At 44.5% G+C, this 288358-nt stretch overlaps 1 protein-coding gene across 6 annotated transcripts; it reads right to left on the bottom strand.

Moving 5' to 3' along the window:
• Positions 1-45093: 45093 nt before the first annotated feature.
• Positions 45094-283641, bottom strand: RIPOR1 (RHO family interacting cell polarization regulator 1). Of its 6 annotated transcripts, none has more exons than XM_088456783.1 (24): positions 196594-196632; positions 196333-196479; positions 185876-185996; positions 176899-177051; positions 174907-174985; positions 170852-170875; positions 165796-165849; positions 152951-153100; positions 151378-151441; positions 150430-150473; positions 145314-145439; positions 142540-142688; positions 139903-140032; positions 138793-138936; positions 127728-128603; positions 102505-102647; positions 99618-99792; positions 99348-99483; positions 89955-90116; positions 72440-72598; positions 71917-72113; positions 69965-70048; positions 68688-68778; positions 45094-45861 (listed from the first exon to the last, which is right to left on the bottom strand). In XM_088456783.1, the coding sequence occupies exons 3-24, from the start codon at positions 185968-185970 to the stop codon at positions 45764-45766; spliced, it is 3333 nt and encodes a 1110-aa protein (XP_088312909.1). In that variant the 5' UTR covers positions 185971-185996; positions 196333-196479; positions 196594-196632; the 3' UTR covers positions 45094-45763. The 6 variants fall into 6 exon arrangements, with proteins under 6 accessions (XP_088312909.1, XP_088312907.1, XP_088312910.1 ...); XM_088456785.1 differs by lacking the exons at positions 196333-196479; positions 196594-196632 and adding exons at positions 52010-52097; positions 283339-283641 and having other exon boundaries at positions 45775-45861; XM_088456781.1 differs by lacking the exons at positions 196333-196479; positions 196594-196632 and adding an exon at positions 283339-283641.
• Positions 283642-288358: the final 4717 nt, after the last annotated feature.

Raw genomic sequence — 288358 nt, 5'->3', positions numbered from 1 at the left:
AGTACATACGGCGATGCTATTATTTAGCATTGTGCGATTCCCATGCAATAGAACAATGTTAAAAGTTCTCATTATATAAATACATACAGTACATTTACTAAAACATATATGAACAACCCTGCAAAACAAATACCATGGTGTACTTCACAAACACGTAGACGCACAACGCTAACTAGAGTCTTTTCTTAATATCCTTACACTTACACATTGCACACTTACATAAAAAGGTTCCCTAGCATTAAGGTTAATATTCAAGGTTTTATTCATTATTAAGTATGTAATAAAGCGACTGTATTTAAGATCTCAGGTTTAGTACATGATAAGCAGACCGTGTTTGGTGCTATTCTAAACCACTGTTTATTTGCAGATCTCCGGTTCCATCGGCAAGGAGATCGCAACATGTGTCTACAAATTATGGATCATAGAGAGTTAGGCATTGAAATGTACTCTGTAATGTGATGTTTATTAGCCAGTTTAGACTTGTTCTTCGGTGGGAAAATGGACACAAAGTGCTGTTGGAGGCTGGACTATTACAATATAAACTGACCTATGAACTGTATCGTAACAGAAGGACCAGGAAGAAGAACCAATGGGATTATGCCAACTAGTTCTATTGTATTGCCTATCTCTGTAAGAGTACATAAACAAGCGCTCTGAATCTGATAGTTAGTCATCTTTCTTTGCTGTTGACGGAGGTTTCATAGTTGATGCCGGGAATCTGGATCCAGAGCGCATGCATATGTACTCGACTGTACCTTGTGATTGTATAATTTGTTTGCGCTAATTGTATTTAGATCACAGCGTGTAACTCTGCTTTATGGTGAATAATAACTTTTTGTGCTTTGGAACCACAATCCAAGTCTAGAAAGCAATTATTTCTTGTGCGACTTATAACGCTAAATAGCGACATTTAAGGTGTATAGATCATTAGGAATTCATAGTGTATACAAGCTCCGTGACTGGGCATAAGCCCACTGTGCATATACCAGCTCCGTGGCTTTACTGGGCATAAGCCCACTGTGTGTATACAGTACAAGCTCTGACTGGGCATAAGCCCACTGTGTGTATACAAGCTCCGTGACTTTACTGGGCATAAGCCCACTGTGTGTATACTAGCTCCGTGACTGGGCATAAGCCCACTTTGTGTATACAAGCTCTGTGACTTTACTAGGCATAAGCCCACTGTGTGTATACAAGCTCCATGACTTTACTGGGCATAAGCCCACTGTGTGTATACAAACTCTGTGACTTTACTGGGTATAAGCCCACTGTGTGTATACAGTACAAGCTCCGTGACTTTGCTGTGTATAAGACCACTGTGTGTATACAGTACAAGCTCTGTGACTTTACTGGGCATAAGCCCACTGTGTGTATACAAACTCTGTGACTTTAATGGGTATAAGCCCACTGTGTATATACAGTACAAGCTCCGTGACTTTACTGAGTATAAGACCACTGTGTGTATACAGTACAAGCTCCGTGACTTTACTGGGTATAAGACCACTGTGTGTATACAGTACAAGCTCCGTGACTTTACTGGGCATAAGCCCACTGTGTGTATACTAGCTCCGTGACTGGGCATAAGCCCACTTTGTGTATACAAGCTCTGTGACTTTACTAGGCATAAGCCCACTGTGTGTATACAAGCTCCATGACTTTACTGGGCATAAGTCCACTGTGTGTATACAAGCTCCGTGACAAGGCATAAGCCCACTGTGTGTATACACGCTCTGTGACTTTACTGGGCATAAGCCCACTGTGTGTATACAAACCCTGTGACTTTACTGGGTATAAGCCCACTGTGTGTATACAGTACAAGCTCCGTGACTTTGCTGTGTATAAGACCACTGTGTGTATACAGTACAAGCTCTGTGACTTTACTGGGCATAAGCCCACTGTGTGTATACAAACTCCGTGACTTTACTGGGTATAAGCCCACTGTGTGTATACAGTACAAGCTCCGTGACTTTACTGAGTATAAGACCACTGTGTGTATACAGTACAAGCTCCGTGACTTTACTGGGTATAAGCCCACTGTGTGTATACAGTACAAGCTCCGTGACTTTACTGGGTATAAGCCAACCTTGTGTATACAGTACAAGCTCCGTGACTTTACTGGGTATAAGCCCACTGTGTGTATACAGTACAAGCTCTGTGACTTTACTGGGTATAAGCCCACTGTGTGTATACAGTACAAGCTCTGTGACTTTACTGGGTATAAGTCCACTGTGTGTATACAAGCTCCGTGACTTTACTGGGTATAAGCCCACTGTGTGTATACAAGCTCCGTGACTTTACTGGGTATAAGCCCACTGTGTGTATACAAGCTCCGTGACTTTACTGGGTATAAGCCAACTGTGTGTATACAGTACAAGCTCCGTGACTTTACTGGGTATATGCCCACTGTGTGTAAAGCTCCGCGACTGGGCATTAGCCCACTGTGTGTATACAAGCTCCATGACTTTACTGGGTATAAGCCAACTATGTGTATACAGTACAAGCTCCGTGACTTTACTGGGCATAAGCCCGTGTGTAAAGCTTCGTGACTGGAAATTAGCCCACTGTGTGTATACAAGCTCCGTGACTGGGCATAAGCCCACTAAGTGTATACAAGCTCCGTGACTGGACATAAGCCCACTGTGTGTATACAAGCTCTGTGACTGGGCATAAGCCCACTGTGTGTATACAAGCTCCATGACTTTACTGGGTATAAGCCAACTGTGTGTATACAGTACAAGCTCCGTGACTTTTCTGGGCATAAGCCCGTGTGTAAAGCTTGGTGACTGGAAATTAGCCCACTGTGTGTATACAAGCTCCGTGACTGGGCATAAGCCCACTAAGTGTATACAAGCTCCGTGACTGGGCATAAGCCCACTGTGTGTATACAAGCTCCGTGACTGGGCATAAGCCCACTGTGTGTATACACGCTCCGTGACTGGCCATTAGCCCTCTGTGTGTATACAAGCTCCGTGACTGGGCATAAGCCCACTAAGTATATACAAGCTCCGTAACTGGGTATAAGCCCACTGTGTGTATACAAGCTCTGTGACTGGGCATTAGCCCACTGTGTGTATACAAGCTCCGTGACTGGGCATAAGCCCACTAAGTGTATACAAGCTCCGTGACTGGACATAAGCCCACTGTGTGTATACAAGCTCTGTGACTGGGCATAAGCCCACTGTGTGTATACAAGCTCCGTGACAGGGCATAAGCCCACTGTGTGTATACAAGCTCCATGACTGGGCATTAGCCCACTGTGTGTATACACGCTCCGTGACTGGCCATTAGCCCTCTGTGTGTATACAAGCTCCGTGACTGGTCATAAGCCCACTGTGTGTATACAAGCTCCGTGACTTTACTGTGGTCACCCACAGATTGGCGAGCGGCCAGGAGGCCAGGTTAAAAAAAAAAAAGGACGCCCTGATTTAGAGCAAGTGCTCGCTTTTTGCGAGCGCCTCTGATTGTGGTCCTTAGTCCCCAAAAGTCTGGCAAAAACCCCTTTCATTGGTGCACTTTTGAATACTTTGTAGTTTTTACATTCAACTTCCTGATGACTGGTGATACTGCACTGCCCCTTGATATTGTCCCTTACGCTGGTACTGACACTTATTACTCTTGGACGCTGCAAGCCCGAGCCTGTGAAGTCCTTTAAGTAAACTGTAGCTGTCCCTTTAGAAGGCTGGCTCTGCCTATGATGGATATTTTCCTGTGGTATTTAACTTTCATACGTAGTCTATACAGGTCTTACTGTACCATAAGTAATGCTGTACTCAGAGGGATCTGAAGTATCCTGTTAATGGTTCCTTTGTTTGCAGGTGGTTAACTCTAGCTGTCACTAACAATTGATAGATTGTAAAGGAATCGGTATAAAATACAGTTCGATTCCCGGCAGTGCCTGGCCGACCAAAGCAGAGTTCCCGGCAGCGGAAGCCCGACAGCGCTGGAAATCCCGATCGTCGATGAGTAAGTATTGACTAACCTAACCCCCCCCCTTCCCCGCTGCCTAAACCTATGTCCCCCTGGGGGGCGCCCAACTGTAAGTCCCCCTTGGGGGTGCCTAACTCTCCCTCCCCCTAGCCTAACCCTCCTGGGAGGGTGCCTAACCCTAAGTCCCCCCTGGGAGTCCTCCCCCCCTGCGGCTGTCCGCTCGCGGCACCCGGAATCTCTTTGATCGGGATGCCGGGCGCCGGTCTCCTGGCGTTGGGGAAATGTCAGGCGTCTACATCTAGATGCCCGGCATTTCACCCTCGCCGGGATATGACAGTCGGGAAGCCGGCTGCCGGTATTAAGGCAGCCGGCTTCCCAATTGTATACCATTGTAAAGGATGTTGACAAAGGAGTTGTTGCACAGCAATTAATCAAGGAACTGTGGCTGTACTTTACTCTACTCGGCACTGTAGCAGCTTCTAGGAAATAATTCTCACTTTTAACACTGTCTCTCACCTGCTGCAATGAAGAAATTACAGTTCTTTCTAGTGCTGGAGTTATGAAGAGTGTTGAAACTGCTTATACAAGTGGAGGGAGGGTATATATTAGGTGCTGAGTCTATAACTGACAGGCTGCGGGCAAAATAATGGGTGGCTGCAGTCTATATACTGTGTATTAGGCTAGTACTGCCTCAATTAAGTAACCTATGGGTTATTTATCCTGACATTCAGGGCTGCCATCAGAAATTGTGGGGCCCAGGACTGACAAAATCAGCAGGGCCCCCCCCACTCCTATTTCCCCAGCTACCTTATTCCTATGAAAAAAAATGTGGCCAGAAATATCAAGTCAGCCCTCTTCTGTCTCCTGCCAGCCCCTCCCCTTGTCTGTCCAACCAGCCCCCCTAATGTGCGTCCATCCAGCCCCCCTTATGTGCGTCCAGCCAGCCCCACTTGTGTCTAGCCAGCCCCCTTATGTAGGTCCAACCAGCCCCCCTTATGTGTCCAGCCAGCCCCCCCTTGTGTGTGTCCAGCCAGCCCCCTTGTGTGTGTCCAGCCAGGTCCCCTTATCTGTGTGTCCAGCCAGACCCCCTTGTGTGTCCAGCCAGCTCCCTTGTGTGTCCAGCCAGGCCCCTTGTGTGTCCAGCCAGCTCCCTTGTGTGTCCAGCCAACCCCCCTTATGTGTCCAGCCAGCCCCCCATCTGTGTATGTCCAGTAAGGCCCCCTTGTGTGCCCAGCCAGCCCCCCTTCTCTGTGTATCCAGCCACAGCCCTTCTCTGTGTATCCAGCCACAGCCCTTCTCTGTGTATCCAGCCAGACCCCCTTGTGTGTCCAGCCAGCTCCCTTGTGTGTCCAGCCAGGCCCCTTGTGTGTCCAGCCAGCTCCCTTGTGTGTCCAGCCAACCCCCTTGTGTGTCCAGCCAACCCCCTTGTGTGTCCAGCCAGCCCCCTTGTGTGCCCAGCCAGCCCCCTTGTGTGTTCCCCTCCCTCATACAGCGCAGCACAGCGCATCTTTCTTACCGGCTTTGCGATGACTGCCACCCACTCTTGTCTGTCTCCTCTCCGTCCCGGGGATTGGCGCGCATGCGCAGTCGTTGCCGGACGGACCTGGCCTGATAGAGCCGCGGTGGGTCCTAGTGCCCGCCGGCTCAAGTTTATCTACTAGAGCCAGCAGCAGCAGTGCTGCTGCACTCCATAAAAAAAAAAGTCAAAATTACAGGGGTAGGAGCGGCACGGGCCCCCCCCTTTCTGCTAAGTGTCCGGGCCTGGGACTCCAGTCCCCCCCTGATGGCGGCCCTGCTGACATTCACTGGTAGAGTCTTGGTACCCTCTGTTAATTTACTGGTGACTGAGTCACAGGGTAACTTCACAGTAAGATGACTGGGTGTGTTGTAAATTACAGACCTTTCTGGCAGATTGAACAGTTGATTAAGGCAGTTGCCTGGTAATCACCGCCCTTTTTGGTCCTCTCCTTCAGGTCAGCCTCCGGCACTTGCAGCCTCCCACAGCCCACCTCCAATCTAGCTCTGGCCAGCCTCCTCTCCCAGCAGGCACTGCCCCTCACACATCACATGCTCAGCAGCCGCCTCCTAGTCTGTGGACCGGCTCACTTGGCTCCTCCGGCTCCAGTCCTCGATCTCCTCAGCCCTCAGGTAAGTGCGCGGTCACAGCGCTGTACCTCTGCCACCTCAGGACTGACTCAAATGGTTCGTTTGCCAGCCCTTTTTAAAAGCTCCGTCCGGGTCTCTTCTTCACGTGCCGGCTATGTTCCCACCGGGCTCGCGTGTCACAATAGTCACTGGTGCCCACTCACTGCAAGAGGGCACAAACGGGCTCCCCTGTAGAGTCCGGTGGGGAAATCCTAGCCTCGTGCCCCTTCATTATACAGAGTCTATGGCAGGGGCTAGTCCACCATCTCAGGAGGGGGAAACATAGACAGTCTGGCTGGCATCATATAAGGCATTATAAAGAAAAAAGGGGGTTGTATCTGCACAGAAAAAGATTATATATCGATATATTGGTTATCAATATTGACAAAAGATAGTGTCCAAAGAAACTTGGATCTAAGAATAACTCATGTTGGTGGTGCTCCCCATTGCCAAAATATGTATGTATCAAAAAGAAAGGAGAAAAGTAAGCTCTTTTTGTGGGGCACTCTTATGTATAATTATTGTAGTATTAAAAATTAACTTGTATTGTATTTCATTAAAAATAATGACCCAAAATGTATATAAAACCTAATCAACAAAAATCTAAATTAGTATGTTACAGTATAATCATTCTGTGTGTTCTGGGAAATAGATCAGGTTCTAGGGCATGTGTATAGGAGTATGGCGCCTAATACACGCTAAGAGGGTCAGGATAGACCTAACATCCTCCTAATGATATTGTAAAGTTTATATTCCACAAGAACACACTTGTAACACAATATTAAAGCGAAGAGCAAAAATATTGGTGGATAATAGCATAGAACTAATTGTTCTAGATTTCGTGGATCTCCGATATGCACCATATGTTGGGTACCTGGGGTAAGTATTAGCTCAGCTATAGTGGGTATCATAAAAGCATTGACTTTATACGGGGCATATTTCTGTAGTTATACATACAGGGACAAACCAACATATGATACAATAAGATGCATTTCAGACACACTTGTTATCTGTGTGTGTTATGACAGTCGTACATTTGTCTGTTATTATACAGAGAGTAATAGAAAATAGCTCCAAATTGTATCCAAAGATTGATAATAATGCTGTATATCACTTCCCATAGGGCAAACAGTTACCTGATAATGATGGATATCACAGAAACATTTTCTCATATAAAGATATATCAGTAATGTGTTCCTGTAGATTTACATACAGGGACAGACAAACATATAATGGTCTGACATAATGGGCCTCATTCAGAGGCGGTCGGAGGATGCAAGCGGTCGCTCAGAAACTGGATGGCCACTTGCATCCTGACCGCCCGCCTCTGTTGCGGTCGTTAGGCTGTGGGTTAACACCCACAGCTCTAACGACCATCGGGGCTTACGACGAGACCCTAGGGTAGGGTCTCACTTGTCGCAAGCCCCGGAGAGCTTCTGGCTCTGTCAGAGCCGGAAGCTCTCCACTGACATCACTAGTGACGTCAGTGGGGCCTCCCCCAAACGGCAGGCGTTCCCATGGGAACGCCTCCATTTGGGCTGCCACCCCCCTGGGCCGCCTTCCAAACGGGGCGAGCTGTCAATCAACATCGACAGCTCGCCCCCTTTGGAAAGAGACCCGCTACGACCAGCGCTGTCGGTCGTAGCGGGTCTCATGCATGCGCACGAGGGAGCCGGCTCCCTCGTGCGCATGCGCACTGGCAAAACACTGAGGCGGCCGTGCGGTCGCAGACTGTATGGCCGCCTCTGAATAAGGTCCAATATGTCTATGTCTCACATTTATTTAGATATATAGTTGCAGTCGTGCTATCTCTAAATATATTTGTTTAACAATTTTAGCATATCCGGATCATAAGAGAGAGCAACAAAATATATCAAGTGTAAAAGGCAGACACAGAGGTCTGAGTGGGGTGATACAATTACCCTTCAGTGGATATCGGAGTAGAGAGATGGTCGGCGTGTGCACCAGCCAGACCATAATCATAGAAGTCCTTGGATGCGCGTTTCGCCCGTTATAGGCTTGTTCACCATCGCATAGAGAACAGAGCTCCTGTTCTTACCTTTCGTGCATACTTCCGGGTGAGTATCCCAATCATGTGATCGCCGGGGGTCCTTTCCCATTGGCTCAAAAGCCCACGTGATCACCTGTCATTGGTCACGTGTTTGGAGGTAGCCAGTTAACATCAGGCATTAGCTGTCCATCACAAGTGTGATGCATAATCAATAGGGTGGAGTCCCAATCTTCATGAGATTAACTCCTTCATTGCTGGTGTATACAGTGCATGCTGTGTGATAGTCACAGCGTAATTAGAAGATATAAAATAGTATGCTTATATCTAGAAGCGCATTGTGTTTTCTTCTAATGGGGAAAATTAGTCAGGATAGGGGTATCTCCACAGAATCCATTCCATTTGTTATCTGTGGTTTCATGAGCATCATTAACCAGAAAGAGATTATCCTTACACGATACTCAGACTCAAATGGCTAAAGTGCCTCCTATAATATCTGGTGTCCATATAAGTAAGAGACTATGTATTTTTGGACACATGAGAGTCAGTCTGATCATCTTTATCAGAAAAGCTATGGGGGTGGCCTGCGCCCTGACCTATGCTAACCTCTTTCTAGGGTGGTGGGAAAAAAAGATCGTATTCTGTGATGAGAATGACAACTTCACGAAGCATATAACCTCCTGGTGGAGATACATAGATGACATCATCATGATCTGGGAAGGTGATGAGGCCTCTCTGATGTTATTCATCAGAAGCCTAAATACCAATGTTATCAATATGAAACTGACACATTTCATCAGTCAATAATCAGTCCCCTTCCTGGACCTTAGAATCTACAAAGACTCCACCGGTATGATCCAGACAGAACTATTTCGAAAGGAAACTGCAACTAATAACACTGCACAACAATGAAAATGTTTCAGATGTGAAAATAGTTACTTCTAATTGATTTCAGCATGCAAAGAATGAATATGACATTTAAAACTCTGTTAGCTCTGAGTTCCGAGATATAGCCCATTTGTGACGATGTAAGGGTATTCCTAGTGAAGTGGGCAGAATGGAGAGAATCTTACCAGCAATCTGCGTTCCGCGCAGAGGGGGCGGGGCCTAATGACCCAATTAAATTAATCAGTTATTTGTCCCCTCCCCTATTCAAATATATGCGATTCACGGGATTACCCACACAAGATAACTGTGGTGCACTGAGTGACAAGCATAGTGAGAGATTCCACCAAGACATTTCAGCAATGGAACAAAGATATCAGGGTAGGTGAATCACTACTGTTGGACAGTGACAAGAGATGCCCCAGAAGAGGAGTACAAGCGACAAGCAAAGAGAAAGCACCCCCATGAATAGGCCACTAGTTTAGATAGTACTTTCGTCTGCTGTATGTTTGTTTCGTGTTTTGATTTGTGATTGATAGAATTAAAACAACTGTTATTTATTTTCAATCAAGAAAATATAAATTATTTTAAAATAGCTTTTCACTATGACTATATTACTAATGTACATACAGTATAATGCAAGTAGAGTAGCTCAAAAAATAGAGCTAGTAAAAACATTCTGAAATCATTTTAGTTTTTCTTGACCTCAAATTGGTAATATATGACTATTTTTAGAAAGAAAACAAATTGAAAGTATTTATTTGTTGTATAGTGTAACCTACTGCATCAAACCAGTGCGCAGTTTCCACCAACTATAGAGAATCTGCCCAAGGGTGAATTCCTAAGATTGAGGCACAACTGCTCCGACAAAAAGATCTTTGAGGATAAATGCATTGAACTCACTGAGACTTCTGGAAGGACAGCATAAGGCGAGTGCAATTTGACTGAGCCAGTTTAAACCCCGTGGTTGTGGCAGAAGTATACCTTTAAGACCTTTGATGTTAAGGCCCCCACACACCAGAACGATATCGTTCCAACCAGCCAACTAGTTGGCTGGTTGGAATGATAATCGTCTAGTGTGGGAGCAAACGATAGTCAGCCGTTTGCTCCCACACGCTAAAAAACGGGCAAAAACGATCGTTCCAACTAGTTGGAGAAAATCAAACATGTTTGATTTTCACCAACTATCGTTCTAGTGTAGGGGGAACTCTCCCCCCAACTGAACGATAAGTAGGCGGACACTGGCCGGTAGTGTCCGCCTACTTCTCCACCGTGTACCTTCCAGCCTGGGATCCCTGTCAGCGGCAGTGACTCAGTGAGCATCGGTGCTGCAGCTGGATCTGTCCTGCAGTGCTGCTGTTGAACTTCAGTCAGGTACCTGTCTCTGTCTGCCACACTAGTTCCACCGCTGGGATTGCGATCACTGCCCCTCCCCCCCGCGCACCGGACCCTGCGATCGTGGCACCCCCCTCCCCGGGACTACCACACACCCGCGATTGCACCATCCTCCCTCTCACCCTTGGCCTACCGCACACCCGCGATCGCGGCAGCTTTCTCCCTCCCCCCGGGAATACCGTACACCCGTGATCGTGGAACCTTCCTTCCCCCCCTCCCCGGGACTACCGCACACCGGCGATCACGGAAGTTTTCTCCCTCCCCCCCAAGACTACTGCACACCCGCGATCACTGCTTACCCCCTCTCCTTTCCCCCCCCATTGACAACAGCACACCACGATCGAGACCCCCCTCCGGGATCACTGTAGCCCGCGATCGGGACCCCCCTCCACCCCTCGGGACCACCACACCCCGCAATCCCGCTCCAAATTGTCATTGTGTGTATAAATATATGCTTATATATACACATATATGTGTATGCAGGAATACATGTATATGTGTATGTATACGTATATATGTGTATACAGGTATACACATATGTGTATATAACTATATACATGTGTGTGTATATATATATACCTATATGTGTATATATATATACCTATATGTGTATATATATTTTATATATATATATATATATACGTATATGTGTGTAATCATGTATATGTATATACCCACAACGGCAGCACTCGGAATAATAATTGGAACGGGATTGAAATGCCGGCGGATTAAATTCTCGACAGCAGATGCCCGACGGAGGAGATCCGGACTGGCGTAGGTAAGTATACTAACCCTCCCTCTAACTCTCCCTTACGGGTGCCTAACCCTAATCTCCCCCCTAGTGCCTAACCCTAACCTCCCCCCCATGGGTGCATAAACCTAACCCCCGCCTCCCTGCACCCTAACCCTCCCGGGGGAGTGCCTAACCCTAATCTTGCCCGGGGGGGTGCCTAACCCTAACCTTGAGTAACCTTTGCGGCCCTCACCATTGACTTCAATGGTGAAAGCCGTTCATTGGCTGAGAGGCGGAGGGCTCGCGTCTCAGCCAATGAACGCTCAGCAGCTGGGTTTCCATGGTGAAATCCCGCCGCTAAGCTCTCATTCGGGAAGTACCCTTCCTAAAGAACGGTACTTTAGTTTGTTGCTCTCGATTTCTGGAATGCCTACTTTGGAACGAAGAGGACCGAACTTCGCATATAGACGGTGAGTGTGCTTTTTTTAACAGGTCCCCTATGGATACTCTACTGGACAAGTGGACCGATGCTACAGGGATACATAGGTGAGTATGAGTACATGTGTGTGTACGTGAGTGCATGTATGTTTAATAAACTTATATTTTGTACGGTGTGTGTGTCCTGTGTTTATTTTAATATTGCTTTTGCAGTGGAACTACAGGCACGAGCGGGGCCCGTAATGACCCGAATGCTTGTACTTGTGGTTCTCCAGGTACTAGCATGCTGAGGAGGCTTGCTGGGATCTGCAGTTCCACAGCAAAAAACAATATTAGTTCATCTATTTTTTACACACTCTATACACAATCAACCCGGCACCCACCGCCCAGGGGTGATGGGGATAGCCCCGGGCTATCAGCCTGTGCCTGGGGTGCCCTGGAGAGGGGGACCCCTTTATTGGGGGGTCCCCATCTCCCCAAGGATCCCTGGCCTGGGCTGACTAGCGGTCAGGGTTAATGCTTCGGCTGTGTGGCCCAGTGAAAGGGCTCCCCTGGCTGTGGCATTAGCCCCCCACTAGAAAAAGTCTGGTGCTGGTTCTGGATAATACAAGGGGACCGTACTCATTTCCCCCCCTGTATTTCCAGAACCAGATCAGAGCCCAGTGCTGGTTGCACAGAATACGGGGGACCCCTACGTCATTTGTCCACCGTATATTGTGCAACCAGCACTAGGTCACTAAAGCCCGGGGGCTGGTTGCTCTTTTGTGGGAGCGGTCACGACATTTTTTTTACACAGGTCTTCATTTTTTTAAACAGCAGCACAGATGGGTCTCACTGTTCCCGTCCGTGCATCTGTGTTTTATTCTTTTACAGACAGATACATGCATCATGGATATCCCTGATCCGTGCAAGCATCTGTTTGCTATCCTACACGATCTAAAGATCGACAAATCTTTAGATCGTGCACGATAGATCTTGTGACACATCGTGCAGCTTTCGCTGCACTTCGTGTCCTGGAGTGCCGGGGAAAGTTCAAGGGAAATCGGACACGATATCGGATCGTGACCACAACACCTAGTGTGTAGGCACCTTAAGTCCCCCCGGTGGTTCATAAACCTAACCCCCCACATCCACGGGCTAAGTGTTGTACTTAACCGGCAGGAGGGCGATCGGTCCGGCGCCGGGATTAACATAGGCGTCGGAATTTCGATGCCTGTTAAATCTCTTGCCGGAATTCCGCAGTTGGAATTGAGACCGCCGGCCTCATAATTACATCCCTATGGATCATATACGTGTGTATGTGTGTGTAACCCATTTAGTAATGATCGCATTTACAATGCTATCTGGGCACCATATTAGCGCCCATGATCGCAATGCAGGATGCAATCATACTGCCTGGTTGTATGAAGTTCCACCTGCAGAGACAGCGGTCACTTCACTCCTGTGCTTGGATCCTGCGCATGTGTGGTGTGCAAACCACGCATGCGCTGCGGGCATTGCCAAGGGATGTTTCCTATGGAACACTCTTCCAGACAGATTTGTGATGTGTAGACCATAGCCTACAGTGGCTTACGCCATCTTCAGAAGGCTCATGCTGCGCGCATCAAGGTTTCGGAATGTTTCGCGATCCGGAACTTAATAAATCTGTCAGCATTGCATCCCCTATAGAAACTAATGAGGGTTGCGTTACCGACGGAAATGGAGGGACAGCAACAGATATCGGACAATACTTAATAATTGCGGCTATCCCCCGAAAAGTTTTCAGGGAATACAGCGCAAATATTGAATGATAAATAGGCCCCTATATATTTTATGACAATCTGACTGCTACTGCATCCGGCCACCCTCCCCTGACCATCACGGCTCCGTACCCGCCGATCCATCCCAACTGTCATCCCCTCATTTGGCACTATCCAGTGTCACACACACACACACACATATATATATATATATATATATATATAATTATTTTTTTTGTGTATATATATATATATATTTAAACACACACAGACATATATGTGTGTGTGTTCAATATATTTATTCAAAGCATGCAGTAGGCAGTCTCCGCCTACTTCTGTGACATCACAAGTTGGACAGACGTTGGCTGGTCTGTTGAAAAAATTGGCAGGTTGCCTGGTTGGATGAAAAGTTGGTTAGATGTGTGGGGAAGCGTTTTAGTTGGACAGACGAGTTGGTCAGTTGGAGGAAAGTTGGTCTAGTGTGTGGCCAGCTTTAGTCAGTCATTAGTGTTATCCTATAGGGGTCCTTGGGGGTTTGGCCTTGCTGGTATATTAGGTCTGTTAGCCAAAGACACCTCCTCTTTGTTTCTGGAAATTTCCCGCTGAAGAAGTCAGGGAAGTGACTGTGCAATTAATTGTATATTTTGTGCATAGTCTGTTTTCTTCTCTTTCTTTCTTATTTCGTTCTCTAACCTTTGTCATCTCCCTTCTTTCTTTTCTTGTTTCCCAGTATTTTCTATTATCTCTTTACTTTTCTTATAACTCCTAACTTATACTTGTCTTTTCTTGTCTCATTCCCTGTATTTTTTCTTTGTATTTCCCTCCCACCCCCTGTTGCACTGTTCTGCCTTCTCCCTCCTCTGTTCCTTTTACAATGCTGTCCGATGCAACGTGCTTCCCGCTCGGCTTCTGCTGCAGCAGCGGGGCCTGCTGAGACCCGAGCGGCCGGCAGCCACGTGGCCCGCTAGTGATGGCTGCGCCGGGGACAAGGCTGCTTCCTGATGCAGCGGCGACGGGCCCTGTCGCGCCGCATATTAATGAGGATCGCGTCCCACGTGGCTGCAGGGAGCGCGCACAGCAGTGGGCTTTAACATGGCGCCGGCGGGGTCAGCGGTTCCCCCGCTTGTCCCCGCTGCTGGTGCCGGACATGTTGGGGAATCTTGTTGCTGCGGACTTCGGACAGGGGGCGGGGCTAGCAACCGCGTCTGTACCGTTGCTCAGGGGATCTAGGTCTAGGAGGAGGCGTAGTTCGGCATCACAGAAGGTCGGCTTAGCCCTGTAGATCAGGTGCAGAGTGCTGCTTCTGTTCACGGATAGGTGATGGAAAGCCCAATACAATAGAATATAGTAATAATAGAAGTTTGCTAGTACCGCATGTTCTTCTCAGTGTCATGGATGACATAGGTAGCACCACCTTTTGACATGTGTCAGCCAGTGATGGGTGACCTGTGCACCAACTGGGAGATCTAGAAACCATGCACTGTTAGGGATGTGCCGCTATAGAGCCCAATACATACATATATGTCCAGTCAGTAGTGGAACTCCCGGAGACATTGGAGTCATTTGCCGCCGGGCTCCAGCCCTTAAGGGGGCACCTGGCTCCACTCTCCCCCGGACCGTTCAGGGTACTGCTATGGAGATGGAGCACCGGTGATCGGCGCTCCAGCGACGTCAATACGGGGGGGTGCGGTCGCACCCCCTATTTGCCGGGCGCCCGCTGAGTGTGTTACCAGCGGGCGTCCGGCTCCTTCTTTCCCCCCGGAGGAACGGAGCTCACTCCTGAGCTCCGCTTCCGGGTCCCACAATGCACTATGCGAGTGACGTCATGACGTCACTCCCATAGTTCCGAGGAGCAGGCGTCGGGGACGGAAGGCAGCAGCACTGGAGCGGGGTTTTTTCAAGTAAGTTTTGTTTTTTGTGTTTTTTTGTATGTGTGTGCGCTCGCGGGGGGGGCTCACTACAGGGGGCATTACTGGTTGCTCACTCCAGGAGGCATTGCTGGGGGCTTACTACAGAGGGCATTACGGGGGCTTTCTACAGGGGGCATTACTGGGGGTTTACTACTGGGGGCTTACTATAGGGTGCTTATTACTGGGAGCACTACAGGGGCCCTTACTACTGGGACACTGCAAAGGGGGACCATTACTGGGGGGCACTACATAGGGGGACCACTACTGGGGGAACTGCATAGGGGGGTGGCAGCTGGGTCTGGCATAGGTGCTGGGGGGGGGTAGTACATTTTAATTTGGGGGGGCACCAACATGTATCTTGCCTCCGGGCACCTGGGCTGAAGTTACGCCACTGAGTCCAGTACAGTGCTAGGTCCTTATGCTGTTCCCCCAGATCCCCGGACTTGCTCCAATAGTCTGGAATGGTGCACACATCTGAAGTAAAAACATTTAGCTCAGGCAGGATGGCCATACTGTCGAATCTTAATGGCTTATTGAGATTGCTGGTGCTATATATACTGGAGTTAATGCACACTCAAAATATTTAGTATGACACGTATTAAAGCTGGTTAAGTGCTAATTATTATTGCTTCAGCGATTGGCCACACTCACTCTAAAATCAAACATTGTGAATCCTCCCAATTGTTTGCGTTGCTAAAATTGATAACGTTAGCTGGATGGACCAATCTGAATTTCATTTGCTCAAATTGGCATTTGCAATGGCGTTTCATGGCGCATTTAGTGTTGTGGCAGCTGTGCTGCTTTAGCGGGATGTATTATGTGGCGAGGATTCTATGTTGCGCAGGATGCGCCTCGGGCATGGTGCTTGCTAGCGCTTCTTTGGCATGTTAACCAGGGGTTTAGACTACTCGCTTTTGGGGTTTGGAGGGATTTTTATTTTTCCTACGGAGGCAACAAATAGTTCCCCAGATAAGTAGAAAAGATCCTAGTAGGTTTTGTTTTTACCTCCAGCCTGGTTGGCATGCTTTTGTTGTCACTAACATCTTTATTGTTGTTTTATGTTGTCTTGTCTGTGGATGGATAGAGTAATGCTGTGGCGTGAATTGAAGGGGCGTCTGATGTATACGGTGCGAATGTTGGTTGGCCTAAAGGTGTTGATCGTGCACTTGGATGGACATGATGGCGGAGTTATTGGTTTATCATGCACTCATGATCTACTATGTACATTTGTTAGGTCTGATGGGGACCTTGGTTTATCATGCACTCATGGTCCAATACGTGCATTTTGTCAGGGGCAGTTTTGCTTCTGTTTTGTGGAGGCGTTGTTTAAGGTGATGGTGGATTTAAGTTTAGTTTGTTTGGTGGCGGGCTGCGGCTTTGAGTTGCCTCGCTTTGGCGGAAAGAACGGTAGTGTGCTTTTAGTTATAGAAATTAGATGGGTGCGCTCTCCTGGTTCAATGATAGGCCAAACCCGTCCCTTCCGGGAATGACACAGCTCGTCCGGGCATGCTTTTTGGGGAGAGTTGAACACCAACGAGTGATGTGTTTGGTCTGCATGTGTCTGTGGGAGTGTCTGTTCTTTGTTGTCCGCCACCATACTAACTTTAAGCTCACAATTAATTTCAATTGGCAACATCTAACTAGATAATCAAATTGAATATGATTATTAATTAATTATTAATAATCTGATGTCAAATAAATTTGACTTTTAATTTGAAATCCTACTCCTGTTGTCCGTGTGTTTACTTTTAGATAAGTTTTAGTTGTGTTAAGTCGGTAAGGTATAGTGCGCACATCAACCATAGGGAGTTTAAGAGGCTACAGCAAACGATCGATAAAAAGAGTACATCTGATATATCTAGGGAATTCCAAATTTTCCCCCAAAAAGACCAGAAGGAAGATAAGACCTTAGACAAGCTCCGCTTTGTTGATGATTTCTGTCAAGAATGGGGGAAGATACAGGGAATTATACAAAAACACTGGCATACTCTCAACCTTGACAAGGACCTGTACAAAATTCTTGATGACCAAGTCTCCAAGAGTTGGAAACGGTCAAAAAATCTCCGTGATGGATTAGTGATTTTACTAAAACGCACCGAGATCAACCAAACTTACAGGTACCTTTCCATGCTGCACCTGCAAGGCGTGCCAGTTTATTCTTAAGACCAATAAGGTGGAGGATAAATTTGGCCAAACATTACATATTAAAAACTTCATGAACTGCAATACGATAGGGGTAATTTATTGCTTAACCTGCAGTTGTAACAAAAAGTATGTGGGCATGACGTCCCGGGCACTCAAACATAGAATTTTGGAACACAATGGTTCTATTAGGAACGCATCCTAAAGCTGGCCACACATCGAAAGATTATCTGTCCAACCAGCCAACTAGTTGATTAGTTGGAATGAAAATCTGGTAACGTATGGGAGTAACTGATGATCAGCAATTTGCTCCTAAATGCCAGAAAACAGATGAAAATGGTCGTCAGACAAGTTTGTTAAATGTTTGATCTAAACAATTTGTTCAAAGAACAGTTTTTGTCCATTTTACGGCGTTTGGAAGCAAATTGCTGATTGTCATTCGCTGTCATACCTTACCAGATTTTCATTCCAATCAATCAACTAGTTGGCTGGATGGACAGATAGGCCCTCATTCAGAGCCGCTCGCAATTAGCGCTCGCTCGTTCATAAAAAGGGGGTGGCTATTCAAATGAACCGTTCGCTCTTTGCGGTCTGTTGCCGCCTCCATGTCTGAACGAGCAAGCAAAACATACGCTCGTTTATTTGATAAAAACGCCCCCTGGCCGCTCGCATCATACGTCATGTCCGCTATTTATTAGATTAATCGAGTACATCGAACAGCGTATGAACTGCTCGCTATTCTTGTGGTTGGTTTTTTCAACCACAATATTGCGAGCAGTTCTGACTATAAAATAACCCAGTGACGTGGTGAATGACGCTGCTGTATTAATTATGCACACCCATAAAACGCCCGTTTTGACCTTTAAGCACGCCTGCGTTCGGATCTCCACTCCCCATTTTCAAACACCTTCCCCTGTTACCACCCACATACGCCTCATTCTGTCACTCAAAATAGCAGGCATTCGCTATATTGCGAGCACATGAATTTCGGCCGCACTGACTGGGTCGCGCATGCGTATAACGATCCGTACGCATGCGCAGATGTGCGAACATCGCTCGGAACGAGCGTACTGCCGCTAGCGAGTGGCTCTGAATGAGGGCCATAATCTTTAGATGTGTGGCCAGTTTAAGATTTAGATAAACATCGGAAATTGACATCGGTACCCTGACATTTCCTGACATCATCAAGGATCCAATCAAGATTTTAAAGTCTTTGGTCTAGAGAAAGTCAGTCTCTGCATACGTGGAAGAGATCTGGTATGAGAGTTACTCAAGGGAGAGAGTGCCTGGGCATTTAAACTGGGAGCACTAACCCCTGATGGTTTAAACGCATGTATTAACTACAGTTTTCATTTAAATCCCATCCACTATTAAAACTAGATTTATCCATTTGTTCCCTACACCAGCACATTGACATAGAGGTCAAATCTTGTACACATTTTTAAGACAATCAAATAGATACCTATATAGAGGTAACACATCAGCACATTTATGATACCCTCATGTGAACATCACAATGTCCTTTTCTTTTTCTTATCCTACACTTCTTTTTTTACACGTTTATTCCCATACAATTAGAGAATATATGAGCTCACTCAGTATATTTGTATATTTTCCTCTTTTTATTCTCCTACATATGTAGGGACTATATTAGCACCCTAACATATGGCACACACACATAATCCTATAGAGAATCTTATTCCTTCCCCACACATTCAATTACACTACCCCAACTCACACTGGGGTAAGAGGTAGAGACCCCCATAACAGTCACTACACACCTTTGCACACCCACAGGGTTTACATTCACATTATCATCCAGGGTATAACCAACTCATAAGCAGTGGCGGGCTGGGCCAGGGTGCCATGTCTCTGTGACACAGCTGACTGCACCGCGAGTGTAGCACTGACCGGACGGAGTGGGTCATTCAGACCCGCTCGCGAGCGAAGGTCGCTCGCAAGCGGGTCGATGTTGGGCACATGCGCATGACGGAGGGAGCTCCGTTGTGCGCATGCGCGAGACCCGGCGAGAGACGAGAAATACGTCGCTCGGGGTCTCGCACCAAAGGGGTGTTGTCGATGGTGACTGACAGCACGCCCCCTTTGGTGGGCGTGCCGGGGGCGTGGCTGCCAGACGGAGGCGTTGCCATGGGAACGCCTACCGTCTGGATCCGGCCCCACTGACATCACTAGTGATGTCAGTGGGAGTGATTTTGGCTCTGATAGAGCCAAAATCACTCCAGGGCTTGCGGTCACCAAGACCCTACCGCAGGGTCTCGTCGCAAGCCCGATGGTCGTGATGGTCTTGACCATCGCGACCATCATCATGGACGCTTGCATAAGCTGTGGGTGGTAACCCACAGCTATGCGAGCGTCCAAGAGGCCGCTCCATTTTTAGGGAGGAGGGCACTGATTCAGAGCGAGCGCTCTGGTCAGAGCGTTCGGCTCTGAATCAGGCCCGGAGTTCGGTGAGCGCTACACAATGACTGACAAACACACAGGCGCTGGCAGCTGTGTGTTTGTTTTAAGTAGCAGCCAATGAGAGTCTGTCAGACTCTCACTGACTGCTGCTGCGCCCACTGCTGGAGCCTCTCCATCTTCCGGCTCCTGCAGTGGGTAATGGGAGAGACGTCATGACGTCTCTCCCATAATGCAGAGCGGGCCGGCCTGGGAGATCAGACGGAGGAGCGGATGGCGGCGGGAGCGGGGATTCAGGAAGTGTTTATTTTTTTTATTATTACTTTATTATTACTTGTACTAAATTACTATTTTTTTTATTATTACCACTGGGGGGCACTGCAAGGGGGGAAATCACTACTGGGGGCCCTACAAGAGGGAAGACCACTACTGGGGGGACTACAAGGGGGAGATTACTACTGGAGGCACTACAAGGGTGGAGGACTACTACTGGGGGCACTACAAGGGGGAGATCACTACTGGGGGCACTACAAGGGGGGGGACTACTACTAGGGGCACTACAAGGGGAGGGGAATACTAAGGGCACTGTATAGGGGGGAGGGGACTACCACTGGGGGCACTGCATCGGGGGACCACTGCTGGGGGCTCTATTTAAAGGGCAATACTGGGGGTACTGCATAGGGGGGAGAGTACAACTGGGGCCACTATTTAAGGGGCACTGCATAAGAGTTGCCACTATTGGGGGCACTGCATGGGTGAACTGCTACTGGGGGCACTATATAAGGGGCTTACTACTGGGGGCACAAGGGCACTGCACAGGGGGGACCACTACTGGGGGCACTGCATAGGGGGGATCACTACTGGAGGCCTGCATAAGGGGGTCCTCTCCTGGGGCACAGGGGGGCACTGCATATGGGGACCACTACAGAGGGCTGTCCCTAATCTTTATTTCTAATTTACATAAAACCCATATGGACCTACCTCCTCCCTGGAACACGTGGGGGGGGGGTTGCGCCGTAGCGCGCACGTGCTCTGGGCACCCTGGAGTACACGCTACTCCTCTGCCAGGGCCGCCTGCATGCATTTGCCCCCCAGGCTAAAAGTTGCCAGCCAGCCCCTGCTCATAAGGGATACAATGTTGTTTACCCATATCAGGTCTATTTGCTGACCCATGGACATCTTCTATGTCACCTTTCAAGTATGCAACAGTAACAGGAAAATAGGAATTGATGACTCTGCAATGCTAACGGCAACAGAGCCTGTTATATGTCGCAACTATATCTGTCTTCCTTCATCTCACTTTGTGCATGATCCCAAAGTTCACCAATCACCCATGTCATTTGACATATGATGGGTAACTGCCTCTGTAGTGAGACTTCATCGTAAATCTCCTTATTACTGACAATATCGAAAGGCTCAGTAATTCGTTTATGGGTACTCTCATTATAGATTTTCAGGGAGGATTCCTGCAATGGCATTAACAGGTTTTCTCTTGCTGCTACAATGTAACGCAGATACCCAGTATACTCATTTGTACCCTCAAATTGCATCAATGACACGCTCACATGCCATCCAATGCATGATATAATGACATGCAGCAGCTGTCACCCATGTAACTCATTTGAGGTCTACATTTTACTTTTATCTTCTTGTATTATTCCCATGGGAATTTTATATGATAATAATCTTTTCAAACATTGACTGGGTATGTCGTCACAGGCATTAAGCACACATGACACCACAGACATTGATTAGGCATGTCAGTATAGATATCTTTTAGCACACATCATTGATGATACGTAATTTTTGCATACAATTTCAATACAAAATTGCACATATCATAAAAATAATAATTTTAGATGTTTGAATTATTACTGTAGAGAAATATATTACACAAGCCTCTGTATACGGATACTTGATACTTATTATAAACAGCCACCATTTATATAATATAAACGGATACCATGTATATTTTACATGATGACACAATCTAATCACTACTGAAGACGGCACTTTAGGTTTACTGATGAACCCTCATTTTTATCATTAGTCTTTTTCATTTTATTCCCCTCTCCTCACTATATATATATATATATATATCTATTGTATACCCTTTTCTGATAAAGATGATCAGACTGACTCTCATGTGTCCAAACATACATAGGGGTATATTCAATTGGCCGCGAGGTTTTGCGAGGAAAAAACCTCGCGCCAATTTCGGAATCCCGCGGGAATGTGCGCTTCTGATACCCGCGGGATTCAATTAAAAAAACAGTGGGCGCGGGGTTTTCATCACTGAAAACCACGCGCCGCGTAAATTAAAAAAAAAAAAAAAAAAAGTCACTTACCTGTCCGGGTCTCCGCGTCTCCCGGCGGCCTCCCCTCTCTCTTCTTACTGGAGAGGGGGCTGCTGGGAGTCCCGGGGGCTGATGGGAGGAGCAAGGGCTGCTGGGAGATGTAGTTCTCCCAGCGCCCATTCCGGGGGGCCACACACACCGCACAGGGAGTCACACACACACCACACAGTCACTCATACACACTTACATACACCACACACACTGACATACCGCTGCTGCAGAAGAGCCGGCTCCCGACGCTGGATGCAGAAGAAGATTAAAAGACAGCACCTCGGAAGGTGAGCAATTAAGGACTAATTAAGCTAAATGGTTACTTCCAATTGCTTAGTCCTTGGGGGGGGGGTTGTCAGAGCAAGTACACGTGTTTTTTCGTAAGAACATTGATTTCTGGAAAAATCACGCTTGCTCAGGAGGTGCGCAAAAAAAAACCTCCTGGCGCGTGTTTTTATAAAAAATACGCACCTAATAGAATAGCAAAAACCCGCACCTGCAGGAAATACCTCGCAGGTGCTGGTTTTTGGCTTTTCTCGCAGCCTATTGAATATGCCCCATAGTCTCTTACTTATATGGACACCAGATATTATAGGAGGCACTTTAGCCATTTGAGTCTGAGTATCGTGTAAGGATAATCTCCTCTTTCTGGTTAATGATGCTCATGAAACCACAGATAACAAATGGAATGGATTCTGTGGAGATACCCCTATCCTGACTAGTTTTCCCCATTAGAAGAAAACACAATGCGCTTCTAGATATAAGCATACTATTTTATATCTTCTAATTACGCTGTGACTATAACACAGCGCGCACTGTAGACACCAGCAATGAAGGAGTTAATCTCATGAAGATTGGGACTCCACCCTATTGGCTATGCATCACACTTGTGATGGAAAGCTAATGCCTGATGTTAACTGGCTGCCTCCAAACGTGACCAATGACAGGTGATCACGTGGGCTATTGAGCCAATGGGAAAGGACCCCCCGCAATCACGTGATCGGGATACTCACCCGGAAGTGCGATTAGCAGAACCAGGAAGTATGGTTATTACCACACACCAGAGGTTTAATTAATGAGGAGCATTAGTATAAAACAAAGTGAGCAGTTGGCTGCAGACATTTGCCTTTGATAAAGTCCCTTTATGGGAGGAAACGCGTTGGGAGCATTACAGACTTTTATTTTCTTGTATATGAAGCTGTGACTGCTACCTTGGTTCGTAGTACATAGTTTTTAAAAGTGACCAATAAACAGTCATTTATATTGGAGCCTCTACATTATTGAAGGTGCACCCTCAGACCCTATAGCCTACTCCCACTCACAGGCACGTTATCATCAGAGGACTCGCAGACAGGTGATGGACCAGCAGCACCAGATTGGGTAAGTGAATTAAACTTAATCACTTAAACTGCAATATAGTGTCACATCACTCTGATACTGTGTTCCTGTCCTCTGAGGTATTGAGAGCGGTGAGAAGGTTTGCATCAGGATCATGAGGAAGAAGCACACATTTAATTAGAACATCCAGCCTAAAGTTTTTGCCTACTGTTCCAGAATTATGTTTGATAAATATGGATTACAACACTGACATGTATATTCCTTTGGCATACTGAGGATATACTGAAGCCCCTGGGTACAGTTATTGCCCATGAGACCTGGATATAAACTCCTTCCCTCCCTCTAATGGTGCGTACACACTACACGATATGCTCCCTGAGCGATATCGTGTAGTGTTGTCCCCGGCAGGCTGTGGTCAATGTCGTTCATGACCTTGAGCACAGCCGCTGAACGATATCATTAACGATATCGTTCAGCGCCGGGCTCTCTCCCCCATTCCCTGACATGCAGCAACCTGACGAGATAGTCAAGTTGGCCTGCATGTCAGCCAGTCATCGTTCATCTTTTTGATGTTAAAAATGGACGATAAAGTGGACGACTGAACGATATCGTTATCGTTCAGTCGTCCACTTTATCGCCGAGTGTGTACGCACCATAAGACTTATATTCACCACTATTAACAAGATTCAGCCCCACGTTTTTGCCCACCTGACACCAAGTAGACATATTAACTCTATCTGACTAATACAATATTCCCAAATATACCCAATAGCCTGCCAGTTTATTGAAGCTTGCCATACTATTTTATTCTCTATCCCATTTACCACAGAGCGCTTCCCTCTATATATATATATATATATATATATACTGTATACACCAGCAATGAAGGAGTTAATCTCATGAAGATTGGGACTCCACCCTATTGATTATGCATCACACTTGTGATGGACAGCTAATGCCTGATGTTAACTGGCTGCCTCCAAACACGTGACCAATGACAGGTGATCACGTGGGCTATTGAGCCAATGGGAAAGGACCCCCCGCGATCACGTGATCGGGATACTCACCCGGAAGTATGCACGTAAGGTAAGAACAGGAGCTCTGTTCTCTATGCGATGGTGAACAAGCCTATAACGAAACGCGCGTCCAAGGACTTCTATGATTATGGTCTGGCTGGTGCACACGCCGACCATCTCTCTACTCCGATATCCACTGAAGGGTAATTGTATCACCCCACTCAGACCTCTGTGTCTGCCTTTTACACTTGATATATTTTATTGCTCTCTCTTATGATCCGGATATGCTAAAATTGTTAAACAAATATATTTAGAGATAGCACGACTGCAACTATATATCTATGTGCACAAATGTCTATATAGCAGCTGCATGGTGGGTTTTTTCACAGATAGTCTTATAGGTAAAGGCAAATAAGACACTGACAGATATACTGTGGGGGAGGTAATGCAGCTTTATTTCAAAAATACATTGGGTATATTCTTATACCATCTAATACCTTTCTTATATACAGTATAGGATCAAAGAAATGCATAATTGTCTGAATAAATGTGAGACATAGACATATTATGTCAGACCATTATGTTTGTCTGTCCCTGTATGTAAATCTACAGGAACACATTACTGATATATCTTTATATGAGAAAATGTTTCTGTGATATCCATCATTATCAGGTAACTGTTTGCCCTATGGGAAGTGATATACAGCATTATTATCAATCTTTGGATACAATTTGGAGCTATTCTCTATTATTCTCTGTATAATAACAGACAAATGTACGACTGTCATAACACACACAGATAACAAGTGTGTCTGAAATGCATCTTATTGTATCATGTTGGTTTGTCCCTGTATGTATAACTACAGAAATATGCCCCGTATAAAGTCAATGCTTTTATGATACCCACTATAGCTGAGCTAATACTTACCCCAGGTACCCAACATATGGTGCATATCGGAGATCCACGAAATCTAGAACAATTAGTTCTATGCTATTATCCACCAATATTTTTGCTCTTCGCTTTAATATTGTGTTACAAGTGTGTTCTTGTGGAATATAAACTTTACAATATCATTAGGAGGATGTTAGGTCTATCCTGACCCTCTTAGCGTGTATTAGACGCCATACTCCTATACACATGCCCTAGAACCTGATCTATATCCTAGAACACACAGAATGAGTATACTGTAACATACTAATTTTGATTTTTGTTGTTTGTTTTATATACATTTTGGGTAATTATTTTTAACAAAATACAATAAAAGTTAATTTTTAATATAATATAAGGAATGTGAATGCCAGTATTCAGTGCGCAATCACTACACTATACAATTCAATCTACAATACAGCCACACTTGTATATAGTACAACACACCTATATTGTGTAAAAAAGGCACCCTAAAATACACATTTCTACTTCAGGGTCCATAGGGTATCCACAGGATACCTTGGGGTATAGGTGTGACGTCAGTCGCAGGGCACCAAAGAGTTAAGCTTTCAGCCTCCCAGGATGCACTAGGTCCCCCTCCTATACCCCGCCCCCGAGCCAAGGCACCACAGTTTAGTTTGGTGCCCGGCCGGAGTCGGGTGCACCTGTTGGAGTGGGGGCTAGAAGAGCCCCTGAAGCTTTTTCTTCATGCAGCTGTGGCTGCACATCTGGATGAACAGCATGGACAGTCAGTCCTGACGTCCATGCTGTCTTCCCTACACCCCGCCGGTACCAGAACGCCGGTACTGATCCGGGGATGCTGGTGGGCATCTGGGGTCACAGCTAGCGGTGACCCCAGATGTTCCGGACCATGGCCGGATTCAAGGGGGACAGAGGTAAGCAGCGGGGTCCCGCGGTGGGTCCCCGCTGATCACATGGTCCTAAGTCCCCAGGCAGGGGGCTAGCGTGGAGCCAGGCGACCAACCTGCGCTTCCACTACCCCCTGGGACAGCGTACCGCAGCAGAGCGGTAGCGCTGCGGCGTCCCAGGGGTTAAATGCATGCCAGGGGAGCGCGCCTTCCCTGTCTCACAGCCGGCGCCTCCCCCGCTGCACACAGCCCTCTCTGCACTGTGCTGACTGGCCCTGTGTCAGCGCTCCTCCCCCAGGCCAGCCTTCTCTCTGCTCCTCGGCGGCCATCTTTTCAGAAGCATGGTGAACGCTGCTGGAAGCCTGCATTGGAAGCATCGTGGTCTGGGTCCCCCCGCATACCTCTCCTCCGCTGTGGTCAGGTCTGTGTATGCAGCGCTGTGTCCTACCAGGCCCTGTGTCTGTGTAGTTGAGTGATCAGCGCTGTTAGTGCAGGTATTGATTTTCTTTGCATTGTATGTGACTGTGCTAGCGCTGCCTGTAACTTTTCTTCTCAAGACTGTCAGCTTTATTACTGTCCCTGTTCTTTCTGCTAAGCCCTTGCGGTGCGGTGCTGCAGGGTGGTCTCTCGCCTATTTAATATATAATTGGTGAGAGGGGTCACATACGTGGTGCCATCATGTCTGAAAGTGATTTTCCCCTCCGGCTACAGTGTACCACGTGTAAAGTACCGTTAGCAGAGGGGGAGGGTAGTGCGGAGGGCCTTTGCCGGCAGTGTTGTCCATGGCGCGGCCTCTTACGGTTACAGCACCGGTACAGGAGCCGCCCTGGGCTTGTTTCGCTCAGGCGCTAACAGCTTTAGTGGGCCAGTTAGCTCCGCAGCCCGCGTTTACTCCAATGGGTTTGTCCCAGCAGTCTGTGGTGTCGTCACCCATGCAGGGTTTCCCACGACAATTGGTGGTACCCCACAGTCTCCCTATTTCCCCGCTCCCGGTTTCTCAGGAGCCAGCGTGGGTTAACTCCCTGACGAGTTCTGTACAGCACTTGTCAGATGTGTTGCAAGGGGAGTCTGTGATGCGGCCTCATAAACGGCCGGTGGCGTCTCTGTCCGCTCCTTATGAGGATGACGAAGGGACGTCTGATGATGGGGAGATTCTGGATCCTTACGATCAGGAACCTCTCCATACTAAGGACGCTGATGCTAAGTCCAAGGTATATATTCCTGGACTTATTCGGGCGGTCCGCACAGCCTTGGTGATTGAGGACGAAGTTCCCCCAGCGGCTAAGTCTAAGTATGCCTTTTTCAAAGACGTGAAGGGCGATGCCACAGTCTTTCCTCTTTCGGGTCAGTTGGTGGACCATTTAGAGGAGGCGTGGAAACAGCCTGGCAAAAGATACCAGCCGCAGAGACGCCTGGCAGTGGCTTATCCGTTCGCGGATAATTATTTTGCTAAGTGGGAATCCCCTCCACAGGTGGATTCTCACGTGACCCGTCTTGTCCGTAGTGCCACATTGCCGATGCCATCCATGTCCTCCCTTAAGGATGCTACGGACCGCAAGGTGGAAATCTGCCTGAAGTCCGCTTAATCCCTTGCGGGGGGGGCAGCACGGCTGGCTATGGCCATTTAATGGGTTGCCAGAGCGATGGAGCGCTGGGCGAATTCATTAGAGGCTTCTTTTGATTCCGACTGTCCGGTCGAACAGGCGGAGTTGATTGGCAATCTCCGTGATTCGGCCAACTACATCAACGAGGCGGCTCTAGACATTAGTACTCTGGTGTCTAGAATTTCTTCAGCAGCGGTAGCTGCTTGTCGCACCTTGTGGCTGCGATCCTGGAAGGCGGACGCAGATTCCAAGAAGGGTCTGGAAGCGTTGCCGTTTACCGGAGAAGTTCTCTTCGGTCCGGATCTGGATAAGATTGTGGCCACGCTGGCGGCAGCCAAATCGGCTTGTCTCCCGTCGGCCGCTGCTCCTTCTGGTTCTGGACCATCGTCCTTTCGGTCATCTAGGGCCCAGGGCAGGCCCAAACCACAGTCGTTTCCTCGTCAGGCTGGCCCTAGGAAATCGGTCAAGCCCCGGAAGCAGGCATGGAGTACCAGACATCCGGCCCCCAAGCCAGATGACAAGCCTGCGGCCTGACGGTCCGGGCCTCCCTTTGGGGGATCCCAGGGTGGGAGGCCGCCTGCTGCAGTTCGCCCAGTGTTGGTCGGTCACTACGACAGACACTTGGGTTCTGGAGGTGGTCTCCCACAAGTACGCCCTCTCCTTCCGGCACAGACCCCCGGCTCGATTCTTCACCACGGGTCTACCATCAGACCGGAACAAGGCTACGGAGCTGCAGAAGGTATTGCACACTATGCTCCAGGCTGGAGTTATAGTGCCTGTTCCATTCTCCCAGAGGGGCCAGGGTTTCTACTCAAATCTTTTTTTGGTACAGAAACCCAATGGGTCCTTTCATCCGATTCTCAACCTCAAAGCACTCAACAAGTCTTTGCGGGTACCGAAGTTTCGGATGGAGACCCTACGGTCCATCATTCTGGCGCTGGAACCTGGGGACTACATGGTGTCATTGGACATACAGGACGCCTACCTGCATGTCCCTATTCTTTTGCGCCATCAACAGTTCCTCAGGTTTGCAATCCGCAGCGACCACTTCCAGTTTCGGGCGTTACCTTTTGGCCTGGCGACAGCACCACGTGTTTTCACCAAGGTGATGGCGGTCATGGCGGCTTCTCTGCGGCTGCAGGGAGTCCGCATGTTGCCGTACTTGGACGACCTGTTATTGGTGGCGGGATCTCCAGAGCTCCTGTTACGCCACTTGGACCTGACCATTGCCCTGCTGCAACGGCACGGCTGGCTTATCAACTGGCAGAAGTCCACTCTAATCCCGTCTCGGAGGATTCTGCATCTTTGAGCCTTATTGGACTCGGGACAGCAAAAGATCTTCGTGACGGAGGAAAAGATCTCTGCTTTACAGTCAAGGGTGCGCAGTTGTCTGCACAGCCGCCGGGTGTCTCTACACTCGGCGATGAGGTTACTGGGCTCCATGGTGTCGGTGTTCGACATGGTGGAATATGCCCAGTTTCACTCCAGACCTCTGCAGCACCTGATCCTGTCAAAGTGGAACGGGCTGCCTCAGTCTCTGAAGTCCCAGATGATTGTGTTCACCCCGGAGGTTCGTCTGTCCCTTGCTTGGTGGTTACAGACGTCCCACCTCAGCGAGGGACGTCCGTTCTGGGTTCCAAATTGGGTCCTGTTGACAACGGACGCCAGTCTTCGGGGCTGGGGAGCAGTTTCGGGTCCACATCTGTTCCAGGGCAGGTGGACGCCGACAGAAGCGGAGCTTCCAATCAATATCTTGGAACTCTGTGCGGTCTTCAATGCTCTCCAGCAGGCACATCGGTTTCTCCAAGGTCACCCGGTACAGGTCCAGTCGGACAACGCTACCACCGTGGCCTACATAAACAGGCAAGGAGGAACCCGAAGCCGGGCGGCTCTCGTAGAGGTGTCTCGGATCCTGGTTTGGGCGGAGCGCAATCTTCCGGCCATATCAGCGGTCTTCATCCCGGGAGTGCTCAATTGGGAGGCGGACTTTCTAAGTCGCCAGGACGTTCATCCGGGGGAATGGTCCCTGCACCCGGACGTTTTTCAACTACTGGTGGACAGATGGGGTCTTCCAGAGATCGACTTCATGGCGTCCCGGCACAACAACAAGTTGCCGGTGTACGGGTCTCGCACAAGAGACGAAGGGGCGTCTCTGGTGGATGCTCTGTCCGTCCGGTGGCCGTTCCGGTTCGCATACCTGTTCCCTCCGGTCTCCCTTCTTCCACGGGTAATCCGGAAATTCAAACAGGAAGGAGGGACGCTCCTGTTGATAGCTCCCGCGTGGCCCAGACGGCACTGGTTCTCAGACCTTCAGGGTCTGTCCGTGGACAGTCCTCTGCGGTTGCCGCTACGACCGCACCTCCTGTCTCAGGGTCCTTGTCGTCATCCGGACCTGACTCGGCTGTCTTTGACGGCGTGGCTGTTGAGACGGCCATGCTGAGGTCCCGGGGGTTTTCCAGCTCTGTGGTGCGTACCATGTTGCGAGCTCGGAAACCGTCTTCCGCGAGGATATACCATCGCGTGTGGCATACGTTCTTCCAGTGGTGTCGACAGAGAGGTTATGCACCGCGAGAGTTTCGTCTGTCTCGGATTCTCGCCTTCCTGCAAGCGGGACTAGATCATGGGCTTCGCCTTGCTTCTTTGAAGGTACAGGTTTCGGCCCTATCTGTCTGGTTTCACTGTAGGATTGCTACAATCCCGGATGTGCGCACCTTTATTCAAGGTGTTGTCCGCATTCAGCCGCCCTTTGTTCCACCTGTGGCGCCTTGGGTTTTGGCTGTGGTCCTGAGGGCTCTCCAAGGACCGCCGTTTGAACCACTGGGATCAGTGGATCTTAAATGGCTAACAGCTAAGACTGTTTTCCTTCTGGCTATTGCTACGACCAGACGTGTTTCTGAGTTAGGGGCTCTTTCTTGTAGACCCCCTTTCTTGGTTTTTCATGGGAACAGGGCAGTACTCCGCACTCGGCCCGAGTTTCTTCCCAAAGTTGTTTCCCAGTTTCATGTTAACGAGGAAATCATTGTTCCGGCCTTTAACTCACCGGCTCTTTCCGTGGGTGAGGCCTCTTTGGATGTTGTGCGGGCCTTAAGGACTTATGTTGACCGCACTTCTTCGTTTAGGAAGTCGGACGCTTTGTTTGTCCTCTATGGCTTATGAAGGCCTACCGGTTCCTCCTTCTCTGAAGGCTCATTCCACTAGGTCTGTGGGTCCTTCGTGGGCAGCTCGACGTGGTGCCTCTGCAGTCCAGATCTGCAAGGCTGCTATGTGGTCCTCTGTCCATACCTTCGTGAGGTATTACAGGTTTGACACCTTCGCCTCTCAGGATGCTTCCTTCGGGCAGCGGATTCTCCTTTCTGCAGAGGAGCGTCCCCACCCTTAAAGGATACTGCTTTGGGACATCCCCAAGGTATCCTGTGGATACCCTATGGACCCTGAAGTAGAAAATTTGAGATATGGTAAGAACTTACCCTTGTTATCTCTATTTCTACGAAGTCCATAGGGTTCCACAGAACTCCCGCCCTGTCGCACCTGTGCTGCAGATGGGCTTTGCTCTGGTCACCGGTTTTCCGTCTCCCTCTGGTGAGAATGTGATTCTTGTATGTATCCAGATCTTTGTTCTCTCTCTTCCTTTTCCTCCTCCGGCCTATGGCTTGGTAACTAACTGAGGTGCCTTGGCTCGGGGGCGGGGTATAGGAGGGGAACCTAGTGCATCCTGGGAGGCTGAAAGCTTAACTCTTTGGTGCCCTGCGACTGACATCACACCTATACCCCAAGGTATCCTGTGGAACCCTATGGACTTCGTAGAAATAGAGATAACAAGGGTAAGTTCTTACCATATCTCATATTATAACGGGGTTATACATTGGAAGGCATTTAATAGTGATACTCCGAAAATTGGGGGCATCACATATACAAGCTTCATGATTTGGCATAAGACCACTGTACGTATACAAGCTCCGTGACTTTACTGGGCATAAGCCCACTGTGTGTATACAGAACAAGCTCCGTGACTGGGCATAAACCCACTGTGTGTATACAAGCTCCGTGACTTTACTGGGCACCCCTTTACGGCACCCTGAATGGCTATTTAAGGTGGTCTGTGCCCCGTTGCAACTATCTCAAGTGGCCAGATACCCATTCTGGCATACGTAGTGGTTATCTACGGTGGTCTCCGCCCCATCCTGGCACCAGGATTGTTTTTTTAAAGTGGTCTGTGCCCCATTCCGGCACTCAGAATGGCTATCTAAGGTGGCCTGCTCCCCGTTCCAGCACCCCAGAACAGCTATCTAAGGTGGTCAGCGCCCTATTCCGGCAAATGTATAAGCTATCTAAGGTGGTCAGCGCCCCATTCCAGGCACTCATAACGGTTATCTATCAAGGTGGCCATCTATCTTAGGTGGCCTGCTCCCCGTTCCAGCACCCCAGAACAGCAATCTAAGGTAGTCTGTGCCCTATTTATGCACCTGGGACAGCTATCTAAGGTGGTCAGCTCCCTATTCCGTCACCTGGATAACCTATCTAAGGTGGTCAGTGTCCTATTCTGGCACCAAGAACACCTATCTAAGGTGGCGAAATGGCTAGCTTCTGGCTCACGTAACAGTTATCTACGGTGGTCCCCGTCCCATTCCAGCAACCGGACTGGTTATCTAAAGTGGTCTGCGCCCTATTCCTTTACTCAGAACAGCCATCTAAGGTGGCCTGCGCCCCATTCCGGTACCCAGGACAGCTAGCTAAGATGGCCTGCTCCCAGTTCCAGCACCCAGGAACAGCCATCTAAGGTGGTTTGCGCCCTATTTCAGCACCTGGGAGCTATGTAAGGTGGTCAGCGCCCTATTCCGGCACCTGGATAAGCTAAGGTGGTCAGTGCCCCATTCCGGCACCCAGACCACCTATCTAAGGTGGTCTGCACGCTATCTAAGGTAGCCTGCTCCCCGTTCCAGCACTCGGAATGGTTATCACCGGTGGTCAGCTCCCTGTTTCAGCACCCAAAATGGCTATTTTAGTTGGTAATTTACCTGTTACAGCATCCAGAAAGGCTATCTAAGGTGGCCAGCGCCCCATTCTGGCACCCAGAATGGCTATTTTAGGTGCTCATCTCCCTGTTCCGGCACCCAGAATGGCAATCTAAGGTGGTCATCTCCCTTTTCTGGAACCCGGAATGACTATATAACGTGGTCTGCGCCACATTCTGTCGCCCAGAATGGCTATCTTAGGTGGTCTGCGCTCAGAATGGCTATCCAACTTGGTCTGCGTCCGGTGTCGGCACCTGGAATGGCTATCTAGTGTGGTTTGCACCTCATTCTGGCACCTTGAATGGCTATCTATGGTGGTCTGCACCCCAGTCCACCACCGGAAGGTATCTATGGTGGGCTGTGTCCCGTTCCAGCACCCAGAATGGCTGGATAAGGTGATATGTGCCCTGTGTCGGCATCCAGAATGGCCCATTCCGGCGCCTAGAATCGCTATCTACGGTGGCCTGCACCCCAGTCCACAACCCAGAAGGCTATTTATGGTGGGCTATGCCCCGTTCCAGCACCCAGAATGGCTGGATAAGGTGGTATGTGTCCTGTGTCGGCATCCGGAATGGCTGTATAATGTGGTCTGGGCCACATTCCATCTACCAGAATTGATGAAAGTAAAAAGTTCAATTGTGTAACATTTTGCACAATAAATGGAGGTTTTTTTTTTTTTTTTTTTACTTCTTTAAAAATTTGACTGGCAATGGCATATAATCACTCAGCTTAGGGCTACACCCTTTAACCTCGGTTGCTGCTATTTCCAAGTTGGAGAAAGGACCTCTGTGACGTAGACACCACGTGACTGCTGCAGGAGGCTGGACCGCTCCTGCGTTACCATCCACTAGGGCATAGAGGGGGAATATATATTTGTGGCGAGCACAGCGAGCCACCGTGCCCGAAGCGTGGCCAGCGTCGCGAGCCCACGAGGGGACACTTTTGGTCCCCCGTTACCATCCCCGCCCCTCCCCCTTTCAGGCCGAGTCACGTGGGTGTGACGTCACAGGGCCATCAGCCCTGTATTGTCTAGACTTAACCCTTTAACCTCCCACCATTAATATTTATTAATGATTATATGTAATACATACAAAATGCAAAACATCTGACCAACCCCCTCCCCCTCCAATCTCTGTCCGGCCTGGGGGCAGCAGTAACCATCACCGAGAGTAGGTAGGAGACGAGCCTGTATGTGATCTCACCCACAGTGTCCCCCGGGTGACCATAACCACACAGACAGCGCTTCTGAGCAGGGCTGACAGTCCAGGACCAGCAGATGCAGCAGCGTGCGGGGAGCCGGCTATGATCTCTCCCTCTCCGGCTCCCCTGTGCCATCCTTTCACTCACATACCTCCCGGGACGGGCATCGCATTACACGGTTCCTTAGCTACAGAGATCGCAAGGAGCTGGTCCATTCCGGCGTTCCGGGCAGGGAGCCAGTGTAACGTTCACTCCATCCCCGTGACGGCCTGACACACCCCCTGGATGGGAACGTGCTTAAACAGCTCCTCAGCGGCAGAGGTCGCTGCAGGGAGCTGGTCCAGCTTTCACTGATACCCTAGAAATTGTGTGGATTTTGACACGCAACCATTTTTTGACACACCACAAGAAGCAGATCCACTGCCTATGTTTCATGTATTTTAGAATTTATTTTCACCATATGATAATTTGGATATTTTACTTATCATGATACCCGATGCCTTATTTTCATCATTTGATTTGATATATGTTCAATTGAGTATGCATACCTCCCAACATGACCCTCTCCAGGAGGGACACAATGCTCTGGTCCTGGACTTCCCTGGTAATTTATGACTGGTGGAGGCTCCTGAGGTGGGGCTGCAGTACAGTCCAAAATTCAAATAGGGGAGTCACACCAACTGCCAGTGAGCCAGTGATGTTTGGCAGTGGGTGAAATGACAGTTGGTGTGGCTCCCCTATTTGAATTTTGAACTGTGCTGCAGCCCCACCTCTTACCAGGGAAGTCCAGGACCAGAGCATTGTGTCCCTCCTGGAGAGGGTCATGTTGGGAGGTATGAGTATGTAATTTGTATAATTACTCAATGCTGTGTTAAGGGTGAGTAGAATCATATTACTATACATATTCTAGTCTGGATACCCATTACTTTACAAAAAAAAATTAAATATAGGTTATATTTTAATATAATAATTATACAACTTCATATCATCTAAAAGTGTGCCCCAACAAAAGAATCCTCTTTTTGTTCCTTTGGCTGGAATGCAATATTTATGAATACTTTAATTGATTCTTTGGAGCACCTCCAGCTTAAGTAATTAAAACTAATTATTTGGTGTACATCACATTTATACGTTGGTTCAAAATCATTCTATTTGTAATTAGTATGTTTCCTATGCGGGATATCTCTTCTAGTTGTTATAGTAATAAAAGTATAAAACACCATCCTGAAGAGGTGTACAAATTTACAGATGTTGCATTTTCCACACTTCTAACTTTCGTCATATTTATTCATAAAGTTCTGGGGTTGTGTACTGTAGGCTTTGCTTGTAGGAGACTGGGCACCAGTATTCCCTTGAGGTTCCTTGCTTTTCTGTATACTATTCTTGGATGCAAAAGTAATATTTCACCCAGGAATGGTCCAAGAAAAGTATGTTCCAGTGTCTATGACGAATGGAATTAAGTTATTGTCTTTATCTTTAAGTGTCTGCAGATCAAACCTATTGGTCTGATTAGTTATATATATATATATATATATATATCTCAAATTAAACATGTTTTTCATGCTCCTGAAACTAATGTGATTATGCTAATTGCAATTAGACATACTGCTCTTGGTATGCTAGTTGCAATCAGGCTGATATTACTGTCGTTATGCTAATTGCAGTGAGACTCATACTGCTCTTGGCATGTTAATTACAATCAGACTGATACTATTGTTGCTAATAACAACAGCAAATATGTGGCAAGGCATGCTGGCCTATGTAGTTCCAAAGCAGGGAATGGGATTGTACTACCGCTGGTTCAAATCCCGGCAAGGAGAGACCGACAGGCTGAAGAAAGTACTCTAATACCCCTTTTCCACCTAAATTCCGAGTCTGACCCGGAGTTGGAACAAAGTTCCTATCCGGATCAGACCCGGAATTTTGCCGGCGCCGACTCGGGATATTCCTGAGTCAGCGCCGCTCATACCGCAGTTGGGTCTGCATAGACCCGGCTTTTGCGGAGTGAAAGTGGTCGCTTGGAGATGACGTAATCTCCAAGCGCCACTGAAGCCGGACCAATCGACCGGCTAGCAGCGCACTCCAGGTCATCATGACCCGGAGTGCATTGTTCTCACAGCAGGGTTTCATGGGCTCGACCCGGCGATCCAACCCTCTCCCCTTTTACACCAGGGAGCTGCCCGGGTTAACCTTTCAAAAACCCGGGTTGTAGCTCCGGTGTAAAAGGGGTATAATCCTCTCCCCCCCCCCCCCACTAAGAGAACGGGCGCCCGTACTTGCCTCGATCGGACCTGCAGCGCTCTTTATTCCGGCGTCGGGATTATGACAGGCGTCGATATCTTGACGCCTGTCATAACTCCTTAGCCGGCGTTCCGGTGTCACTCCCTGCTCTGACCTGCTAGCTGTGTTTACCAAGGTAAATAACAAGTTTGGGGCACCTGAAGGGGCAACTTGGATACCTGCCTATTAATTTAAAAAAAAAACAACACTCAGAATTTTAACATTTTCATTGAATAAATGATTCCCCAACATACTTGACCTGTTTAAGTCCAGAACAGAAATAAAATGTATTTTCTTTTTTATCCAATTTACTCCACATATATATTATGTCATAAGGACTTTACAGTGTGATGAATAAATCCTAAAATGAATTAAGCAGTTAACCTGTCGCACAAATGGATTCTGTAAAAGTGGAAGTAAGACCAGGTGCAGGGGCCGTGGTTTGAGTGTTGTATGTAGTGTCTATATAATGTGTATTTTTTTTGGGGGGGGGAGGGGGGACGAAGATAGAAATATTCCAAAGCATTAATTATGGTTCAGACAGTGGGGGAGATGTACTAAGCCTTGAAGAGTAATAAAGTGGAGATAAAGCACCAACCAATCAGCTCCAGTCATTTTTCAAACAAAGCCGGTAAAGTGACAGAAGCTGATTGGTTGATACTTTATCTCTCTCCACTTTATTACTCTCCAAGGCTTAGTACATGTACCGTTAGTGTATGAAACAAAAATGAAGTTTATTGTCTGTCACACTCTGGCATGAATGCAATGCTCTAGCATGACCACCACAAAGAAACATATCTTTTATTAATAGTGATGTCAGAGAGTAAAGCTGAGTACACAGTAGATGATATGTGTATCCAGCGATGGCACGATCCGGTGCCCGCCCAATACATCGTTCACTTGTACCATTCACCTTCCTGGCGTCAGTAGCTGGGTCGCTCCATCTACCGTGCATGCCTGATGTCACCGTGCGGGAGCGTGTATAGTGCATACACACTAGACAATCCAGACTACATGTCGGTCCAATTTGCCATATCATCCGATAAATAGTCTAGTGTATACCCAGCTTAACAAAGAAAATGAACTTTCAAAGTTGTTTTGCAACTATTCACATCCCTCTTTTATAAAATAGAGAGTACAGCTGGGTACACACTAGATGATTTTTTTAACGATTTGTCATTTTCCAAAGGAGCAGAACAACAAATTGTTCATATCATCCAACGTGTACGCACTATGCGCCCTCCCGCGGCGGCCGTCGCATACTCCTCTGCCGAACATGCTGCTCAATCTGAAGATGTGACTGGCTACCCACATATCGTGCGGTCGTTCACTAGATTGTGTGCTGTGTATGGACAACACCATATGTCATTCGCCGCATCTTCTATCGGCCGGGTATACAGGCCGTCTAGTGTGTACCCGGCTTAACATTTTGATTGATCTTGTCAACCTATATATTATAACTGGATATTCCCTTGTGTGGTTTTAGTCATAACAAATAGAAATTAATTCATGTCTAAGCTTCAAGTTGATTTTAGTACGGCCTTCCATTAATGAAATTCCAATGAATGAATGTAAACCTGCATAGACTCCATTCTGCACCATAAATAGCTTCTCCAATCTCATCGGGGTGCAGGACAATGAGAAGTGAGGCTTGTTATTTCTTGACCACATTAGAATTAAACACAATGGTGGTCAGCACTTCTCAGGTACAGTTTATGTTCCACCCCTAGCAGCTTCACCCAATAAGAGGTATCCCAACCTCATACACAACAAGAATGAATTACGTCTGATGATGTGCTATATGGAGTGCACCAGACGTAATTCTTTCACTTTAGAAAATTAAAAAATGTTGTTATAGACAAACACCATATTGTGTAAGTAGCATTTTAAGTTATCAAATTGTGATAAAATCTATTCTAATCAAGGCTTTAGCAACACTTCAGACTGATCACAAACATCTCTCCTGCAAAAAATCATCCTCTTACAGACATGTATATACAGACATACATACAAAAGTAAAAAAAACTATTATTTTCACGATTATAGTTCTCTTTATTTTAGATTAAAAACAAAATGAAGGAATATATTTATAAAAACATTAGATATATAATGTACCTATTTAATTTAGAAATAATTTGTGGTCTTTACACATTTGACGTTTTTCTTATAATAAAAATCTGAAAATAAAAAAAAACAATATATTTGCATAAATATGAAAGCTAAGTCTATGAATCTTGAGGACTATTTAAACTTAAGTGGAGATTTGTAAGTTTTCCTATTGCCCATTTGGGCAATAGGAAAACTTACAAATCTCCACTTAAGTTTAAATAAGAAAAAAAACTCACTTTGTGAATTTCACATCCATGTACAGTATTGTGCTAAGAAATGCACAATACTGTAGTTAAATGAGAGAATAAATGTGTAAACAAGCACTTTGCGGTACAGTACTAAGAAAATAAGCACGTTATACAATGACAAAACTAAAAACTTTCCCCCTATATGAATATGGGTTTAGAGTGGAGTTAAATTAATATGTATAAAAAAGAAAATTCAATTAACAGGGGAGAGACAGGGATATCCACTATTGGCCAGCTTAGGATAGGCTGTATGGACACTGGAAATTACAGTCATCTTCAGCAGATCTGGAAGTTTTTCTTTTTATACAGTATTACCTCATTGAACTTAATCCAAAATAGTTCTGCGTCGGCTAGATTTATCCTTTAAAGAAAACAAGAAAATACAGCTTGTTGTAGATATACATTATATTGCCATTGAATCGGATGGGATGCATCAATGTCAGAAATGCCATCAAACTGCATTTCCCTCCTGCACCAAGCCCCAGAATGCGATACATTCCAGGGCTTGAATGCAGTGGGAAAACCCATATTTGATTGGCATTGCCCAATAGAAGCCTATAGGCTTATATTCGCGGCTCCCCTCTAGAAGCAGTCCCAAGTTCGCAAAGGACAGTTCTTACCGAGAGAGCTGTCCTTTGAGTTTTTCTTCATGCATACCGACGTAATTAACATCAGCATGCATGCGATCAGTGGCAGGATGCATCGAATGCAAATTGCAATGCATCATGCATCCTGCCTAGGGATAGACGGATCAATCCTTGGCGAGAGATAAAGTACCAACCAACTTATCATTTTTCAAACACAGCCTGTCAAGAGATCGTTAGGAGCAGATTGGTTGGTATTTGATCTCTCTCCACTTTATCTCTCTCCTAGCTTTGTATGAATCTCCGTCTTTTTTCACTACTGCAGTGTAAGCGAGTTGTGGCAACGTTGAGAGGTTTAGTGCAGGGCAATTCCTAGAAGGTAAGTTGCTTAAAATCTACATTGCCAAAAAATTTAGGTTTGTTTTAACCTGTAATAAATTTATTGGATGATGCAGACTGTCTTCTCTCAGCTAAATGTTGTATATGTGCAACTTAGAAGAAACCGGTTTGTGAGGATAAGAAAAAACAACAACTTTCGTTTACATTGTTTTTAATAGTCATATTTGTGATGTTTTTAAACAACCTTATAAAAATAATTAACAATTTTTGTAATTTTGTTTTGTTAGTTTGACAGGATTTCATTATTATAGTGAATATATTTAGGTGAACCAAAAGTAGGACATATCATTTTTACAGTATTGGTAAGAAAATGATCATAAATATATATCTCTTCCGTTTTTTTCCTCCGTTACATGGGCGTCGAAACGGGGGAAGGGGGGCGGCTCGCCCCCCCTCACAAACATTTGAAAGGCGTGGCGGCCGCGGACGGTCAGGGTGTGTGATTTTATGTTGCCCCCCAACATAAAATCATTCCAACGCCCCTGCTCCTTTATGCAATTTCTAATACAAAATGGGTATAACCAATTAAGAGATCTACATTCCCTTATAGTAGGCTTTGCTTTTTTAGTTCTAGACTTTTAGCCATAAGACATGTTTTAATTATGTGCAGTCCCAATCATTTAGGGCAGGGATGGGAAACCTCAGGCCCGGGGGCCGTATAAGGCCCCCGGAATGGTCTGACCCTCCGAGCTTTTTTCTGCTAGCCTCATCTGGGTGCCTAGAATGGCAATCTGCAGCCAGAACCTATGCAGCAGCGCCGCCTGGAGCATCCTTAGGACGCTTCAGATGGTCACACCACTGCCCTTACAGCTCCCTGGAGCATCCTCAGTATGCTTCGTGTATTGCTGTAATCACAGGCGATTGTTGCCCCACCCCTGTGCGACATCACATGGAGGGGGCGTGGCCTGCTCCAGGCCCACAAATAATGTTATATATATCAAAATGGCCCTTGGCAGAAAAAAGGTTCCCCACCCCTGGTTTAGGGAGACACAATGTTAAACACATGAAATAACCAATGATATCTTATCAGTGAAGGAGTCCACATAATCAAAAGACTGGTAAACCTCCCAATATTGTGATATTCTAAATTGGGACAAGGCCAAACGAGGTCTGGCTGTATCGTGTTTTATGAAGGGGGGGCATGGTGTTACCAAACAGTAGGTCTGCTCATCACTCCCCTAAAAATATCCCTTAAATGCCACATGTAGCATTGAAAGGGAATCTAATAGTGGGAGACATACCTCCCAACCGTACCAGAGTCCGGACAAAGTCCTGATAATGGTGATTATACTGACAGTTGGGAAGTATATTATATATGGGTAGTGTCTACTCTTCATTGATAACTTACTAGATGACCCCAATCAAGAAATAGGGAGTTGGCCACCTGTAGTAGTTCTATCACATGGCTTGGCTCAAGAAACTGATCCAAAATCACTGCATGTACAGGGCTCCACAGACCACCAAATATGAAGCAGAATGAGTGAAATCTGGCCAGATATCAGTAGTTCCATGCTCAAAATGCAGATGGTAACAGACCTCAGATGTTGTATACATGTGATCACGGGCTAACTACTCTAACGTTTCTCTTTGTGTGGTCACTTTAATTCACACAAATCTGTACTAATTTATTTTGAATGAGGCTTGCTAGATGCTAGTGACAACAATCTGCTGCCATTATATTGTGTCGTGCCAGATACATACGAATAATGGCATTTAGTCATATGTGCAGAAATTAAGTCACATGTTAACACATATAAAAGAAAAACTGCAGACATCAGGACACTTGGGGAAATTTTATTACGACTGAAAATTTACAGAAGTGAAAGTGCAGTGCAAATGCTGTATTGTGACATGCACCTATTTCACAAATCAAGCTGTATAAACAGGTAAACACATGAATTTGCAGGCCAAATGGTGGCATCTGATGGAGGATCTGGATAGGGGTGCACTGTGCTTAGTGTATGCAAAGCTGTTCACCCACATATCCTGCAAAAAGAAGTCTAGTTTTTGAATGAGATTACTTAAATGTGATGAAAGGCACGTTTTAGGGAGTGGTTCCCTTTCTGGGAGAGTGCACAGCATTTTCACCCTGCAAACAGACTGAATTAGTACCACGTCCTCTGATGTGGTAGAGATCAAGCCTAGTGCTATACTTTCTTTGGGATACATTGTGAATATACAAATACCATTGCACTTTGTAGTCCTGGAAACTTTGATATGTGCTATCTTTACAATATCCAGCAGAAATGGTGCAATGCTGAAACACTGAGGGCCCGATGTAGAGTTGGAAGTAAAACATGCCTTTGCGCAAAAGAAACGTGTACTGAAAACAAATGTGTATATTCGGTCATATGCAGAGATTCATGTATCTCGTGATGCTACCTTGTCAGTAGGGTGCATTTGCACCTGCCATATACTGTGTGCAAAAGATATGCCTCCCAAAAGGAGAACTCTACGAACATCAATGTCTGCATAGCCTACATTTGCATGAGCACGCTCTCACTGAACATGGTCTACACAGAGAAGGTCCTCACACCCCGGTTCCACCTCTTTTTGGATGTAAGTAGATGAGATCAAAATGTGTCTGACTCTGCATTGCCCATTTCTGAGGTATGTGCAGTGCAGATCCATGCAAATGGGCAAAAGTTCAACTCTTTAATAGCCTGTATTTTGTGATTCGCACTTTGTGTTATGTTCTAGTGAAACCCATACAGGACCTATAATGTCAACATAAGTGAAAAATGTAATATGAATCCCTCTGCCAACAGTTACAGCCTCAGCAATGAGATATACAAATAAATATATAACGGACAAAGTTAAACAATATAGGTCATAATAACCATTAGATTGTATTAAAAAAGTCAGTGCATCGGATCTGTTCTGATTTTAACATCCTATAAACTTCCAAAAATTAGTGTCAGAATTAGTACATATACTGCACGTTACTTTGTTTTTTTTATCTAGAGCTTAGCTTATGATGCTTCAAATTGTACTCTGTTAATTCCTCATACCTCTAACCCTCTGTCACAACCTCTGACCCCTCCTATGTTGTGCAACAAACTTGTACAGCTTGTTTCTTATATTCCAAATATGAGATAAGTAATTGCTACACCATCCCACGAAACAAACAAAAAAGATATAATATGCTGAAGTAAAATATAAGTTAAAAAAAAAGATGCGCAAGATGAAAGAGAAAAAGAAAATTAAAACGTGTCATAATTCAAATTAAAACCAGTGAAAATAGTCAGAAAAGGCTATAATGTTCGTAGAGAATGTTTCATATTTAGAGACCTTGGAATTTATAATTTATTTATGTTTGTATTATTCTAATCTGTTATCGGTTTGTCTTATGTCTGTTGACCTGAAGATATTGGTACATTTAATGTAAATATGCGTTTTATTTTTCTTATACTCATCTTAAGAATAGAGGGTATATAAACCCTGTGGCTAATTGTCCCCACTGACCAATTAAATTAATGGCTGATACCCTACGTGTTAATTACTAGAGGGTGCATCCAGAGTTGCCTCCCGAATTAAGGTCGGAGCTTCTGCTAATCTGCAAAGTAGCCTGAATCCCCCGGTTTCCCTATTGCCCCGTATAAAAATCCCGAGTGCACATGCATAGTGGGCAGCCTGAGATTGACTGCGTCAAAACACAGGGGCGTACTCACCATGGGACACAGGTGCAGGAAGTCAGGAGTGCGGGTGCGGTGTGTGTATGTATGGAGAGGATCTATTAATGTGACTGTGTGGTGATCTTTAAATGTGAATGTGTGTGGAGGTGAATCTAATGTGAATGTGATGGGGAGATCGGGCATTAATGTCAATGTGGCAGGGCAGAGATATACAAATGTCAGTGGGAGAGCTAGGGTGTCAGCTTATAGGCGTATATACGCCCATAGGTGGAGCTAGACACGCCCTTTGGGCAGAGCAGACCACGCCCTTTCAACAGCACTTTCTACTGCCATCTGTAATCTGCCTGAAACTAGTTTTCAAAAGTAGGCAAGTATGGTGTCTTCCTCGCAGTCTCAGGAGCGGTGAGGAAAAGTCAGCGGAAAAATTTAATTTCTGCTAAATAACGCACGGGGAAACCTAATAGAATCTGTATTTTACCCGGAATCCGCAGGTTTCCGCACTTTACCAGAGGTTTTACAGCTGGGATGAGGCTCTGGGCATTAAACCTGGAGCTTTCCCAGTGGGAAAACTGGTGCCTAATTGGATATGCTCCTAGGTGTGAAAGGGAATATATATGAGATGCCAGTGTTCAGGATACAGGCGGTCAGAATCTCAACACCGACATCCTGACAGGCTTCGAATACCGACACTTTGTTGGTCGGTACCCTAACCCTCACCCTGCCCCTACCCTCCCTCTCCGATGCCTAAACCTAACCTCCCTCTCCCCTAAACATCTCCCCTTAATGCCTAACCTCAGTACTAACCTTTGGGATCCCAGCACCGGTATTCTGACTAGTGCCGGGATTCCGGCGCCGACATTCTGACCCCTGAAATCCCAGGCTCTAGACCACATCATATTATTGAGCAAACAGGATAAATGGCTGCAAATGTCCATTATGAAGAAAACGGCTGTAAGTAAATGGCTACAAACTTAACATACGGCTTGATATAACATCATGGTAAAATACAGTATAAAAGATATAAAATGTACACTGTTGCAAAGGCAAATATTGATAATTTCACGCAAAATGCCCTAAAATAAGCCATGGGGAAGACAGGTTGAATTTACATTAGTTAGGTCAGTGGTGACTCAAACTCGGTCCTCAGGGCCCCACACAGGTCACGTTTTCCAGGTTACCTAGCAGGTGCACAGGTATGTTCATTACTCACTGACACATTTTAAAACATTCACAAGTGGAGCTAACGATTTCACTTGTAATTCTGTGAGGAGACCTGAAAAACATGCACTGTTAGGGGTCCTGAGGACAGAGTCTGAGAACCTGTGATTTAGGTAATAAAAAAATGCTAAAGAGAAAATAATGCAGAAAGGTCAGATACTTAGTGTCATCTCTCTCGATATATATATATATATATATATATATATATATATATATATATAGATAGTGTTAATAAAAGTCAGAGCTCATTGGTAGTACCCATCCTTCTTCGTATAGAGCAGTCCTTGTATTAAATGTTTGATGTTCCCAATGTATTTGCCTTTAAACTCAAGCAGGTTGGTCAAATGAAAAATTACTAGGTCAGTAGTATAGACAAAAACATAAAACTTCTAGAGATTTGCAACTGAAGAACTAAATTACATATTTACCATAGTGTTGTCCTAAGAGAAATTTGTCATCATATTTAATTCTACTTTCTGTTAACGAAGATATTGCAGAATTTCCATTTTGAAATGGCAGTGACATTTGTTTAGCCACTTGGTTTGTTTTGTTGATCAAATCTAAATCACCAAATGGCCATTTATTGATATAAATTCCACCCGTTACAAGCAGAGACAAAAAACAGAGTGATTTGAAAGGATCTCTCCTCTGCCTTTAAAATTTAACATTAAAAACAATAATTAAGAAATAAAATAGTAAGTCCACAGAACAAGAACTAGTGGTATTCTTTACAAAAATATCAAAGGCCACTTATACTGTGGGATAAATTTCAAATGAGGTTACAAGAATAATGCAATGCAGACGTGTGGCAAATTCTGACAGTTACGAGACAGCAGTATTACATGTGTTAGTAACATACTACACTTAAATATCTGTTGCAGTTGTTACTGGGCATGAGTCATTCTCCATAGGAATACCTCTGACTGCATTAGTTTCCTCCCTCCCAAATGATGGAGCATTAAGGATAATTCCTCTCAACACTCATCAAGCATCTTTTCTTGCTCAGTGTCCTTTTATGCTCTGCTAGACATTGCAGTTGTCAGAGGTAGGTCATCCAAGTTGGTTTGGTAAAGCTCTCAATCAGATAGGCAGTCTCCATCAGACCACTCCGCAGTGAAGGAAATGATTAATACTGTCATGTAAGTTCACTCATATCTTGAAACACCTGTATAAAAAACGGGAAGACCATAGGCCTTCATTGATTGCAAAGCAGTAAAAAGAAGTTTCTTATGACTTTAGAATGCTGTGCTTGCCATGGCTCCAGGTGCAAAGATTCGTGGCAAACTCCCCAGCGTTTCCTCTAAATGTCGACATGCAACTTTCCCATCTTCTCCTGCAGAAAAGAAAAAATATATACAGCACATAAATGCTTTTCTTTACTAAACAGAAAACTGCTTCTTGTGGAGAAAGAAAGTGAGATACAATACATGAAAACTTGCTGCCTGGGCTGTCAAAAGAAATGGTGCCCTATTCCATGAGCACTAAAACTAAAAATGAGCATCTATTGGTGGATGAGTTAGAACAAAAACAGCACTGGCGCCCTCTATAAACCCAAGGTTACCGGTGCCTCCCAAAGTAGATGAAAGAAATTTTCAATTAGATACATCTCATGGATGTACCCAGGGGTGCCGAGAGGGGGGGGGGGGAGCGGGTACAATTTACCCGGGCTTCCAGAGGGGCCCGGCGCAAACCCCCCCCCACTCCCTCCCAGTACACAGCATGAGCTGGGATGCAGTGGGAGATTGCTTTGGACAGCAATCTCCTATACCTGAGGGGGGGGAGCGATCGCTCCCCCCTCTGGCTTTGCACCGGGCTGAGGGGCTCACAGAAGCGGCGCTGCAAAATTATTTTTTTTTTCTTTCAAGGAGGCGTGGCCACGACCCCTCTTTACCGGGACTCGGTTGCTCTCTACGCCCCTGGATGTACCCTATAGTGGGTCTGGTTCAGATATGTAAACAATGTAAATGTTTATTTAGTTGAGCGATTGTCGGCTGACTGTGCATGCGTCTTAGCCCCACTGTGCACACGCAATTGAATTGGGATCAAATGGGACTATGGTTGTAGTAAAAATTTATTTGCAAGTGATTGACAGACGGAGGCTGGATTGTAGGAAGTAACGGGGGTGGCGGCAAAAACACAGGCATGTCATTACTGTTTTCGGGGCGCACTACTGCCTACATCTGTGATCCTGTACACAGAAATTATGGAGCTAGTCTCAGCTCCCGCAGCCATTCTGCGCTACCATAGTCTCACTCAGGACTGCTAACATTGAATAATCTGCGTTCGGTGCTGCACGGATCTGTGAAGCCGCCGCTGGGCGTCTCAATACATTTCCAGACTGCTGCATGCATCAGCTTATTTTGCACAGCAGCTGCGATTACATGAATATAAATAGCCGAGTCAGGCCCAGTGCTGGAAATGTATAGGTTCTATATTGAGAATATGCAATTCATGTCAGTGCACATTTTACACAGACTGATATACTCAAAACAGTATATGGTACATAGGTCTAAGCACTAGTGACTGCAGAATCATTTGTTGAACCCTTTGGTGAATGTCACAGTGTAGCTGGTATAAGTTGAATAATTCAACAGCTCACGTCCGCTCTAATGCATTCTCCCACATTGGCTAGCTAATGGGTGTGGGCAATTAGGGACATGCAGGCTTTACAGCAAAGTTTATTCTCGCATGGACACAAATGAGGTTACATGGTGGTTGTGAGGTGCAAATAAAATAAGTTGGGCACCAGACCATCTCTATTCCATAATATGTTCTCTTTATTAAATGACTCCTTCAGCACAAAACTTGGTTGCAATATGCTAAAGGAATAACTTGTACAACTCCTTCTCCTCTCCTAAATATATTACCCTACTTTTATCAGGCTCTCCATGGTCTTCACATTTACAGACACTAGCAATGAACTCAACTCATATACAGTTACTACTCTCCACAAGTTACTCTGAGCTACTTCTCACTGTCACTCTGCAGCACTCCTTGTAGGGCTTTACTGTACATAAGTCTGCCTAGCTGATTTTTATTTATCTTTATCACAGATCTGCATCGCTTTACTCTGTCGGGAAAGTATTAAATCTTCAAAAGAGTGGGGAAGTGAACAATTGACGAAGTTGCTACTAGCAACCAATAAGCTTGTAGCCAACATTTATAAAAGTACATTCTATAAAATGATAAACAAAAGCTACCGTAATTGGTTGCTATGGGTAACTTCACTTTTTATAAGGTTTGATACATCTCCAATGGAAGGAATAGAGTGTGTAAAAAAAAAAAAAAAAGGACAATTGATGGGCGCTACCTAAAACCAATCCCAATCACTTCTAATCAAGATCAATAAACAAGAATATATATATATATATATATATATATATATACACACATACATATACACACACATACAATAGGAGTAGTCCCCCCAGGAAAACTATCAATAAGAAACTAAAAAATGGCTTTTTAGAGCATACGGCGCAAATTTGCGGTATTGAATTGCCAAAAAATGACATGCATAAATATATAAATAATTACTGTGTGTTAAACAAATTTAATAAGCACAATATACAATCTGAATTTTCCAACAAGTGTATAAAATAAAGTCATATGAATAACATTAGACTGCAGTTGCAAAAACCATCAAATGCTATGATGAAACTGGCTCTCATGAGGACCGCCCCAGGAAAGGAAGACCAAGAGTTACCTCTGCTGCAGAGGATAAGTTCATTAGAGTTACCAGCCTCAGAACCCGCTACTTAACAGCACCTCAGATTAGAGACCACAAAAAGTCTTCACAGAGTTCAAGAAGCAGACAAATCTCAACATAAACTGTTCAGAGGAGACTGCGTGAATCAGGCCTTCATGGTCGTATTGCTGCGAAGAAGCCACTACTGAGGATGAACAACAAGAAGAAGAGAATTATTTGGGTCAAGAAACACAAGGAATGGACATTACACCAGTGGAAATCTGTACTTTGGTCTGATGAGTCCAAATTTGAGATTTTTGGTTCCAACCACTGTGTCTTTGTGAGACGCAGAGAAGGTGAGCGGATGGTTTCTGCATGTGTAGTTCCCACTGTGAAGCATGGTGGAGGAAGTGTGATGGTGTGTGGGTGCTTTGCTGGTGATACTGTTGGTGATTTATTCAAAATTCAAGGCACACTTAACCAGCATGGCTACCACAGCATTCTGCAGCGCCATGCCATCCCATATGGTTTGCGCTTACTGGGGCCATCATTTGTTTTTCAACAAGACAATGAACCAACAAACACCTCAAGGCTATGTAAGGGCTACTTGACCAAGAAGGAAAGTGATGGAGTGCTGCGTCAGATGACCTGGCCTCCACAATCACCCGACCTAAACCCAATTGAGCTGATTTGGGATGAGTTGGACTGCAGAGTGAAGGAAAAGCAGCCAACAAGTGCTCAGTACCTCTGGGAACTCCTTCAAGACTGTTGGAAAACCATTCCAGGAGACTACCTAATGAAGCTGATGGAGAGAATGCCAAGAGTGTGCAAAGCTGTCATCCAAGCAAAAGGGGGCTACTTTGAGAAATCTAAAATATAAAACATATTTTGATATGTTTAACACTTATTTGTTTACAACATAATTCCATATGTGTTCTTTTATAGTTATAATGTCTTCAGTATTAATCTACTATGTTGAAAATAAGTTAAATAATAAAAAACCATTGAATGAGGTGTGTGCAAACTTTTGACTAGTACTGTGTGTGTATATATATATATATATATAATTGACCCCATGCTCTATTCATGGCCAATTCTCTCCTCGTCATATATGGGGTCATTGCCCTTGCTTTGTATGGTATTTCTACCCCTCACTAAATAATTTGGGGTGATTCCTCCTCTCGAACAATTTAGGGTGCCAGGGGACCCCAGCAACTCCTCTTTTTCCTGGGGCTCCGATTGAGTTGTCCACACTGTTCTCACTGCCAGTAATCACTACAGCTCTGTCTCTCACTCTGCCCCTCTTTCTCGGACATGACAAATCACACAGCTGTATCCCTCTCCTCACTAAAATATCAAACACAGCAATGTATCAATCCACCTACTGTTTCAGTGGGTGTTACATGAACAATCACGTAGCATACAGTACTAGATCTAAAGTACACTGTAGAGAGCATTCACAGCAGGCCACAAACCGGTTCCCATTTGTATTTACTATAGTATGGACCTGTTCTTACATCAGCAGTTTTACTTCCATTGAGTTATCTGCTTGATGATCATCCAGCCAATCCGCCTTGAATGTCACTGTGTGGTGGCTCCAAAGCGACCACCCCAGCTGTCCTGTTATTAAGTAGGTACTTTTCAGTGGTGCCTGTACCCGTAGATCTGCTAATGTAGCCTAAAACTCAATGTATGTACAGATTTTAGTTGTACAATCATGGTTTATTATAATGTTAGAGCCTAAATACAAAATACATTATTTTACACTCTTTTCCAGAAACATGGGCAAAATCCTAAATTTTTGCATTTTTTGCAATAATTGTGTTCAGTTAGTCTCTTGGTTCCCTAGTGGGGGACAATATGGTTGGGATCACCGATGTAACAGGCACCTGGAATGCAAAGCTCAAATTTATCAACCAATGCACATGAATAGCAGATGCCAGGCCTGGGTAGATGATAGGGAGCTACATTTCCTAGGCTCTGCTTATCGTCTAGAAGAGGTCCCTGAGAGACTTACACTTGGTGAGCTCTCAAAGTGCATTATTGTAAATGCTTGTGTGACAGCTCAAAAGGAACAACTTACTTCTAGTATTAGTTAATGACATCTGGGGGTTGAAAAAGTCCTTTAGGCAGGACTGCCATCATGAGTATATAGGGAATACAGAAGCAAGAGGCCCAAAATGATGATTGGGACCCGCGCTGATTATCCCAGCAGACCTGTGAATGAGAAGCACTGCTGTCTGGATTATTGACGTTGGAGGATATATATTAAGGGGGATGCACCGGACCCCCCCTTGTTTATGGTTCCTGCCATACCTGAAGCGTGCTCAACTTTAGAGGCAGCGCAATATCTCTAATGCTCACTATGTCTCCACCCCCTCCACTACTTTCCTCCATTCTCGGCTTCCTCAATGGCCTGGAAAATCTGTAAACCAGACAGGAACACAGCCCAGTAAGCATTTAGCACGAAGTAGAACAGGGATCTCACCCACTGTATCTGCAGTTCTATGCTCCCTCCCTACCACCCTGTGTGTCAGTTTATGTCTCCACCTAGGTCTTCAGTCTGTAGCTTAGTAATACCCCTTTTCCATTGACCTGAAAATTCCAGATTATTGCACGTGAACGCGCTTCCACCTGGGATTTTTGTCAGTGGAAACTGTTAAACTGGGTCCAGTTTTCCCGGCAATTCAATCCTGCTAGCTAGCAGGATTGAACGGCACTGACCCGGGAATCACCCGGGCCAGTGCCACACTGTAAAAGGGATTTGGAACAGTGTTCCAAATCCTGGGTCATACCTGGGACTTTAGTGGAAAAGGGGTATATATGAACCTCTGACCCCTCCACTCCACATGTATGCCTCTGCACAACCTCCACTCTCCAGGTGTGCCTGTTCCCTCACCACTCCTTGATGAGTGCCTCTACTCCTCCCTACTCTTGTCCACGAGTGCCTCTGCCAACCGACTCTACTCCACTTGTGCCTCTGCACCCTCCAATGGGTGTCTGTGCCCCACTTCTCCATGTGTGACTCTGCCGCCCTCCACTGCCCAAAAGTGCATCCAAGCTATCACTTTCTTTGTTCACCTTTGTCACATTATTCTATGTTTCTCATCCTCCCATCTTTTAACAGACTACTTCTCTTAATTACCCCCACCATTCACTTTCTTCTTGTACCACACCTTTCTACCCCCTTGTCTTCAACTTCTCCCTCATCTTATGGATGTTGTAGGTAGAACTATGGCCATTGGCTGGCAATCAGAAGCACAACCAAGTCCATAATTAAACCTAAGAATGGTAGATGAGCACAAGTCATCTTCGTTAAATCATGCAGCAATCCACACAAAACCTTTACACCCACTGGGCCTTGGGGTGGTCCTGACTTGTAAAAGCCCCACGATTCCTAATGGCAGCCCTGCCTTTGGGGAATGTTTTTCATAATCTTTAACAAAGTTCTTGCAGCTGGGTTAAAATCAGTTAGGTTCCTTTAATTGCAAGGGTTTTTACTTTATCTGATGTTCTCTTTCTAACAATTTTGAAATGTGTGTGTTTATAGCTTCATGTTTTCTAGAAGGACACTCAGATATTGTCCCTTCCCCATGAGTACATGCCAGAAAGTTACAGTACTTGTAACTTTTCCCTGGGAGGACTGTGTCATCTTTTGGGTTTTTCTTCCACGGCCAGCAGGGATACTCATAGGAGTTCCAGCACCTCATTAGCTAGTTTCTTATAGGGGATTAGGAAGGCTTGTATCCCTTTAGAGTCTGAGCAACAGACATTGTGCATTTGATCTCCTTACCTGGAGAGTTATTTCTGAGGTCCATCCCTAACCATTTGGTCCTCTTCCAGAACCGGTCCTGGGTGCGCTGTTACGTAGAGGCCAGATTCTACAGAATACATAATTGGCGGGTGTCACTTTTGCAGGCAATGTGCAATGGCATAGGCATGCACAAATTCTGGCACATTGTTACTTGGGGCTGGCAGCTTCTCCATATGTATGTCATGTTTCCCAGTTGATAACCTGGACTGGGCTATACTGCGGTAGATTGAATTTACTTCAGCTGGTCTATGCAATTTTTCCCATACATTTTTTAAACTTGGGAGATTTGTCTCTAAATTATTTTATAGTATAAATTGTAGAAAAAACAAACAAAACAAATCTCAAGTGTAAGCAAACTCCTGCCTTAGTTATTTGTGTTTTTCCCATGTCTAATGACTAAAGCAACAATCTGATCAAGAATGTCTTAAACATGTCCAATCCTTAATGAAGATTTCCCTTAGCTAGTTCCAGAAGAACATGCAGAATGCCACATTACAGTAATTCATGCTTCAGATCTAATGTTCCTGGATACAAATAAGATGATCACAAGGTTTCCTTAGTTCAAAAAACATTTTTTAAGATCATTCCTATTTTAATTTAAGCAGAAAGATTCAACTATAGAGGATTATCCTCTTAAAAGGCCACAATTCCAGTTAATGATGGTACTGTATAGGCTTTCTAAGGGCCTCGTGTTCCAAAATAGAGGCAGCATTAGATCTACCATTACTACAGACTGTGACCTGATGAAAAATTGCAATGGAGGTTTGCTGTATATTTGAAAATGGACATATTCTGGCAATATTTGGGCAGTTATGCATTGATATGTTCAGCGAATATAAAATCACCTAGAAAATAAATACCCTCTCAAACCTTTTCACAAAGGTGGTAGGTGACTTTGTTCATTTCTGTCAGATTGGCAAAATATTACTTCAGATTCCTGAAAATGAAGCACTATTGGAAGCAGATATACCACAGAATCCCTGACCCTCCACCATCCTTATTCCAGACTAACTGGGTGCCCAAAGATCTGAGCTTGAGACTTTCAAATCAGCATCCTGTCCTTAGAGGACTCAAAAGGTTTTACCCATTAAACCAAAATGTAGGATTTCACTAAACAGTTTGTTAGTACCAAATAAAATGGTGGATTTTGCCTTAAGACAAGTCTTTCCTCTCTCATCCAATCTGTATAAAAACCCAAATCAAGATAAAAAGAAAGAAAGAAAAAAAGTGTCAGATGACATTAGGCAAAATTAGGGGTGACTACCTCCCGAAGTTTATGTCTAATGGTTACCGGATCTACGTATTTGAAGAATCGAGTACAAATTTCACTGTATCCTCTTTCCAACTGAAATGGATGTAATGAGACCTAAATGAACAAGTATTTTATCTTTAAAATAAGAAGTGCTCATTTGCAGTAGATGCCTTAGCCCAAGCATAGCAACTGACTCGGGTTATAACTTCATTGGCACTTCTCTGAGCCAGGCTCAGGAAAATAAAAGTGGAGGGATGACTTGTCGTTCTGATAACATTATTGTAGCCCACAGAGAACCGTATTTTCTCTCTGCTGTAAGAGATGTCTGCTACCTATAAATGGGCATAAAACAACTGACAGGTGGGAACAGAGTCTGGTTGATTACTTGTAATCACTACATTTGTCAGCCAACAATGTGATTGTTTTACCTTTAGATAGAAGGTGGTCTACTTTTTCAATATATGTCGGTTATGTGACTTCCCAGTCCCGGCTTCAGGAGAAGGCGATTTCCCTCTATGTGCTGCCTTAGATTCTTGCTAACATGTAAAATCAATTTCCTTCATGTCTTCTAACGTTCACATTTGGCTAGCTAGTGATCATTACCATAAGGAATGTTATATTATATTGTCTGATAAATATACTTATAAAATCTAATGAAAATAAATAAAAAAAGAAATATCCCATGGAAGTTTGTAAAGGTCACTTAAATGATACTTTTAGAAAGAGATCAACGGGAGAATAAAAATATACAAGAATATACCAACGACCTGTTAATCAAGCAGCTGGCAAAAGGGATAGTCAGTCCCTGATAATAGTCACAAGATAAATATTATAGAGACCAGCGCTAAACACATAAAAGTATGATGGACGGTTTGATATTGGAATACATTTTTATATGTATTTTTCAGTTATTATATAGTGCGCACTAAACAATGCACTTGGTGCACAATAAGAAAATTTCCAACATGCATAAATACATCTAAATAAAAGAATCAGAATCCAAAAAACTTGTTGCACAAACAAATGCAAAGCAAATTAATGCAGTATTAACTGCGAACTTGTTTAAACTGGAAATGAGGACCCCCTCCTGTATGTCCAAGGGATTAAATTAAGCAGCATAAGGTTACCAATCCGTGGAAATAAGTTCTCAAGATCTAATTTTTAGCATCCACTGTGCAGTAGTTCAGGTTATGAGATGTTATCCACCTAAAGGTCCAAAATGCCGCAATCCAGCAATTCTACCCGGAAGGGCTGATGAAATAGTCCAAAATATATATCCAGTCAATCTTTGGAGTTTAAAGGTAAGCATCTCAATGCGTTTCGCTGGGGTATGGTCCCCCAGCTTCCTCAGGAGTGTAAGCATAAGTGTGTGTTCCCAGAATCTCTTTACGTACCCATTCGTTAATTAGAAATCACACACACATGTAACAATTCAAACACAGTAACAAAGAAACCGTCCATCAAATCTATTAAAAACTAATATAAAGGCAATCTTATTTAATCCCAATAGTTTATACATATATTCATTAGTAAATAATAATCAGAGACACTTGCTAATATTTCAAAGTTAAGCTACAATTTCAATTCATTATCGGTGTCCCGATCATGTGACTGGTCCTTGTCACGTGGTTTCATTGCCAAAAATAATATTCAGTATGTGGAATGTCTCTCAACCACCTGATCTGTCCGGTCACATGGTTAAGCCCGTACCAATAGACTTAGAGGTGTAGTAAAGCCTCCCGATCATATGTTGCTATTGTTCTTTAAGTGTTGCAAAATAGAACAATAAATACCATAACAGTGGCCAATAGAGTAATTAACAATAGCGTCTTCTCAGGATCTGAACAGAAAGTGTTTTTATCTCTCACTGTTGTTATCCCGGGGAACATTCTCAGTTGGTTTTGCAGCAATGTTTCACTCAAAGTAACGTCTCCAGAGGTATTACAAATTTCAGTCATCGAGAGGTGTTACCCTACTCACACAACAAATGGAAGCTCTAACAAATCTCTTACATATAACCGATCACATATCTCTAAGTATCTTTAAAGTACTCTATAGGTCAAATGGATATTACTTGTAGTCCCATATATAGATAGTTCCTTATGTCTTAATCTTTTTTAAATCAGAGAATCTGGGATATATTTTATAAATAATCACTATCATAAATTATATAGTCCCGAATGTCGCAACTTCAAATATTAATATTGAAATGTATAGAAATAAAGAAATATAAATAGATGGGTCACTCTAAAGGAGCAAAATAATAATAACAATTTAAATCTAAATAAAATAATACTATTAAAATAATATAATCCAAAGTATACTTATTATAATACCCCCTCAAGGGAGAAAAGAAGAAAGAAGAGAAAAGAAAAAAAGCGAAAAAGATCGCTTAACAAATTAGCCTACAGAAGGTATTAACATAAGACTGAGTTCAATTCCATCGACTCATTCAAGCCATCTGGATGTAGCGAATTAAACTGTAACATCCAGTATACCTCCCTGCTACACAAGATATTGAACCTATTCCTGCCCAAAAACGAAGAGAGATAATCTCAAGCAACAAATAGGATTTCACGGAGGGACCCCAAAAAGACGGAGGAGTTCAAGCCCAGAAGGAGACGAGTGGGGAAAAAGAATAAGGAAAAATATAAGTAACCTTTAAATCAGATAGGTACTAAGAATGTTTTTAATATCTCCTCCAAAGAGTTAGATAAGTCTCAACTATCCCTACTTACTAAGGGCCTCAAATTTTCCCCGACTTGTGAACCCAACATATTTGACCTTTATTTTGACCTGAATCGCTCCATACGCACCCTCTGCCGCAAAAGAATTTTTGCTAAAAAACAGCTACACAAACAGAAGGATGAATCAATTCCTATTGTCTTGGACAGTACAGATGACATTATGTTGTCCACTTTGGAAACCCTGTGGGAGGAAAATAACAGCGTCTTGAGAATTCTAACCAATCAATAGAGAAGATAATTTTTTATATTAATACCAGTCGAAATAGATTAAAACTTAAATCACAATTTTTTCCCCGATTGGAGCAAAAAGTAGTAGTGTTGAAGCATTCTACAAAATTACCTTGGATGACTTCAAGACTGTCTGCAGAAAAAAGGTAGTGCAAAATTTAACAGCAAATTCTCCAAACAAGAAAAACAGGCTCTAAGAAAACTGACACAGGACACCTCCCTTGTCTTCAAAGAGGCGGACAAGGGAGGTGGCATTATGGTAATGGATAAGACATATTATATTACTGAGGCTCACAGACAATTGGGGGATAGTCATTTGTATTCTGTTATACCAAGGGACCCTACAAGTACCTTTTTGGCTGACATGAAACACTATTAGATCCGGCTGTTGCCTCTGGGATCATATCCAGAACGGAGTTTAATTTTTTACATCCACATTTTGCAACTGTCCCCACTTTTTTTTTTTTACCCAAAATTCTTAAATCCGTCACTTCACCCCCCAGGTCGTCCGATTATTTCCGGTGTCAATTCTCTTACTTCTAATCTTTCTTTTATTTGGATTCTTTTTACAACCCTGTGTTAGCACCCTGAGGTCACACCTTAGAGATACCACTCATTTTCTTAATTCCATCCAACCCATTGAGTGGAAATCATCTTTTGCCTTTCTTACTCTTGATGTCACTGCGCTATATACCCACATCCCACACATTAAGGGTGTGGAGGCTACAGCCAGGAGACATACGAAGGATGACGACCTTCGGGTGCAACACAGGGATTTTTTACTTCATTGTATGACTTTTCATTCTCAAACACAATTTTCTTCTTTTTCTCGACACTTATTTTTTACAGGTTATGGGAACGGCCATGAGGACCACGTTTGCGCCCAGCTACGCTAACCTATACATGGGAGACTTTGTGGATGCCCATGTGTGGGGGAGTGGGTGGGCTGCGTACCTGGTCTTCTATGGCCATTATATCATTGATCTTTTTATCATTTGGGATGGGGATCTTTCTTCTGCCACTTCCTTTGTCACCTCTTTGAACACTAATTCCTACAATCTTCATTTTACCTTTACTTATCATTCCAGTAAGATTGATATTCTAGATGTGAGCCTCGAGGATCAGGGGAATAAAATAATCACCTCTAAGGCTGGGTACACACGTAAAGATTTTCCGTCCAACCATCCAACTAGTTGATTGGTCGGAATGAAAATCTGGTAAGGTATGAAAGCAAATGACAATCAACAATTTGCTCCCAAATGCCAGAAAATGGACAAAAACTGTTTGTTAAATGTTTGATCTAAATAATTTGTTCAAACTTGTCTGCCATTTTCATCTGTTTTCTGGCATTTAGGAGCAAATTGCTGATCATAAGTTACTCCCATACCTTACCAGATTTTCATTCCAACCAATTAACTAGTTGGATGGTTGGACAGAAAATCTTTGTGTGTATGCAGCATAACTTTATGAAACCTGTCAACACCAATGCTTACCTAGATTATAGGAGCGCCTATTTTGCTCCCTGGAAACGCAATATACCGAAGGGTCAATAGATGTGCTTTCGGCGCAATTGTACTACAGTTGACACCTTCTCTATACAAGCTAATGATATATTGGAACCTTTTAAACAGAGGGGATATCCAGACTACATACTTAAAAAGGCTTATACTGAGGTTCTTCATATGGATCGGTTGAATCTTTTATGCCCCAATACCACCCCATGTAATAATATGGAACGGGAGAGAAATTGGGACATGGCCTTTATATGCAAATATAATAACAGCTCAAGGGAAGTTAGACATAATCACACAAAATTATAGAAGCCTAAGACAGGACAACATATTACAGGATCTTTTACTGTCTAAACCAATAGTCACTTTTCGAAAAAAAAAGTCATTAAAAACAGTCATAGCACCCAGTCACCTTAAGGTCAACAGAGACAATAAGAATCTGACAGGCTTCAATTGGTTATCTTCTAAACCAATGGGGTTTTTCAGATGTGGTAAACCAAAATGTACTGTGTGTTCCCAAATGGCTAGGCAAACCAGAGATATAGTTATACCTGAGCAGGAGGGAAAATATCTTTTGAATTAATTTATTAATTGTGACTCCAAGTATATAGTATATTTACTAACCTGTGATTGTGGGTTGTTGTATGTGGGCCTCACAATTACAACATTAAGAACTCGGTTCATGAAGCATAATAGTGACCCTGCCTGTCTCCGTACTATTGGACTAGAACTTATTCCCGCTACTCCCAGGAGTGGGAATAGACTCAATATCTTGTGTAGTAGGGAGGTATACTGGATATTGCAGTTTTAATTTCAATAATATTTGAAGTTGCGACCGTCGGGACTTTATAACTTATGATAGTGATTATTTATAAAACATATCCCAGATTATCTGATTTAAAAAAGATTAAGACATCAGGAACTATCTACAGTCAGATGCATAAATATTCGGACATTGTCAGAATTTTCATATTTTGTCCTCTCTTCACCACCACAATGGTATTGAAATGAAACAAACAAGATGTGCTTTAACTGCAGACTTTCAGATTTAATTTGAGGGTAATTACATGCAAATCAGGTGAACGGTTTAGGAATTACAACGGTTTATATATGTGCCCCCCACTTTTTAAGGGGCCAAAAGTAATGGGACTATCAACTCAAAAGCTATTTCATGGACAGGTGTGGGCTATTCCCTCGTTATTTCATTATCAATTAAGCAGGTAAAAGGTCTGGAGTTGATTCTAGGTATGACATTTGCATTTGGAATCAGTTGCTGTCGACCTTCAATATGAGATCCATGAGAGCTATCAGTGAAGTAAGCCATCAATAGGCTGAGAAATCAAAACAAACCCATCAGAGAGATAGCAAAAACATTAGGTGTGGCTAAATCAACTGTTTGGAACATTCTTAAAAAGAAAGAACGCACCGGAGAGCTCAGCAACACCAAAAGACCCGGAAGACCACGGAAAACAACTGTGGTGGATGACAGAATAATTATTTCCCTGGTGAAGAAAAACCCCTTCACAACAGTTGGTCAAATCAAGAACACTCTCCAAGAGGTAGGTGTATATGTGTCAAAGTCAACAATCAAGAGAAGACTTCACAAGAGTGAATATAGAGGGTTCACCACAAGATGTAAACCATTGGTGCGCCTCAAAAACAGGAAGACCATATTAGCATTTCCCAAACAACATCTAAAAAAGCCATTACAGTTCTGGAACAACATCCTATGGACAGATGAGACAAAGATCAACTTGTACCAGAGTGATGGGAAGAGAAGAGTATGGAGAAGGAAAGGAACTGCTCATGATCCAAAACATACCACCTCATCAGTGAAGCATGGTGGTGGTAGTGTCATGGCATGGGCATGTATGGCTGCAATTGGAACTGGTTCCCTTGTATTTATTGATGATGTGACAAAAGCAGCAGAATGAATTCTGAAGTGTTTTGGGCAATATTATATGCTCATTCAGTCAAATGCTTCAGAACTCATTGGACGGCGCTTCACAGTGCAGATGGACAATGACCCGAAGCATACTGCAAAAGCAACCAAAGAGTTTTTTAAGGCTAAAAAGTGGAATGTTATGCAATGACCAAGTTAATCCCCTGACCTGAATCCGATTGAGCATGCATTTCACTTGATGAAGACAAAACTGAAGGGAAAATGCCCCAAGAACAAGCAAGAACTGAAGACATTTGCAGTAGAGGCCTGGCACAGCATCACCAGGGATGAAAGCCAGCATCTGGTGATGTCTATGCGTTCCAGACTTAAGGCTGTAATTCCCTGCAAAGGATTTGCAACAAAGTATTAAAAAGTGAAAGTTAGATTTAGGATTGTTTAGTTTGTCCCATTACTTAAAAGTGGGAGGCACATATAGAAACCATTGTAATTCTTACACCGTTCACCTGATTTGGATGTAATTACCCTCAAATTAAATCTGAAGGTCTGCAGTTAAAGCACATCTAGTTTGTTTCATTTCAAAGCCATTGTGGTGGTGAATAGAGGCCAAAATATGAAAATTCTGACAATGTCCCAATATTTATGCACCTGACTGTATATATGGGACTACAATTAATATCCATTTGACCTATAGAGTACTTTAAAGATACTTAGAGATATGTGATCGGTTATATGTATGAGATTTGTTAGAGCTTCCATTTGTTGTGTGAGTAGGGTGACACCTCTCGATGACTGAAATTTGTAATACCTCCGGAGACGTTACTTGGAGAGAAACATTGCTGCAAAACCAACTGAGAATGTTCCCCAGGAACAGTGAGAGATAAAAACAATTTCTGTTCAGATCCTGTGAAGACGATATTGAAATTACTCTGTTGGCCTCTGTTATGGTATTTATTATTCTATTTTGCAACACTTAAAGAACAATAGCAACATATGATCGGGAGGCTTTACTACACCTCTAAGTCTATTGGTACAGGCTTAACCATGTGACCGGACAGATCACGTGGTTATTATTGGTGGAAATGAAAACACGTGACCGGGCCAGTCACATGACCGGGACACCGATAATAAATTGAAATTGCAGCTTAACTTTGAAATACTAGTGTCTCTGATTATTATTTACAAATGAATATATGTATAAACTATTGGGATTAAGATTGCCTGTATATTAGTTTTTAATAGATTTGATGGACGGTTTATTTTTTACCGTGTTTGATGTGTTACATGTGTGTGTAATTTCTAATTAACGAATGGGTACGTAAAGAGATTCTGTGAACACACACTTATGCTTACACTCCTGAGGAAGCTGGGGGACCATACCCCAGCAAAACGCATTGAGATGCTTACCTTTAAAGATTGACTGGATATATATTTTGGACTATTTCATCAGCCCCTCCGGGTAGAATTGCTGGATTGCGGCATTTTGGCCCTTTAGGTGGATAACATCTCATAACCCAGTGTTGGCTAACCTTGACACTCCAGCTGTTGTGGAACTATATATCCCAGCATGCCCTGCCACAGTTTTAGCATGCCCTAATAGCAAAACTGTAGCAGTGCATGCTGGGTTATGTAGTTCCACAACAGCTGGAGTGTCAAGGTTAGCCAACACTGTCATAACCTGAACTACTGCACAGTGGATGCTAAAAAGGAGATCTTGAGAATTTATTTCCACGGATTGGTAACCTTTATGCTGCTTAATTTAATCCCTTGGAATACAGGAGGGGGTCCTAATTTCCGGTTTAAACAAGTTGGGAGTTAATACTGCATTAATTTGCTTTGCATTTGTTTGTGCAACAAGTTTTTTATGCATGAGTGTTGGAAATTTTCTTTTATTGTGCACCAAGTGCATTTTTTAGTGCGCACTATATAACAGTGGAATACATTTATATATGTATATTTCAATTATCAAACTGTCCATCATACTTTTATGTGTTCAACAGGAGAATATTGTCATACTGGCAGAATTAGATTTTTTGCATTTTAAAACACCTGCAATTTCTTGCTTCCATCAGTTGCTTAAAATTCATAAGAATTTACAGAACCATTAACTCTAGATCAGTGGTTCTCAAACTCTGTCCTCAGGACCCCTAACAGTGCATGTTTTTCAGGTCTCACAGAATCACAAATAATTAGCTCCACTTGTGAATGTTTTAAAATGTGTCAGTGAGTAATGATTACACCTGTGCAGCTACCAGGTGACCTGGGAAACGTGAACTGTGTGGGGTCCTGAGGACCGAGTTTGAGAACCACTGCTCCAAAGTCCAAACTTTCACAATATCTGTTTTATTACTCCACAACTCACAGTACATTCATAGTAAAATTATCTTTCACTAAAGATTTCACAGGCATAAGATATTTTGTATCTATACCCAGAGAATGACAATTTCTGATATGAAATCTTTATATTTGGCCACTGCATTGAGGCTGTTCTTTGGTTTCTGACAAAGTTTAATTTGAGAAGCTTGTAATGTTTCTGCAAAAATGTATGACAATTTTATGGGCTCATAATTATTTTAAATGCAAGAATGCATTTTCCTTCTGAGGAGCCATAGGATATGCAGTTGTGGCTCTGAGCTTGGCAAACCTCATCAGGGGCTTTTGTAAATATTGTGTTCTGATTCAACAATCTTTTTACAGATGTGTCCTCATACATCTATCCCTTTTGAGCAATATGGCTATGATACAATTCCTGTGCCGTATACTTTTTTTTCTCAGTTTTGCATCTTTGTTCGCAAATAGTGTACTAGGTACTTACTTAGGATTCATATTCTTTGTCACAAAGGAATTGGCATAAAGTCACAGTTAAACATAACAATGCATGGCTATTTATTGACCTGTCATTTGCTTGTTTAACCTGGATTGTATAGTTTATTTTCAACTTTTCTATTTATTGTGCTACTTTTTCCTTAAATTTGTGTCTTCGTTTGCTTATAGTGTACTAGGCACTTGGCTACTTAGTTGCGCTGTAGGACACTAAACTGGGCTAGATGGCAAGATTTGAAGATAGCTGTATGTGGTAACATCTGCAAGTCAAATAATACATTGATGATCTCATTGTCATTTGGACAGAGACCATGAAGGATTTGGACTATTTTACTTATTATATGAATAATAATAATTTGAATTTGGTTTTTGCAAATACAGTTAGCAATACTTTATTCTTTTTCAGATCTTTCCCTAAATCCAATGTACTGTGAGTTTTCACACCCACTTTAAGGAAGTGGAACCAAATATGTATTTGGATGCACCATGTGGACACAAAATAACTTACCAGAGATTGTTAAAAAAAAAAAAAAATTCTCAATAGTTCTTAAGGCTTAAAAATAACTGCATACTGGATAGGGTTTTTACTGGTTTTAAAGGATTCCCTTTCTTCACACAGAAAGTTGATCTAATTTCTGGCTACATGAAAGACTATAAGAAAATTGTATAAATTAAGAAGAATTTTTCAGATATTAAAAAATTAGACCCTCTCCTTGTGCCTATATGGAAAACCCCACATTCATAAACACTAACGTTTCCACTGAAGGCATATCCAACTGGCTGCAAGGGTGCAAAGTTAGCGGCGGTAGTGTGTGCGGGGAGGGGGTGCAGGGTTAGGAGTAGTGTAGGTAGTGTGTGCGGGGAGGAGAAGCAAGGTTAGGGGTAATGTAGTGTGTGCGGGGAGGAGGTGCGGGGTTAGGAGTAGTGTAGTGCAGGTAGTGTGTGTGGGGAGGAGAAGCAAGGTTAGGGGTAATGTAGTGTGTGCGGGGAGCGGGTGCAGGGTTAGGAGTAGTGTAGTGTAGGTAGTGTGTGCTGGGAGGAGAAGCAAGGTTAGGGGTAATGTAGTGGAGGGGATGCAGGGTTATGGGCAGTGTAGTGCAGGTAGTGTGTGCGGGGAGCGGGTGCAGGGTTAGGAGTAGTGTAGGTAGTGTGTGCGGGGAGGAGAAGCAAGGTTAGGGGTAATGTAGTGGAGGGGATGCAGGGTTAGGCGTAGGGTAGTGTAGGTAGTGTGTGCGGGGAGGAGAAGCAATTTTAGGGGTAATGTAGTGTGTGCGGGGAGGAGGTGCAGGGTTAGGAGTAGTGTAGGTAGTGTGTACGGGGAGGAGAAGCAAGGTTAGGGGTAATGTATTATGTGCGGGGAGGAGGTGCAGGGTTAGGAGTAGTGTAGGTAGTGTGTGCGGGGAGGAGAAGCAAGGCTAGGAGTAATGTAGTATGTGCGGGGAGGAGATGTAGGGTTAGGTGTAGTGTAGGTAGTGTGTGCGGGGAGGAGAAGCAAGGTTAGGGGTAATGTAGTGTGTGCGGGGAGGAGGTGCAGGGTTAGTAGTGTGTGCGGGGAGGAGAAGCAAGGTGAGGGGTAATGTAGTGTGTGCGGGGAGGAGGTGCAGGGTTAGGAGTAGTGTAGTGTAGGTAGTGTATGCGGGGAGGAGAAGCAAGGTTAGGGGTAATGTAGTGTGTGCGGGGAGGAGGTGCAGGGTTAGGAGTAGTGTAGTGTAGGTAGTGTGTGCGGGGAGGAGAAGCAAGGTTAGGGGTAATGTAGTGTGTGCGGGGAGAAGCAAGGTGAGGGGTAATGTAGTGTGTGCGGGGAGAAGCAAGCTGAGGGGTAATGCAGTGTGTGCGGGGAGGAGGTGCAGGATTATGGGTAGTACATGTCCTGTGCCCGGACGGTCTATGAAAGCTGTTGGCGACACTGAAGAAAAGAACCGGAGGAGGACAGCGCTGCAGAAGGTGAGTAATTAAAGACTAATTAAGCTAATTAGAAACTCCAATTGCTTAATTAGTCATTGGGGAAAAGGGGTGTGTTCAAAGGATTCTAGAGCAAGTGCCAACAATATTTCCTTAAAATGTGGATTTTAGGAAAAATTGGACGTGCTCTGGAGAAGATAAAAAAAAAATAAACATGCACCTAATTGAATACCAAAAAGCTCACACCTGTGGGAAAAAACAGGCAGGTTTGAGATTTTTGGTAAACTTGCACCTAATTGAATATGCCCCCTAATGTAACAAGAAATATGCTTTTAAAAATATTGTAAAATGTTTCTATTTATTCAAACCTGTATCATTTGCATGTATATACACACCTCTGATGAATCGACCCACGTGATAGGTCGAGAAACGCGTCAGTTGACTGTGACTCATAACAAGAAGTGCTGGGACGCTGATAATCCGGACACACGCAGATACTGAGCGAGCATACTGCAGCCATACTGCTGGAAGCTGAAGGCGGCTTGTGAAGGGTGAGAACACAGCTCACCTCTATTATTCTAATAGCAGCGCTTGAAAGACCGGGACTTATCCCCACCTACCAACACTTCTCCATTATCGTGGCTGGCCACCGCTGACTGGGGATATGGGAACGTGTATAAGGTAAACCCAGCTTGTTCTAAAAACTGCAGCATGACTTGTAATACATCCATTTAATAACTTGCTGCACTGACTTAATATTGAATGTCCTATCTACTAACAGCTTCTTGACTAGAGATTAACCAATATTACTTGCTGCTATTCGTTAACCAAATGTCTGCTGGTTGCTGCTACTAATTACCCATTGACTGCATATATTGTGGTTTGATATTGTATGATTTACCTACTAACAGCTGCTTGAATAGAGATTAACCAAAGGACTCACTTGCCGCAATTTTCTAGCCAAAAATCTGCTGGTTACTACTACTAATCGGATATTATGGTCTGTTCCTATGTGACTGCTTGCTCAGAATAACCTTCTAATTTGAAGCTTACAGTGATAATTTGACATTATTGAATATTACAGCCATCTCCACAGCTATCACACACACCTGATTTTGTGGATAGATATTATATAGGCTATTTTATGGTTACATTTTATCCATGTTATATATATTTTTTATTGGTTCTTATTGATTACATTTTATTTACTTGAACCCAGCGCTCTCTTCTATTTCTTATTGCATGTATAATACCCCTTGAACACCAAAATCCCTTTTCTGACCTGTGGTTTGGAACACTGTTCCAGTACGGGCCAGACTCCTTTCAGACAGCGGCTCTGACCTGGGTTATTCCCAGGTCAGCACCATTTACATTGCACACGGGTGCAGTGGTGCGCTCCTGCCGATGCTTGGAGATGACATCATCACTGAGCCCGGTTATCCGCGTCTTCCTATGCTGTGAAGAGGAACCGGGTCGGATGATCTGGGTCACCCAATCACACTGCAGGGTTACACGAGTTCAGCCCTGCTTGCTACCTGGGTTGGATTGCCAGGGCACTCGACCTGGGAATCCAACCCTGGCCCCTTTTACACTGAGCCGTGACCTGTGTTCACATGGCAATAACCCAGGTTATTTGGCCAGTGTAAGAGAGGTAGAAGTAGCAGTTAAATTAGGTTATTTGCACATGCATTTCATTAGGACATATAACTTATGGTAATGGAAACCCCTGTATGGATTCTATAAAGTGTATATTTTGCTACAGGGCCAGTATGGAGTGTTCTCTAGATGCCTGTTGAAGGAGCCTCCCTCTGTGTAGTAGAAATACACAGAGCTATTACCCAATATATGCCTATACTTGTGGCTCTGTAAGTGCAGGCATTATTTTATTTTCACACTCTATCTATTCCCCTTCTGACTGAGGAAAACACTACTTTGACTCAAGGTGAACAGGTAGGTTGCCAGACGACTGAAGTGCTATGTGCTCCAGTTATTCCTTTCTGCACAACTGGCCAGGTATTATGGCTATTTTTAAACATATAGATTTTTCACACTTTTTGTTGTGTGTTATTTTTGTTCAGTTTTCGTAAGGCGAAAGACAGGCTATATTATGCACTATTCTCCAACCGTATTTTTGGAGGCTCCCTTCGAGGAGGCCTGAAGATCTCTTTCCTTGAAGGGAGCTTTGGCTGGACTCCGGGGAAAAATGGTACCTACTCGACATTTGTAGCAAAAGTGGGTCTAAATTAGGGATGTGCGCCGAACCATTTTTGCCGGGTTTGGATTTGGCTCTAATTCATCGTCCGGCTTTGTATTTGCCAAACTGCGGTGACTGGCTTTGGATTTGGGTTTTTTACAAAAATTGACCATAAAAAGCTAAAATCACAAATGGTTTTTTTTTCTTCCTAGAGTATTATTAACCTCAATAACATTAATTTCCTATCAATTTAGACCACCTCACAGCTTATAATATTGTTTTCACCATTATTGGCCAAAGGTTGCAGTGAGCTGACTGGTCACTAAGCGACAGAGCAGCGGCGCAGCGACACGAACACCACAGTTTAAAGCACATCTATGGCACATTGCCACACAGCAGTGGCAGAAATGAAAAATAGTGCAAGATGGAATTGTCCTTGGGCCCTCCCACCCACCCAGTGGGGTATGGCCAGCAGAATCACAGTACTTGTTTACAAAGTGGGCTTATTCACATTACACCATAAAGTAGTGTCTATTATTTATGTTACGAGACACAGTAGTGCCCCTTTTTACACACTGCCCACAGTTGTGACCCTTATACAATGCCCACAGTAGTAGTGCCACTTACACAATGCCCACAGCAATAGTGTCCCTTACACAATGCCCCCAGTAGTGGTGCCCCCTATGCAGTGCCCTTAGTAGTAGGGCCCCCAGTAGTAATGCCCCTAGTAGTGTGCCCCCATTAGTATGACCCCTTACACACACACACACACAAAAAAGATTAAAAAAAAAAAAAAAAACCTTACCTGAATCCCCGCTCCTGCCGCCGTCCGATCTGCTCTATCACACGCTGCGGAGGGAGCCAGAAGACGGAGCTCATGAGTGAGCTCCAGCTGGCTACCTCCGTGCAGCAGCCAATGAGAGTCTGTCTGACTCTCATTGGCTGCTATAACAAACACACAGCGGCCGCTGGCGGCTGTGTGTTTGTTTCTGTGTAGGGCAGACTGCTATCACTGCGTTCTACCCTACACTAGTGGGGCCTTGACGTCGGATTCTCTTACGAATCCGACATCGGGAGGCCGCCGTTCGACCTCGAAGGAGGATCCGAGTCAAACGGGGAACACCTGAACAGCGTTGGGGTGGACTCGGATCCCCAATGTTTGGAGCGGTTCGGATTCCACAGAATCCGAACCGCTCATCTCTAGTCTAAAGACCTTTGTTCCCCAAGGAACCTTAAGTCATGAACATGAAGTGGCATCTGAGAGCAGCAGGTCACGTCAGATCTGCTGCAAAGGACGCTGGGAAAAGGGGACGGAGCCAGCACCGGGTGCCAGGCAGACAGCAGGGAAGTATGCAACTTCCCTGGTCTGCTTGCGGTACAGATTATGCCATCCTCAGATGGCGAATCTGTACACAGCAGAGGAGCGGAAAGCTGAGATTTCCGTTCATATATGATTTGCACTCACCGTACAAAAGTATTGTGATGAGATTCATCCACGGAGCAGGGGTGCCGCTGGAGAAGGAATAACCTTCTCCACGGTAACTTGCTCCATGAATGGCATGATGCAGAGAAGAGCCCTGTTTTCAGCTAAACAGGGCTCTTCTCTGCTTCATGAATAGACCCCTCTGTTATTAAGCTGTTACGCTGAACAATTAGACAAAGTGAGGGCATTATTTTTAGCATTACTGAACTGAAGGTTGTTCAAAAGAATGGTGATCATTCCTCACTCATCCTACAATACAAAAATAATAACTAATATTCACAAGTAAATGAAGAAAAGGTGTTGTAACCCATGGCAACCAAATTCTCTTAATTGTACTAGAAAAATTTGAATTTGTCTGGTTGCTGTTGGCAGCACCAAGGACATATAATCCTATAAATCATAAATAATTCTACAAATCACCTGAAAATTCCTGATCTGCAAATACAATATCTTTACAAATATAACTGAAAGAATTTTCCATTGAAGTATAAGGGTCAGTTGATGTAATTATTATTATGCTTATATACCTAGTTAAACAGACACAAGTAGTCTTTGCTAACTAGTTACCTGTATAGCGACTCTCACACCATTTTACTGTTCATATTTTTCATACTTACCAAATAGCATCAGACTATGTTTGGCAGCCTCTTTAACTTCATCTTTGTCAGTTTGGCACAGATAAACTAGTTGGTCTATGCTTTCTTTGGCCTGTGGGTGTACAGAATTTAATAATGTATTAAAATACACCAAAACACCAGTCTCTTAACATAGGGTTTCCAAACCAACACCTGCCCTTCACACCCTACATAGGGGTCTATTCATAAAGAACATGAAGTGGCTCACGATAAATATCACTATATAATTACATCACATCGATGCGATATATAGTGATGTTTCAAAGCTATTGATGTACACTTACCTATCCGGCGTCTTCGGGCGACGTACGGCCCCTCCGCGATCCTTGTACGCAGTGAGAGTACAAACATATCGGGTGCCCGATATGCCTGCTTCTCACTGCGCATGCCCCGGTGCCTGAGAGCAGCAGTTCACGTCAGAGGTGCTGCAAAAAACGCTGGGAAAAGGGGGCGGAGCCAGTGCCGGGTGCTGGACTGATAGCAGGGAAGTATGCAACTTCCCTGCTCGGTTCGGCTTACGGTACCGATTACGCCATCCTCAGATGGTGAATCTGTACCCCAGAAGGGGAAAGGAAAGCTGAGCTTTCTGTTCCCTTTATGAATCACACTCACCATACAAACGTACAGTGATGCGATTCATCAATGGAGCAGGGGCGCTGCTGGAGAAGGAATAACCTTCTCCACGGTAACTTGTTCCATGAATTGCACGAAGCAGAGAAGACCCCTGATTTCAGCTAAAAAGGGCTCTTCACTGCTTTATGAATAGAGCCCATAGGGTTTCCAAGCCCATACCTGCTCTACAAAGTGTGAAGAGCAGATCATCTGAGTTCAAGTTATAACTCTTTATATCAATGTTCCTCTATACCCGTAGCTTACTTTCGTCTGATCGCGTTATGCCTCGGTCATATTTCACCAAGCTTTATTTAGTATACACAGCCTAGTCAATAGAGGAGCTGCCAGAAGCAAATATGAAGGCATGTTCTTCTGAATTACATAGCTAAACATCTAGGCCTACATTTACTAACAAGTTTTATCACCAAAACGAGTGATAATTTCACGGTGTATGATAAATGGTGCTCCAGCCAATCACCTCCTAACTGTCATTTTTCTAAAAGTTGACAGTTGGGAGCTGATTGGCTGGAGCACCATTTATCATACACAGTGAAATTTATCACTTGTTTTGGTGATAAAACTTGTTAGTAAATGAGGCCCATATATTGAAGAATGTGGATTATATATTTCTTCAGGTTACTGCTTACCTTTAAACACCCAAGTGCTGCACAACCAGCAACTCGCATATTTACATCTTCATCTTCCAGCTGCTCCAAGAAACACACAAGAGCCTATAACACAAATATTTAGGAGTGTTAGGAAGTATAGCACTGTATTCAGTACCTAGGACTGGATGGGTAGGTGTCTGGGGTGTCTACCCATCTTGAACTCACCTGCATCTACATCCGCCCCAATCCGGGCACCTGAATGGCAGCAGCAGCGCTTAACCGGTCGCTGGTCCCCACTCACACCAGCCCCAGCCTCTGCCAAACGACAGCGCTGCATGTGCTCATCACACCACCGCACACAGCACAGGTTTCACCTGCACTGCATCCACGGACGTGAGCCACTGAAACAGTGCACGTCCCCCACCGCGGCATCATACTGGACTTTGAGAAGAACTGATCCCACACCAACGGACCTGGGCACCTACCGGTAGGTCAGCACCCATTCTCCTCACCAGTGCGGGACACCGCAAAGTGGGAGCACCCCTTATCACCTCCAACATGGCATCCCAGTTCAGAAGTCTGTCGACCATAGGTCCAGCAGGGAAGCATGCAGTAGACACGACCACATGTCAAGGAGCCCTCTGAAAGGGTTGACCCTACTCCCCACACTGTAGATACGCCCTGTCACCCCAGTATATTGTTTTTATCCCTAAATCTACTGTAAGTGAACTTAATTTTCTCAGATGAGAGAGAATTTTATACTATATTGAATTTGATCTATTTTATTTTCATTGGCAATAGATAAGAAACACAAAGTGATAACTACAGATATGTCCACATACATCTTACCTCCGCGTGCTACAAGTCGCGTTAAACATAACGCGTGAGCGCCTTGGGACTAGGTAGCGCAAGGCGTCTTTTTGTGCAACTTTGTACCCTCAAATGCGTCTTATTCACAAAGTGTTGGGAATAAAACACACAAGAAGCTTCTGCTGATTAAAATTATATGCGGTATGCCTATATTCTGTGTGCAACTGCGGGTGTATCTGCATGAGAAGTGCTACGTTACAGTGTCAGCAACTGTGAGACTAACGTGGCATACACCCGCAGTCGCACACAGAATATAGGCATACCGCATATAAGTTTAATCAGCAGAAGCTTCTTGTGCGGTCTATTCGCATCACTTTGTGAATGAGATGCTTTTGAAGGTAAAAAGACATACGAAAAGTGCATGGCGCAACTAACGTAGAAGGACTGTTTAACGCGAAAGGAAGTAAGATGTACGTGGACACATCTGTACAACATATTAAAGTGTGCAAAATGTAACTATGTTTTATTTATTTATTTCGCTTAATAACCAACCTAATTGTTCTGAAAAGAAATGGAGAACATTGAAGATGAGGAATTCTATTTGGAGTCATGGTGTTTTTTTAAATACATTTAGTGGAAACTTCCTAATGAAGGGGCTTCCAAATGCTGGGTACACACCTGGGCGACTTGTCCGCCGGCCTAGGAATCCGCCAACCGAGCGGCTGCATGGTAATCTAATACACAGTTACCAATCTGCCACTCAATGTGTCTGTGCTAACATCACAACTGGGCGGGAATTTAAATTCACCCGCCCAGTTGAGATGTCAGTTACCGGTGGTCTCTGCAGCAAGTGCACGAGTGGTCGGTAGGTCACCTGTATACACAGCCAGATACACTGATATATCTCCAAGATATCGGCATCGTCTGTGCTGCAGGGCCGATGTGATGTCTGAACGACGTTGTTCACAACCATATTGTCTGGACACACCCGCCAATGTATTATCGCATAGTGTGTACCCAGCATTACTCTCCTCTAGATGTAGATTTCCTTCTTTACTATCTTCCTCTAAAGAAATAAGCAGTATGCATTACCAATAACAAAATAACCAACAAAAACTACTTCCTAGAATTTTTAGAATGCTAAATTGAAGGTAACTAGATATAAAAAACACCTAACTTACCCTCTCCCTAAACTGTTGCTGCTCAGAGAAGGTTCTAAGGAACGAGGACACAGCATTGATGACTCTGCTGTTTCCATTAGTGAGTAAAAGGCTTAAAGTCTTGAACGCTTGCTTTTGCATGCAGCTCTCTGGTACTCGCTTCAAGGCTTTTAGAACTACATTCTGGTCATCTGAGTTCAAGTTTTGCACAAAGAGTACTGTGAAAAAAAGTTGTACTTAAAGGAAACATTGATATGAGATGAGCTCTATAGAGAAAAGAATATTACTGCATAGTCAAGAGTTTACTAAAACTATAAACTTATTCAGCTATTAGAAAATGTTAACAAACAGTAGATACAGCTCCGAATTCTATAGCAGGAGGTAGAAAGAAAATGTATATGAACATTTGTTTGAAAAAACTATTTTACACAGACCATATCTATTTCACTAAATAAAATGAGAAAAAAAACATTGTGCACAAATCATCTCATGCAGTAAAATGCTGCCTTCTTATGGAAGTTCTAAGACCAATTTAACTCTCTACCTTCTTTTGCCAACTCAAGAATAAGGGCATCTAAAGTAGTGACAGCGATCGATTCAAAGTGGCTCCAATACTGAAAGATTGTCATCTGATCGCTAGAAGTATTCCTGGTTCTCCTGGGCAATTTCCGGTCCAAAATATCTTCTACCAGCCTTGCAAACACTGCAAAACAGCAAAGTGCTTTCACATGAAAATTCAAACTAATATGTACTGTACAAAACACAATAATGATTACAGTGGGTACCAATACATACACAAAATGTGGGTATCATGAAGGGTGTGGTATATTGTGTTGACATTCATAATGCAGACAAGACCGTAATGTCATTATGATTGGCATGTCAACATTCATTATGTCAACATGATTAGAATGTCGAAAAATGTTTTTTTTGTAGCCCAGTGGTGACTTACAAATGTGTCCTCATCTATCCTCGAAACGCCATAGAGTGTGATATGCCTGGTGTGAGTGAGCCGTCAGATCCCGTGCAACTCTGCTAGCATCGGGCGTCTTTTTTTTGCCTGAAAATGCATCTAAGTCGCAATGCGATGTGACAAGGATGCACCAGAGACTGTGCTGATTAATAGGATATGTGACTCTTATACAGTATATGTGTGTACGACTGAGAATGGAAACGGAACTTGGCATGGAAAGAAGCTGTGGTCGCTGCATCGTAGCACTGCGCATGCTGATTGAGAGACGAAACAGTTGCACCAAACAGTTACAAGCTTTAGCTCCCAGGATGCACTGGGTCCTCCTCCATATATACCCCACCCCTGGCTACAGGCATTCAGTTACCAAGCCCAAGGCAGGAGAAGGCTAGAGGAGAAGGAAGGACCATTGTACCACAGAAACACTCTCTCTAAGAAGAGGGAATCATTGAAACACAAAAGAAAAAGAACACCCAACAACACCAGGTGTGTTAGGGTGCGTACCCTGTGGACCTCAAAGAAAGAGTTAACAAAGGTATGTTATACCATGACTCTTATTTTCTTCTTCGGGGTCCATAGGGTCCACAGTAATTACCTTGGGGATGTCCCAAAGCAGTTCCCTTAAGGGTGGGGACGCTCCTGTTTAGTAGAAAGGAGAATCCGATGCCCAAAGGAAGCATCCTGAGAGGCAAATGTATCCAAATGCATAAAATATGAGAAAAATGTGGACGGAAGACCACATGGCTGCCTTGCACAATTGTTTAGCAGAGGCACCACGACGAAACGCCCACGATGGTCCCACGGATCGAGTAGACTGTGCTGTCACTGTGTTTGGAACAGATCAGAGAGATCAGCTTGTGTGTAAAGCTTGAGAAATCGTTATACGAAGCCACCTAGCTAGAGTCTGTTTGTTGGATAGAAATTGAATACCACCTGCGCTTACTCTTGGGGTAGTAGTATGAGCAGCGGGCACTAGGAGTAATCCCCACTCCTAATTAGCATAAGTAAAAACAATAGTTGTGCCTGCGCTTGAAAGATGATGAGGTGGTTATGAGATAAATGAGTAGAGATAACTAAGTGTAAATGGTAAGTATTTTACTTATTTATAAGTTGCAGAGTTATTATGGAGTCACAGTGCTCCTTGTCTGCTAAACACTTATGATGCAGGGTGGGTAGGGGGGAAGGTATAGGGAAGGGGGATAGTGATAGATCCCGGACTGAATCCGGAGGTGTCTAGTGCCAAAATGGTTGGGACTAGTCATTGTTGTTAGAGGGTGTTGTGTGCGTATAGCACAATGCATATGATCATTGAGGGTGGGTAATTGTCACATGGAGAATCCAGATAGATAGTGGAGAAAAAAAAAAGCGGCTGGTTAGCCTTCTTCAGGGACTTGATGTAAGTAAGTTGGTAGCTCCCTTTATGCCAAAGGAACTACCAACTCACTTACATCAAGTCCCTGAAGAAGGCTAGCCAGCCGCTACGCGTTGGACAGAGACAGTCCTACACACACCATTATCTTTATTGATTTATTGCCAGCGAAACCACCAACGAACCCACTGACTTTGTCCGGCACACAGCATACGTACACACCCGGAGTTGCATAATAGAACTACATTTCCCAAGTTTCCCCACCGGCTGGTGGGTCGAGCAGTCGGCTACGTCATCAAGTCAGCCGGGACCACGTAATAGCAAGGAAGCGTGGGCTCCATCAGACGTCGCCGTGGCCAGCGAACAGGAAGGAACCACAGCGAGTGTGTAACGCAGCATTCACTCAAGCAGCAGGTCGAATACTATCAAGCCATCAAGGACAGTGGAGGATCGTGGTGTTTCACAGGACATAGGGTAAGCTGACGGACTGGAGGGCACGGGACGCCACCCCCCCATGCCCCCCCCCAGAGCACCATTACCTAGATTTTTTTTCTATCATTTTTTATCTATCTTTTATCCTAATTTTATTTATTTTTTTCCCACTATCTATTTGGATGCTCCATGTGACAATTACCCACCCTCAATGATCATATCCATTGTGCTATACGCACACAACACCCTCTAACAACAATTACTAGTCCCAACCATTTTGGCACTAGACACCTCCGGATTCAATCTGGGATCCATCACTATCCCCCTTCCCTATACCTTCCACCCTACCCACCCTGCATCCAGGGCTGCCAAGAGAAATCCTGGGCCCCCTGTTACAACAAGTTCCCGGGGCCCCCCCAGCCATACACAGCACTTGACATTTTCGCCGTCTATTGCAGAGGGAAAAAGAGCAAGATCTTAATAACCGCAGCACATAGCAGCCGGATTAGTGTTTAAGCTAGACCACGGGTAGGGCAGGGTGCTGAGGGTGCAGGGAGTCTCTTAAAATTGGGTAGCCTACCGGGAGCACTACTGGATACTATTGTCTACTGTGCATCTCAGCTGTCCTGTCAATGGTTGTAGAGTTCATCCCCCCAGGACCCAATTATTTTCTGGGGTACAGGTTGCACTAAAGAACAGAAGTAGGATCACTAAATAAATATATATATATACATATATATATATATATATATATATATATATATATACACATACATATATGTGTGTGTGTGTGTGTAATTTTACACACTTATGTGTATATATAACACACACAAATATATATATATAACTGAATTTTCATATTTTGGCCTCTATTCACCACCACAATGGCTTTGAAGTGAAAAAAACAAGATGTGCTTTAACTGCAGACTTTCAGATTTAATTTGAGGGTAATTACATCCAAATCAGGTGAACGGTGTAAGAATTACAACGGTTTCTGTATGTGCCTCCCACTTTTTAAGGGGCCAAAAGTAATGGGACAAACTAAACAATCCTAAATCTAACTTTCACTTTTTAATACTTTGTTGCAAATCCTTTGCAGGCAATTACAGCCTGAAGTCTGGAACGCATAGACATCACCAGACACTGGCTTTAATCCCTGGTGATGCTCTGCCAGGCCCCTACTGCAAATGTCTTCAGTTCCTGCTTGTTCTTGGGGCATTTTCCCTTCAGTTTTGTCTTCATCAAGTGAAATGCATGCTCAATCGGATTCAGGTCAGGGGATTGATTTGATCATTGCATAACATTCCACTTTTTAGCCTTAAAAAACTGTTTGGTTGCTTTTGCAGTATGCTTCGGGTCATTGTCCATCTGCACTGTGAAGCGCCGTCCAATGAGTTCTGAAGCATTTGACTGAATATGAGCATATAATATTGCCCAAAACACTTCAGAATTCATTCTGCTGCTTTTGTCAGCAGTCACATCATCAATTAATACAAGGGAACCAGTTCCATTGGCAGCCATACATGCCCACGCCATGACACTACCACCACCATGCTTCAATGATGAGGTGGTATGTTTTGGATCATGAGCAGTTACTTTCCTTCTCCATACTCTTCTCTTCCCATCATTCTGGTACAAGTTGATCTTGGTCTCATCTGTCCATAGGATGTTGTTCCAGAACTGTAATGGCTTTTTTAGATGTTGTTTGGCAAACTCTAATCTGGTCTTCCTGTTTTTGAGGCTCACCAATGGTTTACATCTTGTGGTGAACCCTCTATATTCACTCTTGTGAAGTCTTCTCTTGATTGTTGACTTTGACACATATACACCTACCTCTTGGAGAGTGTTCTTGATTTGGCCAACTGTTGTGAAGGGGTTTTTCTTCACCAGGGAAATAATTATTCTGTCATCCACCACAGTTGTTTTCCGTGGTCTTCTGGGTCTTTTGGTGTTGTTGAGCTCTCCAGTGCGTTCTTTCTTTTTAAGAATGTTCCAAACAGTTGATTTGGCCACACCCTATGTTTTTGCGATCTCTCTGATGGGTTTGTTTTGATTTTTCAGCCTAATGATGGCTTGCTTCACTGATAGTGACAGCTCTTTGGATCTCATATTGAGAGTCGACAGCAACTGATTCCAAATGCAAATGTCACACCTAGAATCAACTCCAGACCTTTTACCTGCTTAATTGATAATGAAATAACGAGGGAATAGCCCACACCTGTCCATGAAATAGCTTTTGAGTTGACAGTCCCATTACTTTTGGCCCCTTAAAAAGTGGGAGGCACATATAGAAACCGTTGTAATTCCTACACCGTTCACCTGATTTAGATGTAATTACCCTCAAATTAAATCTGAAAGTCTGCAGTTAAAGAACATCTTGTTTGTTGCATTTCAAAGCCATTGTGGTGGTGAATAGAGGCCAAAATATGAAAATTCTGTCAATGTCCCAATATTTATGCACATGCATACACACACATTATTTATATATAGATATATATGTTAGTACTATATATATATATATATATACACACATACATATACACACACACACACATATATATATATATATATATATCTCAGAGACCCTGCAGGCAGAGGAGATAGCAAGAAGAAAAACTGTCATCGCTGTCGACCACATAAGGTCTACTGATTTCAGGGGTTCAAATGGGGGGGCCTGTAGAGCCGTGAGAACCAAAGACAACTGGGGTTACATGCAGATATGCATCCTGTATGTCCAGGGAACCATGAAATCCCCAGGTTCCATTGCCAGCATTATTGCCCGTAGAGTCTACATAGGGAATTTGGGCACATGGACAAACCTGTTGAGAGATTTCCGTTTCAGAATAGAGCGATGAAACTCATCTAGCTTCTGAATCAAAAACAAATCTGAGTAATAACTCCTTCCTTGTTAACCAAAGGAACCGGGAATATCACCCCTGAATTTAGAATCCTGAATGGTCTACTAGAGAGGAAAGGGCCTAGATAGCATCTGATGGGTGAGTTGTGCAAACAACTTTCTGGGAAGTAAACCTTTAAGAAGCTGTCATGTAAAAATCCACAGTAGGGAGGGGGATTTCCCACCTATTGCACTCTCCCTGTGGGAGAGGGTAAAAAGACGCTAGTCTTTTTGGAATCTGCAACAGTTCATCTGGAGTGTTGCATACTTCCCTCATAAACTCAGTGAGCTGTACAGATTGAGGTACTCCAGCCTAAATCACCTTCTGGTGTCTGAACACCAGATTTATTAGGTTCTAAGGCTGGGTACACACAAAGATTTTCTATCCAACCATCCTACTAGTTGATTGGTTGGAATGAAAATCTGATAATGTATGGGAGTAAATGATGATCAGCAATTTGCTCCTAAATGCCAGAATACAGATGAAAATGGTCATTCAGACAAGTTTGTTAAATGTTTGATCTAAACAATTTGTTCAAACAACAGTTTTTGTCCATTTTCCGGCGTTTGGGAGCAAATTGCCGATTGTCATTTGTTTTCATACCTTACCAGATTTTCATTCCAACCAATCAACTAGTTGGATGGTTGGACAGAAATATGCACCTTTTGGAGCCGGTACTTCATCTTCTATAATGAGGATTGAATCAACCGCCCCTGCTAGAGAGGAACATCCACTGAGGAATGACGCTCCTCCTCTCGGAGATAGGCCCAGAGGGAGAAACGTAAAAAATAATGGTAAAGGATATTTTTGTGGGCGCACAAGCTGCCGTCATGTGGTCAATTAACCCAAAAGATGGATATCACTCAAATTCAAAGTTAGACAACAAGAAAATAAAAATTGGAAAAGACCATAAATGGAGCTGATGAACAAAAATATACACACAATACTGGTACGTCCCTTAGTTATATGAGGTCCTGGTTTTGAGATGCCAGTTCAAGGCTCTTCCGTTAAATGATTCCACGGAGTTCATTCAGTTGGTATGTAAAGAAAAAATATTGAAAAGCACAATGTATAGTAATGTATTTTGATGAGACAAATGTGTTCTTCCAGTATCTAAATAATGGCTTACCCCACTCACAATGGAGTTGAGGTGTATCAACACATCAAGGTATCTTTCTTACAACTTGTAGTAAATTACAGTGAAAGTCCTCAAAACCATCTTTAAGGAGGGCGTACCCAACTCAGAGGGAGAAACTTGTTTAGATTATATATACTGTATATCAGAATCTGAAAGCGGGGTGGACTTAAACGGCTGATGCCTTATTCGCCTGTAACATCTGCAGATAGGTAAATGCTAAAAGCCAGATTCTGAACTGAGTGGAGATAACCCTCCATCCAGGAGGGATGTATGAGAAGAGGAAACATAGCAGGCTGTAATCACTGTGTCACACCCTGAGACCAGGGGAGCATTCAAGGTGACCCTTGAACAGGTGCTGGCAAGGTGGACTGTTGCAGTGTATAACAGTCAACACACAGTCCATCCTGTATGAAAACCTGAGAGGCCTACTGCCCAGGATTTTACCTGAAACCAGCCTAGGGACAACAGTCTCCTGATTCCCTTGTCCTGACACCTGGGAAATATTTGTAAGCAACCTACAATAAGTGTATGGTTAATAATGCCAAGTGACCCCCTTCACAGAAAAAAATAAATGTGAAGAACTCTCTAAACCCCTACACCGGCAGTTTGGGGGCTAGGAGTACCATAAGTCACATAAAATCTTTGCAAAAGGGCATTAAAATCAATTGCTTAAACATATCAGTTTTGATAGGATCTACATGCATATAAACATATTTGCAAAAGGGCACTAAATCACGGTCATATTGGTAGGATAGTGCAATGCATACAAATATACTTCCAAATAGGCACTGAATCACAAGCAACAAAAGTTGGTAGGATTCCAGTGCTATATACGATCCTAGAAAAGAGGTATACTCAGAGATAGACCAATGGCCGTATTCAATTTGAGGCAAAATGTCGGAATCGGTGATAATTTATCGCCGATGACGTCATTTTCGCCTCTTTGAATTATCCCCATATTCAATTACATTGACTTTTCGCCGGTACGAAAAGTCAATGATAAAAAAACAGGGATCAGTTTTCACCAGCTTTTTGCTGGTGAAAAAAAGTGCAGAATTTGGGTTTAGGGGTGCAGGCTTACAAAAAATAGCCTGCACCCCTGGGAGTGTCATTTAAAAAAAAACTCAAAAAAAAGTTTAAAAATAATCGGGACACCCCCAAAAAAATGAAGTTTAATTTTGGGGGTTAAAAAAATAATAATAGGGTAACAAAGTGACAAACTAAATTCATTCAAATGCAGCAGGTGTTTTCTTCATTGCGGGGACAACCGGCAGGTGCATTTTTTGCAGAATTTAAAATAATAACTTTAGGGACTTAACAAAATGGGTACCCCCATTTTCATGTATCCCAAATTTTATAGGAACAGTGCTATTCTTCACCACTTCTTCATAGCCGCAAAAATGCACCTGCCGCTGCTATTACAAACCCCGACTTCCTTCAGCATGCAAAAATGGGGGTACCCATAGTGATTCCCTATGTCTGGAGATCTTTAGGGGGTCCCAGGCATATTTCCCTAAAATTCGTGTTTTTTTTTGTAGATGGTGCGAAAGGTCATTTAAAAAAAAATAGGGATAATTTTTAAATTACCTTTAGCAGGTGAAAAAAAGTGCAGATTTGGGGTTTAGGGGTGCAGGCTTTAAAAAAAAAAAAATAGCCTGCACCCTTGGGAAGGCCCCCTTAAAACGAAATGTGCAAAAAAAATAAAAATCGTAACACCCCAAAAACCTCTTCTAAAATAGACAAATTAAATCCACAGGGGTTCCCTTATATGCGGGCAGGTGTTTTCTTCATTGCACAAAATAACGGCAGGTGCATTTTTGCTGAATTTTTAAAAAATTAGTTTAGGGACTTGAAAATATGCTAATACCCATTTTCATGTACCCCATATTTGATGGGACCACTTTTAAAAACGAAAAAAAAAAGCTAAGTGTCCTTCTGCATCACTTCTTCAATGTCGGGAAAAAAAGCACCTGCCGCAGCTATTTAAAAAACAGACTTTCTTCTGCAGGCAAAAACGGGGGTACCCATAGTGATCCCCCAAGTTTGGACATCTTTAAGGGGGTCCTACAATTATTTCCCAAAAATTCCTGTATTTTTTCGCTGATTTAAGTTTCGCGATACTTTTCCGCCTGGAAAACAGGCGAAGGAGGCGAAAAGTCCTGCAGGTGAAAAGTCTGGACTTTTCGCCTCAAATTAAATACGGGCCCAAATCTCCCCTTAGCCAGCACTCAACTGCAGCGGAGCGCTCTAATTAATTAGGAGAAAGGGGGATGGGCAGCCCAGTTTTCACAAGAATATGTGAAGTGCAATTTAACCCCTACACACCTGCAGCTGGGGGTTAAATGGAGCACTTCCCTTATGCTGGGCATACACTATACCAGTGGTTCCCAAACTGTACGTCACAGCACCCTGGGGTGCCGTGGTACACTTGCAGGGCCGCCTCAGGTTGGTGGTCCAGCACCAAATCAAATTCTTTATGGTCAAAGTAATATAAAAATGTGGACAAACAGAAGCTCAAACCTGTCCACAACCACATAACTGACCCTAAGAATGACAGGTCAGCACAATTTACTTCACTTTACTACTTCACTACATTTTAAAAAAATTTCTCAACAACAATCTTTTGGCTTAGGGGTGCTGTGAAAACAATTCTGATAGTCTAGGGTACCGTGATTCAAAAAGGTTTGGGAACCTCTGCACTATACAGATATCTGTCCAATCTGGCTGGTTGGAATGAAAACCTGGTAATGTATGGGAGCAAATGACAGTTGATCATATGGTCTTAAACACTGGACAAACGGTCAAAAAACAAATGTTCAAATTCGTTAAATACGTGTTTTAACCAATTTGTCTGAACAACCATTTTTGTCTGTTTTCCAGTGTTTGTGAGCAAATGATGTATGTCGTTTGCTCCCATACATTACCAGGTTTTTATTCCAACCAGCCAGATTGGACAGAAAATTGTATAGTGTATGACCTGCATTAGTCATATAAAGGCAACAATGTAATGTGACCACCTTCACAAATATCTAGTAAATGTGAAGTACAGTTAGAACTGACCGTTTTTTTCAGAAAAATAAAGGCAGTATAACACACAGCAAAACTCAATTCATTTAAGCAATATATTTGTAATAGGCTTTTAGTCAACTACAAAAAGCACAAACAGCTTATACCCCTTTTACACCGGAGCTAAAACCCGGGTTTTTGAAGGGTTAACCCGGGCAGCTCCCTGGTGTAAAAGGGCAGAGGGTTGGATCGCCGGGTCGAGTGACCCGGCAATCCAACCCAGGTAACTAGCAGGGATTAATACGGGCGTAGCCTGTGAAACCCTGCTATGGGAACAGCGCACTCCGGGTCACGATGACCTGGAGTGCGCTGCTAGCCGGCCGATTGGTCCGGCTTCAGTGGCGCTTGGAGATGACGTCATCTCCAAGCGTCCACTTTCACTGCGCAAAAGCCGGGTCTATGCAGACCCGACTGCGGTGTGAGCGGCGCTGACTCGGGAATATCCCGAGTCAGCGCCGGCAAAATTCCGGGTCTGATCCGGATAGGAACTTTGTTCCAACTCCGGGTCAGACCCGGAATTTAGGTGGAAAAGGGGTATAAGTAGGATATTGAACTCTGTATAACCTAGCCACCAGAGGAAAGGTATACAGGGACACAATCTGTGAAAAAGAATCCCAAGGGGGTTCCTGCCCAGGAGCTGGTAGGCTTGACTGATATGGTGACTCCTGGTGACAATGAGCACATAATCCATTCTCTATGAAATCCTGAGGGGACAACGTGCCTGACAGGCCATACATGACACCAGCACAGGGGCTTTCACCTAATAATACACATAATGTTATGCAAAGCAATATAATACAATGTGACAGTGCTCACCCTCAAAATAACCCACACACCTGTAGCAGAGGGTTATGAGGAGAAATAGCAGTGATATTTATAACTGACAGTTATTCAGGAAAAAAAAGGCAGTATAACGAACAGACTTACACAAGGCACATACAATGCAAAAAAATAAATAAATAAATAAACATAATTATATAAAAATCAGCTCTTCATCAACTACGAACAGCACAAAGGCCATGAAGGATACCGAGCTCTGTATAACCTGGCCACCTAAGGAGAGAGAAATATATATACAATGGACTTACAACGCATACCATCTTCCTATTCCCGGCCGGGATCAGCTGTGAAGCGGGCAGTGGGCGGATTAAAGGTGACTATTACAACCATATAGTCACAATATCCATCAGGTAAGAACTCTTACAATCAGTTCTATATACAGCCTCAGATCCTTAACTGGACGTCATACATTATGACAAACCATTTAAACTAAATACAGCATTTTTTTGGACTGTGTTTATTAATAGGACTATTATTACCATTATTTTTTCACTTATTTGTTTATTTATTCTCCATTCAAGAGTCGAATATTGCATCTTCTATATGTTACAATTGTATCTCATTTGTTTGTATTTGTTACATGTCAGATACTTTTATGCCAGATTATATAGACCTCATTTGGTCATTTAATTTTAACATATCTTATTAAAGATCTCAATTGTATTTTACTATATTACGTTTACTCAATTTGTTACATATTGATGTTCATTTAGCGCTCCCTGTCACCTAAGAAGACGTATACAGGGAGACTGACCAAAGCTCCTGAGATTCGCAGCCACCGAGAGCACCTGAGATTGGTCTCTGGCCGTCTCATATACAGGGAGGCATGGAGGAGCAACCCAGACGAGGGAAACCTCGTCTCTGGACCAGCGTCTGGGTTGGGGGAGGGGCTGCTGGGGAGAGCCTAGCTCTCCTAGGCTGTATGGATCCACCGGAGCCCTGGCTATAATGGCCGCCGGCTTTTATCCCCGGCTGCCAGAATTTCAAAGTCTACCCTGGTTCTCACTACAGCAAACTCCGGCAGGTCTCCACTGCCGGAAGTACGTACTGCCACGTGGTTGCCTGCAGTCAGCGGGGAACCACCTTACCTGCATCCCCGATGTCTCCGGCTTCAGTCCTGGGCCTAGGGCTCACTTCGCTTACGCCTGCCAAAATCACCAGTTCCCTCACTGGTGTTGCGGCGCTGGCGGCAGTAGACGGAACAGCGTCACAGGCGTACATCCGCACACAATGCAGCTTACTCATAGCCAAAAAAAAACTTGCTTGGGACTGCTGAAGCAGTCCCGTTCATAAGGTGCACTCCAGCGCACCAAACAAAAAACGGAATACCTGTAGCCAGGGGCGGGGTATATATGGAGGAGGACCCTAACGCACCTGGTGTTATTGGGTAAGCTTTTTCTTTTGTATTTCAACAATTCCCTCTTCTTAGAGAGTGTGTTTATGTGGTACAATGGTCCTTCCTTCTCCTGCCTTGGGCTTGGTAACTGAATGCCTGTAGCCAGGGGTGGAGTATATATATGGAGGAGGACTCAGTGCATCCTGGGAGCTAAAGCTTGTAACGGTTTGGTGCCTGGACTCCAACCACATAACCCAAGGTAATTCCTGTGAACCCTATGGACCCTGAAGAAGAAAGTATGTTGTAATGTAAACAAATCTAGTAATAATGACATGTTGGGGATTGTAGTGCTAGAGGTTCCATAGGTAACTCAATAGATAGTACAGCGGGTAATGTACATACTAGAGATGAGCGCAGTCCCCTGTGTTTTGGTTCTAATTCATGGTCATGCTTTGGCAAAACCACCTCCAATTGTTTTGGTTTTCTTTAAATATTTATGAAAACAGCTAAAATTATGTTATTTGGACCTGTATTTTGTGCCTATAGTATTATTACATGAGTAACATTCATTTCCAGTCAATTTTGACCACCTCACAATATTGTTTTCACCAAAATTGACAATAGGGCTGCAGCGAGATGGCTTGCTAAACTAAGCAACAGAGCAGCAGCATTTTATCAACTTGTTTTTGTACAACACATTAATCAACAACATCCTCATTAGTGTCAGATACACAATTATCCCCCTCATCCTGTTACATATTTACAACTTACAAAGTAGAATTCTCATTACTTTTACTCCTCCTCTCACATTTGCAGAGGATTCAGAAATGGTGGAAGGTGGCTTCTCTAGGATTATAGTGTCAGAATAAGTAATGTCAGGCTCACACATAGCACTTGTGGACACCCGTAAACTCTTCTCAGGAATCTGTGGTGTCTGAACACACAATTTGTTCTTCAACTTTTCTTTTTGTGCAATGATTTGCCTGTTCTACAGGTGAGATCTCTAGATTCAGAGCGAAAAGGTGGTGCATGTAAAGTTACAGAAAAAGGCTGTGTTTGCCCTGGCTTTCACAATAGGCATTTTAGTGCATGAAACAGCAGTAGCAGGACCACCACTCACAAATATAGGCCATGGGCTGAGCCTTTACTTGCCATTGCATGTGGTATATGTTTTTTGGCAGTAACTTTTCCTTTCACAGTTAGAGGTGATTGTTTCTTAAATATTGTTTAGATTTGGAGTGCCCTTTCTTACCCCTTAGCCTTTTTTAAAAATGGATGCTGAAAAAGTACTATGACTACCAGCAATGTATTTTATTTTTTTTAATAGACTGATCTAAAAAGAAACCTGAAATTACGAGGGAAAATCTGATAATGTATGGGAGTAAATGATGATCAGCAATTTGCTCCTAAATGCCAGAATACAGATGAAAATGGTCATTCAGACAAGTTTGTTAAATGTTTGATCTAAACAATTTGTTCAAACAACAGTTTTTGTCCATTTTCCGGCGTTTGGGAGCAAATTGCCGATTGTCATTTGTTTTCATACCTTACCAGATTTTCATTCCAACCAATCAACTAGTTGGATGGTTGGACAGAAATATGCACCTTTTGGAGCCGGTACTTCATCTTCTATAATGAGGATTGAATCAACCGCCCCTGCTAGAGAGGAACATCCACTGAGGAATGACGCTCCTCCTCTCGGAGATAGGCCCAGAGGGAGAAACTTAAAAAATACTTTACTACTTCACTACATTTTAAAAAAATTTCTCAACAACAATCTTTTGGCTTAGGGGTGCTGTGAAAACAATTCTGATAGTCTAGGGTACCGTGATTCAAAAAGGTTTGGGAACCTCTGCACTATACAGATATCTGTCCAATCTGGCTGGTTGGAATGAAAACCTGGTAATGTATGGGAGCAAATGACAGTTGATCATATGGTCTTAAACACTGGAAAACGGACAAAAAACAAATGTTCAAATTCGTTAAATACGTGTTTTAACCAATTTGTCTGAACAACCATTTTTGTCTGTTTTCCAGTGTTTGTGAGCAAATGATGTATGTCGTTTGCTCCCATACATTACCAGGTTTTTATTCCAACCAGCCAGATTGGACAGAAAATTGTATAGTGTATGACCTGCATTAGTCATATAAAGGCAACAATGTAATGTGACCACCTTCACAAATATCTAGTAAATGTGAAGTACAGTTAGAACTGACCGTTTTTTTCAGAAAAATAAAGGCAGTATAACACACAGCAAAACTCAATTCATTTAAGCAATATATTTGTAATAGGCTTTTAGTCAACTACAAAAAGCACAAACAGCTTATACCCCTTTTACACCGGAGCTAAAACCCGGGTTTTTGAAGGGTTAACCCGGGCAGCTCCCTGGTGTAAAAGGGCAGAGGGTTGGATCGCCGGGTCGAGTGACCCGGCAATCCAACCCAGGTAACTAGCAGGGATTAATACGGGCGTAGCCTGTGAAACCCTGCTATGGGAACAGCGCACTCCGGGTCACGATGACCTGGAGTGCGCTGCTAGCCGGCCGATTGGTCCGGCTTCAGTGGCGCTTGGAGATGACGTCATCTCCAAGCGTCCACTTTCACTGCGCAAAAGCCGGGTCTATGCAGACCCGACTGCGGTGTGAGCGGCGCTGACTCGGGAATATCCCGAGTCAGCGCCGGCAAAATTCCGGGTCTGATCCGGATAGGAACTTTGTTCCAACTCCGGGTCAGACCCGGAATTTAGGTGGAAAAGGGGTATAAGTAGGATATTGAACTCTGTATAACCTAGCCACCAGAGGAAAGGTATACAGGGACACAATCTGTGAAAAAGAATCCCAAGGGGGTTCCTGCCCAGGAGCTGGTAGGCTTGACTGATATGGTGACTCCTGGTGACAATGAGCACATAATCCATTCTCTATGAAATCCTGAGGGGACAACGTGCCTGACAGGCCATACATGACACCAGCACAGGGGCTTTCACCTAATAATACACATAATGTTATGCAAAGCAATATAATACAATGTGACAGTGCTCACCCTCAAAATAACCCACACACCTGTAGCAGAGGGTTATGAGGAGAAATAGCAGTGATATTTATAACTGACAGTTATTCAGGAAAAAAAAGGCAGTATAACGAACAGACTTACACAAGGCACATACAATGCAAAAAAATAAATAAATAAATAAACATAATTATATAAAAATCAGCTCTTCATCAACTACGAACAGCACAAAGGCCATGAAGGATACCGAGCTCTGTATAACCTGGCCACCTAAGGAGAGAGAAATATATATACAATGGACTTACAACGCATACCATCTTCCTATTCCCGGCCGGGATCAGCTGTGAAGCGGGCAGTGGGCGGATTAAAGGTGACTATTACAACCATATAGTCACAATATCCATCAGGTAAGAACTCTTACAATCAGTTCTATATACAGCCTCAGATCCTTAACTGGACGTCATACATTATGACAAACCATTCAAACTAAATACAGCATTTTTTTGGACTGTGTTTATTAATAGGACTATTATTACCATTATTTTTTCACTTATTTGTTTATTTATTCTCCATTCAAGAGTCGAATATTGCATCTTCTATATGTTCCAATTGTATCTCATTTGTTTGTATTTGTTACATGTCAGATACTTTTATGCCAGATTATATAGACCTCATTTGGTCATTTAATTTTAACATATCTTATTAAAGATCTCAATTGTATTTTACTATATTACGTTTACTCAATTTGTTACATATTGATGTTCATTTAGCGCTCCCTGTCACCTAAGAAGACGTATACAGGGAGACTGACCAAAGCTCCTGAGATTCGCAGCCACCGAGAGCACCTGAGATTGGTCTCTGGCCGTCTCATATACAGGGAGGCATGGAGGAGCAACCCAGACGAGGGAAACCTCGTCTCTGGACCAGCGTCTGGGTTGGGGGAGGGGCTGCTGGGGAGAGCCTAGCTCTCCTAGGCTGTATGGATCCACCGGAGCCCTGGCTATAATGGCCGCCGGCTTTTATCCCCGGCTGCCAGAATTTCAAAGTCTACCCTGGTTCTCACTACAGCAAACTCCGGCAGGTCTCCACTGCCGGAAGTACGTACTGCCACGTGGTTGCCTGCAGTCAGCGGGGAACCACCTTACCTGCATCCCCGATGTCTCCGGCTTCAGTCCTGGGCCTAGGGCTCACTTCGCTTACGCCTGCCAAAATCACCAGTACCCTCACTGGTGTTGCGGCGCTGGCGGCAGTAGACGGAACAGCGTCACAGGCGTACATCCGCACACAATGCAGCTTACTCATAGCCAAAAAAAAACTTGCTTGGGACTGCTGAAGCAGTCCCGTTCATAAGGTGCACTCCAGCGCACCAAACAAAAAACGGAATACCTGTAGCCAGGGGCGGGGTATATATGGAGGAGGACCCTAACGCACCTGGTGTTATTGGGTAAGCTTTTTCTTTTGTATTTCAACAATTCCCTCTTCTTAGAGAGTGTGTTTATGTGGTACAATGGTCCTTCCTTCTCCTGCCTTGGGCTTGGTAACTGAATGCCTGTAGCCAGGGGTGGAGTATATATATGGAGGAGGACTCAGTGCATCCTGGGAGCTAAAGCTTGTAACGGTTTGGTGCCTGGACTCCAACCACATAACCCAAGGTAATTCCTGTGAACCCTATGGACCCTGAAGAAGAAAGTATGTTGTAATGTAAACAAATCTAGTAATAATGACATGTTGGGGATTGTAGTGCTAGAGGTTCCATAGGTAACTCAATAGATAGTACAGCGGGTAATGTACATACTAGAGATGAGCGCAGTCCCCTGTGTTTTGGTTCTAATTCATGGTCATGCTTTGGCAAAACCACCTCCAATTGTTTTGGTTTTCTTTAAATATTTATGAAAACAGCTAAAATTATGTTATTTGGACCTGTATTTTGTGCCTATAGTATTATTACATGAGTAACATTCATTTCCAGTCAATTTTGACCACCTCACAATATTGTTTTCACCAAAATTGACAATAGGGCTGCAGCGAGATGGCTTGCTAAACTAAGCAACAGAGCAGCAGCATTTTATCAACTTGTTTTTGTACAACACATTAATCAACAACATCCTCATTAGTGTCAGATACACAATTATCCCCCTCATCCTGTTACATATTTACAACTTACAAAGTAGAATTCTCATTACTTTTACTCCTCCTCTCACATTTGCAGAGGATTCAGAAATGGTGGAAGGTGGCTTCTCTAGGATTATAGTGTCAGAATAAGTAATGTCAGGCTCACACATAGCACTTGTGGACACCCGTAAACTCTTCTCAGGAATCTGTGGTGTCTGAACACACAATTTGTTCTTCAACTTTTCTTTTTGTGCCCTGATTTGCCTGTTCTACAGGTGAGATCTCTAGATTCAGAGCGAAAAGGTGGTGCATGTAAAGTTACAGAAAAAGGCTGTGTTTGCCCTGGCTTTCACAATAGGCATTTTAGTGCATGAAACAGCAGTAGCAGGACCACCACTCACAAATATAGGCCATGGGCTGAGCCTTTACTTGCCATTGCATGTGGTATATGTTTTTTGGCAGTAACTTTTCCTTTCACAGTTAGAGGTGATTGTTTCTTAAATATTGTTTAGATTTGGAGTGCCCTTTCTTACCCCTTAGCCTTTTTTAAAAATGGATGCTGAAAAAGTACTATGACTACCAGCAATGTATTTTATTTTTTTTAATAGACTGATCTAAAAAGAAACCTGAAATTACGAGGGAGGAACTTGTATGCAATCCAAAACACGCAACATCCGAAATTTCTCGAAAAATTAAGTCTCGCCTTATATTGTAAACTGAATTTGGTGGGAGGAACTGAGCCATGACTCGCTTCGACTCAGTATTCTAAAGTTCGGTTAAGGGAAGAAGTGAAAGTGAGACACAAGGAATTTAGCCAACTATAAAGAGCATCCAGGACCACTCCAAATATGAGGGTAATTAGAAGGTAATATTTAATAGATTTGTATGCATACCTGCATCTGCAAGTCCTTGCTGCTGTGAGTTGACTTGTTCTGAATAGTGCAAACTCAAGGCTTGTAGAAATGAATCCACAGAGCATACAAACACATCCGAGGTCTGTACACATTCATTCCAGAAGGTAAGAATTGCATCTTTAGGTGTTGAAAACCGCACAACTGAAAAAATAACCAAGTATGTATTTAAAGTCATTGTATAGCAGAGTGACATATTATTCATACAACTAATTAGTACAGTACAAAGATAAATCGAAAAAATGCCACAATATAAATTTTTATTTATTTATTTATTTAGCACCCCAGATGAGGAACAGAGTAGCTGAAATTATGGAGAGCATAATCTTTAACAGGCTGACAACAGGAAAGGGCTAAAGTAAGATTGTTACATGACACACATCCCAACAGTCCTGACTGGAAAAGTGGTACAAAAGAAGCAATGCTTCAGCCCATCCAAGCTACTATTAGTCTCTATTTACAAGGTGTCCCAAATTTCCAAAGCACCGTACAGAGCAAAGATAAAACAGGATAAACAAAATAACAATCACAAACACACATAATTAAAAAAAAATGTATACATAATTAAAACAAATGTGAACATAGTAATCACTTATATTTATTGGCTCAGAGAGTGGACCTAAGGGATGAAACAATAGGAGGGAGGGTCCTGCTCACAAGAGTTTATATTCTAAAACGGGAAAGGGAAGGAGTGAGGGTGTTTGGGGTGTTCACACTATGCAAAGGCATTCCATTTATATTTGCCATCTCCTCCACAACAACGGAGCTCCTATGTTACCAGCAACAGAATATAAAAGCAGAGTCTATTCCAACCTAGTATTACGGAACTGTAACCAGTAGGGATTCCAATTCCAGGCCAATTTTGAAATCTTGGGATTTGGGGATTACTGGAATCCAGTATTCCGGGATTGCGATTAGAAAAAAATGAGAGATATGGTAAGAATTTACCTTTGTTATCTCTCTTTCTATGAAGTCCATAGGGTCCACAGGGTGACCTTGGGTTATAGGTGATGCCGAGTCATCCGGGTACCTTACGCAGTAAATTTTTCTTCCCAGGATGAACTTGGGTCTCCCTCTATACCCAGCCCCGGGCCAGAGGCACCTCAGTTTCGTAGCAAGCCAAAGGCTGGAGGAGGATAAAAGAGGGAGAAGAAAGTTTGGAACACACTAGAATCACATTCTCACATAGGAGGAGACGGAAAACCGGTGATCATAGCGAAGCCCATCTGAAGCACAGATGCATCAGGTTGGGTGTCCTGTGGACCCTATGGACTTTGTAGAAAGAGAGATAACAAAGGTAAGTTCTTACCATATCTCACTTTTTACTTCAGTGTCCATAGGGGGTCCACAGGATGTTCCAAAGCAGTACCCTCAAGGGTGAGGACGCTCCTGTGCAGAGAGGACAATCAGCCGCCCGAAGGATGCTACCTGAGAGGCAAAAGGTATCAAATGCATAATACCGTAAAAAGAGGACCATGTGGCCCCCTTACAAAGCTGAACAGCTGAGGCGCCACAGCAAGCTTCCCACAAAGGACCCACAGACCGAGTAAAATGAGCAGTAACAGAGGGCAGCACTGGAAGGCCCTCATGAGTGTAAGCTTCAGAGATCACCATATGAACCCACCTAGCCAAAGTTTGTAATTTGGCTGGCCATCCCTTCTTGTGGAATCCATAGAGGACAAACAAGGAGTCTGACTTCCGAAGGGAACTAGTAGTATGGACCACAAAAATCGTGAGGGCACAAACCGCATCCAATGACGCCTCACCTGCTCAGAAGTCTGGGGAATTAAAGGCCGGCACAATAATTTCCTCATTAATGTGGAAACTAGAGACCACCTTAGGAAGGAACCAGTCGAGTCCAAAGCTAAACCCTGTCCTGCTGAAAAACCAGAAATGGGGAACGACAAGAGAGCCCCCAAATCAGACACTCTTCTGGCAGAAGCAATAGCCAGAAGAAAAACTGTCTTAGCAGTAAGCCATTTGAGGTCCACTGAGTCCAGGGGTTCAAATAGAGGGCCCTAAGGACAACAGCCAAATCCCAAGGCAACACAGGAGGGACAAAGGGAGGCTAAATACGAAGGACCCCTTGAAGGAAAGTGCAAATATATGAAAGAGGAGCAATCCTTCGCTGAAACCACACTCAAAGGGCAGAGTCATGCACCTTCAGGGAAGCAAGGCGGACACCAAGGGCCAAACCCACCTGAAGGAAAGCCAAAACTCTGGATACCCTAAACACTTGGGGGTCGTAACCCTTGGGACAACACCATTCAAAGTAGGTATGCCACAACCTGTGGTAAATCCTAGCAGAGGCAGGTTTCTGCGCCCTGAGCATGGTGTTAACCACAGAGCCGGAAAACCCCTTGGACCTTAGAAGGGATGTCTCAAGAGCCACGCCGTCAAAGACAGATGACCCAGTACCGGGTAAAGGCAAGGACCTTGAGACAACATGTCCGGACGCTGAGGCAACAGCAACTCTGAAGATTTGAGTACCAGTGACGTCTGGGCCACGCTGGAGCCACCAGCAAGGCAGTGCCTCCTTCTTGTTTGAACTTCCCAATTACTCGAGGATGGGGGGAAATGGGAGAAAACAGGTACACAAACCAGAAGGTCCACTTGACCGACAGAGCGTCAACCAAGAGAGCCTTGGCGTCTCTTGTCCTGGACCCGTACATAGGCAGTTTGTGATTTTGTCAAGCGGCCATTAGGTTCACGTCCGTAAGGCCCACTTGTCCACTAGGAGCTGAAACACCTCTTGGTGAAGAGACCATTCCCCAGGATGCACGTCGTGACGGCTGGGGAAGTCTGCTTCCCAATTGAGATCTCCTGGAATGAACATTGCGGATATGGCTGGTAGATGGCCTTCCACCCATGTCAGCATGCGTGATACCTCTGACATAGCCACCGGACTTCGAGTTCCTCCATGATGGTTTATGTAAGCCACTGTCGTGGCGTTGTCTGACTGAACTTACACAGGCTTTTCATGAAGTAGGAGTCTTGCTTGATGTAGGTGCCTGATGTTCCAATAGGTTGATCAGTAGAGCAGACTCTTCTGGTGTCCACCTCCTCTGAAAGGAGTGTGGACCCATCGCTGCACCCCAACCCCGGAGACTGGCGTCTGTTGTCAGAAGGACCCAGTCTGCAATCCAAAAGGGGTGCCCCTTGGTGAGGTGGATCGTCTGCAGCCACCAAGTCAGAGCTAGACGCACCTCTGGAGAGAGTACCATCGTTTGTGTCCTTATACGATGTGGTAATCCATCCCAGCGGGAGAGGATCAATTTCTGCAGAGGCCGGGAATGAAATTGGGCATATTCCACCATGTTGAATGTCGACATCATGGATCCCAGTAACTGCATGGCTGAGTGTATGGACACTCGGCAACTGTGGAGGCATCTGCGCACTCACATCTGCAAAGTAGAGATTTTCTCTGCTGTCAGAAAAATTCTCTGCTGTTGAGAATTCAACAGCGCTCCCAGATGGAGCATCATTTGAGATTGGACCAGGGAGTACTTCTTCCAATTGATCAACCATCCGTGCATCTGCAGGACAGATATTGTCAGCTGTAGGTGGTGGTGAAGTACCTCTGGACACCTGCCAACAGCAAGAGGTCGTCCAGGTCCAGTAAAAGGTGGACCTCCTGGAGCTGCAGATGGGCCGCCATAACTTTTGTAAACACCCGAGGTGCAGTAGAAAGGCCAAACGACAGGGCCTGAAACTGGAAATGCTGTTGAGACACAGCAAACCTGAGAAAATGTTGGAGAGCCGAAGCATCCGTTCCATAGCTAGTATAATGGAACGTAGAGTTTCCATCCCGAACTGAGGTACCCTGAGTAACTTGTTCAGGGACTTGAGATTGAGGATAGGTCGGTGGGATCAGTTTGGTTTTTGAACCAGAAAAAGGCTAGAATAACCACCCATTCCCCTCTGGGATAACGGGACCGGTACAATGAACCCAGCCTGGAGCATGGATTGTACTGCCTTTTGAATGGCCAAAGCCTTGTTCTTGTTGGACAGGAGGCCTGTGCAGAAGAACTGATGGGGAGGCCGTCTGCAGAAGGAGAGGGCGTACCCCCAACAGACCACTTCTCTCACCCAGGTGTCTGTGGTAGTCTGACATCAGCACTGGATGAATTGAAGAAGTCGGCCGCCTACCCTGGGATCCCCCAGGGGGAGGCCCGCCCCGTCAAGCTGAGGGTTTGTCGTCAGACTTGGCAGCTGGACGTCTCGCACTCCAGGCTTGCTAGATTTCTTGGTGGAGGACAGCCTAGGAAAGGACTGGGTTCTGGCCTTACCTGGGGCCCGATAGATCCAAAAGGACGAAGTCCGAGACACCGAGGGAGCAGGAGCAGATGGCAGACAAGCAGACTTAGCTGCTGCCAGTGTATCCACAATTTTGTCCAAATCCGGGCCGAACACGACCTTACCATTATAAGGTAAACACTTCAAGTCCTTCGTGGAGTCCGCTTCTGCCCTCCAAGAATGAAGCCACAGGGAGCGGCAAGCCGCAATAGCCGCCGTGGAGATCCTGGCATTCAATAAGCTGACACCCAAGGCCGCTTCATTTATATAAGTAGCCAAATCTCGCAGGTTGCCCAAAAGATTCAACTGCTCCCTTGTCGCATCTGAAGACAAGGACCCCTCCAGGGTATTTGCCCAACATTCCATAGCCCGAGCCACCCAGCAGATAGCCATTGCTGGTCTGCACGCGGCACCTGAAAGGGAATAAATGAACTTCATACAAACCTCCATCTTTCTATCAGTAGTATCCTTCAGGGACAATGTGGAAGGCATAGGGAGAATCGCGCTATTAACCAAGCGCGTAACGTGGGATACCACTGCCGGTGAAGTTTCCCATTTAGAGAAATAGTCCTCAGTAAATGGATAAGCATGGGCCAAGCGCTTCTGCGGCTGGTAACGCTTCCCATGATTTTTCCATGTCCACCAGCTGGTCGGACAAAGGAAAAATAGCTGCTGCCACCTTTACAGGCTTAAAAAGAGCATGTCTGGACTTGGTCATAGAGGAGGACGATCCTCCAGCACCTAAGGCCACATGGACAGCTTGTATAAGACCCGGGATATATATCTTAGACTTGGACTCCCTCTCACGTATGGAAGAGTTGGAGTCGGAGTCATCCGGGATCGCCCCATCCTCAGATGACACCTCGTCATCATCATACAGAGTAGTTTGGGACGGCGGCAAAAATCTTTTAGCCGGTCTGCCCTGAGAGGCCTCCTCCTGTCGCACTTCTTCGACATTTTGCAATGCAGTGGGAACTGTATTAACCCACTAGGGAGATAGCACCTATAAGGGTGCAGCCGCCTGAAGCAGGCTCTAAAAGGGTATAAGCTGCTGCTGTGTGAACCCCAGAGGGGAAAACACAGGAGGGGCAGCTAAACGTCCCGCAATGGCTCCTGTGGAGTGACAGGAACCGTAGAGGGTGCATAGCACCTCAAACATAATCCCTCCAGTACCATGTCTCCCACCCCTAAAGTTGTTGTACATTTATTACAGGACAGCTGGGAGGGAGTCAAATTAGGCAGATCACTGCCAGACATAGTGAAGAGGATAGCAATATAATGTATGTGACCCCCTGCACAGAATTAACAGACTGTGAGGATGTACCCGACAACACCTGTGTTAGGGCTCAGAGAGAGAGAGAACAGGTACAGGGAAAGTAAAATGGCTGACAGTAAGAAAGTATCTCATATAGACATTGCTAGCATACAGTTACATACAATGCAGAATAATAAAAACACCTGCACTAAATCGCACTTTACTGGTCAACTACACAGACTAGCGTCTGGTAGGACAAAAGTGCTACATACACTGTCCACCGTCCAGGAAGAGTTTTACGTAGGGGGACCCGGACTCTGTACCACCTGACTGCTTTCTGCGACACTCAGCCAGGAAGATGGCCACCGGAGATCACTGAGGGGGCGGAGCCTGAGGAGGGAAGCTGCCACAGCCCAGCCAGACTGCTGTGGAAAGGCGCGCTGTGCAGCGGGGGAGGAGCCGGCTGTTAAACAGGGGAGGCTGCCTCCCCAGCCAGCGTTTAACCCCTGGGATGCTGGAGCGTTACGCAGAACTCCAGCCCAAAGTCCCAGGCGGCTTAGTGGGGACACAGGACTCAGTGCCTGGCCCCACTTGCTGTTATCCCCAGGGAGTCCCCCACCCTGGGGGGAAAAGACTGCGTCTCAGCGCGCACCACCACGGCAACATGCCGCTTCCTGCGTCCCTATAGCAGTCGGCCGCAGTCCAGGGATCTGCCGGGGTCCCTGCTAACAAAGACCCCAGAGGCCCGCCGAGATCCCAGGATCAGTACAGGCGTCGGCAGGGCGACGGAGCAACAGCGCGGACGTCCCCTGGACTGTCCTTGCTGTCGCTATGTAGAAGCACACTTTTTTTTTAAAACAAAAAAATCTTCAGGGGCTGCTTCAACAGCCCCCCCTGCGCGTCAGTGACCAAACTCTGGCCGGGCACCCAACGAAACCGAGGTGCCTCCAGCTTGGTGCCGGGGTATAGAGGGAGACCCAAGTGCATCCTGGGAAGAAAAATTTACTGCTTAAGGTGCCCGGATGACTCGGCATCACCTATACCCCAAGGTCACCCTGTGGACCCCCTATGGACCCTGAAGTAGAAGAAACAGGATTTTTGTACTTTCCAGTGAAATCCTTTTCTCTGATTCCATGGGGGACACTTGAGACAATGCGGTATAGCAAAACTTCTCCCCTTCTATACCCCACCCCCTGAAGTCTGTTTACATTAAACTAAGCCAAAGAACAGTGGTAGGAGGAGTGGAGAAGGAGGCCGCTAGTAGAATCTCTGGTCAGCGGGTCCTGATGGGGGGAATCGCTACTTGCAAAGCCAGGCAGTTGCTTTTGTATCCCCACCAGAGCCCGCTGAGTAAAGGCAACTGTACTCCGAAGCGGCTCCCTCAACTGAGAGCGTACCATCGGTTGTGTACAGCCCATGTCAAGAGGACAAAACACAAAAACTGAAATAAACTACATAGCAGCTCTGAAACGTGCTATAACCCTGAAGCACTAAAAAAAAAAAAATTAGGAAGGAAGGATATGGGGTATAGAGGGGGAGATGTGCTGAAAGATTCACTTTTTAGTACCCAGACTCCTCTAGCACCTGTTATAACCCATTGTCTCCCGTGTCCCTTATGCATGAAAGAGAAATCTTACTGTATACATTTGTCTCCTAGAATGCATACACTTAAATGTTTCACACCAATTTCAGCCCCAGTAAAGCACTTACCTTACTATTTTATGCTATTCCTTAGCCAAAGGTGTTGATGTTGATGCCACAGTCTTTAATTTCTCTTTCGCCTGTGCTGGGGGACACTGGACCATGGGTTGTAGGTGGGAAGGCGTGGATTTGGCACTAATGGTGCGTACACACTGGGCGATTAAAGTGGACGACTGAACGATAACGATATCGTTCAGTCGTCCACTTTATCGTCCATTTTTAACACAAAAAAGATGAACGATGACGACGACGCGCGTTCCCGCGGGTCGTTCGTCATCCTCGTTCATCGGGCTGACATGCAGGCCAACCTGACGACCTCGTCAGGTTGCTGCATGTCAGGGAATGGGTGAGAGAGCCCAGCGCTGAACGATATCGCTAATGATATCGTTCAGCGGCTGTGCTCAATGTCATGAACGACATTGAGCACAGCCTGCCGGGGACACACTAGACGATATCGCTCAGGGAGCATATCGTCTAGTGTGTCTGCACCTTAACACTGAATTCTATAACTCCTCCCCTCTGCAGCCCCTGACTTCAGTGTAAGTTTAGTGCCTGTGGAGAGAGGCACATTATTTCAGGGCAGCCCTGGTTTAGCTTAGGGATTTTTTTCCTTTATTTGTAATGTTATGTTTGTTTTTTTACTATAAGTACTGTGCGCTGCTTATAGCAGCACACAGCTGGAGTGTAAAGCGACGGTGAAAGCCGCATCTAAGGGGGGGGGATGGCGCTGAGCGCTTCCCCCATTCCACACACTCAGGTCTTCTCAGCGGTATTGAGTATGAGTTATGATTTTGGGTCGTTTTGACCGTCAATTTCATTTTTCGGAGTGATAGTGTCACCGAGTATTGCTTCTCCTTACCAGGCACTTTTGAAGTTGTATTGAAGTCAGGGGCTGCAGAGGGGAGGAGTTATAGATTTCAGTGTTAGTGCCAAATCCACACCTTCCTACCTACAACCCATGGCCCAGTGACCCCCAGCCTGACTCAGAGAAAAGGATTCAATGGTAAGTACCCAAAAATCCTAATTTTTAAATTCAATAGGGTTTTTTTTTTTAACAGCATTGGGTGGTCTACACTACAGTATCAGCTGTCATAAGAGAGCAATCTGTGCCACTTCATTAGCGGACTTTTGTCAAGGAATGATGATGTTTGACCATGCAAGATGACATTTTGCCTCTTTCTGAGTCCCGTTTTTTGGAGGGAAAAATCCGAACTCGACGTGCAAATTCGAACCTATCGGAGCCTGCCCAGGATTTAATGGCAAAATTTTTTTTTATTAAATGCATAGTAATAGCAGGAGTGTAGTGATATAATAACAGCCAGACATCAGCATTTGTCAGTCGCCTGCCTGCTTCATCAGATTATCAGGTATAGTACAGTATATCTCCCAAAACTGAAGCATTAGTGAGGTTAGGACGTATTTCCTGTAATGAAGTAGCATGCAGGTACTGTAGCAGTATAGTACCCACTTTCAACATTATAGTAGCAGCATTTCACTTGAAATTTACACTGTACAGTTTATGGTAAAATACATGAAAATTACCTGTTAAAGAACAAATCGGCACTGGAGATCTTTAGATTTTTGGTGCCATAAAACAAGCAGAGCTGCCTTTTTAGGATGGATGGTAAATAGCAGATAATTACAGCTCAATTTGCTGCACTGTGTGAGCCCCAACTCACTACTGTTGCTCTGTACCTCGTACAGTCCTTTCTGGCTTCTCTCTATCAATCTCTCACAGTTACCCTACTGCATGGGCCCTATTCCTTTTCCTCTTTCCAGCCTAAGTATGCGATCCGGGTTACACTGGCTCCAGAGTCACTGCAATACTGAGGTAGTGGAACAATGTCTTCCATGGGCAACCTGCCTCACATCACCTCCACACCCAACCCTACCTGCAGTATCATCCGACTTAAGTGAGTGTCGTGCAGCAGCACTGATATGTCGGCTAAGGTCAGAGAGAAAGATTTACTCAGAGACCGACTCAGCCTGACCTACGGAATCTTGTTAAATACCTGCAATTTAATGTTTAGAATCCTGTTTGTTTAGACCCATAAATTGACTCGGATCCCTAGCATAAAATAATGTTGCCTAAAAAAGTTGGGTGACTTATCAGAGATTCTCACCTTCTTCTGCAGAGTTTGCTCTTCCTGATTTTTCCTCTGTTAGAGTGCATATAACTTCTAAGATTTGGGCCTCTCTCATCAATTTATCAAGTGCATATAACTCCCGACAGCGAAGGGGCCCAAATGTACCCAATTGCTGCAGGTAGAAACAACAGTGTGCGTCAGTTAAGTAATTAGATTATCAACACATTTGTATTTCATGCCTGTATATACTGTAGTACAATATTTATTGCTTTATTCAAAATACTAAACTTCCATTTAAGGACTTACCAGCAGTAATCTGTTACAGTTGCTCAGGTGCAAAACCAAGGCCCTATCCAGATGTTCACTACCTGTACTTAAAGGATAGGAGATTCCTTCAGGGGTAGAGCACACCCTGATATCCTCTGCTGCAGGTCTACTCTGCTCTACAGCCACCATAGGCAAATGCTCAGTGCTTAGGCTTCTAAGAGAAAGGACACAACAAGTGGTTATTAAGGTTTCATACAGAATGTGAAATACATGATTTGTAAAACACAGCTATTGTGTTCAAGTTGCTTCTATTCATAGGCAATATATTTCACTGTGATGCCTAGATTTTCAAAGTAGTAAAGCAGTGACATGGGAATTAGAATACTTTTTTCCCTTCTACACTATGTAGACTAGAGGTTCTCAAACTCGGTCCTCAGGGCCCCACACAGTTCACGTTTTCCAGGTCACCCAGCAGGTGCACAGGTGTAGTCATTACTCACTGACACATCTTAAAAGATCCAAAGGTGGAGCTAATTATTTCATTTGCGACTCTGCGAGGAGACCTGGAAAACATGCACTGTTTGGGGTCCTGAGGACCGAGTTTGAGAACCTGTGATGTAGACAAAAGTGATTGGATACTGACAGCAAATAGATCAACAAGATTTTATTGACGTCAGTACTTTGTACTGTAGGTCCACCACGTGCAGTGATTACTGCAGACACCCTTCTTGGCAAACTGTCCACAAGTTCCTGGACAACAGCAGGCGGTATGTTTTGCCATTCCGCCTTAACCACTTAACTGACGAATACTTGTCGTGAAAACCGCACAGAAATTGTCTTTTTTTAAAATTTTATTAAGTTTAAAACGTATTTTTTAAAATCTATTTAAATATCTTATTTAAGAAAAATATACTCACAGGATGTTTTGCATCTCCCCCCCCCCCCCAACTCCCCTGTCCATATACCCCTATTGTAATTTAACGGTCCACCCTCCATCAAAAATAGCCCCCCAAGGCATCATAAGACCCCCAGCAATAACAACCCCCACCCACGCTAGGTATATTAGGTACCTGTGGCCCCCTCTACCTCCCCCGGGCCAAAGATGCCACTCCACCATTACCCCCCCCCCAGATCGAACCCCAACCCCCTCCCATTTGCAGAGTGCAGTGGGGCAGGGGGGACCGATCATCAGTCCCCCCTGCTGCAGCTGATTTCTGCACACAGCAAACTGGCACTCGTAGGGGGAACTATGTTCCCCTCCTAACACTTTTACTGATGGCACATGTGTCCCAGAGCGCCGTTCACACAGCATTCTGGGACACGATACTGGCAGTGATGTCAGCGGTCACATGACTTCAGGGGGTCTGGGGAGACAGAGGAACTCAGTATATATATATATGTGTGTATATATATATATATATATATATATATATATACACACACATACACACACACACATATAATATATATATATTATATGTGGAACACTCTGCCCGATCACTGTGGCCAGCAGTGTTCGGGGCATATGGGGGACAGAAGCGGAGCCGAGGCAGGAAAGGGGGCGAGAGCGCTGCAGGCCGCCCTTGTATTTACTGTAACCACGCAGCGGCTACTGCTTTACTAGAGTGTTCACTGGCGTGATCACTGTCAGCGGGCAGCTGCAATGGAAGGGTGTCCTGCCGGTTGCCCGGGACATAGCAGCAGCTGCGGCTACTGCTACAGTGATCACTAGCGTGATCACTGTCAGCCGGCAGCCGCAGTGTGAGGGTGTCCCGCCGGCTGCCCGGTACATAGCAGTGGCTGCGGCTACCAGAGCGGCAACTGCTTCAGTGATCACTATCACTGCTGGCCACAGTGATCGGGATACAAGGAACAGCAGCAGCCGCTGCTTCTTCACAGTAACACACGCCACGGTGGGAGGGGGCTGCAGCCGGTTCCCGATCACTATGGCCAGCAGTGATCGGGAGCAGCAGGTGTAGAGAGACATCTAGTGGGCTTTTCTGATTGGTCGTATCAGATATGACCATGTCAAGGAAAGCCCAGTCTGGTGTTGTCATATCTGATACGACCATGCCAGGCAAGTAGTTAAGTACAGTGACCAAAGTTGGAGTCGGCCTAGAACGCACCAGTCACTGTTATTCATCCCAGATGTTCTCAATAGGGTTTTGATCTGGACTGTGAGCTGGCCAGTCCACCCAGGTTACTGAATTTTCTGTATACCAGTCCAGCGTCACTATGGAAGCATGACAGGTGGCATTGTCGTCCTGATAAAAACATTTGTTATTTCCGTAGAACTGTCACAGTGTAGGGAACACAGAGTTATCGAGAACATCTCTATACTTCTCATTTTATACTTTACAGAGCACGTGTCTGCTGCAGGAGCACACCATTGGGGGAGTCCAATCACTTCCGTCTACACAGTATATAATTTCATTTGAAAATGTCATTTCATCTTCATTCCATATGTATAGGCCTAAACGCATTCTTTTAGCCAGCTTGTAAAAGCGCTGCGGAATGTGTGCACTATATAAATAACTGGTAATAAATAAATAATATGCAACTATTATATTTTCCATACTATGATGATAGAGTTGGAAGAGTTTTTCAAGTGCTAGATATGGTCTTCTCTAAATATCCATATGGCTTCCTGCAGTGTTACACAAAAGGCAGTCCACCCCTCCCAACCCCCAATGCTTCTATTGTATTAAATAAAAACAATTTCTATTTTTATTTTTCAGATTTCCTTCAAAATGTAAGAGATTTGGAGATGTATGCTTAAATTCAGTTTTGAATATTACATATATATTTATATTCGTGCAATGTGTAATATATACAGTACTAGGGAGCACAGAATGAAATTAGCCCATATTTGGAAACAAACATAAATCTAGGAAACCGCTATATGGAGAAAAAACTGTGGCCTTGCCTCTCATTGTGACCACCTTCTTCCTCAGAGCACTCGGAATCCTCCATGTCAGAAGTGATGTTTAAGAAGTCGAAGCTCTCTAGGGCATGTTCCACAGTCAGGCTTATGCTGGAGGCTCTGCTCCTGAAGACTCCTTGCTTCTGCTGTCAGTGTGAAGAGAAAGTTAAGAACTTGTCACACATTTCTGATGAGCAGACAGGACAAGGTCAGAAGAAATCAGCTCTTTCCAGACTAATAAGCCAGTTAACGTGTAACAAATGCAAAACAGTTTCTTCATAAATTTAAGTGCGGTATTAGAGTTTAACAGACAAAATGTCGACACCAAATGGTTGACTTACAATATGTTGGCAGGGACAAATGGTTGACACATCTAGTCGACACAAAAATGGTCAACATTTTTTTTGCATTTTAAGCCTAATCTTAACCCTCCCCGTTGCCTAACCCTAAATCTCAGAAAAAAGCCTAAACCTATCAGTAGCCTAACCCTAACTGTCCCCTCTGGCAGCCTAACCCTACCCCTCCCCCAGGTGCCTAACCCTAAAAATGTTGAAAAAACAAAATAAATAAGACATGCATCGACCATTTGAACCTGTCAATCGGTTTGTACCTGGCAACCTTTTGAACTGCTGACCTATTGCCTGTACGACTTATGCATTGTCAACCTTTTGGCTGTCGACCCTTCATCCAGATACAGTAACTACAATGAGGTAATCTTCAACAAGCCACACAAGTTTGTCATTTTGTTAAGCAATTATGCTGAAATTTCCCCAACATTGCAGTCTTTGGAGGCCTAAAACAGTGGCAGAGGTCAGAATAGCAGAAAAAGGGGCGGGCCAGGACAGGACGGAGCGGTAGACAAGACTAAAGTTACCCATATTAAATAAGCATTTAAAGAACTTCAAAAGGTGGGTAACATAGCTATAGAGCAGGACTCCCAATTGTCTCAAATTGGAAAGAGCAATTAGCAGCGTTAACACTGAAGTAGCTATTGCTATGTTTCTTATAAAGCTGAGTGGTTACAATGGGCCTGATTCAGAGTTGTATGCTAATAGTATCGTGATGCTAAAATATGCTAATTCTGCAGGAGACATCTAAAGAAAAAAATGATGCCTCCTGCCAGCCAGGGGCGTTTCTAGAGAGGAGGGGGCCCCTGTGCAGTCTCCGACACGGGCCCTCTCCTCTCCGCCCGGCAGCGCACTGAGCTGTGCGCAGCCAGCGCCGGATTTATAGACTCTGGGCACTAGAGTGTGCCCAGAGTCTATAATGTATGCACAGGTCACCGGGATAATGGCCACGGCAGCCATTTTCCCTGCACTGCGCATGAGCAAACAACGGGAAAATGGCCGCCGCAGCCATTTTCCAGTCGCTTTACAGTGCCAGACTCCAGCGCCGACGTGGGACTCCGGAGAGGTAAGTAATATTATGGGTGCAGGGTGTGCGGTGCGGGCCACCCTGGACCCAGGGGCCCGTGTTCCCACACACACCCTGCACCCATTATAGATACGGCCCTGCTGCCAGCATCGCAGATTGGATCGCCATTGCGACCATCGATTGTGATGGCCGCAGTCATCGCCCACCTGAGTAAATCTAAGCTTACTTAGAATGGGCGACAGAACTCCTCTTCTGAATCAGACCCTGGCCTTGACACTTTCACAAAACGGAGGAGACACCTCCGATTTGGGGAACGGTTACCGTCGCCACCCATTCCCCACCCTCAAACGGCTGCTGCTGGTTAATCCGGCTGCGGTGTCCAGGGCACTGCGAACCCTGCCGCATGCGCAGTCCTCAAAACATCGGTCAATTGCAACCGATAGGGGCCTGCGTACAACTCTACATCAGGCCCAATAACATTTTTAACTTCAGAAAAATCACAGCAATCAGTCACCTACAAAGAAACCACAGACTGCTCAATGAGAGCCTGCATGACTTACTATGAAATGAATGGTGGATTAAATCAATGCATATACATTTTATTAACTTTTACATTGATGATACATATTTTCTCAGTCCCTTTTTATTCTTATATTTGTTTTGTTATTTTTCAGTATACAGTCTTCTTGTTTTACTTGAGAGCTGAACAATAAAAAAAATCTGTTTATCTGGTCTAGTCGGTGTATGGACAATGTATAGCACAACGTTCTTGTCTTCATTGTTAAAGTATCTTTACTATTTTGTATGTACAGTAAGGATAACTGTAAAGGACCATTGCTGTGAGTGTCTGAATTTACTTGAGAAAAACCAGGCACTTCTGGTAGGACCCTTACCTATTGGTGTTAAACACTAATGCAAACACATTTGAACGAGTATAAGCGTTATACGTTTGCACATGCATAGATATGTGGGTCACCTACAGTGATATGCACAGGATATACTCGGCTAACAAGAGCTTCTAGAAAGCAGGCAATATGGAGCTTTGCTCATTTCTATTCATAGCCCATTACATTTCAACGAAATGCCTCTGAAATTAATGGACTACTGAAACTATTAGGAAAGGTATGCACATAAGAAATAAAGATGGGAAATGTAGTACTCCAAATTCCTCAAGCAGCCTGACCGCTATATAGCCTGGATGCTTCCCACTAATAATAGGTAAACCTGGAGTGGTAATGTGCCACCTTAGTGGTTAAAGTGGGATTTTAAGGGCTCCACAAGACTCTGCTTTATCATACCAAAATGACAATTTATTGTTAAATCAACCATTGGGATAAATTAGCAATTGGATAAACAAACCATTGCCATGCATCATGCAAGGGGCAATACAGCAGAACACTGGTGTAATTTGCTAACTCCAGGTGTGTATGCAGACAAGGTTGTCTCTTATGGCCTGATACAGAAATAATTCACTGTTCAACAGAAATGAGCAGGTAAAATATACGTCTGCTCGCCCATATACAAAGTTGTGCAATATCCAAATGAGAAGTGGCAGAACTCCCTGAGGCAGTGGAGTCACTGGCCTCCAGGCACCAGCTGCAAGGGGGCACACAGATAAATCCATCTATAAACGCTGCCAGCGGTTAGAGATGGATCTGTTTAAGGGGTACATACCGTCCGTAGAGCCACTATCTCCGCTCTTCAGGCACCACCAGCGGCGGTTAGTGGCAGAGCAATAAAATTTTGTGTGTGTATTGCAAGTTGCAATAAAAAAGAAAAACTTTATTGAACCAACCGCCGGCGGTGCCCTCAGATATGCATCACTGCAATCTAAACAGCATGTAGATGAGCAGAAAGACGCAACCGACCCAGGGATAGGTAAGTGGAGCCAGAGGGATGGGGGGGCTGGCTGCAGAGACAGTGGGGGCTGGCTGAAGACACAGAAAGGGGGGGCTGGCTGGAGACACAATGGGGGCTACCTGGAGACAGAGAGAGGCTGGCAAGAGACAGTGTTGGCTGGCTGGAGAGACAGAGGTGAGACACAGAGGTGGCTGGCAATGGGGGCTGACTATAAATACATAGAGGGGCTGGCTGGAGAGACACTAGGGGCGCTGGCTGGAGAGAAACTAGGGGCGCTGGCTGGAAAGAAACTAGGGGCGCTGGCTGGAGAGAGACACTAGAGGGGGCTGGCTGAGACACTGGGGGATGGTTCGAGAGACACTGGAAGATGGTTGGAGCTAGAGACACACGGGGGGTGTGTAGCAAGCTGGAGCCTACAGGGGGGCACCACATCTATTTTGCCTCCGCCTGGTTTACTACTAGTCACCATTATAAGTAAGTTGGTGCACAAAACCCTAAACTAGGTACAAATGATTCACCCCAAAACAAAGTAGCGAATTCTACTCATCGATAATTCCATTTCGTCATAGAGACCACATGGCTGCCATTACAATGGGATATCACCCCTCCTCCTATAGTTTAGACAGGACATTTTCTAGGGACCACCCAACTGCTGGTATATAGCCTCACTTCTCCCCTTCCTTCTTTTTGAGTGTCTCCATATAATCGGTCCCTGGAAAACACTACTAGGGGAGGGTATTCTGGAGGTTGCCATGGGATCTCTACAAAGAAATTGAATTATCAGTGAGTATAATTTGCTGTTTTCTTCTATGATCCCCCATATGCTCCACTGTGCATCTTTCTTCCAGCGTCCTGTTGAAGCGTCATGCCCCAGAGTTAATTTTGCCAAACCACAAGATTTACAAGGACTACCTTTTCATTAAGTTGCTTGCTAATGATTGAAACATCGGGGAGTAATTGGCCTGGTATTAAACAGAATATATGATGACACAGGGGCACCAAATAGTTAAATTTGGTTGTAAGCACTGTCTGTACTTGGAGATTAATTAAGTGTGGGTTCTGATTTTGCATGTATAAACAATTGCACAATGTATTATTAGCTCAGAATCTTTAGATGTTAAATTGAGGGATTAAATGTAATTTTCCCCCTGAATATATTATGAATAAATATATGTAGAGATATAGTAAGAACTTACCTATGTTATCTCTTTCTACAAAGTCCATAGGGAGACCTTGGGGTATAGGTGATGCCGAGTCATCCGGGCACCTTACACAGTAATTTTTTCTCCCATGATGCAACAGGTCTCCCTCTAGACCCCGCCCACGGGCCGGAGGCTCCTCAGTTACGCAGCAAGCCAAAGGCCGGAGGAGGATAAAAGAAAGAAGAAAGTCTGGAACACTCAATCACATTCTCACACTGAAGGAGGCGGAAAACCGGTGACCAGAGCGAAGCCCATCTGAAGCATAGGTGTGTCAGGGCGGGTGCCCTGTAGACCCTATGGACTTCGTAGAAAAATAGATAAAGGTAAGCTCTACTTTTCTATTTCAGGGTCCACAGAAGGTCCACAGGGAGACCTTGGGGGATTTCCCAAAGCAGTACCTTCAAGGGTGGGGACGCTCCTCTGCAGAAAGGAGAATCCGCCGCCCGAAGGAAGCATCCAGTGGCAAAGGTATCAAAAGCATAATACCTCAAAAAGGTCTGGATAGAAGACCATGTACAAAGCTGCACAGCCGAGGCACCACGGCGAGCTGCCCATGAAGGTTCCACAGACCTGGTAGAATGAGCAGTAACAGAGGGCGGCACAGAAAGTTTATTTATTGGCAGGCCATCCCCTCTTGTGGAAACCATAAAGTACAAACAAGGAGTCTGACTTCCGAAGGGAAATGGTACGATCCACATAAATAGTGAGGGCACGTACCACATCCAACCAAAAGGTCTGAGGAGTTAAAGGCAGGCACAATAATTTCCTCATTAATGTTAAAACTAGAGAGACAACCTTAGGAAGGAACCCAGGGCGACTTCGAAGCACTGCCTTGTCCCTGTGAAAAACTAGAAATGGGGAACGACAAGAGAGAGCCCCCAAATCGGAAACTCTTCTGGCAGAAGTAATGGCCAGAAGAAAAACAATCTTGGCAGTAAGCCATTTGAGGTCCACTGAGCCCATTGGTTCAAAGGGAGGGCCTTGGAGGGCCCTAAGGACAACAGCCAAATCCCAAGGCGCTACAGGAGGGTCAAAGGGAGACTGGATACAAAGGACCCCCTGCAGAAAAGTGCAGATGTCACAAAGAGGAGAAATACTTCGCTGGAACCACACTGATAGGGCCGAGATATGGACCTTTAGTGTAGCAAGGCGAAGACCAAGGTTCAATCCCGCCTGCAGGAAAGCCAACACTCTGGATATCCTAAACACGTCTAATCACGGCAAGGGTCTAAGGACAGGCGTCGAAATCCCGACGTCTGTCATTTTACCTACGCCGGGAGCCCGGCATCCCGATCTAAGGTGAGCCAGGAGCGGACAGCCACAGGGGGGGGGGTTCTGGGTCAGGGCTTCCGGAGGGACTTAGGGTTAGGCAGCCCCCCAGGAGGGTTTGGCTAGGGGTAGGCACTTGGGGGGAGGTTATGGTTAGGCACCCCTACAGGAGGGTTAGGGTAGGGAATTAGGGTAACGGTACTTACCTTTGTAAGGAAATGAGAGCTATTAGTATATGTGGCACCTGAAAAGGAAACTTGGTAAGGGTTAAAAAAATAGAAGGAAGAGAGAAAAAAAGAAAAATGTGTTTATAGCTCTTTTTCTGAAATGTTGGTGGAGACTGAATACGTAATGCCAACATTTCAGAAAAGAGCTATAAACACATTTTTCTTTTTTAACTTATACATACATAGTTTGTTTTGTTTTTTCTCTCTCTTCCTTCTATTTTTTAACCCTTACCAATTTTCCTTTTCAGGTGCCACATATAGTAATAGCGCTCATTTCCTTACAAATTTAGATTTAATTTATACAGAGCTGCTCGACACTTTTCCAAACACAACTGTACGTATATATTTTTTATTTTTTATTGAAACACCATGAAGTCAACACATACATAATGTATTTGATACAAAAACAACTGATCAATTAATAAAATGAACAGTTACAGCAATTTTCATTATATGCTTGAGTCCATTTATACAATTTGTGTTTAATAGGAGAGAAAAAAGAAAAAAAAAAATTGGATATATAAATACACACATTTTCCAGTAAAACAAATAGGCCTCCCTTTAGACCAGAAGGTTATCAAATATAAAGCAAACATAGCTGTTTTACTCTTTTCTGTCAGTTTAAAGATGTATATAACAATGTAACCATCTATGTTTGAGAAGAGAGCGGCCGCAGGTACAGAACGCCAAGGAGGGAGGGACACGGTGAGACAGGGAAAGGAGAAGTCCAAGTGGACAGCACAGTTCCCTAAAAATCTAACCTAATTGGAGGATCCTCAGCTATTGTTCGTTGACAATACCATTGGGTAAATTTGAATGATTCATGAATTCTATGTCTCTGTGCTGAGGTCAGAATTTCTATATAACTCTCCCAGGTTAAGAAAAATGTTCCCACTCGAGCTTCCCTCTCTACTACAGTCTCAATCCAGTCCATATTAAATACATGAAAAAGCTTTTCTTTAAAAAGATGCAGAGTAGGTGGAGAAGTTTCAATCCACGTCTGGAGTATCGTCTTGCGGGCCACCACACTTACAATAAGCAGAAGTCTCTTACAACCCCTCGCCACTCGCTGGCCTTCCGGAAGTATCCCAAACAGGGCCCACACATCAGTGAATGGTACATAATTCATCAGGTGTTCAAGGGCGTACTTCCTTTCTTGAAGCCAAAAGGTTCTTAAAAGAGGACAAGACCAAAAATAATGATACAAGTTGGCAGTAGCGGATTGACAGCGAGGACAAGAGGCCGAAGAGATCATACCCGGCAAATATTGTACGTATATATTTTAATTAGCGGTACTTACCTAATTAGCAGTCGGGATCTTCACCTCTGCCGAACTTCCGCTGTCGGGATTTGAACCGCCGGCCATGCCCATTCAAAATAGGTATGCCATACTCTGTGGTAAATTCTAGCAAAAGCAGGTTTACGTGCTCTGAGCATGGTGTTAACCACAGAGCCGGAAAAACCCTTGGAACTTAAGAGTGATGTCTCAAGAGCCACGCCGTCAAAGACAGACGACCCAGATCTGGGTAGAGGCAAGGACCCTGAGACAACAGGTCCGGACTTTGAGGCAACAGCCACGAAGTGTCGATGGAGAGCCTTTGAAGATCTGAGTACCATGGACATCTGGGCCACGCTGGAGCCACCAGCAGGACCGTGCCTCCCGCTTGTTTGAACTTTCGAAGAACACGAGGAAGAAGGGAGAATGGAGGAAACAGGTACACAAACTGAATGGTCCACTTGACTGACAGATAGTCCACCAAGAGAGCTCTGGTGTCTCTTGTCCTGGACCCGTACCCGTGGCAGCTTGTGATTTATTTGGCCATGAGATCCACGTCTGAAAGGCCCCACTTGTCCACTAGGAGCTGAAACACTTCTTGGTGAAGACACCATTGCCCGTCATGACGGCTGAGGAAGTCCGCTTCCCAATTCAACACTCCTGGAATGAACACCGCCGATATGGCTCGTAGATGGCTCTCCGCCCATGTCAGAATGCGTGACACCTCTGTCATTGCTGCCTGATTTTCAGTTCCTTCTTGACCGTTTAGGTAAGCCACCGTTGTAGCATTGTCTGACTGCATTTGCACAGGTTTTCTGTGAAGCAGCAGCCTGGCTTGTGATAGGGCCCTGAAAACTTCCCGAAGTTCCAATATGTTGATTGGTGGCACAGATTCGTCTGTGGTCCACTTTCCCTGAAAGAAGAGTGGAGCTGTCACTGCGCCCCAACCCCGAAGACTGGCGTCCATCGTGAGAGGGACCCAGTCAGAGATCCAAAAGGGACGCCCCCTTGGTGAGGTGGATCATCTGTAGCCACCAAGTGCGAGACAGGCGCACCTCCGGAGAGAGCACCATCATTTAAGTCCGTATATGATGGGGAAATCCGTCCCACTTGGAGAGGATCGATTGCTGCAGAGGCCGGGAATGAAACTAGGCATACTCCACCATGTCAAACGTTGACACCATAGATCCCAGTAACTGCATTGCTGAGTGGACTGACACTCGGCGACTGTGAAGGCATCTGCATACACGAGTCTACAAAGTGGAGATCTTTTCAGCTGTTAGAAAAATCCTTTGCTGTTGTGAATCCAACAGAGCATCCTTTGAGACGGAATCAGTGAGGACTTCTTCCAATTGATCAACCACCCATGTACCTGGAGCACAAATATCATTAGCTGCATGTAGCAGTGAAGCACCTCTGGGGACCCTGCTAGCAGTAAGAGGTTGTCCAGGTATGGTAACAGGCGGATTCCCTGCAGCCGCAGATGGGCTGCCATTACCTTTGTAAACACCCGAAGTACCGTTGCAAGGCCAAACGGCAGAGCCTGAAACTGGAAATGTTGTTGTGACACAGCAAACCTGAAAAAACGTCGGAGAGTTGAAGAAATCGGAATATGCAGGTATGCATCCTGAATATCCAGGGATACTATAAAATCCCCAGGTTCCATAACCAGTATAATTGAGCATAGGGTTTCCATCCTGAACCTGGGTACCCTGAGGAATTTGTTCAGGGACCAGAGATTGAGAATAGGATGGTAAGAACCATTTGGTTTATGGACTAGAAAAAGGTTGGAATAATAACCCATTCCCCATCAGGGACAACGGGACCGGTACAATGACTCCTGCCTGCAGCATGGATTGTACCACCTCTTGAATAGCCAAAGACTTGTTCAATTATTTTGCACAGGACTTCTGAAAAACTCGATGGGTACCCCAGAGAGACCACTTCCCTCACCCAGGAATCTGTGGTAGTCTGATACCAGTACTGGGCGAACTGAAGAAGTCGGCCTCCCACCACGGGGTCCCCCAAGAGGAGGCCCGTCCTGTCAGGTGGAGGGCTTAACATCAGGCTTGGCAGCCGGAAGTCTGGTAGTCCAAGCCTCCTTATTAGACCTGGTGGATTTCTTGGTGGTGGATGGCCTGGGTAAGGACTGAGTTCTAGCCTTACCTGGGGCCCGATAGGTCCGAAAGGACAGAGTCCGAGCCCCCGAAGAGGCCGCAGCAGAAGGCAGACAAGCTGACTTAACTGCTGCTAAGTATTCACAATCTTGTCCAAATCCGGGCCAAACAAGACACTTCCGTCATAAGGCAAACACTCCAACCCCCTCTTGGAGTCCGCATCTGCCCTCCAAGAAGGGAGCCACAAAGAGCGGCGAGCCGCAATGGCCGCCGAATAAATCCTGGCATTTAATAAGCTAACATCCAATGCTGCCTCATTTATGTAGGTAGCAGAATCTCTGAGGTTTCCCATAAGATTCAGCTGTTCTCTGGTAGCATTTGGGGCTAAGGATATTTCCAGACTATTAGCCCAACATTTCCTTGCCCGAGCCAACCAACAGATAGCCATAGCTGGTCTGTATGCAGCCCCCAAAAGAGAATAAACAGATTGAAGACAGACCTCTACCTTCCTATCTGTAGAATCCTTCAGGGATGACATTGAAGGCATATGTAGCGTCGCGCTTTTTACCAAGCACATGACATGGGAATCCACCGCCGGTGGAGTCTCCCACTTCAGCAAAAGGATAAGCAGAGGCTAGATGTTTCTGTGGTTGATAACGCTTCCCTGGCGTTCTCCAAGCTACCTCCAAGTGATTCATCAGTTGATCAGACAACGGGAATATAGGCTCAGCCGCTTTTTCTTCCAAGAAATATGCATGCTTAGACTTCGGCGCAGGAGGCTCATCCTCCTCAATGATCAGGGCTGCCTTCAGACCTGGAATGTATATATTTGACTTGAACTCTGCCTCCTGAGGGGGGAGATCAGAGTCAGACTCATCCGGGAGCAGTCCATCAAAAGATGATACATCATCACTTACAGTAGATTGCGAAGACAGCAAGACCATTTTAGCTGGTCTGCTGACGGGTGCACCGTTTTGCCGTGCCTCAGTCGCATTTTGCAACACAGCAAGAAATGTATTAACCCACTGGGGAGGCAACACCTGCATGGGTTTAGACTGTTGCAGCAGGTTCTGTGCTGGTATAAGGTGCTGTTGTTGAAAACCAAATTGGGGAAACCCAGGAGGGCCTGCCAAATGCCCCGCAATGGCCGTTAGTGCCTTTGCAAAGCACTCCCATGGCAGCTCCTGCTGAGTGGCAGAAGCAGCAGAGGGACCTGGAGGGGTATAACACCGCAAACATAACTCCTTAGAGGCTATGTCCCCCGCCCCTAACACCGCTGTACATTCTTTACAGAGGAGCTGAGTAGGAGCCAAAATTAATGATATCACTCTCACTGCCAGACATAGTGAAGAGGATACCACTCTATAGATGTGACTGTGTAGTATGGCTCAGAATAGGTACAGGGATAGCAATAAAATGGCTGACAGTTATAGAAAGAGATTATTATTTACAGTAACACCCATTTTTAGACCTCTATATTATAATTTTGATTAGACATCACTTTAGTTCAGATTATTTTCATATTTATTTCACTTTGAGTGATTCATTTCAATTCATTATATATATTTATTTTAAAAAAATCTCTCTAAAGAACATTGGTATATATAGATATTATATTTTTGTATACTTGCCACTATTATTACATATATATTTTATTTGCAAATTAATTTTAAGTTTTATCACCGAGGAACCTTTTAATTAATTTTTTATAAAATTATTTTTTATTTTGCATACAGATTTTTTCTGCCCCGTTTGAGATTAAATTAGATAATTAATTATTTATAATAATGTATGTTTTTTTTTTAATAATAATATTTCTTTATGTAATTCTGTATACTTTATAAGATTCAATCATAGCAGCTTAGTCAATAATGTAACCATTAAACAAATCCCTGCTATATTCTCTTTATTGAATCAACAGAAATGGCTCTCCCTTTTAAATCACTGTGCAATCCTCTCACAAAGATATATGACACACTGTTACAAATACTACTGATTACTTGTCAATCAGATACATGTGTCTCTAATTCGGGTCAGCCCTACTAATTATCTAGACTAAATACTACTGGTTAGACCATATGTCACTCTGACGCAATGGCTGTTTCCGATTGGTTCCCGCTACTAGAAAGAGCAGGAGAACCAGGAAGTAACACTTGCAGCTGATCTCCGTGACCAAGCCACATAGGCGAAACGCACGTCGGACCAGGGTGCCCCGTGACTGCGCAGTACGGGACACCCCAACACAAGCTTCAGTTACACCGTCCTCAAACTACTTACTCCATATACGAGCGGTTACTATCCGCAGTGACAATTTTTCCCTTATGACAACTATACATGCTACACACGCTTGTCTGTGGTTAGAGTAAATAGGATACATTCCTTATCTTATAACTCCGTTCTTATTGCTATTAACTATGTCATAGCAACAGAGCAATTGGTTTCAGATCATTCGATCTATATACTATATTGTTGATATGTCACAAAGTGACGTTTAAATTGTTGGAATACAGCTTCCTCCTTTCACAATATTTAATTGCCTCATAATAGAGGAATATAACAATATACTATCTAGCGGGTACCACTAACAGGGAATGTTATTTTCCTATAAAAGCAAGATATGATTAATACTATTAAATATGTCATGAGGTGTCTAATCCGTGGAATACAGTTCCCTTGTTCTACAGCAACTAATTACCCCTAATAGAGGAATTCAGCATTGTCCTGATATGTACAATCAATAATCACTACTTGTTAATAGATCTATAGAGTGATGATATAATCCTTATTCATTATCTGTGATTAAAATTTCTCGGTGGTCTCATACCAACCCTTTAACCCTCTTCTATATTGTCCAATACCAACTGGCAAGACAATATACAGTAGAGACTTGGGCTGATGAAGAAAACTCGCGCTTAAACTTGTGTTTTCCAAGGGATTACTACGCACAGGAGATCTCTCACTCCCCCTCCTCTGTATGTATATGTATATGTGTATGTATGTATGTATATATATATATATATACACACACACACACACACACACACATACATACATACACACACACACATATGAGAAGGAGCAGCATAGCCTGTGATTAGAATCTTTATCCAAGACTTTTCTTTACCCCCCCCTCCCCCCGTGAGACTCGATTATTCTAATATTCTCAATTCCCAATGATTCTCATACCAACCTGAGAATCCTCTCATTGTTTGTCCAATACTTATGGCAAGACAACCAACAGCAGAGATTGGGGTTGACGAAGTGGATCACTGCTGACTTCTTTTCAAGGGGTGATTGCACTACCAGATCTCTCATTCCCTCTCCTCTACATAGTATGAGAGGGAACAGCAGAGCCTAGTTGCATATCTGGAGACACCCAACTTTCATCACTTCATATCAGGTTTTTTTTTGCTGTGGACCTATTATTGATGGTGGTCATCTTATGTCCTATTTAGGGACCAATTATTGACATATCATATTGTACCTGGTGTATTTTACATTTAGACCTTTTTAACTTGTATGTTAGTAATGTATTTTTGTAACTTTTCCAATATTTTGCCTTAAAATAAATATGTTACTACAGTGACTCTAATATATTGTAGTTCTGTCAAGTTATCTATATTTGTTTGATATTTGTTGTGTGTAACTGGGAGTCCAGTTTTATGTCCTTAATAAACCAATTAAAGGTTAAGTTTTAATCAGGTAACAATGGATGATAACCTGCTATTTTGAGTGCTCTCCTTATAGAATCTTATGTGTGCTGGCTTAGTCCTCCCACATTTTCTTTTACAATTGTTCAAATTACTCTGAGAAGCACCTCCACAATCTACCATATACCCTGAGGGGTACAATCAAATATATAGTGGATACAATAGCAAAAATTCTTTCCACCTCATATAATTAATCACATCTTTTTAAGGTGAATTGAAACCTGTGCGGTGATACTCCCTTTTTCCCACCCTCTTTCCCATCAATATACAGTTATAGAAAGAGAACCTCAGACACACAGCGGTAGCATACAGTCGCAGACAAATGCATAACAACAACAATACCTGCACTTAATGGCACTTACTGGTCAACTACACAGACTTAGCGTCTAGTAGGACAAAGTGCTACATACACTGACCACCATCAGGAGGAGAGGTATGTAGGGGGACCCGTACTCCGCACCGCCCGCCGAGATCTGCGACACGCAGCCAGGAGAAATGGCCATCGAAGAACTAATGGGGGGCGTGGAGCCGGGAGAAGGAAGCTGTAACAGTCCAGCCAGACCGCGGTGGAAAACAAGAGATATGGTAAGAACTTACCTTTGTTATCTCTGTTTCTACGAAGTCCATAGGGTCCACAGGATGACCTTGGGGTATAGCTGGATCCTGGATCCTCGGGCACCATGGAGTTAAAGCTTTCAGCTGCTCCCAGGATGCACTTGGGTCTAACCTCCCCTATACCCCGCCCCGAGCCACAGGCACCTCAGTTGGTAAGCAGCCCAGGCCGGAGGAGGAGACGAAACAGAGAGAAGGAAGACTGGAACACACAACAACCATACTCACAGAAATGGGAGACGGAAAACCGGTGACCAGTCACACAGCCCATATGAAGCCAGGTGCGTCAGGGCGGGTGCCCTGTGGACCCTATGGACTTCGTAGAAACAGAGATAACAAAGGTAAATTCTTACCATATCTCTTGTTTTCTACTTCAGGGTCCATAGGGGTCCACAGGGTGACCTTGGGGATGTCCCAAAGCAGTCCAACTAAGGGCGGGGACGCTCCTGTGCTGATAGGAGAACCCGGCGCCCAAAGGATGCATCCTGAGAGGCAAAGGTGTCAAACGCATAGAACCTCAAAAAGGTCTGAATGGAAGACCAGGTGGCCGCCTTACAGAGCTGAACAGCAGAGGCGCCACGTCTAGCAGCCTAAGAGGGACCCACAGACCGAGTGGAATGAGCCTTAACAGAGGCTGGAACAGGTAAACCCTCCTGCATATAAGCCTCAATAATAACAGAACGAAGCCAACGGGCTAGAGTCTGTTTGTTGGCAGGCCAACCCCTCTTGTGAAAACCAAAGAGGATAAACAAAGAATCCGACTTCCGCACAGAACTAGTCCGGTCCACATAAACCTGGAGTGCACGGACAACGTCTAAGGAAGTCTCCCCAGCCGAAAGATAAGGCGACTGAAAGGCTGGTACAACAATTTCCTGATTAATGTGGAACCTGGAAACCACCTTAGGCAGGAACTCAGGACGAGTGCGAAGTACCGCTCTGTCCTGATGAAAAATCAGAAAAGGGGGACGACAAGAAAGCGTCCCCAAATCTGAAACCCTCCTGGCAGAAGCAATTGCCAAGAGGAAAACAGTCTTAAAAGTTAGCCACTTGAGCTCCACTGACTCAAAGGGCTCAAAAGGCGGACCCTGTAAGGCCCGAAGAACCATCGCCAAATCCCACAGGGCCACAGGTGGCACAAAGGGAGGCTGGATTCTTAAAACTCCCTGGAAAAAGGTGTGTACATCCGGCATAGCAGCGATCCTGTGCTGGAACCACACCGACAGAGCAGACACGTGCACCTTCAGTGAGGAAAGACGTAATCCTAAGTCCAAACCCGAATGAAGGAAAGCCAAAATACACGAAACCCGGAACACCTGGGGATCATACTTTCTGGCCTCGCACCACTGAAAGTAAGTGTGCCACACTCTGTGATAGATCCTCGCGGAAGCAGGCTTGCGCGCCCTCAGCATGGTGGTAATAACGGAGCTAGAAAAGCCCCGAGACCTCAGGACGGCTGCCACGCCGTCAAAGATAGTTGACCCAGATCCGGGTGAAGACAGGGCCCCTGAGACAACAGGTCCCGCCGTTGAGGTAGGAGGAACGGAGCGTCGATGGACGAGCTCCGCAGATCGGAGTACCACGGCCTTCTGCGCCACGCTGGGGCCACCAGGATAAGTGTGCCTCCGTCCTGTTTGAACTTGCGCAGGACCCGAGGCAGCAGAGATATCGGAGGGAACAAGTAAGCCAGTTGAAACAGCCATCTCACCGACAGCGCGTCTATCAGACTTGCGCGTGCGTCCCTTGTCCTTGACCCGTACACGGGCAACTTGTGATTGTGACGGGACGCCATCAGGTCCAGTTCTGGCAGCCCCCACTTGTCCACGAGTAGTTGGAATACCTCTGGATGAAGCGACCATTCCCCGGGATGCACGTCGTAACGGCTGAGGAAGTCTGCCTCCCAATTGAGGACTCCTGGGATGAAAACTGCCGAGAGAGCTGGAAGATAGCGCTCCGCCCAAGCCAGGACGCGGGACACCTCCGACATCGCAGCTGACTGAGAGTCCCTCCCTGGTGATTGATGTACGCCACCGTGGTGGCGTTGTCTGACTGCACCTGAACGGCCCTTCCGTGAAGAGCGGTGCCGGACGACTGCAGGGCTCTGTATACTGCCCTCAGTTCCAGGATGTTGATGGGAAGAATCGCTTCCTCCGCCGACCAACGACCCTGAAGTGACAAGGAGCCTGTCACCGCCCCCCAACCCCGGAGACTGGCATCTGTCGTGAGCAGAACCCATTCCGGGATCCAAAAGGGGCGCCCCTCTATGAGATGAACTGTCTGCAGCCACCAGGCTAGGGACAGACGCACCTCCGAGGACAACACCAGCACCTGAGAGCGGATCCTGTGTGGCAATCCGTTCCATTCCGAAAGAATCAGCCCCTGCAGGAGCCTGGAATGGAACTGGGCAAACTCCACCATGTCGAATGCCGACACCATGGACCCCAAAACTCTCATTGCGGAGTGCACCGACACTCTGCCACTGCTCAGACAGCCGTGAATCCGCAGCTGTAAGGAGGAGACCTTCTCTGGAGTCAGAAAAATCCTTTGCTGACGAGAGTCCAGCAGGGCCCCCAAATGAACCATCCGCTGTGATGGGATGAGGGAGGACTTCTTCCAGTTGATCGACCAGCCGTGCGCCTGTAGACAAGCGACCATCAGGTGGAGATGCTGGATCAGTACCTCCGGGGAGCTTGCCAGCAAGAGGAGGTCGTCTAGATACGGTAGCAACCGTATCCCCTGGCTACGAAGGTGAGCCGCCATGACCGCCATCACCTTGGTAAATACCCTTGGTGCTGTGGAGAGACCAAAGGGTAGAGCCCTGAATTGGTAGTGGTTGTGGAGAATAGCAAACCGCAGAAACTGTTGGTGCAATGTTGCTATAGGCACATGGAGGTAGGCGTCCTGGATATCCAGGGAGACCATATAATCCCCCGGTTCCATCGCCAGAATGATGGAACGCAAAGTTTCCATCCTGAATTTGGGAACCCTGAGAAACCTGTTCAGGGACTTCAAATTGAGGATGGGGCGATGAGAGCCATTGGATTTCTGCACCAGAAACAGCGTAGAGTAATACCCCATCCCACGTTGAGACTGTGGTACGGGTATAATGACCCCCGCCGTCAGCAAGGCCTCTATGGCTTCTTGAACCTGTAAGGCCTTGGTTTTGTCCTGAGAAGGACTTGTGCAAAAAAACTGGCAAGGCGGCCTGTGCCGAAAAGACAGGGCGGACCCCTGGGAGACCACTTCTCGCACCCAGGCATCCGTGGTGGTATTGTGCCAGCACTGGGCGAAATGAAGAAGTCGGCCTCCCACTCTGGGGTCCCCCAGAGGGAGGCCCGTCCCATCACTCAGAAGGCTTATCTTCAGGCTTGGAAGAAGGGCGCCTAGCACTCCAGGCTTGCTTCTTTGGCTTTGAGGCGGTCTTGGGTGCGGACTGCCTCGGGAAGGACTGACCCTTTGCCTTGCCCTGAACCCGAAAGGAACGAAAGGCCGAGCTCCGGACCTTAGCAGGTGTAGTAGCTGAAGGGAGGAAGGCTGACTTGGATTTCGCCAGGGCATCTACTATTTTGTCCAGGTCCGGACCAAATAGTAATTCTCCATTAAAAGGTAAGGCCTCCAAGCCTTTCTTAGAATCCGCGTCTGCTCTCTAAGACCGCAACCACAAGGATCTACGAGCAGACACTGCTGCCGCCGAAACCCTAGAGGTCAACAGGCTAGCATCCAAAGACGCTTCACCAATGTAGGAGGCGGCATCTCTCATCTGTCCTAACAACGCCCTCTGGACGTCCGAAGCTTCATCCGTAAACGCGTCGTCCAAGGCGTTGGCCCACCCCTCAATGGCCTTGGCCACCCAGGAGATGGCCATGGACGGCCGGGCTACAGCCCCTGAGAGAGAATAAATAGACTTTAAACAAGTCTCCACCTTCCTGTCAGTAGGATCCTTCAGCGAGGATATAGACGGCAATGGCAAAGTAGCACTCCTGATGAGGCGTGTTACATGGGAATCGACTGCAGGAGGAGTTTCCCATTTCTTACAATGCGCCTCCGGGAATGGATAATTGGACGCCAAGCGTTTCTGTGGCAGGAAACGCTTACTGGGTGTCTGCCAGGCCACCGCCATGTGATCAGTCAACTGATCAGACAAGGGGAACGCTGCAGAAGTAACCTTAGCTTTTTTAAAACTAGGATACCTCGACTTGGGAGCGGGTGCCTCATCCTCAATCAGAAGAATGGCCCGCACCGCCTTAACCAGAGCCCGCACATTGATGGAAGACTTAGTGTTTACCTCCTGGACTGAGGCATTTGAGGCTGAGTCATCCTGCACCTCACCATCATCCGAGGACCCCTCAGAATCCGGAAGATGCGCAGCCTGCGCCATGACTGAGCGTTTAGACGCCCTGGAGGGCACGTCACTGCGCAACATCGACTGAAAAGCCGATGTTGCCGCCAAATCTTGGACAGTGTGGGAAAGCGCATCCACCCAGGGTGGAGGAGCTGCCACAGGAGCCTGGAACGGCACCACAGCCTGCTGTGCCACAGGGGTGGACTAAATATACATTGGCAACCCCGCCTAGGGACCAACAGGCTGAGACCCCGGGGGAGTCTGCAATAATTGTGGGACACCCGGGGAATGGGGGATGGCAGGCTGAGGCAACGCCCTAGTAGGGGCGGCAGTCGGGACCGACAGACAGTCCGCGATGGACACCAGCACCTGGGAAAACATCGCCCATGGTGGCTCCTGCGACATGGGAGGTTTAGACATACCAGGGAGCGCCTGGCACCGTCCGCACAGGCCGTCCTGTGACAAATCCTCCCTATCCACTCCTGCAGAACAGCGCCTGCAGGAGAACAATACCGGAGCCCCGGAGTGCTCAATCTCCTCCTCGGACATGACGTTGGAAGAAAACGTGCGCACTCACCCGTGTGCTGGACAACAGCCCACAATATGGCACCGTGTAGCACACAACTGTATGTGACGGACCTCACAAATACGTGATCTATATAGGTGAGGTCAGTAGAAACACCCTTCCCCCGCACACCTGTAGGGCTTGTAGGAGAAGGAAACGGATAGGTATAGGCTGACAGTAAGTAGAAAAAAGACACAGACAGGCAGCACTAGCAAAAGTCACATACCATGCAGGAAGATATACTCACTGCACCTTTCCACTACAATCAACCTCCCAGATTCAGTGTCTGGGAGGGCTATAGCGCTGTGTACATTGTCCTTGTCGGGGGGAGAGGTACACAGGGGGACCGGTCCGCGTGCTCTCCGAGAGTATCCACGCTGCCACTGGAGAAAATGGCTGCTGGAGACCTCAGAGGAGGAGTGGCCGAGTAGCTGCAGCTCAGCGACGCCAGACTCTGTGCTGAAAGGCGCGCTGAGCTGAGGGGAGGAGCCGCTAGACAGGGAAGGCTTCCTCCCCTGGCTAGCATATTAACCCCCGGGATGCCGGCATCCCGCTTGCCGCGATATTAACCCTGGTGGTCTAGTGGTCTGGCGGGGAATGCCTCCGCTGGAGGGGGGGCCCGCCGCCACCGCTAGCGCCCCCGGTCTGTCCCCTAGACCGGGGGCATGGGACTGCATTTGAAAGGAACCCGCGCACCGCCGCTAATCAGCGGTGCGCGGCTTACCTGATCTCCCCGGCGTCTTCCGGCAGCAGTCCCGGGGGAAACCAGAGTCCGGCTAGTACAGACTCTGGCTTCCCCCGCCGCGATCCCCAGTTCAGTGCTGGCGTCGCGGCGCCAGCAGGGAGAAGGAGCGGCAGCGTGGGCGTCTGTACAGACAGCCCAGCGCTGCCGCTCTGGAGAAAAACTGTAGAAAAAAAAATAAATAATAAATTTAACTAAGTTAAATAAAAAATTAAAAGCTTTAGGGGGCTGCTCCTGCAGCCCACCCCGCAGGGTGACCCGACTCCGGCCGGGCACCATCTAAAACTGAGGTGCCTGTGGCTCGGGGCGGGGTATAGGGGAGGTTAGACCCAAGTGCATCCTGGGAGCAGCTGAAAGCTTTAACTCCGTGGTGCCCGAGGATCCAGGATCCAGCTATACCCCAAGGTCACCCTGTGGACCCTATAGTAGAAAGGCACGATGTGCAGCGAGGAGGAGCCGGCTGTAGAACAGGGAAGGCTGCCTCCCCTGGCCAGCGATTAACCCCTAGGACGCTGGAGCGTTCCCACCAACTCCAGCCCGCTGTTCCAGGCGGCTTTGTGGAAGCGCAGGACTCACTGCCTGGTTCCACACGCTATCAATCCCAGGGAGTCCCCAGTCCTGGAGGAAAAAGACTGCAATTCGACAGTCACCACCACGGTGTGTGTCGCTTACCTGCTGCCCCGTAGTGTCCGGCTGCAGTCTAGGGATCCTCCGTGGTCTCTGCTAGCCAAGACCCCAAAGGCCTGCCGAGATCCCCGGATCAGTACTGGCATGTCGGCACCAGCGGGGTGATGATGCGGCAGTGCGAACTTTCACTGGACTGTTAGCGCTGTCCGCACTAGAAGAATCTTCAAACTTCAGGAGCTGTTAGCAACAGCCCCACTGCGTGTTCAGTGACCCGGCTCCGGCCGGGGCACCCAACTAAACTGAGGAGCCTCCGGCCCAGGGGGCTGGGTATAGAGGGAGACCCATTGCATCCTGGGAGAAAAATTGACTGGGTAAGGTGCCCTCTGCATCACCTATACCCCGTGGTCTCCCTGTGGACATTTCTATGGACCCTGAAGTTGAAAAATATATATAAAATACACACATTGTGTGTGTGTGTGTGTGTGTATATATATATATATATATATATATATATAAAAATAATTGAACAAATGCCTTTAGTTTGCGCCCAAATGTTGAACTATTAACAACAGATATTTACAATATGCTATAAAAGCACCCGAATGCACCTCTTTCTATACTCCCTGTTAGAAGGGTCACCTCATGGATTCGAAAACAAAGTGTGCGCTAAAAAATTCCTCAAGTATTCCAGACTGTTATTATATTTTGAAAATACAAATTGTAAACACAACAAATTACAAATCAGTCCTGAACCAGTATTACATAAAAAAAGACTTTCATTAACTTTTACTTTAAAATCTGCATAAAAAGTCTTTTTGATTATGAAGTTTGAGAATTGGTTCCAAACCAATGTTGTACAGAGCGGATTGTTGGTGTTCCTTGTGTGAAGATGTTTTCTGAATGGACTTCACAATTCAAAACATTGGAGGTAAAGTCAAAGGTCTCTTCTTATATAGTGGAATCCTCCTTGGGTTCAATCTAGAATGAAACCCTCGCACCAAAAAAATCACCCAGAAAGGTCCCAACAGGCCAATATTAGTATAAAAATATTTATTGGTAATGTATAAAAAAATGTACATCCAATAAGAAGTGGACAATTCGATAAACAACACTGTCCCACCTTTTAATATGCCAAATTGACAATCCCCCAATTGGGTAATTAGAAACACAATGACACCTCTGCTATTTTGGTGTCGCCCCCTTGGATGGTGTCACCCGGTGCGGTCTGCACCCCTAGTGGTGCCACTGTGGGTGGATATTTTAAAATATTTTGGAATTTGGGTATCTAATGTCCCCCAAGAGTATGTGTTGTTGAATGTGAAGCCCCAGTTGTATTATCTAAAGGCCTGTTTGATAATTTGGAGTAAACTTCCTCTGTTAGTGAGTGTGTTAATTAAGTTAAAATTATTATACAGCCCAAACTCTTATACGTCTTACAACAATCTCCAGTTTACCTTCTCATCAAACTTTAAGACTATAGATAGTCACGTCTCTTCTCTGCCATTGGTTAATTGCCATGCACGCATTCAATTTAATAAACTCACTAGGTCACGTGGACTGTGTGGCCTGGCATTGCCTCACTTTAGGGTTTATTACTATTCCTCTCAGCTGGCTCAATTCTGATTGTAATGCACTACATAACCAGATGGTAGCTCAGGTGTCTCCAAAACATACCCCTCTCCAAACGCTGCTCAGTGAGTGAGAGCTTAGGCTGGGTAACCCTCTGCTTACCCAAGCTATGTGAATTTAGAAATTAGTCTCTAGTATTCTCAGGGCTAGCCCTTTGTGGAACGCTAGAGGTCTCTCAGAGTTGTCCCTGCTGCAGACCAGGAAGGTGTGAAGCAGGTGGGGAGTGGTCTCCATAAGGCAGCTATATGTCGCAGGCTTTTACATTATTTTGCACATCTTCAAGGAGACGGTCCAACTCTATGTTTAAAATGCACTTCTCCTCTGGGCACCTTCTGGCACCTGGTATGAGACTGCACTACAATTCAGGCTTTTTGGGACAGGCTGTTGAAGTGTATATTGCACACGGATATTCCTCGTGCCTTACTTATGCTGGCCATACACGCTGCAATTATCGGGACGATCCGCCCGATATCGGCGGATCGCCGCGATAAATGTAGCGTGGGGGGGGGCGACCAAGGGTTAAATATTGCTCGGTCGGGCATGCTGGAATGTCCAGCATGCCCGTCCGATGCGATATTTCCCGGTAAACTGTCGGCCGCATCGTGCAGTGTATGCCCAGCGCAGCCGACAGACAGACATTTCCTGTGTTCCTTCCTACGGAAGGAACAGGGAAATGTCTCCTCCCCCGGGGGCGGAGCGCGGATGTCGGGCTATACACTGTGAGATTTCTGTCACAGTGTATGCCGCGGACATCTGCGGCTGGCAGCCGGCCAGATAAAATGTCTGTCGGTCTGACAGACATTTTATCTGGCAGTGTATGCCCAGCATTACCCCTATTGTTTGTACTTTGGGTGTTGTGGGTGAAGATTTGTTTGGTAAATATATCAGTATATTATTAACACATGTATGCTTGCAAATGTATGTATTGCCCGCTTGTGGATGGCATCTATGGGCCCTACCTATTAAACTTGGTTCTCCCTGGTTAACGTCACTCTTGACCATGAAAAATATGTATACTTGGCCAGAAATGCAGAATTTTTTATTATAGATTTACGAAGAAGCAGAAAGAAAAAAATATTTTTTTCTGGGACACACTTGAAGAATTGAAAGTTGAATGTTTAAAACGTAACTTTAATTTAATACTACCCCAAACATATATATTTCTCCTTTAATGTGGGGCAAATATTTAAAAAAAACTGCTTAAACATATTGCATGAAAAGATGATTATTTTAATCGGCGAATATATAAATTTCCCAAGTATTTGTATCTACTCATATCAATATGTAATTCATAAGTAGCTTGATACAATTGGATATTCAAAGAGGATTAAACATACACCTACTGCGGCTAAGGCATCTATGCAATTCATGGAGCAAGTTACTGTGGAGAAGTTTATGTGTACCCGCTCCATGCCTGCATCATATCACCATACTTTTGTATGGTTAGTGTGAATTCATAGAAGAACGGAACGCTCAGCAGGACACAGATTGGCTATTTGAGGATGGTGTAATCTGTACTGCAAGCTGAACACAGCAGGTAAGTCGCATACATCCCTGCTCTCTGTCCGCACCTATCGCTGGACCCTCCCCTTTTGCCTAGTGTCCTTTGCAACAGGTCTGTCTTGATCTGCTGCTCTCAGATCCGGCACACGCGCAGTGAGAATAAAGACATATTGAGCACCCGATATATCTGTACTCTCACTGCGTCCAGGGATCGCAAAGGGGCCGAATGGCGCATTAAGATGTCGGAGAGGGAAGTATACATGAATGGCTACTAAACTTCACTATATATCGCATTGATGTGATGCAATATATAGTGATATTTATCGTGAGCCACTTCATGTTCTTTACGAATAGACCCGTAAGTGGTTAATTGAATTTCACCTTGCACATGTCCAACCATATTACTACTACTTCTCTGATGAAGCTGCTACGGCAGAGAGATGCTTTAGTGGTAGTAGTGTGCTGGGGATGCTAGATTCTCATATCTGCACAGATACCCTGGTGGAATCAATCCCGATCGTCCAAAAATAAGTATTTACTAACCCTATTCTACCCCTTAATCCTCCCTTAGGGGTGCCTAACCCTAATCCCCCCTGTAAGTGCCTAACCCTAATCCCCCCTGTAAGTGCCTAACCCTAACCCCCCCTGTAAGTGCCTAAACCTAACCCCCCTTCCCCGCCACCTAAACCTAAGTCCCCGGGGGGTGCCTAACCTCCCCCAGGGGGTACCACCTAACCCTAACCTTCCGGGGGGGGGGGGGTGCATAACCCTAAATCCCCCCGGGAGCCTCTAACCCCCCCTGCACGCGGCTGTCCGTGCACGGCTTAACTTCGATCGGTAAACCAGGTGTCGGGCTCCCGTCATAGGTCTAATGACAGGCGTCAGGATTTCGACGCCTGTCATTAGACTCCTGTCGGGATTAGACAGTCGGGAAGCCGGCGGTCGGGATTACGTCTGTCGGCTTCCCGACTGCTACCCACCCTGGCAATTAGACCGGTCATTACTCTTAACATCCTGGGGACTAATTAATATTGAGCCGACACTTGACGTTACAAGTTACAGATAGTGGGGGTGCAAGAGCCGGCATTTCATCTATGACGTTTTACAATCTACACTGACCCTGCATGCCACAGGCAGCGGGGAGTTTAGGAGCCGGCATTTATCACCCCGGGAGCCGGCTCTTTCCACCACACATCCCCCTGAAGCTGTTATCCACAGACAGTGGGGGTACAGGAGACAACACTTCACAGGCAGTGGGCACACCATAGTGCCTCTGCCCCTTGGTGCAGTTGTGTCCGGTCCCCTGACTGGAGCATGGGAGGCTTGGAATGTTTATTGAGGTCGCTATACTTCGATATTCTGCACTGTTTTCACCAATCTGTCGCACAGTTGGCGATCCGCGGGACACCTAGTGGCACCACCGGTGAAGACACCACTGTTCTGCATTCACAGCGGTAATTTGTCCACAAGTTCCTCCTGCAATATTCAATTACCCCTATATACCACAGAAATTCAGAGCACAGTGTTACCGCATTACAGACACCCCTCTCTGAAGAATACAGCATCAAGTCGCTGACTCGATGGTTGTACCACTACTGCTGAAGTACTCTCTATGATCTGGACTATATTCTGATTTGCTCCTTACGGGTTACACTTATCAGTGGTTTTCCTTCTGCTATGAATGTTTTATCACTGAAATATTCTTAAGTATCAGTTGCAGCATTATTTTAAATTTCAACAATTGTTTCACTGTATGTTGTTATTATCATTTGTTTTTTCTTGTAACTTTGTATTTATTTGTGAGCTTATTACAAGCACAAAAAGCTTAACTTTTTCTGTATTTTTACATGTGTAATAAATTATATTGTGGATATACTCAAGCTGACCATTATATGAAATATATTTTTACATAGATTTGATATATAAACCTAACTTCCCTTTTTTTTTTTTTTTGCATATGAATGTATAAACAGTAATATATATCTATATATATCTATATATATATATATATATATATATATATATATATATATATAGCTATATAAGAGACTGTTAATAAATTTTATTTATATATATATATATATATATATATATACACACACACACACACACACGCATAATAATTTACAGACACAATACACTTTTCTCTATAATTATATATTAGATATACTTACCATGAGGATCTCTTCCAGATGTTTGACTTCATGTTCAAGTGTTTGTAGTTCAGGGAATTGGCCCCGGTAGTCATCCAGTGATGAACTCAGAGAATTAATTGCCTCATCCAAACCAGTGTCCACAGGTTTCACTTTTGTGGTTTCAGAGGCTATAACTTTGATGATCGGCTCTTCGAGAACAGTGTGTAAACAAGGAAAGGGAATAGGAGAGGCCTGAATTCTAGTTTGATGCTGATCAATCTCAGCAAGTCCATCTATCACAAGCTTACACTCCTCTATCCTGGGAGCAAATTCATGTGTTGATATTTCTGACGACACTGGCTGTACAGAATGTACCATGTCCTGGTTTATACCGACTTCTATTTTTGCGATAGCTGTTAGTGAATTTTCCAATTCCTGTGCATAGCATGCTTGTTCTGTGATCGGCAAATCAGAAGCCACCTCGCAGCAAGATGAAACCACAACAGCTACTTCAGGGATATCAGCGTCCACTGTTAAAGTGATTTGAGGTCCATCTAAAACCTGGTAGTCCGAGACTGTTGCATCAAAGCTAACTTCACTGATATGACTTAGTGTCCTTGAGTATGGCACATGGCCATTGGATACAGATTCTTTTATTGACACATTTGGTTTTATTATTTGCTCATCATGTTCTTCTTCTTGACTGCCAGTCTCTGTTGTGTTCAGGCTCTCTTCTCGTTGGGAAAAGGCTATCTCTATATCTGGGGGAGAAGCCTGAACTTCAGGTTGAACAATATTTTTTGGAGCATGACGTACACTACTAGACAACTGGGGGCTTGAGGAATCATCAGAGGATTCTGAAGAGATAGACCAAGCAGCTCCATTTTCCAAATCATCCTGACGTCGTAGCATATTCTACAAGAAAAAAATAAATTACAGAAGATTATAATTTAGTTATATAATTTTATCTTCTACTAATTCAAAGATCAGGAAACTTAAATGAAGCAATATTGTCTAGAATAAAAAAAATATTTATATCAGTTAGTAGCAGTCATAATTAACGGTAACATTTAATTAAACTGGGTTTACACTTAGACCTATGGACATTAAAAGAAGGTCACAGCAAGAAAACTGGCTACAGTATAATAATGGGTAAGCATTGCATGCCATAGCATGGAGTAGGACACAGTTTGCCTACTTCTAAACATCCTATCACCAGAGATTACTAAATATAATTTAGTGCTGATTCTGTCTGACAATTTAAACACGCAGCTGGGGCATTCTGGTGCATCCTGCTCTCTGCCTCTGCACAAGACATTGGGTTGATATCACAACCAGTGAACCTCCTTTGCTTGGCTTGAACACTAGTAGTTAAAAAGAGGCGCTGAGGAAGTGAAAGATTCCTAGCATAACACTGTGCCACCAACATCAGAGCACACTAGAGATGCTAAATTATGACGCCTGACCACCATTACTGTAAGGTGTTCCTTCACTTTGGAGGCTGAAAGGCACAGGAACTGCTTGGAAGTACCATTGTGAAAGATCGGCTGGACAGGCGAGACCTGATTTCTACAATATTGACTGCAACAGCCGTTACTGCTGTAGCATACAAGCAATAGCAATGGGATAGCATGAGAGTGTAAACACAGCTATTTTAATGCAAGTCATAGCCTTTGGTGCTTAGACCATAAGCGTGGTCCTCAAGGCTCCCCAACAGTTCAGGTTTTAGAGATATCCAAGGTCTGGCTTAGACACTATAATCAATTTGCTGTTGACCTACTCTTCAGCAGCTACCAAGCTTTTTTCTTTTATATTTGCAGGGCGTGGTGGAGAGAGGGCATAGTTTGTGTACCACCTACAGTGGAACAGGGTTGCCATTCACTGCGATCCTCCGAGGAAACGAATCCAGCTATCAACTGTACTAGTGGTGATTGTGCTTGATGCATAGCAGAGGGCTTTGGAGAGATGGGCGAAGCACACCTCTTTTTTTTTTTTTTTTTTTAAATAAATACATAAAATATTAATAAAAGTCAAGTACGAGTACTAATATCAGCTATCAGATCAATACACATGAATCCTAAAATGCACACCATAGGAAAACTCAATTATTTTCTTTTTGTCTATATATCCATTTTTTTTTTTAGTTTTAGGAGTGGCACCCCTGGTACACAAATAAAATATAAATAGATTATACTGGGAAACAGTTAGGGAATAGGGGTCATCCCTACAAGAAGGTTTAAGTAGCTAAAAAATTATAGGTTTTGTGCAGGACAATTTCTCGTCTCCAAAAAATACAGACAAATGATGTAAGAAAATGAATACTGTATTGCTGTATGTAGAAAAATGACGACACTTATCTCACATATCTCCAGCTTTCATTCAATGGTTTTTAGTTTATTTCAATTATTTTCAACATAGTAGATTAATACTGAAGACATCAAAACTATGAAAGAACACATAGTGTTAAACAAATCAAAATATGTTTTAGATTTTAGATTCCTCAAAGTAGCCCCCTTTTGCTTAGATGACAGCTTTGCACACTCTTGGCATTCTCTCAATCAACTTCATGAGGTAATCTCCTGGAATGGTTTTGAATTAACAGGTGTGCCTTGTCAAGAGTCAATCTGTGGAATTACTTGCCTTCTTAATGTGTTTGACACCATCAGTTGTGTTGTGCAGAGGTAGGGTTAATACACAGTGGACACCACTATTTGACTACTGTTGTAATCCATATTATCGCACCAACCACCCAACTCAGTAAATAGAAACGACAGTCCACCATTACTTGACATGAAGGTCAGTCGATACGGAAAAATCAGTATTAATCCACTATGTTGAAAATAATTAAAATAAACAAAAACCATTGAATGAGAAGGTGTTTCCAAACTTTTGACTGGCACTGTGTGTGTGTGTGTATGTTATATACATATATATATATATATATATATATATATATATATACATATATATACACACACACACACAGTGAGGTGCATAAATATTGGGACATTGACAGAATTTTCATATTCTAGCCTCTATTCACCACCACAATGGCTTTGAAATGAAACAATCAAGATGTGCTTTAACTGCAGACTTTCAGATATAATTTGAGGGTAATTAAATCCAAATCAGGTGAACGGTGTAGATATTACAACGGTTTCTATATGTGCCTCCCAGTTTTTAAGGGGCCAAAAGTAATGGGACAAACTAAACAATCCTAAATCTAACTTTCACTTTTTAATACTTTGTTGCAAATCCTTTGCAGGCAATTACAGCCTGAAGTCTGGAACGCATAGACATCACCAGACGCTGGGTTTCATACCTGGTGATGGTCTGCCAGGGATCTACTGCAAATGTCTTCAGTTCCTACTTGTTCTTGGGACATTTTCCCTTCAGTTTTGTCTTCATCAAGTGAAATGCATGCTCAATCGGATTCAGGTTAGGGGATTGACTTGGCCATTGCATAACATTCCACTTTTTAGCCTTAGAAAACTCTTTGGTTGCTTTTGCAGTATGCTTCGGGTCATTTTCCATCTGCACTGTGAAGCGCCGTCCAATGAGTTCTGAAGCATTTGACTGAATATGATCATATAATATTGCCCAAAACACTTCAGCATTCATTCTGCTGCTTTTGTCAGCAGTCATATCATCAATTAATACAAGGGAACCAGTTCCATTGGCAGCCATACATGCCCACACCATGACACTACCACCACCAAGCTTCACTGATGAGGTGGTATGTTTTGGATCATGAGCAGTTCCTTTCCTTCTCCATACTCTTCTCTTCCCATCACTCTGGTACAAGTTGATCTTGGTCTCATCTGTCCATAGGATGTTGTTCCAGAACTGTAATGGCTTTTTTAGATGTTGTTTGGCAAACTCTAATCTGGTCTTCCTGTTTTTGAGGCTCACCAATGGTTTACATCTTGTGGTGAACCCTCTATATTCACTCTTGTGAAGTCTTCTCTTGATTGTTGACTTTGACACATATACACCTACCTCTTGGAGAGTGTTCTTGATTTGGCCAACTGTTGTGAAGGGGTTTTTCTTCACCAGGAAAATAATTATTCTGTCATCCACCACAGTTGTTTTCCGTGGTCTTCCGGGTCTTTTGGTGTTGCTGAGCTCTCCAGTGCGTTCTTTCTTTTTAAGAATGTTCCAAACAGTTGATTTGGCCCTACCCTATGTTTATGCTATCTCTCTGATGGGTTTGTTTTGATTTTTCAGCCTAATGATGGCTTGCTTCACTGATAGTGACAGCTCTTTGGATCTCATATTGAGAGTCGACAGCAACTGATTCCAAATGCAAATGTCACACCTAGAATCAACTCCAGACCTTTTACCTGCTTAATTGATAATGAAATAATGAGGGAATAGCCCACACCTGTCCATGAAATAGCTTATGAGTTGATAGTCCCATTACTTTTGGCCCCTTAAAAAGTGGGAGGCACATATAGAAACCGTTGTTTCCTACACCGTTCACCTGATTTAGATGTAATTACCCTCAAATGAAATCTGAAAGTCTGCAGTTAAAGCACATCTTGTTTGTTGCATTTCAAAGCCATTGCGGTGGTGAATAGAGGCCAAAATATGAAAATTCTGTCAATGTCCCAATATATATGCACCTGACTGTATATATGTATATATATATATATATATATATATATATATCAGGACGTCCTGATGACGGGGACTCGTATCCCGAAACGTAGAAAAAGAGAAATAAACACGGATTTTGTTTCACCGTTTAACCAGCCTCTGAGTGCCGCCTTGAGTGTGCGATATACCCACACACATAATAGGATTTTTGGGTACTTACCTTTGAATCCTTTTCTCTGAGTCAGGCTGGGGGACACTGGACCATGGGCTGTAGGTGGGGAGGCGTGGATTTGGCACCAACACTGAAATCTATAACTCCTCCCCTCTGCAACCCCTGACTTCAGTACAACTTCAAAAGTGCCTGGTAAGGAGAAGCAATACTCAGTGACACTGTCACTCCGAAAAATAAAAAAGAAATTGACGGTCAATACGACCCAAAATCCTAACTCATACTCAATACCGCTGAGTGTGAGGGAGGGAACACAGTGTCCCCCAGCCTGACTCAGAGAAAAGGATTCAACGGTAAGTACCCAAAAATTCTATTTTCTCTTTAGTCTAGGCTGGTAGACACTGGACCATGGGATGTTCAATAGCCGCCCCCATGGGAGGGAACGTTCAGATTGGCCGACCGGAGACCTGTAAGCCCAAAATGGGCGTCCCCGAAGGCAAAAACATGAAACCTGTAGAACTGCACAATCGTGTGGACATAGGACCAGGTAGCTGTGCGACAAACCTGTGCAGCCGAGGACCCGTGACGCACCGCCCAAGAGGTCGCCACGGCCCTAGTGGAATGAGCCAACACCCTAGCTGGTGCCAGGCGCCCAGCCTCTGAGTAAGCCCTTGAAATCACTGAGTAGAGCCATTTTGTAATGGTCTGCTTTGTAGCTGTCCAGCCCCGTTTGTGGGCGTCGTAGAGAACCAATAGAGAGTCCGTCTTACGTAAGAACGAAGTTCTGTCTAAATAAATGTGTAGGGCCCGGACAACATCCAACAATGATAGATCGTCCTGGTCACCTGAGGACTCTGAAGATGAGAAAACAGAAAAAACAATCACCTGGTTTAAGTGGAAAGATGAAACCACTTTCGGTTGAAAAGAAGGAACCATTCTGAGCATAACCCTATCGTCATGGAAAACAAGAAAAGGTGGTTTGCAGGACAAGGCCCCCAACTCAGAGACCCGCCGAGCCGAGGCAATGGCCATAAGAAAAACCACTTACATGTTACGAACAGAAGGTCCACGGATTCCAAAGGTGCAAACGGAGCCTGCTTAAGAGCTGACAGAACCAGGGGCAAATCCCATGGTGCTACTGGTGGTTGAACAGGAGGCTGTAGACCCCCTGTAAAAAAGTCCGCACCTCTGGGAGGAGAGCCAGACGCTGCTTAAAGTTAATGGAAAGAGACAAAATCTGTACCTTCAAAGACTGAAGCCATAAGTCGGCCTCCAGACCGCCCTGCAGAAATGCTAAAAACCTTGGCAGGCGGAACTGGGCAGTATGTACTCCCCGCTGCTCACACCACACAATATAGGTTTTCCAAACCCAGTCGTAGTTCTGCATGGAAACCTGCTTTCCGTGCCCAGAGCATGGTCCTGATGACTGAAGGGGAAAAACCCCTGGCCTTCAAGAGCCCGGTCTCAACAACCAGGCCATTAAAAAAAAAGCCAACTGAGGTAGGCCCTCAAGACAGAATGGCCCCTGTAGCAGAAGATCTGGACGCAGAGGCAGACTCCAACCCGGCCCTGCGGCTAGCCTCAAAACCGTGGCAAACCACGACCAGAGCGGACAGTTTGGAGCCGCTAGGATGACTGAAAACTGCTGCTCCCTGACTTGACGGAGTACTCTTGGTAACATGTGAGTTGGAGAAAAAAAATGTAGGCCAGACGGAAGTTCCAGGGAACTGTCATGGCATCCACTGCAAATGCCATAGGATCTCTGGACCTTGCACAAAATCGAGGGACCTTGTTATTGTGGCGAGACGCCATCAGGTCCACCTCCAGCAGCCATATCTTCTGGACCAGCTGCTGGAAAACCTCCTGGTGGAGAGTCCACTCCTCTGGCAGGATCGTAGTCCTGCTGAGGTAGTCTGCCTCCCAATTCTCCACCCCCAGCATGAAGACTGCTGAAATTGCCATAACTGATTTAATGAGCCATTCGCAGTTTCACTGTACCGGCCGTGTGTACTTACACGTGCATGGCTTAATCTTTGAGACAAGCATATGCTACTGGCAGGATCAACCAGGTAGCTCTCGGTCCGCCCAAGAGAGAATGAGACTTGCCTCTGCCATGGCAAGTGCGCTTTTGGTTCCGCCCTGTTGGTTTATATATGCCACTGTCGTGGCGTTGTCTGATTGGATCCTCAGTGGTCCGCCTTCCCGAAGGGCCTGAGCCCCGCACAGTGCCCGATAAATGTCCCGGAGCTCCAGCATATTTATTGGGAAACCTATCCATCGACCCCAGGACCTGCATGGCAACTAGAACAGATATCTGCCTGTTGCAAAGCAACCTGCGTATTCGTGATTGTAGGGCCAGGATCTTCTCCTCCGGTAGATATATTTTCTGCACCACGGAGTCCAATCTCGCTCCCAAATGACACATCTGTTGCACTGGACAGGGTGACGGTGCCAGTTTATGATCCAGCCGTGACTGTACAGACATGATACTGTCAGCCTCAAATGATCCTGTACCTGCTGTGGGGACTGCCCCAGCAATAGGAAGTCGTCCAAGTAAGGCAAAATCCTGACACCTTGGCGTCTGAGGCATGCCATCATCACCGCCATCACCTTGGTGAGTACCCGAGGGGCTGTGGGCAGGCCAAACGGCAGGGCCTGGAACTGAAAGTGTTCCTCCCCTACCCCAAAACGAATAAATTTTTGATGAGCCTGTGTGATTGGGATGTGAAGGTAGGCATCCTGTATATCTAGGGATACCATATAGTCCCCCTGTTCCATCGCCAACACAATCGATCGCAATGTTTCCATCCTGAACCTGGGGGCTCGAACAAATTCGTTGAGCTCCCTCAGATTCAGAATAGGCCGGTATGACCCATTCGGTTTCTGAATGAAGTACAGATTGGAGTAAAACCCCTCTCGGAACGAATTCTCTGGCACCGGAATCACTACTTCTGATGCTAGCAAGGCAAGAATAGCCTTCTGAAGGGCCAAAGCTTTTTCTGAACCCACCTGCGGGTTTACACAAAAGAACCTTTGCGGAGGAGTCCTCCAAGACGTCAGGGCGTATCCCCAGGAAACAACTCCTCGAAGCCAGGCATCCTCCGTTGTGAGGTGCCAGGGCTCTGAGAACCGAAGTAGTCAGCCCCCTACACTGGGATCCCCCAGGGGGAGGCCCGTCCCATCATGCCACTGGTTTATCCTGGACGTTTGTTTTGCCAGGGCTTCCTGGGTCCTGCCTTTTTTGGTGGAAGTCTCGCTGAGGGCTGACCTTTGGCCTTGCCCTGCGGCCAAAACCCCCGAAAGGACGCCCTCCTCAATTTAGACGAGGTTGCTGATGGCAAACCTGCCTTCTTTGAGGCTGCCATGGAGGCTACAATTTTGTCCAATTCTGGACCAAAGAGAACACCTCCTGTGAATGGAAGGAATTCTAGGGCCTTTTTGGACCCTGCATCTGCCTTCCAATCCTTCAACCAGAGGATCCTACGTGCCACCACAGACTCTGCTGAAACTTTAGAGGAAAGGATCCCTGCATCCAAGGCCGCATCACCCAAATAAGAGGCCCCTTCTCTAATAAAGGAGATCATATCCAGTTGCTCCTTAGAGGCATCTGGTAAAGACTCTGTTAAGAGTTTTGGCCCACTCCTCAATAACTCTTGCTACCCAGGCGGTGGCCATAGCTGGGTGGGTGGCCGTTACTGCCAGCGAAAAAATTGATTTTAGACAAATCTCCAGTCTCCTATCCGTGGTTTCCTTCAGCGAAACTGCTGGGATTAGCAGAGTGGTACGTTTAATCAGCTGTGCCCCATGCGCATCAACTGACGGTGGATTCTCCCACTTGGCACAGTCCACTGCTGGAAAAGGATATAGAAGCGCCATTCTTTTAGAAGAATGGCTTATCTTATCCGGACGGACCCAGGCTTCCTCCATAAGTTCTGATAAATGTTCAGACTTTGGGAATTCTGCCTTAACCACTTTCTGGCGCTTAAACAGGAGGGTTTTCCTAGGCGGAAGATCCCCCTCCTCGATATTTAACACCAATTTTACCGCCCTTATCAGAAAGGGGACATCGGCTACTGGGAAATGATCATCACCCTCCTCGGAGCTAGACTCCTGTGAAAAGTCCTGTGCCTGTTCCTCCTCGGAGGAGGCACTGGAGTACTCACCCATATGAGGCGATACATGGCGCCTAGATTTAGGTTGCTTTGGCTTGACAGCCTGAGGCTGAAAACCCCCAAGGATGATGCCATGACCTTACCAGCACCAGGGTCCATCCAAGGCGGCCACATCATGGGCATAGGATGCATCTGCTGAGGCAAACCCCAAACCGGTGGTCCCGGGGCAGCCAGCCGTTCTGCCACCTGAGCCATAACCTGAGAAAAGGATGCCCAAGGGGGCTCAGGGCCTGAAACAGGCAAACTTAATTGGTGTGGTGGCTGTCTGAAACAGTTCCCACAAAGCCCATTTTGTAGAAAGTCCTGTGGGGACAATCCTGCCTTGCAGGCTACACAGGATATCAGCAACGGGGCTCCCGCCACCTGACCCTCAGACTCCTTAGACATAACACTATGCCACTGGTTCTGAGTGTCTATGTGCTGCTTTCTACTCTCAACCCACACACCTGTAGCAAGGGAAGGGGAGAGACAGTGACAGTATACAGGAATTACAGTTCTTTTACAGAAGAAACAGTATCCATAAACAATCACGTCATGCATAAATACTCCGCGAACCATATGCATATAAGCTCTCACTACCATAATCAGCCTCAGCTTAGGTAGGATAGAGCCCTGTAAAATACCAAAACCAGCAGTAGGCAAGGCATACAGGGAGACTGCCCAGCGTCCTGTTAGGAGCAGCATTCAGAGAGCAACTGACATACTCTGGCTGCCCTATATGGAGGCCGAGAGGAGCAATCCACAATCACTGTGCCAGAGGACTGAATGCGTGTGGATTGGGGGAGGGGCCGCCGGGGAAGCACACCTCCCCTATGCTGCTTAGACCTACCCGGTAAACTGACCTGGCCGCCGCCACAAGCCCCGGTTGGTCAGGAACATCATAATCTCGGCGGACTAGGCTAGGAGACAAGCCGTATGCCTCCTGACTGCAGCGCACCTCTGGCCAGTCTCACCGCCGGAGGCTGGACCGTCACGTGGTCCCGGCGTCAGCGGCCGCCGCAACCACCTGCTCACCTGCCATCCCCTTTATCCGGTTGCGGTCCAGGGCCTGAGAGCCCCTGCCGAATCCCCTGCCATGGACCTGCCAAGGCTAGCGGTGCGGCGCCGGAGGAGGTAGTTGCAGCGCGTGGCCGGTGCGCCTCCAATCAGGCGCGAGGCTGCTTCCAGGACAGCTCAGACCACCCGCTGAGATAGAGAGTAAACGCTCATTTTTTTTTTGTACTCGTCTGCAGGACTGCTCCAGCAGTCCCACCGTCTATGTGGTGAAACACCAAACAGGAAGAACTGGCTACCTGAGGCAGGGGGTGTGGTATATGAGGAGGAACCCCGATGCATACTGGGATCAGAGAACTCGTTTGCATTAACTGTTTGGTGACCGGTATTCATACCCCAACGTAATGGCTGTGGACCCCATGGACCGCGAAGAAGAAATGATGATAGCAAGGGGAGACATCAGGATTGTTGAGCTCCCACTAGACAACACTATGCTATTTCACTCATGTGATTATAGGAGCCTGAATAGCTATTATGTTGCAATCAAACAATTATACTAACAGTTTTAGCTGTAAATATCATTTAACATCTTATCTCAGACAAATTATATAGCAGTGGTTTCTACAGATAAAGAACCATAACGGAGTTGCAAAACATAAAGACACCAGAAGAGCATGCTCATTATTTATCCTGTGCAAAAATAAAAAGTTAAACATTGCATCTCCACAACCTAATAATTTACTGGTTATGTAAGTTAATGCACACTAACATTCTCTTCATATTCTGTGTATAATATATTCATGAAGGTAACATTACTAAATAATGGACAGATTTATACAGCATAGACAGCATCTAGTCTCACTACATAGATCTAAGTTCTAGTGGCTATTTAGGGAGTGCGCATTTACTTTGAACATAGCTAGCCTAAAGTGCAGGTTTTTAGAAGTGGAGATGTTGCCCATAGCAATCAATCATATTTTACTTAACATTTATCTAGCACCTTCTAGAACATAATAGCTAGAATCTGATTGATTGCTATGGGCAACATCTCCAGTTCTAAAAATTCACACTTTAGTAAATACACCCCTAAGAGTTCTAAAGCAATACTTTTCTGATGGTAGTTATGTTAGACTTCCAAGTCTCTACATTATTCTACTTCTAGCCAACTTACATAGTAGTCTTGCTCACAAGTATTAAACTCGATGGACGAGACGTCACTGCACGAGCAACTCTGAGACAATTTCTCATTTAAGGTCTCTCGTAACATGACAAGCATTGGCCAGCTGTGCTTTCCCAAGTCTGGTAACATGGAACTCTTTCCAGGGCACAAATGGAGAAGATTGGTGTCACACAAGGGGATGCACATAAATTATTTACACCACATATCGTGTCAGTATGTGCAGGGAAACCCTCAGAGAACCCAACTTATTAAGAAGTTTACAGAGAGCAATGAAGAAAAAACCCTGGTAATGCTTGCACATTAAAGAGATTTCTCCCAATTTGATACCAAAATAAAGCAAAAAAATAAAAATAATGACTTGTTTAGACTAAAAATTATAAAGTTGTTCTAATTTAAACCAAATAAATAAATTCTTGCAGGGAAAGTGCAGTCATAAATAGGACAATACAATTATTGTAGCAATAAACTTTAACCCCCAGTATCTATAGCAAAAGTGCTGCTCATTAGGGACATCAGACGTGAGTGCGCCAGATAGTGGTGGTATATAGCGCTGTGTGTGACAGAACAACCAAACTAAACTATTTACACAAAGGAAGCTTGGCTTCTCTAGACATACTAAAATAAATATTGCATTGTACTGGCAATGGACATTGTGCAAAAGTTTTTGGCACACCTATCCAAACTGCATGTTTCACTGAATTTCTAAGACAAAGTTAAAACATCTGCAAGTAAACACTAATCTATATACATTTTTGCATATTTTATAAGGTGGTGTTACTAACTATGGACTGTCAGGGAGTCCAATATCTGAACACACCACATTTTTATTTTTAATCTGTTAATTTCAGTAAATAAAATGTAATTGTACATTAAATGTGCTGAAACATGACTTGTTTACGGTTGCACTTTAAAGAAGCTGCATAAACTTTGTTTCATGTAGAGGTTCAGTAAAACGTGCAATTTGGGCAAGAGTGCAAAAACATTTTCCTATATCTCCCCACACTAAAGCCATTCCTTGGTTGTTTTGGGAACTCACAAATAAAGAATTAAATAAAGTTGCGTAATTTTGAAAGCTACACATTTAATATTTGAATTACTTACATAGAAAGCTTGTTCTCGAAGAGAGGGTGTATCTGGAGGACTGGGGTTATAGGTTGAGAATCGTTTGTTGACAGTGGAGGATTTATTTACAGTGCTGGAAGCGGAGGGCTGGTCATCTTTATCAAATGGACTGCAAAGAAACAAAAACCTGAAATAGAGGGCAAATATATGGAAAGCAACACAACCCTATGTATGATCCTCTCAGACATGAAACTAAATGTGATTAAATACATGTGCAGGAGAAGTAAGCGTATTACAAATATTAAAACATTTAAAACAGGCCTATCAATAACTATGTCATATACCTTTTTAGACTTCTCTAGAGCTACCTTAATTTTTTTTTACATATATGAATAAATCAAAGTAGGGTTTATAATACAGCTATTGTAGTCATAATTATAAAATAAAAATACAACTTTCTCTTCTTCCATAGACTTCAGAAATGACTGTATTTGGTATTGAACATTGAACATACAACAAATATTATATCAGAGATCCGTGAACACATAATTATGGAGACTGTAGTGCACCAAGGACTGCCCAGACCAGTATTTTTCAACCACTGTGCCGCAAGCGGAATTTCATCCTTTTGGGCTCATGTTGTCGGGATTTAAACGGGCGGCTAAATAGCCGGCCGTTTTACAATCCCATTCCGTATTATCCTTATGTAGGCCAATGTAGTGTGTTTTATTCCTGTGGAGGCCAATGTGTGTCTATTTATTATGTGGAAGCCAATATGTATGTTTTTTTCCTTGGCCACGCATGCCACATTGCCGGATAGTGTGCCTTGGCAATTTTAAAATCTTGTGTAGTGTGCCTCGAGTTGAAAAAGGTTGAAAATCAGTGGCCTAGACAATGCGGCAAGGCTATCCTATTAGCCCCGATGTGCCGCCCAACGCCGGCACTTATCTTGGATATTTTTCGTGACCTGATGTGTCTCGAAAAATAATCAACGATAAGTGACGTTTTTTCACCCCAAAAAAGGCGAAAACACATAGGTCTGCAAGCTTATCGCGGACGCCATGTGTTCGGGAGATATATCCTATTATTTTGTTCGAAACAACAGGATAGGGTGAAAAAAAACATCGGGGATAATCGGCGAAAAATGGGTATTTTTTGCCGATTTTCCCCGATGTTTTTTTTCACCCTATCCTATTATTTTGAACAAAATAATAGGATATATCTCACGAAAACATAGGGTTTAACAATGTTCGGGCGAATTGGATACTGCCCACAGTGATTGTACTACCCACAATGTCGATAGGAATCGCCTTAAAGGTGCCCACACACTAAACACCTCGCAAACAATACAATGTCGTTAACGATTTCCCTTGAACTCTCCAGCAGCTCCCTGGCAGTCTTGGACAAACGATATCGTGCATAAAGTGTTAATTTTGACAAGCAATCTACTAATGACCTATCGTGCGTCCTTAACGATTTCCAGTGCATCGTTAAAGAGATTACCAGATTTTATCTGCAGTAGGCAAAATCTGAAAATACGATTAACGACCCGAGGGACCGCGCATCGGATCGTTATCGTTATGATGCATCGAAATCGTGCAGATAATCATCTAGTGTGTGGACACTTACTCTGGAAGGCAGAAACTCCCGTCCTTAAAAAATAATAATATATAAATAAAGAAGCAGATGATGGAGGTACAAGCGGAAAGGCAGTGAGGGCAAGTTTTGAGGAGGAAGAGGCAAGTGCTAGCAGGGATGTGGGGAAAAAGGGGCATTCAGTAGGCAAAAGAAAAATACAGCTGAGATAGGCACAATATGAGGAAGCAAAGGATGAATAAGCGAAGTAAGTGCAAGGAATATGGCCTGTTTACTCAAGTTTATAAACCCATTTGACACCTTGTCTCCCCCCAGTTAAACAATCTGTGCAATCCAGATATACATGGGACAATATTGTGGAACTATACATGGTTCATTTGTATTTGAAAATGTTACATCTTATTAACCTGTTTCTTAAATGTTTCCCAGTGAACTCAGGGGGATAGGAAGACAAATAGTGTCAGGGGTAAACTGGGAGTTAACCATTAGTTATCCAAGCCTGTGGACACCTGTCTAAGAGCAACCCAGGGTGGGTTCCAGATTCATGGAAATCTGATTTCAATTAAGAATAAAGATTCTGGGGTCAGGAAAGGTTATTATTTTGAGTAGTCCTGGCATTTTGCTGAGTGAATACAGTTTTGGTGTTCGTGTTGCTCAATAAAAGTACAGTTGCTTTGATTTATGAAATCTGCCATTTTCTACTGGATAATATAATTTATTCACATTTTACTCAGCTAATTTTTAATTTGTTCTTAACCATCAAGTGAAGCACCTATGTATTTTGCTTTGTGCATATAAGGTAACAACCCAAATATAAATCTACTCAAATTGTATAGGTTGTATTTATCTGGTTATTATTTTCTGATTTTGTATGATAAACATTAATCCATAATAAAACACAAACTAAAAAGGCATGAATCAAGTGACTATTATTGTTCTCAATATATACAATTCATTTAAATAGCAATATTACTAGGTCATCTAAAAATCGTCCTGCTACGCCCCGGTATCTTTCTCATAAGATGAGAAAAAACTATAAATTTGCCACTTATCAAAATACGCCTTAGAATTGCCACTTACTTCCAGTTGACTTCCAAACTGAGTTTTATTGTACCCAAATCGTTAATGTCCACTGCTACCACTTGTGGGAGAGCCGCAAAGAGATCTTTTGTTTCACAAGATACGCTACCCACTACCACGTGGTTTGCCAAGCTCTTCAGTTCTGTAACCTGCAACCCAAAATCACATTTTCAAGTTGTTTTATTAACATACTTAAACAAAATGCATCAATGACTGAGAGAAACTAAAGCAGGATCAGTTTCATCTTGTTGACTGACAAATTCAAGGCTAATTTCTAGAATTCTAAAACTTGATTTTCTTCATTTGTTCGACAATCCTACAATGTGCTGATATTTAACAGTAAAAGGGGCAAATTCAACTAGCCCTGGGTTGTGTTGCACGCTCTCTTCTCCCAGGTAGAGTGCCCGGAGCTATTCCATTACAGACCCGTAAGCAGCCCTGAGGAAAGCAGGTCACACTTATTTCTGCTCGTACCCACCAGAGGGTCTGTAATTGAACTCTAGGAACTTTGCAAGGGAGAATATACAGGACCACACAACTCAACCCATGGCTAATTTAATCAGTCTCTGGAGATATGTAAACTGTATCGTTGGTTAATTACCCACAAGTAGTACAGTATATAAAAAAGCCTATATACACATTTTTAATTGACAAAAGATCTTTGTATCCCACATCCTTGAAACATAATATAAAGATCTATCTATATATCACAAACTATTGTAATTAGTAATGTAATTATCAGTCTTTTTAAAGTAGACATAAACCTTTAAAATGCTTTTCAAAAGAAGGGTGTTCAAAATGTCTTTCCAAAGTAACCTGCAATAGTGACCCATATTAATAACTTATCTTCCTATCTTGTTGTGATTTAACCTCTCCTCTCCTTCAACGGCACAGCTTTGCCTATAGAAACCAGTTTATGTTAAGGTGCAAACACACACAACGATTTTGTTACCAATGATTTTATGAACGATTTTCTGTCAGATTATCTGTCAGATTTTTTAATTCATCGTTTTAACTCAGAAAGTGAACGATTGTTTCAATGATTGAACGATAAACGATATCGTTATCGTTAATCATTCAAAAAATCGTTGTGTGTATATGCACCTTTACTCATCTTCAGAGCACATCTCGGGGTATATTTACTAAAGGGTAGTCTTGTTGTCCAATTGAAACTGAGAGGCATCGATGGCGGATTGCAGCCTAAAACAACATTATTTACTATGCATCGGTTTAGACTGTCATTTGTCATCTGCCGGTGATACCTGTTGGATTTTTTCCCCCTAATCAGCATCAAATCTAACGACAATCAGCTGTCAATCTGCAGCTAATCTAAAGCACTGCACAAATCAGTATGAGACTAAGGGCTATATTTACAAAGCTGCTGCTTCACGCTGGGTTGGAACTGAAAATGTAAAGTGGTACTGACATTCAGTGTAATGCCCGGCGTGCTTACAAAAGCTGCCGCTTCGTAAATATAGCCCTAAGAGTGTTGGAAAGACCTTAGGGTAATGTGAGACATTCTCGTGTCTCTCTAAATATAACATCCTATTCATACAGGTTTATATTTTTCATTTTTATGTTCTTGTACTTCAATTGTGGACAGTAAAACCCACAGGTGTCAGGTAGGGACAGGTAGGGAGGACTCAAGGTGGACCGCAGGAGAGAGGCGAGGTCCATGATGCTCACAAGAACATGAAAGCGCATGTGTATCACACATGGAGACAAACAAATACCGGAGAGCTTTATTTTTACACTGCAATTTATAGCGAGGACACGTCCCTCCCAAATCTCAACTCCAACTCCTGAATCTTCCTGCACATTTGAAATCTGCCTCATCTGCAGTGCAATATGGTTTGCCAAGGTGCAAATGTGCTCCTTTCATTGTTATTGATCATCAGCCCCCAGGCAATAGAAAGATATGGCTTTTGAGATCTATGAGTCTTCAGCTTAGTAAGATTTCTGGAATTTGAGGCATTTGCTTATTCGTGGTTACACTGTTCAGTTACCATTGTGCTGTTGACCAAATCTGGCTTCACATTGGGAATCGGTATGTAAAGCTGGCTGCCGGGATGCATCCTGTCAAAATACCGACAGCGGCATCCCGATGGTTGGTATCCCAACAGGGGTCGGGTAAGTATACTTACCCTACACCCCCTTCTCCCCCTAACCCTCTTTTGTTGCAGCCTATCCTTAACCCACCCCACCCCGCATCCTAATCTACCCCGTTAAACCTAAGTCTCCCCCCTAAGGTTGCCTAGCCCTAACCCCCCCCAAAGCCTAATGCTAACCCTGCTATGCTGCCTAAACCTAACCCTCCCCCCACGGTTAACACTAAGGACGCCCCACAGACTTACCTCGCACGGGCTTCCATCCTTCTGGATTCCGGCATCAGATTAAGATAGGCGTCGGTATTCTGACGCCTATTTTACGTCCCTTATCGGGCTTCCCCCGTCGGGATTTAGACCGGCGGCATCGCGGCCGTCGGTCTCATAACTACATCCCGCACATTGCTTAAATAGAAATTTAAAAGAATGGTTACTGTTGTTTTTAGACATTGCATGTTACAAATATACATTTAATAACTATAAAGAGACCTCTGATCAACCTATATCAAGAAGAAAATGTCACAACATATATACCAGTTTATTTAATTAGATTTACTTTGTTGTACACAATGTGTTAATGCATTAAATGCCTTGAAGGTGGATAATTGAAGGGAAGCATATCTTTGCCACATAAACAAAAAATGACGCAGACTAAACTGCAGCACGTACCTTTATAGAAAGGAATTCTGTGATTAATGGCAGGAATACCATGTCTTCGCTGTCCCAGACCTGCTTTCCATTTACTTCAATGCGTCCCTTTAATTTCCAGCGTTGTCGACCATATTTCATAAAAATCTAATACATAAATCAAAAATAAACAGCACATTATACCAAAAGACTGCAACTATGGGAATATATTTGAGAACAGCGAATTAAACTACCTGATAACTGGTTTTCTTCAAAGTACTCCAAGTAGCCCTTACATTGGGGTAACTCTCTACTACGTTAAGGTAGACACAGGTATATAAAAAAATATATAAAACACAGCCTGAATACTATAGGTTATAATGTGTCTCTATTCTTCCTATGTCTATAAATGACTTCCCAAGTGGTCTCTAGACAATATAACATCTAAACATGAAATCTTTGCTGCCATGGGGCAATTCAGAGATAAAGAACTATCAAGTACCACAATTAACTGTTTCTGCCTATAGTACTTAATGGCAGCTGAGACAATGGGATAAACCAAAACAATACCATAGGAAGAACCATAAAGAGACAAACTTTATCTTTCTCCAAGCTTTGATACATCTCCCCCATATCTCCAAACAGGATAACGACCAGATAATGAACTGGAAGTAGTATGGATAGCTGCCTTGCAAAATTCTGTTACTGAGGAGTGGGGACAAATTATATTGTAGAACAGACCAAGCATATAATCAGAAATACAATAAAAAAAATTACAAAAAGGGAGATAAGTAATAAGAACCTTCAGACTTATAAGGACTAAGAAAATGCCTGCTATATATAGATGCATAAAAAGGGGACTGAGCATGGATTAGGATTAAAAACATGAGGAAGTTAATATGGGGAGGGGAAAAAGAGAGAAAAGGCTGGAATTCGTATCAGCATGTGAATCAGAGTAAATAAAAAAAAAAACACAAGTGATGCAGCTCGTATGTCGCCTCATGGAATACAGTGGTGATGAGCTCAAGCTTACAAGTCCACCAGACATTGTTAACATAAGCAAGGTTCATTTGTAGGTCTGCCTAAGGCATGTATGAGTGAAGTGAGCATAACTGAGTTTCTGTCCATGTTTTGGCACACCAGAAATTGATTGTGGGAGGACATAGAACATGTTTGTTCGGAAAAGAAACCTGCGTTATGGAATATATTAAATTATGTACAGGGGGCCTTGAGCACTGCAGATCCACCAGCAAAGGTCTGATGAAGATGGGTAGATAGCTATATGATATCTTTAACCCATTGGTCTATGACCATACTGTATGAGTGCACCCTGTACTCTCATTCTTCCTCTTGGTGTTAGAGGGCACTGATCCAAACCATAGTCACTGTGCGGTCTTTGGATTTGGCCTTTCCATCCCCAACCTGAAGGATCAAAAAGGCTTCTTAGAGACAGAAGTATCATTCTCTCTATTGTGTTGCTTACCTGGTTTATTCATTTTAGCGTCACTGAATTGCTGATGTGATGAAGGAGGCTGAAATAATAAACCTGAACCTTTGCTCTTGTGGCAATTGGTTAGATTTCCATCTAGAGGATTTCAGTATCACAAAAACTAGTTTTTATCTAAATACGAGATTTCCTTCAAAAGAAAGATTAGCCAAGCTAGGTTTAGATTGGGCATCAGCATAACCAGAGGGTTATTCTGGCCACAACTGCTTCATAAACAAATCCAATGCACACACTTGGTAGCAGGTATTGCCTGATCACCTTATGAAGTGCTGAGTGCATCTCCCCACAACCCTACCTCTAGCCAGTTTTCTATGTGATATTGGATTTCAACGTGAGAAAATATGACAAGAATGAACTTTCCATCTTCCTATCCATGGGGTCTCTAAGACGAGCCCATCTTCTAGGGAAATTGTAGATGTAGCAGACAGGCTAGCTACAGCTGCATCTACATTAGGACCCCTACTCCATTTCAGTATCTCTTCATCATCATGATACATATTCCATTAGATCCTTACTGACTGGTGTGCTAATAAAACTTATTTGCAGCTCTGCTCCTCAAAATAGCTTTGTGTGGAGGTAAATGTTATTGTCTCAGTCATATCCAGACTTGTATGTTCTTTAGCAAAGATTACACATTATTCAAATCAAATGCCCTTGTTTTTTTCAATTACAACAGATTCATTAGCAGTGGAATCTTCAACTACCCCTAAGGGATCCCTTCTGTAGACCAATAAATATCCTCTAAAACCATGTTTGTAAGAGGGGATGCAGTCAGCTTCCTGACTGTCAAATCCCGGCAAGGTACTAAAGACAGAGGTCGAAATCCCATTCGAAGTTAAGCCGGGCGCGGACAGCCGCGGGGGTGGGGGGGGTGGGGACGCGTATGTGGGGGAAAGAGTTAGGGGCTACAGGGGGGACTTAGGGTTAGCACCCCCCGGGAGGGTTAGGCTAGGCGAAGGGGGGTTAGGGTTAGGCCTCTCCCCCAGGAGACTTAGGTTTAGGCTGCGGGTAAGGGGGGGTTAGGTTTAGGCACTTAGGGGGGGGTTAGGCACTAGGGGGGAGGTTAGGGGTAGGCACCTCTAAAGGAGGGTTAGGGGGGATAATAGGGTTAGTTATACTTACCTTTATAGCTGTCGGCATCTTTATCCCTGCTGGGTTTCTGCTATTGGCGCTATTACATACTGAGCTTTGTTCTTATAAACACCATGTCTAACTAAGATCTTCTTAGTCAAGAAAAAAAATCCTTTATCCATCTAATTATTTCTTTAAATTGTTCTTGAGTGATTTCTGCCCTAGCCTAGGAATTGCCTCCAAATACTCCTGCATTTGGGTTGAAAAGCTTTCATCACAGGTTGCACATATATTATTTTATGCATTGTTGTTCTTTTTCCCAATAACATAGGGATAGTGAAGAAAATACACTAACGTCATCTACATATGATGTTACATGCTTAAAGTGGGTGTCTTTCAGCTGTTTGGGATTAGGATCAGGCTCCATGCTGCTTCTGGATGCAGTTTCTTCCAGGCTTGCAGAAAACATTGCAGTACTACACAGACTGATCAGTGTTCTATCACAGCCTGGCTGGTGCTGCCTGTGTGATGCAGTACACACGCATGCGCAGAGCACTGGTCTTTCAGCTTTGACGTACTATTTTAAAATACATACAGCCAGTTCTGCACCCGGAGATAGCCGTCTTGTGAGCCCATATTAGCCAGCCTGTGCTTGACTTGCAGCATCAGATGGCATGTGGCCAGGATTGATAGGAAGGTAAGCCTAGAAACTGCCGGGAAAATAAAATCGCTACATGACTTCCTATCTAAGAGACAGGAAAAAGACACAAGGTAAGAGGAAGAACCACATTATAGATCATCATCCTGGGGGCATATTTCTTTAAATACCTGTCTCTACCTAACTTAGAAGGGAGTTAACCCATTGTAAAGGGCTGCCATGCAGAACTGAAGGAGAAATAATGATATAATAAAACTAAAATTAATTTCATTCTTTCAACAAAAGTTGAAAGAAAGAAACTTATTCATGAATAAACATTTAAAAAGAGGCATAGTACCCATGTAGATAAAACGTGAATTACTTTTTTATGTTTTTTAAATCTGTTATGTATATAAGATTGTAATACGAGACAAGTTTTTGGCAGCATCATTCTGGGAATTTTGATCAAGGAAATCCTGACTCCACACAAAGACTCAACCCAGATCTTCACAGAGATAAGCAGATCTGTTTAGTGTCAGCCAACCATCACTTTAAAGCAAATGTCATTGGAAGGCGACTGCCTAGAGACATTTTATTTATTTATTACCAGTTATTTATATAGCGCACACATATTCCGCAGCACTTTACAGAGTATTTGCCCATTCACATCAGTCCCTGCCCCAGTGGAGCTTACAATCTATGGACCTGATTCAGACCCACTCGCAAGCGGCTGTCCGCTCGCAAGTGGGTCGATGTTGTGCACTGCGCATGCGCACGACGGCGGGAGCTCCGTCGTGCGCATGCACCAGACGCGACGAGCGAAGGACTTTCCTTCGCTCGTTGTGTCTGATCAAAGGGGGCGTGCTGTGGATGTTGATTGACAGCACGCACCCTTTGGTGGGCATGCCGGGGGCGTGCCTCCCTGACGGGGGCGTTCCCAAGGGAACGCCAACCGTCAGAAGCCGGCCCACTGACATCACTAGTGATGTCAGTGGGAGTGATTTTGGCTCTGATAGAGCCAAAATTATTCCGGGCCTTGCGGTTGAAAACCTCAACAGCAGGCTCCGGCTCGCAGTGGCGATGGTCGCGATGGTCAAGACCATCGCGGCCATCAACCTGCACGCTCGTACAGGCTGTGGGTGGTGACCCACAGCTATACGAGCGTCCAGGAGGACGCTCCATAATTATGGAGGACGGCCCTCTTTCAGAGCGTGCGCTCTGCTCAGAGCATACGGCTCTGAATGAGGGCCTATGTTCCCTATCACATGCTCACACACATACACACTAGGGTTAATTTTGTGTTGGGAGCCAATTAACCTACCAGTATATTTTTGGAGTGTGGGAGGAAACCGGAGTACCCGGAGGAAACCCACGCAAGCACAGGGAGAATATACAAACTCCACACAGGTAGAGCCATGGTGGACATGTACATGTAGCCATCTTGCCAGTACCACTGATGGTCCATGGTTTAAACCCATTGGCAGGAAACCATCGATGGTTGAGAAAACAATTGCCGAGTGCTGCAAATACTGTACATAGACTAACAACATTGGGCCACCACCAACGATGTTCCTCACCATCGAGGTGTCCATGGTGTGGCATGGTGGGCCTTTATCGATGGCAAAAACACTTGTCATCTAAGGTCGCAAAACCATTGATGATCATACTTAATGGAAATAACCCAGATATTGCTCCAATTTATTTCTAAGACCTGTTGCTAAACCAAACTGCCAGTGATATTATCCATGTATCTTATATGACAAACTGGAAGCTTTTGAAAAACTAGATTCTATGTTTTTACTTTTAGTAATTGTTCTGAAGGTTGGTGTTATTTATGTAAAATGTGTAATAAGTAAATTAATAAATTATACAAATTCATGTTGATCGCAACCTCTCCTAAATAATATTTGCTCACACACATCCTCATGCCAAATTGGCTTTACCTCATATTGATCTCCAGCACACAACCTTGCAAATCCAGCAAGACCTATGCAAAAGAAATGCACATGCACACAGATTAGCCCACTTTATATTTAAATGACGTGCAAAACATTCTACAGAAATGTATTAAAGTCCAGGCAAATGCAAAATAAACGAACCCCAAATTCCTATATGAGTTATGCTGCATACACACGGTACAACCTGCACAACCAAAGATATCGCCGATAGATTTCCCTCCAACTTTCTGCCATGCAGGTCAAACGATTTTGGGCGTACATACTGATAGATATCTATGATAGATATTTCAGTGAAGTCATGGCTTTACAAGCAAATCTTGACAAAATCGTCCAAGTTGGCCTGCAATTACAGTTGACATAGTTATCGTTCATGCTAGATCATTGGTCGATCGTTCACTGCATAAAAATAAACGATATGAACGAGTTATCGTTCAGGAAAATCGTCCCGGGTGTATGCAGCATAAAAGGGGCCTATCCATTACCCGACTTTGTGAACAATCCGACCAAACCTAGGAAGTTTTGGTTGCATTGTTCACAAAGTCGGGTAAAGGTTAGCCGGCAAGGACCAGCGATGCGCGTGCACGCTGGGTCCTTGCCGACCCAGACTATCTACTGAACATGCCCGTCAACCTGACGACACTCATCAGGTTCGGCATGTTCGGAGATAGGTCGGGCTCCTTCACTGAATGACGTTCAGTGAACACCATTCACTGCGGTGCCCGCACCTTGGCGCCCTGAAGGTCTGAACGCTAGACGTTCAGACTTTCAGGTCGCCTAATGGATAGGCACCTTAAGACTCATCTTAAAAGTGCTGTATTATATTTTTAAGTCTATAGTAGGTGATATATCCTAGACATTTCAAGAGAGTTCACAACAAAGGTGAAAATATGTTTGAGTCTTCCACTTTCTCTAAAATAAAAAATATTTTCTCACCCTTCATTTTTATGTGAAACTCTCCCAGCTGACTTTCCAGGTCATTTTCCAGTACGCACATGTTCTATTGTAAGATGAAAGGAGGAAAATTAGATATTTAAATAAACATTTTAATATCATCTATTTTTACTGTTCCTCCCCACTGTTTGTTCCATACAGTACACAGAATGGCAGAGTGCCAACTGACACACCTGTGCAAATTAAACTGTACATCAAATGTATAAAACGTGGGCAGATTGTGATGTAAACAGCAGTTCTCAGAGCATTAAACAATGCAGACATTCTATATACCCTATGTATAGTTTAGGTATTATTAGGGCATACTATATACACTGTTTGGTACATGTCAATTATATGAGTGCCATTTGAACTTCACCCACACTTTTCCATCAGGCTCCTTTCTACTTCCAACAATGTCTGAAACGCACGGATTGTAGAGTCTCTGAGGCGGAAGCAGCTGTGATTGCCTTCTCTGACTAGTGGTTTTACCGACAGTAGTCCATAAAGGATGATACACGTTCCACTTTAAATATGCTCACCAGTGATTCATTTCCATCAGTGATTCAGTTCTCAGGAGCAGGCAGAAAGTGTTTGTTGCAGACCAAATCCCTCCATCCCTCCCTTATTGTACAGAAGGAGAACTGAATGACGGGTGGAGTAGAATTACCTAATTAAGTACTTCCCCAATCACTGAGGTAAAACCACAGCAGATAATGCACTGCCATACCTTGGTGCTGATTCAGAAGTGGAGGCAGAAGCGCCTGCAGTTGCGTCTACTTGTAGTTGCCTGTCTGCGACTTAATGCAAATGCCATTGTGAATTCCTTCCCTTGTGTACATCCGTGTCCGAATGTGCAAGGACTGAGATGCCCACTTTCAGCGTTCATACACGCAGCAATACCGATTGGTGTGTCCTTAGACACCACCATCGGTCGCACCATCGAAACTTGCACAAGCCCTATGACAGGTGCAGTTTTTCATCCTTGTATGGCCTCCTATGTGAGCGGTAAAGCGTCTGTGTACACAACCACTTTCACCGTCACGCCTTCCATAACACACCCATAAGACGGACTATTCCTTTGCGTGCGCGAAGACATCTCCCTGCCACACACTTCTCTCTACGTGTGCCTGAAAATTAGAACTGCGTCTCTGCACAGACACAATAGTTATGTATGCATGATGCAACACAGGGGTCTATTTACTAAGCAGTGTTAGGAGACAGAGTGAAAACTGATAAGGTACCAGCCAATCAGCTGCCAACTGTCATTTTTCAAACACAGCCTGTGAGATAACAGTTGGGAGCTGATTGGCTGGCACCTTATCACTTTTCACTCTGTCTCCTAGCACTGCTTAGTAAATAGACCCCTAATTAGATGCATGCGCAGTAACAAAAATAAATCACTGCACTAATCCGACATCAGCAGTGAATCAGGCCCCATGACTCTTAATATATTAACTTGCCCATTACAATGGTTCCGAAGTATAAAAACTTCAGAAAATAATAAATTTTTCCATATACAGAGAGATGTACACAATATAATAAATAGCATAGACCCAAATCAAGCAACTCTCACCTCTGTGTATTCTTTATATCCTTTTCCAGCTTCAGACATGCTCTCACGGGCCTCCTTGCTGCTTGGAGAGGCTGTGTAAGCTCTTACCATGTTATGTGCTCCATCCCTCAACCTACGCTGTATACAGTATGATTCGTACAGCTCATCTATCTGGAAAAAAAAAACAAGTCACGGTGTCCAGTGATCTAAATGAAAAATGTATGCGTGTGATGTGTGTATACTAGACTAGAGGAATGTCTCATTTATTCTTTTACGTACACTTGTTAAATAGTGGTATAAAGAAACATCCATGTTGATTTTATATTATGCACTTTAATTCACTGTAAATTTTGGTCATCAAATATACGCAACCAAATGTTTAAATGGACATATTATGTACATACACTGGGCTTTGTGCTACTGAAACATAACCACTGTAAGCAATTATTTAAAAAAAATCATTGGAGTGCAGTTCTATATTATTAGGTATGTGAGTGTGCATATAAACCACTCTCCAGAACGCAATACATACACTTCGCCCTCCACCAACACAATACTGTCATGCTAGAAAGAACAATTTAGTGTGTCAAAAAAAAAGAATCCATCCCTAATCAATCTGTCTAAATATAACTAAAAATAAACAGCCATATTGCAGTCCTCAAAACGAATCAGCAATTTTACTGAGCAACCAAAAAAGTAGGGAATATATGTCATCCTATAGATTGTAAGCTTGCGAGCAGGGCCTTCCTACCTATATATCTGTCTGTTATTACCCAGTTTTGTTCTATTAATATTTACAATTGTAAAGCGCAACGGAATATGCTGCGCTATATAAGAAACTGTTAATAAATAAATAAATAAATCCCTGTGAGAAAAGCAGCAGTGTTGCGGAATGAAACAAAACAGCATAGTTTTGATATTTTTAGGGCTAGTTACAATAAATTGATATCCTAAACCAAGCTTCCCAGCGATCAATATATTAAAATGAATTAAAATGACCTGACCATCCTAAAGGCAGTCACCTCAATATGGGACCACATGGAACTATTGCAATATCATAGGAAACAATGCTGCCATATTGTACCACAATGCGGCCATATTGTACCACTGTTTCGGACAGACTGACTGACCCCAAGAGCCTTGCTCACTTCTTCAAGCACCTTTACCTACACTGCATAACCACTATACTGGATTCAAATTAGGGGTGAGCGGGTTCGGTTTTACTTGGATTTACTCGGTTCTTATCGCCACTTTACCGCAAATTCGGATTTATTATATTGGCTATCCAAAACACATGATAGGCGATAGCCAATAAAATGCCGTTTAAAGATCTGAGTAAATCCGAGTAAAACCGAACCCGCTCACCCCTAATTCAAAGACGACTTTTGGTGTACAATAATGTAAACTAAAATATCTAGTAACACCATTATTACCTTCTAACTCCACTAATCTTATTTCCACGTTAGGGACCACTAGAGAACTTTTCTTCGACAATATGGAGTCTCATGAGGAGTTCAACAAACATTCACTTAATTGATTTTATTATAAACCCTTGTCCCAATCGCCTTATGTTAGAATGGTTACGTCTGTATTTCTATGTGAGGACATACCAATACTATTCATATATACACACACACACACATATATATATATATGTATGTATATCTATCTATATATATTTAATGTCTAAGTGGTCACTGTATTTTTATGATTTATTCTATATTTTTTCTTATATTAAATTGCTTATTATTGAGCTGAATTTCTTGTGTCCACTTTTTTAGCGAAGAGAAACAAGTGCTAATTATTATTATGATTTCTAATATATAATCTCTGCAACTCTCTAATTTAGTTTGTTTTATTTTTATGGCTAGTACCAAATAAGAGCTAAAAATACAGGTAGATTGCCTTTTACAAGCCCTGATACAAATGCATATCTGCAAAACCTAATATATACAGTATATCACAAGGATAAACAAACAGCCTTGAAGAAGACCTCTAAATGAGGCCATCACATAGGTTAAAAATGCCACCTAATTACATAATTTTACTCATCAGCTTCTTCTAGTCAATAGAGATGCGACAAGCAGCTGTTTTGACCTCCTACATTTCAAAATATAGAACAGACAAAACTTTTGAAGTCACCACTTACAAATGGAAATGGAGGGTGTGTGTGAAAGTGGTACCACCAATAAGAAGCCACAGTCTTTAATTGCAGAGATGGGCCAATCTGCTTAAGCTGGTTACACCTAACGATTGGTAAGTACATACAAACTTACCAATCATTCTGCGCATGTGTGTGCGCTGTCTGTGCTGACATCACAACTAGGCGGGCATTTAAATTTACCTACCCAGTTTAGATGTCACTCACTGGTGGGTTCCGGCAGCAAGTGTATGGGGAGGTCAGCGGGTCACCCATACACAGAGCCAGATGTCCCGATATATCTGCAAGATATATCAGCATTAGCTGTGCTGCATTGTAGATGCGATAGTCTAAACTACAGTATGTTGTTCACAGACATATCGTCTGTACGCACCCGCTGATGCACTACAGATATCTGTCATTGTGTACTCAGCATCATACAACTCCCAGGTTTCCTCCAGGGCTGCCAGATTTAGGCTGGGTAGACACTACACAATGTGTGTACCCAGCAACAGGACGAAGCGATAGAACGATATGTCACGCCGCCCGTACATAGGGCCTGATTCAGAGCCGCTCGTAAGCGGCCGCTCGTTCGCTCCGAGCGATGTTCGCACATCTGCGCATGTGTATGGGTTGTAATGGACATGCGCCAACCAGTCAGTGTGGTCGGAAATCGTGTGCTCGCAAAATAGCGAATGCCTGCTAATTTGAGTGACAGGATGAGGCATTTGTGGGTGGTAACAGGGGAAGGTGCTTGAAAACGGGGAGTGGAGATCCGAACGCAGGCGTGCCAAACGGTCAAAACGGGCGCTTCATGGGAGTGCATAATTAACAAAGCAGCGTCATCGACCACGTCAGTTGGTTGTCTTTTAGCCTGTACTGCTCGCATGATTGCGGTAGGAAAATGCTACCACAAGAATAGCGAGCAGTTCATTACTTTAGTAACCAATGATTTTTAGTGAACGATTTTCGTTAACTTAATCAAGGGAAAATATGAACGAAAATCGTTCACTAAAATCGTTAGTTACTAACATCATTGTGTGTGTATGCAGCTTAATTAATAATCAAAAGCTTCCAAGAAAAAAAAATCTAATCAAGTAAACATTCCAGTTCCAATGGTGAAATGTGCTGGTTTGTAAAACCGAACTAACAGTGTACACAGGGGCGTTTTAAGAGAGGAAAGGGCCCGTATGTAGCCTCCGTTTGGGTCCCCTCCTCTCTGTCAGTGCAGTAGAATCAGTCTTCATGCCAGAATCCACTGCGCCGCCATTTTCCCTGTGATTTTTTTGCTGCTCTGCAGCATTGAGGAGCAGGACACCAATTCTACGGAAAGGTAAGGATAACTAACTATGAGTACCCTGCACCCATTATAAATACGCCCCTGGAATAGAGAGATCTTAGATATCCAGCTACATTTCTGATTCCATTTGCCCTATGCAGCTGTGACAATACATGTTTTGTACCTCTAAGCAGTCCCAAACTTACAAAAGTATCTACCGTATATACTCGAGTATAAGCCGAGTTTTTCAGCTGAAAAAGCCCCCCCTCGGCTTATACTCGAGTGATGCTCCAGGACCAGGGCCGGTTCTCCCGTTACGCAGCTGAGTAGGGCACCACATATTGGAGGGCGCCTCACTCAGCTGCGTACCATGCGGGCCGCGGTTCAGACTGTGTCTCTGTGACACAGCTGCACCGCGTGTGTAGCGCTGACTGGACGGAGTTCGGTCAGCACTACACAGTGCCAAACACACAGCCGCCGGCTCCGGCAGCTGTGTTTGTTGTAATTAGCAGCCGATGAGAGTCTGTCAGACTCTCATCGGCTGCTGCTGCTCCCACTGCGGGAGCCATCTTCAGGCTCCCGCAGTGGGTAATGGGAGAGACGTCATGATGTCATGACGTCTCTCCCATAATGCAAAGCGGCCGGAGGAGCCGGTAGCAGCATCGGGACCAGGAGCGGGGTTTCAGGTAAGTGTTTTTTGTTTTTTTATTACCGCTACGTCTCGCTCTACTGGGGGGGCTACTACTGGGGGCAGTACCAGGGGGGAATTACTACTGGGGGCACTACCAGGGGGGGGATTACTGCTGGGGGACACTACCAGGGGGGAGTACCTACAGGGGGCAGTACCAGGGGGGGGGGGATTACTACCAGTAGCTGCTGCATTTCCCACCCTAGACTTATACTCGAGTCAATAAGTTTTCCCAGTTTTTTGTGGTAAAATTAGGTAACTCGGCTTATATTCAGGTCGACTTATACTCGAGTATATACGGTATTTTAAATTGGAAATAAAATGAAACCACAAAAAAACTCTAACCTGACTAACAAACACTAGAACAGGTGTAATTTTATCAGTACCATGCAGTGTATGACACTGAAATCTAACAATAATGGTTTTCAGTTATCACTGAAATAAAATTATTTTAATATAGAATTATTTCATATATTAAAAATTTATAAAATGCGACAAATCAAGGATATGTCATTAGATACTTCTATCTCCTAACTGGAGTGCACCTAAAGTTTTCTGTTTCAATTCTGCCTTCAAGTCAGAAGTCCATGCAAATCTCCATTTGACAGCTACTTCATTTAGAGGATCTTTAGTGCCCAAGACATTCTTTTTCGACCTGAAGCATGTAAAGCGGCATGTAAAGTGGCATGTAAAGCGGCTGCTCTTTGTGTACCGACTCATCCTTATGGCTGCATGGGTCACACTCTCATTTGCCTGTGCCATAGCAAAAGGCAAATATAACAGCTTTCTGTGTCTACTACCCAGGTCCGGATTAAGGTCTGTGGAGGCCCCTGGGCAACAAACATGTGGGGGCCCCTATTAAATGTGATAAACTGGGGGTATGCGCAATGGGGACCTTATGCAGAGCCCCCAGTAGTGTCAGTGCCCACAGTGGTAGTGCTCCGTATGCAGTGCACCCAGTAGTAGTGCCCCTCATGTAGTGCCCCCTATGCAATACTCCCATTAGTAATGCCCCCTGTAGTTGTGCCCCCAGTAGTAATACCCCTGTAGTTGTGCCCCAAATAGTAATGCCCCCCAGTAGTAATTGGGCGTGTGCACAATAGTAATGCCTCCTGTATAAATCGCCCAGTAGTAATACCCATGTAGTTGTGCCCCCAATAGTCATTCCCCCTTTAGTAGAGCCCTCTATAGAAATGCCCCCAGTAGTAATGCCCCTCTATTAGTGCCCCCAATACAATATCCTGGTTAATGTGGAAAGCCAATACCTCGAAGAAAGGAAGGTTTAGTGTGTAACACTACCCTATCCTCATGAAAAATGAGAAGCGGAGATTTACAAGAAAGAGCCGCTAACTCATACCCCTTTTACACCAAAAGTTCCGGGTCTGATCCGTGGTTTGAAACATGTTTCCAAACCGGATCAGACCCCTTTCCCACTGCGGTGCCAACCTGGGTCATGCCTGGGTTGGCACCGTTCACACCGGACCGAGGACTGCAGTGACCCAGGTCTTCCAGCGTTGCAGTGGTTACTTGAAGATGATGTCATCTCCAAGCACCGCTGAAGCCGGCCAGCCAGCTAGCATGCGGCATGACCCGGGTCGTGCCGTTTACACTGCAGGTTGACATGGGAACCATCCGTGCTCAACCCTGCAAGCTAGCCGGGTCGGATCCCCAGGTCACTGGACCAGAGTTGATTTGTTTACAATGACAAAATCCCGGGTTGATGTACGTTCACGTGCATCAACCCGGGATTTTTAAGTCAGTGTAAAAAGGGTATCACATTTTCTTTTGGCTGAGGCAATAGCCAAAAGATAAACCACCTTCAAAGTGAGATATCGCAATTCTACAGATTCCAAAGGCTCAAATGGTGCCTTTTGAAGTGCCTCCAAAACTAAATTCAAGTCCCATGGAGGAACCACTGGGACATAAGGAGGCATTATGCGAAGAAACCCCTGCAAGAAGGTTTAAACTTCAGGGATGGAGGCCAATTTCCTCTGAAACAGTATTGATATGGTCGAAATTTGTCCCTTAAGAGAGGACAATATAAGACACTTAACCAACCCCTCTTGCAGAAAAGTAAAAAAGACGAGACACTCTGAACCTTTCTGGTTTGAACTTGTGTTGTTCACACCAAGAAATATATATCTTCCATATCCAATGATAAATCTGGGATATGACTGGTTTGCGAGCCTGTGGTTTTCACAACAGATTCTGCAAACCCTCTGGCCCTCAAGATACTTGGCCCTCAACAACCACGCTGTCAAAGCCAAGCAAGGCAAATCGGGGTGACGACATGGACCCTGAAGTAACAGATCTGGACGTAGACGATACAGAACATCTGTCAGCATCTCCCAAAGAACTGTGTAACAATGATGGCACGGCCAGTCTGAAGACACCAGAATAACCAGCCGTGCCACTGATCGAATCCACTGAATTACCTTTGGTAACATTACCAGAGGAGGAAGGATGTATCCCAGCTGGAACGCCCAAGGTGGTGTCAGGGCATCCAGCAGAGATGCCTGAAGATCCTTGGACTGAGATCCGTACCTTGGCTTCTCGTCTCAACAAGAAACGTCCATTAGATCTAGGTCTGGAGATCCCCCATCTGGAACCTATTTCCGCAAACGCCTCCTGGTGTAATTCCCATTCCCTTGGATGCACATTGTGGCGACTTAAGAAGTCCACCTCCCAGTTGTCCAACCCTGGAATGTAAATTGTAGAAATAGCTGGAACCCAATTTTCTGTCCAATACAGGATGTGAGAAACCTCCCTCATTGCTTGCCAGCTGCATGTGTCACCCTGCAAACTATAAAATGGTGGATATTTCTCAGCAATAGAGACAACATGGGGACCTGTCAGGGCCGATGCTCGGCGCCCCCCTGCAAACTATAAATTTGCGCCCTCCTACAAATGCGACAGACAGTGGATGACGCTGGGGAGAGGCAGTGGGTGACAGTCAATAGGTGACAGGCAGTGGGTGATACTGGGGAGAGACAGTGGGTGACACTGGGAAGAGGCGGTGGGTGACACTGGGAAGAGGCGGTGGGTGACACTGGGAAGAGGCGGTGGGTGACACTGGGAAGAGGCGGTGGGTGACACTGGGAAGAGGCAGTGGGTGACACTGGGGAGGGATTAGAGGGTGACAGAGAGGGAAACAGGGAAAGGGAGTGGGTGATGAGAAGCAAACAGGCAGGCTTCACACCACAGCCCCCATCAGCATAGCCCCCCTCATCACAGGCCCCCCTCAGCAGAGCCCCTTACTTCACAGCGCTCCTCAACACAGCCCCTCTAATTTCCTCGCCAGTAGTCAACTTTGTTACTTACCTGTCGTGTCCTGCACAGCAGGGGACTAGAGGTGACATCGCGGGACTGGCGGCAGCAGCAGGTGAATCGGCGGTGACAACGCGGGACTGTCGTGTCCTGCACAGCAGGGGACTGGCGGTGACATCGCGGGACTGGCAGCTGCAGCAGGTGAATTGGCGGTGACAACGCAAGACTGGCGGCGGCAGCAGGTGAATTAGCGGCGACATCATGGGTGGGACTGGTGGCAGCAGCAGCAGGGGATTGGCGGTGACAGTGAAACCGCGTATCTGAACAGAGAGGGGAGGGACCCGGCCAGGGGGAAGAGAGGCAGTCGGCAACATAAACACTAAACTAAGTTGCAGCAAGCAAGGAGAGCGCCTCTCTAGCATGGCGCCTCCCTGCAATGCATGCTTTGGCTTTGCTGAGTGTGTTTGTGCCGGCCCTGGGACCGGCCCAGCGTGGACCGGCCCTGTGGGCAGATGGCACCCTGCCCCCCGGCCCAGCCCGCCACTGCATCAGAGAGATAGCAAAAACATTAGGTGTGGCCAAATCAACTGTTTGGAACATTCTTAAAAAGAAAGAACGTACCGGAGAGCTCAGCAACACCAAAAGACCCGGAAGACCACGGAAAACAACTGTGGTGGATGACAAAAGAATTATTTCCCTGGTGAAGAAAAACCCCTTCACAACAGTTGGCCAAATCAAGAACACTCTCCAGGAGGTAGGTGTATATGTGTCAAAGTCAACAATCAAGAGAAGACTTCACAAGAGTGAATATAGAGGGTTCACCACAAGATGCAAACCATTGGTGAGCCACAAAAACAGGAAGACCAGATTAGAGTTTGCTAAACAACATCTAGAAAAAACCATTACAGTTCTGGAACAACATCCTATGGACAGATGAGACAAAGATCAACTTGTACCAGAGTGATGGGAAGAGAAGAGTATGGAGAAGGAAAGGAGCTGCTCATGATCCAAAACATACCACCACATCAGTGAAGCATGGTGGTGGTAGTGTCATGGCGTGGGCATGTATGGCTGCCAATGGAACTGGTTCCCTTGTATTTATTGATGATGTGACTGCTGACAAAAGCAGCAGAATGAATTCTGAAGTGTTTTGGGCAATGTTATATGCTCATATTCAGTCAAATGCTTCAGAACTCATTGGACGGCGCTTCACAGTGCAGATGGACAATGATCCGAATCATACTGCAAAAGCAACCAAAGAGTTTTTAAGGCTAAAAAGTGGAATGCTATGCAATGGCCAAGTCAAACCCCTGACCTGAATCCGATTGAGCATGCATTTCACTTAATGAAGACAAAACTGAAGGGAAAATGCCCCATGAACAGCTAGGAACTGAAGACATTTGCAGTAGAGGCCTGGCAGAGCATCACCAGGGACGAAACCCAGCGTCTGGTGATGTCTATGCGTTCCAGACTTCAGGCTGTAATTGCCTGCAAAGGATTTGCAACAAAGTATTAAAAAGTGAAAGTTTGATTTAGGATTGTTTAGTTTCTCCCATTACTTTTGGCCCGTTAAAAAGTGGGAGGCACATACAGAAACCGTTGTAATTCCTACACCGTTCACCTGATTTGGATGTAATTACCCTCAAATTAAATCTGAAAGTCTGCCGTTAAAGCACATCGTTTGTTTCATTTCAAAGCCATTGTGGTGGTGAATAGAGGCCAAAATACCGTGTTTCCCCGATAATAAGACACTGTCTTATTTTGTTTTGTTCAAAAAAACACCATAGGGCTTATTTGTGGGGTAGGTCTTATATTAATTATCATTGACAGCAGTGCCCCTTATAGAAGTGCCCCTTATGCAGGGCACCCCCTTGCAGGCCCCCTTGTAGAAGTGCCCCTTATGCAGGCCCCCTTGTAGAAGTGCCCCTTATGCAGGCCACCCCCTTGCAGGCCCCCTTGTAGAAGTGCCCCTTATGCAGGCCCCCCCCTTGCAGGCACCCCCCTTGCTGGCCCCCTTGTAGAAGTGCCCCTTATGCAGGCCACTCCCTTGCAAACCCCCTTATGCAGGCCCCCCCTTGCAGAAGTGACCCTTATGCAGGCCCCCCCTTGCAGGCCCCCCTGTAGCAGTGTCCCTTATTGCAGTGCACTTACCTGACTCACCGCTGTCCGGGATGTCGCTCTCACTTGTGCGCTGACTGGATCTAACATGATCCAGCTGGCGCGGCTGCACGGGATCCTCAGCGCGCGGGTGACATCATGACGTCACCCGTGCACTGCATGACTGGGAACGCTGGTCTCTGCAGCGTTCCCAGCTCAAAATGAGATTCAAGTAGGTCTTATTTTCGGGGTAGGGCTTAATTTGGAACGGGTTACAAAATTAAGGGTAGGGCTTATTTCCGGGGTAGGTCTTATTATCGGGGAAACACGGTATGAAAATTCTGTCAATGTCCCAATATTTATGCACCTGACTGTATATATGATGCACTATTTGGAGTTATGCAATTAAGAATCCCAAATATGTCATATATAAAGACTTAAAGATCCTAAACATTCAATTGGGGGCCAAAGGAGATCCCCGATGTATGGGGTTTGGGCTAAAGAATTGCTCGGCTTCACTGGGGTCAGTAAAAATATGTATCTGACCGTTCTCTATTAGCCTCGGTTTGGCCTGGTAAAAAAGAGCAAATTTTTTTTTTCCAACAAGGGGACGTCAAAAAAGTGGCAGATGGGGATAAATTCTTTGTGCTTTTGTGTTACAGCTGATGAGTAATCCTGAAATATCAAGATTATCTGATCATCTATTTTTAACTGACCATCTCGTTGATAACCCGCCAAAATCTGCTCCTTTACCTTAAATTCAAGGAAACTGACCAAGACTGGGCGTGGTTTGGTCCCCTCCTCCCCCCTGCCCCCGAGCGTTTGGAGCCCTGATTTCCAGAGTCTGACCCATGGAGGGGGATACCTAGCGGGAGCTATTTCTGAGAGTTGTGTCTGCCGCTGCTTCTGCCCTGAGAGTTGCCCAGGGACTGATTCCCCACACCTGCTCCGGCTTTGTGGCCTCAATTGGGAGCAGCGTGAGTGAGTGATCGTGCAGCACTCTGAAGCGCTGGATCTCCCGGCGGCTGTTTTGTGTCCCTCTGGCACGGAAGACGCCCCCCCTTGTTTGACTGCTGGACTCACCTTGCTGAGGCGCTGGTGTCCCTGGCCCCGGCTTGTTGTGCTGGAGTCTTGTGGGGTTCGTGCTGCTAGCGTATGGTCTGTGGGACCCGCTGTTCTTGGAGAGCCTCCTGCTGGAGAGGGGGTTGTCCATGGCTTCTTGGCAGACCCTGGCTGTGGCCCCCCTCGCTTAGTCCTGGGGAGTACTGGTGTTCCTGTCGACCTTCTGCTGTTTGGTGGCTGCAGATTGTGTTTCCTGCCCTTCATTGTCCTGCAGTGGTAAGCAGTCTGACCAGCTCGTTTTACTGCCTCCCAGCCTTGGACCTATGGCTCCCGGCTCTCACTCACTTCAGGACCCCAGATCTTTCTGGCAAAGCTAACTTGTGGTGAGATCTACTCTGAATATTTCCTCTGCATATGGTGAATTTTTGAGCTCACACGGGTCTGTTGAAGGGTGTGAGGCTTTTTTTTTTTTGCCCTTGTATTGTCAAGGGATGTGTGCGCTAATGGGGGGCATCCACTAGACAATAAAGTTGAACGATTGAATGATAATGATGTACGATGCGCGCTCCTGCTGGTCGTTTGATCGTCTCCTCCATCGACTGAACATGCAGGTCAATTTCACTTGATTGCTTACAAATCGTTTACACATCGCTGAACGATCAAACGATGAACCACTATCTGCCCACTATAGCTGAAAGCTCTCAATCACAGATTCAAACAACATAGTTTATCGTTAGATCTTTTGCAAATCTTTTGCACATTGTTCAGAGTGGAAGATCAAATTTCAGGGGAAACTTCAAGGGAAAATCGTTAAGAGGTTGGACAGGGATAAAATCGTCTAGTGGATGCCCCCCATTACATAGGCTTGGATATAGGGATTTTGCTGTGGATACAACCAGGGTTAACATTGGTTACAGGACTTGGGCTAGTAGAACTGGGACTTTATCAGTGGAGTAGAGACTTTTACTGGCTGGTGAGAACTGTAAAAAAGTGATTTTGTTAAATTTCACTTAAAGATGTAACAGTAGGTTACTGAATTACTACTATCAAAAAGTCGGTTGACGCAGCTATAGTAAGGCTTGAAGAGCAGTCAAATAGAAGAGATGGAGCAAAGCATTGTGAAGCTGAGGATATTATACTGCAATTATGTAATACTGTGGAAGCACAATCTCATCAATTATAGCCGGGATGACCTCGAGAATAGAATTCATCGCAATAACCTCCGTTTTATTGGGGTCTCAGAAACAGTAACGGATATAGACCTTTTTGAGCACATTGAGTAGAGCATTGTACAAGCATTAGACATCCCAGAGGACGACTATAACCACTGCATTGAGAGGGCTCATCGAATAGGGCCTAAGTTTACAAATTCTATTCCAATTGGCCTTGAGTAAATTTATGTGATACTAAAATAATGTGAAACAGGTGTGAAAATCCCCTTTTCACTTTATTTTAGTAAAAATAATGTTAATAAATAGAGCACAATGTCTCTCGCAGTGTTGTTATTTTCCTGGCAGCACTCACATACTGAGCGCCAGCTGCTGACATGGAGCAACAGCATTACCTGTAACACTCCTGCAGGTAATGACACAAACACCATTCCGCATGACAAACTGATTCAATTGCAAATAACAAGAAACATTTGGGTAAGTGTAATTGGAGCTTTGGGAAATATGCATTGTATTGTATACTTCAGTATATGTCACCATATGACACAAAATGCTACTTTCATGTGTGCCAAAATGAATTACTTGCTCACTAATCGGTCATTTATTAGATTCTATTCACTAAAGGGAAAGCAATGATATGTAAGAGACCCAAGGAGCAGTTAACTAGAATAGGTATGTTAGCTCATAGTTTGTCTATAGGACTTGAATAATGAAAAGTGAACTACAAAGTAGTATCTAACTACAGCTGGGATGAACATATCTTAAGGTGCGTATCCACTAGGTGATTAAAATGAGCGATTACGACATTGTTATTGTTCAATCGCTCATTAATCGTTCACAAATCGTGGATTAAAATGTCGAAAACAACCAGCGATGCGCGCTCCCGCTGTTAGTTTTCGACATCAATCATCACCTGAACATGCAGGTCAACCTGCCGATAACGACAGATTGTGCATGTTCGGGGATGAGGGAGGGTGCCTGCACTGAATGACATATCGTTCAGTGTAGACACTTACAGGATGAGGAACGACTGTACGATTACAATGTTGTAGTCGTATTATCGTTCCTCTATCGGCAAATGGATATGGACCATTAGGCTTTCTGTGTCTACTGCATCTGCACAAAACATTGCACAACATTTCACTCACTACTCCACTGACTGACCTTGCTTGTGTGAAATTCCAGCCTACGGATAAACCGTTCGATGGACTTCACTTGCTGTATTAAAAGAAAGAAAAGAAAAGGTCATTAGGATATCACAGGATGAGGAGGTGAAGCAATCAAGTAACCATGTGTTCTGTCTGGATGAGCATCCTGAGACAAATAGTTGAGCAAGGGTTGTAGTACCAAATGTCACATACAAATGAGTGCACTCTTCGAACACTAAAATGTTTTTCTTTTAACTATTAATTATAGCCAAGACAATACAAATATATGTGGTTCAAATCCTCTGTCACACATGCTATCAAATACTAAAAGTGACTAAAGGTGCCCACACACTGGATGATTTTAGGCACGATTTGCACGAAAAGGATGCATCGAAACGATACAATGTTTAAAAACGTGCAGTTTCCAGGAATGATGACAATGCGATGCGCAGTCCCGCGGGTCGTTTGTCGTATCTTCAGATCTTACCTATTATTGCAGGTAAGATCTGGGAATCTCCTTAATGATGCACTGGAAATCACTAAGGACGAACGATAGGTCGTTAGTCACATTGCACAGTTTAGCAAGATATCATCTGTCCAGGAGTGCCGGTGAATTGCCCGGGGTGTGCAAGGGAAATAGTAGATGACATTGCATCTTTTGCAAGTCGTCCAGTGTGTGGGCACCTTTAGACAGACTTATGGTGCATACACACAGTCAGATTTTCCTTCAGATCTGTACGATAACAATTTTAAAAATCGTTCAATCGTTCATATCTGAAGGAAAATCTGATATATCTGACATGTTTGTCCGATGAACGATGCGCATTCCCGCTTGTCAGATAACGATATCTTACATCTGATGTGTTTGCAGTCAAATTTGGACGATTCCATTCATTTTAACACAGTCAGAAATCGTTCAATTGTTCAAATCGTTGGTCAAATCGTTCATCTGACAGTGTGTATGCACCATCAGACAGACCAACATAGGCCCTCATTCAGAGCCGCTCGCAATTAGCGCTCGCTCGTTCATAAAAAGGGGGTGGCTATTCAAATGAACCGTTCGCTCTTTGCGGTCTGTTGCCGCCTCCATGTCTGAACGAGCGAGCAAAACATACGCTCGTTTATTTGATAAAAACGCCCCCTGGCCGCTCGCATCATACGTCATGTCCGCTATTTAGATTAATCGAGTACATCGAACAGCGTATGAACTGCTCGCTATTCTTGTGGTTGGTTTTTTTCAACCACAATATTGCGAGCAGTTGACTATAAAATAACCCAGTGACGTGGTGAATGACGCTGCTGTATTAATTATGCACACCCATAAAACGCCCGCTTTGACCTTTAAGCACGCCTGCGTTCTGATCTCCACTCCCCCTTTTCAAGCACCTTCCCCTGTTACCACCCACATACGCCTCATTCTGTCACTCAAATTAGCAGGCACTCGCTATATAGCGAACAAACGATTTTCGGCCGCACTGACTGGTTCGCGCATGCGTACTAAAAACCGTACGTATGCGCAGATGTGCAAATATCGCTCGGAACGAGCGTACTGCCGCTTACGAGCGGTTCTGAATGAGGGCCATAGACAGCAATTTATTAACATTGATCATCACAGAAAATAAACATTTCAGATGAGTACAGTGTACATCATTAAACACCATCAGAACACATGCTGTGGGGGCGTGGCCAAGAAACCATCACAGATGTATTTATGACTCAGGAGATTGCGTGCAAGAACAAATACTGGTCGCCATCAGGGATTTCACCGTCCCAATATATGAACTTTGTCTTTTATCTAGCCATCCAGTTAGTGAAAGCTTCATCAGCAGAGTACAGTTGCGAATAGGCCATGCACCAACCCTTCAGACCAAGGCTACAACTTTAGGGAGCTCTTTCACCTCACGCTAACACATTGCAAGACATATTTCATAAACGGCTGCCTAGTGCCAGGTAGTAGTCAATTGAAAATTCCCCATATCTAGCTGAATGATTTGCTCTATTTGTGATGAGCCATTCCTTAAAAACATCTTTAGAACATCTCATGTTTCCATATAGAGTATGCAAACAGAAAAATTCTAACACCACGTACACCTCAAACCAGAAAACCAATTTGTGCACTCAGTATTGGAGAATGTTGTTGTAAACGTAACTGGGGCAGCTTTACTAATTCATTGCTTTACAAAGGCACGCGATGGTATACACAGCATAGTGCCTTATTAACTTAACCAGTGAATATGTCCTTTCACTTTGAAATCTCCACTCACACTCATACTGCAGGGGAAAAGAAAGAAACGCACACATACAAAAAAAAGACACTATACAAAAATTAAAAACATTTCCCTAAACCCAAAATGAGGCTCTTCTAAATCATGAACTATAGTGCAGAGGGTAAATACCCTTCAAATGTCCCCATCTCACTCGCATTCCTGGAGAGACTATCCTAGGCCAAAAGCCCAGCGTTTTCAAAGTCCTCTAATGTTAAAAATTGAGAACTGGCGATTCATTCTCATACACTTCTGAAACATGACTTCCAAGTGTTTGGAAAGAAATTCCAAGAACCTGTGGAAATGACTGTCATTCTCACTCAGATGACCACACTAGGGGAAGGAAAGGAAATAATTGACAACCTGTACTTGAAAAATTAATTTGTTTACAATCAGCGAATTTCAGCTTGTTAGATATCAGAATGGATGATTTAGGTAACAGAGGTCAACGCTGCAATATATGATGAAGAGGTCTTCCACAGAACATTTGACAGTCTACAGTAGCTTAGTTGATGTACTAACAATGCTTTTTAAATAGAAAATTGGTGTAAAACACTGGGTGCGTGATTAGAGTTATAACCAACAGACACATGAATAAATAAAATGTAATTTATTACACTAAACATTAAAATAAAAATTTTACAATACTCATAAAAATAATCACTCTCTGAGGAAACAGTCACTTGATAGAGACGGAGAAATGCGTCAGTGTGTCTTTCCCTGTGGACCTTTTTTTGGGATTTATGGACTTGCACAATTACCGCTGTGCTGTATATTCCAAGTTGCATAAAGGCAGAATACTGAACCCCATTACATCGGGTATATGGAGTTACTGCTTGCTAACTGTGAGACACCTGCCAATCGCAAGATACATTGTAGCATGGATTAAGGGGGTCATTCAGACCCGGTCGTTAGCGCCGATGCGCTCGGACCGGGTCGATGGCCTCCACAGAGCATGCGCATGACGGCGCCGGCACGCGCATGCGTGAGACCCGCTACGACCGACAGCGGGTCTCTATCCAAAGGGGGCGAGCTGTCGATGTTGATTGACAGCTTGCCCCGTTTGGAAGGCGGGCCAGGGGGGTGGCAGCCCAAACGGAGGCGTTCCCAGTGATGTCAGTGGAGAGCTTCCAGCTCAGACAGAGCCAGAAGCTCTCCGGGGCTTACGACAAGATAGACCCTACCCTAGGGTCTCGTCGTAAGCCCCGATGGTCGCGATGGTCTCTGACCATCGCGACCATCACCGGAGCGGTCGTTAGAGCTGTGGGTGTTAACCCACAGCCTAACGACCGCAACAGAGGCGGGCGGTCAGGATGCAAGCGGCCGCCCAGTTTCTGAGCGACTGCTTGCATCCTCCGACCGCCTCTGAATGAGGCCCTAAGTCTCCCTCTCTGGCTATATACAGTATACGTGTGAATTGTTAAGCTGGCCACACACTAGACCAACTTACATCCAACCAGCCAACTTGTTGATTGGTTGGAATGAAAATCTGGTAAGGAATGAAAGCAAATGACAGTCAGCAATTTGCTCCCAAACGCCGGAAAATGAACAAAAACTGTTGTTTGAACAAATTGTTTAGATTAAACATTTAACAAACTTGTCTGAACGACCATTTTCATCTGTTTTCTGGCATTTAGGAACAAATTGCTGATCATCATTTACTCCCATATGTTACCAGATTTTCATTCCAGCCAATCAACAAGTTGGCTGGTTGGATGTAAGTTGGTCTAGTGTGTGGCCAGCTTTAGAGTTGCCAGCTGACCTCTACCTTAAGACAAACAACGGCTATTACAGAGAATGATTGGGTGGAACAAAAACCTGCATCTCAATATTAACCATCACTGCAGTGACACTTTAAACTGAGGAACCGGATCGGTGGACCTACCATTTGCTAGGAAGGACCCTGGGAATTTTTCCGGCTCCATATGTTTTCTTGGAACTATTTCTCCACACGTGTTAGATTAATTATCCTGGAATATAGTGCAATCCTATTCCCTATTGTTAATTGACTTTAAGGAGGTGAGCATACTTATTGACACTGAGGTTGGTCCACTAGGATTAATTATATTGGTTATTACTACTTTTATGAGTATTGTCAAAATTTTATTTGAATGTTTAGTGTAATAAATTACAGACAATTTATTTATGTGTCTGTTGTTATAACTCTAAATATATATATATCTCCACGAGACAGCTAGCACTCCCAAATCCATCCATAAAAGTGCCCGGGTGCCCTCCGTGTGTAAAACAATACACTGTATATTGATCCAGGCAGGGCGGCGGCACTCACAGGACTTAATAATAATAAACAAAAAACTGCAGACACGCAGATGCTTTCCAACGTTTCAATTCATATTAAGAATTTTTGTTATTTCCCTGACGAAAAGCATCTGCGTGTCTGCAGTTTTTTGTTTATTATTATTAAGCCCTGTGAGTGCCGCCGCCCTGCATGGATCAATATATAGTAACCCAGACTTGCTTTTTTGGGGAGCAGCGTAGTATAATTTTATATCAACTTAGGATACTTCTTTATAACTATATAGGTGCTCCCTAACTGAGGATCATAAGGGTGATACTTGTCGTTTTAGTGCTTTTTAAATAGATCCTAGATCAGTATTTGAACAACCAAGTCACCTTCCATTGGGTCCATAGATGTCGGAGAAACTGACTGTTTTATACTTGCCCTGTTTTCCCCACTGATCGGCGATGCAGGGCACGGTGCCGCTTCACAAATAACGGCAATACCAATAATGATACCCTGTGTTACATTCATATAAACCCATTCTGGAGAATGAAGGCTGTCCTTACCTTGTCTAGGTCATACAGGAAGCCCTAAAAAGAAAAGATAAAAAAAGTGCATCAGTTTCAATCTTTTTAACATAGCCTGTGAAAAGCATTTGACAAATCACAGACAGTTAAAGAAACTCCTGCATTACACATTCAACGTTTTCACTAATCAGTTAATTATTAGTTTTATGCAGATTTCAGTCTTACTGGTATATATGGAATCGGTATGTAAAGCCGGCTGCCGGGATGCCTCCTGTCATAATACAGACAGCGGCATCCTGATGGTTAGTATACTTACCCTCCCCTCTGCCTTCTGGTAGCCTATCCCTAACCCTCCTCACCCCGCATCCTAACCCTCCCCATTAGCGCCCCCTTCGTGCCTAAACCTAACCCTCCTCCCTTAGTGAGTAACCCCAACCCCCCCCTGGTGCCTAACCCAACCCTCCCCCTCCCCCTCAACCTAACGCTAACCCCACTATGCTATCCAAACCTAACCCCCCCCCCCCCCCCCCCCGTGGCTAACACTAAGGACGCCCAGGATTTACCTCGTTCAGGGTGATGTCCTTCTGTGTTCCGGCATCGGGATTAAGATAGGCATCAGTATTTTGCAGCCTATCTTAAGTTCCGTGCTGGACTTTCAGCGTCGGGATTGAGACCAGCGGCAGCCGGTCTTATAACTACATACCGGTATATACATATTTCACATTGATCTCCAAGTGTATAAAAGTAAAGAAAGAAAGAAAAACTACCACCTTCTCAGCATTAGTTTTTACATGTTTGGCAAGGCACACTAACCAGTTTTCTAATGTATTCCCATAGGATGAATCCAATAGTCTTATCCGGAATTTTATTTGTATAACAAATTGTACAGAATTACATAAAAGTAGCACTCATGGCTTCCTGCCGTGTGTAAACTTTTCATGTCAATACCTAGCACTTGTTCTTCTCATCCCAACTGTATAAGCTGTCCAACTGCCAGTCACCAATGACTGCTTTATTATTCCTATTTATAATGCTCCTGCCTTATAAAAGGACATATGTACTTTCCCTGCCAGTAACTACATTTATTATGTCACTATATATACACACAGTATAAGTGTTCCTTATAGCTCTTAGAATGTAAGTTCATTTGGGCAGGACCATCCTTACCTTCGATTGTAAGTCAATGTATGAGCATGTCTAATGATTCCCTTCATGTACAGAATTGAGTGACAGATGTGTCCACATACTGTATACTATTTATCAAATCATGCCAAATAGTTCCATTTATAACTCCACAGACTTTGGTATCAAGACACACCAAAAACACTAATCTGCGACTTTATACCAATTCCTTCACAACAAAATAAAGAGAGTGTTATGGTAGACTTACCTAGATAACTCCTTTTCTTCGAGGTCCATAGGGTCCACAGGGATATCATGGGGAATATTATGGTTGGAAGACCAGGCACCAAACAGTTAAAGCTTTAGCTCCCAGAATGCCCATGGTCCTCCTCCATATATACCCCGCCCCTAGCCATAGGACTTCAGTTTAGTTAACAAGCCTAACAGCAGGAGAAGGGAAGAAGAGAAGGAAGAACAATCGTACACCAGAAACACTCTTGCAGAAGATGAGGGAATCTGTGACCGAAAGAAAATCACCCAATGAAGCCAGGTGAGTCCGGGTGGGCGCCCTGTGGACCCTATGGACCTCGAAGAAAAGGAGTTATCTAGGCAAGTATACCATAACTCTATATTTCTTCTTCGGGATCCACAGGGATACCATGGGGATGTCCTAAAGCAGTTCCCCTAGGGTGGGGGACTTGTTGCCCAAAGGAAGCATCCTGAGAGGCAAAAGTATCAAAGGCATAGAGCCTAAGAAAAGTGTGGACAGAAGACCATGTGGCAGCCTTGCATAATTGTTCAGCAGAGGCACCACGACTGAATGTCTACGATGGCCCTACAGACCGAGTAGAAAGTGCTGCTTTACCCTAGTGTAAATGTGTGTGCGGATGTGGTAGGGAATACAGATTGTAAGCTCCACTGGGGCAGGGACTAATGTGAATGGACAAATATTCTCTGTAAAGCGCTGCGGAATATGTTTGTGCTATATAAATAACTGGTAATAAATAATAATAAATAATATAGTAGATAATTAGAATGGGCTCAAAATCAACTACAGCTACGCAAAGTATTAGTAGGATATAGAGAACCGTATACCTTAACCAAGGCAGAGGTATACAGGGAAAATGACCCAGACCCTCCTGAGACCAACAGGTACCAGGTGCACTCCGTGGACCGTGAGTGTCTCATGCACGTGGAGGACAGGCGGAGCAACCCAGAGTCTGGGTCGGAAGAGGAGCTGCCGGGGGAGCGCCTACCTCCCCTAAGCTGCATTAACCAACGCAATCTGCTGCCATTCCCTGGCGTCAGACGATAAGGCCCCGGCTGGTGTAGTAAGGACGCGGACAATCCCTGGTACTTACAGCAGCAGCTTCGGGTGTGTCTCTACACCAGAAGCAAGGATTGTCACGCGCAATTCCCCACAAGGTGAGGAACCTCCTTACCTGACCTCTCCGGGCTCCTGATACAGTCCAGGTCGCAGGATTGCAGCCACGACCTGCCGAAATCACCAGCTCAATTACTGATGTTGCGGCCCGGCGGAGGTAGATGGAGTCGCAGCCCGTGCGTCCTAATACTGACGCTTAGTACTGCCCACTCAAGAAAAACCAAAGCAAAATAAATCATAAAATTAAAGCTTAAGACTGCCTAAGCAGTCTCCTGTACAAAAGGTGCGTCTGATCCTGCCACACCAAACTGAAGTGCTATGGCTAGGGGCGGGGTATACATGGAGGAGGACCCAGCTTTAACTGTTTGGTGTCTGGTCTTCCAACCATAATATTCCCCATGGTATCCCTGTGGATCCCTATGGACCCCAAAAAAGAAAAAAAACTAGTACACTCTTTGTGAACTAAGATGCAAGCATTTCATCTACAGGAATAGATTACGAAAGTGCAACGCATTGAACTCAGCTTTCTCCTACCTTCATTATAACTGCAGACCGTCAAGTGATATACCACTCCTCCCAGCAGTACTGCAGTACCGTGGAGCTAGTTCACTACAGTCCGGACATTGCAACTATCCAACCAAGACAAATACCGGGAACACACCAGCCTGCTTTACCATCTTGCGGGAACGAAGTTCCCTAGCAGGAACTCCACGTACCACGAGGCGAGGAAAGCATTTATCTGACCGACAGACACAGTAGCTAAACTCGTAACCCTCACGGAGCTCCTTCAGACGGGATGCAGTATTATATCAACCAAGACACATTAGCCATTAACCATGTATGCTGGACACACTGTTCAGCATACATCGGAGCCCGATTTGGGATATTAAATATACAGTAATGTCACCATCACATCAAGGTACGGACACTGGTCAATTTACCACCAGTACAGCAGCTGTGACACTGTAACTTAGCATGCAGATGCACCCGCAGTCGCACACAGAATATAGGCATGCTGCATATTATTTTAATCAGCAGAAGCTGCTTGTGCGTTCTATTTGCATCAATCTGCTAATAAGACGCATTTGAAGGTAAAAAGACGCACTAAAAAAGACACTCAACGTTACACACATTATTAAAAACACATTACTAACATGCTAAAAAAATTATTATACATCGACAATTGCATGCAAAATAAAAAAAAGCGTCTACAGATGTGTCCATATACATCTAGCCCGCTTGCGCTAGAAATAGCCCTTCTAGTCACGCCATGCTATAATATATGCTTTATATAATTTAGTGAGTATTTGAGACTACAACTTATTGTGGTAAACCGTTGTGCAGTCCAGCTCCAATTTCTTTTATATACTGTACTTTTGTGGTATACTGCACATCCCTCTTAATTATTGACAACTGCACTGTTTATAACTTTAGACCCTTGATTAAGCACCCACTGTGACACTTCCAGACTTGACTCTTGTCGAGTTCACAACAAATAGACCAAAATAAGGTGTAGATTAGCTTTGCCGCTCTACTTCATATTACCAGATAGAAACCAGTATTTGACAGCACGTCTCAGAATACTGACCAGCCTTGAGTTCCTTTTGGATTCCCTGATCTGAGTTGTTAGCTTATCCAATTCCATTTGGTGAACCTCTAGATATGCCCTAGGAAGATAAAATGTATATAAGCTCATTTTGTTCTAGTCTTCTTTCACATGATCATTTCAGTCTATTGAGGGATAAGAAAAATCATTGTACACAGAAAAAAATATTTTAATGGAAGGAAAAATATAAGGTCCCATTTAACAACAAATCTAATGGGTCTATGCACAAAGCCTTGGAGAGAGATAAAGTGAACAGAGATAAAGTACCAGTTAGGAGCCGATTGGTTGGTACTTTATCTCCGTCTACTTTTCTCTCACCAAGGCTTAGTACATAGATCCCTAAATACCAGCGGCATATTTCGTTTAGTATTGCAGGGATACAAATGAATATGCCATTGGTATTCAGCATTACTTACCTCGCCAGTGAGGTCCAGCGACTTCCTCCTCTTTGGCAGGGTCCTCCACTCAGCTGCCTATCGTTGCCAGCGATGGGCTAATCTGACAAGCAGGACAGTCAGTCTGCGTATTACTGTTTAACCCGGCAGGGACCAGGCAGTGCCTGAAAGGCTTCGCAGAGGCCGGAAAACTGCTGTCGGGATAGAATAGCGCTGTTTGTTAAATACCGATAGCATGACATAATATGTAGCGAATGTTATGTATCGCTGCGAAATGGGGCCCAAAGTGTGGGGAAAAAAAGACCACAGGATGGTGCCAGCAATACATTTTAGCAAAGCCTCAGTAGGGAAACATGGATTGCATTATACTGTGCTGAAATGCAATATATAAGGCTCACCAGTAAGTCACCATAAATTGTATGTTATTACAGCCATATGTCATTAATGATCATGTGATGCTCTGTATGTAATGTTTTCCCCATACGGAGGGAGCATGCTATAGGGACCCACTTTTTTTTTCAGGTTTCCTACCTGATTAGGGATGATGTTAACATTGCAACATCATGATTTATGGCAGCACAGCTAAAAGTGATTTGTGAGCTTCATATTAATTGATCAGTCAGAATAAAACTAATATTATACAGCAGTATTAGTGTGACGCTATTCTATGCTCACAAACCAATGTGTATTATATTAAGAGGATATGTAATATGTCTTCTTAACCGGATTACCTATAACAGACAAAAACACAACACCTCTACAAATAAATGAAAACAAAGAAATTGTTTGCAAACTGTAAACATTTACAAACACCGGATCATAATTTAAATGTGGTTACTTATTTATCGATTAATTACCAACCAGAGACTCCACATGTTCTGCTAAAAGCTCTTATGAGGCCAACAAGTCCCCAGTGGTTATAATCGAAACAAAAATTCTTAAGTGCAAAATGAGTACATAAATAATTTACTTATTGAAAGGCTTTGGCAGCAACAATGCTGGCAAAGCTCAATTTAGGACCTGTAAATTGTTTTGTGGACAAACTTTAATCAACAATAGTAATAACTATATAGTTTTAGTATAACAAAAAAATAATCTGGCATAAAGATACATCGTCAACAACATAAGTACTGTAATGTAATCAACTTTCAAGTGTATAAGGGATAGGGATGACTGCATTACAAATGTATATTAAATATACTGTATATAAAAGATATAGGGGAGAATTTAATTCTTGGCAATGTCTGCAAAGGGACAGCGGTGCGGCCGTAACACCAGTACCTCACGGGCACCAACATTACTCATTTATCCTTGCACCCCATAGAGGAGTGCAGAAAATTAGTGATGTTGGGCTTCCATAATTCTTAGTTACAGTATATGCTCAGCCAAACATCGCTGAGAATTGAGTCCCCCCCCTCCCTTCCCCAAAGGGTATCAAAAAATCAAAGGGAAAGAGAGAAAAAACCAAAGACAAGACGGAAACTTGGTCAAGTGACAAAGCTGGTCCCAAACAAAAAGTTACGACTTACTCAAAGGCACCAATGACAACTGTAATCAGATTTAACAGAGTTGTTCTTACCCTATCCCCTTTTTAAGGGCATCATACACCTCATCCATTCTGTCAGGTTGAGGCACCTTAGGAGGAGGGGACTTGTGCGACATAGAAAACATTCTACGTACTCTGGAACCAGACTTTCGAGAGACTGTTGGTGTGTGGAAGACCGGCCGATGTCTAAAAGTAAGGATATCTCAAATTAAAACATCACACATGTGTACACATTTCTAATGCTATCTACAGAAGAGTGGAGGGATAAAGGAAATCGTTGTACTACTGTGTCACTGAAAATGATCACATAAAAGGTACTGAAAGTAGGCTCTGAGGATTTAAATAGCGAAAAATGACCCATATTTGTCAGGTGCAGTGTCCTTCATGTTGATCAAATTCCATCTTTAGCATATATACTTAACAATGAAGCTGTGGCTCCTTTTACATACATAAACACATACACACACTAGCTGTTGCCCGCGACTTCGCCAACAATGAAATCACTTCTGTCAATATTTTATTATTTAAGGTGTTAAAGCTGTATTGCTTTGCATAGGAGCCCTGTCATGGGAGTGTCCCATGAAACTAGCAGCACTATACAGAATGGTGACAGCAGCTCCTTCACCCATCACTCACACCAATGTCACTGTGTGCCCTGTGCACAGGCTGCTATGTAGCCTATCCTATTCACCCACCACTCACACCAATGTCACTGTGTGCCCTGTGCACAGACTGCTATGTAGCCTATCCTATTCACCCACCACTCACACCACTGTCACTGTGTGCCCTGTGCACAGGCTGCTATGTAGCCTATCCTATTCACCCACCACTCACACCAATGTCACTGTGTGCCCTGTGCACAGACTGCTATGTAACCTATCCTATTCACCCACCACTCACACCACTGTCACTGTGTGCCCTGTGCACAGGCTGCTATGTAGCCTATCCTATTCAAGTGAACATGGGCCCAAAGCACCTCTCCTACCATGTGCATGGTGCTACACCTCTCAATGTCAATACATTTTGTTTTCGTTATTGCCTAGCTTTAACATGACGAACACAGATGAACCAAAGTGCAGGATATTTCTAGGAGTTTCTACTACAAAATTATGCAGTTTTCATAACAATCGGTTCAGTAGTTTGAGAGAGAGAGAGAGAGAGAGAGAGAGACAGAGAGAGAGAGAGACAGAGAGAGAGACAGAGAGAGAGACAGAGAGAGAGACAGAGAGAGAGACAGAGAGAGAGACAGAGAGAGAGACACACAGAGCTTTTTTTTTTTCAGGTTTCCTACCTGATTAGGGATGATGTTAACATTGCAACAACACGATTTATGGCAGCACAGCTTAAAGTGATTTGTGAGCTTCATATTAATTGATCAGTCAGAATAAAACTGATATTATTCAGCAGTATTAGTGTGACGCTATTCTATGCTCACAAACCAATGTGTATTATATTAAGTGAATAAATTGTTACACATGAGACAGCAAAAGATAATATGTATCGTTATGTGATTGTCTGACCTTTAAAGGATTGAACCAGCAGTTATGCCTTATATTAAAGGAGGACATTATTGCTGAAGTTTTCACAAGCCACTCAAGTAGATGTGATATTATTACCACCAATATTAGTGAATTCCTTTATTAATTTAGCTTTATGAAAAACAAGGATCATTTATATGTAGGTTATTAGATATATTGAATATACATATTTCATATAATTTTGCTCCGGTTCAACATAGTACATTGCTCTCATAATAATGGGAAATTATTTGTTCACATTTTTATATCTTTATACACTAATCTATATGTATGTTTATCAATTCAATAAATACATTTTTTACCTCTAATTTTCACTGTACCATTGGAATTTTTAGTATTATAACTAATAAAAGTCAAGTTTTAATGCATTGATTTTGTGCATGTGCGCCCATCTCTAACAACCCCTAGCCCCTTTTTGTTTAATATAGTTCCTCCAAAATATAATAGAATGAGTTTAGAGTGTAGTTTCTGCCAGCACTACTCATCAAAACTAAAAATAATCTTATACTCTAAAACTGGAAGTGAGTCAGCATTATGGATAGGTTTGCAATGATTGCCGTATTCACTTAAAGCACTGCAGCTTCTGTAGCACTAGCTATTACTGATAGAGGGAGGAGCGATCACATCAGAACCGCCGTAGGTAAGTGGTTATTATCTCTTAGGGAGAAATATAAGTAGGCAGAGTTGTTCTACCATTAGTGACTGAGTCATTATAAATGTTGGAGCACAAGTGATATACAATGAGTTTTGCAGAATAAACTATTGTTATTAAATGATGAGTCACTAGCCATAACTGATCTACTTTACATGTACCCAGAAGCACCTCATAGAAACATACATCATTTCTGTTTTGAGTACCAGGTGTAGTTTTAATCTTACCTGCTCAGAGGCCTGGCTATAGGGCACCTGGAGAACAGTGCCATAATTTAGGAAACAATGGAACAATGGAATTTTAAGGTCTTAAAATAATGGGATTTAGGGAACAGACCAAAACATTAGACCATATGATGCTCAGAGAAGTTAGGCCAACTGCAAAAGCTAGATCGGGGTATCTACAGGCCTCTGTCCAAGTAGTTAAAGTCAAGACTACCATCAGAAAGAGTTTAAATTAAAAAAAATAGGTAAGAAGAAGCCCGTCTTCTCTAAAAGAAAGCCATTGTAGTGTACAGTAGCTCAGGTTTGCAAAGATAAGACCTAGATGAGTGCTCTTGACATGTTGGACAAACACTAGACACAGCATATCACCATGTCAACCATCAAGTACAATGGCGGCCAAGTAGTGACGATTTGGGGTTGGTTTGCAGCTAAAGGACCTGGACGCATCACAACCATTAAGTTCATCACACACACTGCTTTATACCAGAGAATTCTATAGAGGAAACTGATGCTGTCAGACGACTGAAGCTTGATTGAAATTTGGTCCTTAGCACACTAGAAAAATATGAGATATGGTAAGAACTTACCTTTGTTATCTCTATTTCTACGAAGTCCATAGGGTTCCACAGGATACCTTGGGGTATAGGTGATGACGTCAGGCATCGGGCACCATAGAGTTAAAGTTTTCAGCCTCCCAGGATGCACTAGGGTCCCCCTCCTATACCCCGCCCCCGAGCCAAGGATGTCAGTTACGTACCAAGCCATAGGCCGGAGGAGGATAAGGAAGAGAGAGAAAAAAAAATCTGGACACACACAAGAATCACATTCTCACCAGAGGGAGATGGAAAAACCGGTGACCAGAGTAAAGCCCATCTGCAGCACAGGTGCGACAGGGCGGGAATCCTGTGGAACCCTATGGACTTCGTAGAAATAGAGATAACAAAGGTAAGTTCTTACCATATCTCATATTTTCTACATCAGGGTCCATAGGGTATCCACAGGATACCTTGGGGATGTCCCAAAGCAGTATCCTTTAAGGGTGGGGACGCTCCTGTGCTGAATGGAGAATCCGCCACCTGAAGGAAGCATCCTGAGAGGCAAAGGTGTCAAACGCGTAATACCTCACAAAGATATGGACCAAGGACCACGTGGCAGCCTTGCAGATCTGGACTGCAGAGGCCCCACGTCGAGCTGCCCACGAAGGACCCACAGACCTAGTGGAATGAGCCCTCACAGAGGATGGAACCGGCAGGCCTTCATGAAGATAAGCTTCAGAAATTGCCATACGAATCCAACCTGCCAAGGTCTGCTTTGAAGCAGGCCAACCCTTTTTACGGAAGCCAGAGAGGACAAACAAGGCGTCCGACTTCCTAAACTAAGAAGTGCGGTCAACATAAATCCTTAAGGCCCACACAACGTCCAAAGTGGCCTCACCCACTGAAAGGTCAGGTGAGTTGAAAGCCGGCACAACGATTTCCTCGTTGATGTGGAAACTTGTAACAACTTTAGGAAGAAAACCGGGACGAGTGTGCAGCACCGCCCTGTTCCTATGAAAAATCAGAAAAGGGGGTCTACAGGAGAGAGCCCCTAAGTCAGAAACACGTCTGGCCGAAGCAATGGCCAGAAGGAAAATTGTTTTAGCCGTCAGCCATTTGAGGTCCACTGAGCCCAGTGGTTCAAACGGCGGTCCCTGGAGAGCCCTCAGGACCACAGCTAAATCCCAAGGCGCCACCGGTGGAACAAAAGGTGGCTGAATTCGGAGAACACCTTGCAAAAAGGTACACACATCAGGGATTGCAGCAATCCTACGATGGAACCAGACGGACAGGGCAGACACCTGCACCTTCAGAGATGCAAGGCGAAGCCCATGGTCCAGTCCCGCCTGTAGGAAAGCGAACACTCTAGACAGACGGAACTCCCGAGGAGCATAACCTCTCGGCCGACACCACTGGAAGAACGTATGCCACACACGATGGTATATCCTTGCAGAAGATGGTTTCCGAGCCCTTAGCATAGTTTGCACTACAGAGCTGGAAAACCCCCTGGACCTTAACATGGCCGTCTCAACAGCCACGCTGTCAAAGACAGCTGAGTCAGGTCCGGGTGAAGACAAGGACCCTGTGACAGTAGGTCCGGTCGTAACGGCAACCGCAGAGGAACGTCCACGGACAGTCCCTGAAGGTCTGAGAACCAGTGCCTCTGGGGCCACGCGGGAGCTATCAACAGGAGCGTCCCTCCTTCCTGTTTGAATTTCCGGATTACCCGTGGAAGAAGGGAAAACGGAGGAAATAGATAAGCAAACTGGAACGTCCACTGGACGGACAGAGCATCCACCAGAGACGCCTTTTCGTCTCTTGTGCGAGACCCGTACGCCGGCAACTTGTTGTTGTGCCGTGACGTCATGAGGTCGATCTCTGGAAGACCCCACCTATCCACCAGAAGTTGAAAGACGTCCTGGTGCAGAGACCATTCCCCCGGATGAACATCCTGGCGACTGAGAAAGTCCGCCTCCCAGTTTAGGACTCCCGGGATGAATACTGCTGATATGGCCGGGAGATTGCGCTCCGCCCAAACCAGTATTCGGGACACCTCTACGAGTGCCGCCCGACTTTGGGTTCCTCCTTGCCGATTTATGTAGGCCACGGTGGTGACGTTGTCCAACTGGACCTGCACGGGTGACCTTGGAGCACCGGATGGGCCTGCTGGAGAGCATTGAAAACCGCGCGGAGCTCCAAGATGTTTATTGGAAGCTCTGTTTCCGCCTGAGTCCAACTGCCCTGGAACAAGTGTGGACCCGTGACTGCTCCCCAGCCCCGAAGGTAGGCATCCATTGTCAACAGGACCCAATTCGCCACCCAAAATGGATGACCCCTGTTGAGATGGGTCGTCTGCAACCACCAGGCTAGGGACAGGCGAACCTCTGGAGTGAGCACCATCGTCTGGGACTTCAGACTCTGAGGCAGTCCATTCCATTTGGACAGGATCAATTGCTGCAGAGGTCTGGAGTGAAACTGGGCATATTCCACCATGTCGAATACTGACACCATGGAGCCCAGTAACCTCATCGCCGAGTGCAGAGACACACGGCGACTCTGCAGACAACTGCGCACCCTCAACTGCAAGGCAGAGATCTTTTCCCCCGTCACAAAGATCCTTTGCTGTCCGGAGTCCAATAAGGCTCCGAGGTGCAGAATCCTCTGAGACGGGATCAGGGTGGACTTCTGCTAGTTTATTAACCAGCCGTGCCGTTGCAGTACCGCAATCGTCAGATCCTAATGGCGTAGAAGGAGCTCTGGAGATCCTGCTACCAACAGAAGGTCGTCTAGGTACGGCAACATGCGGACTCCCTGCAGCCGCAGGGAAGCCGCCATGACCGCCATAACCTTGGTGAACACACATGGTGCTGTCGCCAGGCCAAAAGGTAACGCCCGGAACTGGAAATGATCGTTGCAGATTGCAAACCTGAGGAACTGTTGATGGCGTAAAAGAATAGGGACATGCAGGTAAGCGTCCTGTATGTCCAACAACACCATGTAATCCCCAGGTTCCAGCGCCAGAATGATGGACCGCAGGGTCTCCATCTGAAACCTCGGCACCCGCAAGGACTTGTTGAGTGTTTTGAGGTTGAGGATCGGACGGTACGACCCATTGGGTTTCTGCACCAAAAACAGATTGGAATAGAAACCCTGGGAGAATGGAACAGGCACTATAACTCTAGCCTGGAGCATAGTGTGCAAAACCTTCCGCAATTCCATGGCTTTGTTCCGGTCTGATGGAAGACCTGTGGTGAAGAATCGGGATGGGGGCCTGTGCCGAAAGGAGGGGGCATACCCGTGAGAAACCACCTAGTGAAACCAATTGTCTGTCGTGGTTACCGACCAACACTGGGCGAACTGCAGCAGACGGGAGACATGCAGATTTGGCTGCCGCCAGCGTGGCTACAATTTTGTCCAGATCCGGACCAAATAGGACTTCTCCATTAAAAGACAAAGCTTCCAAACAGTTTTTGGAATCAGCGTCCACCTTCCAAGATCGCAACCATAAGGTGCGACGAGCAGCTACAGCTGCCGAAGAAATCCGAGAAGTTAGGGTACTGATATCCAAGGCCGCTTCATTAATGTAAGTGGCCGAATCCCGGAGATTGCCAACCAACTCGGTCTGTTCAGCTGAACAGTCGGAATCCAAAGACGCCTCCAAACTATCCGCCCAGCGCTCCATGGCTCTGGCTACCCAACAAATGGCCATACCCGGCCTGGCTGCCCCCCCCCGCAAGGAAATAAACGGACTTTAGGCAGATCTCCACCTTACGGTCCGTAGCATCCTTCAAGGAGGACATGGAAGGCATGGACAACGTGGCACTTCGGACCAGGCGTGTCACATGAGAATCCACTTGTGGAGGGGATTCCCACTTAGAAAAATAACGGTCGGCAAACGGGTAAGCCACCGCCAAGTGTCTCTGAGGCTGATACCGTTTACCAGGGTGTTTCCACGCCTCCTCTAAATATTTTGACTTGGACACTGGAGGATCCTCATCCTCAATCACTAAAGCCGTACGGACTGCCCGAATAAGTCCAGGAATATAAACCTTGGACTTAGCGTCCGACTCTTTAGCACGGAGAGGTTCTTGGTCAGAAAGATACAGAATCTCCCCATCATCAGACGTCCCGTTGTCATCCTCATAATGAGCGAACAAAGACGCCACCGGCCGCTTATGTGGCCGCAACACAGACTCCCCTTGTAACACGTCCGACAAATGCTGTACAGAACTTGTCAGTGAATTAACCCACGCAGGCTCCTGAGAAACCAGGGGAGGGGAAATAGGGAGACTGTGGAGTACCATCAATTGTCTCGGGAAACCCTGCATGGGTGACGACACCACTGATTGCTGGGACAATCCCATTTGTGAAAAAGCAGGCTGTGGAGCTAACTGGCCCACCAGGGTTGTAAGGTCTTTGGCGAAACAAGCCCAGGGCGGCTCCTGTACCGGAGCCGTGACAGTAATTGGCCGTGCCAATAAATAACACTGCCGACATAGCCCCTCCGCGTTACCTTCCCCCTCCGCTATTGGTACCTTGCGCGTAGTACACAGAAGCTGGAAAGGAAAATCACTCTCAGACATGATGATAAGTATGTGACCCCTCTCACTGATACTTGTTAGTATAGTGGGAGAACCACCCTGCAATCACCACACCGCAAGGGCTTTAGCAGAAGAAGAGCAGGGACAGTGAAATGGCTGACAGTAGAAAGTGAAAGTACAGGCAGCAGACTCTAGCAGAAGTCACATACAATGCAAAGAAATCAATTCCTGCACTATCAGCGCTGATCCTCAACTACGCAGACACAGAGCCTGGTAGGACACAGCGCTGCATACACAGACCTTAAGCCAATGGAGGAGAGGTATGCCGGGGGACCCAGACCACGATGCCACCGATCATCAGAGTCCAGCAGCGCTCACCATGCTTCCAGCAAAGATGGCCACCGAGGAGCAGAGAGGAGCGCTTCCACAGGGCCAGTCAGCAGATGCAGAGAGGGCTGTGTGCAGCGGGGGAGGCGTCGGCTGTGTTACAGGGAAGGAGCGCTCCCCTGGCATGCAATTAACCCCTGGTCCGCTGTCCCAGGGGGAGTAGTGGAAGCGCAGGTTGCTTACCTGGCTCCACGCTGCAGCCAGTCCCCAGGGAGCCCCCTGCCTGGGGACTCTGGACCATGTTCTCAGCAGGGACCCACCGCGGGACCCCGCTGCTTACCTTGTTGTCCCCCTTAGATCCGGCAATGGTCCCAAACATCTGGAGTCACCGCTAGCTGTGACTCCAGATGCTTACTAGCATCCCCGGATCAGTACCAGCGTTCTGGTACCGGCGGGGGTGTAGGGAAGACAGCATGGACGTCAGCATTGACTGTCCATGCTGTACATACAGATGAGCAGCTACAGCTGCTGTGAAGAAAACTTCAGGGGCTAATCTTAGTCCCCCTCTAAACAGGTGCATCCGACTCCGGCCGGGCACCAACGAAAACTGAGATGCCTTGGCTCGGGGGTGGGGTATAGGAGGGGGACCCTAGTGCATCCTGGGAGGCTGAAAACTTTTACTTTATGGTGCCCGATGCCTGACGTCATCACCTATACAGCAAGGTATCCTGTGGATACCCTATGGACCCTGATGTAGAAATATACAAGACAAAAAATACTTCTTCCAGTATTTACAAATGGCTTTTTATGTAGTGCAAATATTGACAAACCATGACCTGTTATTTGTCACATGAGATTAGACTGATCACATTATAGGATTTTGTGAGGACTACAGAATTGTTAAAAAAAAGGGAAGAAATTGTGTATTTTATTAAGGGAATTTCTACATAATGCTCGGTCTGTTTTCAGCTAATGTGGCCAAGACATAACCAATTATATTACATCATCATAAAGAGGTCTAAAACCAAATGAATGTTCTAGGCTTAGTAAATCACCCATTAGATTCACAAGTTTATTGTAAAATTAAACATTTTCACAAAAATATTAACGAACACCAATGAAAAATATGTACAAGATCCATAATATCAAATCCTACTGCCAGTTACAATTTTTATTGCGGAAATGAACAAACCTGGCCTTTTCGTAGTTGGAGTTTACTCCGGCAAATGACTGACTTCTAATGATTGAAGTAGAAGTGACCCTCTGAGGCCGCATGGAGAGCGACATGGTGGACTGAGCCCTGTGAGAGGTCCCTGAAAGTAAAAAAACAAAAAGGACGAGATGTAATTTCTATTTGCAACACTTAACATGCATGTTATCATCAATATTATCAATTAATGCCAAACCAATATCAACTACAAAAGAGACACACACCAAGGCTGACTCTTGCATCAGTCTTGGTTTCTGAGGGCCACTGAGGCCTCTGTAATGCATCTACTGTAACTGGTGGATAGATTAAGGGCTGTGTATAGGTTTCCAGAAAGAGACAAAAGCATTTTCATGTGGATGAGCCAAAATGGATTACAGAGGTTTGTCACACGAAATGGCCAAAAGGTATTTACAGTAAGTCTCCGTATCATTTGGCAACAGAAAACAGATTTTCATCAGTCCACCAAATGCGTGTCAAGACTATCATTGGATTAATTTGCGAGTAGCAGTTGATACATTCATGACCATGCTTTATGTTCCATAAACAATTGTTTTACAATGAAAACAAATTAAAAAGTAAAAACTTCCGATTACTGTATTGAAAAGATTGATTATTTCTAATGTTCATAAAAGATAGTTCATAATATTTGAGCTGAAACCTTTTAGTATTATTGCCAGAATATATGCTTACTAGACAGACTGCTACTACGACAAGGATCAGTCTCTCATCCCATCCTAACCAGGCAAAGGGCCTGCCACCACAGAACGGCAGGCCCCCATGTTCTACAAACACTTCGCTGCTTCAATGGTTTTAGACCTTTTTGTCAGATGTTACTATGGTATACTGAAGTAAAATTACATGCATTTCATAAGTGTCAAAGGCTTTTATTGACAATTACATTAAGCTTATGCAGAGTGTCAATATTTGCAGTGTTGTCCCTAATTTTTCAAGACCTCTGCAATTCGCCCTGGCATGCCGTCAGTCAAATTCTGGGCTACATACTGACTGATGGCCGCTCATTCTTACCTAATCAATACTTGGAGTTGGTCAGAATTTGTGGGGTTTTGTTTGTCCTCTCGCCTCTTGAGGATTGACCACAAGTTCTCAATGAGATTAAGGTCTGGGGAGTTTCCTGGCCATGGACCCAAAATGTCGATGTTTTGTTCCCCGAGCCACTTAGTTATAACTTTTGCCTTATGGCAAGGTGCTCCATCATGCTGGAAAAGGCATTGTTTGTTACCAAACTGTTATTGGATGGATGGGAGAAGTTGTTCTTGAAGGATGTTCTGGTACCATTATTTATTCATGGCTGTGTTCTTAGGCAAAATTGTGAGTGATCCCAATCCCTTGGCTGAGAAGCAACCCCACACCTGAAAGGTCTCAGGATGCTTTACTGGCGTACACGTAGTGTACACTATATACGTGCAGGGTGCTGGTCAGTGAGGAGGGCATATTTCAATTTTGAAGTACAAAATTTTAGATGTCATGTAACATTACAGCTACAGGAGCTGTAGTGGTACATCACAAATAAAATTTTGCCCTTCAAAATGTAAATATGCCCTCCTCACTGACCAGCACCCTGCACGTATATAGTGTACACTAACACATGTAGAGTAGAACGGCCGCTCACCATTAGCAGCATAAAGTTCATTATATTTTCTGCATAAAAAGTTGGACTTCATGCTGCTAATGGTGAGTGCCCCCACTTTCCTCCATATATATTAAGCTACCTGCCACCAAAGTGTACTATTACAATGTTTACAAATGAACTCTCCAAAATCACATATACATAGTGTGTAACAACACACACTATGTATAGTAAACAAGCAATATACTTTAAATGTGAAAAAATACACTCCCTATTTTGTAGGTGTCAGCTCACTCTCAAAATGCCAGATTGGGTTAGTTCAGGTAGTAAAAATAGGAAAATGGAGAAGGGGAAGACTGCCTTCTAGTGCTGCAAATTAAAGTTGTTGGTTTTTAAAGCCCAAGGGCGGAATTCAATTGATTACGCGGTCCGGATCTCCCGTCTAAAGTGACAGGAGATCGCGGGCCACCATTCAATTGCTGCCGTTCTTCGCCGTGATCGCGCCCATAGAGGTCAGGTTTAGCCGCGTAAAGCAGCTAAACCCGACCAAAGTGCTGGGTGCGATCGCGAAAAGTGATGTTTGGGCGCCCAAACATGTCACTTTTCACACATTTCAGCTCTCATCCCCCAGGGGCTGCGAGCTGAAATGTAGCGCTTGGCAGCTGATCGCGCCCGACAGGAGCAAGTATAGAATAGCTCCGTCGGGCGCGATAGGGGATAAAAACAATTGAATTCCGCCCCAAGAGTTTACATTTTTTGTCTTGTAAGCACATCAATAAACAGGCTGATCTGTGATATTAAAAGCAAATCATCATAATGTTCCTTGACACACAAATATATATAGCCTAGCCCTAGGGATATTGAATAGGATTAAAATGAATTTAAACCAATTTTAAATACCTATTAACATTAACTACAAAAATACAAAGTGATAGGTGATCGCACTTAAGGTGTCTTTTTATTTTACTAAATAGCTTTACAAAATCACAAACGTATGTATTCGTGTCATCCACCTCTCCAATATCACAAATTTGATAATTACAGTTGATCACCATGTGGTGAGATAGAGAAAAGAGGACAGTACACTCAGATACAATAGAAAACGCAGTTTTTTTATGCGGATATATAAATCAGCCACTCATGTGGCAGCTGCTAAATGCATAAAAGAATGCAGGCATGGTCAAGAGGAAGACTTGTTGTTAAGACCAAACAGTTGATGGTGGAGGCAGTGGCTCAGTGGTTCTGTAAAATTTAACAGGAGCCACCAGGGTGGAAGACAGCAGAGCAGCTTTCTGTCAGCATAATCTAATCTCTCCCTGTCTGTGAGTTAATGCTGAGAGCAAGGGACAGTCTTCAAACTATTTGCTACGTTACAAATGCATTCAAACACTGTTGAATACACTTGTATAGGTGCAAGTAGTTAGCAGAATCTCCCTTTCTCACAGCATGAGTGAGACCTTACAGACAGGGAGAATGCAGCCAGCGTGGTAAGTGTTATTGGTAAAATTGGTTGGAGGGGCTGGACTCTGACACAGGTAGGAGCAGGAGCAATACATGGGGGGACTGGACCCTGTGATACATGGGGGGGCTGGACCCTGTGATACATGGGGGGGCTGGACCCTGTGACACAGGGGTGATTTGGCATGACACATGGGGGGAGCTAGAGTGACACAAGGACCTGGAGCGGCACGGAGAGCTGGAGTGACACAGGGAGGAACTGGAATGACATGGGGGGGTCTGTAGTGACACAGGAGGAATCTGGAGTAACACGTGGGGAACTGGTGCCAGAAAGACATGGGGAGGGGGATACAAGTCCCAGGGGGGGTTGGAATGAGTCTACTGAAGAGTCACAATGGGGATGAGGCTGCTCTTGTTACATGGGTGCTTTTGGTGGGGTGTGTTGAAAGTGAAATCTAAATTGCAGTGCAAGCTTTCCAGCATTTGTGGGCTACATGCAAAAACAGTCAGTAATAACATGTATTTGTACCCCTTGCATTGAAACATGGTACACAGGTACTTGCTATATGTTACTCCAGGACTCGACAAATTTTTGTAAAAACAGGGAGCCATCTTAAAAGTTTAGGAGCCAGACCATTGTCCATTACCAAAATATATGAAAGCTTGTATAGACCACCACACATGCCCTTTCAGTGCCCCTCAATCTCCCCACATACAAATCAAATCACCACACATACCTCTTTATTGGTCATCAGATTCTGCAACATGCCCATACCAGCCCCTGTAATAGTGCCCCCAAGTAGTAAGCCCCTTGTAAAAGTGCCCCCAGTAGTAAGCCCCCTGTAAAAGTGCCCCCCAGTAGTAAGCCCCCTGTAAAAGTGCCCCCCAGTAGTAAGCCCCCTGTAAAAGTGCCCCCCAGTAGTAAGCCCCCTGTAAAAGTGCCCCCAGTAGTAAACCAATGTATTAGTGCCCCCAGTAGTAAGCCCTTGTAATAGTGCTCCCAGTAGTAAGCGCCCTGTAAAAGTGCCCCCAGTAGTAAGCCCCCTGTAAGAGTACCCCCAGTAGTAAACCAATGTATTAGTGCCCCCAGTAGTAAGCCCTTGTAATAGTGCTCCCAGTAGTAAGCGCCCTGTAAAAGTGCCCCCAGTAGTAAGCTCCCTGTAATAGAGCTCCCAATAGTAAGCCCCTTTTAAAAGTGCCCCCAGTAGTAAGCCCCTTTTAAAAGTGCCCCCAGTAGTAAGCCCCCTGTAATAGTGCCGCACGAACACAAAAAAGTGTAAAAAAAAAAAAAAAAAAAGAATACTTGCCTTAAACCCCGATCCTGTGTCCGCTGCTCTTTGGAACTATGGGAGAGACGTCATGACTCCTATAGTGCCCGTGGGGGGGGGGTCATGACGCTCAGGAGTGAGCTCCGGCTGCGGTGAGTCGGGCACCTGCTGGTAAAATTTCCGCGGGCGCCCGGCAAATGGAGCCTCCATGCGGTGAAGGGTTTGCAGGAAAACTCTGTTACCAGGACTAAAATCTTAGTCGACATGGCGACCGAGATTTGTCGGGCGCTGTCTTACTCCATTCCCCACTCTGAATCAGGTCCTTAATCTACTGAGCTGCTCAAAATAAAAGTACAGCTATAGATCATATGCTATGATATTTTGAACTATAGACAGATGCCGGCCGCTATCAAAGTCAGTGGTTTCAGTGTGTATGGTCTGTCGAAGCCGGATGGTTGGCTGAGACTTAAATTGTAAAATCAAAATCTGCACGACTCCATTTTGCGAATGGCTACACGACCCCATTTTGTGAATGGCTACACAGCGCTATTTTGCGTTCCCCACACAGTATCAGTAATAGATGGCGCTATGTTGTTATTTAGTGTCGTGCGTTTCCCACGCAATAGGACACTGTTAAAAGTCCTCGTAACATAAATACATACATTTACTAAAACATATAATATGAACAGCCCCGCAAAGCACGTACCATGGTGTACTCCACAAACACGTAGACGCTCAACGCATACTAGCGTCTTTTCTTAATATCCCTACACTTATACATTGTACACTTACACAGAAAGGCTCCCTAGCATCAAGGTTAATACATTATTAATTATGTAATGAAGTGACTGTATTTGAGATCTAAGGTTTAGTACATGATAAGCAGACAGTGTTTGGTGCTATTCTAAACCACTGTTTATTTGCAGATCTCCGGTTCCATCAGTAAGGAGATCGCAACATGCAATCGCAACATGCGTCTGCGAATTATGGATCATAGAGATAGAGGCATTGAAATGTACTCTGTAATGTAATGTTTATTAGCCAGTCTAGGCTTGTTCTTTGGCGGGAAAAGATACACAAATAGCCGTTGTAAGGCTGAACCTATACTGTACAAACTGGTCTATGAACTGCATCGTTACAGGAGAACCAATAGGAAGAACCAATGGGATAATGCCAACTCGTTTACATTGTATTGCCACTCTCTGTAAGGGTACATATACGGACGCTCTATTTCCAGTACTCAATCAGCTTGTTCTTTCTTTTGACAGAGGCTTCACTTTTGATGCCGGAAATCTGGATCCACAGCGCCTGCGTAGGTATCGATTCTACCTTGTGATTGTATAATCTGTTTGCGCTAATTGTATTTAGATCACAGCGTGTAACTATATGCTTTTATGTGAATAATATCTTTTTGTGATTTGGAACCACAATCCAAGTCTGGAAAGCAATTATTTCTTGTGCGACTTACAACGCTAAATAGGGACATTTGGGTATAGAGATCATTAGGTATTCATAGGTCTGCACTACACAGTAAAACAAACACATCGCCATCGGCGCCGGGTAGTACACTCACTGACAGTGAGTGTACTACCAGTTGGCAGCGGTGCTTTTGTTTTAGCAACCAATGAGAGTCAAACAGACTCTCATTGGCTGCTGCACCAGGGCTGGAGCTCACTCATGAGCTCAGTCTTCCGGCTCCCACAGTGAGTGAAGGGAGATACGACATGCCGTCTCTCCCATAGTGCCGAGCGAGAGTGGACTGCGGCGCGCGCAGGAGTGGGGATTCGGGTAAGTATTGTGTTTTGTGCTGTACGTATCTCTGTGTAATCGGGGCACTGTATAAGGGGCACTACTGGGCGCACTGTATAAGGGGCATTGCATAAGGGGGCATTGCATAATGTGTACTACTACTGGGGGCACTGCATAAGAGGCTCTACTATAGGGGGCATTGCCTAAGAGGCACTACTACAGGGAGCATTGCATAAGGAGCACTATTACTAGGGACATTGCATAAGGAGCACTATTACTAGGGACATTGTATAAGAGGCATAACTACAGGGAGCATTGCATAAGGGGCACTGCTACTGGGGATAATGCATAAGGAGCACTATTACTAGGGACATTGCATAAGGAGCACTATTACTGGGGACATTGCATAAGGGGCACTACTACTGGGGGCATTAAGGTGAAATGAAGGCTTCCAGAGTGATGAGAAAAGGTGGTATGTCATGTTGACACGCCCCCACTTTTCATTGACCACGCCCCTTGCAGAATGTGGCCACATCCCTTCCTGCATGTGGCCACGCCCATTTTTGAAGCACGCGCCTTTAGTGCACGCATATACTTGGGGGGATGCTCACTTTTTCATCTTGTCCTGGGCTCTAAATACCCTAGCTACGCCACTGCCCCCTTGTCATTTTTTCCTGGATCCGCCTCTGGGTGGAGGCCTGGTCAAAGTCCCTTGACTGAAACGGACATCTGGTCCATATGTAGTATCAATCAATAAAGAACACTTTTTCTTCTTCATTACATTTGCGTTGGTGTAGATTATTCTCATTAAAACCATTTCCGGAAGTTTAGATGGGATGTTTTATTCGTTTTCTTTTTAATAACGGCTTATTTTGAAAATTCAGTTTTGAGTGTTTCCATTCTTATTTGATGAAAGTGTATAAATAGAAGAAAATAGAAAGATTAAGGGCCATATCCAATTAGCTGCGAAAAGCCACGTTTTGGCGAAAGGTTAACAATCGAGCCAACTTTTCACCAAAAATGTGCATGGCGCCATCCTATTAGCCGCAGCTTTTCGCACATGCAAATTCTGCGCATCTAAGGGGGGAATTCAATTAGGTGCGAGTTTTGTCCCACAAGGTGAAATCACTGCAAATTTGCCTTGCAAATTAAATTTGCAATTCAATTCCAAACTCGCATTTATTTTTCAGAGAAAATTAACTGGTTTTGTCCGCACTCCCCTGAGCATGTGAAAAAGGTAGGGAAAATCTGTATATACGGGAAAAATGTCCGGACTTGCTTCAGAACCTCCCCTCCCCCATATTATTAAAATAGGTATTTGGAATTTTTCAATTAGCTTAATTGGGCCAATAACATGTCATTTTGGGGTGAAAAAATATAAATGGCCTCAAATTACCCCAAAAGAAGCTTTTTTTAGCTAAATACACAGTACATTTATAATGAAAGTATTTATTTCAACAAAATGCTTTCTATCACTTTTTTACATTTTATTTAATTTTTTTCTCAAATTACCCCAAAAGCATCTTTTCATTATACTGTTTTTGCATTTTCTGTTTAAATTTCTTTGTAATTAAACAAAAAATACTGCAGCTTTTTAAATTTAGCTTTTTTAAAAAAAATGCACATATCAGCCATTTGATACCTTTTAAAAGCATACCGTACCTTCCTAGTGTTCACTCTAGCTCCGGCGCGAGGCAGGGCGCCGGAGCTAGAGAGGGCAAGTTCGTGCGCGACCGAGAAGGGGGCGTGGTCATCAAAAAGGGGGCGTGTCTATAAGACGCGTCCCCTTTTCGTCACTCTTGGGGTCGTGCCCGGCACTTACGGACACGCCGGGCAGCCCCCAAGCCCTGCAGACAGGGAGAATAGATGCCGGGCGCATGCGCCCGGCGTCTATTCTCCGGCGGTGACCAGGTCACCGCACATTTCTTCACCCGCGGGACACTGCGACCCGCGGGTGAAGACGGCTCCCGCAGGCTGTTAGGGCAGGGCGTTTTTTGCCCTCCTCCTGGAGGGCAGGGCGCTTTTTGCCCTCCTTCTGGAGGGCAGGGCGCTTTTTGCCTTCCAGAAAGAGGGCAGGGCGCCGCGCCCTGCTAAAACAGCCTAGCGGGAACGCTACTTTCCTTATGGCCACTAACAGTCTTCTACATGATTCTGCTAATGAAGTTTTCACTTTTTTGGGATCCAGGAAGGTCTTCCCATTTTTTTCTTACTACTTTCGCTGTTCACGTTTTGGCCAAAATTCGCACACCACTGCTAATATGCACTTCTAATTGAATTGCATGCATCTCGGTTGTGCACATGAAGGCGAAGTGAGCGAATTAAAAGGCGAAGTGTGAGTTTTTCGCCTTTTGAAAACTCTCACCTCTCAGAGTAGGTGAAAAAATATACAAAACCCCTAATTTGGGCTAACAATGTCATGACTTGGTTCAGAACCCCTTGGACACCCCCCTAATGACTAATTAGGGAAAGATACATTTTTATTTTACTTAATTCCCCCTAATAATAAACTTAATTCCCCCTAATAATGACATGTAATTTTTGGGGTCAAAATGTAAAAAGTGTTGGAAAATGGGTTTAAAGTAGTGTGGTAGGTAATTTGGGGGGCTGTATAGATGGGACAAGTGTTTTGGGGATTGCAGGTGGCTGCAGCAGGTGTAAAGTACCCTAAAATTACACAAAAATATAGTTGCACCCATTGTTATGTACCCTTAATTTAACTGCAGCATTTATTATGGCCACAAAACTTGCTTTTTATAATTTTTCGACTGTTTTGGATAAATGCATATTACAGCCTTTTGACCAGGGGCGTATTTAATGGGTGCAGGGTGTTCGGTGCACCGCACACCCTGCATCCATATTATATTTACCACTCCGGAGTCCCACGTCGGCACCTGTGATCAGCACTGTAAAAAACGCCTGGAAAATGCCTGTCGTAGTAATTTTCCCAGCGTTTTGCGCTTGCGCAGTATGGAAAACACAGGGATAATGGCAGCCATGGCCATTTTCCCAGTGACCTGCACATGCGCTATACACTCTGGGCACACACTGGTGCCCAGAGTGTACATCAGTGCGGCGCTGCGCTTAGTGCGCTGCCGGCTACCGGCCTGGGAGGAGAAGGCCCGGAACGGAGACTACACATGCCCCTCCCTCTCTTGAAACGCCCCTGCTTTTGACACAATTTAAAAACCCCAAACACTTTGATTTTGCCCAATAATACACTTCTAAACTATTATTCTATGTTAGTTTAGCCTTTTTGGGATACAGGCACATTTTCCCAATTTCAGGTGCACTTTTCGTCCAGTATTTTTTTCGGGCGATGCCGCATCTCGTCTTTTGTAATAAGATTGCCCGAAAACCTGCATACATGATAGTGGCGAAAATTGACACATTCGGGTGAAGGGTGCGAAAAGTTTGCACATGCGAAAACTTTACATTTAGGGCCATATCAAATTAGATGCAAAAATTTAAAGTACAGTGGTTGTAATGGATGGTGACCTGGGCAAAACACACATCTACATTGTATAATGGAAGCTTAAGTGAAATGAACTTTATGTAAGCAGATTATTGTACTTACAGCTGCTACGTGTACTGCACAAGTGAACACAGATGGCTTTTTTGTTATCTGTTCTGATGACTGAGCATTACACAATTACTCTGTGACAGCTAACTAGGAGCATTTGCATTAAATGATTTACCTTTGTTTTAAAAAGTAATAGCTGAGTTTAGTAATGGTTCATTCTGTTATGTCATTAATTCTAGATTGTATTTGTCTTTGTTCCTCAGTTTAAGGATATATATATATATATAGGTTTATAAAGCTTTGTACCCCATATACCAATATCACATTTCCATTTTAATTTCATAAAATTTAAAACCCATAAAAACAAAACACTGATCCTCAAGTAAGTAACTTTGAAAGAATTATCTAATTCAGACGTAAATACTTGCAATACCATAACGACATTCATAAACTAACACAGCATGACAAACAGCACTACAGCAATGCAAGTTCTGTAAATAATAGATTACAAATAAATTCCTTGTACAATAAAATGTATATTGTGCAGAAAAATATGCAAAAATAACAGTTGCCTTAGAATAAAGGAAGGCCAATACACAATACTAATGTGCACAAGTAATATAACATGCTAAAATAAATACTTCTGCTTACTTGGCATTCATCCCAATCCATAACTTGGAATAAGATATTTTGCAGTATTAAACTCTCATATAGATAACCAGTAATAGTTGGAATAGCATACAAATGACCATGCTAGAACAACAAAATTATACCAGGTATAGCTATAATGTACTAAAAGAAAATGCATAGTAACATATCGCAGTTTTCTTTTTCAAAAAGGTGAACCCTAACTTACCAGTAACATGCAATACCTCATCCAATAGTCCTGCTTCTTCATATAGCTGTATCCATTATACTGGACTCAAAGTAACTGAAGAATGAGATTCTCAGAGACACAGAATGGCATAATCCAATTTACACAGCAGATCAGAATTCTCACTTCCTACAATTTCAGAAACATCTCATTCACATTCCTACATTCCTGTTTTGTGCTAGTTATAATCAGTAACTGGTACAAAAGATGCCTGGTAGGCATTTCCCCAACTGTACAACTCACTTCATTTTAGTCTCACAAGAGGCTATATTATTAATCCAATGGTTTCAGACCCTCCAACATGACCTCTTCCATCAGGTACAAAATGCTCTGGTCCTGGACTTCCCACCTAATTTATGATTGCAGCCACCTGTGCTAAACTAGTTGATGAGCACTGTGTTTAAACACAGGTGACTGCAATCATAAATTAAGTGGGAAGTCCTGGACCAAACCACTTTGTACCTGATGAAAGGGGTCATGTTGGAGGGCATGTGGTATCATGAAAGGTGCAACAATTAGGTAGCATTTCAGTATTTTACTTGCAAGGAGATTATGGGCCATATTCAATTTAGACGAAAACCCGTTATTTTCGCCTATTGTCATTATCCCCGTATTCAATTACATTGACTTTTTGCCGGTGCGAAAAGTCAATTTAAAAAAACAGGGATAATTTTTTGGCAGCCTTTAGCAGGCGAAAAAAAGTGCAGAATTGGGGTTTAAGGGTGCAGGAAAAGAAAGAAAATAGCCTGCACCCCTGGGAATGGCACCTAAAAATGATCTGTGTAAAAAAAAAAAAAAAAAATAGTGACACCCCAACAATATAAGTTCAATTTTGGGGTAAAAAAAAAAAAAAATGGGGAACAAAGTTTTAACCTAACGAAATTAATTCAGGAGGGGTTCCCAAGTATGCAGCAGGTATTTTAAAGAATGCAGGTGGTAGGGGCAGGTGCATTTTTGAAGAATTTTAAAAATGGACGTTAGGGACTTAAAAATAGGCTTGCACCCAATTTTATGTACCCCAAATTTGATGCACCTAGTTTATTTTTGTAAAAAAAAAAAAACCTAAGCGCTCTTCTTCACCCCTTCTTCCCAGGCAGAAAAAAAAAAAATACCTGCCGCAACTATTTAAAAAAGGGTACCCATAGTGATCCCCCATGTCAGGACATCATTAGGGGGGTCCCTGGATGATTTCCCAAAAGTTACCTATTTTCGCGCCCGATACTTTATCCCGGCAAAACCTCCGATGTGGTGCGAAAAGTCCAGCACGGACTTTTCGCCCCAATATTGAATACGGGCCTATGTTGAATAGATTAAGACACCTTAAAATACCCAAACTAATATTTTCAGATATGAACCATGGAGGTAAAATACATCCATAATACAGTAACAAGAGAATATTCTACAGGGCCGCCAACACAATTCTTGGGACGATGTCTGGATGTTTGACTGTTGCTGCGTGCGAGACAGTGCATGTGAAAGGCACAGACCATGCACCTTTTTGAAGAAGTCTCAGACGAAACGCGTTGGGTAGTGTTTCCCTCTTACCTCATGAACTATATGCTGATACAGACAAGAACTCTCTTTTATTGCTGATCGATTTTATATGCATATTCATTTTTATGTACTTTTTATATATTTATTGTTCCTATGTAAACGTCAACACTGAGCATTATTCTACATGTTATTGTACTTTGTGAACTCCTGATTTTAATAGTTTATCCTATTATTTCCCCATTGGTCAAAACTACCCCTTTTTTCCCCTCCTCCCCCATCCCTCCTACCTTGGTTTGTTCATTCTCCTATATGCGCTTACACTTGCTTTGAGTGTACCATTTTTTAGATCACCTCATCATATAATTAAAATATTTTTTTTATATTTATAAACTATTTATGTCTTTATCTACCACTACCTCATATATTGATTTACTTCATGAATGCACTTGCACTTTGAAAACACTTTGTTTAAACCAAGGTATTAACTTATTGTTTTAACACAGTATGTCTATTAATTGATTTACTAGAAACTGATAGTCGCTGAACAGTACACCTATATATATATATATATATATATATATATATATATATAATTTTACATCAACATATATAGAACCAAGTGGAAAATATGCATTGTTCACCACAGACAATATGATACATTTACATATTAATCAGCCTATCAATATGTACAGCTTGTTCTAAATACTAATACATACTCCTTATATTAATTAAAGAATCAAACATTCCAGCTACATTATGCTGGTGGCAACGTAACTTGTACTCTCTCTTACCAACAACCAAAAATGCTGATATTATTTTGTTCAGGTTGCCATAAGCAGGTGAGAACCAAAACAACCATCAGTCACCCAAATTAATTTATTATAGCAATATGGAGGATGCACAGCTTGTTTTTAAATCAATAATTTTCTTCTTTTGAGCACATTGTCCAAAATTCTTTTACTATAGTTAACTGTTTTTAAACATGAGACATTGTAATTTTATTTTGTTGATTCAAATGAAAATATATTTGATAACCTCTACTTCTCTCTCGAATCACTTCTAGATTTTCACCGTTTGCCGACAGTTGTTATTCGCACCGCATAGCACAATTGCCGCCATATCCATAACAACTTCTAGCGATTCTAGCTCCTCAAAACCAGGTGACGCGAATATGAGCAGGAACTACAATGTGAATTTCTGGCCTGTAATTTTCCATTATTCTGGTCATTACATTTGGCTCTTTTTGTTCATCCTTATTCATTTTACAGCCTACTAAACAGTACACTAGCTTAGAGATACTATTTTCACAGGTTTGCTGATGTACATCTCCTTGGGGCTCAGTTAGCTATACTGGTTTACTTTACTAAGCCCAGTGTCATAGCACACACACACTACTGTACAAGCCCTAAAACCCAACAAATAGTAACTACATTGCTTGGAGACAAAAACATCAAAATTCTGCTCACAGTGCCAGGTATTCTCCTGCCAAATACCCATAAAAACTAAATACTAATAATAAAACCATAATAGTTGGCCAGTGTAAAAATGGGCAAAAGTAAAAGGGAATTTCCAGCATACAGGTAGGAGGGAAGAGAAAGGTCCTAAGCATATAATCATCAAATTGTGCCTCAGATTGGGCAATGATATTTTGCCATGTGTACAATGCACTTCGATAGCATGGGAGGAAATGCAGTGTCTAATTTAATGTATGCAATAAAAAAAGCCATCATTGTGAACGACAGGCAGGGCTGCCATCAGAACTCGTGGGGCCCGGTACTGACAAAATAGGCATAGGGCAGGGACTCCGAGTAGTACCTTGTTTCTTCAGCGGGCCCGGGAGACACCGATGCAGATATACAAATGGCAGCTGGGGAGAAACAGCGCTGTCGGCGGTGTTTCAAATATGGTGTTGGCCGCGAGCCAATCACAGCTCGTGTACCAGCAGCCCATCGGGAGCGGCCACTCCTGATAGGCTGCCGATCCACGAGCTGTAATGGCTCGCGGATGGTGCCATATTTCAAATACTGTCTACGGCGTGTTTTCTCCCAAGCTGCCGAAGTCCGATTCATATCTCCTGCTCTGCTGTCACCGGGCCCCCGCTCTCTGCAGGCCGGGGACTCCAGGCCCGGCAGACCCCCCCTGATGGCGGCCCTGACGACAGGCACTATGGTGACAGTCCATTCAGTGATAGGGTTAAGTTAGGGTTCAAATCTGCTGAAAAAGCTATGCTGACATCCAAACCCTAGTTTACAATAGATAATTGTGACTACCATACGAAAGCGAATTGTATCCAAAGCAATGTCATCATGTAAAATTTATTTTTGTTAACTGGCGAGCATCTGTCAAATCGATCTTTAAAAAAAATCTATTTTCTTCAAATCTGTATCATGTTTCCAATTAAACCAAAGCTCTCAATTACAGGTCAAGCACGCCAAGCTAGAAAGTCATCTAATAGGGTGCAGTCAGGAATGGGCAGTGTGCATTTTACAGTTTTAAAATCGGTGTAACAGAGGGTTATACAGTCAGATTCCGGAACCGAGTCTAGACCCAAGCGAGTCTAGAACCAATTATTTAGTACCTGACACACATATGGACACTTGTCCAAGGTAACGAGCAATTGACGCAGGGACCTGAACCAAGGTTTCCAGCGGGTCATCTGCAGATATATTTTATAGGTGTGTACATTTTCTGAAAAGTATCTGTGTTTTTATCAACAAGTAGATCTTACTAACTGATTTGGGGCTCATTTACATGTGGATGTAATGGTGCATACACACGGTCAGATTTTTCTTCTGATCTGAACGATAACTATTTCAAAAATCGTTCATATCTGAAGGAAAATCTGACATATCTGAACGATGAATGATGCGCGTTCCAATTTGTCAGATAACGATATCTGACATCTGCTGTGTTTGCAGTCAGTTTTGGACGATTTCCATTCATTTTAATGCAGTCAAAAATCGTTCAATCGTTTGCAAATAGTTCAGTCGTTCATCTGACAAATCTGACTGTGTGTATGCACCTTAATGCTACCCATCCACTAGCAGACCATAGAAACGACAGCACGATTACGACATTGTAATTGTGCAGTCGTTTCTATGTCTGTGATAAGCCTACACTGAACGAGCAGTTGTTCAGTGCAGGCTCATCAATCATCTGGCAACATGCTGAACCTGACGTTTTCGTCAGGTTGACCAGCATGTTGGAAAGATAATAGATGTCTAAACGACCAGCAGGCACGCGCATCGCTGGTCGTTTTAGACATTTTTGCAAACGATTTGCAAACGATTGAACGATCGTTATTGTTCAATCGCTCAACTTAATCGTCTAGTGGATGGGCAGCATAAAGGAGGGTATCCACTAATAGATATACAAACGAGAGCACGATTACGACATTCCAGTCGTGCTCTCGTTTGTATATCTAGTGATGTGCCTAGACTGAACGTTCACTTGTTCAGTCCAGGCACATCCATCATCCCTGTACATGCTGAACCTGGCAAGATCGTCAGGTCGACCAGCATGTATGGGCGATGTCGGGTGTCGCTTCTGACCAAAACATGCCCAATGCATGCGCGATTTACAAGTGATTGCACGATAACGACGTCGTTATCGTGCAATCGCTTGTTAAAATCGCCTAATGGATACCCCCCTTTAGTCTCTCAGATGTAGCAGTACACGTTTACTTGAACACATGCTTATAGGTGCTGCTTTCACAATCTTCCTGAAATGCTTTTTCAAAAGTAGGCAAAAATGCTTAAAGCACTGCGGATATCTGTTTAAACTTAATAATAATAGTAATAATAATACAGTAAGCAATAAACTATTAATTTTCAATAAAGTTCTCCAGAGGTGGTTCATTTAAGAAATACATGAAATTATAAAGGACATTTTTAAGCCAACATCAATTATGACAGCTGTGCCTATATTTAAATAATATATTCTGAGTTGCGAACAAGTCAGGGAGCATACATGAATTCCTGGGTAGAACTGGCATATAAAAAGGGGCTATCCTCCCAGAACACTTCAGTCTTCTCAAATAACTTGTTTTATCTTCAGTTATTTAGAGAACATGCATGGGCATAGTATATTATTTCCATAGTGCTAGATCTTACAGAGACGGCCTCCCAGAATAAATAAAATAAACATATTATCTTCTTGAAAAGTGATGGTGAGGGTGGTTGCATGCAGTCTCATAAGGGGTTGGGTCCGGGATGCCCAGAGGTCAGAATCCCGATGCCGGCATGCCGACAGGTTTAGAATACTGACACCTGTCTAAGTATCCTAACCCAGACATGCAGATATTCTGGCTGCCCCTTCCAGGAGGCGTGGCCGGCGCTCGTGGGCGGAACTGGGGGTGTGGTGACACGATTGCGTCATTTTGGCCCTCCCCTCCTGCAGCCTAAACCTAATCTCCTCCCCCCTGGACCAGCCTAAACCTAACCTCCCCCCTAGTGCCTAACCCTAACCATCCCCCTAGTACCTAAGCCTAACCCTCCCTTTAACCCCACTACTTACGGTCGGGGTGCTGGTGCCGACATTCTGACCGCCGGGATCCAGACAGCCGGGATTTAAACTACATCCCTCATAGGGGCCAATTCAATTCTGAGCGATGTGCCACCAGAATACACGTGACAGATGCACAAAGATCTGAATTCAATCGCCCCCTTGGGGGAAATGTATCAAGCCTTCTAAAGAGTGGAGAATTCACCCATAGCAACGAACTAGCTTATACCGATCATTTTATAAATGTACTTGACAAATGTTACATATAAGTTGATTGAGAGAGAGAGAGAGAGAGAGAGAAAGAGATATAATGAGAGAGAGGAAGATACCATGCATTATATTGTATGGCTCTACAGTACCTCTATATGAGTGCGTATTATTGTATACAGAGACAGGCGCCCAGAGAGAACACTACAAATGGAAAAGATGCAGAGTAACTGGGAAGGGACAGGAAAAGGAAAAGGTTTGGTGAGTACTCTAATGAATACACGGAAACAGCTTGTTTTCCCACTAGAGCATCTCATATAATCCGTTCAAGCAAGTCTGATAAAGAGCCATTCCCATAATCATAGGACACAAACATTTCATTGAAACAGAAGGTACATTCCATGGTCTATTAGAAGCCAAGTTCTAAACTTATATGTGTACAGTACCCATAAGTATGGTCACAATGCCTCCATTTTAGAAAATCAATGCACTCTTTCAATCTTACTTAGGACAGAATTCAATTGTTTGCAGCCACCTATGCACCCGAGAGAGCTATTCAATTGCTACTCCTGTCGGGCGCGACCAGCTGCTTGCGCCAGCATTTCAGCTGAAGGACGTGAAGTGACACGCTTGGGTGCCCAAACGTCACTTTTCGCGATGGCGCCCAGCACTTTGGTCGGGTGTAGCCATTTTACGTGGCTAAATCCAACCTCATTGGACGCGATCAGCACGATATTCTAATTGAATCTCGCCTCGCGATATCCTGTCACTTTAGACACGGGCGATCGGGCATGAGAAAACAATTGAATTCCTCCCTTAAGAGTTGGAAATATAGGTGTTACCATACCCAGTATCATTGCGGAGGGGGGGATCGTGGGGCAGGAGGAATAAATGTGTTGTTAGTGAGACAATCTTTAGGCCACCTGACACCTCTCTCCTTAGAGAGGATTCAGAGTTTACTCCCAGTCTGATACTGAAACAATTATATATATATTTTTTGTAGAATTTAACGCATCTCTCAGCAGCACCTTAGTCCAAATCAACAAAACAGACTAACATTCAAGTTAATCTAAACACTGATAGAATGTTAATCCTCTCCACTGACCCAGACATCTCCCACATTGCTACATAACATTTCCTTTGCAACGGTTGAAGTCGCAATACCAGAGTAATTAACAACCTCCAGTACCCCTATCCCTAATCCCAGAGATAATGTATCTGGTGCTACAATTCCCAACTGAATGGTGGGAGGAGTACAGTGGAGTTATGGCTTCTCTCCTCCCAACACTAAGGGGTCTATTTACTAAGTAGTGTTAGGAGACAGAGTGAAAAGTGATAAGTGACATGGTGCCAGCTAATCGGCTCCCAACTGTCACTTTTCAAACACAGCCTGTGAGATGGCAGTTGGGAGCTGATTGGCTGGCACCTTATCACTTAGGAGACAGAGTGAAAAGTGATAAGGTGCCAGCCAATCAGCTCCCAACTGCCATCTCACAGGCTGTGTTTGAAAAGTGACAGTTGGGAGCTGATTGGCAGGCACCTTGTCACTTACTTATCACTTTTCACTCTGTCTCCTAACACTACTTAGTAAATAGACCCCTAAATAATATATTACCAGTCACTGAGGTTCTGGCGTTAATTTGCTACTTCTTCTAGAACAAGTGACTACACATCTTTACTACGGAATCCCGACAGGAGGAGATCGCGAAGTACCCTAACCCTCCCCTCTCTCCCCCTAACCATCCCTCAGTGGTGCATAACCATAACCCCCCCTCTCTCCGCAGCCTAACCCTAACACTCCCGGGGGGGTGCCTAACCCTAATTTGACCCCAGGGGTGCCTAAACCTGATCCCCCCTTCCCCGTGGACATGAGCATACTTACCTGGCCGTGGGCATCATTGATTCCTACCTATCTATACACTCTAAATGTCGCTATTTAGTGTTATAAGTCGCACAAGAAATAATTGCTTTCCAGACTTTGATTGTGGTTCCAAAGCACAAAAAGATATTATTCACCAAAAATCAGATAGTTACACGCTGTGACCCAAATACAATTAGCACAAACAGATTGTACAATCACTAGGTACAGTCGAATACATACGCATGCGCTCTGAATCCAGATTCCCAGCATCAACTATGAAACCTCTGTCAACAGCAAAGAAAAGATGACTGACTAGCAGATTCAGGGTGCTTGCATATAAACCCTTGCATAGATAGGCAATACAATAGAACAAGTTGCCATAATCCCATTGGTTCTTCTTCCTGGTTCTTCTGTTAAGATGCAGTTCATAGGTCAGTTTTTATTGTAATAGTTCAGCCTCCAACAGCTTCTTTGTGTCCATTTTCCCGACGAAGAACAAGTCCAAACTGGCTAATTACATTACATGAACAGAGGGCCTGATTCAGAGCCGGACGCTATTTGCGCTCGCTCGTCCAGAAAAACGGGCTGGCTATTTAAATTGACCATTCGCTCTTTGCGGTCTGTTGACGCCTCTATGTCTGAACGAGCTAATAAAACATGCGGACGTTATATTGTAAAAAACGCCCCCTGGCCGCTCGCATCATACGTCATCGCCGCTATTTATTAGATTAATCGAGTACATTGAAAGGCGAATGAACTGCTCGCTATTCTTGTGGTTGGATTTTCCTACCGCAATCATGCGAGCAGTTCAGGCTAAAAGACACCCAACTGAGGTGGTCGATGACGCTGCTTTGTTAATTATGCACACCCATTAAACGCCCGTTTTGACCGTTTGGCACGACTGCGTTCGGATCTCCACTCCCCGTTTTCAAGCACATTCCCCTGTTACCACCCACAAACGCCTCATTCTGTCACTCAAAATAGCAGGCATTCGCTATATTGCGAGCACACGATTTCTGACCGCACTGACTGGTTCGTGCATGCGTACTAAAACCCATACGCATGCGCAGATGTGCGAACATCACTCGGAACGAACGAGCGGCCGCTTACGAGCGGCTCTGAATCAGGCCCAGAGTACATTTCAATGCCTAGCTCTCTATGATCCATAATTCCCAGACACATGTTGCGATTTCCTTGCTGATGGAACCGGTAATCTGCAAATAAATAGTGGTTCAGAATGGCACCAAACACGGTCTGTTTATCATGTACTAAACCTGAGATCATAAATACAGTTGCTTTATTACATAATTAATAATTAATATAACCTTGGCTATTAACCTTAATGCTGGGGAACCTTCCTATGTAAGTGTGCAATTTGTAAGTATAAGGATATTAAGGAAAGACGCTAGTTAGCATTGTGCGACTACGTATTTGTGGGGTACAACGTGGTACGTGTTTTGCAGGGTTGTTCATATTATATGTTTTAGTAAATTTATGTATTTATATCATGAGGATTTTTAACATTGTTCTATTGCGTGGGAATCGCACGACGCTAAATAATAGCATCACCGTATGTACTGATATTGTGGGTTTTGCTAAAATGGCGTTGTGCGGCCATTCGCAAAATGGCGTCGTGCAGATTTCAATTTTAACAAATTCTGTCTCAGCCAATTATCCGGCTTCAACAACGTTCAGTATTCCGGCGGTTCGGGATGCCAATGCCGGTATCCTGATCTCATTCGGGATATCTGCGTCTGCATTATGCCGGGCAGTGGGATTCCGGCATCGGTATATCGACGGCCGGCATCTTCTCCGCCGGCAATATCCCTGCAACCCCTTTACTACTCCCATATTTAGGAAGAGTAATGCTTAAACATATAGGCAATCTCTACTATCCACTTCTGAAGGCTAACGTCATGCACTTTACATCCGCAGTGGAGTAGTAAGTAACAATGGACAAATGGCTATAAGGACATGCTCACACATATATGTCGCGTATTAAATAGAAAATATTTAACAGCAGACATTGTCACTTCTTTAGATAAAAACATTGACCCCGATTGATATCCTGAACAAAGCGCCACTTTTTTTTTTTCAAATATATATTTTATTATATTTAGAACAACATATTCGCAGAGTAAGCAGTCCAGTGAACAGGGTAAATACACTCATAAAGGGAGCACAATACAGATCACCAGAAACCGAATAATAAAATAACCTCTTATACATACAAAAATATATGGATATAGCAGTACAATATAAAAAATAACTCAGCAAAATAGGAGAATCCAAACATAGGGCATTAGACATCACAAGGGAGGGAAGGAAGGGAGAGGAAAAGGCAGGGGGGGGAAGGGAATATAGCAACAATTACCACGTATAATAAAAATACTAGCAGCATACAGTTTATTTGAAAATAAAAAAACAAAAAGACTATCCAAATAGTAAAGTATATTTAGGACAGTATGTGTGGGGGTGTCCCATAATTATTTGCACATCGTAGCAAAGGTCGTAGAGGACTTAAAGTCTACCCATGGGCCCCACACAACACAAAATTCTTCATTTCTTTCAATCCCCAATAGGAGATTGTCCATGGCCGTATAAAGGTCTAATCTATAAAAACCATTCATGGATGGTAGGTGGGGTAACAGATCTCCAGTGAACAGGGATCACCGCCTTGGCGTCACTATTAAGATGCTTAAGTAGAGACTTTTTATAGGCCGCTATAGAACCGGGAACTAGGTTCAATAACCAAAAGGAGGGATCGGTAGGTGTACCTCCGCCTAAAAGTATATCACATATGGAGAAAACTTTCTTCCAAAAGGGTTTTATAATTGAGCAGTCCCACCATATATGTAATGGAGAACCTCTCTCTTGACTACATCTCCAACAGCTATTAGACATGTTGGGGAACATATTTGCCAGGATTAGAGGGCACCGGTACCAACGGGACAGGACCTTAAATTGGGTTTCTATTACGGAGTAACTGACGGAACATGAGAAGGTAGTAACAAAAACCTTCTGCCATTCCTTCAGATTTAATTGGAGTTGCAATTCACATTCCCAATCCCCCGCATATATAGTATATATATATATATATAGAGTTTATAGCCCTTGGAGATAAAGTGCGTTGGGTGGGCAAGCGCCAGACACATTTCTTCAAATGTGGTCAAAGGTCTGCCACCAGCCCTCATAGGTCTCTGCACTCGGGAAAATGTTTTAACTGTAGGTAACGCCAAACCTCAGAGTCTGGCAAGGACCATGCTGTTTGTAATTCACAAAAGGGTAATTCACCTGTACTTCCCACCAGCTGGCCCACACGCGTCACTCCCAGCTGAAACCACACTCTATAACTATTTGTTAATGTACCTGGGGGAAAGTCAGGGTTTTCAAACAGTGGGGACAGAGGCGAGAACAAGGAGGAGAGCCAAGGCTGTCTCCGTAACTTATTCCACCTTGTCAATGTAGGGCCAATGGTGGGATGAGTTATAATGGAAACTTTGGACAACCAAGGATATATAGATATTGAAGTTGGAAGGGAAAAAATTTCCAAGATAACCCACTGCTTGCTGTCCTCTAATCTAAACCAGTCAAGTATCCTACCAAGCATGATAGCATCGTAGTATGAAGGAAAATGAGGGAGTTGAAACCCCCCTAAATGTTTTTGACGAAACAGAATGTCATGTTTAAAACGAGGTCTCCGTCCTCCCCACACAAAATCTCTCACCAGTCTATGTAGGTCAAGAAACCACTTTTTGGTATATGAATAGGAAGAGCCTGTAATAAATAGAGTACCCTCGGGAGAATATTCATTTTCACTATACTGATTCTTCCGAACTATGAAAAGTTTTTGCGTCGCCAATCCCCAAGTTCTAGTCTAAAATTTTGAAGCAGAGGGGAAAATTATCCGTGAAAAGACGGGATAGATTAGAATTTAGGACCACCCTCAGGTATTTTAAGCTAGACAGATGCCAGGCAAAACCAAATGACTGTTTCAGCATGGAAACAGAGTGGGGGGTGTTGACAGATTGACAGCCACAGATTTCAAGTAATTCACCTTAAAATTTGATGCTAGTAGGCCAAATCTCTTGAATTCAGCTATGAGGTTGGGGATCGAGATGACTGGGTTTGATAAAATCACCAATATATCATCAGCGAATAACGCCAATTTATATTCTTTGTTCTCAACCACAAAACATGAGATGTCAGGGTTGCGTCGTATAGTGAAGGCTAGAGTGTCCATACAAAGTATTAAAAAATGAGGGGGGAAAGGGGGCATCCCTGACATGTGCCATTGTTAATACTGGCTCCGACAGAGAACCGTTAATCTTAATACGAGCAGTGGGGAATCGATACAATGCCATTATCCTCTGAAAACAAATAGGACCCAGGCCCAAGTGAGACAATAAACCCTGCATAAAAAGCCAATTAATCCTGTCAAAGGCTTTCTTAGCATCGGTGGAAAGTAGCACCATCGGGATAGTGCTGCTGGAAGCCAAGTGCATAAGGTCGATGATCTTGGTGGTGGTATCCCGAGCCTCTCGGCCTGGTACGAAACCCACCTGATCAGAGTGAATGAGCATGAGGAGCAGTGTTTTAAGTCTGTTGACAAGTAATTTAGCAAATAGTTTCACGTCTGCATTAAGGAGTGAGATTGGGCAGTAACTGGGGCACTGAGCAGGGTCCTTACCCACTTTATGAATAACTGCAATATGTGCTTCTAAGGACTGGGCTGAAAAACATTTATCTGTGGAAATCTCATTAAAGGCCTGAAGCATTTTGGGGAGCAACAATTCCTCAAAGGTTTTGTAGTAGAAAACTGTGAAGCCATCAGTTCCTGTGCTTTTGCCAGAAGGGGTAGACTTAAGGGTCTCTTTTAATTCCGTTAGGGAAAATGGGGTATCAAGCCAAGACTGGTCAGAAAGCGCCACTTTTTATTAACCCATGCCCCATACTAAATTGACTCCTGGAAAGAAGTATTAAAATTGTTCTTTGCAGCAATGGGTTGCCCAGGAAGCATTTTTGTCCAAAATGGTGTCTATTGGGACTGACTGAGGAACCTGATATACCTAGACACTATAATTTTGTTTCATGAACCTTTTTATTTAGCCACAAAAACTGCTGTCCATCGAGGTGAATTCCATATACAGTGGAGCAAGTCAGTTAATAAATTATACAACTAAACAGTGGTGAAATATTTTTGTGCAAGTGGTGTCACAGGGTCGTGGACATGCACCACACCCCCATTTCTCATCACTCTGGGGTCATGCCCAGCACTCAGGGAGCTGCTGGGCTGATCCAGTCACTCACGACTTGGGGTTCATCTCACCGGCGAGTGCTGCGATTCACCCGGCGGCGCAGTTAATGGCGCCAGTGGTAAGGTGCATGGCATACAGACCACTAAATTGTTAATGGTACACCACACGGCCTGAACCACCTTACTTGCATAACTGCCACTAAATGAAAAAGTGCTAAGAATGCCCTGAATTGACAATAATAAAAAATAAAGAGCCTTTACAAATAGCAGTCTGAGTCAATGCTGCTGCAACAAAAACAATATTGAAACACCCACCTAGACCTATTTTTAATTTGTTTTGTTACAAATAAATATGTACCATGGGACAGGAACATAATTTTGCTTATTCTATTTTATGATTAGTTGCAGATTTAACCTTCATCATATAATGCAGTGATAAACAACCCAATTAAGTTCAGGAGCCACAAGGACAGCTCTCATTTTACACCAAAGTCCTGCGCCTGACCCGGTATTTGGAACATAGTTCCAACCCAGATCAGACCCGGGACAGACCCCTTTCCCACTGCAGCGCCAACCAGAGTTATGCCCGGATCGGCACCGTTCACACAAGGATCCAGGTCTGCAATGATGCGGGTCTTCCGGATGTCATCTCCAAGCGCCACTGAAGCGGCCAATAGGGTAGCATGTGGCACGACCACCGGATCGCGCCGTTTAAACTGCAGGATGACACGGGACTGATCCGTGCCCAACCCTGCAAGCTAGCCACGACGGATCCCCGGGTCACTGGAACCGGGTTGATCCGTTTACACCGACAAAAATCCCGGGTTGATGCACGTTCACATACAAAAGTCAGTGTAAAAGGGGGCCTCACAGTACCTTATGCTCAGTAAGAAGTTAAAACAACATATTAAATAAAATAAACCCCTATCTTTAATAACATATCAGCAGGCATTTTAAACAAGTGTTACAAGCTCGTGTAGTGTAACAAACAAATCTGAAAAAGCAGTAAGGAGCTGGGGGCCACAGGTGTAGACTTACAGGGTCCACTTCTGCCCATCACGAACATAAAGAAAAATTACTTGTGCTTATTTGGTGCTTTTCGATGACATGCCTCTTGAAAGTGTAATGCATACCACACCTTCACTCTAAACAGTATCCTGCTATTTCAACTTTCATACAGCAGTCACGAGGATAAGGCTGCTGAGATGAAGGGGTCCATTTACTAAGCAGTGTTAGGAGACAGAGTGAAAAGTGATAAGGTACCAGCCAATCAGCTCCTAACTGCCATCTCACAGGCTGTGTTTGATAAATGACAGTTGGTAGCTGATTGGCTGGCACCTTAGCACATTTCACTCCGGGCCTGATTTCGATGGTGGCCCAGTGCGCATGCGCGAGACCCAGATAGTGACGGGCAATCCGTCGCTCCGGGTCTTGTACCAAAGGGGGCGTGCTGTCAATTTTGAGTGACAGCACGCCCCCTTTGGTGAGCGGGCCGGGGGCGTGGCTGTCCAGACGGAGGCGAACGCCTACCGTCTGGTGCCGGGCCCCACTGACATCACTAGTGATGTCAGTGGGAGTGCTTTCGGCTCTGTTAGAGCCGAAAGCACTCTGGGGCTTGCGGCATCGAGACCCTACCACAAGGGTCTCGTCGCAAGCCCGATAGTCGCGATGGTCTTGACTGGCCGCTCGCTATAGCTGTGGGTGGTCATCCACAGCTATGCGAGCGGCCAGGAAGCCGCTCTGAAAAACAAGGACGGCCCTGATTCAGAGCGAGCGCTCTGTCAGAGCGTCCGGCTCTGAATCAGGGCCTCTGTCTCCTAAAACTGCTTAGTAAATAGACCCCTAAGTCTTCAAGAACACATAATGCAGGATGTAATGTGGAGTCAATTGCTCATGCTAACTATTCTATCAATATGCAGCTATATCTGAACATATACCAAAATACACTAACATCCTGTATGAATTGTACAGCTTCCGGTAGTTACCTCCCCAGGATTTGTTCACTTCCAGTATTTAATCTGATTTTGCCACCTGTCAATGACTGAATTGTTATAGACTACTCCCTTGGGGAATGTTAATTAACATTAATATAACAAAATTGGGTGTCACCTGCATTAAATATAGAATAATACTAATGATGATAGGTAAGGCTAACAAGCCCATAAAATAGTAGGATTTGATATGCAGTAGAGTAGTTCTGCTCTCACTACTGGAACACTTCTACACAGATTACAGGCATGCAGGCTCAGAACTGAAAGCTTGGCTTGTATGCATGTAAATTGTTAGGAATTGCGTAAAAACTCCAATAAAAAAAAAAAATACAGTTGATCCCGAGATGCATTAAAATAATGTGTATGAGAGGGTGATTTTCTAATGACATGACACTATGGGAAAATATCTTGAAAAAGTTCTCCGCAAGGAGAACAAAACAAATTGACCTGACTGGAATCCTTAACCTTACATGACTGCACATCAAACATAAAATGGAAACTGCTCAAATCAATTTGGCAATACCCTTCAGGTGCATGAAGGGGAGGGGGTCATACTAAACAGAAAGGGGAGTATCCCCTAGATATACTCCAGCATACTAAATTGTACCTGCAACAATACATGAAAACTATACAGTAATAGAAGTTCAGAGATATTTGTTGCATGCATTTATAAGTACATGGTAAGCCTCCAGGCCACTAAACGGCTACTCTGATACTTGCAGTTCCTTCCTATTCTGCATGATAACAGTGCCCACTCTGGGCCATGTAATTATCTGTTATAAGGCCTCATGATAAGGGCACATACAGAAATACATCCAAATTGAGAGCCAGCTTACCTGGGAGTCATCCCCGAGAACTCCATCGCTGCTGATAACTTTTGCCATCCGCAAATATCTTACTTAAAACCACTACAGTAGGATCCATATCAGGATGGACTGCTAAGCAGCGTCTATGTCCTGCTCCAACAACTGATTTTCATCTGACAAAAAACGATTTGGAGAATCTACTCCCTCGCACTGGCTATAAACAGCATCTAATATGGGCCTCACTATTTGGACAGATCAAAGTACGGTTACACTAGATCTACTGATCTTACGGGAAACCTGAAATAAGTTAATCATTGGGCGGCATGTACTAAGCTCTGGAAAGTGATAAACTACCAGGCAATTAGCTCCTGTCATTTTTCAAACACGGCCTGTAACATGACAGTTAGGAGCTGAGTGGCTGGTAGTTTATCACTCTCCAAAGCTTAGTACATCTCCCCCATTATGACTGTTATATATCCCCCAGTGGTGTGGCATAATACAACATTATCTTTCCTGTCATCTATTAGAGATATGGTTGTGTGACAATAATAAATAATAATTTGATAATTTTTTATGATTAAAGTAAGTAATGTAAATATTGCTTAATTTAGGGGCAAATATATTAAAAATCACGGAACAATTTTTTTCACTGTACATTTCTTTCATTGTACATTACAGCGGGGATAATTTTTTCATGATTGTCCCTACTATGTACTACATGTAACTTGCAGGGACAGTGGTAGCAAAAACTGCTGCAAATTACATTTCAGGGGTATCAGTGGTTGCAAAATATGCGCTATAGCGCGTATTTATGCGCTACAGGCAGTGAGGGACTCGGTTTATAAAAATGAGCGGATCCTGCAGGACGCGTTGTGTGCTCGCCATAGCAGCCCTCCAGCAGCTCCCGTTCCCTGACACCCTGCGCCGTATGGTGGGCAGCACAGGCTGACAGTGTGACTCTGTGCCTCCTTGCTCTGGTGTGCAGCTGGTGGCTAGGTGACGCCAAATCCCCCCTTCTCCTCCTAGGCCTTACCCTCTTTGTGTCAGACCCAGGCCAGAGCATCACGGACCGCATCACAGCGCCACAGACTTTATTACAGTTCTTGTTTTCAGAAAGGCTATTGATGTAATATAGCTTTGGTTTTATCAGACAATCACTTCACTCCTTAAAGTTCTGCAAAACTGTCAAATATCGGTTTTATGTGGTAGTGGGTATAAATGGCAAAAATGCTATTTATAACCATACACTGGAACTGCATCATGTCCTTCTCATGGTGTCACATATTGTTAAAATATTTATATAACTTCTCCCTCGTGTCGTTATTAATGTTCTACCATGAGCAACATGAAGAGAGTGCTTGCGGGGTCGGAGCATTTAAACTCATGAGGCCAGTGGGAGATATTGGTTTGGGATGCTGAATAATTTGCCTATTTAATTCCAAGCTTGCTTTCCCTTCATCTTTTACCGGTATGAGAGATGGAGAGAGAACCAGACTGCTGTATAGGTCTAATACCAGTTTTAAGGGAGTGCTGTTCGATATTGGAGTGTAAGGAAAAATAACTGCGCTTTAAAAACATGCCCAATATGGATGTGTAATACACTGTGTGTCACATTAGAATAAAAAAAGAATTATAATCAAAAAAGCTGCAATAAAAAACAAGGTATTTAATAATAGTAAGACCAAGTATATAGTCGGGGCATGATGCCGCAAGAATGACATGCAAATCAGTATGATGCAATTGTCTCTTTCCACACACAGAGATGGTTTAAATGGTAATACAGAGGAATGATTTTCCTATGTGAATGAAGGCATGTCATCTACAATTTTATCATGCACCTTCCTGAGCAGGTAACTATTTGCATTCAAATAAATAGGGTTTCAGATATTCTAACATTTCTTTTATACTATTGCTCATATTATTTATTATGTATTTTGCCCATATTAAACATTTGTTTGCAATAGAGATATAATTAATCAATGACCCACTTCTGTCTTGTGAATTGACTTTAGTTAAGTTCATATTTTCAGTACTTTTATTATTTCTTCACCAAATTGGTTTCACTACTAAAAGTCAATAGATTCCTCAATGACCAATTAAAAAAATGAAATATAATTTTTTTTGTGTGTTTTGTTCTTCATATTGTAAACCCTTTCAACAATATACAGTACACAGGCCTGTGAATACAGGCCCACCTGTGGCTCCACTTACCACAGAGCTCTATTGGTGTAGAATTACATGAGCAGAAGACTAGACGAGGGATGCCTAAGCCGGAGACTGTTTAAGAGTTCTACATTATTTGTGATGGGTAGCCTAAAGAAGCTGTTGCTAGGCAGATTCTAGTTTGTGAGGTATTTGGTTATCATTTAGGGTTAGCCAATTAAGGTAGTTAGGGGCGTGTACATTTAGGTTGTACTATTTAAAGAGGAATTTGAATAAGGTTCTGCCTCTTTTTCAGTTGGAAGCCCCACCCTCCCTGCCCAAAAATGTTGTTTGTCTTTATGTTGTTTGTCTTACTAAAATTTATTAGATTAGTGGGCGGGAAGGTGCTACCAACCAGCGGCCACATGTGGCGTAAGCGGTCGTTGTGAAGCACTTGCCCTTTTGAAGGACGGCGAGTGGGTCCTACCTCTGTGGGTTGGACAATCGGGCACTATTCTTTGCGGAAGTGTCCGGACTGTGCCAAAGTAAGGGGCGGTGAGACTTGCACAGCGCAGGTTACGCATTTTTTGAGAGGTGGCGGCGTTTTAGTCGTCCCCCAGTTTTTTGTAGTAAGATTTATATGGGCTAGAGCTAGGTAGTGGTAGCGCCTTCTTTTGCCACCCTTTAATTAAATTTGCAATTTAGTAAATAAAACCAATTCTAATTTGACCTAAGCTATCGTTGTCTGTGTGGTTATTTCATTTAGAAGTTAAGCTTAGCATAAGAGGTTATTATGTTTTATCACGATATATGTATGAACGCCTTATTATTATGTGCTGTCATGTAGTATACCTAGCTTCAAATAACCCAGGGAGGAAGGAATGGTGGGTGGGTGTCCTCCATATTTGCTGCACAGAGGGCATTTGTGTTTTGAGTTGATGCCTGATTAAAAGTGAGCACCTCCTTATTTTAGAAGTGTGACTAATTAGGTTTAAAATGTGTGGGAGGTGTTGTATGTTTAATTGTACAGAGTCAGGTGGTTGCCTGTAGTAAAATTTGCGTGCAGACTAGGAAAATATTGTAGGATGACTGAAGTGGGCATTGGGTTATTGTGACGTGCCTAGGGCAGTATAGCGGGTATGTGGTTTTTGTGGGCATGATTTATGGTAGTCACTGGGCTATATGTAAATCATTAGGTGCTGCTTATTATTTGCAATCAGCATACTCTCTAAAGCCAATATGCACTGGTCGACGCAACGGGGGATCAGAAGTCCGACTTATAGGCCGGCCCCCACACGTGGTGCGATCGGGTGGCCGACCACCCGATACGCCGGCTCCCTTGTCCTCCACCCGCATAGTGCTGCATGGGATCGCACATCGCATCCCCCGATCGACCGAACCTGCAGTAAGATCCGGGGGTGCAATGTACGACCCCACGGGTGCGTGCTCTGTCCTGTATCATGCCCATACACAGTGCGATATAGCAGCCAAATCGTACGAATCCGTCGAGTCGGCTGATTTATCGCACAGTGTATGGCCCGCTTAAGCCTACCTGACCAAGTTGGGTATGATATCTCGGCTGTCGGGATGCCGCTAGTCAGAATACCAACAGCGGCATCCCGAAAGCCAGAATCCCGACAGCCATAGGAGTGAATGGTGAATATTTTTGTAACTTCAACCCTAACCCCTCCCCTAACCCACCCTTCTTGGTGCCTAACCCTTCCCCCTAGTGCCTAAACCTAACCACCCCTTCCCCACACCCTAAACCTAACACCCCCTTCCTGGTGCCTAAACCTAACCACCCCTTCCCCACACCCTAAACCTAACACCCCCTTCCTGGTGCCTAAACCTAACCCCCACCCCCAGTGCCTAAACCTAACCCTGCCCCAAGTGCCTAAGCCGCTAGCTAACGCTACCCTCCCCCTGCACCCCGATACTTACCTTTGGGATGCCAACGGTCGGGATACTGGTGCCGGGATCCCGACCTGTGGGGATTTTGGCGCCGGTGTTATGACAGTCAGCATCCCACACGCCGGGATGCCGACTATATCACTACCTCAACAATGTACAAAGAAGCTCTCTGTAAATGAATCACTACTCCAGAGTGGGGTATCCTACTGCTACAAAGGAAACCAACATAACAAGTTTAGCTAACTTTTGGTCCAGTAACCTATGGCTTGGACCTTACTAAAGGAATGCAACATTTGCATGCCCACCCCAACATGGTGTCCACGACATTACCGAGCCCTGCAGAATAATATATTCAGGACATGACAGAGGATTGCAGGCACACAGGGAAGCTAGAATATAAACACGTGCATAACTAGTCTTGCTTTCCAGTATAGCTCTATTACCATACAGTAAATAAAATGTAAAGTAAGAATATGAATAAAATGTCAAATACAAAGTAACAGAGGTAATACAGAAATAAAAGCACAATTAGTCACCATGCTACTTTGAACACACACAGCAACAACATATATTATATACTGCACCCTCATTTTTCAAGTTATAGATTAGGAAAACAGCCTCCGTATACCAGTATTTGGTATGATGCCAGAAACTATAAAATAAAAAAGGTTGGAAAATGGAGTAATTGATTTAGAGACCTATTTAAAACTAGTTCAATAGTGGCAGCAGGGTAATACACAAATCAATTGCTTACAGTTTTGTGTGAGTGTACATGCACGCGCACACAGCACAATAGAATTCACATTGGCAATCAGCCTATATAAATGTGAAAATAGATTTATGGCCTTTCCCTACTCTTGAATGTATATAATGTCCTTCAAGTTCTTTGCATCAATTAAAGTGAATAAACAGGAGATATGTAAAGGTTACCTCGCAGACTGCCGTTCATTTTGTTGGTTTCAGAATAAAATATATTGCCTTGGTGCCATCACTTGCCACAGTGAGCTGCGTGGCTTAATATGCTTCTTGGTCACAGACTTTAAGATGTGTTGGGAGCCAGGTCCAGCAAGTCCAAGACAGGAAAGGGCCAGGCAAGTCTCCTCCCAATACTTCCCCTGCCAAATGTATCTGACATCACAGTTTTTGTGATGAGTAATCCTGGAGTCGAACACCAACAATAACAGTCAGGCTGCCCTTTCACGCTCAGATACTTTCTGATCCAGAAAACTATTAAATGTTTGTGAAGGAAAATAATTATCTTATGAGCACATTTCTTTTTAAATATAAAACACAAACAAACCTATAGTAAAATAAAAAGAACAGTATAGCTTTGTGTATTTCCATGCATTATTATTAACCTTAATGGGTGTCATCTTGTAGTTTTCACTGAGTAACATGAAATATTGATAGATGTGGGCAGTTGCCAAATTACGTAGCTGTAGACATTTATATCATATGAGCACCACTGTTCTGGATGACCATCCATTACATTGTTTAGACTATATGGGGTCAATTCAATTAGGGGCAGCTTGCCCAGCAGTAAAAAGCCCCATACATCTACGGTGCCATCCGTTGTCTCCCCGATTGGACAGGAACAGCCAGACGGAAATGCCAACCACTGATGATCGCTGATTCGTCGAATAATCCGTGAAATTCTACATGTTAAAAATCCCCGATTTGCTGAGCACGATCATATATTAATTGTGATCGGCAAATCAGTGACATCCAACATGTTAGATTGCACAGATGCGCCGACCCCTGGTATCTGGCTATTTGGCTCATACTGTCACTAGCGTGTGGGGGCCTTAAGCAGAGGCGCCACCGGGTCTGGTGACACCCAGTGCGCACTCTGGATACCCCGCGTGCCGGAGGTGTGCTCGTCCAAAAATGGGCGTGGCCTAAACAAAGGGGCGTGGCCTCACAGGGGATCCCGATAACATCACTCCGGGGGCATCACCGGAGATGTTTGGCTGTCCCTGGAGACTGGGCAATCTGCACTGTCACCTCCTCTTCTATGACAGGAGCAGGGTGCTACAGAAGAATGTCACACTGCACCACTCGGCTCCTGTCACTGCAGAGGAGCCAGCATTTTGGTGTCACCCCCTCTGAGTCCCGCACACCCCCTGGCCACTGGCCTTAAGTACGCGTCTATGTAGAGCTTATGGTAGCCCCGGACTTGCTGTTTTCTTATTTGCTGCCTACAAAATTCAGAGTTCAGGGTGAGATTGGAGCAAGCTAATGTGCCATTACCGGGAGTTTCCGGCCCGTTGCAACAGAACATTGCGCCGCTCGCACCTAATTGAACTGAAATGATCCTTATGGGTAAAAACTTCACCATGTGTGGACTCCCACTGTTCCATTGAGTATATTAAATTATAGTGTTCACGCTAGGGGAGGCAGGGGGTCTATCTAAGAAGGGAACTACTGCATGTGCATGAAAAAGCGGTGTGGCCTTGAGATGCACCCCCTTTCATCACTGTTGGGGGCATGCCCAGCACTCCCAGCAGTGTGAATAGATGGCGTGCATCCATCAGTCGGTGATTGTTGCACCGCAACATCCCCCCCATGGGCGGGAACAGCTACAGTGCATCCAGAAAGTATTCACAACGGTTCACTTTTTCCACATTTTGCTATGTTACAGCCTTATACCAAAATGGAAGAACTTAATTTTTGTCCTCAAAATTCTACACACAATACCCCATAATGACAACATGTAAAAAGTTTTTTTTTAGATTTTTGCAAATCTAATAAAAGAAAAAATGAAGAAATCACATGTACATAAGTAGTCACAGCCTTTGCTCAATACTTTGTTGATGCACCTTTGGCAGCAATTACAGCCTCAAGTATTTTCGAATATGATGTCACAAGCTTGGCACACCTATCTTTGGGCAGTTTCGCCCATTCCTCTTTGCAGCACCTCTCAAGCTCCATCAGGTTGGATGGGAAGCGTTGGTGCACAGCCATTTTCAGATCTCTCCAGAGATGTTCAAATCGGATTCAAGTCTGGGCTCTGGCTAGGCCACTCAAGGACATTCACAGAGTTGTCCTGAAGCCATTCCTTTGATATCTTGGCTGTGTACTTAGGGTCGTTGTCCTGCTGAAAGATGAACCGTCGCCCCAGTCTGAGGTTAAGAGCGCTCTGGAGCAGGTTTTCATCCAGGATGTCTCTGTACATTGCTGCATTCATCTTTCCCTCTATCCTGACTAGTCTCCCAGTTCCTGCCGCTGAAAAACATCCCCACAGCATGATGCTGCCACCACCATGCTTCACTGTAGGGATGGTATTGGCCTGGTGATGAACGGTGCCTGGTTTCCTCCAAACATAACGCCTGGCATTCACTTCAAAGACTTCAATCTTTATCGCATCAGACCAGGGAATTTTGTTTCTCATGGTCTGAGAGTCCTTCAGGTGCATTTTGTCAAACTCCAGGCAGACTGCCATCTCCTTTTTACGAAGGAGTGGCTTCCGTCTGGTGGATTGCTGAAGAGATGGTTGTCCTTCTGGAAGGTTCTCCTCTCTCCACAGAGGAATGCTGTAGCTCTGACAAAGTGACCATCAGGTTCTTGGTCACCTCCCTGATTAGGGCCCTTCTGCCACGAACTCTCAGTGAAGACGGCCGGCCACCTCTAGGAAGAGTCCTAGTGGTTCCGAACTTCTTCCATTTACGGATGATAGAGGCCGCTGTGCTCATTGGGACCTTCAAAGCAGCAGATCATTTTCTGTACCCTTCCCCAGATTTGTGCCCGAGACAATCCTGTCTCGGAGGTCTACAGACAATTCCTTGGACTTCATGCTTGGTTTGTGCTCTGACATGCACTGTCAAGTGTGGGACCTTATATAGACAGGTGTATGCTTTTCAAAATCATGTCCAAACAACTGAATTTACCACAAGTGGAGTCCAATGAAGCTGTAGGAACATCTCAAGGATGATCAGTGGAAACAGAATGCACCTGAGCTCAATTTTGAGCTTCATGGCAAAGGCTGTGAATACTTATGTACATGTGATTTCTTAAGTTTTTTTTTTTTTTCAATTAAATTTGCAAAAATCTCAAACTTTTTACACATTTTAATTTTCGGGTATTGTGTGTAGAATTTTGAGGACAAAAATGAAGTTATTCCATTTTGGAATAAGGCTGTAACGTAACAAAATTAAGAAAAAGCGAAGCACTGTGAATACTTTCCGGATGCACTATATTTCAGCAGGGCACTGCCATAAGGGCAGGGCGCATTTCAGCACTTTCAAATCGGGCAGGATGTGGCGCCCTGCTAAAACAGCCAAGCGGTAACACTAATACACGTGTACGATCATTCCCATGGTAACCAGTATTGCTGCTCATTCTGCCTGACCCTTTGATTTGTCCGTTCTGTGTTTTTATTAACAAAATTTCTAATAGCCTTTAAGAGGTTACAATGGTCCATAGCGGAGATTGCAAATAATTCATGTCCCACAAACCCACTAAAGTTAAATTAGAATGATTTTAAGATTAAAGGTCAGCACCAAGAGTGCTGTTACATGATGCCCAACATAAATCATCCTAGTATATAAACTCAGTAGAGGATATATCAGGCATATTTCTGGAAAACACTTATCCGATATGGAAAGTAAGATTCATTCCACATTTAAAGTTCATGATAATATTTTAACTAGTTGGACATCTCTTGGTACATTACATAGGTTCAGAACTCACAAATCAATTGAAGTTTCAGTAGATATGCCCCAATCCGGAAGGTAATATACAAAAAGAATACACTGCGGTGATCTACTATCATGGTGCAAATGTGCAGTAAAATGAAGCAATAAGCAATGAACACCCCTATACTATATAAAATTAGTTAAGATAATTGCTTTACTGATTGCTATAAGTCATTGAAAATTTCAACAATGTTAGTAAATTACTGGAATTACTGGTTTGCATATTGAAAGAACACTTATACCATTTGTTTACCCCCCATTGAACCAAAAATTATTCAATTTAACGTTTGTTTGCTTTTATGGGAGAGAACGAGAGAGCGAGAGCCTGAAGGAGTTAACTGAAGGAAGGTGGGAGGGAAAAGATGGTTGCTGCATTGCTGAATAGGGCTGAGAGTGCAAGAGAGGAGAGCCAACACCTGTCATTTGGAAAGCTGTGGAAAGGCACAATGCAGTTACTAAAGGGTATCAGGAGTCAGGACATGAGAGATGAACTTATACTGACAGCTTTAAATCAGGACGAACCCAATAACAGGAAGTGAACTGTTCTAAGATACGGACAATGAGTGAGGGATAGTAGGAGGGGTGATTTAAAAATCCAGACCATCCCACAACTATAGGCCAATTATCAACATAATTATACAATGAAAGCAGCATAACTACATGTAAAATAAGAACTGCATTTAGACATGCCAAGTTCTTCACTTCAGCATTACTACTGTCTAGTACATGCACCCTCTAGAAGTTGGTGCATAACTAGACACTGTGGACCTTTTTAATGCAGATCTATTAATTGAAACCCCCTCTAGACAAAGCATATTCCATGGCTGAAAACCCCAATATTCCACAATGTAATGAAACAAGGAGACTCTGCTGATTAATTTGATATCAGACACTTATATGTGTGCGCAACGCAGACTGAAAACGGAACTTGGTGTGGAAGACCGCTGCGGCCGTTGCATCATACTTGCCTATTCTCCCAGAACCTGAAGCAGATTTTTTTGGGTAGCCCCCACACCCCCAGGAGAGTAGGCACTCCTGCATCATGTCCACTTCCTAGTGAAGTGGGCAGAATGGGAAGAATCTTACCTGAAATCCACAGGCCGGACTTAATGACACGATTCTGTGATAATCTCATAATTGGGCCCCGTCCATATTCAAATGTGCGCGATTCGTGGCATTTCATCATAAGGGGGGGGGGGGGCGGGGGGAGAGAGACTTTTTTTGAAAATAAACCAACCACGCCCCCAGCGCTGCCGACTTGCATTTGGGCATTTGAAAAGTAGGCAAGTATGTTTTGTATGCTGTTTGAGAGACTCAGTCACACACAGATATACAAGTGCCACATAGCAAATCAATCAGCACAGTCTCCTAGTCGTGACTTAGACCTATTTTCAGCAAAAAAAAGACGCCCGGCGCTAGCAGAGGCTCACAGGACCGCGACTGTATTAAAGACGAGTGAGGACTCAGTAGCTTCCTCTTCTTTTATACACAGCATCTCCTTGTCACCCCTATCTCCTCCTGGGCCGATCTCCCCCTCCCCAAGCACCTTCAGTCACACCTTCTTATTTAACACACACAGCTGTCTGCCCCACAATTTCTGATGGCAGCCCTGAAAACAGCCACCGATTCCTGACCCAGGTGTTACCAGCACACCACGAGTACCTTTGCCGGTGAGTTCAAGCTGCTGGCGCAGTGTATATACACGGATCTCCCCGCTGCTGATGTTTGCTGCATATACAGAACAAGTAGCGCTCTTTCCATATCTTCAGTCGATGATTTACACTGCCAGCTTCAGGCTATTCAGATGGACAAATCCTGCTGCAGGTGCAGCTTCAACAGCTCTCTCCTACCTCTAGAGCTGATAAATTATACTGCATAATTATTGTGTATCATAACTGCAGCCATTGGACTCACACTGTATTTGGTAGTGACACAGTACAACAGGATAGGTAACCCTTCATCATGCAGGATGAATCAGATTTGTCATGACCCTTATGCTGTATACACACTTAATGATGTGTGCCCAGCCGATGTGTCGTGCAGCGGGTCCTAGCGGGGGTGCTGGCTGGCAGCGACAGAACTACAGCAGGGGCCGTGCTGCATTTACCGACTATATCGGCTGTTGGACCTGCACGCAGGTCCAACAGGTGGTCGATGACACGCGGGGGTGCGCACGTCGTCAGCGACACACACTGCCCGATGTGGACGATAGGTCGTGTAGTGTGTACCCGGTTTTACCAATGAAGCCACGCTCCTTTTACGGGCGGTTTCTGGCCCAGGGCACCAAAAAGTTTAGTTACGCCCGTGTACACACCTATATACATTTATATTTGTTAATTATAAGACAGATACATATTACACACCAAAACGATACTAACAAGTGCTTCCTTTTTGGGAGGGAGATCCAAGGGCTGACTAACAACACGTTTACAGCTCCTGCCCTGCTGAACAAGTACGCTATGTAGATCACATCAGAAGTCTAAACCTAATGCACAAGAAAATTGGACCTGGGATGGCGGACTATTCTCCCGGGAGTTCAGGAGTGCTCCCTGACATTTTACAAGTGTGACTCTGCTAGATTTAGTGAGTGTGCCGCTTTTTCACTTGTTACTGTATCAATATTGTTTTGCTATGCCAGCCACACATTATTCATCCATCTTCTTGGCCAGAATCAAGAATATTGGAATTGGTGTCCAATTTCCCCCCATGCGTAGGAGCACACATAGGCCAATAACAAACATCCCTTTACTTTATTTACCATCATACCTAACAATGCTCCAATTAGTTTTGATCTGCTTATTATCAGGATAGGAAGCTGCAATATAAGACCTATGAGAAATAGTTATTCACGATTATATATAGTATAAATAAAAGTAAATGATGTGCATGGCTGCATGAACAATCACATATAAGAATATAGTATACGTTCAAGCAAACAAACAAAAAAGTGAAAAGGATTCAACTTATTGTTTTACTGCCTTGTAAAAATGATTGTAACCCTGTAGCATGCCAAGAGAAACAGTCACTGCAATCTTTGAAAATATTGTGTAATCATTTGTGAGAGGACAAGCATATTATATCACCTTGTCTTTACTCTCCACGGTTTATCTGGGGTTTATCGCATGTCTGGTTGCCTTTCATGCAGGTATGGGAAGCAGTCAGGAAGCCGACTGATGAAATTCCAACCGCCGGCTTTCCCAGCAAGGTACTAATGACAGGCGTCGAAATTTAGACGCCTGTCATTAGACCTACACCGAGAGCCCGACACCCGGCATACCGATCGAAGGTAAACTGGGTGATGGGCACAGACGGGGGTGGGGGGAGACTTGGGGTTAGGCCCCGCCCCAGGAGGGTTAGGGTTAGGCACCCCCGGGGGAAGATTAGGGTTAGGCACTACTAAGGGAGGGAATTAGGTTCGCTATACTTACCAGAATAAACAATCGGGATCTTCACCCCTGCCGCGCTGCCATGCGACTGGCAGTAAGCCATACTGATTCCGCAGGTGGCACTGGGACACCAGACACTCACAGACTGCGAGTGCCAACTACATAAAGGAGTAGTCACTGCCACCACCTGTCCCCTCCAGATCAAGCAGATTAAACAATAATAATTTTTTTATTGAGCAAATTATTTGTGGGTTTAGCTTAGCTGATGCAGCACCTCTTTGCTGACAGCTATTGGTTGGTGTCAGTCATGATCTTATAACCAGAATGATGGGGGAGTTGTTTTTGCATGTGCCCCTAAACCAGGGCTGGGAGAATTAATCCTTAATCTACCACCTGGATGTTTGTAAAACGTGTCCACCTGCTGGTGTGGTTGAAACCAGCTATATTGTTACGATAAACTAAATAACTGTATAGGAGTGGAGAGGGTTAAACCTCCTAGGCTGGGGGCAGACCAGTGTGGGGAATCATGTGATAATTAGGGCCTATGGGTTCTTAGGATTGTAGGTTTTAGCAGGGATATTAGAGTTTGTTGGAGGCGGAGTCAGCCTCTTTTGTTCCTGTCTTCCCACCCTCCCTCCCTAAATTTTACGTTATGTGCTCTTTGATTTGGGTTTGGTGATTTCTTCGTTGGCTATTTTAGGCGGGAAGGAACGGCAGGTTACCTATTAGCACTGTGAATATTGGTTTACTTTTTGTTTCGCTCACCTTCGTTGACTGTTAAAGTCTGCTGGACCACCCCGCCGGGGCAGCATCATCACCTTTCCGGGTGGGTAGTCAAGGTAGAAGGCTTGAGTGTATGTGTTGTGGTTGGAGTGTTTATAGTGTTAGGCTTGGGCTGTTGTTAGCCGTTCTTTCTTTGCCACCATATTTAAATTAATTTAATTAATTTTAGTAATTAATTCATTATCTGTTAATTAAATAAAATAGCTACCAATTCTGCCAAATACAAGTCTCTGTGTCTTTATTTCAATTGAGTATATTTTATTGTCAATTATTCACGCACTGGTCAATCCTCAGACGATGGGAGGTTTATACTGTAACTACTATTGTTACTACTGTGGTTGAAACCAGCTATATTGTTTTTTTCCCCATTATAGTTTAAAATTGCCAAGTCACGTGCTTCCACTATTAGCCTCTAACAGTACCTGAATTTAGATTACTTAAATCAACTTAAATTACCTCCCAACAACTGATACATTTCACTAGAGATTGGACCCACGTATTTCAGAGCCCCGATACAGTTTTCCTTACCAGTATGTCTAAGAAAAAAGTTGGAAGATAAAAAAAAGAAGGTTAGTCTCTTACATACGAAGGCATTTTTGCTGCTCCAAAAATATTCTTGTCATAATCAAATTAGTATAATTATGATCAAATTGGTTTCTAAAGGGTATACATTCTGTTGTGGAGAAGGCCCAATCAAAAATAAATAAAAATATATACAGTGCATCCGGAAAGTATTCACTTTTTTCACATTTTGTTATGTTACAGCCTTATTCCAAAATGGAATAAATTCATTTTGTCCTCAAAATTCTACACACAATACCCCATAATGACAACGTGTAAAAAAAAACATATTTTTTTAGATTTTTGCAAATTTAATAAAAAAAAAAATATCACATGTACATAAGTATTCACGCCCTTTGCTCAGGTGCATCCTGTTTCCACTGAACATCCTTGAGATGTTCCTACAGCTTAATTGGAGTCCACCTGTGGTAAATTCAGTTGATTGGACATGATTTTGAAAGGCATACACCTGTCTATATAAAGGTCCCACACTTGACAGTGCATATCAGAGCACAAACCAAGCATGAAGTCCAAGGAATTGTCTGTAGACCTCCGAGACAGGATTGTCTCGAGGCACAAATCTGGGGAAGGGTACAGACAATTTCTGCTGCTTTGAAGGTCCCAATGAGCACAGTGGCCTCCATCATCTGTAAATGGAAGAAGTTCAGAACCACCAGAACTCTTCCTAGAGTTGGCCGGCCGTCTAAACTGAGCGATCGGGGGAGAAGGGCCCTAGTCAGGGAGGTGAAGAACCCGATGGTCACTCTGTCAGAACTACAGCATTCTTCTGTGGAGAGAGGAGAACCTTCCAGAAGGACAACCATTTCTGCAGCAATCCACCAATCAGACCTGTATATTAGAGTGGCCAGATGGAAGCCACTCCTTAGTAAAAAGCACATGGCAGCCCACCTGGAGTTTGCCAAAATGCACCTGAAGGACTCTCTGGTCTGATGAGACAAAGATTGAAGTCTTTGGAGTGAATGCCAGGCATTATGTTTGGAGGAAACCAGGCACCCCTCATCACCAGGCCAATACTATCCCTACAGTGAAGTGTGGTGGTGGCAGCATCATGCTGTGGGGTTGTTTTTCAGCGGCAGGAACTGGGAGACTAGTCAGGATGGAGGGAAAGATGAATGCAGCAATGTACAGAGACATCCTGGATGAAAACCTGCTCCAGAGCGCTCTTAACCTCAGACTGGGGCGACGGTTCATCTTTCAGCAGGACAACAACCCTAAGCACACAGCCAAGATATCAAAGGAGTGGCTTCAGCACAACTCTGTGGATGTTCTTGAGTGGCCCAGCCAGAGCCCAGACTTTAATCCAATTGAACATCTCCAGAGAGATCTGAAAATGGCTGTGCACCAACGCTTCCCATCCAACCTGATGGAGTTTGAGAGGTGCTGCAAAGAGGAATGTGCGAAACTTCCCAAAGATAGGTGTGCCAAGCTTGTGGCATCATATTCAAAAAGACTTGAGCCTGTAATTGCTGCCAAAGGTGCATCAACAAAGTATTGAGCAAAGGCTGTGAATACTTATGTACATGTGATTTCTTAGTTGTCTTTTGATTAAATTTGCAAAAAACTAAAAAAAAACTTTTTACACGTTGTCATTATGGGGTATTGTGTGTAAAATTTTGAGGACAAAAATTAATTTATTCCATTTTGGAATAAGGGTGTAACATAACAAAATATGGAAAAAGTGAAGCGCTGTGAATACTTTCCGGATGCACTGTATATAACAGTCAATAAATGATTTCTCCAAGCATATATAGTTTTGGGATGTCACCAGTAAATCCAGGGTAATTCAAAAGACTAGAATGGTCAGGAACTCCGCTAAGCAGCACATGCATATCAGATCAAACAGAACCACAAAATCTATGGATCCCAATCTAATAACTAGATTTTCCTACTGGGATCAATACAGGGTTTTGCAAAGTCAGAGAATACTAAAAGGGGTTATTCTTGTCAATTCGCAAGAGGTGTGGGGAGCGCGTTGGCTATGAAATCCCGGCTGTTGGGATGCCGCTGGTCAGAATACTGACAGCGGCATCCCGACAGCCAGAATCCCGACACCCATAGGAACGAACGTTAAGTATTATCCTAACCTCTACCCTAAACCACCCTCCCAGGTGCCTAAGCCGAACCTCCTGCCCTAGTGCCGAAACCTAACCACCTCCTCCCCGCACCCTAATCCTAATAACTCCCTCCCCGATGCCTAAAACTACCCCTAGTGCCTAACCCTAACCACACACCCTAACTTCCAATAACACCCCGATACTTACCTTGGGGATGGCGACGGTCGGAATACTAGTGCTGGGATCCCAACCTGTCGGGATTTCGGCGGCGGTATTTAGACCGTCGGCATCCTGCACGCCGGGATGCCGACTACATCCTGTGGGGGAGCAAGGATTTCAGTTAGGCAGACTTTATCTGCTGGCTGAAGCATGCTTGTTCCTTGTTTGAATAAGAAGCATTCTTTCAGTGACATTACAGAAAAGGGTCTGTGGGAAAGTGGGAGTTTAATAACCAATGTGAAACTATTCCTATGTGTCAGTCTTTTTTTGAGAGCTATCTAATTGAGAGTTGTTCCACTAATATCATTCCCCCAGCATACAGATTATAAGAGTATACACAGGTGTTACATTTTCTCTCATTTTAATCTTACATTTGTTTCATTGTTATCACATTTAATTGGTATGGTATTTTGTTAAATATGTCTATTATATGTATCTTTTCATATTAACTCTAAAACATAAGAAGTTTCTCCTCGTAACTCTAATGAATCTATAAGCATTTAATGATGTATTGCTTGGCTGCGTTAACCCAGTGAATATTAAAGCGCAAGTTGATAAGCTTTTGACTACAAGGTAATATTATTAACCTTGTTAAAAGCATGTACATTTATTTTTGAGGGGCCTATGTATTAATAATTGCGGCACTACAGCGAATTACACTCTGTATTGCAGCAGATATTTTCATTCTGAAAGAAAAGTTCTCAGCTATGTACTAAACTGAACCCACAGGGATAGCGGTAGCAATACACGTGGTCCCTGTGAGTTACTTCCTCTGCATTTTGGAGGAGTCTTTCACATTAGTCACCTGGATTTTACACATGCACCCGGACAAACCATGTTGCAGTGCAATGGTTTATCTACAGTGGGTGCAAGGAGTGCGGTGCACACGGGCCCTTGGATCCAGAGGGCCCACAAAGCAAACCCATTTGTGGAAGACTTCTCAGGGAGTACTTGACACTACGCACGCGCACAGTGTCAGAGTCAGGAACCGTCCGAAGGCAGCAGGAGAGGGAACAGAAGATCCCTCTCCTGTGAGCAAAGCCTCCATAGGAATAAAGTGGTTTATACCATATGAAGATGGCATAAACCAATGGGACCAATCTCTCAAAAGCTTTGCTTTTCGAGTTCGGTACATAGGACTCAGATCATAGTCCCCATTGATAACAATAGGGACTGTGTTCTGCAGCGCTTAGCCTTCTGCAGGAGATTTCTGTGAAATATCCTGAATTAAGCTATTAGTACATAGCAGCAACCCATACATTTATGCAGAAACTGCAGGCTCTACATAATTATATAAAAGGAAAAAAAAGCTTGATAAATAGGCCCCTTTGGGTCTTATAGACCTAATAAAAAGGTGGTGGCAGTAATTAAGATGTTTATGAATGTGACAGAAAGGGAAAAGATTGTAATTAAGCTCAATTTGTACCTGGGTGAAAGGTTCAGTGCTGAAACCCTGTTTAATCCATTACAGAAGCATCAAGTCGGGGCCATTACGTTGGTTCCCAATAGTAACACATTCATATGAACAGCCATATTATTTGTGTAACACTTCAGTATTTTATCAGGAATCAAAAGCCCATGAGCAAAATCTTCACTGGCTCAGCATACATATAATACCCATTTTCATTTTTTTTATTATACCCAGACATTTAGTAATGCTAAATCTATAAATTGTGTCTGCTGCACAAACATCTATTTATAACATACTGTAATTACAAACATAGTTAAATTCTGAATTGTTCTCTATTGTACATGTAAATAATTAATCATTAGTAATATGTAAAAAAAAGATTCTTTTGTTTGATGTATCAGCCAGATGTAGGCGAATGAGCTGCAGGCACAAACTGACCTATTTTCTTCTTCTCAAGAGCTCCTGCAATTCAGAGATAAGAGACCTGAACACCCACCACTGACACATTACGCTATAAAGGTTAGGTTTATAAAATGACCATACACAAAACTAGTTATGTGCTAAACATCAGATCATTTATTTTGAAGTTGTTGCGTAAAATAAAATTAAACTTTCAACATTTTTTGTCCTTAAAAATAGTTATATTTATTGATGTTTGCTCCATATTGGAGATCATTTAACAAGAGCAGATAGGTCTACCGTTGAATTTGCGCAGTTGGGAGCAAAGCAAAAAAGAGCAAGTAACTTTGCACCCAGACAAACCATGTTGCAGCGCAGTGGCGTATCTATAATGGGTGCAGAGAGTGCAGTGCACACGGGCCCCCTTGATCCAGGGGGGCACACACAGCACACCCATGTTCTTTACTTACTTCTCCAAAGTCCCGCGTCAGCAGCTGCAGCACTGCACAAACCACCTGGTAAATGGCTCGGTGGCCATTTTCCCGGCGATTTGTGCATGAGCAATAGAAAAAAAAAAAAACGGGAAAATGCCTGCTGCACCATTTTCCCAGAGACAGCGCCAGCGTCTACTCCATGTGCAGACAGCTAGAGAGAAGGGGGCTGCACACGAGTTCAACCCGGCTTGCAGCGCAGTGTGAACGGAACACTTGGGTCGAGGCGACTCGTTTCCCGTTCACAGCATAGGAAGAGCTGGTGCTTGGAGATGATCTCATATTCAGGCACCGGCTAAACACTGATGACGGCGACGTTAGTGACCCGGCATTATTGCCGGGTTAGGCCACCAGTGTGAAAGGCTTCTCAGCCGGGTCGCACCCGGGATGGACAAGTGTACAAATCCCGTGTGCGACCTGGCATTTGCGATGTGAAAGGGGTATAACAAACCCTCTTCTTGCAGTCCCATAAAGCAAGAGCATGTTATGCAATAAGACATATACTTTTGTGCTTGTGCTTTAAACAATGTATTGTTTTGACAGAGCTGCTGCTGTATGACTGATGTCTGTAGATTGAAGTCTAACAAAATGTGTTTCTAAACTTAATGAAAATCTGATGAACCTTTAGTTTTGACATATGCTTCTCAGCTCAGAACATCCACATACAGGGCTGGGACAGATGTCATTTCTCCCACGCATCACATCTACATAACAAGCTGTTCTAACACAGATGGTGGAGCATTGCACATACACTTTGGAGGAAAGAAGGGAAGCAGTACCACCTTTCCAACACTTTCTAAGCCTAGGCACTGAGCAATTAGCATGCTTTATTTATTTATATATATATATATTTCTCTATCTATATGTTAATCATACTAGCGACCCTTTCACTTTCACAAACTCCATTTTCTGCCATCTCATGGAAACCCAGTCCTCCACAGTCCTTCTGTTCCCATTAGGATTGCAGGCAATTGTGGTAGCATCCCGAGGGTCTAATCACAAATTATAACAATGCTGGACCTATTGGTTGAAGCATTTGAGAAAAGTATCTGGACATGTAAAGCTGGGGGGCAGTGGTGCTGCTTTGTGGGTGTATTAAGTAATATTGAGCCAGCTCTATCCACTCACTCAAGATAACAGAATGGCAGGTGGGTGGACTACACAATGCCCGTAAAATTAACAAACATCTAATAAAACAGATATATTGAAATGCAATTCATAAAAGAACAATTGCATGGTAACATAGGAACCTGGTAAAAAAAAAAAAAAAAAAAGAAGAAAACTCTCCAATCCCTAGGGTGTAATGTAATAGCTCGGGTATGGAAGAATTGGATGTCAACAGCACAAAGTCCAAACAGAGAGAATATTTCAATATCAACGATATAGCATATTATTATTATTTCCAGTTATTTATATAGCACACAAATCTTACGCAGCGCTTTATATAGAATATAAACAGTGCATTTTATTTCACTTAAGCAATTGATTTATTTTTTATTTTTTTAAACTTTCCAAAAGTCGTTTTGGTAAAAATAAGCCAGAGCATTGCAATCTTCCCTAACCCTGCATGATCCACTGAAAAACAGTGTGTATATTAGAGGCAAGTGTGTGGAGAAGCCAATCAATGGTTTAAAACCCCAAGCACTTTGATACTAGTTACTAGCCTGCTATACACAAATGACAAACAGCACGACTAGAGTATGGTGATGCTATTCATCCACAGAGCGGGGGTGCTGCTCCACCGTAACCCGCTCTGTGAGTTGCACCAAAGTCATGTCGCTGAAACAGGTTTGGATTTGGCGCACTGCCTTTGATAAAGGCAGGACAACAGTGATATGGCCAGCCAAGCACGTCCACCACAGATGACAATTGGCACGGCATTGAAGGTCTGATTCAGGAGGACAGTCACATTGCCGGTAGTGGATATTGCTGACGAACTGAACATCTCAGTGGGCACTGTGCACAACATTGTTTAGGAGCAACTGGGGTACAGGAAAAAAAAAAAAAAAGTGTTCACGCTGGGTACTGAAGCAACTCACAGAAGTTCACAAAACCAATAGGATGGGAATGTCTTTCGTGGACATTATTCAGTACCATGAGGAGGGAGTGCAGTTTCTGCAGTGTACTGTTACAGGCGAAGAAATTTGGGTGCATCATGTGACACCAGAGATGAAGCAAGCATCCATGACATGGAAACACTCATCGTCTCCACCTTCAAAGAAATTCAAAAACAACTCCATAAGTAAAGGAGGTCACAGCGACCATGTTTTGGGACCACAAGGGTGCGCTTCTTCATCTTCTTCTTGATTTCCTCACCAAGGGAGACGGTGAATGCTGTCCGCTATTGTGACACATTTAGCCAGTGGCGGATGGCAACTTTTCGAAAACGACCTGGGTTGCTACGAACAGACGCCGTATTGCTGCACAATTAAACCAGGCCACACTCAGCCAACCGTATGCATGAGTTGTTACGGCACTACCATTGGGAGGTACTGAACCATTCTCCCTACAGGCACTAAGTGAATTTCTTCTGTTTGGAACATTGAAGAAGCACCTGGGTGGAAGGTGATTCGCAACAGACTGTGAAGCTCAGAAAGCTGTCATGTCCTGGCTTAGGCGCTTGACACAGATTTCTTCTATGCTGGGATAGATGCCTTTGTGTACCACTGGAGCAAATGTTTAGACAAATATGGGGACTATGTGGAAAAATAATCTGTACCAAGACCATACTATTGGTTATACGTATATGTAAGAGTTGAATAAATTTACGCAATAGGAGGTTGTTACCTTATTTATTGAACCACCCTCGTACATACAGATTCTTGTTATATGCGAGAATAAAGATACTACCTGCCAGTCATTTGTGCCTCAAGGGAACGATTAACAGATGGAACACAGGCCTGATTCAGACCCGCTCGCTAGGAAGTGAACGCTCATAGCTGGCCGATTTTTATAATCTACGCATATGCGTACAAATCGCAATGCGTGTGCGTGACCCACTGCGAAAGATCGGGATCGCTCGCTAAGCATAGACAGCCTAGTTGAATGAGTGACAGGAGAGGCCGTTTGTGGACGGTAACAGGGGCAAGCCACTAGAAATGGGCGAGTGGAGCACGGACGCAGGCGTGCCTGAGTGTCTCAACGCTGTTTCAGAGGCATGCATAATTAACAGGTAGCGTCATAGTACACATTACCTGGTTGTATTTCACACTGAAGTGATCACAGTGCTTGCGGCAAGGTATAGTCACAACCTCAAGCGCTGCGAGCACATCCGGATGGTGCTCGATGTACCAATGTTTTCATGCACTTCCAGGAGATGACGTGCGCAAGTTGGCGTCTTAAGACTGACTGGTGGGCATCTGCATACACAAAGTGATCGCACGCCAAGACATAGTGGGCGTGCTAATGCCTTACCATACGATTGCCTGCCTTGCTGGGCGTATATTAAATTTGCATACGCTGGGAGCGAGCGAATGCATCTAGTGAGCGGGAAATCCAAACCGCAAACCCCACATACAGACTTTTAGCCTTGTCAATTATTCATCCAAATAGCTTTTGTATTTAGGACAGAAACTAAGTAGCAATGAAATACTGTAGTTTCCTATGATGGACTGCAGTAGTGCTAGCCTCCATAACGTTCACTGGGTAATGCAACAAGAGTGACACCTAAAGGTGACATGAATGCAGTATTGCATACTAACTAAGCAAGAGTCGGATGCAGGTGTGCATACAATTTAAATTGGTTAAAGAGGTAGAAATATTAAACTGAAATAACAAGTACTTAGCAGTTTCCATTTTGCCATCGCAATGAGGTTTTATTTATGCTGTAACATATTCATTTGACATTTTTATGCTGCTGCCCGAACACATTTCTGTGTGCATCTTTTCACAGTCAGCATACAATAGAACCATGTTGCCTGATACTAAGAAAAAGAACCTGCACTGAAACAACAAACTGAAAGCAGAAATGGGTGAAATATTTTTTGACCTAAGTTGTGAGTAAAGCAAAAAACAGCAAGGAACTTTGCTTTTGTACAAACCATTTTGTAATGCAAGGGGTGCAAAAAAAAATTTTATTTTTTGCGTGCAGGGTAAATACTGGCTGCTTTTACACAAATACTGGGCAGCTTTGTTTTTACACTGCAATTTATATTTCAGTTTGAACACAACCCTCCCAAATCTAAATCTCTGCTCATTTTAGATCTTCCCCTCCTGCAGTTCAACATGGCTTTGGTACACACCTATACAATCATACTTCAGATGCCATTGGGCCCTCACAATTCCACTTGAAAGTACAGATATGCATGACTCTGCATGCTCACATACTCTACCTTTCAATCCGCAATCCTGATCTCACAAAACCATCTGCTGAAAAGATGTCTCTGTACACACTCTACTGACATCAGGTCGTGCTGCTGCTGCCAAAGCACCGGACAGATTGCTGCACATCTGAGTTGGCGCAGACAGTACCGGGATGCAATCGGGAAGCCGGCTGACATTATACCAACAGCCGGCTTCCCGACTGTCATATCCCGTCGAGGGTGAAAAGCCCGGCGTCTAGATGTAGACGCCGCTCATTTCCCCGACGCCGGGAGACCGGTGCACGGCATCCCAATCGAAAGACAGCCGCGGGGGGCGGGGGAGGGTTAGGTTTAGGGCTCCCAGGTGGGACTTAGGGTCAGGCACCCCCACGGGGGACTTAGGTGTAGGCAGCGGGGAAGGGGGAGATTAGGTTTAGGCACTTGGGGGGAGGTTAGGGTTAGGCACCCCTAAAGGAGGGTTAGGGGGGTAGGTTAGGTTAGTTAATACTTCCTAGGGACAATCGGGATTTCCAGCGCTGTTGGGCTGCCGCTGCCGGGATCTGTTCCAGTGTCGAGCTGCCGCTGCCGGGAATCGAACTGCCGGCCATGCGGACGACGGTATTTACCGATTCCGACAGTACCACGGAGGTTAGCTGCCGGCGCATTCTGGGGCTTGTTCAATCTGAAAACATGGCAGCTCCCATAGAAAACTATGGATGCTGCTTTACAGTCAGAAATGGAGGGCCGCGGTTCAAATCCCGACGTCGGAGGACCGGCACTAGAAGATCCCATCAGGGTAAGTATTTCTACTATCCCTAACCCTCCCCCCCTAACCCTCCTTTAGGGGTGCCTAATCCTAACCTCCCCCATAGTGCCTAACCCTAGCCTCCCCCCGTTAGTGCCTAAACATAGCCCCCCTTCCCCGCACCCTAAGCCTAATCCTCCCCAGGGGGTGCCTAACCCTAAACCCCCCTTCCCATAGCCTGCCCCCGGGGGCGGATTGGGCCACCGGGAAGGTTCCCGCTGGGCCGGTCCCATCCTCCCCCCTGCAGGGTCAGTTCACATTACCTTCCGGGCCGGCTCACACTGCCTGCGAGCCCGACTGTGCTTCCGGAATATGCGCTCCAGTCTAGAGCACATACCGGAAGCTGCACCCTTCCTGCCCGCCTCACAGGACTATTGGCCGGCCAGCGCAGCGGCTCCCCTGCTTCAGCAGCAGCGCCTGGAGCCGGGTGACAGAGTCAGAGAGAGAGGAGGTGGCAGCCGTGGTGCTGCAGAAGCAGCTCACACATCGCTCCCATAGATGGTACTGTGCCCTCATGCTGCACTGTATGCATGCAGCCCGGCTCTCTCCGATGTAGTACAATGTATCTTACTCCGGTGCTGATTAAATTCACCCAATATGCAGTCCATAAAGAGAGGCGGCACTCAGGAGATATTCCCCGAAACGTTGGAATGACTTAAAGAACATTTTTTTCTTCACTGAAATCTCCCGAGTGCCACATCTCTTTATGGACTGTATGTAGCTACCATTTATATAGTACTGAATGCAATCTATATCCATCTATATAGAGCATGGATAAATGCTATATAGTATGCTTAAGTCTATATCTAATCTATCTAACCAGATGGCACATAGCTTAGGGTACATAGGGCGGAATTTAATTTATTACGCGGCCGGATCTCCCGTCTAAAGTGACAGGAGATCGCGGGCCGCTATTCAATTGCTGCCATTTTTCGCGCTGATCGCGCCCATAGAGGTCAGGTTTAGCTGCGTAAAGCAGCTAAACCCAACCGCGAAAAGTGATGTTTGGGCGCCAAAACAGGTCACTTTTCGCACATTTCAGCTCTCATCCCCCTGGGGCTGCGAGCTGAAATGTAGCGCTGGCAGCTAATCGCGCCCGTCAGGAGCAAGAATTGAATAGCTCCGTTGGGCACGATAGGGGCTGGAAACAATTGAAATCCGCCCATAGTGTCCAAAAAGTCTGACTGAAATAATGGGGAATTGACATTTTATTTTATCAAGCTCATTTGCTCATGCAATATTTTACTTTTTTTTTTTTTTTTCTGTTTTGGACCAATTTGTTTGTTTTTTCCTATTAAGGCCAATGTGTTTTGTTTTTTTCTGTAGGGGCCAGTGTGTGTGTTTGTTTTTTCCTATTAAGGCCAATGTGTTTTGTTTTTTTCTGTAGAGGCCAGTGTGTGTGTTTGTTTTTTTTCCTGTGAGGGCAATGTGTTGTTTCCCTGTGCAATGTTTTACGTCTGGGTTGCACCGTGCACGTAGCCTTGTGGTGTTCGTGCAGAGCCGCAGCGCAGATTCAGACGCAAGCACAAAGAAGTGTATTAGAAATGTGTTGGACATTCCTGGGCTGTTACATGGGGCTGGCTAATCAGATGCAGATATAGCATAGTATGGGTGTGTTATAGTAGTGACACAGATATAGCATAGTATGGGTGTGTTATAGTAGTGACACAGATATAGCATAGTATGGGTGTGTTATAGTAGTGACACAGATATAGCATAGTATGGGTGTGTTATAGTAGTGACACAGATATAGCATAGTATGGGTGTGTTATAGTAGGGACACAGATATAGCATAGTATGGGTGTGTTATAGTAGGGACACAGATATAGCATAGTATGGGTGTGTTATAGTAGTGACACAGATATAGCATAGTATGGGTGTGTTATAGTAGTGACACAGATATAGCATAGTATGGGTGTGTTATAGTAGTGACACAGATATAGCATAGTATGGGTGTGTTATAGTAGTGACACAGATATAGCATAGTATGGGTGTGTTATAGTAGTGACACAGATATAGCATAGTATGGGTGTGTTATAGTAGTGACACAGATATAGCATAGTATGGGTGTGTTATAGTAGTGACACAGATATAGCATAGTATGGGTGTGTTATAGTAGTGACACAGATATAGCATAGTATGGGTGTGTTATAGTAGTGACACAGATATAACATAGTATGGGTGTGTTATAGTAGTGACACAGATGTGTTGCTGAAAGTGGTTGCGTATAGAGACTATGAATGGCTCACACTGGAGGTCATACTCAGGTCAGATGATCTGCACCTAGCTTAGGGCTGGTGAAAGTTTCAATGGTGTGAGTGATGGTAGCGTGTAAAGATGCACAAAGCATGACTGCAGGGTCTTTAGACACTGACAATGGGAGTCTCAGTCCTTGTGCATTTAGATGCACGGTTTTACACCAGGGAAGGGCATTGTAGTAGTATTAGCATAAAGTCCCTCACATAACTGCAGAGAAGGCCACGATTGCCTCAGAATTAGGCTCTATGAGGATCAATCCCGCACCAATAACAAACCACACACCCTCAAAAGACCCCGCCTCTATTTGGGCTGCTTTCAGATATTTCCCGAGCTGGTTTTCCATCCTAATCCGCCCCTGCCTGACCCTAACCCTCCCGGGAGTGTGCCTAACCCTAAGCCCCGCTAGGAGCCTGTAACCTAACCTAACCCTCCCACCCAGCTTACCTTCGTTCGGTATGTCGGGCATCGGAATCCCGACGTAGGGATAATGATAATGGTAGGCGTCAGGATTTCGACGCCTATCATTAGTCCCTTGGCAGGATATGACAGTCGGGAAGCCGGCGGTCGGCATTTCGACCTTTGGCTTCCTAAGTATATACCAGGCAAGCATCTCACATATATTATTAATCATCTTGAAATACTTTGCAATTGAACATTAAGAACATTGTGAATACAAGCCTGCAGCTCCCTGGGTTTACAGCGTGAGGCAATGAAAAGGTGTTGGATTCACATACAGAGATATAAAGAGAGCCCACATAAAAGCAACATTTTCTCTTATAGACATTATTGAGTTTATTATAGAACAATTTTCTTCATAGTTTAACTATTCATAAAAAGTCAGATGCATTATTCGTCCATGTTTGTTTACTTTGTTGTGTCTAAATGAAATACAGTAACTTACATGTTTAATACCATGAATGGGGTCTTGTGTTAATCTGCTGAATATAATAAGACTCAGACACACATTTCATGCACTCACCCTAAGGAGCTATGTTGCTAGGCAGCTGCTGCCCGATTATACAAAGGAAATTAACTTAATGCTTAGTCAGGTCTCAGTGCCCTGCTATTACGCACAGGCTTTGGCACAGGCCCTTTTTGGACTCTAGAGACTCTTACTATTCTCTATTCACAACTGGGGAGTAGTAGGAAGATGTCCCTTTTCTCAGTGCGTATTGCAGTGATGCATGTCATTTCACCCCACCGACAATCTCTGTTCCTCTGTATCACATCAGTTCATATGTAAGAGGAAAGGTTCAGCTTATCGTTGTTTGGCAATTTGTCAGCGCTTAGCCTCACATTTCTCCACGGACTGCGTTTTAATGCATGTGGAGAAGCAATAATAACAACCCATTGCAGTTATCACTGTGCGATACATTTGCCCCAATGTCTTATATGGTCACCTTCACCTACATATCAAAATGTGATTAAAACTACATAACATGAGAAAACTGATCAAAAGGGCAGATAAATAGAGGGAAAAGTTACCAAATGCTATTTATCACGCACAACTCAAAAGTATCGCGCTGGTCCGCGTTTCCCCATATTAAATGCTGTCATTTTTGGTGAAATCAGCCTGACAACCCCCTAAAGATGCTGTGACATGTGGATTCACTATGGGTACCCCCGAACAGCCCTGCTGAAAGTATTTTGGGTCTTTAAATGGTCTCAATAGGTGCTGTTTAGCGTCTTTGAAAAAGTGTTGAAGAATAGCATTTATCAGGTTTTTTGGGGAAAAATGAGTAGACCTTGCAAATTTGGGATACTTGAAAATGGGTGCAAGCATATTTTAAAGTGGCTAATGAACTTTTAAAATTGGGAAATATACCATGCTGCAAACCACCTGCAATAAAAATAAAAAACACCTGTGGCATACTTGGGGACAACCCCCCCCCAAATTCTATTTCGCTAGTTTAGAAGTTTGTCCTCCAACTTTGTCCCCCCCCCCCAAAAAAAAAGTACTTTTTTGGGGTGTCCTGGGTAACTTTAAAAAAATGTTTTTTACACAGTTTACCTTTGGGGGACAGTCCAAGGGGTGCTGGGTGGTTTTGGGAAGTATGTACCCCAAAACCTAAATTCTGCAATTTTTTCCCGACACCTACTTTTTCGCAGGGTTCGAACCATTGACTTTCCGCACAGGCGATAAGTCACGATTGTCGAAAATGACATAGGCGAAAAAGTATCGCCAATAAGGGATTTTCACCGGCAAATGAATATGGCTCTTAAAGGTATATTTACTTAGCAGTGAATTTACTAATCTCTTTATTTTTACAGATTTTACCTGCCAGATTTAAAAGGGCAAAAATACTTAATGCAAGACGAGCCTGATTTTGCATTTACTAGTGTTGTCCTCTTAAATATGGCAGGCAAAATATGTAAAAAAGAAAATCAAAACAATATTAAGGGTTTTACAAATACAGTGCTTCGTAAATAAGTCCCTTAGAGTGTTCCGTGTTGGTGGTAATGGTGTACTGCTCATGCACAAATGCTTGTAGCTATTATTTTTTCCATGAAGGTAAAGGGTGCCACCTGATTGCAGCCTAGAGCAGCAGACTGATACAGCTCTCCCCTTTATTCATCATATGCAAAAAATGCGAAATGGGCTGAATGAGAGCAGAGAGGCCTATGCATCAAGCAGTGAAAAGAATGGAAAAGTGGACCAGTGGAGAAGTTGCCCATAGCAATCAATCAGCTCCGACCTATTATTTTATAGACTGTACTTGATAAATGCTACTTCACAGTTGATTGGTTGCTATGGGCAACTTCTCTACTGGTAAACTTCTACACTCTTTTCACTGCTTGATGCATAAACCCCAGTAATGTCAGGTACACACCAGAAGATGTGTGTACCAGGCCAATGTATGATGCGTTAAACGACGTATTGTGCGGTCATTTGACACCGCACGATCTGGTGAGCGACCAACCGCACGACACGCTCACCAGCCTCCTCTACAAGCATGGGGTCGTTCATCAAATTGAAAAATTTAGCAGCATGTATGCTCGATCTTTCGATGCGATGAACGACCCCACGGGAACAAACGCTGTCACTCATAGTCAGTACATGCTTGCCGACATGGACAATATGTCGGCCCGATCCGCTGGATCGGGCAACATATCGTCTGGTGTGTACCCGGCTTATCCCATAATGTATGCCTGGCTAATTTGAGCATTAGAAAGTAGTTGCTAGTCAGGAGAGAGCACATTGGGAGAACTACATGCTATCTGCAGAGGAAGTCTTTCTCAGACCCACTGGGAGTGGAGGAATGTATAAAATGTAAATCCTTCTATTGCAATGATCTACTTTTGAAAATGTGATTATGAGCAATTAAAAGGAAGTTTCATTCATTAAAAAGGGAACTACCAAAAGTAGCGAATTATACTCACCGATAATTCCATTTCTTCATAGAGACCCCATGGCAGCCATTACAATGGGATATCATCCCTCCTCCTATAGTTTACACAGGACATTTTCTAGGGACCGCCCACCTGCTGGTATACAGCCGCACTCCTCCCTTTCCTGTTTCTTTTTGAGTGTCTCCATATAAATCGGTCCCTGGAAAACACTACAAGCGGAGGGTATTCTGGAGGTTGCCACGGGGTCTCTATGAAGAATTGGAATTATCAGTAAGTATAAATCGCTACTTTCTTCTACAATCCCCCATGGCAGCCATTACAATGGGATATACCAAAGCAGAATAAGGAGTCTGGAAATAAGCCAACACAATATTTAGCATGCCAATTTATTCAGCAAGTGTCCCTTGCAAAACATGACCCTCAAAAGTGGGTGGTAGAAACGTTCAAAGCATAATTATGAGTATTTTGGGTATACCTACTCTTTTAAATGTTGCCTCAAATATGCAAGCAGATAGCAGCAGCCAAATAGATCTTACTAACTTGCTTTGGGCCATACTTACCTACTTTTGAAAAAGAATTTCAGGGAGATTGTGAAGCAAATACCTATAAACGCGCATTAAAGTGGGCGTGTATTGCTACATCTGAGAGGCGTGTCATAAAATTAATTTACATACAAATGTATACGAGCCCCAAAGCAGTTAGAAGGATTTGCTTGTTGATGAAATCACACTGATACTTTTCAGAAAATGCATGTAGCCAAAGGGATCATTGTGCCTTATACCCAATGCAGGGAAATGATACTAATGATCCCATTTCAATGTATATATCTGTTTTTTTGTTTGTTTGTTTTTTAATATTACAGCTTCATAATGGGGGTAAGGTGCAGTCATGGAGATTGCTAGACTTTCAGGGAGACAGGGAGATTGCTACTATTTCAGGGTGTCTCCCTGACAATCAGGAACAGTTGGCAAGTATGCTTTGGGGCTCATTTACATTTGGATGTAAGTCAGTTTATGGCACGCCTCTCAGATGTAGCAGTACACGCCACTTTACCACCGCTCTCATAGGTGTTGCTTTCACAATCTCCCTGAAATGCTTTTTCAAAAGCAGGCAAGTATGATTTACTAAGTTATTGCGTCCATCTCTGAATCAGGCCCTTATTAATGTGAATGGTTAACAAGGGCCTGTTTAACATTAAACATTCCCTGAAAATAGCAGTATAACCCGAATGTTAGAAGAAGACTCTGTAACAGATATCTGCTGCAGACCCTCCATTTACGACAGCAGCTGCAGCCTCAGTACGTCTATGGGGGCTGCAAATGCAGAATCACCAAGCTGTGGAATGCAAAGCATTCCGGAGTTTGGCCCCCTGCAGCTTATGTCATCTGAAGATAGCGGTGTGCTGCTATAGCCTATGGGATACACTTTGCAGGGGAGAGAGTTCCACCAGAGCCCTACCCAGCATCAGCCATTCACACAAGTGTGGTCAGTAGACAGCGCATGAGCAGGAATCACAACAGAGGAGTGAAGAGACCGCTGATGCAGTCACTCCGAGCACATCGCAGGAACACTCCCCTTTCAGAGCCCCTGTACCTGCGGCTGCTATTTGATACATTTGGGTGATAGTCTCACATACAACAATGCAATTTTGGGCATAAATATCATATCCAGATCGCATTGTGATTATTGATAAAAGGGACCTTAAAGCACTAAATTATGCACATTGGGCCAAATTCAGAGATGTGCGCTAACCAGATAATTAGCGCACAACTCCGATTGTGCCGGTCTGCGCCGAGGAGCGGCATCAGACTTTCAGTGATTGACAGTCTGCTGCCGTTTGTGGGGGGGGGGGCATGGACAGCGACGGCCTCAGATTTCCCAAACTGTTATGTATCGCCGCTGTTGGAAGGGAGAGGCCAGGATCTCCTTCGGCTGACAGATTTCCTGGCCTCTTTTGAGCAACTGCATTCGCCGGCTTGGCAAAAGATCACGCAGATATTTTGATGCTGCGTTCATGGACGCAGCTCGGAACAGTAATCCATGCAGGAGTGATGACTCCTGCTGCATTACCATAGCAGTAACAGCTGCGATAGGAATAGCGTCGGATTGCGAGTCAACCCCATTATGAATTAAGAAATCAGTTAATAAAGCACATTATTTTTTTAATTGATTTCTTAACTAATAATGTGCACAAATTAGTGCTTTAACATATGTTATTAGTGTTTTATTAAATTAGGAAAAAAAAAACGCCTGCTACAACTGATGTAATAATATGTCAACCACTCCTATCTATTACAAGCGCTGTTCTTATGAACAGAACAGCGTTGTATACCAAAGAGCTCGGTTCCCTGGACCCTGCCTAACTGCCTCTAACCTGCCACGCTAGTGAGGCCGCTGTAGAGGATGTCAGCGACTCCTGCTCACTGGACGTGCCACGGCTCAGAAGTGCCGCAGCTCGGAGATAACAGGATTTTGGTACTTTCCGATAAATCCCTTTCTCCGATTCCATAGGGGACACTGGAGGCTTCATGACAGAGGGGTATAGACGTGTGCAAAGTGGGAGCTGGCACTTTAGATTTTAGAAGTGTGACTAGCTCCTCCCCCTCTATATCCCCCTACAAGTCCAGTCTTAGGAAACTGTGCCCAAGGAGAGCTGGATGAAACCAACTGAAGAGGAAGAGGAGGAGAAGTACACAACAACACGGAAAGAGTAGAAAGTTTGATGTTTTCTTTGTGTTTCTGTTATTTCAAACAGTCATAACATATAATGACTACAACCCTTACAGGAAGGAACAGCGCAGGGTGGGCATCCAGTGTCCCCTATGGAATCGGAGAAAGGGATTTATCGGTAAGTACCAAAATTCTGCTTTCTCCTTCACCCACTAGGGGACACTGGAGGCTTCATGACAGTGGGGACGTCCTAGGGCTCCCATCACGGATGGGAGAGCGCTGAGAACCCTGCAAAACAGCATGGCCATACTGCACTGCAGACGCCGCAAACGTGTCAAATCTTTAAAAAAGGATAACAGTATGCCGGCCAGACCAAGTGGCCACCCGGCAAACCAACTCCATGGAAACCCCGCGAGCAGCCACCCACGATGAACCCACTGAGCGAGTGGAATGTGCTGTAATATAAAAAGGAGGCTCCTTGGAGGAGGCCACATATGCCTAATTAGTGGTCAGACAAATCCAGCAGGCAAGCGTCTGTTTGGAAGCTGGCCAACCCGGATGAGCAGCGTCATATAAGACAAACAGAGTGCCTGTTTGAAATGAATGAAATACCAAGTATGGAGGACAACAGGATAGAGCCCCAAGCTCCGACACCCATCTGGCTGAAGACTGTAAGGAGGAAAGGACCAGATCCAGATCCCATGGAGCCGTAGGAGGCACAACTGGTGGTTGTAACCGTATAACTCCTTGCAGCAAGGTCTGAACATCCGGAATCAAGGCCAGTTTCTGACAGTGCTGAAATTTTAACTTTCAGGAAACCCAGATGTAGTCCGGCCGAGAAACCTGCTTGCATATAAAGCATAAGTCTGGCAAATTTAAAATCTGTAGGAGGTGGCTCTGGCCGTTCACACCATGAAACATAAGCCATTCAGGGCAATGTTTCGAAGTAACTTCTTTCCAGGCTTGAAGCATAGTAGGTATTACCCTGGATGGGATTCCTTTTCGTCGTAAAATGACCCTTTCAACAGCCACACCGTCAAACGCAGCTGCCTTAGGTCTGGATAGGGATGTGAAGGTATGCGTCCTTGATATCTAGAGATACCATGAATTCGCCTTCCTCCAGGCCCGCAATAACCGACTGAAGGGGCTCCATCTTGAACTTGAAAGATCTCAATCCCTATCTGAAGATTTTCAAGTTCAGAATAGGTCTGACCGAGCCGTCCGGCTTCGGAACCACGATCAAACTGGAGTAGAAACCCTTTCCGGTCTGATGCCTGGGAAAGTGGACCAAAACCTGTGCGGATAGAAGTTTGTCTATCGTGTCTTGTAAGACGACCCTCCTGTCGTAAACTAGCAAACCTGTGGTGAAAAACCGAGGGGGAGGTTGAAACTGAAAATCAAGCTTGTATCCCTGGGTGATGAGGTCCCGGACCCAAGCGTCCATACAAGATTCCATTCATACTCCACTGAAGTCCCGAAGACGTGCTCCCACCCTGGGGTCTCACAGGTGAGAGGGCAGCCCGTCATGCACTAGGTTTGGTAGGGGACTTACTGTACTGTTGAGCAGATGTAGTTGCAAATCTGCCACGACCTCTGGAACCATGGGAAGTAGTAGGTCCTACTTTGGAGCGACCACAGAAACGACCTGGAGAACGAAAGGACCGAAACAAGGGTCCAGAGTAAGGCCTTCTAGGAGGCTGAGCAGCCGACGGAAGATAAGTGGATTTACCCCCAGTATCCTGAGAAATCCACTTATCAAGTTCCACCCCAAATGAGGCACTTCCTACGAAGGGAAGAGCTTCCACAGCTTTTTTCGTTTCCGCATCCACCAGCCAGTGACTAAGCTAAAGCGCACTGTGTGCTGAACCCGCCAGAGCTGAAGTTCTGGAGGCGAGATTACAAACATACTTGGATGCCTCTCAAGGTAGGCTGCAGCTTCTCCTATATGTTCTGCTAGAGGAATAAGTTCCTCCACTGGGAGCTGGTTTCTCATCCCATCAGCTAACCATTTTTCCTGCTATCTGCAGGAAAAGGATAGGAAGATAACAACCGCCAGGACATCTGAATTTTTTTATCCGGATGTTCCCAAGTTGAAACCAGAAGATAATCTAGTTCTTCTGAAAAAGGAAAAGACGTAGCCTGCCTTTGTGAGTATATTTGCCCTCTTCTAAAGCTGGCATCTCCTCATCCTCCGAGTCGTCTGACTGGAGAACTGAGGGTAACTGTCTCTTTTTCGAGACCTGCGGTGAGGGTCCCGATGACGTGGCATGGGATGATGCCATGGCTTTAGTTATCTCTATAGTAGCTGACCTGAAAACTTCTCTCTCTTTCCGAGAAGCCTCCAGCTAAGAAGAGAGATGTGACATAACAGATGTAAACTGCTCCGCCCAAGACGGCGGTTCTAGCATCCGTGGAGACTCTTCAGCCAGTTGCTCTGGATCACACTTGTCACACAATATGAAGCTAGATGACTGCCCCTGTGTAAACTTTTCTGCACACCTTGTGCAGGTAAATGAATTCTGAGGAGCCTTAGAGTCCCTTCCAGCCATGGTACATACAAACCCCACACAAACAACAGTAAAGTGTAGTGAAAATGGTTAACAGGTAAAAACTGAGATATGCAGAGGCAGGAGAGAAGGGCAGAATAGGAGTATCACACTTGCTCCCAAAAGCGCTTCCAGCAGTGCTAAAACCGCTAGGCACATTTACAAGTAACTAATTGAGAATAAAAGTAGTTACTATCTGCCTAAATGCTCTCCTAACAAGCCTAAACCCCACTGTGCATTCAGTCTCAGCACAGCATCAGCAGTATACAGTGTCCCACTGTCTAATGGCCGCCAGCACACTTCAGAGAAGCGCTGGGGCCGCTGGGAGGAAGATGCAGGACTCCGGAGTTAGGCTCCACCCCCCTCCCCCCACTATGGCGCTCACCTTCAAAGTAGTAAGCTGAGGGAGACCCCACACAGCTGCTACTGTATGGCGTCTGACATCTCAGTTAATCGGAGCAGCTGCTGCTATGTAAAAAACTGAATGTGATAGTGTTTAACCTGGCTACCTCGCTAATCGAGGAGCCAGGTGCATACTCACACACTGCCTGGCTGCCGGCGGCGGTTAGACTAACGGGGGACCTTGCTGCGCGCTGCTTGCAGCAGCATGCAGTACCCCCAGGGACAGTGGTCTCTGGAGTCGGGGACCCCAAGCAAACTGCAAGCAGTTACGAGTGGGTCTCTCTCGGCAGCTTCCAACAGAGCAGACAGGCAGGGGCAGATGCAGCCTGTCATTCCTCTTTGCTTGTTAGCTTCAGCGAAGCAGCACTACTATAAAACTATAGAAACCCATAGGAGAATTTGGTAACACTACCAGCTCCTCTCGGGCACAGTCTAAGACAGGGGGTATAGAGGGGGAGGAGGTAGTCACACTTCTAAAATTTAAAGTGCCAGCTCCCACTTAGCACAAGTCTATGGGGTCTATTTACTAAGCAGTGTTAGGAGACAGAGTGAAAAGTGATAAGGTGCCAGCCAATCAGCTCCCAACTGTCATTTTTCAAAGACAGCCTGCGAGATGACAGTTGGGAGCTGATTGGCTGGCACCTTATCACTTTCTTATCACTTTTCACTCTGTCTCGTAACACTGCTTAGTAAATAGATCCCTATATCCCAGTCATGAAGCCTCCAGTGTCCCCTAGTGGATGAAGGAGAAAAGAAAACACGCCTACACAGCAGGGGAGATGTTGGCCGCTCAGGCAGTAGCTGCATACACTGTCCGATGCAGCCGACATTAAGCTATCTGGCATGACCGACCGATCAATATTTTACCATCGGTCACCCCTACACACAGTAAAATTATCGGGGCGATCTGCTGATATCGGGCGGATTGCCCCGATAATTGTAGAATATATGCACAGCTTAACTCTCCAGTCTAATATGAAGATAATATACACCCTACTGTGTATGATTCAACTCCACTTTAAAAGAAAAACAAATAGAGATTGTGACATCACCACCAACATGCTCCTTTCTCTAACCGCATATACAGCGCTACATACTTCAGGTACTGCTAAAACATCAATGTTATATTTATGCATTCGGTGAATATCAGTGTGCTCATTCATATACTGTAACCTGAAATTTATCTAAAACACTTTAATGTTAATTTCCAATTTTTTGTATCCAAGCAGCTTACAGTACGCAGGTTACACTGTAGAGCTTGTGTTTATATTATTTCGTCAATGCCCCAATGTTTCACGCATGATGAAATAATGGCAATTGTTTGCAATCATACCCCTGTGTTTGGCTGACAGTATGTGCTTGTTAAAAATGACCAGACCTTGCAGAAATAGTCATGATGTCAAGACAACAAGAATTATAAATAGCATGAAAACCATCTATGGGAGCAGCAAAAAAGAGGAAGTGTTTAATAGTGACTCACGGAAGAGAACGTGTTTAACCATTCAGGGGAGAAAAGCATGAATAGGGCTTGTGGGTATAGTTATATTAACGCTCATCTGTTTAGAACGCAAACGCTGTTCATTATATACAAACTTATATCAATTTGAATTTAAAAGTTTTTCCATTACAGCAATCGGGATATTCACGTTTGACACGTTAGTGAAGATTTTCAGCCGAGCAACATAGGCAGCAAGTTCTCATCACTTTATAGAAAATCTATTGAGATTACTGAAATAAAAGCGATCTAAAGCAAATCATTTGTACTGTGTTCGCCACTAGATAATCAGCAAAACATTTATATTTGCCCTTAAAACAAACCAAAAAGCTAGCGTCATGAGTAAAACATGAATGTTATCTGCTAACCTTCCATCTATACAAACAGCACCAATGCTAATCCTTCCTGGACTTATTCCCCCACTGGAGCCACCTCTAATTCTGTGACCACAGAATCCAGCGGTGTTGTAGATCTGCTCAGCACTTCAGGTCTATTGTTTAACAAATGCTGTACCACTTGCATTTATACCAATACTCTCTATTAGATTGTAAGCTCATTAAAGCAAAGTCCTTGCTCCATTTTGTCTCATGTTCTATTCCTGCACTGTAACCATTGTTTGTTTTACCTCCTCATTGTACAGCACTGCATAATATATTGGCAATAACAAAAAAAATCCCTAGAACAGCAAAAAAAATTAAAAAATATTTAAAAGCACTTTACTCAAGTAATATGTTACTATCTTTATTAGGTATGTGCCTGACAAAGATACCAGTCATGAAACAGTTTATCTTTGCGTGCTATCAGTTTCCTTCAAAATGTATCACATGCCTTTTTGTGCTCTTTGTAAATGAGAGAATTACAGATATGTGATGTTTTAGCCAGAAACCAGTCATCCAGAACAATCTGAAAGCCAGACAGGGAAGGTGAAAAAAATAGTTGATGAAAAGGTGAATGACAGGGCAGGGTGAGGAAACGTTTTTGTTTCATTTTCCTGAAATACAATACAGTATATTTTAGGAGTAAAGTACAAGGTTATTACCACTAGACGTCCAATTAAGGTTCACAATACTAGATTTCCAAGTAAGTGCAAGGAATGTCTAAAGTCATACCTCCATTACGCTAAGTAGAGGGGAGGCTACTCTTAATAATTGGCTAAATTAGTTGTTTAGCCTGTGTGATCCTTATATCCTATGGGCAAATGAAAACAGTCCAGTAACAACACATTATAAGGGTGTTAAATAGGCTTTAAATATGCTTTACTGTGACTAGGACGAAGGCGAATGTGTGTAATGCTTAGATCTTTCTGCAATTTGTAGCATTTTGATCATTATGAGAATTACTGGGAATATTATTTAATAACTTTTTTTTTTCATTTTAGGCCAAATAGCTTTCAGCAGATAAACAATTGTAATGGAATCAAAAGATAGATTATACACGTCCATTCATCTAGGAAAGCTCAGAACAGTGCAAATAGCAATTCTGTGCTACACTGATGAGCGCCACATGCAAAATTGATATAATCAGTTTTATTATATTGGTATTTGCTCAATGTGACAAATCCCTACAACTGCTGCCTCAAGAGCACTGGAAATAAGCAGGTCATCATGTTGTACAGATGCCTGTTACCTGAGGACCAGCCCTGAAAATTAGCAGTCTCTATAGCTTTAAACTCATTTAATTATCTTGTTCTGCAACACAAAAGTTCATTTTGGCATGTGGACACAATAGAAGGCACATAAGGTCTAATGGACAGCCTTAGGCAGTAGTCACCCCCAATCCTATCTTCAGAGCAAACCATTAAACCCACTCAGTTGGGCCTAAACACAATAGGTCATAAACTTATCACATGAAAACCCACATATAATAAAAAAAAAATTGGAGCAGGACATCTGAGAATGGCACTTGAGGTGGGTACACACTACAAAGATATATCTGTAGATGATGGGTCGTCTATATACACTGAACAACCATCATCTTCCAGGCAGCTGCTAGTCGGGAGCAGGTCCGCCCCACTCCCCGCGGCCTCTGCTTCAAATTTACAGGTGGTCGCAAGACCGCCTGTACACACTGCCCATTGGACAGATATATCTCCATCGGCTGTGCAGCACAGCCAACGAGATATGTCTGAACGAGGTCTTTCACAGACATATCGCTGGTACACACTGGCCGACCCGATATATTGGCCAATCGATTGATCGGCCAATATATCTGTCAGTGGGGTCAGCTTAAGTGAAGTAATAAGAAGAATCAGAGTTGGGCATGAACCTTAAATTCAGACTGATGGACAATAAGGGAGGAAGTCAATTGTTTTTTTGGGCGCCAGGCAGAGCTATTTAATTGTTGAGCTGAATGGGTGCTAGAGCCGCGGGGGCCTATTATTTATGCTCGCACCAACTGAGGTGGTGAGCAGAAATGTGTGAAAAGTCTGGCTTCTGGGTGTCCAAACTGCATTTCAACAGCATGCCCAATAGTTTTAACGGGTATAGCAGTTTCACGTGTCTAAACACTGTGCCTTTGGGGGCAACAAGTAAAAAATTGCCGCACAGAGCAACTGAATATGATCACTTTAGAAGGAAGATTGGGCATGAGAGGGCACAAAAAGATAATTGAATTCCCCACTAAAATCAATTATTTTAACCTCCACAAGGCACAGAGCAAACAACAGCAATCCAATGAAATGGTAAACATGCACACCAACATATGAAGGCAACAAACAACCAAGTTGCTTAACTGGTATTCGAATGTGCAAGAGACATAAAATTGCAGAAAAACATTTTAATGTTCCCACAGGTTAATACCTGTCTCGGAGGTTTGTATACCTCAGGCTCATACCACTGCTAAATAGCAGGCAGCACTAGGCCTTGGTGCCTAAAGCTGGCCATCCACTATACAATTTTCTGTTCGATATCTGTCTGGTTGGAATGAAAACCTGGTAATGTATGGGAGCAAATGACAGTCGTCCATTTGCTCACAAACACCGGAAAATAGCCAAAAATGGTTGTTCAGACAAATTGGTTAAAACACACAAATTAAACCAATTTGAACAATTTTTTTGTCCTTTATTCAGTGTTTAGATCCATATGATCGAATGTCATTTGCTCCCATACATTACCAGGTTTTCATTCCAACCAGCCAGATTGGACAGATATCTGACAGAAAATTGTATAGCGGATGGCCAGCTTTACTCTATACCTACTTTTGCTGGGCCCAGTTACCTGGATCCAAATGATGCAACTACCTGTCCACATTTCTTCTCACACAAATCAGCCTGGTGTGAACTTTGGGCCTGATTCAGAGCCGGACGCTATTTGCGCTCGCTCGTTCAGAAAAAGGGGCCGGATATTTAAATAGAGTGCTCGCTCTTTGCGGTCTGTTGACGCCTCTATGTCTGAACGAGCGAACGAAACATGCGCTCGCTATTTTTAAAAAAACGCCCCCTGGCCGTTCGCATCCTACGTCATCTCCGCTATTTATTAGATTAATCGAGTACATCGAAAGGCGTATGAACTGCTCGCAGTGCTTGTGGTAGGATTTTCCTACCGCAATCATGCGAGCAGTTCAGGCTAAAAGACAACCAAGTGATGTGGTCGATGACGCTGCTTTGTTAATTATGCACACCCTTAAAACGCCTGTTTTGACCATTTGGCACGCCTGCGTTCGGATCTCCACTCCCCGTTTTCAAGCACCTTCCCCTATTACCACCCACAAATGCCTCATTCTGTCACTCAAATTAGCAGGCATTCGCTATTTTGCGAGCACACAATTTCCGACCGCAATGACTGGTTCGCGCATGCGTATTACAACCCATACGCATGCGCAGTTGTGCGCACATCGCTCGGAGCGAACGAGCGGCTGCTTACGAGCGGCTCTGAATCAGGCCCTCTGTTCCCTGGCATTATCTTAAGAGTCACCGAATAACGTCATAGTGAAGGAATCCCTTCCCAACTCCAACTTGGATGGTGACCAAAAACTTGCTGGTAGTGTAATGTTTATTTAGTGCATAGCCTACTACCACCTATACTATCCACACTAATGCACCCCAAAGCTGTCCCACATACATACGTGCTTACACTCCTGGAAGTCACAGGGCTCCCAATTTTTCAGGTAGCACCTCGCACCCCCAGAAGTGTAGGCAGATCTCCCACATCCTGTCCACTTCCTAGTGAAGCGGGCAGGATTGGGAGATTTAAACGTCACAATTGCATCAATTCGCCCTGTCCCCTTGTCTGTGAAAGAGGCGGGGTCTAATTACGTAGACAGTCTGGCCCCGAACCTCGACCCTGGCTGCTCTCGGAAAGGATTATTACACTGTCGGTAAGTATGCCCCAATATCCACTCTGAGCAACATTTGCAGCTTGGTCCCGTTCCAGTAAGAATATTAGCTCTCACATGAGCAGGGCCCTCCCCATTTCTGCATTTATTTAGTCTACCTTGTATGTTCTGTTTTCCCTATTGTCCTGAGCAACAGTGCGTTGTGGTGCCTTCCAGCTCTATGATAATATATTGTGTGTGTGTGTGTGTGTGTGGGGGGAATAGAGAATATAGGGCCTGATTCAGCTTGGATCGCAGCTGCGATTACGCACGCAGTTCAACTGCGATAGTATGCTAATTCATTGCACTACATAAGGGCGCCCACTTTACCTTACACACATGCGTAACGTTTAGTAAGACTGCGAAAACATCAGAACAATCGAGTACCATCGCAGCCTCACGCACATTTCCACAAGCCCTGACTTGCTAACTTCAGCAACCGCTATCAGGCTGCGTAGGGAATCGCAGTGAATAATTTATGCACGCCCATGCAACGGCGTTCAAATGCACTGGCACGCCTACGTTTCACCGGCCATCCCCCTGTCACCACCCACAAACGGCACTTCCTGTCAGTCCTGAGCGCAGTGGCCGGTTCGCGCATGGGTCATTCTGTGTCAAATCAACACACTGATTTTACCTCACCAGCTGGTTAAAATGTGGTATATGGATAGTATATATGAAGTCTAAGAAAATACAAAATATTAAATATATCATGCCATTTCCAAAATATGTAAAGTTTTCAAAAATCTGTCAAAAACGCACAACCAGCATATTTTCAAATCGCCATAGTAGCTCTCCTAATTAGCTAGAGAGGTGGGAGTGGTGTAATTTTACTGTGTTTTTTATGCCCTTTCCTATGAAATACAACACAAATTGTGAAGAGAAACTTTTTCCAAATTTGAAGTTAAAATATTTATTCAAAATGTGCGTCGACAAAAAAAGTTCAAAAGATTTCTGGAAATAGTCTAAACTAATGCTAAATGTTTGTCAAAATTTAAAAGTGGGAGGATAATGGGTTGATAGTTAAAAATAACAGGAGTAGGGCCTAATTTTAAATCCAATTATATGATGGGACAACTAAAATTGGCCCAACACTCAATGGCCCTGATTCAGAGCCGCTCGTAAGCGGCCGCTCGTTCGTTCTGACCGATGTTCGCACATCTGCGTATGCGTACGGATTTTAATACGCATGCGCGAACCAGTCAGTGCGGCCGAAAATCGTTTGTTCGCTATACAGCGAATGCCTGCTATTTTGAGTGACAGAAGGAGGCGTATGTGGGTGGTAACAGGGGAAGGTGCTTGAAAACGGGGGGGTGGAATTAGATCGCAGGCGTGCTTAAAGGTCAAAACGGGCGTTTTAAGGGAGTGCATAATTAATACAGCAGCGTCATTGACCACGTCACTTGTTTTTTTTTAACTCAGAACTGCTTGCAAAATAGTGGTTGAAAAAACCAGCCACAGGAATAGCAAGCAGTTCATACGCTGTTCGATGTACTCGATTAATCTAATAAATAGCGGACATGACGTATGGTGCGAGCGGCAAGGGGGCGTATTTTTCAAAATTACAACCGCAAGTTTTGCTCGCTCGTTCAAACTTAGAGGCGTGAACAGACCGCAATTAGCGAACGGTTCATTTGAATATCCACCCCTTGTTTTAGAACGAACGACAAATAGCGAGCGGCTCTGAATGAGGGCCAATATTTGAATTAAATGTAAATTGTCTTAATTATTTTTTGTATGTGCAGCAGAGGCCGCCGCTGCCCCCCCCCCGGCCAACAGGACCCACGGCCAGAAGCAGATGATGGTCATTCAGACTACATATATACTCACCATATACCAAATTTTAACCAAATCTGAGCTGGTGGGATAAGATGTTAACAATTAGTGTGTTGATTTGACACGGAATAGCCCGCACACGCATTGCGATGCACATGCAGAACGCAACAATCGACTGTGTGCATATTAGCAACTGCGATCTAAACGGAATCAGGCCCATAGACTGTAAGCTTGGCTGTGGCAGGGACTGATGTGAAGGATTAGACATTCTCTGAAAATGAAAGCTCTCTGGGCTGTATAAACAATAACATTACCAAAAATAATCACCTGGTGACAGCAAGGCCATTGATAACAGTAATAAAAACTCGGATGCAGGAAAGTGAAGCTATATTCATGTGTTTAATACCATTTTTAGACACATTAGATTCAGTGTGCATAATGTTTTGTGGTTTAGTCCAACTGTCCTGTCACAATATAAAGCAGCAACGTCACGACTGAACATTTTGGCAGGAGGAACACACTTTGTGGAGGATTCAATTAGGTGCGAGCTGGATCCTGAGAGCTGATCTCCTGGCAAACTCGCACCGTGAGTTTCAGCTGCAATTCAAATGTAAACTCGCATTACTTTTTCAGAAGAATTCATGACTTTGCGTGCGGTCCCGCTAAAAGGTAGGGAAATCTTTATATTAAGGTGAAAATGTTGTGACATAGGGCCTGATTCATTACGGGTCGCTATTACGATCGCAGCTGTGATTATGCAATATGGTCCACTGTGAAAATATGCTAATGTTTGCAATGCCGTCGCAGCCTAACATAAGGACGCCCACATTCCCTTACTCACATCCGTAATACTTAGCAAAATAGTGAAACATCGGTAAAAGAGTACCATCGCAGCCTCACGCACAGTTGCACATGACCCTACTTAGAAACTGCTAACCTCATTGCATGCAGTAGGAGCTCAGGCTGCGTTTACCATCGCAGTGGCTAATATATTCACGTCCTGTAATGTTATTCAAACGCACTGACACGCCTGCATTTTGACGACCACCCCCCAGTCAACTCCCCCAAATGGTCACTTCCTGTCGATCACTCTGCGATGGGTCTGTGTAGGCACTGCGATCGCAGTGAAGCCGTCGCGCACGAGCATTGTGATGCAAATGCATGCGCAGAACGCAACAATCGGCCGACTGTGTGCGTAATCGGTAATGAATCAGGCCCATAGAGCAGAACCTCTGGTACACCCCTCCCAATAAATAATCAAGCAGGTACAGTATGTGGAGGTGTAAATGAGGCGGGACAGGTATATGTGGAGGTGTAAATGAGGCGGGACAGGTACATGGAGGTGTAAATGATGTGGGACAGGTATATGTGGAGGTGTAAATGATGTGGGCCAGGTATATGTGGAGGTGTAAATGATGTGGGCCAGGTATGTGGAGGTGTAAATGATGTGGGCCAGGTATGTGGAGGTGTAAATGATGTGGGCCAGGTATGTGGAGGTGTAAATGATGTAGGATAGGTATGTGGAGGTGTAAATGATGTGGGCCAGGTATGTGGAGGTGTAAATGATGTGGGATAGGTATGTGGAGGTGTAAATGAGGGGGAACAGGTATGTGGAGGTGTAAATTATGTGAGACAGGTATGTGGAGGTGTAAATTATGTGGGACAGGTATGTGGAGGTGTAAATGATGTGGGATAGGTATGTGGAGGTGTAAATTATGTGGGACAGGTATATGTGGAGGTGTAAATTATGTGGGACAGGTATATGTGGAGGTGTAAATTATGTGGGACAGGTATATGTGGAGGTGTAAATGATGTTGGCCAGGTATGTGGAGGTGTAAATGATGTGGGCCAGGTATGTGGAGGTGTAAATGATGTAGGATAGGTATGTGGAGGTGTAAATGATGTGGGACAGGTATGTGGAGGTGTAAATGATGTGGGATAGGTATGTGGAGGTGTAAATGAGGGGGAACAGGTATGTGGAGGTGTAAATTATGTGGGATAGGTATGTGGAGGTGTAAATGATGTGGGACAGGTATGTGGAGGTGTAAATGAGGCATGACAGGTATATGTGGAGGTGTAAATGATGTGGGACAGGTATGTGGAGGTGTAAATGATGTGGGACAGGTATGTGGAGGTGTAAATGATGTGGGACAGGTATGTGGAGGTATTGTATTGATGTGAGAGGGATTTTGAACTTGCTGGGAGCTAAAAGCATTTATTCTGCCTTTTTTACAAACTTGTCTAAAAATACTGGAAAACATCTTGAAAAGCATTTTCCTGTACCCCAAAATACTAGAAAGGCTTTACATTTTATTAAAAACACTTGCTATCATTTTTCAAAAAGTGGAAAAAAATAGCACTTTCCTTATGGTTACCAACAGCCTTCTATATGGTTCTGCTATCTCAGTTGTCACATTTTTGGGGTTCAGGACAGTTTACCCACTTTTCCATGCACTTCTCCCAGGTCGCATTTTGTAGAAAAGTCACAGCCTCACCGCACCTATCACGAACTGCCATTTCTAACTGGATCTCGCATGTCTTGGGTGCGCACATTCATGCAATGTATGAGAGTTTCATGAAACAAACTCACATTCGCAAACTTGCTCCTAATAGGATTGAGCCCTAACTGTAAAAAAAACAGCTGTCAGGCAGGTCTGACAGTTATCCAATTAATAGTTAAGCATTTGAGATACTCACAAATAAAGTTTTGTCCCTCGATCTCTGTCTGGTACATTCAGCCACGTCGCCTAAGGTGTAATGTCAATGCGTTGTTGCTGAGCAAAACACAGTTTGAAAGCAACACACACTGGGCCTGATTCAGACCCAGTCGCAAGCACTGAGCGCTCGCAACCGGGTCGATGGTGACCCAGAGCGCATGCGCACGACGGAGCTGGCTCCGTCGTGCGCGAGACCCGGATAGGGACGGGCAATCAGTCGCTCCAGGTCTCGTACCAAAGGGGGAATGCTGTCGATGTTGAGTGACAGCACGCCCCCTTTGGTGGGCGGGCCGGGGGGTGGCTGCCCAGACGGAGGCGTTCCCATGAGAACGCTTACCGTCTGGGGGCGGCCCCACTGACGTCACAAGTGACGTCATTGGGAGAGCTTTCGGCTCGGTTTGAGCCGAAAGCTCTCTGGGGCTTGTGGCCACGAGACCCTACCACAAGGGTCTGGTCGCAAGCCCGATGGTCGCGATGGTCTTGACCATGGTCACCCACAGCTATGCGAGCAGCCAGGAGGCCGTTCTAAAAAAAAAAATAAGACCAGCCCTGATTCAGAGCGAGCGCTCTGTCAGAGCATCCGGCTCTGAATCAGGCCCACTGTGCGTGTGCTGCGGGCGTGGATGCAGTGTCTTTCTTGGATATACTCAATGTAAGTTTAATAAATGTTGGAATGCTGGAATACAGGGGGGAGGGGATATGAACATATGTACAGATGTGTCCACATACATCTAGCCTTCTTGCGCGTTAAACAGCCCTTCTAGGTGCGCGACTCGGTAGCACCAACTGTCTTTTCGTGTGACTTTTTCCCTTAAAATGTGTCTTATTCGCAAAGTGATGCAAATAGGACACACAAGTAGCTTATGCTAATTAAAATATGCGGCATGCCTATATTCTGTGTGCAACTGCGGCTGTATCTGCATACGAAATGCTATGTTACACTGTCACAGCAGCAGAATGCAGCCAAACTCGGGTTTTACCACATTCCCCGTATGTATTAAGCAGCAGAATGCGCATTCTGCTGCTTAATACATACGGGGAATGCGGTAAAACTCCCGAAAACTGCATTTTCGCCGATGATACATCTCCCACAGAACCACATACTTCCCCTTCACTTCCGGTCTCAAAGAACAGACACCCCTATCGCTCTCTGCACAAACCCTCTCTCCTCACAGTACTCCCCCCCCAAGACACAGACCACCCGCTCCCTCACAACACATACTCCTCGCAACGCCCCTCTCTCCATAGCACAGACCCTTCTCCCCTCTCAGCAGAGACCCCTCCCCTCTGCCCTCTCAGCAGAGACCCCTCCCCTCTGCCCTCTCAGCAAAGACCACTCCCCTCTGCCCTCTCAGCAGAGACCACTCCCCTCTGCCCTCTCAGAACCTCTCTCTCCCATCCTCCCACCAAACTTACCTGCCGGGAACATTTGTATTTGTGCCGCGGACCTGCATGGCTCCTCTTCTGCCTCCCAGTCAGTGTAACTGCAATGTGAAGTGATGATGTCACATCGCATAACTGAGCAGTGCCAATCCTCCTTTAAGTGCTGGGAGAGGGGTGGGGGGGGGTCCATGTGAGTGACTCACCAGCACTCTACACAATACCTCCCAACTGCCCCGATTCTAGCGGGACAGTCCCGTTTTAGAGGCACTGTCCCACCCACAGGCCGCAGTGTCCCGCAGGCTGGGGGAAGTTGGGGAGAACACTGTCACACCGGGGGCCTGTCCAGCAGCTACCAGAGAGCATGGCAAGAGCATGGCATGATGAAAACAGAGACATGGCTCGCGGGCGCTGCATTTTCTCGCGAGGCCATGCCCCTATTTTTGGGCACACGCAAAAGACCCTCCTAACCAGAATGAAATGTTGGGAGGTATGCTACACATACCCTATCTAATGATAGATCCAGGGCGTGCCAGCGCAATCGGGTTATCTCGGCCCCGCCCCCTGCTTTATAATGCCGGCATTAGAAAGCAGGGGGCGGACCTGTGATGACGCGATTCAGCACGAATCGCATCATCGCGCCTCCCCCCCAGACCGCCCCGCTTTCACGTGCGGTCACAGGGGGCCGGCGGACAATCCAGGGAACTCGCCTACTCTTGTGGGGTTCCGGGAGCGGCACCCGGTTTTCGGAGGATCTCGACAGTCCCGGGAGAGTAGGAAAGTATGATTTGGAAACAAAGAAAAAAAAATGTTCAATGCTGTCTGTCTTACTTTTTTCTTTTACGATGTTGACAGACTGATCTGACACAGCTGCACTGCGGCATGTTCCACCCTTTCTGTCTCCATATGCGGCTGTGTGCCAGGCGGCCGCCCCTCCCTTCTAAGTCCCGTCCTCTTCTTCCTTGCAGCCTGCGCGCCAGCCAGTCACTGGGAGTCGCAGGCTGCAACTTGGCATTTCATTGGTCCAGCATGCTCTGCAGCGCCGGCGGGGACTTTGAAGCATACTTGCCTACCCTCCCGAATCGGCCGGGCGTCCGCCGACCCTTCCGCAACGCGGTAGCAGGAGAAACCTTTGCAGCTGGAGGGGTGGTGACGCGTCATGTTGGCCCCACCCAGTTTCACAATGCCGGTAATCTCAGCACTGTGTAGCGAGGGCTGGTTTAAAATGACGTGTGGCCCCCCTGCTATGCCGATCTGGCTGCTCCCTCCCAGAAGGAGCAGTCAATGTCGGCAGCCAGAATGTCGGCAACCCTGCTGTGAAGAATGTCTTAGACAGCGGCTGCAGGTCGTGGGTCCGGATCCAATCTGTGGCGGGTGGCCCAGGGGTACTTGCCCCCAGTGCCCCCACATTAATCCGGCCCTGATCAGACTGCCGCCTCCTCTCCCCGGCTGGTGCACTCAACTCATTGCAGCACTGCAAGTTCTCTCCAGGGCCGGATTTCAGGGGGGTCCCGGGCGCCTAGTGGTAAATCCGGCCCTGTGCATGTCGCATATCATTTTAATTAGCTAAAGTTGCTTGTGCGTCCTATTCGCATCACTTCGCGAATAAGATGCATTTTAAGGGAAAAGGTCACACAAAAATATGCTCGGCGCTACAGAGTCACAGTGCGCTCGTTATGTGTAAAGCGACTTGTAGCACACTGTGGATAGGTGTATGCGGGCACATCTGTATGTTACACACTTAATAGTACAGTGGAGGGGGGACACAGTACATACGTACTGTATGTATGTATATTCTAGTAGTTTGTTTTATTACCAGTATTGTAAATATTGAATTATAAGTTAATTTGCCTCTGATGATTAGTCCCACCATCTACGTGAACCTTGCACATCAGCTCTGAATTACACTACTCTGACCCTGTAACTCCCATGAGAAAGTCATGTACACAACCCAGACGTGAAAGTTCTCAGATAAATCTCATCTGAAACTAAACACAATTCATCTCTGCATTCAATATATACAAAAGATGAACAAATTGTGCATGAGCACAGACATAAGGCATTACACATGGATGTCACAGTTACACAGCATGTGGGCAAAATTTCAATTTAGGGGTGGTACAACCCACAGGACAAGCAATGAGCCCTTTTTTTTTATGTCCTCTGCCATCACCCTCTCTCTCCCTTGTACACAGTTACATTCTCTCTAGAAGACCAGCATCTCTCAAATGAGGACATCTGCCCAGCTCTTCCTAACGGATAAAGCTGCTGCTGCATTACCAGCAGCACTTGTCACTTATATGCGGTCTGCTCCCAAAGTAACAAGCATATCACAACTGGTTACTATCCAAGTGGACGACAAAGCTGAGACAGGACTAGGGAGGAACAGGTAAAAGGATGTGGTGCCAAGTTAAACCCCCAAAGAGTGCTCATACTGGACAGAAGCGTCTACTTGGGTAGTGACAAACACGACGGACCGGTGACTTCCAAAGCAGTGCTGGTGGTTACATGGAGGTGGCTCTAGCTACGGAAGTGAGGAGAAGAGAGGTGTTCATTTGGGAGGAGTTTCTCTTCAAGAGTGACAGGTGCTGTGCAAGATGAAAATGTGAAGTGTGATGGATGAACAAAGAAGGAAAAAAAATAAAAATTAACAGCATTCCAAAAACCAGAGGCAACAGTGGAGCATGGTGGAAGTTTCTTGAAAGCTTGGGGCTACATTTCAGTAAATGGAGTTGGGGATTTGGTCAGGATTAATGTTGTCCTCAATGCTGAGAAGAACAGGCAGGTATTTCTCCCTGATGGTATTGCATGATGGATGAGTCCGATTGGCTCAAACTTTACTCTGCAGCAGGACAACGACCCCAAACATACAGCCAATGTCATTAAGTACTACCTTCAGAATAAAGAACAACAAGAGGTACAGGCAGTGATGATAGGGCCCCACAGAGCCCTGTTCTCAACATCTTCTAGTCTGTCTGGGATTACATGAAGAGACAGAAGGAAATGAGCAAGCCTACATCCACAGAAGATCTGTGGTTGGTTCTCCAAGATGTTTGGAACAACCTCCCTACAGAGTTCCTTCAAAACCTGTGTGCAAGTGTACCTAGAAGAATTTATGCTGTTTTGAAGGCAAAGGGTGGTCACACCAAATATTGATTTGATTTAGATGTATCTTCTGTTAATAAACTATTAACACTTCTATTTTTGAAAGCATTCTTACTTTGCAGCATTTTTTCCACACCTGCCGAAAACTTTTGCACAGTACTGTACATCGGTACCATTAACACAAATCTGCCCCATACGCACAATTACACCAGGTCTGACCAGCCGCAGAAACTGCAAGTCTCGTCACTCGTAGTGAGTATTCAAGCTGCGAATGCAATCACAGTGGCTAATTTATGCACGCCCATGAAACGGTGTCCAAACGGACAGACACGCTTGCATTTTTCCCGCCACTCCCCCGTCACCACCCTCAAACGCTCACAGGCTGTCACTCACTCTGCAATAGATTTCTCAGTGCATCCGTAATCGCAGTGCTAGCGCAGTGTTTAACAATAGATAGATCTGCATACGTAATTGCAAACGCTTCTGAATCAGGCCCTTAGGGGCAGGAGTATTTCTAGAGAGGTGGTGGCCGGTGTGCAGTCTTCGACACGGGCCCCCTCCCTCTCTGTCCGGCGGCCAGAGTTATAGACTCTTTGCACTAGAGTGCACCCAGATTCTATAGAGTATGCACAGATCACCGGGAAAATAAACCGCGGCGGCCATTCTCCCTGTACTGCGCATATGACGGGAAAATGGCAGTGGTGGCCATTTCCCAATCGTGTTTAGAGCGCTGGACCCCCGCTCCGACGTGGGACTCCAGAGAGGTAAGTATGCTATGGGTGCACGGTGTGCGGTGCGGGCCCCCCTGGACCCAGGAGCCCATGTGCCCCGCACACCCTGCACCCGTTATAGATACGCCCCTGCTTAGGGGTCTATTTACTAAGCAATGCTAGGAGACAGAGTGAAAAGTGATAAAAAAGTGATAAGGTGCCAGCCAATCAGCTCCCAACTGTCAAAATTACAGTTGGGAGCTGATTGGCTGGCATCTTATCACTTTTCACTCTGTCTCCTAACACTGCTTAGTAAATAGACCCTCTAGTTTGTCTCGACCAGGTAAACTTCTATTTTCTCCCTTACTGCACTCCTTGGCTATCTGCCTTAGGTAGTCAAGGAGTGCAGTAAGGGAGGCAATAGAACGTATTGCATATAATCTTTCACCTTCATGACCGGCTTTTTAAAGGTATCTGAGCAGAGTTTTTCTCTGGCATTGTGCACAGAGTTAGCTGTTGTTGGTGTGATGAGGCTCCTCTGCCCCACCTTGTAATTTCTCACCAACATAACAAATACCTGCATGTTTAATACTTATCAGAAGACAATTATGTGCGAGATAGGCACATAGCTGGTCTAATAGTGCAGCCATCTCTAAATGAATGATTGATTCCACATCCAAGTGCCACATATGCGCTGTCACTTTAATGGCAATGCCTAGTTCACATAGACGTGCATTTAGGTCAACAGACAAGAATACACGCGCAGATACATTCTGTGTAACCCCCTTGACCAACCAGCATACGCATCCTGCTACACACATTCCAATAAAAATGACAATTACACATTGTGCCCTATACAGTACTCACATGGATGAAACGCAAACAAAATCTGTACCAGGGTTACATACATCCCTCTTGAACCGTTGCTGCTAGAAGGTTTGGAGGCATTGATTTGCGCCTAATGTAACAATATGAAATGTTATATAAAAATTGTTATATAAAAAGCTTAGCGAGCGGCCAGGAGGCCGGTTTAAAAAAAAAAAAAAAAACGGCCGCCCTCAATCAGAGCGAGCACTTGATTTCTGCGAGCGCCTCTGAATGAGGTCCTATGTCCGTAAAGTGCCATTGGAACACCAGCACACCAAATTCCCTCGCACCTCAGAGGTGCACAAGAAAATGAGCAATGTTGGGCTACCATAATTCTTGGTGTATGTGCTGTTCCCAAGGACTGGCTATTCCTCCTCTGGGGCAAATTTGGCTATAAGATAGACCATGAAGCAGGTGCCCCTACCACAGAGGACAATGCTAAGAGCTGTGAATGTATCCAGGATGACTCAAATGCAAACTATATTAATGAACCTGGATTGGTTAAAGAGGCAGGATGTTGTGAAAGGGCATTAGAACCCGTAGGAAAGCATGTATTATTATGTACATCTCAGTGTATTATCACTACAACAATGATGTGTACTATAATTTTTGAGCATTAAACAACACTCTTCGTATAAGAACCTACACAACTATTAACTGCTGTAATCCTGTGACAGGCAACACCGTAGGCATAGGCAACCTGTGGCACACTGGCAGCTGTGGAACAGTTTTAGCATGCACTAACATAAAAACTGTGGCAGGGCATGCTGGGATGTGTAGTTCCACAGCAGCTGGAGTGCCACATGTTGCCTACCACTGCTCAAACCCATTTCCTGGCTGTCCTAAATTGAAACTATAATGCTAAAGGCCCCCACACACGTTCATAGCTCTACATACTAAACCATACATGCCTACCCTCCCGGTTTTCGCGGGAGGCTCCAGATTTTTTCGTGTAACCCCACGAACTGCCAGAAGGGTAGGCACTTCTCCCGTATTTTGCCCACTTCACTAATTTCCGCGGCGATCGTGGGTCCCCGTGTAGGAAGCGGGGCTTAATTACGCGATTCTTCATGAATAGCGTCATTTAGCCCCGACCTCCACGTAAAGGTGTGCCAATCCCAGCTATTTACCGCAAAGGGGGTGGGGCTTAGTGACTAACAGTCAGGCCCCGCCCCTGTTTCAACTCACTTGCTTCTCCTCCCCGGACATCTCACGGGGAGGAGAAATTAAAGGTAGGCAACTATGTACTAAACATCAGTACTTATCTGAAGTAAACAGTCAGCAAGTTAACCTCATATGTAAACATACACACCGCTGTATTGTATTAAATCCTTTTCTCTGATTCCACAAGGGACACTGAAGGTGCTTACACTGGGGGTGTATATAGAGGGGTGGATAGCTGGCACTAATTCATTTAAAAGTGTGAAGCTCCTCCCCCTCTATTCCCCACCAGCCCTCAGTTTAGAAAATTAAGACAGAGAGGAGATGAACAGGATTAATAAGGAAGAGAATATCACACAACAACAAAACCATAACACTGACGGAGTAACCTAATAAACAGGCTAAGAGCGCCGTGGCGTCCAGTGTCCCCTGTGGAATCAGAGAAAAGGATTTACCGGTAACTACCAAAATCCCATTTTCTCTTTCATCCACTAGGGGACACTGGAGGTGCTTACACACTTTAGGGGGGTGTATAGTTAGACGTCCCAAAGTTTTTCACACGGCGGGAGCGCTCTGAGGAACCTGCAGAACAAGGCGGCCAAAACTTGATGATGAAGCCGCAAAAGGTATCAAACTTGTAAAACCTTATAAACGTGTGAACCGATGACCAAGTGGCTGCACGGCACAATTGTAAGGAGTAGGCACCCCTCCCAGCCACCCATGATGCACCCACAGAAAGTGTGGAATGGGCCAAAATGGACAAAGGAGGCTGACTATCATTGCTGACATATATGCTTGACGGATAGTCAGTCTGATCCAACAAGCCAATGTCTGCTTGGATGCTGGTCAACCCCTCCAAACCACATCATAGAGGACAAAAAGGCACTTCGACTTGCAGAGGGATGCCGTCCGAGCAACTTAGATGCGGAGAGCTCAAACCACATCCAGAGTAGATGAAACACCCGAGTCCTCTACCAAAGAAGGCACCACAATAGGTTGGTTTATGTGGAAAGCCGCCACCACCTTAGGAAGGAAAGCGGATACCGTCCTGAGTTCCGCCCTATCATCATGAAACACCAGGTAAGGAGGCTTATGGGACAGAGCCCCCAAATCCAAAACTCTGCGAGCCGAAGCCAAGAGAAGGACAGTCTTCCAAGGCAAATACTTAATATCAACCTCTTCAAGAGATTCAAACATGGAAGACTAAAGAGACAAAAGTACCAAATTTAAGTCCCAGGGAGAAAAAGGTGGTACAAAAGGTGGCTGCACTCACAAAAAACTCCCTGAAGAAATGTCTGCACTTCAGGTATGAGGGCCAACTTGCGTTGAAAGAAAATGTAAAGAGCAGAAACCTGCACTTTTAAAGATCCCAATCGCAGGCCAGAATCTAAGCCGGTCTGGAGAAAAAGTAAAAAAAACCCAAAAAAACAGGACAACCGAAAAGTCCCGACCGCTACACCATGTCATATAAGAGCGCCAGATGCGATGATAATGCGCAGCAGACACCGGTTTTCTGTCGCGAACCATGGTGGAAATAACGGAGTCTGGAATGCCTCTGTGTCTTAAGATATTGGTTTCAAGAGCCACCCCGTCAAAAGCAGTTGCGATAAGTTGGGGTGGATGAACGGACAATGTTACAGAAGGTCCGGGTGAAGAGGAAGAGGCCATGGAACGTCTGCCAGGAGGAACCAAAGGTCCGAGAACTAACTTCTCCGTGGCCAGTTCGGAGCCACAAGAATGACTGAGGCCGACTCGCGTTTTATTCTTTTTAGTAGACGAGGAATTAATGGAATCGGAGGAATCAAGTAAACAAAGTCGTAGGTCCACGGAACTGTTAGTGTGTCAACTGCCTCTGCCTGCGGATCCAGAGTTCTTGACACGTATACTGGGAGCTGATGATTCAATTGAGACGCCATGAGGTCCAACTGAGGACGACCCCATCGACGTACTAGTTTGTGGAACACGTCTGGGTGAAGCTTCCATTCCCCGGGATGGATATATCCTGTCGATTTAGGTAATCTGCTTCCCAGTTGTCCACTCCTGAGATGAAGACTGCCGACAGGATTACCGACTGACTTTCGGCCCACCGGAGAATCTGAGTTACTTCTCGCATGGCCTGTAAGTCAGGATCAAGTTTCTCAGAAGGGTTTCTGCATTACATTCCAGGTTACAAAACCCTGTTCATATCAACATTAAGCCAAAATTCGAAGTGTAGCAGTGACACCGCACAGATGAGGAATGTAAGACAGCTGCCTCTGAGGACTGGAAATCAGGGTGATGCAATACAGGGCTACGAAGCTCTCACACAAACAGTGCTCAATGCAAGTTAGCCGATATAAAGCAAACTGTAAGAACAGAAACATGGTTTATTGAGCTTGTGACAAGTATTTACATTTTTTTACCAGCTGCAACATCTGACTCTTTACTAGGTTTGCAATGCGAATGATAAATAAAATGGCAGTGATGCCCAGGAGGGCTTCTCTTATTTTCATCCCCTCTGAGTACCACAGGCTGGGGCCGACCACATAATTTTACTGCAGTGACCCTGCACACCGACAATACTTTTATGGACACGTGTTCTATATTTTCGGAACATGCTTTGTTAAAAAGAGGTTGTCCCAAAGTAGACAAGCCATTTCATAAAATTAAGAACTGATACCCCTTTTTACTTCAAATATCAATTAGGTGTATAAAACTATCTCCATGTAAGGCACATTAAGGGGCCAATTCAATACGGAGAGATGTTGGGTCATGTTATGCAGACTGCCAATACTTATGGTAACCAAACATCCCTCATTTTACTGATTCCGATGTGGACAGTGTCAGCAAGTAAGCAACTGTGCAATCCTGTCCAGCAAATATTTAAATGCTGCAGGAGGCGTGTACAGGAAGCAGATGCCTCCCGACAGCAATTGTAATTCTAGTGCAGTCTGTAGACGCTGAATCGGATCACCATAGCGACCACCGGTGGCGATGGCAGTAGTACCAGCCAGTCACAGTTCGCTTCATCTTACTCAGGCTGGCAGTTTGTGTGGCCAGGACATTTGCATCCACCGACGCAGACCCTGACATCGACACTCCCAGAAAACCGAGGTAACACGGAAACGTAGGCCAGGCGCACCCCCGTTCCACCTTCTAAAGTTGGGGGATCTGCGAGCTCACAGGATCCATACTGCACATGTGCAGAGCAGATCCAGTACACGCGCAGACCCCAAAGAATTGGATTAGTACGCAAACCATCAGGTTTATGTACTGATCTTTATCAGGCCCTGTGTAGCCGTTACAAGGGATCCTGCTTCATTCTAATAGTTCATTGCCAACATTGCTCCTAACTGAAGTATTCTTTTCAAATACATAAGAAAATTGCAAGCGAGTAATGCTCAAACGCCTGGATTTGTCCACCTATGGCATACACAGGAACTTGTATACTTTTCACTTTTATAAACTAGGTGGACTCTCAGGGGTAAATTTGCTAAGGGTCGATTTGACTTTTGTTTTGAAGTTCGATTTAGCTCACCTCAAACAGACTCAAAACAAAAGTTCAAATCCCTCTTCAAATCTCTAATTTACTAAGATTCGATTTGAGAAGCATATCTCAACTCGAATTCGATTTGGTTCGGTTTTGAACAGTGATTTGCTGTTCGATTTGACATGCTCATGTACAAATCGAACGGCAAATCCCACTTCAAAACGAACTGCAAATCCCCGACAGCATAGAACTGCTTCATGCTTTCACTTTCAGCATGAGCAGTTAGTTTTCACACAGATACATGCAGACATCAGTGAGATGCCTGCATGTATCTGACTTTAACAAGCAAATAAAGCGTTAAATGTTAAAAAAAAAAAAATTATGTGAGGTATCCCCCCAAAACACAACCAGCCCCGGACATTTCAAAGCTAGTCCTGGTTGTTTAAGTACAGGAAAAAAAATTGTGTAGGTTTCCACTGTACTTAATACAACCAGCACTGGGCTCTGAGAACCAGTCCTAGTTCTGGAATTACAGGGAAAAAAATCACGTAGGGTTCCACTGTAAGTTCCAGAGCCGCACCGGACTCGTTCTAGCGGGGGGCTGATGCCACAGCCAGGGAAGCCCCATCACCGGGCCCCCCAGCTGCACCATCAGTCCTGACCGCTAGTCAGCCCAGGCCAGGGATCCCTGGGGAGTTGGGGACCTCCCCTAGCCTAGGTTGATAGTCCGGGGCTATCCCCGCAACCCCTGGGCGGTGGGTGGCAGGTTGATAGTGTAGGTGTAGTGTAACAATAGAATATGTAAAACATTGTCTTTACAGTAGAACTGCAGGTCCCAGCAAGCCTCCCCCGCATGCTGATACTTGGAGAACCACAAGTACCAGCATGCGGGGCATTAAGGGCCCACTGGTACCTGTAGATCACTTGTAAAGAAATGTTGAAAAAAAACACAAGACACACACACCGTACACAGTATAAGTTTAATAAACATGCATGCACTCACACATGTACACACACTCACCTATGTATCCCTGAAACATCGGTCCCCTTCTCCAGTAGAAATTCCATAGGGTACCTGTGGAAAAAAACAAACAAACAAACATACTCACCGTCTCCTGTGCATGGTTCGGTATTCTTTGGTCCAAAGTAGGCATCCATGGTCTTCTTAAAATAAAAAAAATTAAAAAAACCCGAACCACGCACTAAGTAATAACCATCCTTAACAAGGATGGTTATTACTTCCCGATTGAGTCGCTCAGATGCGGCTTCCTCCTTTGAAGATCCGTGTCTGAGCGTTGATTGGCTGAGAGAGGTCAGCCCCTGCCTCTCCCAGCCAATGAATGGCTCCCTCCTTTTAACTCAATGGAGAGCCGCAGGGTAACTAAAGTTTATACTGCGGTTCCCATACTTGAGTTCAATGGAAGGAGCCGTTCATTGGCTGAGAACCGGGGGCTGACCTCTCTCAGCCAATGAACGCTCAGAGACGGACCTTCAAAAGGAGGAAGCGCTTCATTCGGGAAGTAATAACCATGCTTGTTAAGGATGGTTATTACTTAATGGGTGATTCGCATTTTTTGTTTTTTTATTTTAAGACGACCTTGGATGCTTGCAGGGACAAGGGGACCACTCCAGGTAATGTAGGAGAGTATGTATGTATGTATTAAACTTATACTGTGTACGGTGTGTCCGTGTCTTATGTTTTTTTCAACATTTCTTTACAGGTGAACTACAGGTACCAGTGGGCCCTTAATGCCCCGCATGCTGGTACTTGTGGTTCACCAAGTACTAGCATGTGGGGGAGGCTTGCTGGGACCTGCAGTTCTACTGTAAATATGTTTTGCTTATTCTATTTTTACACTACATTTACACAATCAACCCGCCACCCACTGCCCAGGGGTGGCGGGGATAGCCCAGGGCTATCAACCTAGGCTAGGGGTGCCCTGGAGATGGGGACCCCTTTATTGGGGGGTGCCTAACTCCCCAGGGATCCCTGGCTTGGGCTGACTAGCGGTCAGGGCTGTTGCTGCTGGGGGGGGGGGGCCCGTTGATGGGGCTCCCCTAGCTGTGGCATCAGCCCCCGCTAGAAAGGGACCAGTGCTGGTTCTGGAGCTTACAGGGGATCCCTACACAATTTTTTCCCCTGTAAGTCCAGAACCAGGACTGGTTCCCAGAGCCCAGTGCTGGTTGTACTAAGTACAGTGGAACCCTACACAATTATTATCCTGTACTTAGACAACCAGGACTGGCTATGAAAAGTCCAGGGCTGGTTCTGTTTAGGGGGGGTACCCCATGTCTTTTCTTTTTCTTAATTTAACTCTTTATTTGCTTTATACAGCCAGATACATGCATGCATCTCACTTATGTATGCATGTATCTGAGTCAATCCGACCTGCTAATGCTCAAATCCAAAGCATGAAGCAGGTCTATTCATTTGGGGATTTGAAGTTCGATTTCAAATCGAATTATAGTAAATAAGGGATTTTTGTGTTGGTCTATGTAAAAGTACCGATGTTTTACCGATATTCGATTTGACTAAAACTCTATTTGAAATTCGATTTGGCATTTAGTAAATACCCAAATGCAAAAATCGAATACAAATCGAATACCAAATCACTCAAAATGCACAATCGACCTTTAGTAAATTGACCCCTCAGTCTTAATCATCGCATTTTGATTGGCAAGTAATGATGTCCATCCACCAGTCAGGAGCCTTATAGTGGGCAAGGTGGTTACCCGACACATTAAAGCATTGGTGGATCAGAGAATTTGGTAAAAAAAAAATATTTAAATGGAAAATTGGTTTATAATTGTGACATTCTAGATCAGCGTTTATTGGGCCTATTAATGTAGCCGTTTTTTCATAAAATTATGGAGAAACTAGTTTCTGCATAATATTATGCATCACAGCTAGGGAAACCAATCCCGGGATAAGATTCAACAGGATCCCTGGATTTAGAGCCAAAAATGGTGGGATTTCAATCCAAGGATTGTCGCCTCCAATCCCGGGATTTTTGGGATTAAGATGCATTGCTTGTATTCAGCCCACGGGCAGCACTGAGCACTAGTTCCGCCGGCTCAGAAGCTGCCCACAGGCCTCCTACGGCTGTGTGGCTGCGTGTGACATCATAGGGGTCATTCTGCGCAGCCACACACCAGCTCGCCCCCTTGGGAACCTGGACTAGAAGGCTCTGTGGAAGAGGTGACGGCTACTCAGCTGCAGTGTCCCATCTCTTTACAGCTGCCCATACTGCGGTTAGTCCATAGCAGAAGTCTGAAGTCTTAATGTACAGGAGATACAGGTGGCCATGGAAGATAAAATGAAGAGTGGAACAATGAAATTTGATGTCTGTGTGCTGTGGGCAGCTAGCATCAACTCAATCTCGGGTATCCCGGATACCCCAGGATTGAGATTTTTTCAATCCCTAATCCCGGGATTGAAAAAATTAAGACGGGATTGGCCTCCCTAATCGCGGCTATGTAACAACAGCCTAAATGCAGGAGATTTTAAAGAAATCTCATGTAAAAGGCCAACTACCGCTACAGATCGCAGTCTCCATTATTATCAATTACTGCATGTACAATGAAAAAAACTGCAGTACTGTTAATTCCCCCCACTTCCAGCAGTGTAACAGCCAGGAATTACAATAGGATACTGCATGAAAAGCAATATTCCCCCATCCACCTCAATTTTATCGCCAAGAGTTTTAACGAGGAGCAAAGAGGTTAATCGAATATCCTGTTATTAAAATCATGGAGAAAGCAGATCATATTTTGGTGACTGTATTTTATGTATTTATGGAGTTCACAAATTACACAGTACTACAGCTGCCATTATGTCCAAAAAACAAATAAAATCCAAGTATAAACACAGGCAGAATTTTACTCCAGTGTCATATATACTGTAGCTTAGCCACAAAACATTCCTATTGCAGCCACCCACAGTCCCTGACTCACCAACCCACCATGTCAGTTATGGAAACAATTTAGCAGGGAGCATGATAGCCTGGATAGAACACACATTATAAACAATCACTGGAGTTCCTGCATCTCATATAGGATTATATGCTGTGCCATTTGTGTGCTGAACTTGCATGTGTCACAGATAAAGTGAGGAACTATATGCTGAAAGCATGGGTAAAATTTCTTCAGTTAAGCTGGCCACACACACAGCGATGTGCTGAAGATGAGCCGATGTGTACGATTTCCCTTGAAACTCTCCCCGGCAGCTCAGCACACGATCTGCACACAATTTGGTGTCCAATCTTCATACAATCTCTCCTGCAGTCAGACTTTCACAGTGCATCGCCTCCTAGATTGTCAGATCTGCCCTACTGCACGGCAGATCTGAAGATGCGATGTGCGACCAGCAGGGACGCACATCGCATCGTGATAGTGATAGTGAGTGGGGATTCACGATTTACTCTCAATTTGGCCATATTTTACACAATCCGTCATTCCAATGTGTCTGAATCCGCCAGATCGGGTAAAATATCGCTGTGTTTGTGGCCAGCTTTAGTAGCAAGAACTAAATGTTAAGAGTTAGCCTTTTTGCAACATAATTTGTTCCATGAGCAAAAGAACATTTTAAAAAATAAAATAGCCACATGGCTATGCACATTAGTATCTGTGATTATGTACAATGTATTTATTGCACATTAACATTTCAGATCATGTTTAATAAATAACCAACCACGTATGAAACTAGCCTGTGCGTGCCCGTTCACATTGCAACAGGAAGAGATCCTACACAAGCCTGAGATTGCACTGCTGGAGCGAATACATCTGATTCATGATGTACAGGGATTCCAGGACCAACAATCTATGATATTGTGTTCTAACTGCAGCAGATTGGGCTATGGGTTCAGTGAATGTAGAGGTAACCTCCTTAATTCTGTAATAGCACAGCATTCTATAACGATGTGACAGTGAGCACACAACACTTTAGTTGTCAGGGTCCAGCGAGTATTATTGGGGGAGGGGGGCAGTGGAGAAACGTGGGATGAGATGTTTGCAGTACAGAAGATGAACACATACATCCTGTTTTTATAATAATTTTCCAACAGTACAAGGCCCCAGTAATACCGGAAGTGATCCAGTTATAAAAGGAGGTAGTGAAAGAAAATCTGCAGTATTATTATTAACCTTTATCTACAAAAGCACCAGTTAATTATGCAGCACTTCAGATTAAAATGTACTCTGTTGATTTTTGTTCCACACATGATCTCTTCATCTTTCTCAACTGCGTAACTGAACTTAGCTTAACCATTGCATTGAACTCAATCAATTTAAAGATGTGTATGATGTATAAATTTGGTTACCCACTGTGAACAAAAAATATATCAAAGTTGCATTCTGAAAATCAAAATGTGAACACAGTATTAACAAAAACACCAGTGATTTATACTGTGTGACCTACATGATTTTTACTAGCTTTAAGAATTTTAGTAAAATAAAAAGGCAAAAATCACCAAGTGAAAATGGCTTTAAAAGCACCCATGTACATCTTTCAGCCATAACATTAAAACCACTGATAGGTGAAGTGAAAAACATTTATTAAAATTGTGATGGCTAGACGACTGGGCCAGAGCATCTCAAAACAGCAAGAACCTACAAATAGTGGTCCAAGGAAGGACAACCGGTGAACCGGCAACAGGGTGCCCAAGGCTCATTGATACGAGTGGGGAAAAAAAGCTGGTCCTGTCCCACAGACAAGCTACTGTAGCACAAATTGCTGAAAAAAAGTTAATGCTGGCTATGATAGTAATATGTTGGAACACACAGTACATTGCAGCTTGCTGCGTATGGGGCTATGTAACCGCAGACTGGTCAAAGTGACTACTATGGGCATCAGAACTGGACCATGGAACAATGGAAGGAGGTGGCCTGATGATCACATTTTCTTTTACATCATGCACTATGGGAAGGCCAGCCGACAGAGGCAGTGTGATGTCCTGGGCAATGTTCTGCTGGGAAACCCTGGATCCTGCCATTCATGTGGATTATACTTTGACATGTGCCACCTACCTAAACATTGTTGCAGACCAAATACACCCCTTCGTGGCAACGATATTCTCTGATGGCAGTGGCCTCTTTCAGCAGGAAAATGCACTATGCTACACTGCAAAGTTTGAGGAACAGAGCTCAAGGTGTTGACTTGGCCTCCAAATTCCCCAGTTCTCAATCCGATCAAGCATCTACGGGATGTGCTGGAAAAACAAGTCTGAGCCATGGAGGCCTCAGGGGGATGGTCGTGGGGCTGGAGAGAAATGGGGAGGGGGAAAAGGCACGAGGCTGGAGAGAGAGAGAAACAAGGCTGGAGAGAGAGACACGGAGGCATAAGGCTGGAGAGAAAGACACGGTGGCAGGAGACTGGAGAGAGCTAAACATGGAGGCACAAGGCTGGAGAGAGCTAGACACGGAGGCATGAGGTGGAGAGAGAGCAGATTCTGATCTCAAGGAGCCTGGCAAAATGTTTGATTGAGGTTAGTTTCGCTTTAATAGCTGTAAGGGCCAGTCAGGGAGATGAATAGTGTATTTCCAGGGTAGAGTTCTGGTCTGTAGAGGGGGCCGAAAGAACTCTGTGGAGAGGGCAATGTGCTATGTGGAATTAATGTCAGAAATGTTTATAAACGCATAACCAAGTCGTACTTGACCTATTCCTATAGTCGCTATATAGTTCGCCATAATCCGGTTGAGAACCCTTGCTGTAAACTATATACAATCATCTTCACCAGAATGTAACAGAAGGCTAAAATGTGTCTGGTCACCAAGTTGCAAAGTCTATACCATGACATAGACCAGGGGTTAGAACAAGCGGAAAAGGAAAAACTCTGTGACGTGAGCACTCTTTCGATATTAAACAATAATTAATATGTAACTTTTAATGAGTAACAACAAAAATAAAAAGGATGCCCTACATCAACTACTATAGAAGGTAATAAAGATAGTGTAGATTAGGCGAAACAATAACTTATACCATTACAATAAACATAAATAGACATATACACACAGCTATTACATGCATTTGGCTGAAAAGAACTCCTTACAGATACAAAAACATCCAACAGTTGCAAACATGTAACTGTATAGACAGAATGGTATGCTAGAAGTTCTAGCAATTCAGCATTAATTATAAGGGATAGATTTATTGAATAAACACCTGGCGAAATATTAAATAAAACAGTGTACATATCATATGAAAACCAATCATAGTAACATAATGATTATTCCAGTCGGTATTTGCAAAATAAAGCATCACATCATATTACTTAATAGTCTCAAAGAGATAACAGAATAGTCAGGGAAAAACAAGATTGACTGAATCCCTGACTATTCAGGCTGATTCTTATTTGGCGAACTGCTCCAAAGCCGCCGCTGCGGTCATGTTTCTGTCTGTCATGTGTGACAGCAATAGCAAATAAGAATCAGGCTAATTCTTATTGGTTACAGCTGTCATATGCAACAGTCTCCACTGCGCTAGTGCCAGACCCAGGAACTGCCACAGCAAATCCTGAGCTCATTATTTACACTCATGTAGGTGTAAATATTTGATCGTGGGGCACAAAGAGTGGCATTTACAGCAAGTGACAGTTTGGCGGGAAGGTGAAGCATGTTTGTGACAGACTGTTAGACAAGGGTGGCATGTGAGTGAAGAGCAGGTGTAGAATATCTGGTGTTTAGTAAATTATCCAACTACATAACATCCTTTAATTCTGATAAAATGTATATGTTTTGTTAGTTTATATTTCATTGACTCAGAGAAATAAAAAGCATACCACCCGACTGTACCGATTTTGCCGGGACAGTACCCAGACCTCTTGCCGTGAGACCACACCAGGCCCTTTTATAATTATCTGCATAAAGTTTTATAGAGTACTTCAATGTTAAATTGACATAGTGTACATCTCTGAATCAGTCCCTGAGTACTAACTAATGCAATCACATTTGCATTCTCTCACAGATCACGGTTGCTAAAATATGGCAAAGCACAGCCGAGCATAGAAACGCCCACTGCTGCCTTCGCATATCCATCCGACGACGTGCAAAAGTATAAACATCGGCAACATTGACGCAGATTGGGCAGCCCAGCAGCATATGCGGCAATGCCACAAACACTGCAGCTCTCATGACACGCAGGGAGCTGGGAGCTCTCATGTTGTGAAGGAGATCACAATGTCTAATTTATGCAAGCATATGAATCAGCGTTTAAACAGTCAGACATGCGTTTGCCAAGCCGCCCCCAAACGGTGACTTCCTGTCACTCACTTTGCAAATGGATACTGTATGCAGGCATAATCGGAAAGCAGTTGCTGCGCGTGCGCAGTGTGGTTGATACATAGGCGCAATGGCAAACAATTGCTCGAGCTGCATAAATATCGGCATTGCGTACATCTATGAATGGTCCTCAATACACAGACATGTGGCAAAATAATCTAATTTATTCATCATTTTCTTGGAAAGCCGTGTTACAAAGTAATCATTTATCCACACTACAACAGATTATTTTTCATTTTTTAATGAAATCAAAATCATAGTTGTTGTATTTTTTATTTGTTCAAAACCACAAACATTTACTATACTGAAATGTCTAAACAATATAAAAAAAACAAACAGAAGTATTGTGGCAAAGGCTTCTTGCAGCGATGTGGCCCGAAATTAAATATATAAACTTGTATGTGTTGTTCTAATATAATTTTATTATTGTTAAAATGTGTTTATTTATATGCATAAATAAGTGTACAGTTTACAAATATACAATTAAACCATGGTAACTCATGCTGTAACATTGAGAGCTTTGGAAGAGCACCCTGCATCTTTATTAGACCCAAGGGCTTTCCCTCCTGCCAAGGGACCTCCCAGGATGTCGTCACTGGGCGTTTACTCCACATGTAGAAGTCTGCATACAGCACACAATACAGCCTTCTGTGATAAAATACTATGCGCACAAATCTAAAATTCTGAAAGTACTTGAACCAGCTCCCAGCTTTTACACTAGACCCAGAGACAGTGACAGCCCCGTTCCAATGAGGTAGGCGGAGAAAAGAGCATCAGCCCCAAAACATACAAGTCATTGGGATAAGTCCTCACTGAATTTGTTTGGATTTTGGGAAATATGGGCCTGATTCAGAGCCGCTTGTAAGCGTCCGCTCGTTCGTTCCGAGCAATGTTCGCACATCTGCGCATGCGTATGGGTTGTAATGCGCATGCGCCAACCAGTCAGTGCGGTCGGAAATCGTGTGCTCGCAAAATAGCGAATGCTTGCTAATATGAGTGACAGGATGAGGCGTTTGAGGGTGGTAACAGGGGAAGGTGCTTGAAAACGGGGAGTGGAGATCCGAACGCAGGCGTGCCAAATGGTCAAAACGGGCGTTTAATGGGAGTGCATAATTAACAAAGCAGCGTCATCGACCACGTCACTTGGTTGTCTTTTAGCCTGAACTGCTCGCATGATTGCGGTAGGAAAATGCTGCCACAAGAATAGCGAGCAGTTCATACGCCGTTCGATGTCCTCGATTAATCTAATAAATAGCGGAGATGACGTATGATGCGAGCAGTCAGGGGGCGTTTTTTCAAAATAGCGAGCGCATGTTTCGTTCGCTCGTTCAGACATAGAGGCGTCAACAGACCGCAAAGAGCGAGCGCTTAATTTAAATAGCCAGCCCCTTTTTCAGAACAACCGTCCGCAAATAGCGTCCGGCTCTGAATCAGGCCCTATGATCCTTAATGAGAAATTTCTAGGAAATACAAGTAACTCAAACTTATTGTATTGTTTTACCTTAACAAATTTTTTTTAAAAAAATACCGAATTTAAAACATCTATAGATATGTAGTATACACATTTGTTTACAGTTTACAAAACTAGGTACATATTTGTCCACATACATCTTACTTCCATCCCGTGGCATGACTCAGAAACATAGAGCGTCTTTTCATGCAACTTTTTACCATCAAATGCATCTTATTCCTAAAGCAGTGCGAATAGGAGGCACAAGCAGCTTCTGCTGATAAAAAATGATATGCGGCATGCCTATACTCTATGTGCGGGTGCAGGTGCATACAAAATGCTACGTTACAGTGTCACAGCTACTGACACTAACGTAGCATTTTGCATGCAGTTGCACCCGCAGTCGCACACAGAATATAGGCATGCTGCATCACTTTGCAAATTAAATGCATTTGAAGGTAAAAAACAATTGCACGGAAAGACACTGGGCTCTACCAAAACGCATGGTGGCACAAAGTCACTATATAGCTATATTATATTATGCCTACACAAATACCATGAAGCATCGACCTAACAAATTGTCTCAAATCAAGCTATATGTAATGGGACTGAAAAAAAAAAAAAAAATCAGCAAAACAAAAAGGGAATCGGTATGATAAAAGCAGCGTGCCCGGCAGCGGAAGCCCGACAGCATTGGAAATTCCGATCGTCGCTAAGGTAAGTATAAACTAACCTAGCCCCCTAACCCTCCTTAGGGGGTGCCTAACCCTAACCTCCCCCCCCAAGTGCCTAACCCTAATCCCCCCCTTCCCCACTGCCTAAACCTAAGTCCCCCTGGGGGGTTCCTAACCCTAAGTCCCCCCCGGGGTGCCTATCCCTCCCTCCCCCTAGCCTAACCCTCCCTCCCCCTAGCCTAACCCTAAGTCCCCCCCGGGTGCCCTAAACCTAACCCTCCCCCCCGCGGCTGTCCGCTCGCGGCGCCCGGCATCCCTTCGATCGGGATTCCGGGCACCTGTCTCCCGGCGTCGGGGAAATGTCAGGCGTCTACATCTAGACGCCCGGCATTTCACCCTCACCGGGACATGACAGTCCGGAAGCCGGCTGTCGGTATTAAGGCAGCCGGTTTCCCGATTGTATACCCTTTATATTTACATGTTAATTTGTTTATGAAACATTTGCCCATTGGTAGATTGGTAGATATATATATATATATATCCCCTCCCAATCCTCATCCTGTAAAGGGCCCCTAAACCAGCTTCTCATTGAAGTCTACATGGCAGACTCATTGGCATGCGAGTGTTTTGGGGCTGCTAATAGGCAACAGCACCGCATGCCACGCTATATGGCAGAGTCTTCCTTCTCAGATAAGAAAATTGTCCCATATATCCACTTAGAGAGAATCTCATAGAACTGTCAACTCCCTCAAACTGGAATTAAAGATAATTTACTGTCCTATTAACAGTATACCAGCTTTTTGGTTTCAGCAACTTTCTAGTTCTTTATTATCCTAGTCATTACACAATTCCCTGGAAATGTTTACATATACACATCAACAGCTTTATAGCATAAGTCAGTCTCTGCAAAACCCTTTCCTCTGTGTAAGGGTTGTTGAACAAATGTTCCAAGTATAAAATGTTTGCAATACTATATTTTATGTAAAGTACATTATCTTGTGCTACATACACTTTATTGTGTACATAGAGTTTTGATCAGGAGGGTTCTAAAGAAATAATATGTCCTAACCAGCGGTGCGCATGCGCGAGACCCGTTCTGTGATGGCAGCTCCGTCGAAACGGGTCTCGCTACAAGACGGGGTAGCGGTCGATGTTGATTGACAGCTCGCCCTGTTTTGTAGGCGGGAAGGGGGGGTGGCTGCACAAACGCAGGCGTTCCCTTAGGAACGCCTGCCATCTGTGGGCGGCCCTACTGACATCACTCGTGATGTCAGTAGTGGACTTCCTGCTCCATTAGAGCAGGAAGTCCACTCGGGCTTGTGAGTGTCCCGATATTTTTAACCTTAAAATAAAGATTTTCCTTTCTGTATTCAATTTGAGGCAAAAAGTCCGTTTCAGTGTGTTTTTTGGCGGAAACTTTTCACCGATGACGTCATTTTCACCTGTTTGACTTTTACCCCGTATTCAATTTGAAAGACTTTCCGCCTAGGCAATGGAAAGTCAATGCAATGTTATAGGTGGAAAATTTTCGCCTATGATTGAGAGGCGAATAAAAGTGCAGAATTGGGGTTTTGGGGTGCAAAGTTGCGGAAACCCCCGTGCAGCCTTCAGACAGTCATCTGTTTAAAAAAATTTAAAAAAACACTTAAGGACACCCCAAAAAATGACTTTGAAAAAGGGGGCAAAAACTTAAAGACTACCGATCTTGACTCTGGAGGGGTCCCCAAGTATGGCCCAAGTGTTTTTTTGATTGCAGGTGCTTGCGGCAGGTGGAATTTTCACGATTTTTACAACTTCACTATAGCAACTTTTCAATATGCTCACATTTTCAAGTACCCCAAATTTGCTGGGATAACTTATTTTCTGGAAAAAAACTCCAAAATACTATTCTGCATCACGCATAGAAAAACGCTATTTAGCAGCTATTGAGCCAGTTTAAAAAAAAACACCAAATACCTTCAGCAAGCCAAATCGGGGGGTTACCATAGGAACCCCCATGTCAGAGCATCATTTGGGGGGCGTCAGGCTGAAATCCCCAAAACTGACAGTACTTTCCGCTTGTTTAAGTTTCACTTGTTCCGCTTGTTTAAGTCCCGTTTTCGCGTACTTCCATATTGAATACAGAGTAAATCTGGGACTACAAAATACAGGCGAAGTAGGCTGAAAGTCCGGGCCGCGAAAAAGTATCGTGGCTCGGCTCATATTGAATACGGCTATATGTTGCAATAGGACACAGACACACCAGCAGACGTGCTGATTAATTTAATATAGAACACTTGTATATCTGTGTGCACCTGAGCCTTTGTATGAAGCACAACAGAACTTGGAATGAAAAAAGCTGTGGCCACTACATTGTAGCACTTCGTATACAGATTCAGAGACTCAGTTACACATAGATATAAAAGTGTCACATATCAAATTAATCAGCACAGTCTGCTGGCGAGTACTATTCACATTGCAACAGATGCATTTTTGGTGAAAAAAAGAAGCAAAAAAGACGCCTGGCACTAGCAGAATCTCACGGGACCTGGCGAGCCCAAAGGGGCTATTTAGCGCGACTGTAGCAAAGATGTATGAGGACACACCTGTACGTCACCTGTGCCCATTATTAAAACCTAGACCGTTAGGGTGCCTTGAGGACAGAGTTTGGGAACCTCTGATATATATAGCCTCCCTCCATTAATGTTCATTGCTGCAGCATCAAAGAGGTTTAGCCCTGGCACTAGGCAAAAAATCTAATTTAAATATGTGTAAATAAAAGCTAAATGTATTTCCATTCACCCTGGTGATCTGACCATCTCCGATGGTGCACCACCCCTCCGATTCTTGTTCACAGGGACCAGAGCCCTGGGGGTTTTTTTTCCGCAGCACTGCAGGACCCAGTCACCGAAGTAACTTCTGATGAAGTAGAGCCTCCTGGGAATCATACCCAGTAAAGTGCTGCACTGCAACCAGGAGACTACTGTTCTAGTATCTGGTCACTCACTCTCTATTTCAGCTTGAAAAGGGTGCTAGGCCCCAGAACAGGTCTCCTCTCCAGGGTAGAGAGTGTGCTGACCATGCCACCCATCTCCCTCTCGCAGTGCATGGAGAGGGTGAGGGGTATATCCCCATCACTGAAGAAAATATTGCAAGATGGGAGAACATCTAGGCTGATTCACATGAAAACTGAGTGAATCATACTGGATTAGTTAAAGAGGGAAGGAAGCTGACCTACCCTCTGCCAACATTTGTGTAAAAGCTGTATATGCAAGCACGGCCATCAGGTGGGGGAGAAGGTTGTACTGGGAGTACCAGTGTATGGTGCCTGATCGGGAAGAGAGGCCCTGTGGTTATGATGATCGCGGCTACAACCTGCTTCTTAAGCTGCATACACACACAATGATTTTGTTACCAACGATTTTATGAACAATTTTATGAACGATTTTCTGTCAGATTATGTCAGATTTTTTAAAGTGTAATGATCAATATGTTTGAACTACAAAGATTTTTGCATATTCCCTTAATGAAAATCGTTGAGTTGACAAGTCTGACTGAACTACAAACTACAAAAGTGAACGTGCATGAACAATAATCGTTCATCGTTTGACTCAGAAAGTGAATGATTTTTTCAAACGAGTATTGTTAAATGATATCGTTTAAAAAATTGTGTGTGTATGCACCTTTATTCACAGACAGTCACAGATGTCTGCTTGTGAATGAGGTGGTCATGGGTCTGTCTCATTTGAACTGGGCCCCATCATGTCTGATGCCCGTCCTGCCTACAAGGACTATTCGAGAGCAATAAACACTATTCTTCCTACAAGAACCACAGGATGCTTATTATCTGTAGTAATCCAGTGGCCTACAGATAAAAGCCAACTCTCTAATCAGTTTCCAGGGTGTCTTGTGTTGAAGTCAGCATCCTGAGTCAACACACTGCCTGCTATCCTGCAGTCCTGAGCCCAAATCACCAGCAAAAAGGTGCTGTACTCTATACACAGCTCCCAGGTGTAAGTGGATCCAGTGAATGAGCCTGGTGGTGGCAACAACCACTTTGCTACAAGTGATGTGCAGTTGCCACTAATAGTTTGTCTCTGGTGGTTCAGTAACCCCAGTAGGAACGATAAAAGTGTTAACCCCAAGACAAATCGTTGGCAAACACAGATAAGCTGATGGGAAAAGATGTCACAATGGGGAAGATTCAATTCATTGCGATGTGAATAACGCCAGGATGCTGGTCCCAGAGCAATTCAATTCACCTAGATGTGCAATGTGAACCCAGTATAATTAATATATATATATATATATATATATATATATATATATATATACACACACAAACACAAATACTGAAACAATGTATCACAGAATTAGCATACAGTATATGTACACTAATCAACTATATTTTTAACAAGATGTAAAATCTGACTAGGTTATACAATATCATACTGATGCTAATGATTTGCCATGAAAACTCAGGCTAGTTCATCCAGCAAATATCTCACATGTTTACAGATTGGAATCTCATAAAACCCAAAAACAATTACTAATTATTTCCAGACCTTAACTGTATTAGTTATTGAAACATCTGCATCACCACTTCCAATAGCAGAAGTAGTCACCAAGTACACAAGTTTTATTCATTAAATCAGATAGAGTTTGCAATTGTAGCCCTAAAACCTAAACACCAAATTGCACATATGACACTGGGTATGTACCACGGAGACACCATCAGCTCATACATTAGTCACATCGCAGATAGAACCTATAAAATAAATGGCTGAATCATTTTTAGACTTATTTTGTAATAACTTTCTGACGGAAACCAGTACATCTGTCTGCTGACAAAGGATGTGCTATTACTTAAATAAAATGTCAGAAAACAATTACTTTACATTGGATGGAGATAAGCAATTTTTAACTCTACTAATATTATTGATTTAAATTACTACGCAACAGCAGCAATCAGCCTCACACAAATCCCATAGCAGAGATCTCACAGCTGTTCCTGTACCAAGCTACAGAGAAGGCCCAGTTCCTGCAATCAGAATGCATTCATATATGGTATATATAGGGAGAAAGCTGGACTTACATGGCTGCAGATCCCCTTCTTCCCAGATCAGCTGCAGGAAGGAAAGGACCCTGGCTGTATGTATAATCCCGGAGTTTGCTGTCTGAGTCACATTGATGTCCTTCCCCTTCCCTCAGCAGCAACAATAATAAATCTTCTCTTCCAAAACACTATCTGTTCCAACCTCTTAATAATATAATATTATTATTGTTGTTTATGACTATGTGAGTTCTATCCACGTCTAGTCCTTTTGCAGAGGCAGAATAATAACACTCAGGCAGCAGCAGCTCCTCTGAGATCAGGGCACAGAGAGAGGAAAGAGGAGGGAGGGGATACTGTAGGAAAAGGGGAGTGGGGGAGGGGGGTAGCATTTAGTAACACTCCTCCCGTGATCTGTAACATTGCATGCTATGTATGAGGAGGGAACCACTTTACTGTTATCAGCTGCGTGCTGTGGAGAATGTTCTAAAAGTATTTCAGAGTGAAGAGCAGATTTAAAGTGCAGGACACTAATAATCACATCATTGTGTCAGTACTACCAATGTGCAGGCAAGCAGGAGAGGAGATGATTTCAAGGTTTCATCATTTTCACCAACTATCCACATTCCACATATTCCAAGTGTATTTTTTTTTTTTACATATACCAGGGGTTCTTAACTCCAGTCCTCAAGTACGCCCGACAGGTCATGTTTTGTGGATATCTTTAATCATGCACAGGTGAGGTAATCTATATTGCTGGGTGAGTAATTATCCCACCTGCTTCCAAAGACAGAAATCTGCAAAGGGATCACTTTACTGCCAATGGGCTACAATGGCCAAGGCCGACTCCAGGCACGCTCCTTGTGTGCGGCTGCACAGGGGCGCCGAGGTCCGGCTGGAGAAGTTCCTTGCCCTCCACCCACCTGCTACCATAATTATTTTATGCACAGGACGACACTGGGTGCCGAGACACCTAGCAGACAATGGCTAATACCATAACCATTTTGGAGCTTGATCATTTGGATATGTTTGTAGTCTTATGGGATCGGTATGAAATACTGCCAGACCTATGTCCGGAGGTTCAAATCCCGACGTCGGAAGACCGGCAGCAGTAAAGATCCAGACAGCTCCAAAGGTAAGTATTTACTAACCCTACTCCCCCCCCCCCTAACCCTATCCCTAACCCTCCTTTAGGGGTGCCTAACCTCCTTCCCTGGTGCCTAACCCTAACCCCCCCTTCCCTGCAATCTGCAATGTATGGGCTTCACAGATCGCAGATTGCAACCAAAAAGTGATTGGAATTGTTAAATCAGATTGTCCAACATTTTGGATTGGGACTGTAAATGCTGGTGTATGGCCATGATCAGCAGATTTGCAGACCGTTACTAGTAAAAGGATGGGCTTTTCAAGATTGGCAGATCTGTGTTTGCTGCAATCGATCGATCCAGGAGGCCATTCACTCCCTGCTGCATTCAGGGGTGATAATCCGGGTTCCTTTAACTCATCAAGGAACAGGTTTTTATTCTAATCCATTTTTGATTCAGAAGCTCAACAGATTTATCCAAGTGCCCAGGTTCCATTTTAGACTATTTTGGGGATTTTAGGGCTTTTCTGGACATCCAGGATGCATACCAGCATGTGCCTAATACTCTAGCCCACCAACTGTTCCTACGGCTTGCTGTCCTGTAGCAACATTACCAGTTTTGGGCGCTGCCTTTTGGTCTGTCAACGCCCCTCGGGTCTTTACCAAAATAATGGTGGTCATGATCATCAACTGGAAAAAGTCCTCCCTTTCTCCAATACAACAGATGGTATATCTGAGTGCACTCCTGGATTCTCAGGCACAAAGGATATTTCTGCCAAGGGACAAGATCTTGGCTCTACAATTGCGCATGCGCAAATTGCTCCACAATCTAAGGGTATCCATTCACTCAGCGATGCAGGTCCTGGGGTGCATGGTATCCACCTTTGATAGGGTGGAATACGCCCATTTACTTTCCAGGCCTCTCCAACAACTGATTATATCATGGTGGAATGGCCAGTATCATCTGACCTGGTCCCAGACGATCCTCCGGAGGTCTGGCTTTCCCTCTCATGGTGGCTGCAGATGTTTTATCTGGACAAGGGTCGCCCCTTCTGGTTCCCAAAGTGGGTGCTCCTCACCACGGATGCCAGCCTTCACAGATGGGGCACAGTGACAGGTCATCATACCTTTTCAGGGTAGACAACCCAGGGAAGTCACCTTCCATAAACATCCTGGAGCTTCGTGCAGTATATAAAGTGCTCTGGTACAGGACCCTCTCCATGGCCACATGACCACAGTAGCCTACCTCAATCATCAGGGAAGCATGCGAAGTCGGGCAGCCATGAGGGAAATGGCAAACATTCTGGTCTGGGCAGAATGTCATCTTCTGGCAATCTCAACAATATTAATTTATGGAGTCCTCAACTGGGAAGCAGACTTCCTAAGTCGTCAGGATATACACGCCGGAGAATGGGCTCTTCACTCGGATGTCTTTCAACTCCTGGTGGACAAATGGGGATTACCAGACGTAGACCTCGTGGCCTCATGTCACAATCACAAGGTCCCCAGGTATGGGTCCAGGACCAAAGACCCTTCAGCCACCTACATAGATGCTCAGGCAGTGAGGTGGGGCTTCAAATTGGCATACTTCTTTCCTCCAATCTCCCTCCTCACAAGGGTCCTCAGGAAAATCAAGCTAGAAGGCGGCACAGTAATACAGATAGCTCCTGCTCAGCCCAGGCGCCATTGGTTCACCGACCTACAGAGTCTCTTCATAGACACTGTTTCCTCTTCCTCTGTGGCTGGATCTGTTAGCGCGGGGTACCTTGTCTGTCTTTGACGGCGTGGCTCTTGAGTCTTCCATCTTAGGAGCTAGAGGTTCCAGCTCTGTGATTCAGACGATGTTTAGGGCACAAAAGCCTTCCTCTGCCCTCATCTATTACAGAGTTTGGAACGCCTTTGGTCAATGGTGTTCCCACAGAAAGTATGAGCCTAAGGTTTTTAGGGTTTCCTGGGTACTTGCTTTTCTCTAGGCTGGGTTAGACCCCGGTCTCCGCTTGGCCACCCTGATAGTACAGGTTTCTGCACTGTCCATTTCCTTCGAGCGAAGGATCGCTTCTCTGGCAGATGTTAGAACTTTTTGTTTTCAGGGTGTTCTCCGAGTTCAGCCACCCTTTGTCCCACCGTGGGATTTGTCTTTGGTTCTCAAAAGGCTACAGGCTCCCCCATTTGAACCTGTGGGCTCTAGATTTTAAGTGGTTGACAGCAAAGACAGTTTTTCTCCTCGCTATCTCCTCTGCCTGCAGAGTCTCTGATTTGGCAGTGCTCTCTTGTCGCTCCTCCCTTTTTGATTTTTCACCAGCATAGAGCTGTCCTCCATACGTGGACAATTTACCTTCCTAAGGTAGTAAAGCATTTTCATGTGAATGAAGAGATTGTGGTTCCAGCCTTCAGACCTTTCTGCAGATGAAGCCTCTCTGGATGTGGTTCATGCTCTCTGTATCTATGTTGATCGTACAAACTCTTTTAGAAAATCAGACGCTCTTTTTGTGTTTGGTTCTCACAAATGAGGCTGGCCAGCTAACAAACAAACTCTGGCTTGATGGATGCGCATGATTATCCCTCAGGCTTACACACAGGCTGATATCCCTATTCCAAAACACTGTGATAGCACATTCTTCTCGGTCTGTGGGACCATTGTGGGTGTTTCAACGTGGGGTCTGCTGAACAATTTGTGCAAGTGGCCACATGGTCTTCTGTCCACACCTTTCTTAGGTTCTATGCCTTTGACAAGGGAAAAAAACAAAAAAACAAAAATGAAGGTAGCGCTAATATTTACAGATCCTATAGGTATCGCTTTTAGAGGAAGGAAAAAAGGGGGCTCACCCTCCCTGATAGATATAGTGGATAAAAGAAAAACCTCTAGCGCATCCTATAGATACTAAATAAATGAAATAAGCAGTGATAATTATAATGCAGGTTTATTGATCATGCTAACTATTTAAAAAACACTGACTTACAACACGTAACAGATAACATAGAACTGTAGGACATACTAACATATAGAGTAGAGAAATAAAATAAAATAGAATAAAAAAGGGGGATGCAGACACGCTAAATAGCTAATTATTCTGGTCCCTATTCAGGATCAATATCCAGGAAGTTTCCTTTGGTAGTGAAATGTCTTTAATTCAACACATGTAGTCCAAAAATTAAATCCAAGCAGGGGGCGATCAGTTGAAAAGTTTGCCGGCAAACTAAAGGGTACCTGATAAACTGCAGTATAACGTCCAGGTCCCCCTCCACTGTCATCAACGCGTTTCACCTGTCATTAGGCTTCCTCAGGATGGTGTGTGGGTCTCACTTCTGCCGCCTTATATACCTGCTTGATTGTCGCTCTCCGCCCAGCCGTACTACGTGTACTTCCGGTCGGCGGGCCGTCACATCCGGTTACGTCATATCCGGTTATCTCTTTGTTTTTCGTCTGGCCATTCGTTCTGCACCTCTGATCCATGTGGTCCAGGCTTCACCGTCACTTCCTGTTCAGTCAGGATGCGCCGATCACCTGGTTCTCCCGCGTGGTCATCTGTGTACGTTCCCTCCGATATCGTCACTTCCCGTTTGGGAGTTGCCAGGAACCAAGATGGCCACGTGCAGTTGTATGTTGTCCGTCTTTTAAGGGAGTCCCTTTGATAGTATTCATCACATTTGTTCCTACTCTCAATAGGATACAATGGACGTCCATATTTGATCAAAATGAAAACCGTGATAATTCAAAGTTATTTTCCAAATTCATGTTAGTCAAGAGTATTTTATTTTATTTTATTTCTCTACTCTATATGTTAGTATGTCCTACAGTTCTATGTTAAAACTTTTTGTGACCTTTATACGAATCTAGAGAAATTGGAAAGTAGAGAAATTAGACATTGGTGGGAGAGCACTACATTAACCAAATATATAGAAAGAGGTATGATTCCAAGGGGGCTAAGGATTATCAAAAAAGTGTCCTTTACATCTGGGAATGAAGAGTTCTCTAAA

This window comes from Taudactylus pleione, unplaced genomic scaffold (genome assembly GCF_031769625.1).
Source record: "Taudactylus pleione unplaced genomic scaffold, aTauple2 ptg000717l, whole genome shotgun sequence".
NCBI classification, from domain to species: domain Eukaryota; kingdom Metazoa; phylum Chordata; class Amphibia; order Anura; family Myobatrachidae; genus Taudactylus; species Taudactylus pleione.
Note: the sequence above shows the minus strand (reverse complement) of the source record. Positions and strands in the feature narration are given on the sequence as shown.

Coding starts and splice junctions, on each gene's coding strand:
- RIPOR1 (XM_088456781.1), bottom strand. CDS start 185,970: ATGTCGCTCTCCATGCGGCCTCAGAGGGTCACTTCTACTTCAATCATT. Junction 170,876..174,906: donor CCAAAAGGAACTCAAGGCTG/GTCAGTATTCTG, acceptor TTTTCTTTTTAG/GGCTTCCTGTATGACCTAGA. Junction 165,850..170,851: donor TCCTGTATGACCTAGACAAG/GTAAGGACAGCC, acceptor CTTTTAATACAG/CAAGTGAAGTCCATCGAACG.